Source organism: Strigops habroptila, chromosome 3, assembly GCF_004027225.2.
Source record: "Strigops habroptila isolate Jane chromosome 3, bStrHab1.2.pri, whole genome shotgun sequence".
In the NCBI taxonomy this organism is placed as follows: Eukaryota; Metazoa; Chordata; class Aves; order Psittaciformes; family Psittacidae; genus Strigops; species Strigops habroptila.
This window is the reverse complement of record NC_044279.2, coordinates 53,220,163-53,508,520: the sequence shown is the minus strand read 5'-3', so window position 1 is coordinate 53,508,520 and position 288,358 is coordinate 53,220,163. Positions and strand designations below refer to the sequence as shown.

The 288,358-nt window shown below is 37.9% G+C and overlaps 2 protein-coding genes across 14 annotated transcripts; one reads left to right on the top strand and one right to left on the bottom strand.

Annotated features, from left to right (window-relative positions):
* Positions 1-49,038: 49,038 nt before the first annotated feature.
* Positions 49,039-59,529, bottom strand: PTHLH (parathyroid hormone like hormone). The gene is made up of 3 exons (XM_030479522.1): positions 59,407-59,529; positions 53,439-53,861; positions 49,039-49,542 (listed from the first exon to the last, which is right to left on the bottom strand). The coding sequence occupies exons 1-3, from the start codon at positions 59,505-59,507 to the stop codon at positions 49,533-49,535; spliced, it is 534 nt and encodes a 177-aa protein (XP_030335382.1). The 5' UTR covers positions 59,508-59,529; the 3' UTR covers positions 49,039-49,532.
* A 97,187-nt stretch (positions 59,530-156,716) lies between these two features.
* On the top strand, positions 156,717-271,264 carry CCDC91 (coiled-coil domain containing 91). Of its 13 annotated transcripts, XM_032919809.1 has the most exons (15): positions 169,032-170,221; positions 170,527-170,613; positions 173,137-173,216; positions 181,381-181,441; positions 181,552-181,630; positions 190,982-191,139; positions 194,246-194,434; positions 196,384-196,488; positions 213,053-213,130; positions 223,481-223,588; positions 237,292-237,384; positions 237,566-237,634; positions 239,163-239,339; positions 249,074-249,187; positions 270,085-271,264. In XM_032919809.1, the coding sequence occupies exons 4-15, from the start codon at positions 181,412-181,414 to the stop codon at positions 270,205-270,207; spliced, it is 1,323 nt and encodes a 440-aa protein (XP_032775700.1). In that variant the 5' UTR covers positions 169,032-170,221; positions 170,527-170,613; positions 173,137-173,216; positions 181,381-181,411; the 3' UTR covers positions 270,208-271,264. The 13 variants fall into 13 exon arrangements, with proteins under 13 accessions (XP_030335251.1, XP_030335243.1, XP_030335256.1 ...); XM_030479391.1 differs by lacking the exons at positions 169,032-170,221; positions 170,527-170,613; positions 173,137-173,216 and adding an exon at positions 156,717-157,442; XM_030479383.1 differs by lacking the exons at positions 169,032-170,221; positions 170,527-170,613; positions 173,137-173,216 and adding an exon at positions 157,435-157,708.
* The last annotated feature ends 17,094 nt before the right edge of the window (positions 271,265-288,358 follow it).

The window sequence follows — 288,358 nt, the reverse complement described above, 5'->3', positions numbered from 1 at the left end:
GGTTCAGGATTTGCTTCCCTGTTTTCTCTTTCTCAAGCATTTAACTTTCCTGACTGTGCCCAAAATGCCCAAATGTGACAATGCTGCAAGGTCCCCAGGGAACACTAAAAAATCTTCTAGGGAAAGGCAATTGGATTAATGCTATGGATTAGAATATATTTCTGCTTGACTGATTTTCCAATATCTTCATTAACACTGGTGTTGATAACATGGCTTTTAATAGCTTTTATAACCACAAATGCAGCACGGAATGAAGCAAATAGGTCATTAATCCCTTAAAAGTGCAATTTAATGCAATGCTTCATGACAGGAAGTGAACAGGATAATAAAACCTTTACTGTTTTAAGCCACACTTAATATTTTTACGGCACAGTTGGCTTGACAAAATACTCTTTGTGAGTCATCACTTCAAAGCAAGGTCCTGGGGACCAATTAAAGTTGTGTCTGCAGCCCTCATGCATAACTACTTGTAAGCATGAGGTATTTCAAAATATCTCTTTCAAGTAATAAGAGTTGTACCAAGATGAAGTAAAATGGACCTTTTGCTTCAAGCCTTTTAATTTAATATGCCCATGTGTGGAGACACCCTTAGGGAATGAGAAATTGATTTTCATTCTTTGCATGGATCCTACAGTAATTTGCACTGTCAAAATAGTTCATGGAATTTGTCTTCCAAAAATGATAGCCTTGACAGACAAACAATAGCAAGAGAGATTGTCCTTGATTTCAAGCTTTATATTGAAAAAGACCAAAATGTCCTTATTATGGCTGACTAAAAAGCGAGAAACATAAAAGTAACTGCCTTGCATCCAGTTTGCAATTTCTAGGCCAACAGAACTGGATGGATTAAGGACAAATATGAGGATCGGAGAATTTCTCTTCTAATTTAACCCATGCCAACAACCTGCTGGTTGACCAGGCAACGTGCTTAACCTCCCTTTGGTTGATTTCCACTTTGAATGAATTGGAAATAAGTCTGTGTTGTTCTGGTGTTGCTGATACTACCACATACCTAATGTGGATGTTCTCATCTGAATGGCATAGGGAGCATTTTTGTGTGAATTTCATAGGTTTCTGAAGAATCAGCTTGGGTCAAAAGTCTTTATAAGTGACATACATAAGACTTTCATACCACAACAACTTACATGCACATTTTTTTGTTTCTTAAGTATCATCTGGATAGGATCCCATTCATTACTCTGCAAACAGTGGGCATATAATGATAATTTGTTGTTGGAGAAATGAGAAATCAAATCTATTATTTTCATGTAAACAGAGAATAAACATTAGATGAGCTGTGTTTTCTGACGTGTTTCTATGTGTTTATGGAAAAATCAGTCTCTGCTATCATTGGATTTAAAGTTTTCGTTGTGCTTATTCTGCCATCAAAATAGCAAGAGATAATCTGTGCTTCAACAAGCTTATAATAAAATATTGATTGTTACTATAGCAAGTATTGCTGACAGACAAAAATAGGGTGACAACAGGCAGAAAGTGACATAATGAATAAGAAGATAGAGCTAGAAACAGATTTCCTGGGTTCTAGTCTAGAGCTGTGTTTGCAGGACTGTAATATCTCAAGTACTATAATTTCTTAAAAAAAAATAAATTTAAACTTAAAAAAACCCAAACCACAAAGAACAAAGTATTCATTTGTTTCAAGATCCATCTGCTTCTCCCTACCAGATAATAATTTCTCAACCACTGATATCACTTCCTTTTTCTTTCAGAATTTCCTTGGATTTAGATTGTGCAGTTTGAATTGGGCTGGTGAATCAGGATGGAAGAACTGACTTACTATTGTAACAGATTGTAGGATTTTTATGTATTAGTATCTTGACAAGTTCCTAAGAAATGTGCTATGGAAAAGAATACAGATGCAAAGAAAAGGTATTTGCATGAAATTTGGAGATGTAGATGTAGATGACAGAGTTCACGTGAGAATCTTTAGTTTTTGTGGGTTTTTTCCACACCTTTCTCCTCCTCCTCACATTTCCTCACTGTCTGTCCCTTCCATCTCTTTATCCTGCATCTCCATTTAATGCCCTAAGAACATCTTTGGAGCTTGAAAGTAGACAGCTTTGGTAAATGTTTAGCAATGGCGCATGTGCAGACTTCTGAATCCAAGGAGGTTCAGCCCGTGGGAAAGTTTCAAGTCCCATTTTAGGACTAAGCTCCAAGTATTGTTAAATGGCTGAGGTTAGAAATAGTGGGACAAGAGTAAATAGATGCAGAGCTGCACGTCAAATCTTTACACCCTTTCTTTTCCCTCTCCCCGCACCCTTGCCTCATGCACTGTTATATGAGTCAGTCTGTTTCTCCCTGTGCAACCCCCCTCTAAGTGGGAAAGTGAATCTATAAAAACTAGTAGAAATGAGAGGGAAAAAAGCCTCAACTAACTCTTGATCTTCAGATTCAGAGACTTTGACTGAGAGCCAAATATTTCAAACAGCAGCCCTTTCATAACTGGGAGAGCTAGTACTAGATCTGTTGGGTATGCAGTGTGACCACATAACGCTCAGCACATGTCAACATAACTGATAACCAAATTGTACCTCTCAACCTCCCATACAGCATAACTTTGGCAGGCTTTCCGTCTCTCAGTCCTAATTAACACGCTGCCATGCTATGACTGGAAGGTTAAAGCCACAGCTTTATTTACTGCACAATTAACGGGTAAACATGACTTAATCATAACTTAAACATTCAGCATTTACGAGAAAATTTCAAAATCCTTTTAGGAGCCCGTTTGACCTCAGTTCTCCAAGCAGACCTCTTGTAATGTGGAATTAACCGCCTGTTCCACCAAGGGACATGAGGGTTCTCTGTAACACTATAGATTTCCATCCCTGAACAAATTAAAAACATTAGCTTAATAGACATTCTTGTGTGTGGGTCTCATCCCAGTGTCAGGGTTCTTCTGGGCTAAATCTGCATCTGATGGCATCAGAGCACTGACTTCGTTGAGGATCCCCAAGTAGCAGGAGATCTCTTTATTGTTCTTGGATCTCAGTAACTCTGCTGTGGCCCATGCTGACCCCTCAGCTTTAGTCAAAATGCAGCAGCTTAGTCCTGGTCCTGCAGAGACCTAGGCACGTGCTGAACTTTACACCTTGTGAGCAAGCATGTTAATTTTAATAAACTAACCACTCATAAAGTTCGGCATCCATGTACTGGTTTTTTATCGTGTTTGGAGATTTAGATGATAGCTGGCTTACTCAGTACTGCAGAAACCCACCAACAGAAAGTGACTTCAGTAGCAAATTTCTTCTTGCTTTAGAGAACTGGTGCCTCAGTACCCAGTTTATGATTTATCTCACACTCAGACATGTAATCATTTCAAGCAGACTAGATGTTATACCAGGAGTGGGGGCCAATCTTAATCTCTGTGGAACCACCACAGTACAAAGGAAGTTGTGTGGTAGCTCGATGGTGCAGAAGTAGCACCTGTTCCATGCTGGACCACTTACATGCTCAGAGTTAGGGTCCTCATCTCATTATCCTCAGAGTCCTCATCTCCAGAATAAAGTAATTTACATATGACTAGGTGTACAAGCACCACATTTTGATAACACCCAGCACTGCCATCTCACTGGGTGGGAGGGGTAAAAAGCTTTCCTCTTCTGTAAGCAGAATTACTTGTAAATAAGTACAGTAAATAAGTACTATCTACTGAAATTGATTACTTTTCAATATGGCAATATTTTTCAGTATTGTGCAGAGAAACACAAGGCACTTGTCCATCATGAAAAATACTAACCCTCTTTCACCTGAACTCTGATCTTCTACTATCATCTTTGCTACTAGCACACTGTTTCTGCCATTGCAGTAAATGCTGAGCTGGCAGTTTTACCTCTCCCGCCCCTGATTCAGGCTGCAATGCGGAGAATTTTTGGCAGGAAAGAAGGCGAAGTAAAAGAGTTGCTGATATCAACTGGAGTGGGCCAATAAAGAATTTTAAACACCCGTTTAGATATATTAACATATTTTACAACCTGTAAATTATGATACAGAATAAAACTGATCAAGAGAGAAAGAAAATTGTTCATTTTTTTTTGCTGGAAAACGCGATGTATTGAAAGTCTTGGTGCTGTTGCTAATACCTGATTTTTTCCATAATCATATATATATTTCACCTCTGTACCAAAAATGCCACATCTTCTACCATGTAAGACTTACGTTAATACATGTGAGAAGAAAAGTGGATGAACAAAAGCTGGTGCTTCCAGTGCAGTGTAAGGGGAGAGAGCAGAGTACAGTTGTGAACTGTCAGGCAGCTGTGCAGAGTTGAGCAAGGTGGTCCCTGCACGTAGGGTGCATTCCCTCCCTGATCCTTTAAGCTTCTCCCAACCCTTTAAGAGGTGTTTCCTCTTCCAATTCAGCCCATGCTAGAAGCTGATATGGCGTGGGAGGAATAGCAGAATAAAGGAAGCTTTGTGGATCCAGGGCTGGCCAATTCGTTGGCAAGATTCCTGCACCCTCCTACTCACTACTCTGCCACCGGCTGTGGTGTTCACCACCTGTTTGGGTAAGGCCTGTGGCATAGAAGGTAGCCATTGTGCATTACACTGCTTCAGATCTGCATTCAGCTAGTCATGTGAGACTGTCTTGTAGGGATGAGATTGAATGGAGAACTAGGAGTCTAATCTTCTAGTTCCAGCCCTGCTATTGATTTGCTTGCACTGGGAAACCAGTTAGTCTGACTCCCATGCTCCTCAGCTTTCCTGTCTCTATGATGGAGTTAGTGGTGCTTATCAAGAAAACATGAGTGGCTTGAAGTGTTCGTTGTGTTTGGAGAAAGCTTTAGTTTCTTTCATTCGAGGTCCCATTGGAAGTGTCAAATAGTATTAATGTAAAGAGAATATGGTGGTTTTTTGCTTCCTCTTAATGTATTCACTTCTTGGCTTCAGAAATAATGTGCACATCCTCATATGTGTCTGTGCCAACACTCAATATTCTGTGTGCCAAGATACGTTTTAGTGTCTGTATTTACTATGTACAGCCTACATACTGCCTTTGTGAGTAAGTATGGCAGCAATGTAGTAGGGGAAAGGGGGGAGTATCTGTGTGTCTGTATATAAGATCATATATTTGTACAAAGTGTGTGTCTGTGGGCTTCAGAGACTGAGGGGAGTCTGTGGTTCAGACAGTCTGCCTGTTTTTTTTCTTTTTTTCTCTGAAGGCAGCAAAATATGTTGATATGGATTTTTTACAGGAGCTTTTTGTGTTTTGAGTTAACACATTTCCCTAACATCGGATCTTGCCAAACATCATTTACTTACTAGTACTGTGAAAGCAGGTTACCCAAAGGCAGCACCATTCCCCGTTGTTTTCTCTTCTTCCAAACTACTCAGAGACATACTGTAATAAGACTCCTAGTTAAAAACAACAGAATATCAGCATGAGCAGAAAAGTTGAGCAAAAATGCTTGTGCTTATGCTGTATGCGTGCTTAAGTACTTAGCTGAACTACTGCCAAAGTTGTGAGTTTATACAGCAGAAATACTGCCACTGATGTGCTCTGTGTAGCTGTGACCCAGTAACTTCATTTGCGAATTGTGTCCAGTGTGATATTTCTGTTCAATATTCCCACTGGTAAAATGAGGCTTTAATCACTGCGCATATGAGAGGAAAGGAAAAGCTTCATACAGACTAGTCTATAATGAAGTACAGAATTTTCATTCATGAGAATAATGTTTGTGATTTTTTTTCCTCCCAGCAATGAAATGCCTGCAGTAAGAGACTACAATACAAAGGAATTGAACTCTTCCTGACTGCTGGAGGTTGCAAGTAATCCTCTTCTTACCACCCCCCACCTTTTTTTGTTGTTACGAACCAGCAAGATTTCTCAGTGGAAATAAGCTATTTAGTCCATGTATAGATCGTTCATCAGAGGGATTGAAATACATTCTTCACGAGCATGCTGAACATACCCAGCCATTAGTAACAAAATTTTTAGTGGTGAATAAAACAAAGGATATTACACATTGCCAGCAGGGAAATTGATTTATCTTGCTTTGGTTGGTTGTCTGCATTAAGAAATGTCACACATATTCGAAGTGTTTTGCATAGCTAGTGTCTTGTGTTTTGCCATAACAAAATCTCTGCTAAACTGTAATTTGGCATCTGTTTCTTGACCTCATGTCAGCAAGGAAACAACTACTTTCAATGAAGTATGTTTAGCCAATTAACATATATACTTATATATATATACATACATATAAATATATATATAGTTATGCATGTGTTTAGATATTTTGATGAACTAGTCCGAAAAACTTACTTGCTTCTCCGAAACGGACCACACTGAAGTGTATGTACACTGATTTTGTATACAATCTTCAAGGATGACTTATTGGCACATGGGAAGACTTGCTGCTTCTGAGAGTAGGACTTTAGAGAACTTCCACTACTGGACCTTATCTTTTCCCGTTGAAATCAGTGGCTTTGAGATAATTAAAACTGGGTTTACAGACTTACAAGACAGCTTGCAGACTGGTGCAGCCATAACAGCCCCCACAAGTGGAATTCAATTTGCCTAGGACCAGAAGGCTGGTTGGTACACTCTGAGATAAGTTTAACTCAACTGAGTGAAAAAATATTGCAGTCCATGATATACCCATAGAGGCAAGATATAAGGCATACTATACTAATAGATACTTTAAAAACTTCCTTTCAGACCTGTGTGAACATATCCAATGAGCATCGTTAGGCTAATGGTGATGATACCACTCTAAGTTTTCCCACTATATCTTGTAAGACAGAAGGTACTCAAGTTATGTCCTCAAAATGAGATTTGAAAGACTTATAACACTAAGATTGTTAATGTCCAGATTTGGCTTGAGGTTTTTGTGTTTGGTTGTTGTTGGTTTTTTTTCCTAAACTTACTGAGATCAATGATACGTACAAGAAAAATTTGGAAATTCCTTACTGTGGCTGATTTTGAGTTTATTGAGCAGAAAATATCTGATCAGAACATACATGGAAAATTTTTTTGTGTGGCTTTTTTTGTTTTCAGTGCTAACATAAATAAACTGTTTAACTGATTTTGTATAAACTTTCCAAAAAAAATCTCAAGCATGGAAAATTTCAGCCCAAAATGGAGTTTATTTGAGAAAATTACAAGCAACAGAAAAAGAGGGTTAGAATGGAAACCTGAACTCCTCATTAACTAGAGTTAAGCGCCAACTTAAATGCCAGGGGTTTTTTTCTGTTAATATTTGGTTTAAAGTTACATACAGGTTTGGAAGAGCTTAGCTCTTTTTAACCCCTTTTTGATTGCTGTCACTGACTTAGTTTTGTTTCAAAGTGATGGCATGGGTTCAGGGCTCAATAGCTATCTTCACCACAGCAGGAGACATACTTTTTAACTTTTTCTTTCAGATCATCGCTTGAGATTGTGTTCACACAGCCTTAAATTCCACATAAATCCGTCTCACTAGTATTTACTATTGGATGGCTCTAAACATTTAGTGGCACAAGCCAATGGGGATCATTAGGCTAAGGCGGATCTTAGACTGTCAGATTGTGACTTCTAGTTTCCATTACAGTTCTGTGGCAGTGCAAGAAGACAGGAGGTCTACCTAACATAGTGAAAAGGTGTGCATAAAACTCAGTAAAATACAATGCAGCCAAAACAATGGCATACTGTGTTTTTAATCCTTAGCTGGGACAGAAACCTGCACAACTTCATCTCTGAAAATGATAGCAAGTGATGTTTTAAGCACATGTCATACTTTTCATCTGGAAATATCAGCGCCTTTAGGAAAGTCAGGAGATGGCTGTTATTTGACTGCTTTTACTCTGGGTCTAACTAGACATGGAGATTGCTGTGGTCTAATGGATAGGACCTGCTTCTAGCTCCTTAGCAAGCAGCTAACTGTTCCTGGCTCTGTTGCAAATTCCCTATGTAACCTCTGGCAAACTTTCGCTTCCTTTGCTCCTTCCTTTGGAAAATTCCTCTGAATTCAGGGGGGCATTTTGTTGGGGGAATGCAGGATGAGGAGTCACTTTACCAGATTTGGAGTCTCTTTTGCTTCTTGAAGGTTGGCCAATTCAGTCCTGAGACTAACAACAAATGTCTCCATTGCAGTTCTTAGGAGAATTGCCTCTTTTTCCAGTGATGTAAATTTTGTTTACAATTTATGCCTTCTACTTTTAAAAACATCCCTGGTCTGTCTTTGTTCCCAATTTTTTAGTCCAGAAGATCTTTATTAGATATACAGAATAAGGGATCCAAGTATGTATTAAAAGCATTATAAGAACTCTTAATTTAAAAAGCAAAATTCAAGTGGTCTGTGATATTGCACTGAGTGTGGGAGTGCACACTTCTCTTATTTGTAAGTTATGAAAATGATTAACTTTTCTATAACTGTAAGGAAACAACTGCCAGGCACCTTCAAGAGCAAGGCTATAACTCTGGTACTAGCAGCTCCAAAAGAGAGGTCCTGAACGCTTGAAAGAAGATAATTAAAAGAAGATTTCTGTCAAGCACTAACAGCCCGCATAAACATTCGTGCAAACTAAATGGCAAGGTGTCTACACACTAAGGGCATAATCAGGCAGCCTAAATCCCATGAGTGCCTATGCTTAGTTTTTCCTATCAGGTGTTTTTCAACATCTCCATCCTTTGCTTACCTCAGACCACTGAACCACACTTCAGAAGCCTTTAGAGGTGCTTGGCTTTCTCCACTGAGTAAGCATAGGGACTTCAGTGGGTTATAGACCATCTGAATGTGGTCTTCAGGGCCTAGTCATATTCTCACTAAATGATATCAAATCCATCACTGTCATCACTGAAAGTGGAGTGGACTCTAGTCTGTCCATAGCAAGTTATTATTAGTTAAAATTTACAAAACCATAAACTATTGATCAACATATCTGATAAATGTGGTTCTTCAGCCAGACACCTTCACCACTGGTTAAACATATTTATAGATTTCTGACAATGCTTTACAAATTTCAGCCACTTCTTCACTGCATACACCTTTTCAAGGAGATCTAATTATGCAGAAATCTTGTAAGTAAGTGTTGTAACAAGCTGCATTTTGCTGTTTCCATTTTTCAGTAACATGGACAAAAATACAATCTAATGAGCAAAACATTTATTTTGGTACAGGATTCTTCCTGCTGCTTAATGCTCTTTCCTCCTGCGTTTTTCTAGAGTACGTTTTTTTTCACATTGGCAGGATGTGTGTGGACAAGAACTGAATATATGTTTAATCTTCAATTCAATAGCAAGCACTAATTATTGAACAACAATGCCTGCATGAAAACAAAATTATTTCAGACCAGTAGGGACTTATGATAACGTAGTTACTGACTTTCTTAAGTAGTCTGGGGCCTTCTTTAAAATAAATAGACTCCAGCATTTTCTGAAGTAGCAATACTTGTGATACAAACACTTAGTTTGTACAGAATCTACAACATCGTTCACAGGCTACATCCTTTGCTGTGAAGCAGATGCAAAAACCCCACAGTTAAAATACATTTTTGATGTATTTTTTTTCCAAGTAACAGTAACTGCTTGAGCATGCTTGGTGCTGTCACAGCATGTCAAGATTGTTAAACCTGTGTTAGGAAATGAAGTGGCAATTCAGTGCTGCAAGGCCTGTGCTGATTATGGTGGACCTGGAATAAAAATAAAGATAGAAGCTCAGCCTAACCATTTAATGCCTAGACACTTAGATGGACAACATCAGCTCCCTTCCTGATGCTGATACAAACCTTATGTTTCTTTTTTTTCCCTGCAGGAAGCCCTCAGGCTATGTTAGCAGGGAGCTGTTTGCAACTGGGAGAAATTCTGTGTGTGTGGCTACTCTCAGAAACTCTCACAAATTCCAGCTAGCACAATATCATTCTGTGGCTGGCACTATGCAACATCTACATTTGAGATATTTCCATGCTCTGACCAGAAAAATCCCAACTGAATCCAACTCTTGATTTTCATGTAAGGGCCCCTCACAAAATACTCCATCCACTTTGAGGTCTACCTGGACTCACAACTTCTTGGATGCTGATATATGCAAGCCAATATGTTTAGCCTGCTGTGGATATTTCCTTTTGGTGATGAAAATAGCTCAGAGTGGCAGAGAGCTTATTTTCTTTTTGCCCTCTAGGAGATGCTGATGTGGTCAGCTTGGAGCTTCATCCTTCCATCAGTTATTTACAAGTCCTGCTTGTGTGGATAGTAAGCCCTTGTGTCACAATGGCTGAAAGGCAGAAAGGAAAGAGTTGACCTTGCTCAAGAATGAGGTGGCAATGATTTGGCAATGAAATTCTATGGATAGTTTCAATTTTGTAGGTCAAGGAGCAGGGAATGGCTCAGTGTCTCTTCTTTTTCTCCCTGTTATTCTTAGCCCTCTACTCTAAAGCTGTGTTACTCTGAGAGGCCGAGAATTTTGAGTCTACTGCTTTTTGCAAATAGTGTTGCCCTGCCGCATAAATACTGTCGAGTTGTGGCTTGGGAGGGTAGGAAGCTGTGGTGAAAGTGCTTTGACCTTCACAAGCTTTCAGCAACACAGTTTTTGCTCATTCATTCTTTGCCCTCAAACTTTCCCAGATGAGTAGACATGCCCCAAGGCACAATTACACATGGTCTGCGGGGAAGGAACATAGTCAAACAGAAAGAATATTCACAAAAAGTAGCCAAGCTGTTAGGCTTATTTAATGATATCTTTGATTTCTCAAAGGGGACTAGATTTTTAAAAGCTTTTAAGTTATTAAAAATCTAGTAATGTAAAAATCCTGGTAGGTGTCTCCCTGCTTATTCAGGTGCTTAAATCCTATTTAAAATATGGTTGTCTGAGCTTTCTTTCCATACAGATTTTGGGCCATATTTTCCTATGTTGGAACTGTTACTAGCCATTGTTTTGCTGTCACCTGAAAGAGAAAGATACGTCTACTGCTCAAAACTGCCAGATAACTTTTCAGAAAGCATAAGTAAAGATGAAGAAAAATAATAATATATGGCTAAAACATGGCTGCAATATTGCTGTTAATGTGGGTTACCAAATGCCTGAAACCAAAATTTAAGATGCCTGGTTTTCCTTGTGAGGCTCTGAAGCTGATACTCCATCGGTGTAGGAATGAAGCCAAGTAATATGACAAGTGAAATGTTGTGGTTCTGGGAATTTCTAGCAGGCTTATGGCTCACATATGTATTTCATGTGAAAGCATGTCATGTGCCTGTCCTGGCTGATCTTGTATACAGCTGTTGAACAAAAGTATGTGGAAGAAAGCTTGCATGCAAATCTCTCTGTTATGTACGCCAAATAGAGGTGTTTTCAGTCCAGGAGATGTTAATTATTGGGGCTGGGCAAGGAAGTACTTGCAGCAAAGGACTTTTGCTCTGAGGAATGGCAGTTTTTTCACTTAGAAAAAATGAATCTTACTATGACTTTTGGTTCTATTTTGTCTGTTTGTAGTGCATATTTTTACTATGTAGTGTACAGCTGCTATCAGAAAGCTAGGTGCCGATGAAGAAAACAGCATCCTTTTCTAAGAGAAAGAGAAGCTAAATGTTTTAGAAGTTGTATTGAAGTTTTGCTTGCATATATCAGTTTGGTAGGGTAAAAAGAGGTAGTAACAGGATTTCCACCAGAAGAAAAACAATTAAGCCATTAATTGGCATACACTTTTTAATTGTTGCAATGCACTTTTATTACCTGAAATTTAGCATGCCAGTAATGATACTTGATATTCTACGTCTACCTGTAAACTTGTTCTTTTCTTCATCATCAACATTCTCAGAAGTGAGTCATTGAAAACTGCAAAGACACATTCAGACGCTGCAATTGACTGCTTACTTTGCTTATAAGGAATCTCTGATCCTTGATGTGATATAGATTATATATAGAATCTCAAATGTAGTATTCAAGAAACTGTCAGAGCTTCTGAACAGCTTCAGACCATCAGTGTGGCCTCAACCCTTGAATTCTTAATAGCGAAAGCATGAATCCTGTCAGATGGAAATAAAGAGCTAGACTTGTAATGAGATAGCTTATAGATCAAACCTGTTTTGCTGATCATGCAAAAATGATTAAAAAAAGATGGGAATAAGACACTCTCAAAATGGCGATCATGCTTCTGCAAAACTCAGCAAGTACACAGAGATTGGAACTATTGCTGGTCAATGACTGGTTGATTATGGTTGAACCATAAGGATTCTTCCTCGATCAGCTGAACACTGAAAAGCCTTGTTTTCTTATGTTAAATTCTTCCATGACTTCTCACCTGTTTTTTGAAGTCAAGAGATAAACATCATCGAAGAGTGGCTCAGCTGTGCTAATTGGGAAGACAGGTTAAGATGAGGTTTCTCTCAGCCAGTAAATGTGACAGTCTGTTTTTACATGGAGTCAATTTTAAGAAGTCTTACTTAAGAAAACAGAAAGAACTGAAGTTTAGTCCATGACATTTCCTTCCTTCTTCCCCTAAATTTGTACTATATAAATACTCCTTGAAATCACTGCTTGGCGTGACCTTGAATGGGTTCTCAACCTTTGATGAATTGCTTTCAGATTTTATTTCTAGGAGTTTGCACAATTAAGGAAAAAAGATATTCCTAGGGGATTCCCTAGGAAGATCTGTCTATCTTGTTATGGGATATGTTTCTTGTGCTGTCACAAGATGAAATGAGGGGCTCCCCTGACAAATATAAAAGATATGTGACAACCCATCTATTTTTAGATGATTTAAATCAGTGAAGAGGGAAAAACATTTGTTTCCAAGACTGTAATTTTCCAGATGACACCATTTTATTGCACGGTGCCATACCATGAGAAAGAGCATTCTTGTGGCTTTTGAACTGGAAATCCTGTAGGAATGCTATTTCTGGCATTTATTTGCTGTGAAGCCAGGCACACATGGAGAGCAGACAGACTGACCAGATACAGTTTGTGGTATTAAGGCATTCAGAAAAGTCCCTGCTGCACAGCCCTTTTCCAGTATACTAAGTGTTGAGTGAAGTTGAAAAATTATCAATGAAGATCAAATCTGAAAGCCATGATCTGATCAGACAGCCAGACTTTCATGCTGTTAATGTATTCCTTCCTCTTGTAAAAACACTATTTTGAAAATTCAGCTTTTCTGTCTTCTTACATTGACACTTAGTAAATAATTCTTGGTAATGAAAAAGATTTTGATACAAAGTGGGAGTGAAGGTTGAACACACACTTTAATGAAAAACAACACCATCACTCCAGTTTAACCAGGAAGATATTTTTCATTTATCAGAGTACTGTGTGTGAGCATCCAAAAAAACCAATTATTTAAGAATGAACACAAGAGTAGACAACTTGGACCCATTCTTTGGTAACTTTCAAAGTGGGCAGTCATAGTGAATTCAGCATGGGTACCCATGCAGAAGAGTTTTTGTATGGGTAAATGCTTGTGGTAGACAGCCCTCTATAGCTTAAGAACTTGTATTTTCACGTACTTTCTGTATTCAGTTAAATAGAGTAGGCTGGATTTTTCCTTTTTAAAAATAAAAAAAAAAAAATAAAGAAGTGTGCTCTGAAACTTTTGAATACAGTTGTGTTTCTCCACAGCCTCTCTCATAGGAACAGCTCTAAAATGATAGTCTGCCTGAACGGAGCAAAACCCCTAATAAATATGGTGCATTCCTCTTTAAAAAGTATATTTATTTAGTAAGTTTAGAAACCACTCTGAGGTTAAGTTACAGCTATTGGGATTAGAGGGCGTCTCGTGGGCAGTTCAGACATCAAGCTATAGGTCCGTGGAGCGAAGCTGAGCTGTTTCTAGCCTGATGTCTGAATTATGAATTAGGTTCATTCTAATTCCAATGGGGTAAACCTCAGAGCAGTTTATATACTTATGGCTAAGTGCTCCTAAAATATAGGCTATTTATTTAAAACATACATGTAAAATGTAATATCTAAAAAAGATGTCCGGCCTAGCAATGCTGGAGCACAGCAACCCAGCCAAATAAAACCTGAATTCCAGCTCTAGAGCCCTGCTGAAGGGGATGGCACAGCTGGCTTTAAGCCACACACTGATACTGTGAGCAAGGCCAGATCCTCGCTTGGCTCATGGTGAACTGAAACAGCCACAGGACTAAATTAATTTGCCTTAGCCCAAGGCTCTTGCCTCTTCTTCAGCCGTGCCTGTTATGCCAAGGCTGGGAGAGCCTTGGGTCATGAGGCCCTTCCTTGGCCATTCAGGAAAGTTCCAAGAATATTCTGCAGGGTTGGCTCCTCTCTCTTTCTATTGCTGGAGTTTTGCAAAGAAGCTGAAATCTACTTTTTAGTCTAGTTGGGTATTTGGGAGTAGAATGGAGCTGGAGGGTTGGACAGAAAGCACAGGATTTATTAATAGCATCAGCAACTACTTCCATCTGGAGCCACCCTGGTCTCTGAGCTCATTCTAGCAGCAGTGCCAGCTGGTGAACCTCTCACCTTAATCATATGTCTTTGACCCCTGCTGCTAGCAGTCAGGTAGCTGTGCCAAGCTGCAGTCTACAGCTCTTGGACACTTCTGACTGGCTGCCTTGTGGGGAAGAGCAGCCAGTGAGGGTTTCTGCAGGAGGCTAAGCCATCCCTTCCTCTATTCATTTTGCTCAAGCTAAATTCAAGAGAATCTAAAGGAGAGACAGCATCTGATGTTATTTTCCTGGGATGGGAGTGGAACAGAAACTACCAGCTATATTAGGACAGCTGAGCTGGCTCCATCATTGTACAAAAAAATGAGTCAGTTTACACTCTGGTTCTCTCTTCTCTCCTCACCATTCTCTTTTAATTTCCATTCCAGGAAATAAATGAGACAAAATACCTCTCAAGCAGTTACTTCTGTCTTGGCATTGAGTGAGATATAGAGAAATCTTCTGGAAACTATCATTCCCAGGTTTGGCCAGAAGGTGAAGGTCTGTTGCAGATGCAGAAGCAGCAGATGCGTAGTGGACACAAAGGGTGGATTTCTCTGGGCACTGAAGAATTGTCATAGGGCTGAAGGAGTGCATAACTAATTAATATGGGGATCCTGGGGCAAAAGATCACTTTATACAAATTTGCAGGAGTTGGCAAAACTAAATGTCACAGGCAAGCTAGTGGGAGTTAAAAACTGAACACGGACAAAACCCGCTGTTATTGTTTCTGTTTTCAAAGAAACTAAATCTCACCATTTTGTGGGGCAGCAGAATGCTTACTCATAGTTCTTGGATGCCTGAGGCTGACCATGCGGAACTAAATATGTGTGAGTGTAATGAGAATATTGGAATAATCCCTCCCCCTCAGCTGCCTAAATCCATTCAGAGATGGTTGGGAGACAATACTTAATCTGGCATACTTGAGTTTTGGGCTGGGCTCCACTCAGTACAGGAACAAGAGATGGAGTGCTTTCAGTGGACTGTCAGGATATCAGCAAGCTTACCACATGACTGATAAGCATGAAGGTGACTCTAATGAAGGGGTTTGGAAAGTGAGGTAAAAGCAATGAAAGATCTGAATAGTGGATCTCTATCTAGCCCTACCACTGTCCTTTGGTCAGTGATTCTATCATCCCTCTCTGGGCATTATTAAATGTGTCTATATTCTCAATAACCTTTTCCTGGGCTGTGGCATTCAACTATGTGGGAAGTAACAGCAATGTCATGCTAAAACCTTTTATTCAGATACACTCCAAGTTCAGAGGAAAGATCACATCTAGAATTGCTTGACTTTTTCAATGCTCTCTACCAAGGGTATTTAGGCAATAAGATTTGGTCAGATGAATGTGTCTTTTTGTTTAGGCTACTCATTCGTTCTCAGAGCTGTCGGGATTAGCAAATAGGTTAATTTGGAGGGGGTAGAGCAGGTCATTGAGGTATGATGGCACTACAGAATAGACACCATGAATTGGTAAAGGTACAGATGTTGTGCCTGCACTGTGTTAGAATCAGCTGCATGTCTGGAATGTTATTTTCTTTGCTGATGACCAGCACATATGGCTAGAGGAAAAATTCTCCAGGGAAGTGTCATAGGAGAACTTGTATCAGCCAGTAAAATCAGAATTACAAAAAAAAAAAGATCCTGTTGTAACAGATTAAGTACCTATCAAGTGACAACAGGAGTTTATTTTCTTTGAGCAAAAGTAATGGATATACTTAGACATAATCCCACCCTCAAGTGTTTTAATTCTGATGGCACTTCTTATTAAGAAGAGTTGCCAAAATGAAAAGTGCACACTCTAATGGACACAATGAAATCAAGTTGACAGCATTTCTACAAGTTATGTTGACACTTAAATTAGCTAAGAAGCCTTGAAACAAGATGGGAAAAAAATTAAAATGAAAAGGAAAGAAGAAGATTTTCCATGAGTCAGTGTTTGTATTATTTGATGAGTGTTTTGCAGTCTGTGTTTTCACAGCCAATTTAGATACAAAGGGTAAGAGGATTAGGTCTTGTTTGGTTTATTCTACCTTCCTGGTCTGCTGACTGGCTAATCACAAAAACTCCAGACCCAGGTGGGAGTTCATACTCACTTGTGATTTCTCTTTGCCTCTATGTTTTATTTGAAAATGTGCTTTGTTAAAGTGATCCTATACACTTGAAACAAAAAAAAGCAAACGCAATGGATTCAAGCTTCCATGTCTCTTGTCCTCTTGGTGTTGATATTGTAGGGATTGCTTACCTGTACAGGATAGGGAATGTGACAATACACTTGTTTATTCCATGCAGATGACCAAAATCACATCTGTATGCTGATATATGGAATGCCAATATGACCCGACTTGCTTGTATATCTCCTAAATTTTGTTTGTAAGGAGATACTTTTTTTCCTAATCGAATATTTGCAGGTTATTAAACTCACCCAGCAGGAGGCCTACAGTATGTTTCTATTTGATGCCCAGTATATTTTCTCAACCTAAGCAAAACCAAAGCTGTGTAACTCCAAAAGCACCTGAGGAAAAAAAAAATGCATGCTTTAAAGAGGCACAGTTCCTTTTGTGCTGTCTTCTTGCTCCTGGTGGATAAAGTACTAGCCCACACTATCAGCAAATTACATTGTAAAGCCTCCATGCAGAATATGCATAAAGAAAGCTGCTCATATGCAAGCTGAATTTTTGGTTCATTATAGATCAGTTAGGGTATGTTATTTTTCAAGTCTATAGATTTAATAAAATAAGAGGCTTCAGGGCTGGAGATCATTCTGAAGAGCTCAGCTTAAGTTCCTGAAATTTTCCTTCTCTACTCATATGAGAGCTTCTTTGCCTGTATTATATGGTGCAAGAAATATGATTTGATTTTCTGTCCTCAAGGAAGGGAGGGAAGAGCTAGAGAAGGGCATTTTGGTTGGAAGGAAGTTCTTTCAGGCTCTCTCATGACATTCAGACTTTCAGTCTCCTCCATTCAAAAACTTAACATGTCAGGTAGACCAAGATGATATAGTTTTGGGATGATGAATCTAAAATTGAAACCATCTCTATAAGAAATAACAGAAAACCTTTCTGATATCTCTGTCAGCATGTGTAATGTTTTGAGACAGTCCAGAAGACATTTCATAAAACAAGCTTCCATGGCTCATTGCTTTAGGTTGATTACTCATATTTTCCCTTTGTAGTAATGTTTTTCTAAATACATTTCATTCAACACAGTGTTTCTTTGGCAACGAATGGCAGCTCATTGTTGAATAGCTCGCATTACTTTGATGATTTTATTACTTCAGTGCCCATCTGCATAGCAGAATCCTCTACAGAACTAACATGGCCAGTTCCTTGTGTCAAAATTTTCGGAAGGTTGAGCTTTAAAAGTGCACAGCTTTCAACAGCAGAAAGATGAGTGCTTCATCCCATGAAAGTGTTTGAGGTTCAAGAAAGGTTCCTTACTTGTATAGTGGGGAGGCCAAAGAAAACTAAAAGACCTTGTAAAATACTTTACTTTCACACACATGTGCAAAGACACCTTGGGACAGCTAAGAGCTGTCTACTTAGGGCACTTGTGTGGGTTGGCAGAGAATGACTTAGTGGAGGTTTAAATCCAGTTTTTTATACCCCAGCTGACAGCCCCAATCAGTAAGCTATCATCTACACTGGAGTTATTTGGTCAGCCTCTTCTGTGTCTCCTGTCTCATGTTGATGTGGTCATTGGTTTTCCTCCTTTCTGGGCAATCTAATCTCTGACACACAGCAAGAGAATTTCCAAGTTCCACTAAGCTTTAAAACAGAGCAATATTAATCTCTTTCAGGGTCTTCCCAGGTCCTGACTATACAGTGGCTGGCTAGGCCTAACACTCTGCTTTATTGAAACTTAGATACTCACAGTTTATTTTGGATAATTGCTAGTTGTGAATCTGTTGGAAGATCTGTAGGTTAGTCCTTCTGTCATCTCAGAGCAGTCCCATTTATTTAAATAAAGAAGTATTTTTTCAATGAAAGAAGGTTTTAGCCTATATTCCAGGAGAGTGTCAATTTACTGAAATTAAACTTTGCAGAAAATTCCATGCAAAATTTTGAAGTGCTTTGATGACACAAGGTTATTCTAAATTAATGTGTTCCCAGTAAGAATTCTGGTTTTATGGAACTGGCATTTTTTACACTAAAACGTAGGGTAAAAACCATACGAATGGTGGTTTGTGCTTTTCTGCAGGCTCATGTGAGGTGAGTATCTTGATCCAGGGCAGCCTTGGCTTTAGTGATCGCGAGATGGTTGAGTTTGAGATCCTCAGGACAGTGAGAAGAGCATGCAGCAAGCTGACCGCCCTGGACTTCAAGAAAGCAGACTTTGGCCTCTTCAGGAACCTCCTTAGTAAGGTTTCATGGGATACAGTCCTAGAGGGCAGGGGGGCCCAAGACTGCTGGTCGATATTCAAGGATCACCTGCTACGTGCTCAAGAGTGTTGCATCCCGACTAGAAGAAAGTGCAGCAGGAGGGCCAGGAGACCTCCATGGATGGACAAGGAGCTGCTGAGGAAACTTAGAGGGAAAAAAGAAGCTTATAGAAGGTGGACGCGAGGACAGGCGGCCTGGGAAGAATATAGGAGCATTGCCCGAGAAGCTAGGGACCAGGTTAGGAAAGCTAAGGCCCAGCTAGAATTAATTTTGGCAAGGGATGTAAAAGATAACAGGAAAGGATTCTATAGATACGTAGCAAATAAAAGACAGACTAGGGACAATGTGGGCCCTTTCCGGAAGCTAGCAGGAGAACTGGCTACCATGGATTTGGAGAAGTCTGAAGTTCTTAATGACTTCTTTGCCTCCGTCTTCACCAGCAAATGCTCTGACCACACCACGAAAGTCTTGGAAAGCAAATGCAGGGACTGTGAAAATGAAGACCTTAGGCCCACTGTAGGAGAGGATCAGGTTCGAGACCATCTTAAGAACCTGAACGTGCACAAGTCCATGGGACCTCATGAAATCCATCCACGGGTCCTGAAGGAGCTGGCGAATGAAGTTGCTAAACCGCTGTCCATCATATTCGAAAAATCCTGGCAGTCAGGTGAAGTTCCCGATGACTGGAAGAAGGGTAGTATAACCCCCATTTTCAAGAAGGGGAAGGTGGAAGACCCAAGGAACTACAGACCAGTCAGTCTCACCTCTGTGCCAGGCAAAATCTTGGAGCAGTTTCTCCTGGAAAACATGCTAAGGCACATGAAAAACAACAAGGTGGTTGATGACAGCCAACATGGCTTCACTAAGGGGAAATCCTACCTGACCAATTTGGTGGCCTTCTATGATGGAGCCACGGAACTGATGGACAGGGGCAGAGCAGTTGACGTCATCTACCTGGACTTGTGCAAAGCGTTTGACACTGTCCCGCATGACATCCTTGTCTCTAAATTGGAGAGACATCAATTTGATAGATGGACCACTCGGTGGATAAAGAACTGGCCCAATGACCGCACACAAAGAGTTGTGGTAAATGGCTCGATGTCCAGTTGGAAACCTGTAACGAGTGGTGTCCCTCAGGGATCAATGTTGGGACCGGTCCTGTTCAACATCTTTGTCAGCGACATGGACAGTGGGATTGAGTGCGCCCTCAGCAAGTTTGCCGACGACACCAAGCTGTGTGGTTCGGTTGATACGCTGGAGGGAAGGGATGCCATCCAGAGGGACCTTGACACGCTTGTGAGGTGGGCCAATGCCAACCTTATGAAGTTTAACCAAGCCAAATGTAAGGTGCTACACCTGGGTCGGGGCAATCCTAGGCACTGCTACAGGTTGGGTGGAGAAGAGATTCAGAGCAGCCCTGCAGAGAAAGACTTGGGGGTGTTGGTTGACGAGAAGCTGAACATGAGCCGGTAGTGTGCGCTTGCAGCCCAGAAAGCCAACCGTATCCTGGGCTGCATCAAAAGAAGCGTGACCAGCAGGTCAAAGGAGGTGATCCTGCCCCTCTACTCTGCTCTTGTGAGAGCTCACTTGGAGTACTGTGTACAGTTCTGGTGTCCTCAACATAAAAAGGACATGGAGCTGTTGGAGCAAGTCCAGAGGAGGGCCACGAGGATGATAAGAGGGCTGGAGCACCTCCCGTATGAAGACAGGCTGAGAGAGTTGGGGCTGTTCAGCCTGGAGAAGAGAAGGCTGCGTGGAGACCTCATAGCAGCCTTCCAGTATCTGAAGGGGGTCTACAAGGATGCTGGGAAGGGACTCTTCCTTAGGGACTGTAGTGGTAGGACAAGGGGTAATGGGTTCAAACTTAAACAGAGGAAGTTTAGATTAGATATAAGGAAGAAGTTCTTTACAGTGAGGGTGGTGAAGCACTGGAATGGGTTGCCCAGGGACGTTGTGGATGCTCCATCCCTGGCGGTGTTCAAGGCCAGGTTGGACAGGGCTTTGAACCACGTGGTTTAGTGCAAGGTGTCCCTGCCCATGGCAGGGGGGTTGGAACTAGATGATCTTAAGGTCCTTTCCAACCCTTACTATTCTATGATTCTATGATTCTATGATTCTATGATCTGAGCAAAGAAGGAGCAAACGTTGTTGTGTTGAAGAACTTGTCATACTGATTCTAAGTTTTGAAACCACTGTTGCAACGTTTCTTCTTAGCCAAATAGGTCCGGCTATACCAATTATTGTGGGAGATGATTTGCCTCTGAAAGAAAAACGTATTTATGATAGTATCCTTACATGGTTTTGATAGAGGGAAAAGGTTTCTGGATTTCAGGTGTTAAAGTGAGGATTCTTCCAATATATCACTGAGCTCCCACTAAATGGAGTTATAAAATTTTGCTGGGAACATGAGTAGGCCACTTCAGAAAACCCGGCCTCGCGTTCCATTTGGTTTCTCACATCCATCTAAGATTGTTGGAGCCTCAACCCTATATCCTTAGTTTAAGAACTTCCTTGCCATTAGGACCTCTTGGTTACCTGGCCAGCTCTCATTCCAGTAGGATGAGAGCTGATAATGTCCAAATTATCTGGACATTTCCATTTATGTCTTCATGTTGGATCAATGTGGTAAAATGAAGACTACGTGTTTAAAGCACTTGAAAGGCAGTAAACTTTAAAGTGGCATCTAATCAACCGGTGGAATTTGTTGCTGTGGGACATGTAGGCAAACAGTTTGAGAGTCAGGGTAGGATTAAGCACTTGAATAGGAATAATACCTGCAGTTAACTTGTGAGGTTAAAGTATTATGAGGTTTATCAGTTCCTTTGCTCTGGGCATAAACTGCCATGTCAGCTTGTGAAAGAACTCATTTCTGCTCTCACTTATTGCTCCAAGCTGTTTGTGGGATGCTTTCGCAGGGTGTGGGGCACCTAAGTATGTTGGTGCCCGAGGGGAGGACAGCAAACTTGAACGGTCGATAGCCCTACTGTGGAGCAGAGGCTGCTGCTCTGGTTTTGATACCCCAGCTTCTGAGGGATTCCACAGCCCATGTGGGAGGCATGCAGTGCAGCCAGTAGGCTGCCTTATGTTAAATCCTGTTTGTTCACAAGGAATTTTCAAGTCTGGGAAGTGATTTATCATCCAGTCACTGCATGGCCACTTTTTCATACAAAATAGAATCTCTCCATCATGTATGTGTATCTTCTGACACATGAATATATTAAAAGGAGTTAAATCCCCCCACCATTTGGTCTGGGATCACACTAATCTGGCACATTCTCCTTCTGTCTTTTTGGTAACGGAAAGCTAGAAGAAGGTGGCTTGAACGTTCCCGCCTTTTTAAAACTTTCCGTAATGTCTCTTCACAGACAGAGATTATACATATGCATGTTATGGCTAGAAGTAAATGCACAGGCATTAACTACAGCAGCAGGTGTTTGGGGGATTGTTCACCTCTAGAATATTTGCACAACATCATTTAAACAATTAGCTGTTTGCCCTCAAGGGCTGGGGTTTATAAAATGGAACACTCACAGCAAGGGTGGTTCTGACTGGAATGGCATGAGTTAGATGAGGGGTTTTGTTCTCAGACTTGAATATTAAGATTAAAACTTTAAAAGTCCGTTTGTACCAAAGTGGAACTTTGGGTTTAGACTGCAAAATGATGTTTAGGCTGCAGGAGAGCAGAGAGACAGTACTGTTGGTAAAGACGTTAAATAAGAAAACAAGGTTAAGAGTGGCTCTCTTCAGGCGGAGATGTGACTTCAGATAGGCTTGCAGGAGCACCTGATGGTCTTTCTTATCACACAGAGTTCAAAACAAAGGAGAACATTCTGACTGCTTTGAATGATTAATATAATCATGAGTGACACTAAGAGGTCTAGCTGAACCCAAACAAAAGCGAGCGATGCTTTTCCTCCAGTGGACTTCCAGGAGCCAGTCAAGGTGTTAGATATGCTGATCTCAAAGACCAGGGTAAAGGGTTGAAGAACCCAATTTAGATGCTTCTTTTATATCCAGACTACTGCAAATTTCTGTACTACATTCACAGCTTTATTCTTTAAGAGGGCAAGGTGTTGGAGATGCCATGAGATAAGCTGTATCTCCCTGTTGATCTGGATGTCTATGCAGGGATGCTAGGTTCTTTCATGTGCACTACTGGTTTCTTGAGTGGAGGTAGATGGACAAGCACTAGCTATCTGCATGACAGCTACTACCTGGAAATTAAATATATGTATCTACTGACCTTACCAATACCTTGAGGGACCACCCCTTTAAGACTCTGTGTGCTGAGGCAAGTTGAGCAGTGGAACACAGCACTGCTAGATCACTAAAGCACACTAATTCTGTTGTGTTACAAGCTCTGTTGCCAAGTAACCTCAGTCAGAGCCTTGAGCACAGCAAAGCCCTTGATTTCCCTGACCAGCCTTACCCAGGGCCTCCATCCATGCAGCCCCTGCCCATCAGTCCATGAGCCCCATTAAGCTCAGTCTTGGGCCCCCAGAGTGCCTGAAAGATGTTTCAGATGTGCCTGTCTTTTGCTGTCCTGAGTTGCTGAATGGATTTCCAGGGTGGACATCAGGCCTGTCTTCTAGCTCTGTTTCTGATCCTGTCTCTGGTCTGAGCTACAGTGTTGGTAGTTTTGTCTCTGATTCTGTCCTCTATCTGGACTAGATGTCTTGACTTCCTGCATGGACCCCCGACCGTGTAGCCTAGTCTCCAGCTCTGTCTCCAGAGACTGTTGTGTTATGCAGTAAACTTGGAATAATCCAAAGTACATTTGGCATTGTGCTGTAGCCATGAGGATATTACCCGGCATAGTCAAAGTTGGAGAGGAAGGGAGAGAGAATTGCAACTGTGGTGATGTGCTGGTTAATGTACTGTAGACTAATTTACTCACTGTGAACTACCCTATGGCATCCAGTTTCATTGTGCCTATTCATCTAGTTGGGACATGTAACTAAACAATGTCCTGATTCTAGTTCTGTGCCAGAAGGGCAGTTTATAAACCCTTCTCAGACAATGTACAATCTCCTTCTTCCTTCCTGTGAGGCCTCCCGGGGCCTAGCATGTGCGGGGGTGTTGGAAAAGGGAAGGAGAGGAGGAGGAAGGGTGAGAGGAGCAAATATCCGTTGCCAGTTGTTCCCGATGGAGAAAAAGGCTGTGATAGTAAATGATGCATTTTATGGCAGAGAGGAAATGCCTTCATCCCATGAGCTGTGGCCCTGGCCAGCGTTCTACCTACCTGAGGAGGAGGGGGTAGGTCCCTGACTGTATTCGGCCAGATGAGAAGTCTGCAAGCTGGGAGGTGTTGTCCCTGGTGGATGTAAAATACTTACAGGTGCTTCCTGCTGCCTGGCTCCAGCTCCAGCTCTATGTCGGGAGGCGGGAGAGCTGTGAGCAGATGATGTAGTTGCGTCTGGAAGTTCTCAGGTGGCAGATCACGCCTTAGAGACTGTCACAGTGAGTGTGGATCAGCACGGTGTGCTGAGGCCGGAGCTGTGGAAGACTGGGAAAATAACAGGCTGTGCTTTTCTGACCTGGCGAAAGGACACATGCAAGAAATGGTTGCAGGTTTTTGTTCACGGAATTTCTTGCCGTTCTTGTCTCATGTTATCTGAAACACACTTTGAGCCTTGTCTTGAAATGAAACTTTTTGACACTCATTTGGAGGCATGCCCAAGGGATGGTCTAAAAGCTGTACAGGAAAGTTGTGTGTCATGATAGCTCTTCTGAAGTCCAAAGAAAAAGAGGCTTATACCAGGTCTAGCAAAGTTTGTAAGCAGAGTTTTAACCCTTTTGCAAAGAAGAACATTTTCTCTCAGCCATCGGGACTTTTTTTCCTCAGTTTTCCTCATTCTATTTATAGCCTGCTCTAGTTTAATTTTTCTTGGCCATCAGACAACTAAGCAAGTCTTTTCTCTGCTGATCTTAAGGTGGAGTTTGTTTATATGTATACAAGATCCATAATTACACGGCAGTGTGATTCCCCACAAAACACCCCCTAGCCTCCACTCCTCAAATTCATATAGCACTTCTTTTCTGCAAGGCCAAGCACACTGTTAGACTTTCTAGACAAAGCTGTTTTGTACACATGTGATTTTCCCTTCTGTATCAAACCTTCCCTCACAAAAAAGAAAATGAGTGGGAAAAAAAAAAAGAAGACAGGGCAGCTGGGCAATCTTAGACTAAAAGGCAGATCACATTTCAAAACATTGTGATCTAAAAATAACAACTCTAATTTCCCCTTTCCTCTTTTTATCTCCCCCTTCCCCTTCTTCTCAATGTAATTCATTTTCTCTAAAGAAAATTCCCATCCTGGGAATATATGAAATATGTAGCACTTCAGTGATATTGATTTTATTTGCAAGATGCAGTTATGATTTAATAAAATTGGGAAATAGCATAAGAGCAAGCCCTGAGACTATTATTAATGCTTGTGCAACTTCATGTAATACTGTATGTACATGCACACACATGCGTGTGTGATAACAGGAGTAATAAGGCTAGAATTCATGTCCATTTCTGTTTATGTCAGGAATCATACATTTTTGTGGGTTTCACATTAATTTTTAAATATTTTGACTTTATGGACTTACTTCTATCTCTTAAAGGACCATTCCTACTGAAGCTGGTGGGTCTACCGTTCTTGTATGAAGATCAGAGGTTTTCAGTTGTGTGAATTAGATTGGAGGGTTTGGGTTGTTGGTTTTGGTTTGGGTTTTTTTGTTGTGTGTTTTGGTTTTTTCTAACTTTCATTGGTGTTTTCAAAAGCAAAGAAGAATTTTGCACCTTTTTGAGTGCCACTCTGCTGCAGGTAAAGAATGTAACAGCTTGTGAGAGTGCAGCTAGAGCCAATAATAATTTGACTGACATGTCTTGGCACTGAAATGCCTATTAAAACTTACTCTGTCCTTTCAAGATGCAGATTTTAATGCTGGGAACTTGTTTGAGCTGAAAATTCACTCTCTTTATAGATCCAGAGAGCCTACATCCATGAAAGATTCTCAGAAGGATCTAATATTTCTATTGATGATAGAATAAATCCTTCAGTGTCGCAGAGTTTCCAAGCCATGGAAGTTTCCAAGCCCAGTACTTACTGCAAACATGTTTCCATATGTAACACACCGTACTGTTCCATACAGGATCCCAAAGATTCCTTGGAAAACCGCTGAGGACAGTCGACTATGATAACCTGGTAACAGTTTTGGGAAAAAATATATTTACTTTAAGAATTTATAGGAAATATAGCAATTTGCAGTAGGGGTTAACTGTGGATTCTAGGGATAATAAAGTTCATTGCAGGAACAAATATCTTCAGGTATTTGATGGGCATGGTTTCAATGACAAATAAGCCAGCTCTGTTCGGAAAGTTTGACAATATATACACTCTTGTTTCACAGAAAGGCAACTTCTTTGATTTTATGTAAGATATGCACACTTTGAAAGCCAGTTCCAAAGTAAAATCACTGATATTCTTTTCATGGATTTGAGAGAGTTTCAGTAGGTGGGAGGTTAGCTCTCCTACCTACACTGCCAGTAACCAGAAGAGGTTTTTTAAAGAGCTGTTTATTACATGGTATGGTAGAACAAAATTTTTCAATACAACCCCCTGTCTCCTGCAGCTTGCAGTGCTAACACAGGTTTGTGGTGCCTGCTGGAATCTGCCTGGATTTTAAGGCAGAATTGCAAATAAACTATCAATCTGTTTCCAACTTTACACACAATGCAGTAAAACCTTGCACTAGTATTGGGAAAATTTTGTGTGTCTGTGAGACCATGACATTTGTTTGACACAAACTCCTGTGCGGACTTACTGCAGAATTAAAGATACTCTGTACATGTACAGAAGGTACTGAACATGTGTAGGCGAATGTCTGTGTATAGGCACAGGTATTATAAAGAGATTGATAGCCCAAGTACTCTTACTGCTTTCATATCTGCTCTGTGGCTATAGCTTTTTGCCTGTAGTTGAACACCATCATCATCTTAAGTGAATCTTAAGGTTTCTACAAGTGTTTTCCAATTCAATATCAGCAAGGATGAATAAACACATTAATCCTGGTATCTGAACCACCACTGTGCCTTTTTTCATAATCCAGACACATGTGGAAATTTGGGGTGAGATCTGGTCTTCCTGGATCACTCTCTGCTACAAACCTCTTGAACCAGAGATGAAATGGCACTATGGTGAACAGTAAGATCCTTGTAGATCAGCAGAAAATTGCTGCCTCACAACTGTGAAACAGCTTGTATTCCTCTCCTTGATGAGAACTCAAATGAAATTATCTAGGAGAGTCCAGTTTTAGGAACTGAGCTGAGCTGGCTAAGTTAACTGTGTCCCTGGCATCCTTGTATAGACAAGGGTACAGGATTCTCCTGAGGCTGATGTCTCAGGAAACATAATTACCTCCAGTAGCACCTGTAGAAGAACCCCAGGGGAAGTGAGTGCCTGGAATCAGGTAGTACAACGTCTGCTGCTGGCATCAAAATCCCATGTATGTGAGGGCTTATCATCCTCACATCTCTGTGGAGCCTACTGAGAACTTCACTTCTCACAATGGGAGATGCTGTTGGGGTGGCTGTAACTGCATCATAAGTGGTCAGGCATGAAAGACCTCATTGAATAGGGAACCTGAATTTTCCACAATACCCCAATTTGTCAGAACCCACGTTTATGGAGCAGAGAAAAGCAATTGTTCTCTGACGGCAGCCCACAGGAGCAGCAGTAGCCACATAAAAGCTACCTCACTGCTCTGCAATTTGCAGTGCTGTAGAATATCTGCATAAAGAACAGTGAAACAGTCTTTGTATTGTCCATGAATTCTGATTAATCTTTAGTGTAGTTTTAGTTCTAGTTGCACTCTGGCATTTCTATATGTTTGTGCCACAAGCAAAAATCATTTTTTCCTAAAGCAATAATAATAACTTTTGAAATTCATTGCACCTAAACAAGCCTTCCTTGAGGAAAATATTATCTTACTTTTCCCTTCCAAGATGCAATTTCGCAACAATTTACAAAAAAGTATGTATACTGTACAGATTTATTTGGATTAGAAATCTTTCTTGTTAGGAGTGTAGTTTTTAAAATACTTTGAATGAGCAAAAAGTGCATTTATATAAGGAAAGGAGGAAAATGTAATAATATGAAAATTAGGATGAATTAAGAAAACAAGTTCTAAGATGCCACAGAAAATATGAAGCTTATGATTTCTTTCAAAGAAGTCAGGTCAGATTGCTCCTAAAGCAACCTGAGCTTCAGGCTGTTTCGTCCTTTTTGTCCTTGTGGAGATCTGTGGGGCCTCAGGTGTCCCAGCTCAGTCACCCCACACTATGGTTATAACTGTCCTACTTCGACAATTTCATAAGGTAGGTAAGAATATATCCTGACATATCTTTTGAGGAAAGGTGCTAGAAAGCTGTTAACCTAATGTTGCCCCACTGCATTTCTACCGCATGACCATATTTTTCCACTGGTGGTTGTTCCATGTTGTGTTGGGAATGATCTCTGAGATTTGATCAGTGTGAATGAGGGCAAAACTTGGGCTTCATGATGTGTGAAGCTCCAGTTACCTCTCATTTAAGTTTACAACAAAGTTAGTAGAAGTTGTGTGAGTCTGCAGCCAGCAGTGCTGTGAGAAAGACATCTTCCTTGCATTAAGTTCAAAAGGGTGAGCTCATCCAGATATAACTGGCAGTAGTATCGAAGAACTGAACTGGTCACACTGGGCTCTATTCAGAGTCAGGATCAAATCAGTATGATTAATGACACCTAGAGCATAACTTAGCCGATCTGAAGCCACACAACTAAAATGGATCTCTAGAAGTACGACTTTCTCTTCACTGTTTCTCAAGGGAGTATGGAGCGACTTATTTGCCTATAGAATAAAATCTACTGTGTAAAGACTGAAAGTGAGGGGAGATGAGCCCCATCTAAACTCTGCTGCCATTGATAGGCACAGTGAATGCAGTGAATGTGAATTGCAAAATTCAGCTTCTATGCCTCTCCCTATTGTAGAGTATATGCTAGCAAAAATAAAGTTGATAGCGTTTATTGTGACAGCTGATGTTGATGATTTGACTTCTTCCATTAAATAGACAAGTAATCTACTATTTGTGTTTAGATTGTCTAAATTATGTGTATTTAGAGTCCCTTGGGGATTTTAATTCTGCATTTCATCTGTGATAAGAAAAAGGGCAGGCATGTTGAGCATATGAAGATGCAAAAAGGAAACCTGAAGGTTTCCCAGGCTCTGTGAAACACAGTCAGATGTCCTAAGAAACCAGGTGGCGCAGGTATATAAACTGAGTTAGAAGCAGCTACAGAGTGTGTCTGTTGGGATCACTCTGCCTTCCCAAGAGAGGGAAAGAACATGGATGCTTTCTGACAGGATCAAGTGGTAGAGGAAGATTTCCCTAGGTCACCCCAATTTTCAGATCAGAAATTCATAATGAAACTCACCAAGTGACAGCCAGCATGCAAGCCTTTATCCTTGCTTAAGCACCTGTTGATTTCTTAGACATGAACTATAACCTGGGTGCTGAGTTCTCCTCAGTGTTATTTCTGTGGTTTCAAAGCTTTCACCTTTCCTGCAGCAGTGTGTGTGAGACTGGAGCACATCCCTCCACTGTCTCTCCAGAGACATACCTCTCTTTAGGGAAGAAAAAATAAAATAAAAAAATTTAAAAAAAAAGAAAAATACTGAACCTTCTTTCTTCCACACTAAAAGACCTTTGTCCCAAACCACACATGTAGATTTTAAACAGAAAATAATATGAAAGCACAGTGCTTCCTTTATAGCAGACCTTATGTGCCTTATGCAGCTTTCTGAGTTCCTGTGTCCATGGATTTATGATGTGCTCTACACTTTCCACATTCTCAGTGTTGTTTTCCCACATTTGAAGGAGAAATGATCAAGAGATTTGTGCTGGAGTGAAATTTATTCTGTCTTAAGCTGTGTAAAGGTTCCAAATTCACCACAGCATGGAAAATAGAAATGCTGTAAGCATCTTGGGCCCTTCCCAGGCATGCAGACACCGTGCCTTCTGTGGAAATGAACATTACATTCTTGTAATTACAGTTCTTGTCAGAACTGCTTTTGCCTCTAATAGATCAGGTAAATATGCACCAAGCATATGTTATAATGCCCAGGGGGTCATTTCTGCATGGGAAAATAGCCCCCAACCCAGTGAAAAGCTGCACTCCTCTGAAGAGGGGGGAGTTTGAGTGGCCTTTCTGGTCATGCAGAGTGAATTGCAGCGGTGGGCCGTCAGCACTCCAAGGGAATCCTTTGTTTTGAGGTAGGAAGCTGTAATTGAAATTTTTTAAAAAATGCTTTAAAAAACATTTTAGGACTGTGGAAAACATGGTCATGCTGTCCAGTTTCCTCTATGTGGGCTAGAAACCTCTGCATAACCATCAAGACACAGGTGCTGAAGCCACTGTCCCTCTCTGTGGGCAGCCTGGTAAGGCCCCCACTTCCACAGCAATTCCTAATAGCAGCACTGCCAGACTTGCCTCCTTACTGCTTAGCAAAGAACCGCCTCGCTGCCTCCTCAATAACTCGAATATTCCTTGGAAATGTTGGTCATTACAGCTGTGGTCCTGTCCCCACTGTTGAGGAATACTCTAATTCAGCTGAAATTCCTCAGTGGTTTGCCAACTGCCCTTTCCATGGAACAAACAAAAAAACCCCAAGCGAAAGTAAAGAATGAATTTCTTCTTACTCCAAGATTAACAAAACAGACACACAGAAATAAAACCACACTTACAATTACCCTCTCCTTAGATCACCTATTAACCAGCTAAGCAGCTCTCAAGACACTTATGTAGCTGGGATCAATCCTTACTCAAGATTCCTGGGCATTACTTATATAGAAAGGAATTGAGACTCGATGAGGAACTTCTCCTTATATATCTATTTCGTCCTTGAGCAAGTAGCTCCAGCTTGAAAAGCCTTTTATAATTCATAACTTAATTAGGATGCCAATTTTTAACAGTGCTATTAAAAGATTACTGACCTCCGCTGCCTAATTTTAGAAATATCGATGTCTTTTTGGCATGGTTAGGTAGATCTATTTTCTGATCAGAGAATAAACATAACTTGTTAATGACTGTGCTAGTGCTTAACAGGCTACAGGTCTATTTATAGTAATGAAGGAAGTCTTCCTGCCTGAATTGTCGAACGTACGCTAATGTTCAAACATTTGTATATGATCAGTGTACCCAAAGCCTATAATTTAAAGGAACATAGAAATAGATAACCATATTTCATTTTCTTTTCTGTGTTTGCATAATACACATAATAATAATTCATTATGATCTCTCAAATCTGGTCAGAACATGACAGTAACCAATCAAATCTGAGGCGAAAACTGGTCTGGGGAATAAACTTGCTTTGCTTGGGCTTGGGAGATACTGGGATTTTCAGCCAAATATTTTCCCCGTTCTGCTCCAATCCTTTTCCTTTTTGTTATTCTGCTGAGATTTTCAGACTATACTTACTGACAGCTGCAGTGAAGAGCATTCAACTTATTACAGTCTAGCCAGATTCTAGGGAAGTGCTAAGTAAGTGCCTCTTTGGCTACATACTCCATGGTCAAAGATGAGGCTCCCTCAATCTACACATCAGCAGAACTATGCAGGATAGAATAATTGCCTGAGTGTAGTGGAGTTGGATGGTATCAAATATTAATTTTTAAAATATTTTATTTTGGTTTTATTGGTTTTATTCTAACACATATCAAAGCTAATAAACTGTGTGATACTGAAGAAAGTTTTATTCCAAATAGAGGTTTACATTGTCATCTGGTGCTTATGTCAACTGACAAACATTTCTTACTGTGTCTCACTGTGCCCTAAGGCATTGGAACAGGCTGCCCAGGGAAGTGGTGGAATCACTGTCCCTGGAAGTGTTCACAAACTGTGTAGATGAGGCCCTTAGTGACACGGTGGACTTGTCAGCCCTGGGGTAACAACTGGATTTGATGATCTTAAAGGTCTTTTTCTCTGATTCTATGAAAGTTTCCCTAAAACAAAAACAAAGCCTAAAAAATCAGACCATCACAGAGTGTTAACCCAAGGCCTCTACAAGCCACTTATATCCCACTTAAGCACTGAGCTTCCAAATTTTACTGTCATGGAACAACTCACAGTGGCAGAGGAAAAAGCATCACTCTTGTGAACCTTAATTGCTTTGATCCTTCCTAAGCAATTAGCTGTGCCAGGCCATGCTCAAATTGTCAGTCAAGACAGGCTTTGCTCTATTGCTCTCAAGCTGAGCAGTGGTATATTTCTCCCTCCTTGTCTTTTGCTTCCACGGCCAGCAGAAGCTGCAGAAACAGCACATTTGGCTCCCTCTGGAAGGATGTTAAGTGCTTTGTTTGGTTTGAATCTCTCACCTCACTCTCCAGCCAATGAACAGTCATCATGGGCAGACTCTGAAGGGAATTTTCTCGAGGTCTTCTTGAAGGAAAGATGATGCCAGTGATCTGGCAAGGGGGGATAGTCATGCCTCAGAAACCATCATGGCTCTACCACACCTACCCACAAAAAAAAAATAATAATATGAATGGTAAAATTAGTGATGGAAATAAGTAGTGCAATGCTATGACCACAAGTCCAGCACAAAAGAGAGCCAGAGAAACTGGCATGGTAATGAAGCGTGCTGGAATCTGCATGGGAGGAAAAGAGACCTTGGAACAAGTCAGGAAGGTAACATCAACTGGAAAAATATGTGCTGCATTATCAGTTTTTCTAGTACCTTGCAGTAGATGGCACTGTGGAATTCCCATGGGCCACTATGGTTTATGAAACTGAAGCAGGAGTAATTGAAAGATCTTTATATGCAACAGAAAACTAATGTATTGTAATTCAGATCAAAAGACAAAAAACAGATTCAGAAAGCAGCATAAAAAAAGAAGATCCTTTCTTCATTCTGACTAACGGTTTTTGAATGGCAAGAGGCAGGCAAAGCTCAGCAAAACTATTCCATGATGGTTTCCAGCTGGACCAAAGTGTTGCAGTCTTGGGCCTATGAGATTCTGGAGCCCAGGGAGACATCATCGGCAAGACAGTAGGACTTTCCAGAGCCTAGCATGAAAAGTACAGTTTAGATAGCTATGACAGAGCTGACAGCACTACCTGTTGGTGTAAGACCCCACTTTTAGGAGACTTTGAATTTATTGAATTGCAATAATTTAAATTGACATCTTCCACACCACAGGTCTGGCTCAATGCACATGGTTGTTTCTGAGTTTTGTTGCATCCACAGTGGCTAGTGGATGCAGGAAATAAGGAAGCTGTGTGAGGTTGGCTGCTTCATAATACCCAGTGCCCTACTGAGTGCCTTTTTTTGGTATGTCATTGCAATAATACCTATTACAAATACTCCTCTGTAGCATGAATTCTATATTTGTGCATTCAAATCAAGGACATGTAGTTGCCCTGCCATTTTCAAAAAATTAAGTTTCAATGCAGAATTTTAATTTGCTGAGTGTAATCTATCAGGTTTTAAAGGCATGTACAACAGATTTCCTGCAATGTCCATAAGAATCTTTTCTGCAGCTTGATTTTTTGATGCCACAATTTTTTTCTTACCTGTTTTTATGAAAATAAAATGTCTTCTTAAAGAAAAAGTCATCTTATTTTGTTTCTAACTGGTTTGACATGGTGGTTAATATGTTTGCTAGTAGAGAACATAATCTCTGCCGCAAGGAACTTGGCATGTCAGAGCAGACAACATGACACTTTTATGTACAGATGTATATGCACATGATTCCACTTCTGACAAAATGGGAGAGCTTTGTGAGGAAGATGCAGGAACTTTTTTATGAGTCTTATGATAAACCAATGAATTACTGCAGCAAGGCCTTTTGGAGTTGGAGTTTTCAAAAGTGTACTATTGACCAAGCATACTCCAGTTCCTGCTATTTTGTTTATAACACAGGAGGTAAAGGAGGAACAACAGGTCCTAAGACTTTCGGCTAGATCAATTAAGCCTTTGATGCTCTGGCTAAATAATGAAAACCCAAAAAATACATGGAAAAAAACTCAGTGTCGCATCACAAAAGTCATCTTCTACTTGAACAAGTGCAGTTGGAAATGGATGAATAGACTGATCATTGCTTTTTAAGGAAACCATCATCTGTCTGTCTGAAAGCCCTCTCCATGCTGTAATAGCTGTTAACAGCATGTCTTACTGTAAACACTATTTTTCCATCTTTATTTCTTGTTCATATATTTTGTATATATAGAAGTTTCTGTGTATAATTAGCTCTAGTGTATCCTGAGATACTCAAACATTTTTTCGTGCTGTTATGTGTTATGTGTGGTTATGTGACCAGGCAATTGATGGAGCAATAGAAAGATTTCTTTCTCCCCATTCCTTTTTCTTTTTCCTTTAAGGAATGTTCACCACAGGACCAAGGGCAACTCCTTTGGCAAGTTTGCCTGGGCTTTCTGAATATTTATTTAGTATCATTGTTTAGTACTGAATTCTCTGATTAATCTTCAGTGACAGTAACTTCAAGAAAAAATTACGCAGCTTCAAAAAGTGTGTGGGCAAATTCATGGCAGAAAAATCTACTAAGACTGTTAAACAGAAAACCAGAAAGTCCCTAAACTGCAAATTGGTGGAAGCTGGAAGAGTGTTCCAAGGAAGTATCAGTGTATCTTTTGCTTGTAATTTTCCCTGGGCATCTGCTTTTGGCCGGCGTTGGAGACGGGGTACTAAGCCAGACAGATCTTTGGTCTGACTCAGTACTCCTACAATTTTACGGAAGTGTCATGAGAGAGACTTGACAGATGCAGGGATGCAGGTGAAGAAGTGCTTTTTTTTGTTTGTTTTTTGTAATAGGGAACACATCCTTTTTTGAAATTTCTTTTCTCTTAATTTTTTTTTTTTTCTTTTTACTTCAACTAATATACCATGTTTTGCTGTGAGAAGCTTCAGTCATTGTTTTGTCAGAGCTGGCTTTTGTAAATTCAACCTAACTGCAAATATTGTGGGGAAAGAGAAATCTCTCTATCCCTGGAGGAATTAAAGCTCTCAATGAGAATTCACTGGTCTGATCCTTTGTGTAACCACAGTGTTGCTGCTGAGCTCCTGCTCTCTATTAGCCTCCCATGCAGTCTAGGGTTTAACTTGGCAGAACTCAAGGTTTTCAGAGAAATTGGTTCAGCTCTTTAAGCATCACGTTTACCAGCCCACATGCAAAATCCCTAAATATCAAAAGTCACGGATACTTTGAAAGCACATGAAAATCCATGACTCACATGACAGCTGTGACAAAAATGCAATCTTTCTTATTGCCTTTTTGTTTATGGTCTTGCAGCCAATTTCCAGTCTGACAATATAGAAAACCAAGTCAATTTTCAAATAAATGGGTAAAGTTCAATAACGATACCTTGAAATCTTTGCTAAAATTCAGATAATTTTCAGTTTGCTTCATCTGTAGTTCTTTTAAACTACAGAATAATAATAATAAAAATATATTGCCTTCTAAAAAGACTTTATTTTTATATTTATTGTATTTATGTTTTTAAGAGTTCTTTTTACATATCTGATACTCAGGCATTTATATATATATTTTAACACTCTTAAATACATCAACAGGAATGTCAGCCACTACTAAAAGAGAGAAGTCTTCAATCAATTCTGTGATGGTCAATTAAAAGAAAATTTCATGGGCTGTCAGCATATGTGAAAAGCTTGAGAATATGTCAATTCATGAACAAATTCAACAATCACAGATTTCAAGATCTCACCCAGTGAATGGTCATTTTAATTTGGCATAAACCTATGCAGCCAAAAGGGGTATCTCTGCCATCCTCCCCCACATTGCACCCTTGGCTACTGCTTTTTTCTCGTCTCTTGTGCTGACACTTACTACTCTTCTTCAGCCTGATCTTTCTGCCACATGGCTGCATAAAGTCTAGCAGTGAGCAAGGATGAATGTGGGCAGGACCGTTCCTCTGATGCGACAGAAACCAATGTCTAAATAAAGTGGGCATGTAACCATGGCCCCAGTCCTTGGCTCTTCCCTTGAGTATTGCATACTGAACAGTTTATCTGGGTTTTTTCTGTTTCAGCTGAGGAAGGTTATACAGGGGAGGAGGCAGACTTTAAAATATGAATGGGAACCAGCCTCATAATATCTGCCCTAAGCTGAGGTTAAACTGAAGTCTCCAGTTGCCTGCACAGACAGCAGGTAGCTGTGGAGTACATGCAGCACAAGAATGCTGTGGTTCTGTGCTAATGCCATCACCAAAAAAAGCAATTTGCTGATATCTGCAGTCAGTTAAACACTTAAATGGCTGGTAAAGAGAATTATTTGGAGAACAATCTGACCCTGACAAGGCCAGTTGCAGCTGTTATCTGGAAAGGGGATGAGGGTAGAAAGTGAAGCCCTCTCCTCTCCTCTCCTCTCCTCTCCTCTCCTCTCCTCTCCTCTCCTCTCCTCTCCTCTCCTCTCCTCTCCTCTCCTCTCCTCTCCTCTCCTCTCCTCTCCTCTCCTCTCCTCTCCTCTCCTCCCTTACTTCTGCTAACTGTTAATAAATGCTCACCAGGAAAGAGAAAGGAGTGGCAACCTCTTGGCAGGTTTATCAGCCACAGGAAAGCCACATGTGAGGGAGAGTAGGCTCATCCAGACACCAGCGCTAATACAGGACCCAGCAGAAGAGCAGGACAGCTGCCGCTGTCAGCTCCCTGAACCAGAATATAGTCTCCTGTAAATGAAAGATGAAACATGGCTTCTGGTGTTAACTCTGAATCTTTCCACCTGTGCCATCTCCAACTTGGTCTACCCGCTTTTGGTTTGAACCCCTCATCTGGAAGTGATGGTAGGACTAGATCTTACCCAGAAACAATGGTTAGCTATACTGGGCGTTCAAATGCAGCCCAAAGCATTGTAGAAGCCTCTCTAAGCTCACACAAACGCATACATTAAAATAATTACAAGATGGGTGGTCAAATGAAAGTCTACATGCTCCTGTGAAATGGATCTGCTGTAGGGGGGAGGAATCATCCAAGCTCACCGACGATTAAATTACCCTGTTGAGCTCAGTCTTAACAATAATAGCAACAGTTATGATCATCCCCTGCCTCTGAACATGGGCCAGTTAATAGTATCTCATGAGTAGGGGCATAAAAGGCAGTTATGACCGTGGAGGCATGAACATGGTCTACAACAAGCTTTCAGCAAGGCAAGTGACAGAATCCATCTGGATGAATGTGTTGGTTAAAATGTGATGGTCTAGAACGTACAAAAAGTGCTTTCCCTTTAAAGGGAAAGACTTGACATCAGAAGATGCTTAGCTAGAAGCAAACCAGGAGCCATACTTCTTACTCATGACTCACCTAGCAACCTCTAAATGCTGAGGATGCTTTTCTGAGCATTTGCAGGTTTGTTCTAATTACAGGCTGAAACTGTATTTCCTGACTGGAAATACAGTTTCCATTGGCGACGTTCTTCCTCCCTTCCTCTCAGTTTAAATAGCACTATTGATTTTATATGCTTTCCATTACCTCTCCTAATTACTTCAAAGTATAGATATTTAGCAATTCAGTCTGCTTGCTAGCAAACTTGCTTCTACAACCAATAATGGCTACTGTGTGGTGCCTTTGAGGAATAGGTGATGTTTATGTTTTCTTGTCACCTCTATATTTAACTTACTTTTTGCCATGGTTTCCAATTTATCATTTACCTGTCATATTCTTATTAAAGAGGTCTCTGAAATGTCATTTTGGATATTACACCTCCAATAGTAATGCTTCTTGACTTCTGGGTTTTATTTACTTCCTTTTCTGGATTGCTGTAGTTTTCTTCCCCTTTATGACTTTTTTCCCCTGTTGAAATATTCTTATCTGCAAGAGAAATGAAGGCAGAATGCAATCTTCCTGTTTCTATTATAATATATTTCAGGAACACATCTCTGAGCAATCCCTCCTGAAGACCTGCTGGCTGGTTTCTGGTCTTGACTTCTTTTTTGGAGAAATTGTAACCTGTTGGGCCTTAATTATAATTACTCCAAGATTCTCCAGCTGCCTTGGATTTTACTATTTCCTCTTGCAATATTTCTTCCACTACTCCACCTCTTCTTTGCCTCCAACTCTTCTACTCTTCTTCTGATCAACTGAATTAAAACTTTCACTAGCAGAAGTTATGGTGTGCAGCTGTGCACACCATTTGCTGATTCCAGATACTTTTCCTCTGTTTATGCTTTCCACATAGATTGTTGCTGCCACTGGAAAAACAAATTAAATAAAACTGGCACCCAGCTTACTGGTGAGACTAGCAGTAAACAAGCTGGGGAATGTTGGAGCTGAGTGACAGCCTTAAGAAAAAGAAATTAAATAAAAAGTCCAGCTGCAATGAACCGTTTAGCACAAATGCCTAGAAAGTATCATGAAGGGGAGGCATACCAAAGGGGAATGACTGTGGCTTGATTTTTATTGAGCCTAATAAGCTTTGGTGTCTTTCTCCAAGTTAGGGAGATAACAGGTTGACTTGGAGGCCCTGGGAAGGATAACTTTCTCTTTCTAAAAGGCCAGAATTTCTAGTAAGGGATTTATTTCCACTCTACTATTCTCAGCAAACCATTTTGCTTGCGTATTAGTTAATGAGTATGGAGAATAAGGGGAAACATTCCCTACTCGGTGTTAAGATCCACATATGGGTCTGTTGAGACATTTCAAGTCTGGAACCTAACTGGCAAAATGTTGGGTATATTCCAACGTGTGTCGCCAGCTGCATGTGAATATGCATCCCTGAAATGCTAGCATTTGGCAGCCATCAAGATCTGCAAATATTAAAGTATTCGTTCTTGGATCTACCTATATGTTTATAACTTGCCTCCTCCAACTGTGTGTGAGAGTCCAAAACCAAAGAATCCCCAAATACCTTTATATGCTCTCTGGCTCTCACTCCCACACACACTCGTACGTGCATGTGCATGTATACATAGTTATTAGTCAAAAATACATGCAGACATATACAAAAAACAAGGCAGAAAGGAAAGCTGCTCTTGAAGGGACATCATTTGCAAGATGTAGCATTTACAGCTTCAGTTTCATTCTTTTATTTGATAGCACATTACTTCTGCTTTCATAAGGTATTCTGTGCTGAATGTGAAGTTACCAGAAACTTGTGGAAGGCAATAGGGTGGATTAAGGGCACAGCAGATATTGATCTGAGAGAGAGACTATGGGGTGGAAAGAAAGCTGCAGGCTAAAGCAGGGGCCTCTAAAGAGCAAAACCCCCCAACTTGTCTAGCTTTTTTGATTCTCATTCCAAATGAACTTGCAAACCTCTTCTCCTGTGGGTCCAGCCAAGTGATTTCAGCCACTGCAAGTGATGACTGCTGTGCATACCTCTGTCGCACAGGCAGCAGACATCTCTGGAGAAGTGTGGGATTTAACAGCTGGCAAGAGGAGGGTGGAAAAAGCAGAAAATGACCCCCTATCTTTGCAAGGGGTGATGTTTCTTGCCTTGTCGCCCTCGCCCCCACCACGCTTCCTTCCCTCCCTCCTACACATGCATTAATAAAGCGAATAAGGATTTCAAGCTATGCAGTTCTTGGAAATAGGCTGGAGAGCCAGCGGCGCTGTAACCGATGTGTGATTCTCCTTTTAGGAATGAGTCCCATGTGCTGTGTGTACAGGGCTGGGGCGCAAAAGCCCGCTGCCAGCTGGGGCAGAGGCGAAGTATCTGCAGCTTTTGGTTGAAGTTCCTTTGGTGCTGGGAAAAACAGCATTTCTGAAAGCAAAATGGTATTATATATGTAAGATAGAACATAACTTTGTGTTTTACAAAAGCTCCTATTCAGCGCAGAGTAGAGCTGGGAGACTGAGCAGGGCAGGACGCTTCACAGTCAGATTGAAGACAGTAAACACATACAGGAGATAAAAGTTTGAGATTCTTTGGAGGGAAACCTGGTCAGAAGTCAAGCTTTTGATGTGGATACAAGCCTCCTCTCCTGCCTTGCTTCTGCAGCCAGTGCCTCCAAATTCCAGTAAAGTCAGACTGGAGATGCAGTCTCTTCTCTTTCCCTTTCAGTCTTCAACGCCACCACCACCAGCACCACAGACGGGTGACTGGTGCATTGGAGGTCCTGCTTTCATCTGACTCATTCTCCTTTTCTGCCACAGTGACCTCCAGTGGTTCTCTTCATTTATGTCCTGAATGCTGTGTCCTACTGAAATTGGGCTATTTTTTACCTTTGGGTTTTTTTTTAATATTCTTTTGAAAATCTACACAGAAAAACCTGTTGAAGGGAAGGAATCAGAGTGCATCAGGTTTTTAATCAGATGATTATTGTTGCTTGTGTGGGCACTGGATTCCTCCTTGATGAACGTGCAGGAAAGGCATGCATCTGTGGGACTGGTGAAGTAATTAGCTGGTGAAACAGAACTATTATTTGTGTCTATTAAATGAATAAGTAAAACTGTTCTGAGATCTGCCAAAATGTTCACATATTAAAATCAGGCTGCTTAAGGGGAGGGAGAGAGTGAAGGACTTGGAAAAACTGATCTAGTCAAGTTTGAAGCAGGTCAGAGAAGACTGGGGGAGGGGAAGGGACTAACTTAATCTCTGAGGTGGTCCCACTTTCAAGAACTTTGTGAGCCCTCTCTCTGGAAGTGGTTCTCTTTATACATTCAGACTTGGCTGGCAGCAGTCACCTTGCTTGGCCTTCCCATATTTAAAGAAACAGCTGCATATGTCAGTGTTTTTGTTGCTATTACTTTGTACCTTGTGCCAGAAGCTCTGAAGTTATAAGCCTGTTCACCTTATATGTACAGCTTATAAATCTGAAGGCTGCTGGGACAGTCCTGGAGAATGGGAATGAAAGGGAAGGGCATCAGAGGGTACGACTGAGACACCTCTGTACACAAAGAAGAGATAGGTCATTATAGACTGGAAGAGGAATTGTGTTGAAAACAAGTCAAATACTGTCAAACTCTAAGAGGCCCTTGGGAATGCATTTTATGCAGGCAAAACTACCAGTGAACTTGATGGAAAGTTTACCTGATTAAAGGCAGTTGAATATAGCCCTATAGCATCCCTCCCCCTGCCTGCCCAAGCCCAACAAAAAAGTAGTCAGGGCATTAAAGAAAACAACCATGAATAAGTTAGTCTGATGTTGAAAACAGTATTGGGGAAAATTTACATTTCAATTTTGCTGTTTGGAAGTGCCTGCAGTGGTCACTTTTGTTCTGAGATATCTCTGCATCTCATCTACTGTGAGATCTTCCTCATTCTTGCTAGCTGTGTCTAGAGGCAGAGGGGAAAACACTGGTGAAGCGCAGGATGACTCCCAAGAATCCAGTGTGAGATCAACCTCCAGTTTATGTGCTAGCTAACTGATACTTTTTTGCCATCTGGATGAAGAGCTTGCTCTCAGACAAGCTGAGTCTGCCTGTGCACATGAGGCAGAGGATGAGCAGGTGAGTGCAACTGTAGGGCAACGTCTGATGCATTTGCAAAGGTCCCAGGGATAGCTCCTGCTAACATCAACAAAAGTTCTGCAGGGTGTTTATAATGCGCCCAGGCAAGCATTCCTTTCATGATATCTAACAGACACTGTATATACCACTATAGATTGTTCCATATAATCCTACCTAGGCTCTGACAAGTAAGACAAGATTGTAGACTACTCTTTTTCAGCTTCAGGAGACTTGCCATTGTGTTCTCTTTCCTCTTGCTGTGTTAAAACCACCTAGGATGAGCAGCACATTTTCCTGAGGTCTTTTTTCCAGAGAATTTTAATTAGATCCTTGTAGTTGTTTTTCATTACACGAGTATGTTCTTACTACAATGCTGTTTAAATAATAACATGCACAGCAAACTGTTCATGTAAGTGTGTTCTAAATTTACTGGTGATTTTGGACTGTGAGACTAACTCTTGTTACGTCTGTCTCTGTTGGTCTATGGCTGCTGGCTTTTTTTGCAAGTAAGTGTAACTATTAATGGTCCCAGTCGGGTGATCTTTGATAAAAAAGTCACTTAAATGGATTAAATATAAATGATGGATCATTTGTCTTTAGAGCTGCTCCCAACTCCACGTATTTAACCCAAGTCCTCTTATCATTATCTGAATAACTTGAATACAGTCATAGTGATTGTGATATATTTATTTAAGGTTTTCGTTCTCCTGCCAATAGTGAGCCTCTGAAACTGAGCAAGGCTGAGAGCTCTGGATCTGCTTAACCCTACAGAGTGCTGACGTGAGAGTAAGTGCAATGTCAAAAAAGAAAAGAAAAAAATGAAAAAAACAGTGGCTGTCAGCTGCATTTCATTAGCATAGATAGCATTTTCTGTATCTTATTTCATGATTTGGTGTTTCAAATATAGACAAATCTACTCTATCCTGTAAGGAACTTCCTGCAGCTATTGCACAACAGCTAGGCTACTTAAGAAGAGGCTTTTTAAAGAACAGCTTCTCTGGATCTTTCACATTTAAAAAGACCAAGGTTTTTTCAAGTTTTTATAGTGGTGCTAGATCCTCACAGAATATCGCTTGGAAGTGACTGTCATCCAAGCGACTGTCAGTAATGTTGTCCTGTGCTGCCCAGCTGTGCTGAGAGATGACCCTTCAGATCTTCCCAGCTGCTGGTGGTGGCTCCGCTCCTCTTCTTCTCAGGAGTACATCTGCTTTGCAGTCTGTGCACTATCACACTTCTGTGCTGTGTGACTGATTGATAGATTCTATATTAAACAAACACGTAGGACCTCTCTGTGGTTAGTGCTTGCTATACCAAGCACATGTGCATGTGAAAAACCCCTCCGTGGTCAAGGAGGCCATGCAATCCTTGTTCATTTATTGCTTGTATTGTAAGTGGTCATGTGAGCCTCATGTTGGTGTATTAGACTCAAACTGCTTGAGACTGTAAGCGAAGCCTGTCAACCCAAGGTATGTTTAAGCTAGCTTCTCATTATAGTTAGTGAGTCATCTCTTGTGATTTCATATATGTGAGTGGAATGCCATCACTACACAATGAAAAGACTCATAGAATCATAGAATCATAGAATCATAAGGGTTGGAAAGGACCTTAAGATCATCTAGTTCCAACCCCCCTGCCATGGGCAGGGACACCTTGCCCTAAACCACGTGGTTCAAGGCTCTGTCCAACCTGGCCTTGAACACCGCCAGGGATGGAGCATCCACAACCTCCCTGGGCATCCCCAAAAGCATGATAAACCAATTTTATCTTTAGAAAAATTTATTAAGTCTGTGTGCTTTCCTGGTAAATCTCTTTTGGTTATTACTGGAACAGGAACTGGAGTGATGCAAAAGGTAAAAAGGAAAAGAATCAGTTTACCAGCCCCTCTTGCCTGCTCCCATTGAAAACTGCAGATGCTTTAAGTGGGTCCAGCAAAGCACTAAATCTTACCTGTTTTATCTCAGAATTGCAAAAGCAGACTGTCCTAAAAGCCTGACTGAGGAATTGGTTACCCAGTTCTCATGTTGATGGGTCACCACTCCTAGGAGCCTCAGCCTGGATGAGAGGAACCTTCCGGCAGTTTGCATTTCACACTGAGAGTTGATCTGGCTGCAGGACTGAACCACTGACAAAGTGGTATACAGCCACTTTTTCTTTTTATTGGGAAAAGAATTGGTCTTACTTAGACTAGAGTTTAGCTGTACTCCATGATTTACCCTGATGTGCTTGTGCGTTTCCATGTCCTTTCAGCTATGAGAATGAAAGAGGGCAAGAATAAGTTCCTGAACACAGGTAAAGAGTATCAGAGAAGGTCTTCTTCACTCCTCCAGCGTAGTGGCAAAATTGAAAATTTGGATATGTACTGGAAAACTTAAGTTATAACGAGGGATACTTTTTCCTTTTGTCATGCCCTAGTTTTCTGTTTGAGTGATCCAGATCTCATAAAATGTAGTTCTAATGCCATTAATCCACACAAATCCCTCCTGCCTCTAACATGCTTGTGCGTGAATAGTCATGGCCAGACAGGCCATTTCACTATCTTCTTGCTAATGAAGGATTTTCATTAGTGCATACATAGAGCTTACCTTGTAGTTCCACTGGGGAAAAAAATGTCTTCAAATTTTCTGAAGTTTTCCTTAAAGGAAGTTTGTCCACAATACATAGAATGGTCTTAAACATGCTTTCTGAAGTCCAAAAATATACTCTAGTGTAGCAATGCATCCAGTAAGGTGCAGAGGATGCTCACCAGCATTGTCAGAGAATAAAATCCACCCGCTGGAAAAGGATGGCATATGGCATATGCATTGCAAACCACTCTGTTGGATCACTAACTCATTCAGAATGAGAGGCATGGAAGGGGTTAGATCATAGAAATTTTCCACAGTAAATTAGTTAACATTAACTATAGGAAAAAATTATTTGTGAGGAGAAGAGTCCAGGAAACCAATTAAAAGAGAGGACTCTAGGGGATATATGTTCAACAAATTGTGTGGGAAGCTATGTGCATAACTGCCACTGAAGTCAATGTTTAGAGGGGCATCATGGTGGAAGGATGATGAGAAACTGTCTTTAAGCATGGTCACCTTTAGCTGGGTTAATACTGAAACCTATGACTTGCTATCTGATGACTGTATTCATAACCTCAGTGAAAGGACTGGGATAACCAACCATGAAAAGGAAAAACCATTCAAAAACCAACAAAAAACAAGGGGGGAGGGGAGAAGAGGGCAGGCAATACAATAATGTTTCGCCTTTCTGCACCAAAATTTCAGTAGAGCTCAGAACATGGGCAAGTCTGATCCCATTTTGAATAATAACTGGCATAAAGAAGTAAAACAACTTCTCCAAGGAGTCCCAGTGCTCCTGTTGTTAAAATCAAAGGCAAATGCACGTGCTTCTTTCCCTACTTAGAAGAAACTGGTGGTGGTTTCAGGAGAGCACAAAATGTATACTTTTTAATGAATTTGTTTTTCATGTGACCTGACTCCTCATGCTGATGGTTTCCATTTTATTATGGGAGGTATCGTAGTGCGGGTGCTTAAAAGTTAGTTTGTGTTTCCTCTACTTGTATCTATTTTGTAATTAAGGAAAGATCTTCAGACTCCAGAGAAACTATTCCAGCACCTTTTCTCTGCAGTAAATTATGACCAAATAACAAAATGTTTTAAACTCTCAAAAAACTGTAACTAAATACAGCCAGCATTCCCCTACTTTCTGAATTACTGCAAGAGAGCCAAATTCTCTGTGGTGGCTCAGGAGATCAAGGGCACTTACTCATAAGTGAACATGCATGCTTACTACACTGTAGATGCATTGTATTGGGAATAGTGCTGTCCACATGTTGCGATGGTGAATGTCTAAACCTAAGCCAAATAGTTCCTGTGCCTGAAATCCCTTCTTTGAGAGCACAGACAAATTTCGTAGTATAGGCGTAAACTACATTGGCTTTTTTTGTGTGCCTTGAATGCCAAATGAATGTCTGTATTTACAAAGGACCACGAAACAAACTCTGTGAGTGGAACTCTACTGTTAGTGAGCTACCACTGCCAAGTGCACAGAGCCTGAAAAGGTCTGTTATTGAGGTCCAGCACAGGGTAGCTGCTGTGAAGAGCTGTCATCATTTGATGTCTCTTAACAGCTTTTAAGTTCTGTAGTAAACATGGTGACTACTTTAAAACCAGAGCAGTGGTGGGCACCAAATGTAGGTTCCCCTTGGAGATCTTGGGCAGTAACAACATTTCTGAGTGCGTTAGCGGGATCCGAGAGATAGGACAGCTGTTCAGTGCACTTCTGAGGTAGTCCACCATCTCCTAGCATGCCACCCTGGCTTCATTCCTTAGTAATTCTGACTCATCTTTGACCTCTCCATCCAAAACCTTGTAAACTCTCTTTTAGAAAAATTCAGCCAAAATATTCATACCATTTTAGAATGCAAAACAAGGAAAGCCCATTGAATTATCCCTGTTCAAAATATCCTGGAATTTCTTCTGAGAAGCCCTAGCACCTTTATGGCTAAGGGAAAAAAATTTAGATTTGGAAATGCATCCTCTGCATTGGGAATGCTCTTTTATGACCTTGAAGAACACATGACCATCGTGTAACCCTCCAAAAGATCACACTAATTTAATGAAGTCCCTTTTATCAGCAGAAACGTACATCACTGATTATGGTCCAACTCCTGTGCATGACTGGACTTTGAGTGCACATGCCTTACCAAACAACTAAAGGTATCCCACCACCCTCCAGCTCCCATGTTCCACCAGGAGCACAGATCCTGCTGCCTGAGCAGATTCATGCTCAGAGGCCATGAGGGCAAAGGCAGACATTCCCTGCATTGCTTGCTTAGCCAGGAGATTGGGAAAAGGCACTGGGATAGGGTCGTATAAAGCAAGAGTGAGGAGGAAGCCTGCCCGCCCTGCTCTGGTTGGTTTTCCTGCCAACAGATGTGTAGAGAGCAGGAGGAAGATAGTGTGGCTGCTAGGGGAGAGCATAACCAGCCAGGAGAAAAGCTGGGATGAAGAGCTCGGAGAAACATGAGATCAGAGACTGTGAATCAGGATGTGAATGGATGAAGGACTTGCCAAGCCAGAAGACTGGTGAAGGAAGCTGACATGGGTGAGGTGAGGTCTGGGATTAGCTGACCAAAGAGGAGGGAGGATGAAGTGTTGCTGGGGATGGTGGGGACCAGGAGAAAGAAAACTGAAAGAACTTGGGGTATGGAAAAAGAAGTAGGAGTGAGTAGATGGATAGTGACAGAAATAGTGAGAGCAGAAACAGCCAAGGAGAGCACAAGGCATTAGACGCTGGATGAAAAGACAAGAGCTGGGTGTTGGTTTCAGCAGACGAAAAAGAATGAGGCTGGTATGGGGAAGCAGAGGTAAAAGGAGAGAGAGGGAAAATAGGTGGTGGAAGCAAGAACTTTAACATCTGATTGTGTAATACTAGATCTGACTTTAATGTGGGAACAAAGGGTGAAACCTGCCTTCTGGTGCTTCCAAACTCTTGGAGTGCCTCCTTACCCATAATGCTGTCCATTTTAGGCATGTTTAAGTGTGCACATGTGCCATATAGAACATCAAGTGGGCAGACATACATGAATGCAAAAGTCTTCCAAGAGATCATACAATGCAATGGTTGAAGCTCTAGAACCATTTTTTTTTCTCCTCTTACATTTGATGTCATGTATATCAGAATATATCAGGATAAATCCTGATTACTGCAGAGTCTTTGAGACAAGTTCAGTAATTTGGGTTGAGCTGTCTGAAAAACTGATATCACTAGAAGATTTTAGCTTCCCACAGTTAGGAAGGCAAAGGTACTGTAGTTTCTCTCAGAAATAGTGTTCTTCAGGATTTATTTTCCTGAAAAGCTGAGAGCCCCTAAAAAATTGTATTCAGCTTTGCAGAGTTAAATCCAACAGTCTGCAGCAGTGACTTTCAAACCATTGTCTGTGAACCACAGAATCCATAGACAGCTTTTATAAGCACTGTGTAAAGATTCCTGAGAAAAACAGGACTTTTGCTTAAATTTGCTATAATTGCAAATTTTACATATAGAAACTAGGAAAAAAAATGCAAGTCCTTAATAGGCAGTGTAAAGATATGGAGGAGAATGAAGGTACTTCAAAATCAGGCATCCTGTTATGAAGCAGCCAGTTCTACAGAGCCAAGGTTTAGCATTTGGGTGTATGACTTTTGTTTTATGCTCTTTGGACTCCCTGTCTGCTGAGGATCATACTTTCTGATGAAGATAAATTGCCTCTACCCACCGTAGCTTTAGGTTTTAGTTCCAGCTGGGATATGCTGGTAATCCTGAGATAAAAAGTTTTCTTCTGAATATATTGCAGTTAACTTCAGTTGTATAAATCCAAACATTAGCTGGATACCATAAATAGGCAGGATGTGCAAGGAGGCCAAGTTGAAAATGTGCAGGAACTATGCCTTTTTTCTTTAATGCAACCCCGAATTTGTGCTACGTGTCATCATGTATAATATTTTTCATCTGAAAAGGAAACAATATGCATGTGCTTTTTGGCTGTAGTGATTAACTGGACATAATAAAATGTTGAATTTCACACTTTGGAGAAGTGTATGGGGCAGAATGGGTAAGATTTTCTCAAGTTCTCATGCATTTAGTGCTTTCTTGGAGGTAGTTTTCTGCAAGATTGGGTAGAGAACAGAAATACATCTGGTTTATATTATATGATGGCTGTACTTTGGCAATGGGAAAAGATGGCACTTAAAAAAAAGGAAAGAAGAATAAAAAAAGAAAAGCTTGGCAACTACAGAATGGAGGAACAATTACAAGAACTATCTTAAAATTCCCAGGATTTGTAATTTATTTTTCCACGCATGCATTTTTCTGATGTTGCTGGTGTTAAAGGAGACAGAGGAAATTCAGTAGGATTTTACAGAGTACAGTTATCTCTGTAAAACAATCTCCGTTATTCAGGTTGCCCCCACAGCAGCTGCTGTGATTTAAGATGTGGGTGGTAGCGAAAGGGATAGGAAGCAGGACTCATATGTTGACTTTAAAAGAAGTAATCAATCACCATTTTTTTCTGTTGTTTTCTTCAGCCACTGGCCAGAAAGTAAGGAAGGTGATCTCCCCTTTAACTGTAATTATCTATGGGTATAACACAGAAGTAAAAATAATGCAGATGTTGTTCGGAGACAGAGCTATGTGCAGCATCTTCGTGGTGGGAGAGGGGAAAAGTTATTCAAGCAATGCAACAATACCTACTGATGTATCAGCTACTGTGGTTTACATTTGTTCTTTTTTTAATATATTCATCCATAAAATATTCTTTTTATTCACCCCTCACATTAACATAAGGTGATTCCAAAGTACAAAGTGTTGAGACTCTACTCATGTGCTAGACATTTGCATCTTTGAGTAAAGTTGGTGGGAGCCGAGGACACTGAGCATCTGTCTATTTTTGAACAAGATTACAGGGTGTGACATGCAAGCACCTTCCAAGAGTGTAGTAAGTGATGCATCCCCTGGGGCTGCCTTTCACATACTCTCATTTGGAGATCATAATGCTTCAGCCTTTGCAGGGCTGGGGCTGGAAAGGTTGGGAATCATGCCTTCCCTGCAGCAGTGTCTGAGCTATATGACAGTACCTCCAGGTTGTTCAGCAACTTAGCTGACTTCAAACAGAGCACTGGAACAAAATATGTTCTGAATGTTTTTTAAGTAAAAGCTAATGTGAAAATGTGGGAGTTTGAACCAATGTAAACACTTTAAATTTAAAACAATTTTCAAAAGTAGTAAAGAAAAAAATAGTGTTCCTGCTCTTGAAATTCCTAAAGGACACACTTTTCCTTCTGAGTCGTGATTTAATTAGATTATATTTTATTAGACATTCTTTACAAATTTTAAAATACTGCTATTATACATGCACAAAGGAAAATCAGTTTGAACAATTGTATGTAGGCATTCATTGAAGTCAACCACAAAACAGGAACATTTTATGTCAGTTATCAATGTACTCGATATGTATATCTAAAGTGCATTATGTTACAAAAAATATAGAAAGTCAGCAGCACCAAGATATGTTCACAAAATAAATACACCAGTTCACAAAATAAATTATGGTAAATGTGACAATAATAATTGTCTTAGGCTTAGCCAAAAAAAAAGGAAAAAAAAAAAAAGGGGGGAAATTTCACAATAACCAAATGTGCAGTTTCAGAGAGCGGGGGGGGGGGGGAGAAGATTTTATTCTGAGCATTTACAATATTTACAGGTAATAAATATTTTAATACTTCCCATATGTTCACTATTACAGAATACTGCAATATGTCTTCCAAAAATCTCTTGCTGAAAATGTCAGCGCCTCCTGCAAAGAAAAAATGGACAGAAAAAACAGAAAAATTAATTTTCACTTCAAATACATGGACATAAAATTAATATTAAGAGTGCCACAGACTACAATGGGTAAGCCTTGCTGGTACACATTTGAAATAATAGGGCCAGCTTTAGACATCTTTTGAAGACCTCTACTACATTTGCTTCAATACAACTCAGGTACCAGTATGGAGACCTGCAGTTTGTCACAACACTGAGGCCATCTATTCCACTATATTGTACATCCAGAGAAATAGGAAAGGGTTTTAGTTTTCATTAGAGCCTCATGCAAGAAGATTCCTGAATGCTACAGGTAGAAAAATTGCATCAACCTATAATAAATATGCCAAGTGCTAAATGGAAAAAAAAAAATCCAAAACAAAACAAAGAAATGAGAAACTTGTTTGGAAGATAAGAAGGAGACAGTCCTTATTGAACACTTTGGCAATCATGCTCCTGCTGTTAACTGCTTGGGTATAATGCCAAGTTTATGATTAAAACAATGCCATGGGGTTTGTTTGGTCTATCTTTTCCACACAGACCACTTGTTAGACAAGGGTCTGTTCACCTTAGAGGTACATATTTCTGTGGTGTTATGTACATGAATGTATGCAGTACTCATGCAGTAAAGGCAGCTCAGGTCTTGAAGTAACCAGACCCTTGATAGTGTGTCTCTTTAAACTCTTGAATGAAAGAAAAGATTATAAATCCTGAAAGTTTCCTTCTGTAAGCCAAAGAGCTTGGACCTGAAAGAAAAGAAGCATCTCCTCGTGTTAAGCTCTAACTCCCACTGCATTCAGTCCAAGCTGAAACAGTCAGCTGTATAAAGTCCAAAGATTTGGGAGTTTTCTAAGGCATACTGGCAGCCTGGTGTGAGATCTCTACTCTTCCCTTCCTTCTGAGGGCATGAGAACAAAAGCAGAGCCAGTTCCTACCCTGTTAGTATATTACTTATACTACAATATTATTTTAAGTAAATTCTTAGTGGTGCCACAGGGAATGCTGAAGGGTTGGGCTTTTTTCCCTTCTTTCCCTGTGAACAGCACATTTCTGTAATGCACATTTTTTCCCTGGGAAACAGCTATAGGGTGGAATACAAAGCTATATAGGATGGAGCTGGATTTGCCCTGCGGCTGGACTGATCACCAAAGCTGTGGGCAGGCATGTGTGGGTGTGAGACACAAGAAAATGCAAATCCTTGAGAGTTTGAGGGGTTTTTTTAAATGTGCACATTGAAAGTGAGACTACATTTAACGTTAGGGAGTCTACTCGTTTGAGACGTTTCTTAGGAAATTAGGTAAGAACAGCTTAATTGAATTGGAATGGGAATACAGCTGGAATGTCCCTGAGAAACAATTTTTAAGTGCCTGGAATGGAAATACTAGCATGAAGCTCCTTAGTAATTAATTGGCAATATTAGGATGTATTCAGGCTATATCACAATATGTATAATAATAGCACACAATTCATACAGCATGACTGTATATGTGTGTTTGCACTTCACAGATCTGTTTGTAAGAGGGTGATGTTTTCAATTTGGCTTGGAGTTTAGGCTTTGTTTTAGAGTTTAAGCTAAGCCACATCTTGACAATGGGCTCCATAGTAATGACTACTTGCAAGATGCCCTCTGTGATTTGGTCCCAGATTTTGCAAGATTGGCTTCTTTTATGAGATATTTCCTGTAGTAAGTCAAAAGATCTAGAGAGTACATTATTTTTGGTCTTTTTTCTGGCCTAAACTCAAAATTGGGATCAAGATTGTGCGGACGGAATTGGCATGAAGATTTTAATTCAGTGTGTTGGGCAGAAAAGCAGCACAAAGATACAGTGAAAAGCATGCTTAAGTGCTTAAGGTTTATGTTTGCACTTCCTTATTTATCCTGCTGCATTAGGCATATCCACTTCTTCACTGTAAAGTAATGATGCTTCTCCTAAACTGCAGCTAGCCTTAGGGGTGCTACAAAAGCAGTTTCTACTGGTGTAGCATATGGAAATCCTGTCTGCACACACCTTCCTTGCCCCCCACCAGCAGATAGAGTAGAAGTTTCTGATTCAGCTCAGTACAGCTGAGGAACCAACCTCACTCAGCTGTGGTCATCCCTCCATGAAAATGTGCTTGCCCACCTTCTGCTAACAACCACATAGATAGCTGCATTGAACCTGACTACCTCTACCTAAAGTACATGCCAGGGAGTTGAGACTTGTTTTATTTAAATTATAGAAATTAAATTGTAGAAATTATATCTTTTGCCAGTTTCTTAAGAGCTGAACCAGCATATTATGTGTGCTCTGTCATTGTGAAGGGGGAACTTAATTTTCCTGTTTTATGACTTCTCTTTTTTTAATCATCTTCAATTAAGTATCTAAACTATAGGTCCTCTTTAGGAAGCTCTTTCTTGCCCTGGAGAAATACTGCATCTTGAGCAATAATTTCAATAAGATATAGCTGACTGCCTTTAGCCATCCAACCATACTTGAAACAGAAAGGCTGAGTAAGGAAAATCAACAGGATTTTACCTGCGGTATCCAAATGCCTTTGGATATACAACCAAAGACAAAGTAGTAAGAGAAAAAATAACAGTTTTTTCCCTACATTCAAGATTTCTGTTTGCCAAATACATGTGTTATTTATTGGCAACCAGAGTTTTTTAACATCCATTGAAAAGTCAGGTGTCTCTTGACTGAAGACCCAGAGCGTGCCTCCTAAAGCGCTGAGACAAACCAGCCCTTCTTACTACGTTACTAACTGCTACAGCCATACTAACATGTTTATGGTCCAGGACACTGAATGACTAATCCCAAATGCTGGTAAATCCTGTATATCCCAGCAGAAGTTGAGGTGATGGAGCATGTTGCGAACTGTGGCCTGTAAAGCTTAACCCAGGAGTGCAGGGTTTTTTTAGTAAATCCCACAGCTGGTGTCTAAGGGATTTACTGCAAGCAAGTGGCACTCCTCTTACATCTCTATTCTGCCAAAGGGAAGGAAGAAAGAAAAGGGTGGGAAAATGCAAACATTTGAGGAGAACTGAGGGACAGACTCCTTGGATTTGCCTGCAAGTGTGCAGACTTCCACTCAAGCGGAGATGACTGCAAGCAGATGAGTCACTTGGGGCACCTAGACTGAAGTCTTCAGCTCACCACTGCCCTAAAAACCCTTCATTGTCATACATGGGGGAAGCACGTCTCTCTCTGAAAGCAATGCTCAACATTTTTCAGCAGTAATGTAATCATTTCACAAGCTGGCAAAAAGATGGTGCTGAATTAAAAAGTCCTAATGGCAGGGAAAATTTTATGGTGAAAGGCTGGTCTGCGCTGTTTGCAGATATTACTAAGAGGGAAATTTTCCGTGTTCTCCCCTAAGGTTAAGAAGTAAAATGAAAAACTGTAAAGTAAGGGTAGGAAAGTTGCCAAAAAGGGGAGGCGTTGAGAGGGAGGAAAGAAAACTTCGCCATTTTATAGATGCAGAGCCTTAAATAAAACTCAAAGCTTTCAATCTGCTGAGGCCCAAGTGCGGGACCAAGATTTGATGTGAGAGACACTAAAATTAAAACAGGAAAGGAAATTTTAATGGCTATGATGTGCTTTGGTTTTGCAGAAATAACTCTACCTACTTCTAACTCAGCTCCAGGAGGTTCGTTTTGGCAGTTAGTGTTTTACTTGAATTGTTTGTCATAGGAAAGAAAGACTTTGTCACAAGCGTAAGGTGGGAAGGGTACTTACCTCCAGAAAGCACCTTGAGACTGTGCACTGCTTGAAAAGCTACTGCTCAGTTACGAGCAAAACAGTGTGCTATTACTCCAGTTTTGAGTGAGGCCTTGGTCTCTCACACCAAACGATAATAATTTCAGTAAATATATAGTACGCCCCCCAAAAGATATAGCAGAATTACCTTGAAGTGTGATTATGTATAGTAACAGAGTTGTCCAAGAGTGGGCTCTCAGTCACAATGCTTCCATACATGCTAGAATTTAGCCAAGCCGAGCGGGCTCGCCTCTTTTTCTTCTCTTGTTCCTTGCGTTTTCCAGGCTTTGCTTTCTTTTTCTTCCCTGATACCTTCATGGGCTGCTCCTTGTAGGTTTGTGATTTGTTTGTCTCCTGAGTTAGGTATCTGCCCTCATCTTCACTACCAAATCGTACAGGGTAGTTCTTTGTGTTGGTAGCAGGCTTAGGGTTAGGTGAAACCTCTGAAGTCGCACGGATTTCTGCAGTGTTGACACCTTCAATTAAATTTTGAAGGAATATTCTTCTTCGTAAATCTTGGATTGACTTGCCCTTGTCATGCAATAGCTGGTGCTCTGATACAGCCCGTTTGCTAAAGAAAGAGAAGAGAGGAGGGGGAAAAAAACCTTTAGGATTCGGTTATTGCCTAGCACTTGGCAGAGCTCCTCTCTCTTCTGGCAGTGGTGGCCACACTGTGTGAGTGACTGTGTACCAGCTCTCAGGCTTGGAGACATCAAGTTAGGTCAGACTGCTGGAGCAAGTCCTGCTTCTCAGAGTAGCTGCTCCCTACAGAGAAGGGAAAGACCTAAGCAGGTAATAATTCTCAGCTGACTGGTCGTACAGCAATGGACCTGGAGTTGGATTAGTCACTGTTCTGTTCTAGGAAAGTGTTACAACTCTTAATATATCACACTTCAGGCAGTAAAAGCAGGAAGGTGGTTGTCAGAGATAGGAAAACCAAAGGGTCAGATAATGGAGCACTGCAGCCAAGCAAGAGAGGGAATAACAAGTACTTGTATGGAAGCCGGAAGCAGTGTTTATATAGCATCATTCTAACAATTTTCTTCTGCTCAGTCATGTACTTCGAAAACATAAATAAATGCATAAAAGTGTATTTCATTTCTAAATTTAAATAAGTTCAATTGCAGGAGCGTAATGGAAAAATGTATGAATTTGGGTGCCTGAAACATAGGCACTTCAGTCCACAATGAGCTATCCAGAGAGGCAGCCTGAGCATCAGCAGAGAAGAGCCTCAGCCACTCATGTTGAATTCACTGCTTGGCCACTTCTGTCTAATTATGGGGTTAGATGCCTTTCTAGTATTCCTTTAAGAGTGAACTTTTGGGGCCAGTTTTCTTGTCTGCTGTGCTCTCTGAGTTTTATGCTAGCCCTCTTCACTGGGTCTTCTTCACGAGCATCCTGGTTTGTTTGAGTGGTCTCTGGTACTTTTCCAAAGTTCACGACCTTTTGGTTCACTAATTTTTGTCTTGTTTTCAAGGAACTGGGTGGTGGTTTAGCTATCTGTCTTTCAGAGATGTTGTACTGGCAAAGAATGTATGAAACATCTGAGGAAAGAAGATACACGTGGCACCTGGATAATGAATAACTGTGATAAAATACATGCTTTTGCCTTGATGTGGAATAGATGCACAGCTGCACTGCAAACCACAGAAAGAGTGCAGGCTGGGATTTTAGCTATGTTCCCATGAATGCTATAATACAGTTTATCCTTCCAATTGCCCTAGTTCAGTGTGCAGAGATTGGCTATGTATCCTCTCATCTTGCACCAGGGTACTCCATGTGACTGGATTCTTACTGGCCAAAGAAAATGAATTCACTGCCTTGCCTGTCGTATAATCATTTGGTCAGTTAGCTGGATAAGAAGTTATTTCTGCATGTGGATGAAATGGGAGAAGACACATAACTGTAAGTGAATATTCCTTCCTTTTATCCTATGCCTAATTATCCTGCTATGTTACCAGGTTGCAAAATGTGGTGAACAAAGAGCATGCTAAATGATTCGTAGTGTTCTACAACTTATGTTTCTCAGTCCCTTCAATCAAATTCTTTAGACTGTGATTTGATCAACAAGCTACCTGAAACTGGCAACTTCAAGTCACATTGGTTTAAGAGCACTCCCTTCACTTTTTGTCTTTGCAGACCTGCACTTTTTGAGTATTGGGTTCAAGCGGTGGGTTCAAGTGACACTACATCTCTCTTAGTGTAAAATTCAAACAGCAGCTTTCCCCCATTCCACAATGAGACTGAAAGATGACTGCTGGTTTTTCATTAAATCATACAGTAGGGATATCTGCTCAAAAGCAGGCCTAGATATACTTGAGCTTGTGAGCAAACATTGTCTCTGTTTTAAGCATCCCAAAATCAGTTTTGGATGACTTCAGGCTTTAGGGCAAATATTTTGTGCCCTTCAACTCAATGTCCCTAAGCAAAAATGCAATATGATAATACTGAGCTGAACCCGTATTGTTTCTTTCTCTTGAGTGCAGCTGTGACCGTTAACACAAGCTAAAGATCTCCCCCAGGAGAATTTTTTCGTGCAGTGCATTCCCTGAAGCTCTCCAATAGCCATCTCTAACAGCCTTCTTATCGAGGTCAGTCTGATTTGCAAGTGCACTAATAAAACTAGCACCTTGGTCTCCTCTGAGCGGCATACTTCTGTGCTCTTGTCAAACTGTCCAGTGTGGCTCACGTTACATTCCTAGCTTCAGTAATCTGTTTTCCCAAGATATTTGCATGGGAAATGCAGTTCTTCGTTCACTCTTCTAGTTTATAAAAAGCATACAAAATCTCAGTGCTTTACTGAGTCTAAAACAGTATGTATGTCTCATGTGATGAGCAAAGCTTTCCTACTGCCTCTTGTAAACTACCAAGAATAATTCCTTTTATCACAGACAACCTAAAGCTGCCTTAATCCTGTAATGTGTATTTGGTCAATTTACCCACTGTGACAAAATCTTGAATCTCTAAAGCCTGTTATTACAGTACTCTTGATTGAAAAGCTATTCCATTTTACAGAGCTGAAACCTAAAGATTTGGTTCCAGTACACACAAGACAGTCAAAGAGCATTACAAGATCTACATCTTCAGTGAGTATGCCTTTCCAAAATAATGCAGGGATTGACATGTGAGGGGTTAGTGTGCCAAAAAGGGTGGGTTTCTGTTTAAATGTCTGTATGATATTTAGCATCAAGTCTGGCCCCAAATAACATTCTGCCATTCCAGATGATTGTATAACATTACGTAGTGTTACATTTCACATGACTTTTATTACTCAGCCAGACTTAAGGATTACATTTTGCCTATCAACTTCCTTTGTATGCTCTAGATCAAAAATCTCTTTAAAACAAAGATGTGGTAGATACATATCTCTTTAACCTTATGCTTCCTTCTGCCTCAATTATTCAAACAACTCCTATGTTTGTATACCTAGGAGAAGGCTGATGTAAGTGCTTCTTGGTAGAGATATCAACAGTGTCTCACCCACACACTCAGAGTAGGAAGGCAATGGAAACTGGAATGATTGCATTCACATCTTGGGTATGATACGTAAGAAAGTCTTAGGCTGTCAGGGTTAAGATGACCCACTAGAGGTCCCTTCCACCCTGCTGCAAAAGGTACCTCTCATTCAGGGAAACAGAGTCTGTACCCAAACTAAGTGCAGTAAATGCTAAGCTAACATGTGGTAGGCACTTTTGAGAGAAGGATGTTGGTGGTTTGTATTTGACCAGAGCATCCAAACTAATTAGTGTATCCAAGTACTATGCACATACGAGACTTAATGTCTCATTACGAGGAAAACAGTAGAAATCCATGACTTATGACTATCCTGACTTCATGTACTTCCAGATAAGCTGTTCTTTTCAGGCACATTCCTTCTTCATTTTTTTACCCTAGATATCTAGCGTCACTGAGAAGCAACATTCTTCAAGCAACAACTTCCTGTTTCAGAGAGTTGCTCTTATTAAACTGTTGTTATCCTTGAGTATTCACGTTGGGGATGATCATAAGTTTAACAAAATAACTAGAAAGCTCTGGATTTTAAAAGACGGAGTGCCCTCACCACTGGCTCCAGAGGGAGTGAAAACTGCTCAACCTATCTCAGGGTTAGGAAAAATGCTTTGAACAGATCTTGATGCTGCAGTGTCTGGGCATGCTGATAAAAATATCTAATTTCACTTCGAGGCATTACTGGGTTTCTCAGAACTCTTTTAACAGCTAAAGCATTTCTATTACAAATAATATGTCTGGCAGTCTGTTCTTGGGACAATTTGCTGCTGCTTTCCATGGGAGATTTGCCTCAGTAAAGTCTGCAGAACCAGGCCTACGTCATTTTGATTATTTTTGCATGGTTATAATGATGTGCTTCAGTATTTTCATCCGTTACTGGTTTAAGCCTTTGACTGAAAAAAAAATATCTCTAGGCTTAAGTGAGTTATTAACCATTAACTCTAGGAATGGTTTGTGGTGATATTAAAACAGGACACATGTTTGAGTGTGGTGTCTGTGTTTGTGCTGTACCCACAAACAAAACTACGTGAATGCCACTAACTGACAGCTAACTGGTTTCTTGTGTGTGTTTTACATGCCATAGCAAAGAGGGAGCTAAGAAATGCATTTTGGCTGCTTAGCTTCCACTTTTCTTCCCCCCGTCAGGACGGAATGGGGATGTTGGAAAGACCTCTCATCCTGACCTTTAAAAACAAGTGTTAGAACAACACCAGCTTCAAAAAAAAACCAGAGGAGAGTATTTCTTAACAAATCTAACTTCTTTAAAAACCAAATCTGGCTCAGATCCAGCTCAGAGTTTCCTAGCCAAGAGAATAACAGCATTTGACTGTACTTCAGTTATTTTCGGATAACTGTACTGCAGATTTTTTATTTCTGAAACTGAGATTTGTTTCCTCTATATTCAAAGAGAGGAAAAATGGTTGCAAATGAAAGAAATAGCTCAACAATAGTTTGCAAGAGTACAAAACAGCTCAGCATTAATGGACTGGGAAGGATACACTGTAAGCATTATCAGCAATAACATGTTCTACACAATTTGCTGTAGGAGGTTTGTAATAGCTGTCTGCCTGGTGCCAAAGCTTAGGTGTGTCTGAAGTCACTTCACCTGAGGGATTTTCTTTGTTCCTTAAATGGCAGAGGAAGTGCTATTTGGAGATCTTGTCCTTATGTATGTAATAAAACGTTTACAAGGAAACCCATCTGAAATTGTTTGCTATGTCATGTTTCCGTATAAGTTGTGATTGGATTTTCCAGCCTTCTTTCCTCATCCTGACTTCCTTTTGAACTCAGTGACAATACAGCCCTCCACGCAGTATGACTGAGATGTTTCTTCCTTAGAAAATCTGATGCAAGTCCAGTGAAAGCCAGAGAGTTAGATGTGTGAGACAGCTGCTCCTACATCAGCCCAGCGGCTTCTCCTCTGCACTTTGCATAGGGGTATTAGCATAAACCATGCTGATTATTTTGGAAGGAGCAAAGAGGTCATTTCCTGAACAGACTTTCTTAAGTTACATTATCATTTATCAAAAAAATATGCTTCTGCCGCCAAACCTCCAAGATACTGGACTCCCTTTGGATTTTTTTTTTTTTTTTTAACCTGAAGTGGCAGAAATCCAAGGAAGTTGTTCAGTATTTCAGTTTCATGACAGCCCTCACTACCGCGTGTCTCCCCTACTCTTATCAATATTGGCTGCATGCCAGTACCAAAGAAGTATATGTTATTTAGCATAACACACAGCACTTTGATAAAACAGGATGCTCCCTACTAGGACCCTCTCGGGGTGCAGAAGGGTGCACGGGCAATAGCACATGCTGGACAAGCACACGGCTGCCTTGCTGCTCCCCTCGGAAGAAGAAACCCTCAGCTTTAACATGTCCTTCCCAAAAGCTTTATAAGGCCGGCCAGCCGAAAAGCGCCCTTTCCCTGTCCCAAATGCTCTCTGCCTGTCGCTGAGAGGCCACCAGGGAGCACCTGGGTTACCTAGGACAGGTAACCCGGAGCCGCTCCGCTGCAGAGCGCTGCTGGGGCTGCAAAGCCTGCGGGGCTGCGCCCCCTCGCCACCCGCACAGCCACCCAAAAGAGGGAAAAAAAACCAAGAAAAACTCACAGTCTGCGGCTGATTCCCTCTACTGATCTCCCGTAAGAGGGCACGGAATAACTCAGCAGGAACACTGCGAAACTCCACTGCTGGAAGAGTTTAGTGAACATCGTATCCTCCGGGTCTTAAAACCTGAAAGGAAAGGGAGGTCAGTCCCGCGGGATTCGGGTGTCAGCTCCGTCCTCAAGCGCTCCCCGCTTTCGGCTCGACCAGCTCTGAGGCTGTGGAGGAAAAACAAACTTGCGGAGCTCTCGGCAGCGGCTCACTTCTTCCAAACTTCGCTCCGTCGCTCTCCCGTCCCTGCTGTCTGCCTCTCCCTCCCTCCTTCAATCCCTCCCTCCTTCTCTGTGTCTCGCTACCCGGAGGCAAGATCTTTCTCAATATCAGTTAAAAAATCGTCTAGCTCCTCTTTGACTCGGGTTAGAGAGCGTGTCTGTTTATCTCCTTGAGCCCTGATCAATTCTAGTCCTCTAAGCCGCTGTCTCAGGGCTTTATGTTACAGGAGAAGCCCTCTTTGCAGATAAGGAGAGATTCTCCAAAGTCAGCTCAGCTCCCCTCTGCTCTGCAAACACACCCAGGGACACACACAAACACACACACACACACAGAGGGACGGAGATTCGGGGGCGATGGGGCGGGGGGAATGCATCTATACATCTGTCTTTAAGTATACCTCTGCAAAAAAAAAAAAAAAAAAAAGGTCAGGTTCACGTCCTCAGTCAGCTTCCGGAAAGTTTGGTCCACAAGTGTGTCGGGGACAGGGAACTCAAGGAAAGAGCGCTGCCTAGCTGGAGAGTCCGAGAGGTCTAGGCGGAGCGGCAGCCTGGGCAGGCTCGGGGGCTGGGAAGCATGCTTGGCTCCGCAGGTTGGACTGCGCTGGAGCCTGCGATGTTCACACGCTCCGAAGCCGCTTCTGGGAGACCTGCGGGAGGACGGAGGGTTTTGCAAAGAGATGGCGCCCTAGGAACATGTGCGGAGAGAGCGAGAGCCCGGTCGGGATACCCACAGCCAAAAAGGAGACGAGCAATCAGCTCTTCCCGGGACCGGAATCAAAAAGGAGCGAAGGGAGACACCCGACAGCACATGCACTCAGCAGACCCTGAGGACTCCGGCCAAGCTCTTTGCATCTTCTGCAGCCGAGCTCCTGTCTCTTTCTGTGTGCCTCCCCCCTCCCTCCACCTCTCCCTTTTCGTGTTTACCCCTAGGTCAGCACCTCCCCTGCCGCAGCACAGTGCGGCGGGCGATCCCCCCCTCAGTGGGGACACTTTTTAGATCAAGCCCAAAAGCACAACCTGGAATCGTTGCCGCCTTTCCTTTCACGCACCTACCGTTGCTGGTCGCGGTTCCCCTATTAGCTGGAGGGCTGATTCCTAATGATGTTAATTGTACGCTAGTAAAGGGGGGGGCTGAGGGGGAGGGCTGGGGAAAGGACTCGCAGTCTATGAACACAGGCGCTCCTGGCCAAAAAAGTAAATTAGTGGAAAGTTTTCTCCTCCTCTCCCTCTTTCGCCTTCCACTTCGCCCTCCGTCAATCCGGCCAGGGCTTTGCAAGTATCTGTGTCAGGTTGCGCTGCCGTGCGAGGCGGGCAGCGACAAGGGACCCGCCGGGGACCACCCGCTCCGCCGGCAGACCTTGACCACCCCTCCGCGGAGGGACCGAATTTTTCCATCACGGGTAAACACTTATGTAAAAACCAAAGGTAACACAATCCGCCCCTTTATACAGCCCGCTTGCGAAAGAAAGTGCCCCCGGCTATTACGAAGTAAGGTACAGGGGGAAAGCATGGTGGGGGGCTAAAAGGGTGGCCCAAAAGGGAACCACTTTGGAAGCCAACCCGTTTGGCGGCAGAGCACGGGGTCTCCGCAGGCTGAGGCCCTGCCCAGGCGGGTAGCAGCGAGCACCTGGGGCCGCCGACCCTGCCCCGGCAGCATTCCGGCACTACTCAGCCCTCCGCAGCCGCGCACCTTCCGCGGCGCTCCGCGTCCCGCTGAAACCTGCCCGGAGAGACCTGCCCACCGACACCAGCGCTGCTCCCAGGTACGGAGGGGTGGCTGGCTTCTGCCACCAACAGCCTGATTTACAGCAAAATGCTTGCCCAACACCCTCACAAGCCGCATCAAAATACTGAGGTCTGCCGGCTGGTTGCTCCTTCTCATCCTCTCCAGGTACTAAGGAACGCTTTCTGGAAGAGGTTTAGGGGCAAAGCAAACCATTGTTCTACCTGCAGATTATTTCACGTTAAACGCCACTTGCTGCCACGATTTCAAAGTCCAGCTCCTTAGCCAAATTTCATACCGCACCCGCAAATCAAATCGACAACATGAGAGCTGGAATAGAAATCATGCTGAAGATATTAAATCGTTTATGCTGTAAATAAATTCCCTGAACACCTGGTAGGCTATAAATGAAAATGTATGGCTAATAGGCTTCTTTGATTTACACTGCCCTTTCGACTAATTAAAAATAATTGTAAGATCCCCTGAAAACAGCCCCCACACACTCATAGGTCTAATGCTCATGTTCAAGGTAAAACGTCCATCAAATATTTTTAGAATTTTCTTTCCCCTAGAAATAATAATAATAATAAAAAATAATAAAGAGAAACAACCAACCACCCGAACCTTTACAGCCTCAGGAAAAATAAATAGCCTTTTAAAACTTGGAATACTGAAGTTTCTTCATAATTTATTACTTCACCTTTTCCTTGAGTTACAGCCGTCTGTGCCTCTCAGAGATCACCCTGGCCAACAGTGGTTGATCTTCTCAGCAATCGCTTCCAAAACTATATGTTCTATGCTTAAGGGGAAAAAAAAAAAAAAAAAAAAAAAAAAAAAAAAAAAACACAAGAAGAAGGAAAAAAGAGAAAAAAGTTACATAAATGAAAAAAGGAGAAATACTTTTCAAAAGAAATCCAGCCCTACAGAGTTTTTATTCTGCCTGCAACAGATTAGTGCTAAATAAAGGGTGTTAAAAGCAGGTGTTTTTCTCCCTTGCTGCTCTTTTTATTATGAAGAAGAGAAGCTTCTCCTAATATATATAGTGAGGGAGACCCTTCTCTATCGCTTTTATTGAAAAGACCAAACTTGTGACATCACTAACCACCTTCCTATGGCTGAGTTTGCCTCATCTCTGCCTCAGTGGGCTTGGAAAAAAAGAGAGAGAGAGAGAAAAAAATACATCCCAACTATGGCTCTGTTAATATGGCAGGAACTGAGCACTGCCAAACCTGTTTAGGACACTTACTATCACACTATGATACCGTTGCCCGTTCCCCCTTCCTCCTTCCCTCTTCCCCCCCCCCCCCCCCCCCCGAAGAATCTTTGTCATCTGCAACAACCGGCACAGCGCTTTTTCTCCTGCCACCTACACAAATGCTTAACCCGTGAGCAAACTCCTCCTGGTACCTAACCTCACCGCAAGCCTGAACACTCCTCCATGACAGGATGGGGTGAAAAGTCCCCTCTACCGGAGGGGACGCGCACCCGGGGAAGCGGCTCCCGGGGAGAGACCCGCCGCTACCTGCAGCATCTCACCCCGCCGGCCCCGGCTGCTCTTTCCTGCCGCCTCCGGGTGTCCCCTGGCCTCGGGGAGAGCGGGGAGAGGATGATGCTGGACGAAAGGAAGGACCGAGGAGAGATGCTTTGACACAGGTGTGGGGACGGTAGTTGTGTCTTCCGGCGCGATTCCCGTCCCCACACCTACGCCGAAGCATCTCCCAGCGCACGGGTCACCCTAGGCACGGCTGTCCCCGTGTTTAGGAGCGATGAAAAGCCCCAATTTTGTTCTGGTTTCACCTGCTGGGGTTTCGGTTACCGCAGGGCCCCCCGCCAAGGCGATGCGCTTGCGGCGGCTGCTTGTTTTTCCAGCCGGGACGCAGGGAGGGAGCTGGGAGGTAAAGGCAAACCCCTGTATTTGCCTTCCTGGTCAAGCCCTGCCTGCCGCGACAAGGCAAACCTTATCATTTTAGGTTTTCTGCCTTCCCTTTCTCCCCTCTTCCCGCCTCAAAGACAATGAGATTTTGGAGGGATGCCGCGCTTGGCTTCTGCCTCTTTTTTCCATACGTATGAACAGGCATAAATCAACTTTCCTACGAGGAAGCTGACCTGGGAGTTTGGCTAGGAAGATTAGTCCCTGTTCCAGGTCTGGCACGTAATTCTCGAACAGAGAATAGGGCCAGGGGGTGCGGGCGGGTGTGTGACCGGGCTCTCCCCGGGAGTGAAACCTTCCCCTGAAACAAGAGGCGACAAGTGAGACAGGTTTAGCTAATTGGGGAGGAGGTGCCAGCGCAGCCTCAGAGATCCAGAAGGAATTAATGACTAACTCCCCTGCCCAGTGCTCAGAGACAGGCTAAATCCTCTTTTCTGCAAACTTCCCATCCTTCACCTCTGTGAAGTTCCGTCTCTCCCTCCTCCCTCTTGTTTTATTCACAATAAAGCATTTTCGTCATTTCCCCTCCCGGATTTCTGTAACCTCAGTTGCACTCGTCCAGGGCTCCGGTTCAGACGGGGAGTTTAACCTCCCCAGTCTTCCCAGGGTGGAAAAAATGGTGTTCAGCAAAAAAACACAGGCGTGCTGACTGCTTTGGAGTGAGGCTGGCGGGGAAGGGAAGGGAGCGGCAGCACAGCGACTGCCGGGCTTGTCCTGCGAGGACCCCAAATTCCCGGAGACTCGCACAACCCCTGTGATCCAGTGGGGTTCAAAGCCAGCAAGCACAGCTCTCTGCAGGCGAGGTGCGAAGTCCCAGCTGGTTTGTTGGGATTTTAGGTTATTTTTTTTCCCCTTTTTTTCCCGAAGCTCCCAGGGTGGTCTTGAGAGCAAGACTGTTCTGCAGCTAGTAGCAAATGCGATTGCTTGCAGACTTAGGCAGGCTTTCCAGCAAGTACTCATTCTTGCCCACAACCTTGAGCTGTGTTGTCCCCAGTTCTCACAAAGGTTGCCTTCCTCCCCTCTGCTTTCCCAGCTCTGTCAGGGATGAGGAACTCCTCAGTCCACGTCTGACATGATGTAATCTTCCAATTGGGTGAAAAGATTGTTTGAGGAGACGGAGAAAACCGGGTTTTTCCCTCCGCATCAGCAAGACCCAGACGTTTCGAGGTACTCCATCTGCGCACACTAATCTCCTTTATTAAACAATGATAGAGTAGCTGTGCAGAGCTGCCTCTCCCACCCTAGAGTTCCCCAAGTTCAGCTGTTGACACAATGCGCGGTTTATTTAGACAATATGCATTTAATTTATGCACTCGAGAAAGCGGGGGTTGAGGAGGGAAGGAAAAAAAAGGAGAGGATGTGTGGAGCTGGAGAGGGCTGTGCAAATCTTCTGTCTGGTTCCTAGAATCCAGTAGACACCGAAAGGAATAATTTTCAAATCTGAGGGTGAAGAGTCACTTATTAACGCATAAAGCCTGTCCCTACTACCTATAGCCCCGCGGTGCCCGCGGCTCGCACCCCGCGGCGGCGCAGCCGGCCAGCCTGGACCCCGTCCAGCGGGCTGCGGCGGGGCCGGTGAGCTGTCCATGGTGATGCGGGCCCGGCTTCCCGCTCCGACCGACCGACCGACCGACACACTGACAGACGGCCCCAGCTGGATGAGGAGTGAGGGCTCCGGCCAACACGTCCCGTGTTACTGTCTCCCTGTCCCTGCTTTCTTGTTAAGGTATCCGTGTCATTTCTACGTGTAAAGCCCCTGCTTTACACGTAGGTAACCTGCAAGAAACCGGTAGCTGCTTCAGACCCCTGTTGGAGGGAGACTTCCAAACGCATGCCCTCCCAAGGATCATGGCACTCCAAGTGCTAGTAGTAACCATGCTTTCCATGATGCGCATATTTTCACTTAGTGCTCTGAAACCTTTAGGTGTTAAGCTGCCTCTCTCTAGATCTGGTCTTGACTTCAGTTTTAAATATCTCTTAACATAGATTGGACTGTTTTATTTTGTTCCATTTTTTGTGACTGAATATCTACTAAACACCAACAGGAACAAACATGTCTGGTCTATTCAACTTAAAACTATTACTAAGCTGGGCTGGCTTGAAAACAAGAATTCAAGTTGGGGGGGGGGTGGGCGAAAGAGAGGGGCAAGCTTTACAATTTGTTTTTGCACTACATTGGAACAAAATCCAGCCCTTTAGACAATTTTCTGAGAGGAGGCAGACTTACCTCCTGCTTTGGAATAGCTTAGTGGTTAGTGTACTCATCTGGGATGTGGGACACCAGAGTTCAAGTCCTTTCCTTCTCTGATTCAGAGTGCTAATCCCTGGATGGTTGGCTTCTCTCATTCCAGACATAAAAACCTTTCTGATTACATTTGCAATGAATCGATATTTTCCAATGGGTGAAAAATGAATATTTGTTTAAGGAAAAATTCCCATCTAACTGTTAACGCTGAGCAGCTTGGGATTCTTGGTTAAAAAAAGAGAATTCCAGGCTGCCATCATACAATAATGGAAGGGAATTGCAAGTCATGAAAAGAAATTATGTGCTAAGAAAAAGGAAGGAGTCTCCTTCTCTGATGGCATTCAGGGCTAGTGTGGTTAAGACATACTTTCTTTAGCTTTAGTCCTGTCCTTCCCCATGGGCACATGGGAATAGTATGGTTAAGGTATGCTTTCCTTAGATATAATTTTGTTTGATTTTTTTTTTTCTATTTGTTTAGCAGATGGAACACTAGAGATAGTTGCACTTAGGATCATGTCTAGCCTCATAGGGCTTCCAAGTCCGGAAGACAGGCTGCCTTTCCATAGCTGGGCTGATGGAAGTAACTTGTTTGTGTGAGGTTTGAAGTCATGCCTGTGAACCTGGACAGCAAGGTACCATAACATGCTCCACCATAAGCATAATCTTTATTTGCTAGCATTTCTTCAATACATGTCTTTGTTGTATGCATTTTGTTATTAGTAATCCAATTCTTTTTGGTAATCTCCAGTCTACCTTACAGGAACTTTGCTGCTTTTTGCTGTTTGTTTTAGAACTGTTACGTGCAACGTCTGCTTTGACTCAGATGTACTTTGCTCCTTCTTTTGCTCCTGTATAAGTACAATGATCCTGCATTCTCTCCTTTCATATTGCATTAATTATCCATTTTCAAATCCCTAATTCCCAGTGGAGTGAACTGCATCTTTATACTTTTCCCAGAAGTCATGGGATCTGGTCCAGCTCTCACTGAAGCCAAACCGATTACCTTTATTTGCTTTATTTGGTTGGGAGTCGGCATCTTACATGGTCACCCTGTCTCCAAATTTTGAATGTGTTTTGATCTCACAGTCTTTTCAGACATGATGTCCCATAGGGTGTGAAGCCTAAGCAGTAATGAGCAAAGTGGAATGAACACCTGACTTACTTTAAACAGGCCATGTGTAGTCAAACGTAGCCCTCAGAGTTGCCCATGACATGCAGCACAACCAGCTTGGACAGCAGGAGATGTGAGCAAGGACATTTTTAGAGGAGCTTCAATTAACCCTTGCAGGTTAGGGTTCTCAATTCGCTAACTTTTCAAATGTGAAATTCAACTAACCTGAATAAATAAGGATCAACTGTAAAAAGTTACAGTAGCTGTTATTTGTTTATCTTAAGATGGTTAATATTTCTTATATCATTCTAACACCTTGTCTTACACTGAGATTAAGTTAATTACTCCTTCATCTCCAGATTTCATCTCTCTTAAAAGCAGCAATAATACTCTATGTGTTTCATCTGACCTATCAATGGCATTCTCTAAAAACTGTTTTTTATTTGTTAGGAGTATTGATTATATTTCTGCCAAATGCTTGAATCAATTTCAGTGGCTGTGGGAGATGGAATTGTGAAGGTGCCAAGAGCTGGTAAAGCAATATTTGGTTTTAGCAAGCTAAGGTGGCAAGGTCTAATTTTCTGCTAAAAATCAAAAAGTAGAGTTTTGGCTCTGAGCAAGACTGGACATCGACAGAGTTCCTGGGTACTGCTGCCCTTACTAAAAATCACGCCATCTATCTCCCAAGCCCTTGAGATGACTTAAGTCTTATACAGGTTTTTGAGTTGGCAAATGAGGGAATGACACATGGGAGAGTTTTCTGAAAGCAGCCCATATGACTCAAGGGTGGCCTCTGTAGTCATAATGCATGTAAAAACAAAGCAAGCTAAACTTAGTGCAGGCTGAGGACAGCTCTAGGAAGGATCTGCAGGTTACTGTGCTGGCAGAACCAAGATCCAAGGTTGTAATACAAAGCCTTGACAAAAGGAGGCTGTAGTCATCATTTCAACCCGTAGATCAGAAGAGCAGCAAGGAGTTGGCTTCTGTTTTATTGGAAATATTTCAATTTCTCAATTGCTTTGTAGACTACCAGGTAAGAAAAAAAAATCTTTCAGTGGTTTTCCCATCTTTGTCCTGTTGGAGTATTGCACTTGCTGTCCAGCTAACTGCACCCTCTTGAATAAGCCTTGCCTCTGCAGTATGGCAAGCATCATAGAATCATAGAATCATAGAATAGTTAGAGTTAGAAAGGACCTTAATATCACCTAGTTCCAACCCCCCTGCCATGGGCAGGGACACCTCGCACTAAACCATGTCACCAAGGCTCCGTCCAACCTGGCCTTGAACACTGCCAGGGATGGAGCATTCACAACTTCCTTGGGCAACCCATTCCAGTACCTCACCATCCTCACAGTAAAGAACTTCTTCCTTATATCTAATCTTAACTTCCCCTGTTTAAGCTTGAATCCATTACCCCTTGTCCTGTCACTACAGCATGCCTAAAGCAACCAAAAGGTGCCTGCTTGATGTTGCTTTCTGCAAAGGGCCAGTAGCTGAGCACGGAAATGTGATAAACTTCTCACTTCCAGATGAATCAGTTTGGAAATTATGCACACACACAGATGGAAAAGGCTCCTGGGCTTCCACAAAGAGTTAAGTCTTCCAGGGCACGTGGCTGTTCCAGTCCTTTTCAGACACCCTCTCAGACCCTGGCCATTGCAGAATGTCCCCATGTGTGCCCAGACCTGACAGAGCTCTTCCTCACAATATGATTTTCCATCTTTGAAAGCACAGCACTGAAACTCCTACAAGAACCCTGCGCCACGACCAGTAGACCAGAAAAACTGGCATTAAAATTGAGGGATTCCATCTGTATGGAGAAAAAGCTTGCAGGACTCAGGGGGGAATGTCAGACCTTACTAGATCTGTATGATTTTTCGTTAACAATCCATGGAGCCACAGACATGAATAGAAAAATTGTGCAACAGGTGGCGAGGCTTATCAGATAGTTGCTTATCACTTTTTACTCCTTGGATGCCTTTATCCTCTTTTCACCAAATACCACTATTTCTGCAATGTCAGGCCAAAAAGTAATCAGTGATAACAACAGCCTGTCCTGTCACAAAGGCAGGGATTGTTAGGCTCATCATTTCTATAGTTGCAGTCACTGTCAGATCATGTCAGACTCTCTTTCAATCACCTCTTTGAGCCCTCTCAAAGCCCTTTGCGAGCCAGCATGAAGGGTTGGGTCTGTGTATGGGAGAAGGGAAACAAACTTTGTTTCAGTAACTACAGATATCAGACATTATCAGCAAGCCATGCTGTGAAGGCCACCTGCACACTGTGCAATCTGTCCTCCCAGCAGCTTCAGAGCAGGTGGTTTTTAATCAAGGTCTCCAGGTGCTTGTTTATGAAATACTTTGTTTTGAGGGACACATGCGCAGTCTGAGGAGGAGTGTGATATCTGTGCAGCCCTCTGGAATCCTGTGCTCATTAGTGACTAGTGATGATGTGCTTGTCAACACCTATAGGAAAGCCAATTTGTACTAAATCATTTAAACCTTACTCAAAAAATTATGATCTTATTTAAGTTGCAGGTGCTCAGCTTCAGGCCCAGGCTTGTGCAAGCTGTTTACTTGTTATGTCTCAAAATGCATTTACTGGAAAAAAAAAAAAAAAGAAAAAAACATGCTTGTAAGAACGCACAAAACAACATCTTTTTTAATTTTTAGGGCCTTTTTCCATCAACACACGAAAGCTGAACTAAGACTTCAGTCATGTTAAGTTTTGCCAAGCACTGGGGCCTCCAAGAGCCCGTGTGTATTCTGCAAGGCTTTTGCACAACAGATAGCATCTGCAGGCTGCAAATGAACATAAGGGCTCAGCTGTGTTGGGTGCTACACCATCCCAGGGTACAAAAATAGCTTCTGCTTCATAACCCAGTTTAAGCACAAGTTGCAACAGGGAAACAAACCAAGCAAACAGGGAGAGAACAAACGGGATAACGATAAGCCCTAATCTATGTCAGTTAGCTTTGTATCAGAGCAGCCCACTGTGTATAAGACAGTAACCAGTAGACATGAAGGCAGAAGTAAAGCTCCAGGTGGAATTCAAAGGTGCGTAGGGAAATGGCTTAATGGCATAAGGGACACAAAGAGAGAAAGCGCAGGGGAATGTGAGGTAGCTGTGGATGAGCAGGCAGGGAAAGCTGGCAGTGCTAGCAGAGTGAAAAGAGGAATATGACTTTTATCAACAGGGAGAAATAGTAAAAAAGCAGTGTGGGATTGGAGAAGAGGTCAGCTGAGAACTTCACTGTGCTTAATCTCTTGAGCTCAAGCCTATACAAGTGAGATGAAATAAGATGAATTGGATGAAGGCAATTTCATGTGTCATCATGCTAAAGATAGTTCGAGAGAGAATAAAGGATCTGTGTTTAGGGAGGCCTCATCCTGTGGGTCTTGGTCCATAGTTAAGCTCTTAGCTGTTATGGTAGCGTACCACATAACAATCATAAAGGGTTCAATGACAGCGCAGTATAAAGCCGAAAGAAAGGGAAGAAGGGAAAAGAGGAAAGATCATCTGGATAAGGTTCTAAATGGCCAGGTAAAGAAATGCAATGAAACACAATGCTCAGTGCAACATGGAATTTGAACAGGGTGTTGCTGAACAGAAGAACTGGACAATTTATGAGGATGTGGATAGAGGAGGAGATTTGGGACTTAGCCAAGTGAAAGAGGTTGGAAACTTACCCGAGAGCTGCATTAGTCAAAAGAAGCTAGAAGTCAAACTGGAGACATCTGTGAATAATATTAGTGAGAAGGATTCAAGGGGGGTTTTTGGTGTTGCAAAAGACATGCATGCTCATTTGAGAGGAGAAAGAAAATGGGAATGTTGTAAACAATGAGTTGTTTAAAGACAGGAAGAACTACAACGTATTTGAAACAATGCTGTGGCTTTCTCTGTCTTATTTTGTCCCATTACTGTAGGGCAGGAATATAATTTTGCAAAATACAAAGTTCACAGGTATGTAATTTTGCTTCCATACTGTGATTCTTATAATCAGCTTCAGTTCAGTTACAACATAGTGTACTTCAGTCTTCCTGTTCCTGTCATGAACTTTTACCTGAGTGTGAAAAGTATGTCTTTTCTCTCTCTTTTTTTTTTTTTTTAATATCCCTCAGGTCCTTCATTGTCCTTTGTGAATGTCTTACATTTGTAATAAATTTGCCTCCTACAGTTGGTTTATATTCCCGATCCCCAAGCTTTTCTAACCTGGCTTACTTATTTTTTGTCTACAGCCTAATTACACCCCTCTGCTATTATAGCTATTTTAGAAACATCCAAAGTTTTACAATACCTCCTTAAGTAATTCACATGGAAGGTACCGAGTCTTTCAAGTTGCTACAGAAACCAAGTGAAGTCAGGTAGTTCACTGACCTGAAACCATTCTTTTGATCTATCCTCTGCACTGGAAGGTTCCCTAAGAATATTGGCCAAAGGATATACCTGAAGGTTTTTTGCATTTCTGTCATTATTTTCGGGGTCTTGCTGGAAGCACTTCATAAATTAAGCAATCAATCACACCTTTAAGTCCAAAAATTCCATGTACAGAGTTCCATGAAAATACTGCTGTAAAGAAATACTGGGTTTTTTTCCCAGTCTCTTCTGCAGAAGTTTCGTTATAAGTTTCATTATGTTGTGAAATGGCATGTGAATACAGTGCTTTGCCATAAACATAATGACAGACAAAATGTATTAATTTTGATTTATTTATATTATCATGTTTAATTTGCTTTATTCATCATGCCACTACGTTTTTTCTTCTTTTTATGCCATCACAGAACAGATAAGCTCAATTTTTCAGTGATATGGGAAAAACAACGAATGACTTTAACGAATTAAACGAATGTTTATTGAAACAAACAGTAACAGTGGAGTTGGCGTTTTTGGAATAAAGAATTTGATCATACATTTTATGTGAAAGATTAACAGACACAATCTGAATGTCAGTCCTTGCTTTACTTCACAAGTTCTCTGTCTCCCTAAGCATAAATAACAGACAGCATTATTGTAGCTCTGTGATTAGAAACAGTTTTCCCTGAGAGTACTTTTGATTTTGAAACAGTTGAAATCTATTTTTATCTGTCATATATGAAAGCTCATTTCTGTAATGGGGGCTGTTTTGAAAGATGAAGAAAGATAAAGAATTTCATTATTATTTATAAGATTATCAACAGGTTGATTAATCAAAATAAGCTATATAGTAATTATAGAAAATACAGGAAGGGTCACAGTAAAGTACAGTAAATGCTTAGCTAAAAAGAAAGAAGTCTATTGAGATGGTTTCCTTGCTAATCAGAAGCATGGCAAATTTTCAGGCTCAGGAAGTTCATTTGGGTTGCAACAAGGCAACAGTATACACATATATTGTTCATTTTGCTTTTTTTCCACAAGCAGTAACAGAACTTTCAGTCACAGTATGGCAGAATAAGAGGATGAGATAATATAGCTGTACAAATCCCTGCAACCAGAAATCTAGTTAAGATTAGAATTTATGAATTTAGAATTTAAGAATATTTTTTTAAGATTTCTATGTGACTACGCATTTGCAAAGTAATGTAAAGTGTTTGGAGATGTATCGTTTGAGCTGCTGACATAATTAATGATTTCATTAAGAGCATGAAAGGAGGCTCTTGTATTTCTCTGGCATTAGCAAGCCAAGTTCATGTCTGAACTCTAATAACCAAAGTCACTTTTGCAGATCTAGACTGTTGGTCCTCTTGTTGCAAAATAAAAATTTGAAACCCAAATATTATACTGGGCTGTGATACTTCCCAACATGTCAGGAGTGTGACATGTTTTAAATATGAGCAGCTACTATGGATTTCAGGCTGGCAAAAAACTTAGAACATTTCACATAACAATGCAAATGGGAAGAACATAAACAGAATAATGTGCTTCCAGAGGTTCAAAGGAAAGCAATTTAAAAATTAACTCCCAGTTTTCATATAAGAACCTTGCTTAGGTAGTCTGCACTCCAGAAGTAATGTTGACCCTTGAAAATTTATGACAGTCCTAAGAAAACTGCAGTAGGATTTGTTAGGAATAAATTCTGAATTTAGGGCAGTGCCTTTTTAGTTATGCCGACTGACTTTTCATCTTATGAGACCTGGGCTAACATCCTGAATAAGTTGACATGAGTTTGGTTTCTGCATCTTGATACCTAATGAATAATAAAGATACAGCTGCTACAAAGTCCATACTTTGAAGCAATCCAGAGAAGTGGAACAGAAAGTGTGCTGAAAGCCTGATTTGTGCACTAGACCTGTGAGAAAACAAAGCACGTAGGAAGTACAAATAGCCAAACTGACTTCACGGAGACTACCCAAGTGCTTAAGTTAAGGAAAGGCTTCTGAGCTTTTCTGGTTCAGAACCAAGCACAACAGGGGCTAAAATACTAAGAGGGCTGGAACCTATGTCAAGATTGAGAGATATTGCAGGACTACATGGAAAACTTCTAGCGCATTCCTGGCCTTAGACAGTATTAGCTTCTTCAATGGACATTAAGGTCATACAATGTCCTGCATCAGTTTATACCATAGATTTATTAATTTTATAAAAAGATAACTCTCTGATGATGTTACAGTTATAAAATCAATGACGCAAACCAGCCTAAGCACACGTATAGCATCAAGCCTGCAAGTAGTCCTTTTAAAAATCAGTTTTCACACATTAAAAGACGCACACATGTCAAAAGTATGGAAACTGAACCTACGTGGAGAATAAGGCAAAAAATTACCCTGTATCATGTTGGCAAGTCTTTTGCTGATTCACGTTGACATGTATCTTAACTTTATCTCTTCATCAATTTGAGGATATCACTTTGCAATGAAAATGAAAGGAAAATTTCACAGTTCTCTGTTTATGTCCATTATTTCATAGCACCTGCAGTTATACAGACTTTGATATCTCAATGTTTCTGAGAGGCTAAGAACAACCATATTAGGTCGGAATGAAGGTGCAGCTAGCCAACTTGATTGCCTGTGGCAGCGGCCAGAAGCAAATGCAGAGGCTACTAGAAAGTGAATCATCTCCAGCTAAACTTTCTCATCTCTCAGTAATAGCTGATTTAGAAAGTGACTGGCAGATGCCTTGTGCCATCATTTTGAATAGCCACCAATAGACTTCTTCCTGAGTTTTACTAAAACCTTTTTTGACCCTGGTTACAGTGCTGGCCTCCACAACATCATGCGGCAGGTTTCCACAATTTAATTATTATGTTGTGCAAAAAAGTACTTCCTTCTGTTTGTTTTTAATGTGGAGGGAACTGAATTCTCCCTAATTTTTTATGTTATGATAAATAGGGTATAATAATTTTCTGCTCATCTTTTCTTTGCCATTCATAATTTTTTATACCCTATTATATTTCTCCTCTGTCATCTCTTTTTCCAGCAGGGAAGTTGTAGTCCATTTTGCTTCTCCTTCTGTGCAAGCCTTTCCTTAATTTGTTTTTCTCAGAACAGTTACGGTCTGTATCTTTTCCACTTCTACTGTATCATTACCAGCAAAGGACAATAAGAATTAGGGAATTACTCAAAAGAGCGCAAACACACCATGTAAGAATACGCAGAACTCAGATTGCTTTTCCCTCACATGCTTATAGTGTTTCATTTCCACAGTAATGTCCAGTTACTCATTGTTGTTCTGCAGCTTTTATATGCAACTTTCATGCTTCTTGTCCTGGATGGTTTCTCCGTATTCTGTTCTACTGGAGCATTTTAAAAGAAAATATTGAATAGCTTTTCCCTCTAAGCAACTCAAAGAGATGACAAATATGGATTTTTAGATCCATATTTTTTTAACAGATTTTGTCTGTTAGATTCAAACAAGAGAAGGAAAAAAATAGTATAGAACAAGTCTGTAAATTCTTTATGTAATTTTGAGACCTCTTGAAGAACTATTATCAGACATTAACTTTAGAATAGAACTTAAGATTCCAAAATCCATATTTAGTTACCTTTCCTTGGAAGTCCTGTTCCTAAAAGTCTGTCTCTTAGGTTTTGCTTGGCTGTTTGGTTGCATTTGTATACGTGTGCTAGTATGTGTGTGTGTGTGTGTGCTGGGGTGTGTGTGAGCTCATTCACGTTGTGCTTGTGTTAGTAAGATATGAGATCATTCTTTCTTGAGAAAGGGTTTTGTGGTCTGGCTAGAGAAAAAAAAAGCCATATTCAGCAATTTAAGCTGTCTCTTCCTGGGGAACAGCTCAACTTTTTCGAGGAGCCTACTTATCACAGGGAGATCTGGGCATGGATTGAAGTGCTATATTTCAGGTTGCTCAGTCCTAATCCTCTGAATTTATGGGATCACTATATAAAAAAAGAATATGTGATTATTCATATATACATACACATATGTCTAGATAGGTTGTGCTCTATATGTAACAGAAAAAATACGGTTAATATGTATTTTACATGTATATAGTATACATATGCATTTGTACATATGCCTATATTGGTATATATGTGTATGCATATCTAGACCTTTCTATTTGCAAACAGCAGTAAGTCTGGGCAGTAACAGGAAGCTCTTTTGTGCAGGGAGATCCTCATTAAGGTAAACAACTGAGGTACAGTGTTTATGTTCACTTTTGAGAACCTGACATAAATTCACATATTGCTCAACAGAGTTGTTGTTTGGTACTGAGTGCCTTACAGTCCTGGACTACATTCATTCTCTCTCCTATCTCTTTTTAGCTGCCCCTTCCACCCCTATTTTATGGTATTCTTTTATTCCTGGCACTGTTAAGGTGCATATCAGTTACACCATTTACTTGAGGTGTCCCATGAAAATTGTAGTGTTATCTGGTAGCATTCTTCATGTTGATAGGAAGTGCGGGAACATTTACATATATGCACATGCAAAAGTTACTGCTTTGATTGTGATTTCTAGCTACACAAGTGCAAGACCTTACTTGGAACATGGGGAAAGCGTGTGAGTTGAGAGTGCAGATACACATAAATGAGACTTGCTCAGCTACAATTAAGCTAAAGAAGAAATCGCCTTCTGGTAGAAAGTGGGCAGAGGGTGTTTCATCCCAAAGTGAATTGGTTTGGGAAAATTTGAAGTAACTGAAAATCCAAGATTAAAAATGTGTATAGAAGGATTTGGGACTGATCTGGTTAGTGAGGAAGAGTTGGCAAGGGGTTATGAAACCTCATGTCTGGGACTGCATCTTGTGGTAGGGAAACATTTACCACACCAACCAATGTGTACTGGAGGGAGCTGAAAGTCCTTTCCCTTTGCCTCCTTTCTCTCAATAAATCCACTTTAAATGAACTTTAGCTTTCACTGTCCAAAATGCTAAACTGTACTTCTGTAAACTGCACATCTGCACCTAGAAAGCATTCATGGTGAGATTTTTCTGGTTTCCCCCAGAATACCACACACCTAGCAGTATATAGTACTGGTGAGAGAGAAGATTAACAGTTGTGACTATAATGTATGATTAAATAATAAAATCTTAAACAAAAACTGACATTTAAAGGGAAGGCAGACTGATAGGAAAAAAACCAGGAAGATTTTTGCTGACATTATCAGGTTCTGACTACATGCCTCTTTCCATCTAGTCCAACTTCAGAGTTGCATTGCAATTACAGGAGGCTCTCTTTTCAGTTGACACATTCAAAGAGGAACACCTCATATAACCGCACGCTGAGTCAGTACTAACATTTAATGGGAAAATAGTAGTCGTCGCCCTTTAGGTATTAAAACAATAGCTAAAGTATTAATCATTCTACCTTTAATGCAGAGATGAACAAGTGTTTTCCCTAAAGCTAAATGTGTTTATATGAGCGTTATTTCCATGTCATAACTGATTCAGTTCTCCCACTAGGCTCTGACTGCTAAATGGATAGAATTAATTTAAAATCGTAAAAATTACTCATTTGTTAAGTTGTGAAACTGTGATTAATGTGTATTTTAACAAATTGTTTCTTTTAGTTTTGGATTTGGTGGGTTTGGGGTTTCTTTTATTTTGTTGTACACAATCTTTTAAGAATTACATTATATATTCTATTAATGAATAACAATTTATCCCGTAGGAACAGTTACACCTTGCCATGATTTTTCCTCTTTCCAGAATACCCTTTCAAAATACTGTACAGACTTAAAATATAAATCTTAACATTAGTATAATCTAAAGCCCAAGGAATGACTTCCATTAGCTTTGAAGGCTCTGTCTCAGATACTATTACTTTACTCTTTCTTAAAATGGGATGGAATAGGAAATTTTTTCAATACAGCGTGGCATAGTGTTGAAAATAGTGCTTGGTAATATTCCAAGAGAATACACAGAAAAACACAAAGAAAAAAACGCTCATCAAAGCTGCAATGCAATTAAAATGCAACACCTTAAGACAACTCTGAGTGGGACATGAACATTATTTTCTCCTAGTCTACTTACAAACACTGTGGAATTTCATGTAGCACAGAGGCACACATTTTCTGCCCTCTCTAGAGAGGTGTACTGCTTACCAGGGGCTCATATCAGGGATGTCACTGAGAGACTAACAAGCCTTGTACAGTCCATTGTTATTTGCTACTGTTGTTTCATGTGGGCATCAGTGATACATCCAGAAGCAGTCTGAGGAGTACCAAGATGGATTACAGAGCCCTGGGAGTGGTGGTAAGTGATATTGGAGCACAGGGAGCTTTCTCATCAATCCTCCTGGTCAAAGGGAAAGGGGTTTGAAAGGGTCAGTCAAATCTGGTGAATCAACAAATGGTTGCAGGACTGATACTATAGCCAGGGGTTCAGCTACTTAGACCACGGACTCACTTTGAGAAACCTAGTCTGCTGTGGGCCTATGGGGTCCACCTGTAAGAGAAAGAGAAGAGCATCTTCAGTCATAGGGTTGTCAAGCTGGTGAAGAGGGCTTTAAACTAAAGTTGCCAGGGGAACCCATCCCACTCCTAACAGTTTGATGCCAGTGGGAGATCCCAGAACCTGGAGAGGGATCACAGGTCAGCAGGAAAGCACCTGAAGAGTAGTACAAAGGAATTCCTGCCACTCCAGCCCATAAGTTGTCTTCACTGGGGGCCCAAATTAAATGCCTCTATGCAAACACATACGAGTGAAGAAGCACCCACTATAGAAGATCAACTTTAAGAACATCTAAGGAACCTGAATATGCACAAGTCCATAGGACCTAATGAGGTGCATCTGCTGGTCCTGAGGCAACCAGTAGCTAAAGTGTCTAAGACACTACCCATCATATTTAAGAAGCTGTGGCAGTCTGGTGAAGTTCCCACTGACTGAAAAAGGGGAAACATACATGGGTATGTAGTGACAGGACAAGAGCGAATGGCTTTAAATTGAAAGAGGGGAGATTTAGGTCAGATACCGGGAAGAAATTCTTCACTAGGAGGGTGGTGAGACACTGGCACAAGTTGCCCAGAGAAACTGTGGTTTGCCCCATACCTGGCGGTGCTCAAGGCCAGGTTGGACAGGGCTTTGAGCAATTTTGCCTAGTGGAAGGTGTCCCTGCCTATGGCAGTGGGGTTGGGACTATCCACCCAAACCATTCTATGATTCTGTGAAAAGAATTTACCTCTACATTGTCAAATATTTGTGCAGCCTTTGGCGTATAATGACTAAAAGAGTATTTCAGGAAGGTTATATTAACATGGCCCTTTGGAAAAAAAAGTTTGGAGCATTGCCTTGAAATAACTAATATGTAAGCATTGCTGGGAAATGAGTAAACAGTAATCCCAGAGGTAATTCTAATAGTCTGAGCCGTAATGCGAATTATTAATTTCCACATTCTTATTTGCAGAATTCTTCCCTTTTGTTAAACCAAGGAAGCTCAGAAGGCCTCACAAGGTTTGTTTGAGTCTGTGCTCATGCAGCATTCTGAGTCTGAGCTTTTTATACAAGTGGGTCTAAAGGTGACATGGAAACCATAGGAATAGAGTTTTCCTCTCCTGTGCCAAAGCAGGCCACTGTTACTTCTGCCTTGTTGGAATGCTTTGTGTTCAACCCATGCTGAACAACTGCAAAATCTTACTGCAGGCTATCATCATATCTAGAAATCTTAGCTAAGCCAGATGTTACACTCAATTACTATAACTTCTGTTATAACAACTCCATAAGTGACTCTGCAGTGGGAAAAATACAGTGGAAGTCCTGGAGCTCCTGAATTTTGAAGACAGTTGCAGACAAGCAGTGCATGCCAGAGTGCTGGGCCTGGGAGCACTCTAAGCACAACCACAGTGCTTGTTTGGATGTTGGGAAGACAAAAGCTAGAAAACTGCATGTAGGCTGAAGGTGATGTGAGTCTCCAGGGCTGTGTTAAGATGCTCAGCTACCTGGCTAATTGAGCTAAAAGCAACAGTTCTGCCTAGTTCAGAGCAGGCCAGATTCCAACCCTGCTTCCCATTTTCTGAAGTGTCGAGTTGTGCTTAGTTCATGATGCCTTGAGGGTTTGCCATTGCCTCCACCTTCCATCAGCAATGTGACTGCCTCACAGTTCACTGCTCTCTAGAAACCTTGTGCTCCTCTCTTCCTCCCCATCACTCCCTGTTGCTGCTTTGGGGTCTACCTTTAAGCACAAAAATGAATGCCAATGAAGGGAACTATGACCACATATGTGATCTAAGGAGATATGCTCTATTCCCTTTTTGTATTTTCTCTTTTCTTTTTTTTTATTAGGTCCAAATTTGTTTGGTGTATCAGGTTAAGTTGCCACATCATCAGGGTGACTAGGACCTAATTTGTTTTCCAGATTGACACAGGGTTCGTGTAAAAGATATAAATGCTTTCCTATCATAAAATCTGCAATACATAGGTTTACAGAAAGCAATTGTGAATTTGTTATTTCTCTGCCTTTGGAAACCTTCATATGGCAACTAAAATAACAGCTTTCTATTATTATGTATGTAATTTCACATTAGGTGTAGGCTTTTAATTAATAAATGTAACCAAAAAAAAAATCTACTCAGTCATTTATTGTTCTCCATTGATAAAATTTGACCTCCAGACATAAAACCACAAGCAGTTTCCATCTGAGTGTCATCAAACAGAAACAGGTTATTCAGTTCTTTTAAAAAGTAATTCTCTGTGTGAACTGGGTGAGCATTTGAGGGAGATGTGTAGTAGGTCCTATTTCTTTGAGTTAATTTTCCTTTGAAGTGATGTCTTCATCACATCTTCTCCCATAAGAATCCCTCTTCCTTTCATTTCTCTCTCTTTTCTTCGTCAACTGCTCCCACACTCCAGATCTCTCATTGCAGTGACTTGTTCTTCCTTTCTCATTTCCTGATGTAGCTGCCACCATACCATACTCCCACACTAGCCATTGTAATTCCGTTTACACCTGATGGACTGGCAGAGCCGTTTTGTCTGGACCAGCCCAAGACTTAGACATTCATGGAGATGTTGTAGGTGCAGCATGAAGGCAGAAGCATCAAATTCCTGGGGGTTTTAGCCAGCTGCCAAAATAACTCCAGGTTGTGGAAAATACAGTAAAAAAATTATTTTCAACACCTCTATTACTTGTCCAAATCTGAATTTATTAACAGTACCAGCGAAAGGCATGACACTGGCCCTAAGGCAATCCCCACTTCTGCCAGATTTCAAAGACAAACAATAGAGGTGTTAACATTATTCAAAAATTGATTGCAGTAATGTTATAATGGAAAGCATTAGGCAACTTACATATAGAGGCTGGTGCCAGCTCCCACTACAATAGTAGTCTCTTCTGTCTCACCATACCCAGGCACTATAGGATCAGATTCAGGGCAAAGTGTCAATTGCAGTCTGATTTGTATTTCTCTTTCAGCTTTTCTCACACACTCACTTTGCTTAACCAAACTGTCTAATCTTGGGGAGGAAAGTGGGAAGACAGGGACACGGGGGACAGTACCTTCAAAGAATAGGCACTAGTGGGGTGTGTGGAATAGGATACCCTTGCAAAGAAAATAGCTTCGAAGTCTGTGTAGGCTGCTTGGTGCTTCTCTTTGTGAATGTTTTCTCCTCTCTGGCCTTATTAGGACAGAGTGACTATCATGTTTCATTGAAATGTCATTAATTTGCCTTGCTTTTTCTGTGTGACTGGATTCTCTCCTCATTTATTTAAAAACCTGGCTGGTGTCTAGGTGTACTTCCTGCCATGTGCCTGTCAGGGATACCTGTGTGGGAAAAATGAAGCTAAGAAAAGAGATGAAGAAATCCACCCATATCTTGTTCCACAATGAACAAAAAAGACCTCATAGTACATACAGTGAATGACCAGGCTCTCTTCACTCTTTCATTTGGGGATGAGTTTCACCAGAGTGCTGAATCTGGCCAACTGTCTTTCCATCTCTATTTATTGATCTCATCTAATTTAATGACAGGAAAAGAGTAATGAAATTCAGCAGTGGCAGACTGCTTATTTAGGCCAAGTGATTTGCATCTGAACAGAAAGGGACCCAAACTAATACTTTACCAAAATACTTGTTCTGCTGATTGCTAATACGCAGTCAACCAGATAAAATATAAAGGCTTTTATGACAATATTCAAGCATTACAGGGGGGCAATACTAGAAAGTATTAGCTCTTTCAGGTCTGCCATAGTGGGTTCTGATAGCCATGTCCACTACCACCAGTGGCAAAGAGATGCTACATACAAGTTGGCCAGAAAGTGTTTGCAGCAAGATGGGCAGAGCTAAGTTAGCAATATTTACTACTTCACATAAATTCCAAGTAAAACATGCACACCTGCTGGGATAATGTCTAAAATGGTGATTTTAAGTTTGTTTCTATATTCCTTCACTGTTGTGTGTCATTTCTGAGCTACAATGAGGGGGAAGGAGGAACAGAAGAAGCCAGATGAAGTGAGATATTTTTTTAATGTAAATGTGAAGATATTGCCTGGAGGTATTTTCAGCTACAACCTGAGGTTTCGGAATAGAAGTTTAATTGATGTGATGTCATAAAATAAATAGAATAAATTTATGAATTGATGGTCTCTCAGCCTGGGTCTCAGTGGGTGACAGGTATCTACATTACAAAGACCATCAGGACTGGCACCTCTCTTGGCAGTGTCAGCTCGGAACCTAACCATTAATCTGGCATGGGGATTACACTGTCCTTCAAGGTGGTCTGTCCAGGTGATGGAGCACCATGTTGTATTCATGAGGGGAGGTCTGGGGGGGTGGCACAGGAGGCAGAAAGGTTAGTGCCTAACCAGAACCTGTTCATGCGTCACTGAAAACTCTCTTCTCCAGTGCTGTCAATCTGCCATCTGTCACCACCACTAAGTGACCTAGTAAAATTTCAAGGAAGATATTTGTTTGTTTGCTTTTAATGTTAGCATGTTTTTCAACTGTTAAAGGGCGCCTTGTTAAGAAAGTGATGGTGAGATCAGAAGGGTTTGCTTTGCCATATTAAACATGATCCTCATACCAGAGGACTGTGCAGTCTGCCGTTACTGTAGAATGAGTTAGCACTGGAGGGTTGGAGGCCATTGGGGAGGGTACTGAAGCAAAATACTGAAAGGGACTTGGGGCCACAGAGGAGTGAACCAAGGAAAAGAGCTGGTCTTAGAAGGTGGACTGTCTAAGCAGAGAGATGACAAGCAAATTGCTGAAGTTACAGTTAAGCCTTGAAGGGAACAGGGCTTTGTCTAGAAGGACTGTTGCCAGAACATAATCTGGAAATGTAAGCCATGCAGATGTCTACAGACACAATTATGCAGGTAATAGGGCTTATCCCCATTTTTGTAAGATGAAACTGTATCTGTGTGGGTGGGGTCACATGTTGTGAAAGCTGAAGTGCTGTAACCAAACCCAAATAAGCATTTGCCTTTACGGCATTACACTATTACTCCAAATTAGGGTCTGCAATTCCAGTTGTGAAAATAATAGCAGGCTACCGGTGCTCTGCATCCCTATGAAGTATCTGCCAATATCCTCAATCCAGATGTACAGGGTGAGGTCCGAAGCTGCTTTTATTGTTTTGGTTTTTATTTATTTTATTTGGCAGGGAGTAAAATCTACACCTTCAAGGACAGGGCAACTTTCCAGCAATACTCAGTCTGCTGGGGTTTAGGTTATGGAAATGCTGTGATAACAGATGGTGAGTAAGGGGAGGGAAACCATTTCCAACTAACTTTTGGTGTCTTAATGAGAGTATGTTTGAAAATATCTATCTATGCATGCCATCTTCTCTATGCTGAAAAAACCCTGACTTTAAAGCAACATGTAGCACAAGAATTTTATGTAGCTCTATTACATTCAGGTTCTTTGCCCAGGCAAGCATGATTGCAAGAGAAAACTTTGTCTGCCCATGTTCATTCATGGATTCCTGTGACTATACACATTATTATTGCTAAATATAAACTGTGTCCCAACAGAAATCTTGATCTAAAGAGGTGATGGAGACAGAGGATTTGTATGGTCTGGGATATTACTCACTGTTCAATAAAACAAAGAAGACGAAAAAAAGACTTATGAAAAGCCTCAGAATTAATACTTGACTAAAGAAACACAATTGTCATAATTATGCCAAGTATGCACTATCATTTTATGCCTTCTCAGTACAATAAGGAATTATAGGGTTGCAGTGAATGTTGCCGTGACCATTTCAGCACAACAGTACATGACAGTTGCTAGCTTCATTTATTTTTGGTATGATCATTGTTCCCCACACTTTGAACAAAAGAAAATTAATAGGATTGGAAGATAGTAAACCTTAGGTCTTAGTGCAGTACTTTGTACTGTTCTCATTTCTCTGCCTCTTTCCCATCATCCCATGTCTTTATATGGTTAATTTATGAATAATCTTCTTTAAATGCCAATTACAACATCTTTTAACATTTGCACAGTTTAAACAAAATTTACCAAACTTGATTAAGAGGAAAAGTAAACCGGTATGTGATGGTCTTTTTCAACCATGCCATTGCTAAAATTTTATGCTAGGTCACTGGATACATGCTGACTCTTGATTTCTGTTAAGGTATTTATTTGCTTTCAGAAGAGATTTTTTTTGGAGGAGGAGGAGGTGGAAATGGGGTGCCTCTGGCCATGGTCCACCCACACGAAAGTCTGTGAGAATTATTTTATTTATTCCTTTTTGACACACCTTTTCTGAATTCTGCTTTTGTCTTCTCAAGTCTTAATCTTTGCATCAATTAATTGCTCTTGAAACTCTGCTTTGTGGACCCACTTAAAAATTAATCAATACATATTTCCTTTAATATGTGTCATTTGCTAAAGTTATAAATGTGTGTGCATTTGCATGTGTTTATGAAGATAAATATATGAAGGAAACCATTTTATAAATAATATATTTAAAACGGAGTAAATTGAACTGTTAGCACTAAGAAAGGAATTAATATCTATGCTGTAAGGTGGAATGAGGCTCATGCAACACCTGAGTCTCAAAAACAGTCTTAAGGTAGAATTTAAGTGAGATCTAGCAATATAAATATATAATGAAAATACAAAGATATTTTCTTGCTTGCAATTAGTTGTACTGGGCTAACAGGAACTCATTCTAAATTTTCTGGCAGCTTATATTCTAAGCCAACACTTTGTAGAAACATGTGATGAAAGAAATGATTTCTTCTACAACACCATGGAAGGCTAAATGAGGACTCCTCCCCATGACCGGCCTTCACCGGTAAAACTATACATGAGCTTAGTTGACTGAGGGAAAATGAAGAAGATGCCTACATGCTATTTGTATTCTAGGCAGAATCTATCAAAATGGCATCTTGCTTTCGCAGCAGGAAGAATTCCCTTTCCTTGGTGACTGATAAGGGCAATGCCTTAATATGTGTACCTATTTTAAAAGGATAAGAAACTGGTGCACTAGAGAAAAGAGCAGTCAGGATCTACAAAGAAATACATTTGAAATACAAGAAGCACACAAACATTAAAACAGGTGAGACCTAAAGCTGTACAGATTTACGTCATGTCTTGACTAGAACTCTAGTCATGCATTCACTTCCTCAGTCTTTCTCCCTCCTTCCATTTTCCCTCTTTTCCTTTTCTCCCCCCTCCTCCTTCTTTTCCCCTGCCCCTTTTCTTCCTTTTCCCTCTTTCTTTCTTCCTCTCCTCCCTCCACCCTTTCTTTTTCAAAAGCGAGGTCTTTTCTCACTTTTTTTCACCCGTCATTCATTTATGCACCTTATTCTCCCTTTCGCCACTTTATCATGTTTTTGTTGTTTATTCTTTCCCTTTTTTTTCATACCTGTTTTTCTTTCCCTTTTAATTTTTTCCTTTTTTTTTTTTTTTTCCCCTGATGTTCTGCATGACTTGAGACCAGTTCAGGACTCAGGACTGAACTGAGTCCTCAAGTTCAGTCAACTGAACTTGACTCAAGAAACTGTGCCCAGTTCCCCCTTCCACTAATAATGCTTTACTGTGTTTTCTACAGAGCTCAAAATGTCAGAATTCAAAGGAAATGGACAGTGAATATTTCCCTCAAGCTGATGGCACCCACTTTCATTTACATGGACATACTAGCAAACTTGACAAAATGAAATATTTCATTCTCTGTCTCAGGGGAAGGGTGGACCAGTTGTGTTTCGTCTAGTTCAGAGCATGGTTAAATGTAAAATTTAGGATGCTGTAAAACTTTCCTGCTCAGTTTTCTTGGTTCCAACATGATCTCCTTCTATTACAAGATGACAAACTCAGTGAATGAGGGAAAGGCTGTGGATGTTGTTTACCTAGACTTTTGTAAAGTCTTTGACACTGTTTCCCATGGGATTCTCCTGGAGAAACTGGCTGCTCCTGGATTGAATGGGTATACTCTTTACTGGGTAAAAAACTTGCTGAATGGCCAAGCCCAAAGAGTGGTGGTGGATGGAGTTGGTGGCCAGTCACAACGGATGTTCCCCAGGGCTCAGTGTTGGGGCCAGTTCTGTGTAATATATTAATCAATGACCTGGATAAGGGGATCGAGGGCACGCTCAGTGAGTTTGTAGATGACACCAAGTTGGGTGGGAGTGTTGACCTGCTGAAGGACAGGGAGGGTCTGCAGAGGGATTTGGACAGGCTGGATCTATGGTCCAAGGTCAGTTGTATGACATTCTACAAGGCAAAGTGCCGAGTCCTGGACTTGGGTCACAACAACCCCATGCAACACTACAGGCTTGGAGAACAGTGGCTGGAAAGCTGCCTGGTGGAAAAGGACCTATTAGTAAGGATGCCAACTCATCCAACTGAGTATGAGCTGGCAGTGTGCCCAGGTGTCCAAGAAGGCAAACTGCATCCTGGCTTGTATCAGAAATACAAGGTGGTGCTCTGGAACATGGCTTAGTGGTGGACTTGATAGAGTTAGGTTAACTTGATCTCAATCTTTCTGTCCATGTTGCTGACAAAGATGTTGAAAAAGATCGGTCCCAACACCGACTCCTGATGGACACTACTTGTTACTGGTCTCCAGTTGGACATTGAGCCGCTGACAACAACTCTTTGCGTGCGGCCATCCAGCCAATTCTTTATCCACCTAGTGGTCCATCCATCAAATTAATGTCTCTCAAATTTAGAGACAAGGATATCATGGGGGACAGTGTCAAACGCTTTGCAGAAGTCCAGGTAGATGGTGTCAGCTGCTCTGCCCCTATCCATCAGCTCTGTAGCCCCATCGTAGAAGGCCACCAAATTGGTCAGGCATAATTTCCCCTTAGTGAAGCCATGTTAGCTTTCACCAACTACATTATTGTTTTTCATGTGCCTTAGCATGGTTTCCAGTAGAATCTGTTCCGTGATCCTGCCAGGCACAGAGGTCAGACTGACTCGTCTGTATTTTCCTGTATCTTCCACTTTCTGGTTATATTTCCCCTTTTCCAGTCATCGGGAACTTCAGCTGACTGCCATGATTTTTCAAATATGATGGACAGTGGCTTAGCAACTTCATTCACCAGCTCCTTCAGGACCCGCAGATGGATTTCATCAGGTCCCATAGACTTGTGCACATTTATGTTCCTAAGATAATCTTCAACCTGATCCTCTCCTACAGTGGGCCTAAAGTCTTCATTCTCACAGTCCCTGCATCTGTCTTCCAAGACATGGGCGGCGTGGTCAGAGCACTTGCTGGTGAAGACTGAGGCAAAGAAGTCATTGAGAACCTCAGTGCTCTCCAAATCGAGGGTAGGCAGTTCTTCTGTTTCCTTCTGGAGACGGTCCACATTATCCCTAGTCTTTAGGTCCTTTCCAACCTAAATTATTCTATTCTACTAGAAAGTAAATACATTAGAAAGGATGTATATGTGATAGCCCCATGTACTGTTGGATAACCAGGAGCAGATTTATTGAGGGTGCTAAGGGAGCTGTCCACTACCCTTTAATGTCCTTCTGTATAAGATGCCCATTGTAAGCTATTCAAGGCAGAAACTAGTAATGACATTTTGCTGTCCACAAGATAAGGTTTGCATTCATTTTGGAAAGTGTTTACTTTTAATAATATTTGAGGGACATTAGTAAAATACTTGTTTCTCTGTGTGTGAGGGAATGTGCTGAAGGTCATCTACAGCTGCCTTTCATTGTTTGCATTTCAGAATATCCTAGAAATTTTAATGTAATTACTATTAATAATAATTAACTCTTAATGGATTATTTTTATTGTTAAATAGATTTATTAGTTTTCAGTTGACCAGTTTTATTGGTTTAATCCTCAAACATTTTAAATTAATATTTTTAGTTCATACACTATGTATTTCTTTCTAAGATGCCATAGACGTGATTTCACTGATTTAACTTAAAGAAGTAACGGAAAAATAACTCTCTGTCTTATAGCTTGCTATGACAATGGGAACAAGCATTGTTCACTCCTGAGTGTGTTCACATGCATGTGCATAGAAAAGTCCACATGCACTTTCACCCTCTTCTTTGAAGGCTTTCTGCAGGTGTGTAGACAGGGATTTGTGACTCTATGGGTGTACAGAGTACCTTGTGAAATATTTACTTTCTACATTTGGAACAATCAGTGGGACTCACAAAATTAGAGATACAGTAATACAAATCATGAAATCTGATCCTTGCTAATCACACTAAAATGCTTTGGAAAAAGAAGGGAAAGGAAACAGCTAAGCAAAAACTGTGACTGATTGTTCAAGACAAGTGTTGGCCTATTGCACAGGCATGCATTTCACCCAAGTTTTGTTAGATCATTTTTGCTAAACTGGAATATAATTTGAAAGACATTTACTAGATTTCTAGAACCAGTGCATATTATTTTGGCTCTGTGACATAAAAAATCAGCATTACTGTGTAACAGATATATGGTCATATTTGGCTTTCAGATGCATAAGAGTTAATTTAAAATAATTTTCAAAAGTACGGTTTTTGCTTCATGTAACTGAGAAAAGATTTTGCTCCTGTCAAGCTTTATAATGACGGTGTGCCGTGGTCATGACAGAGACGTGAGAATGGTCATTTTAAACTCCAGAAGCTGGGGTCAAAACAAGCCTTACTTTGCAAAGAGGAATTTGGGTCAGTATTGCTTCTATGTGAAGGCTCCAGTCATGTTTCCACTGCAATTTCACTAGCTGAGATGTACCATCTACTATAATAGACACTTTCCCAGGGATTAAATGTGTTTACATTTGTGGTTACTTTGAAAGCACTATGGAGCCTTTTTATTTAATTAAATTAACATTTATTCTCTTTAGTGAAACATAATGTGCATTCTGCCTTTATATTCATTCTCTTCCTTAGGCAATTTGGATAACACTATTAGGTTATTAGAAAAGATTAGCTTCACATAAGATTGTGCTAGCTTTGCGAAATGTATTCTTTCGTATCTTTTCAACTCTTGAGTTTATTTGGTAGAGAATATCATCCTGTAGGCTAGAATACATCTAGTTGCCATTCTATCATATTTCAAGGGAGCTCAATCAAATGAGTTATTTCCTTACACATTGAATATGTTGCTTAACCTTTTAATTCCTTAAAACAAAAGAAGTATCTTAACTGTACAGTGTAGTATAAATAAACAAAGTAGAAAACTGGTTTTGTTTCATGCGTTCTATCTTTTTATTTTTTCCCTATGAGAATGTGTTGGTAAAGTAAAAATAAGTACTCAGAGTTCATCAGTCTGATACATGGTGGACTCAAAAGACTGGAAAGAAAAAAAAAAGAAAAGAGTTAATGGATACTTTTATTAGGCATAGTTCAGAACTGTCCTGATTTATTGCAGGTTTGTTATCCTTTTTGTGTTTTATGTTTCCCATTTCCCACCATATAAAAAATAGACTAGCAATATGGGTTTGTTGTCACTGCTTCACTTAACCTCAGTCAGAGCAGATGGAGTTGTCCATTTCCTTGAATGAATAAAATGATGTTAATCTATGCTTCATTAAGCATACCTCTGTAGAGTATCAAGGAAGAAAACAACTTTAGAAACTGAAACTTAGACCACTTTTTTCTTCTTTTTCTTTTCTGTAGTAAACAGTTTAGCAAGATAAGTAACTGAGATACAGAACTGAGTAAAAATGTATATGGGTATTTCCTAGGGATTCATAACTGGGAGAACACAACTAATCCTGTGGCCAGGCATTACAGCACCCTTTAAAATAAAAGCTTGAAAACTGTTTTTATCCTCCAGCTTCTTTAGTGCTCAAGTGGGTATACTATAACACATATTGAAGGGTTAGCATATTTTGAAGGAATCCAGTTCCCCTTTAAATCTGCCACTGTGAAAGTAGACTTCAAAAATACCTTGCCAGTTTTTAAACACCACAGTGGCTGTTTCTTAAATTGCTGAAGTCATTGCTATTCTGAATGAGTACAGGATGGTGGTGGGGAAATTTCATAACTGATGCAACTTCACTTTGGTATGTGCAATAAATGGGATTTCTATATAATACATTTCCTGTATTATTACTAAGTCTTGCTCAGAACTGACTGAATACAATCCAAAAGATTTGGTGTCCTTCCCAGCTTTCCTGCTCTTCTTCCTCCTACGAAACTGCCATTGCCTCTTGTAAGCCTGTTCATAAAACAAAACAAACAAAACAAAACAAAAAAACTAAAAAAAACCCCTCTCCACTTCTCCTCACCTGGATGTCCACCATTTGTTGCTACCTTACCCTTCTGCATGGCATTTTCAGGCAAAAGAAACTACTTGTGGCAGTGTTTAAATCTGAGGAGAAAGAACAAACATTGGAGCTTGATGTGATGGTTACTGAAGACACTGTTAATTATGAGTTGTAGCCATATTATTCAAGAGAAGCAAGTACTTTTGTGCAGACTTACTTTCCACTCAGCTGCAAGGGCCAAATTCTACTCCCATACTCCAACTAACCGTGTGAACTAAACAGAAAGCTTGTCTGTGAGGAATCACAGGGAGCATACCTTTTATCCAAGAAGAAATTTCAGCAGAAACACATAGAGAGCTAGTGGAGAATCATCTGACACTACTTATTTTGTTGTTTATGGAAGATGCTGACCTGCTGAAGTTAATCTTTCCATGAAACTACATCAGTTGTGAGGAAAACTGAGTCAGGAAAAAAATCTCAGAAATTGAAAGAAGAGTAGAGTAAGGATTGGAAAGATGAGACTTCTTGAACCACATGGCTTCTACCAGAGACAGATGATCCAGGCTCAAGAACTTGATCTGAAGTATGCAAAGCAGGTACCTGCTCCTGGGTGTTGCAGTCTCTGCGGGAAATTCATGACCACTGAGAAAAGCAGTTTGTTTCCAAAACATATTGAAGAAGTTTCCAGCTCTATCCTATTGAAACCTGAAACAGGAAAGGAAGTAAAGGAGAGAGGAAGGGAGGGAAAGAAAAGGGAAGACTGATATTCAGGTCAGGTGCCTGCATATCGCACCTGTTTCCTACCCTACTTGCTTTATATGCTTAGTAAGGGTTTAAGCTTGGAGATGTAATATGTGTGACAGGTCTCTGTCCAAGTAAACTTTCATGAGTTCCACTTCACTCACTTTCCTTCAAATAATTCCCACTTCAAATAAAGTCTCACTTCACCCACTTTCCACTTCATTTCAAATAATCTTCTGAGGTCAGGTTTCTTTCCTAGGAGTGAATGAAGCTAGACCTCAAACACAACATAGAATCATGGAATCAACTAGGTTGGAAAAGACCTTTAAGATCACCAAGTCCAACCTTTATCCCAGGACTGCCAAGTCCACCACAAAACCACATCACTAAGGGCCTCATCTACACAGTTTTGAACACTTCCAGGGACAGTGATTCCACCATTTCCCTGGGCAGCCTGTTCCAATGTCTGACCACCCTCTCTGTGAAGAAATTTTTCCTAATATCCAGTCTACATATGACAAGATAGACAAAAATAAGGTAGTACATGTGTGTTGTGCACTTCTTTTCAGTCTGAAAGGTTTCTGGAGATGCCTTTGAGCAACTGTTTGCTAAACTTGACTTACTATAACTAAATTTTTCTTTTATTGACCCTAAATGTCCTTTGTACTAAAGAGAGAAAACTATTATGGAACTCATTCAGCAGCACTGTACTAAAACTCTTTAAAAGACAGAGCAGCTGATCTGCATCATTGGTATTCGACAAAGTTCAGAAAATTGTCCTCATAGCTGCTTTTTTCTTTTTTTTCACATTTCTCTGAAAGTAATCTCAAAACACAAGAGCCACGCTAACAGTTTTTCCAGTCTGTGAAAGGATGTACTTAACAGAAAGATTTTAAGAACTTCAGTCCTGCTCCTCAAACATAGGAAGTGGAGAGATTGGAACTTACAGAATATTTGCTATGATCCTGTCCTTTGTTTTATTTTTTATCTTTGTTTTGTCACTAAAAGTTACCAGCCTGAGTTTGCCTGAGATGAGTTATAGACCATGAATATTTCTTACTAGATTGTGAAATATGTTTAGTTGCATACTGAAATCTGTGGGCACTAACTAGTTGCAAAGTGAAATTACTACACAGATACTTTCGTATAGTCTGTGCTTCCAAAAGCTTGACATGCACTGTTTGAAAAAAAACCCACAACATTGTTGTTATAAGACCCCCATTCTTCAATATAATTTAAAAAGTGATACAAATACAATGTAGGTGGAAATTCTTAGTTCTACTGTATAAATTGCTAAAATCACCATGCAAGGAAAGAGAGGTAGAAAGTAAAGACCTAAAATGTCACTGAGGAAAAGATCAGATCAGTACTAAATTGGAATATAATTATTAATTATTTTCATGTCTGGCCAAATAATTGACTCATGCAAATGTAACACTGACCATACTAAGCTGCAGGTTTGCAAATGGCAGTTGTGAAGATGGCATACCAGAGAAATGGGAAACATTTTATACCTAGTCTGGTAAGAGGCAGATGAAAATGTATATACATTTAGATGTAGTGTTTCCAGAAGAATCAGCCCCCAGAGAAATGCTACTTGAGTTTGTACATGTTGAAATTGACTGGATTATGTTTTCAAAATACTCAAAGTTTCGTGTTTCAGCACTTCAGAAAATTTCATCCATAGCACATCAGTTTCCTGTAGATCAATTTTATGTATGAATATCTGTGTAAAGTATTTGCATATATGCTATAATCAAGGAATCTAAGGTTGGATCAGGGAGGTAAGCAATAGTAAGTGTGTAGATGATCTTAGCTGAGTAATTAAAAAAATTTGTAAATTTGTGCACAAATTATAAAGATTAATTCTTAAAAAGTTTGGAAATAGGTTTATTTTCTTCTATTTTGAGCATATAATACCTTAGTTATAGCAAATACACATGAAACTCAATAACAGAATGAAAAACCACAGCTCTTTCAGGCTAGGATATTTTGGTTGGTTTTAGAGGAATTTTACTTACATTGGTCTTAGTCTTTAATTAGTTTTATTTTGGTCCCTTACATAGCTAGAAGCAACAATTGTGTGTTTCACTGGGATGCTGGGAAATTCCTCTTCCAAAAGATATAAAGTTTCCTTATCTAACCCTGGAGGGCTTTAATTTATCAAACTTTAAGATAATTAAGTGTTTTTATGTATATATATATGTACACATAGGTACAAAAGCTGTGGCCTGCAACAGAACCTCACCGAAGCTGAGCCCTCTGCAAGAATATCAGAATATTTTGTGGTTTCCACCTCCTATATTAAGATGGATTAGTATGTTGGGAGCAAATTGTGCGGCTGATTAATAATCCTAATTATTGATTTAGGATATCTGTTAAAACACCTTTCAAAATAGAGGAGAAAATTCTTCAGAATATTTTCTGAAGAATGAAATAAAGTTGGCATTTGGAAGGATCACGGAGGCATGGTAGACTATAAGCTAAAGAGTGAAAACAAAACAGTAATAATCTAATTGTAAAAAAAGGGGAAAGTCTTACTAGGTTGTTTGAACCAGTGTGTTCACTGCTCTCTTTGGCTCTGCACAGGTAGAGAAAGTCAACAGGACAGCAGCAAAAATGATTGAAGATTTAGAAAAAATGTCATGTAATGAAAAATTGAGTGAAATGTGGATGAATAGTCTACAGAAAAAAAATGAGGCAGTACATCTGGATATATAAAAAGGCTGCTGCAAAGACAAAGGGAATAATTTATTTTCTAATGTCTGTGATGGACAGGACTAAAAGTAATTGGTCAAACTGGAGGGAGGAGTATTTAATCTGGATACTAAGAAATATCTTTCCAATCTTAAGAAGAGTTGCTTGTGGAGGTTACAGAGTATGAGAAAAGATTGGAGACACTTCATTCAAGGTTAAGTTGGTTGGTCTTGTCTTGGGCAGCAGGATAAACTGCATAACATTCTGAGGCCTCCTTAAGGGTTATTTTTCTATGATTTTACTAATATTTTGATGTGTAATCACCTGAAATTTTTTCTACAAAGTATTTTATAGTGAACTGGTCCCAGTTAGTGAAAAGGGCCTACGGGGAGTCACCTATTTTTAATATGCCAGAGCTACGCAAATTTCCATGCACAGACCTATTGTATTTTCTTTACGGAAGATTCAGTATAATTGAAGACAGTATGGAATGGGTTTAATAAAGGTGATTATTCAGAGCACAAAAACGGGAGTGAAAGCCAGGTAAGATGCTGTCTTAATAAAAAAACTTTAGCTAAAGTATAGTCAGATAGTTTATAGCTATATATATAGTGTTCCTGTGCATCTAACCATACCTAAATGCTTCTTCCATTGACTTCACTGATGTTCCCCTAAGCTTCAGCTGAGTTAAGCCTTGCGAAATAAGGGCCTGTAAATATGTCTCCATGAATGAGTGTTTTTGTTAACGCTTGGTAATTTGATAGTAACATGCTCTTTTTTCTTGCCTATGGGACATGAATAGTGACCCTACAGTTCAGACATTGTCATACCTGCTTTTTTGCCCCCTTGAGACTTATCATTAAGAGCTTCCTTGAGCTGGAATGACATAAAAACATAAAGTGGAAATATTACTTTTTAATCTTATTTAATGGAAAGCATCCAAGAAGTATTCCTTTGGGAGACAGCATTGAAATGACTAGTTTTGGCTAATAATGACCTAGGATTGAAAAATAAGTGTGTATGGTTTCAACTCTTACACTACGGTAGCAAGGACAGATGCTAATTCTCTTTCTTTCCTAATATTTAATGTTAGAATATCCTTCTGGTCTAGAATATCATGTCTTAGCAGAGTCCCACATCCTTTTCATATCAGAAGTCTTGAGTGTAGATAGACTGTATAACTGAGATCCAGACTGTAAAAATGTTACTGATTCACTGGTTCTCTGAGAGTGCTCAAATCTGCATGCTAAAGCATGTTATATGCAGTCAATAATAGGAAATGCTTGGCTGCTGGAGCTAGACAGAGTTCAGATAGCTACAGCAATTTGGTTTGCATCACACGTGCTAAATTCTTTGGAGATACAGGTGGCAAGTAAAGGCCCTGTTCTTCTGCCTATAAGCTCATGCATTTCTTGACTTCTTTGAAAGCTACACTGGATTTATCTTCGTGGTATTTTCCAGGCTGATGAGAGTCTGATTGGGCCACTCTGTGAGCCACCATTAGCTCAGCTGGGAGAGAAGTGTTATTAGCTTTGGCACAGCAATGTTAGCTCCAGCTCAGCACTGACCACATTCTGGTCACTGATTGCTTCTGGTCTGGGCAGCTCAGAGAGCAAGCAGGCTGGGCTGGCAGTTGGTCAAGGCACATGCAATCCTGGCTCTTGTCTGCATACTAAATGTCATGTCGGCATTCCCACCATGTTAGGCTAGGGCACTGGGAAAAAAAAAAAGTTTGCTTAAAGGCTTAAAGAAGTGGTTGGCTATACCTAATGATTGCTGTGAAAAGGCACAGAAGGTGAACTCATGGTTTCACAGTCTGAGTAACAGTTTACTGAGGTGTAATTAAAATATAGGGTGGATATGTGTAACTACAAGCTTACCCTTTAGATCCTGCCCTCCTTCACTTGAGAAGATTTTCTCAGCAGGAAAAAGATCTTGAGTTCAGTATGAAAGCAATTGTTCATTGTGTGGTTTCTTTATTGTCTGTTAGCATGAATCAGAGCCGAGCTTCCTCACATTTGCTGGGCAACCAACGACAATGCTATTCTGCTTTCACCAGTCAAGGAGGATGTTCAATAACCCTTGGTGTGCTAGATATGTATGTGTGAAATCTGATTTTAATCTGTCTCTATAAACATACTAACATACCTCTAGCTAGACCTTAGGGCATTAATACCTGAGGTAATGTCTGGATTTGATGTCCCTCCCCTCCATTGCTCCTTGCTTCCTCTTTCGCACAAAAGCTTCTTGGCTCAGCAACAAGTCTGGTCCCCCATCCTCAGGAGATTTTTTATTCTTAAGCGAGCTTCCATTTATTTTTGATCGTATGCAGTGAACAGCATCAATGCACCTGCAGAAGGAGCAGACGTAAATTTTTCTGATGTGACCTCGTGGCCCCATGGTGGTACCTCTATCAGAGAAGAAAGAGCTTTTAGGGTACCTCATAAGATTCCTGTATGCTAAGTATTATTGCCCTGCCTAGACTACCTGATAACTAATGCTGCTTTTGAGTCAAGTTTCATGTTCATAAAAGGGTTAATCAGCCCTCTGAAAACCCTATAAATATGCTGACTGGCATTAAGGAGTCAGATGTTTGGCAAAGCTAATCACAGTGAGAAAACGGAGCAAACTTGACTATCATAGCTTTAATATACCTCCAAAGTAGTACCTATTGGTAAATACTTGTTTTTGAAAGCCAGCTCCAAGGACAGTAATACAGTTGGATGAGATGCTACCAACCCTTTGTTGAATCCTGTGAAGAGTAAGAATCAACAAAGTTCCTTAGCCCACCAACACATCTTATTCCAGCTGAAATAAACACGTTCCAGTTCATTTTTTGACTCTTGTTGAACACAAAGACAAGCACATGAACAGAGAAAGACCACTTCCAGATGATGAAAAAAAAATTTATCTCTAAGTAATTCTGGTCAATTTGTACTAAATTTTTCCTTTTTTGGCCAATACACAGGTAGTATTGCTTTGTTACCTTACCCAGCTTGCAAGCCTGGCTCTTTAATTACTGCTGTACCTGCACAAGCGCCGGGCTCTGTAAATCTACAAGGTGGTGACTGATGCTTGGGCACATCATCCTAATTAAGTGCTCGCTCTTCTTGTGGGGAGAGGTTAGATCGTTTCTAATGAATCTGGTTAGTCCTTCTGTCATAACAAACAGTGCCCAGTCTTGCACACAAATGTTGTAATACCTTATCATCACCCTCTCATTAATGTATGAAAATCATAGAACGTAGAAAGGTTTATCGGGCTTCTGTTGTGTAACTCACCTCTGATGAGCAGAAGCGCATTTCATCACCATTCCTTAGGGAGGGCAGCAGAGAAGAGCTGCTATTGAGATAGTTGAACTTGGTCCATCTCTCCAGACACAGTCTCCTCTGTTTTACATCAGGTAGACTATAAAAGTTTAACTCTTTCAATGAATAGCTGAATGTTAGAAATGTAATCAGCAAAATGAAGCACATAAGAACCAAAAGTTAGATGTTGCTGCTTTTCAATGACCCAAAATAAAAGGCCTCAAAATTGCATTATGAGCCATGGAAGGGTTCAAATGTAAAAGTAAAGAGTAAAAGTACAATGAACATAATTATTAGACATCTTCATGTCTTCTGAGGTAGTGTTTCCTGCTTTGACTAAGGTCAAGAAAGCTACAAGTTTGCATATGTATTATATGTGCATATAATTGAAAAGGATGGTACTTGAAGAGTTACCATACAGAAAGAAAAGGCTTTTGCAGCTGATGAAGGATCTAGCGTCTTTCTCTTTGAAGTCTGCAGAATTCCCCATTGATTTGAGTAAAAGCAGAATTTGGCTCTAACTACTAAAGCAAGACTGAGACATTTAAGAACCACAATATTACTTGGTGCAAGACACTATTATAAAAATTATTGTGTTGCTTAATGGCAACTGAATAATATTGACTCTTACAAAACGTGTGTTTCTTTGGAAATGTTCTTATTGTCGTCCAGAAAGGGGTTTGCAACAAAGATCTGTCCCACAACTGTTAGAATTTTTTAGACTTAACAGTACTTTATTGTGCAGCATCAGTGTATAAAACTGATCATAACTGTATGCATTATAAAACAATATAAACATTAATCATAAATGTAATTGTACAATAGCAAAAGACATTTACTCATTCATTACACTTTGTTTCAAATAAGAAAAAAGAGGTAAAAGAACATCAATAAGCAGACAAGATTTTTCACATAAATGAAGCAGATCTTCAGAGTGGAAATTCCTGAACCCGAACTTGTTAGCTACAGTCTACAATGGCTCTGTAAAGAAAGAGTTCTTGACACCCCCAAATTGGGTTGTGGCCTGCAATATGAAGAGAGAGCAAGACTTCATGTGTACGAAACACAGTATGAGATTGTTCTAGGAAAAAATTCACCTATTCCACTTGTCAAGCAATTAGTGGCAACTAGAAAACTAGTTTTCAAAGAAGGGACTTTCATGGACCATGTGACCTTGCCTTGCTGGTGGTTTCATCAGACCACGTATAGAATTTCCATTGATTTGTGGAATTATTCCAACTCATTAAAGAATTTAACAACTGCTGAGCAAGATAAACCTGCCTCCCAACATCACAGCAATGGAGAGAGTATGGAGAAGCTTAGAGAAATTTGCTGGAGGGATGGAGAAGAAGAGAAAAGACCTCTCTCTTGAGGTGAGGCAGAGCCAGGTTACAAAGTCATGACAGAAAGGTGTAGGCAAGCCCAGCACCAAATACAGGACATGTTGCAAAACCTTTTCTTGAGCATACCTACATCTACTGAGGAAAACATAGCTAGGGGCTACACCTGTAGGATAGAGGGTCTCCAAAGCACTCAGACTTCCAGTATTTGCTCAGGTTGGGCAGGCTTGCTGCTATCTTCATGTGGATTACAGAGAGAAGATAAAACAGGTCACTGTGATCCTACGAGTGTTCTTCATGCTGATGCCCAGCTGATTAAGTAGGAAGCAACAGCTGCTCTTGAAGACTCCACAGGTGTATTCAGAGGTCAATAGACAGAAGTTGAGGACCAAGCTGCACTACATGTTGTACTACATGTAACACAGGGTTGTTACTCCAAGCCCACAAACAAAAAGTAGCAGGGGATTGGCAGACATACATATACCACTAACCACAAGATTTAAAACTTGATATTGACAGTGAGGGCTGTATTTTCTTGTAAAATAGATATTGGATTTGGGAGGGAAAAAAATACCGTATAAAAGGTGACCCAACCTGCTGTTATTAAGAAGCATAGATTGTTGAGATGTATAGACTCTGACTCTGAAGTAAGATGGCATCGTTAAAATGGTTAGAATAATTTGGAGACCCTTCTGACATACAGCAAATAGGAATCATTTAAGGCTGCGGCAGAGGTGAGTATGCTGAATCACAAGATGCTCTCTTGATGAGCAGACACTTACAGCCAGCACGTGACCACCAAGATTTCTGCGACAATTACAGCAAAATGGACTGGCAAAGCCCAGCTGCCATACCTCTGACCTGTATGAGCATGCCTGTGGGGTTATATCCATGTGCTAGATATTTAACCACAACTACTCAGACATGGTGCATGCTGGCTTGGTGGTGGTAGTACCTTGAACAACCTAGTTGAGCTTTTGACATAGGAGAGAGTGGCCTTCTTGGAAGAGGCCAGGGCAGCACAGTATTTGAGATGCTTGTAACCACGTTTGAGGCTTGCAGGGGGACAGAGGCCACCAGAGGTGGGTTGGAAAAAGTCACTAAAGCAATTCTAGCAGAGGAGGCCAGACACAGTCACTATTTCTGGGCCAGAAATCAAAATCTATGCTGATAAATCAGATGGTTCAGAGAGGAGGCAGGAAAATGACAAACAATAAATAGAAAGGATCCCATATTGTTCAGTTTAACAGAAAGAATGATATTGAAAGACTTGTTAGATTATATGCACCTACATGGAGAGAAGAAATTTGCTAATAGAGAGAACGTGCTCCCAAATGTGATGAAGATGAATATGAATGAAGCCTGGAATTTGAGCGTGAATTTGGAAACAGTGTATTAAAGACTTCCATGGATGGAATTGTATAAATCTTTGGATTACCGTAAGTCAAAAGTCCTCACAAAGAGAGAGATGGATATTGCCCTCTCATTCCTCATTTCACATAGCTATTTGTGATCCCAATATTATAGCATTTCTATCCTTATCAGCCTCCAAAGTTCAATATAAAGAAGTAGAATCTGCTTGCTAAACTTGTCTAAAGATTTACATTCTTATTAACGTCACATAAGCAGTGCCACTAGCTGGAGGAGAATGCCTTTTCCAGATATGTTTCCTTCAGTACACCTCCTGTAGGAAATTTAAGTCTCTATTCCAAAAAAAATTATAATTTATAGAAGAGACTGATTGCTTTACAGTATGAAACTGAAAGCTACATTTCATTCAAACAAGTTGGCTGTTCTGGGAATGGGACTGTTACAGTTATAAATCATAAAAAGCCTTAGTAGCGTTGGTCTGCTCTAACAGCTGTTAGGTTTTACAGTGTTTGCAGGTAACATCTGCCTGTGAATAAAACAGACTTTTATGATGCCAGAACTTTCAGTAATTTGACTGTTATGTTGAAAATTTTGATTAGTCAGAAATATTTCAGAAAGCTTGCATTCTGCAGTGGTGAAGAATTATGCTGCTAGATGGATTTTCTATCAGAGTAACATTTATTAATCTTACAAATGGTCCAAATAGCACCAAGATATACTCTTATGCTCCTTATCTTACCCACAGACTACTGAGATATGGCATGAATGACACTGTAAAATTGTCTTGCTTCTTAGAAGAAGATCTGATCACATAATTGTATTCTTTATGAAGAGTTTTCTTTGTCTGGAGAACCCTATTACCTTGAATGGCATAACCAATTTTTTAAAATGTTTTTTTATTTTCCTCATGGAGGCATATCAAGAGTACTTGACCACCTGCATAGATCTAATTGCAGGATTGGTTCAGCTACTTGTATTTACATTTTCACTATATTGAAGGTTCACTATTTCAAATTCCAGAGTTTTCAAACTCTGATAATAGGTATATCAACCTGTAATCACTTCAGATGAGTTGCAAGACTTACCCAGTTCAAGAAAGAAAAATCTTTTAGGCAGGGATTACTATTTCTACAAAACTTCAGAGGAACTATCATATGGGACATAATAAAAAGCAAATACTAGTTTTCCCATTGAGAATCTGACTTGGTTATGCTGACACATAAAATGAAGTGTTACTGTTTGTGTTGTACTATATGGAGACAATTATATATTGTATATTATAAGGATTTTATTAGCTATTTCTGTTGTCCCATATATGCTTAAAGCAGAAGAAAGAAACACAGCCTTTTCAGGTATTTAATCTGTGCCAGTAAATCTGTTGATCTTTCAACCCATGTATATCTTGTTCCACAACAGTAAGCGTAATTACTGGACCAAATTGTGGCTGGTATGGATGGCCAGCCAGATGAGTTTAATATAAAGAAAAAAACCATAGAGATGAAAAGTAATGCCAAAGTAATTAAACCTAAGAAATATACAAATAAATACTACACAACCTTTTCCCTTTGACCCAATTCTGATCCAGATTGCCTCCCTATACGAAACTGTACTTGTCCCAAATAAACAAAATCAATGCCATATGCAATAAACATGTTGAAGAAAACCTACCTCAACTGAAGGAAACTGAGAGTATGCTGAAAGCTATTTCACTAAATAAATAATATCTCAATTATGTCTATTAGCATCAAAGGAAAAAGCAAATTACTAGACAATTTGAAAAACACTCCTAATATTATACCTTATATTATTTTGTTGTCATTTTAGCAAGGAAAGCAAGTAGCACCTTTACAAAAGAGGTTTAGTGTACAACTAAATATGAAGAAAGAGTTGAAAGTGGCTTTTGAAGACATCTGATAGTTTAACAGAAGATTTTTGTTTTCACTGCAGTTTTGGTCTATTTCTATTGTTTTGTTAGTGGAAATTAAGCATAGTGGCTCTTCATCCATTGAGGGTCCCCTTTCACTTCATCACAGTAAGACTTTTATTGGTATAGATACATTCTCTGAAGGCCAGCAGCTTTATCATGTATTTCTACTAATGTTAAGCAAGAGTACTTTGGCATCTGTGTTTTCTACAAAATAGAGGAGCTTAGTAGGCAACATTGCTAAATTACAAATTTAGCTCCCTTGTCCTCTCTATTCTGTCCATCTTCCTTCTACTTGTCTATCTCCCTGTCTCCTCTTTATCTTTTATTTTACCTCTAAGCTATACTCAAGATTTACTGGAATTTAAATGGGAAAAAAAAATGATATCTCTTCACAACAGCTGAGTGCATTCGAGCAAGCTAAAGGAGACTTCCTTACCCCAAAGATTTGGAACAAAGAATCTTGAAAACAGCCATGCGGTCAGGATTTCTAGCCAGGAGCTTTTTTTTTTTTTTTGTTTTGCTAGGCAAACAAATGCAATATCTAATGTCAGAGCTGATGTTGCATCACAAGTCATTGGGATGCTATTTAGTACTGGTTTTTTTTCACTGTATTTGTTGTTAGAAGAGTGGTATTTACTGTTGCATCTTCGTGCATGTAAGTACACATAAACTCATCCCTTTTTTTATTATCCTAATATTTCTATCATTCATAGTATGATTGAAAATTTCCTGGAAGGATAAATCGAGTTAGGGAGGTGCCTTTTTGTGGGTTCCAAAAATGTCAGTTTACATTTGGTTGATTTATAATTGTGGAACAAGCATTTTTCAGCCCACAGTTTGAACAGTATAGGAGGTTTGGGGGTTTTTTTAGGAGGGGATTGGAAACATGTCAAAACCATTCTGTGCTACATTCAGTAGCACTAAGCATGCCCTACTGTGGTGTTTCACAGCCCCATCTTAGCAGAGTCCAGACTCTGTGGCTACATGAAAAATGGCCCCTTCCATTTCCTTCTGTGTGTATGCACTGCAGAGTGCTGACAAGTATTCAGCAATAGAGATGACACTGAGTTTCCACCTTTGTGTGTGAGTGGAAGAGTGATGAGAGAAGTAGGCTGTGCTGGCACTTGGGCTCAGAAACCTCTTAAGAAGTTAGTGGTGCTGCCTGCCTATCTCACCTTAATGAGCTGAGAGGAAAGAATGAGAATTTTACAGATGTATCTTCTGAGATAAAAAAACCACTCTTTTAGCTGTGGTACATTGCCCAGAGAGAAAAGAACAGCTGTTTGAAGGTGCTGAGAAGTATGGAATGGTAGAAATAGTCCCAGAAGAGACAGGTTAGTAGGGAAAGGCCAGATGAGGTGTACAGAAGCACATAATAAATTGTGAAGCCATGTAATAAATATTATTTAGTGCATGGTTCTGCAGCTTATCTTATGATTCTAAGTTTACTGTGAGGTTAAAACCATCCATATATTTACGCATATGCTGTATATATTTACATAGACACATAAAACACTTCCGTAAATAGGACCCCATTTACACATAAACATTCTGCCGTGTTTTGAAATACTTCTGACTTTTTCTTTTTTTTTTTTTGTATTATTAATATAAAGATAACAGTGAAACGAATAAATGTTCCTTGGCATTGGCATAACTTCATCCTTATGTGTTTACAGCTTTTGCACACTTGTATAAACAAACTCGTATCAAGTTGAAAAGGATATCATACCAATGACTGAGAAAAATCAAAACAGATGCTCATTACATTTGTCTAAGATAATATTAACCGAACCTGTCATATTTTGTGGGCAATTTTTCTAACACCTGCAGAACAAAGCAAATACAGTTCATCTACTACAGCCTTTAGTTTATAGGTCAGATATAGCCTCTCAAGGCTATTGTGTTTGGGTTTAAAAAGCTTAAACTAAGTTTAAAAACAAAAAGCTGGGAATGTTGATTTTTGTGGCCTGAGATAATCATCCTTCCTGAATTTCAGTTATTCTAATTTAAGGTTTACACTTGGATGGAATAACCAGACTCGGCACAAATAATTCATATGCAGCTGGATGGGGGAAAGGGAACTCATGCAGGGAATTAATGAATTTAACTGTTACCTCCCGAGACAGGAGCCTCTCTCTGTCTTAAATATATTTATCTCAGCAGAAAGACATGCCTATGTGTCTCTAGAGAAGGCATCTGTCTCCATTGCTGCACAGTTTGACTCGATCGGAGAAACTGATATTTCTGCCATACAAGAGAAAGGTACACTGGCAGGTCGGTAACAATGCCCGCTGTTAGTTATTCTTCATGTCTCAAATTTTCTAGCAATAGAATAGCTCAAAGGTTTATCCTTTATTAGGTATCTAACCACTCCCTCCCACCCCCATACCAAATCTGGGGTGGTTTTGCTGTCTCTGAGTTCACACAGGGAACTCGAAAACGCTGAGATGAAACAACAAAAGATGAGACCTTGAATTCGGTGAGACTTTCCATGCAGTCTCCCATAGAAAGCTTGTTAGTAAACTGCAGCAAGAAGGGACTGAATATATAGATTACATGGTCGGTAAAAGTCTGCTTGGACTGTTATGCTCAAAGGGCAGCAGTGAGAGGTTTGGAGATCAACTGGTGGCTGTTTACTGGGGCTGATACTGTTCCATATCTTCATCAACAACTAGGCTGACAGGATGGAGTGTTCCCACAGAAAGTCCGCAGATGGCACCAAACTGGAGGAGTGGATAATATGCTGGAGGAGAGGTCTGGAGAAAATTGCAGACAGAAACTTAATGAAGCTCAGCAAAGGCAAACGCAGAGGCCTGCACATGGGACAGGATAAATCCATGTCTCAGTACATTCTGGGGCCCACTGACTGGAAAGCTGTTCTGCAGAAAAAGGTCAGAGATGTCCTGGTGGTGAGTAATTTGAACCTGAGTGAGCAGTGTGTCCTTCTCATGATGAAGGCCACACACATCCAGGACTGTATTAGCAAGAGTGTTGCTAGCAGGCCAACAGAAGTGATTCCTTGCTTCTGCCTAGCCCCTGCAAGGATGCTCCTGCAGTGCCATGTCCCATTATGGGCTTCCCATGCAAGAAAAATGTTAGCATATTGCTGTTAGTCCATAGGGTATGCAAGGGGCTACAACAGCTGTATTTGTTCACTTTGGAGAACAAAAGGCTAAGTAGAGGACAGGAGGGAATCTTGCTTTTGTCTTCAGTTACCTAAAGGAGGATTACAGAGAAAACAAGGCTAGACTCTTCTCAAACTTGTGCAGTGAAATGCAATGGATTTCAGCAACAGATATTCTGGTTAGACTTAAATAAAGTGTATTCACTTGAGAGAGGCGCAACACTGGAAAAGATACCCACAGAGGCTGTTGGATTTCCTTAAACTTTTAAAACTCAGCCATATGAGGCCCTGAGCAACTGGATCTAGCTTCAAAACAGGCTCTGCTTTGTGCAGGAGGTTAGTCTAGAGACTTCCAGAGGTTCCTTCCAACCTCAACTGTCCTACAACTCTGTGGAAGTGGCCCTGGGTTACCACCACACAGTTCTTTGGGAATTTTCCCACCTCCTCTTCTTTATCTTCACATCTCCCAGATTTGGAATCTTCTTCTCTTCCCTCTCTCACAATTAAAACAACCTCACATTTGGAGAAGACAAATACAAATCAAGAGATTAGAAGTCAGGTATTTCATGCACTATTCAGATCCTAGAAATGGGAGCTATATCTTTGACCTTATTCACAAATTTCTAACTCTTCATAGACTGTTACTACAGCAACAATTTACCTAGTCCTACACTCTATCTAGTTTCTTTAATCTTTTAAAAAATAATTCCTTCAAATCTGTAGTCACACGGACCATACTGTGCTTCATTTTCGGGGGGGAAGGAAGGAGGTTGCTGTAAATGATATAATCAATGCAAGAGTGCTTTCTGAGGAGTTAATACCCTTGGGGGAAAGCCATAGAGGGTCAGAAGACAGGTGGCTCTGATCGGGCTTATTTTATGAGTCAGTTCATGGAGCTAGTCCCATTAAAGTTTGACAATTAAGCTGCACAAGAATAGTCAGAGCAGTGAACTTGTAACTCCCATGTGTGCCTGGAAACTTGGGAAGGAATCCCGCTCCTTGGCTGGTAAGGCAGCATCTAATAGAGTCCTCTAAACAGTTTTTGCTGTTATTATCCACATTTCCTTTCACTGTGTCATCATTTGTGGGAATTTCAAGGAATTAATGCATGTGCTTATAATGTGGAAGTTGATGATTTAACTTGCTGCTGGATCTGCTTGGCTAAACTCTTTTGCCGTCTTGAATCTCTGTGTTGAGTAGTATCATCCATTGTCAGGGGTTTTCAGGAGCAGGACCTACCCATAAACCTTCAACATATTTGAAGCTGAATAGACCTTTAAGGGCTTTTCTTTTGAAAGAAATATTAGTGACTTTTAAAAATTATTTTCAATGAGGTAGATTCCCAATATGAAATAGGTGTAAAAATAATCATTCTTTAAGTACAATCTATGATAGGTATGGGATATTGTTCCATTTTTTATGGTACTTTTAGTTTTGAAACAGAATAGTTGGGGTTTATTAAATACACAGGCATTCGGGGCTCTTTTCTGGTAATTAGACACATAACTAAAATCCATAAAAGTGCTTTCTTGGAACTACTGTTGCTAAAGGGGTGACACAATTTACTTTTGTGCTTGGCATGAGTCCTTCAAGCAATATATACTGTTTTATTTCAGGATGTATAAACTACACATTATTGTCAACAGTAGAAATAATTATAACTAGACTTGCTTTTCATGCTAACCCATAATATTGTAGAATGATTTGAGGTTAAATCTAAAAATATTAAAATAATACATTTTATTTTTATACAGAATCCATAATAAATACTGCCACAAAAATCTCTGCAGAGAGTAAATAGAAAGATTTAATAGGGAAGGGCAAATTTATGTGTGCAACCAGAAATACCACGTTTGCTATATACTATGGTTTAAGAGGGAATGGAAGAGTATTAGTTATTTATAAGAGAGGAAAGACACCTGATTACAAAGCTGTAGTTACCCCTACTAGCCGAAAGCTTTTACTACAGCTTCTGGAGACATATGTCAGCCCTGACTTCCTCTTGTTGGAATGAACATAAGCAACAATTTTTCAAGATTAAGTGTGCCTCACCTCTCTTTGAGGCCATCTAGAAGATGACTAGAAGATCACATTTCAAGTTAAAGCAAGGAGGATGTTACCGTTTTGAACCAGCATTTTTATAAACTCTGAACTGAACCTTGTAAATGCCAATGCTCAAGTTCGTGTCACATCTAAGTGCAGACAGATCTTGACTTCTAATTAGTTGCAGACCAGTTACACTCACATTTGGCCATTACTTAATACTGTATAAAGAACTTCACTTTTTTTTCCCTAAGGCAGGTAAGTAAACACAGGCACCTGATTCAAATCAGTTTTCTGGAAGCCCATGAAACCATTGTTAATATGCTGAGTACTGCACACTTAAAGAAGATATCTGAAGTATTTCAGATTTGGACAATCCGATTTAGAATATCAGTCTAATTTAGAAACCAGCAGTGGGATCCGGAATTCAAGGAGTAAAGGAATCTAACAAGCATTTAAAGGCACCTATTAGAAAATGATGGGTTATTATGTCTATCAAAAGACCAGAGAGCTTTCACGTCTGTTTTGGTACTTCCTTTCTCATATCAAGCACTGCTTTACATCTACTTGGGAGCCTGCAAGAAGCTATTCAAGTTCTAGTACAAGGTTGTCTGTACCATAAATAAAATGATCTGTACTGAAATTGGTTATTTTCTCCACAGGCAGCCTTAGAGAAAACCATTTAATTAGCAAGGAAAATAAATGACTCCTTTACTCTTTGGATATGGTCTGTCACAGTAAATCTGAGGTGCATTGTCAAAATAATGGTGAGAGTGTATGGTTTTGCTCCCCACGTCACAGAGCAACTTCTGTGCACAAATAGATATGTCCACTTTTGGGACTTCTCAGATTGTCTTCTTTCACTGGGAATTAGCTTCATTTTTGTTTACAGAAAACCATGGAAATACCAGGATTTAAATTGCCAATCTCTATGCCCTAAAGTGGATAGTACTGCTTCAATATTCTCCCTAAGGCACTCTGAGGCACAGTCCAACTGTTTCTCTGTGCAAGGGATATCTGTCACTGAATAACGACATATCCTGAGGCTGTTGCCACTGCTGTGCCAGAGTGAAAATGAAGCAGGAATTAGAGAGCACCTAAGTCTGGTGTCAAAAGGCAAAGCCTGAAAGTACGGGAGGAGCCAAAAGCTACAAAATGAAGGCTTGAAGCACCAGCTAGCTAAGGAACAATGTGGGCTGCTCCAAAGGTTACATGTGGTTAGGCTGTGGTTACCAAAGCTCAGGCTTGAAAGAGCAGTTCTTTGATCCTGGCTAATGAACCAGAGCTAGTGAGAAATGAGGCCAAACTCAGATACCTGAAAGCACAGTTTAAGGGCACAGCTTAATCCAGCATTTGAGGAAAACTGCAGTTTGAGAGGCTGCATCAATGGCTAGTTGCCCTCTGTTTTGGTGCAGTATTCTAAGTATTTTGCTATTCTGTTTCTCCAGTAAGAACCAGATATTGAAGAGAATGTGAACACCGGTTCAGAACTCCCTATCCAGCAAGTCATGGAAAGGATTTTGTTCCTTTCCATGGTCTTTGGATCAGGTTCACTAGGCCTTTAGGAGCTCAGGTTTTTTTGGTGATCATGAATAATTTTCTTTCTTACCCTACAGGTACATCCTCTACTTTGGCAGACTGACTGCTTCTGATTTTCAAAGATCTTGAGGTACTGAATGAAAGGAAGTAAGCATTAGACAGGGTAACTTTTCTGTGGTGCATTAGGGTTGGGCATTCATTTTTTCTTTTGAGAAATCTTTAATCTGGTTTATATCTTAGTTTTCCTTGATGGGAAACAAACCGAGCCTTTGTTAAGTAGTCATGAGTGGGATAATGCCTGTACCTTAAGTTGCTTACCTACTTATAGTATGCTTAATGATCATCTGTTTTCCTCAGACTCCTGAAAACTTCTATAACATGCTGTAAAGGAAGGAAAAGAGGGGAGCAAGAATAGTATAGATCAGCCCTTTAGGTCATGTTATAAACTATGTGGTAATTTGGACTGCTGAATTTACAGCTAAGTCTACCAGATGACACATACAGAATGAATCATAACATGCCTAAGTCTGCACACTCTTCTGAGCACAGTGAGCTCAGGGCAAGAAGGGGCAAAGGGATTAAGCACTATGTTGTCTCCTTCCTCAAGAGGCCAAATCAAAGACCTGCCTGCTGCTTTTTGAATCTCTGTTTTTTGCCACAGCTAAATTCAGTGTCAGTAGTTTTCTATTTATTTCCGTATATAAGTATTCCATATATTTACATATTTATACACACACACATAGAAACAATGCGTACATTCTAACTTTCATGGTTTCAGCATTGTTTGCATATGTCAGATGTGTGGCTAGTATTACAAGCAATATTGCTACGGGAGAGAGTTGCCATTGCTGCACATAAGCTGCTGGTGAAAGCTGCCTCTTCCCTTCCCAAAATCTTATATAACAAAATGATAGCAAGGAAGACAAAGCTCAGCAGACCTTTCTGAAAAGACATTGTTGCCCTTTTGCTGACCTCTTTGTTGTACTTGAGTGACTGGTAGTACTAAACTATTAAGAAACAGGGCATGCATGTTGTGCCCGAAAAGCTTTCATAAACACATCTATCATGGCTTCTTAGGAGGAAAATGTACTTTTGCCATTGGCCTGGCATCTTGGAACACCACCACACACCTTTTAGCTCTCTGACCTTATCAGCTGGGTTTAGCTGCACGTAGAGCTTAGAAAAAAACCTCATGGTTCAATCCAGAGCATTTCCTATGGGCTTTTTGTGAATTGTTACCAACAATGTTCTTCCATGAGCAAAGTTTTTCAGCATTCCTACGGTCTCATTCAGCTTTCTCCTCTAGGTCTTGTTGAGACAGGAAGGTGAAAATAAACACACTTCTGGTGGGTGAATGGACGTCTTGGAAATCTGTAGTAGGTTTAAAGAAATTTATTCTTTCTTCTTCTCTGTTTTCAATCCTGGCTAGACTTCTGTTGCATATTTAACAATTGCCTTCTGCATAAGGAGAGGACATTAGTGTTCAAGAGTCATTTTTTATTTCACAGCCTACAGAACACACTTTGAATATTCTTTTGAAAACACTAATTTCAGTCTTCAAGTTACACCAAACCTAAATGAAAGCCTGGGAAAAATGAGGTTTATTCTTTTCAGCTGAAAAGCAGCACTGGGGTGAAAAGCTGAAGTCTTAATCTTAGCAAAAATACACCCTCTGCATCATGCACCCTCTGCAGGAGCTCCTTCCCCATTCTTTCTCTTCTCCCCTGCTACCACCAGCTGTCATCAGATGATGGTTGCAGTGAGCAGTTTTACAGCTTCTTAGGGGGAAGGAAAGGGTAATTTAGAGAATTCCATGAGCTCAGTTTTTACCCTTACATACTCTCAGTAAGGCCTGCCTGGGGCTGTTTTGCAAGGGCTTAGTTAGTCTAGCTCAGTGACAGCTGTTTCTTTCATCATCTGTTTTTTATATGTTACATTTCTATTTAACATTGCTCTCTGTCAGGTCTAATCACTCTTTTCTTTTGAGGGGCTGCTTTCTGGAAGGAGCTAAAGAATTTATTGTCCAGGCTAAAAAGCCTGCATTGAAAAAGAGCTAGAGAGAAGTGTATTACCCTGAAAGCAAATTTTGTTTTGGCTTTAATGCCTGGAAATGGGGTAGCAGAAATAGAGGTAAATACCTTATGGGAATTAGTCATTAGCCTCTCCACTTCCCCTCTTACAAGAAGACAGAAAGCTCAAGGCAAGTCCCTGGCAACAGTTGCAAAGTTGGGTGGGGATTCCCTTCCACAACAGAAAGAGCAATTATTCACTATCATTGCTTGATCCTTTTCAATTACCCTTTGGACATCTATTTTACAGCTCAGTTTCTCTCCAATGGCGTGAAGTAGTGTTGGGGTCATGTGAGTGCCACTGTTCCTTCTATATTTCCTGTTTCTCAGAAAGCTCACTGACTCCCACACAGAGGATCATCAACCAGTAAAGATGGACTAATTCTCGAAAAAAAAAAAAAGTTAACCCTATTGACATATGTACTAAATTCTAAGGTAAAAATATTATGCTGAAATTGCAAGTCAGTACTTGAGCAGATTAGGTTCGCATGCAAGACTTTCTCACTGTTCAGTACTATTCAATTCTGTACCAAAAGAATGATACTAAATTTCTGTACCAACAGCAAAAACAGGAAAGTTGAGGAGAAAAACAAGAGGCCAGAAAATCTGAGAGAAGTCAGTACGGGTGGAAGTAGCTAACAAGAGGTAAGAATCTAGGGCAAGGTTTTGCTAACGTTTGATATATTGGTCTTGTTTGTAAAGGCAGGCTAATTTTGTGTCAGAATGACCCAGAATTACAGAGACTTTTCCATCTATGTACTAAAAGGCTGTATTTCATGCTATTTTTATGTGCTAGAGTTCTTGTATCTCATTTCACTACTCGTCCTGCATAAATAAGCTTTATGCAAATAAATGCTTGAGATTTCTGAATTGCTCTATGTTTTCAAAGGTCGGACAATGCACTAATCATTAAAAGAGGGTAATGATCTTATAAGAGTTTTTCTATATCATCATGCCGAAAAAGACCCAGTAAACTTCGCTTCAGATCTGCCCTAATTAAAACCAGCATCAGACACATGCCTCTCCTGTTTTGATTGAAAAACCAAATCGGATTCTGATTTCCGAATATAAATAAGAGGCTGATTCCATAATTGTGGAGCATAAATATGAAAGGCTCCAGACGCCAAACATTTTCAATTTTTATTTAGGACAAGTTAATAAATCAGACTCTGACCTCAAAGTATAACTGGAAACATAACGTGAAAGTAAATTGTAAGGCTATTCTGGAGTAATGTGAAGAAGCAGATAGGTAAACAGAAATGCTTTAAAAATATCAGTATAAAATATTACTGCTAACTGATGAAAGGTTTTCAGCTCCAGGGTGTTTTATTCCAGGACTTTACCAGACTTTTTTTGCCTTACAGTATTGCAGCTGTACTTACTTATCCAATCTAGCAGGCTACAGTATTGTATCAGTAAATGAACTGGAAGTGGGTACCAGTTGTGAGAGTTTTGTTAAACCAGCACAAAAAGATTGAGGTCTAAATGCTGCTGATAACATCTGTGCTGAGTGGTCACAAACTGTTACTAGAGACGTGTCCCAGCAGTGACATCGTTATAAAAACTGCAAGGTGATCCCTTCTGGATGTCATCTTCTGTGGTCTCCATACACCCTTTGCCAGAAATAGGTTTTTAATCTATTATTTAAGAATTCATTTCCAATCTTAGCTGAAGCAAGTAGAGTGTCTTCATCTACAACTCCCATTCTGGTATCTCAGGCATAGAATTCACCCTTGTTTTTCCATTGTTCACTGACAATGAATAAAGCCCTGTTCTTTAACTTCCTTCATTTTTCCTGTACAGTTCTCCAAAAAGAATGAAGAATTTTGTGCCAAATACAGCTGTCAGTCTGATATAACTGTGGGCTTGATCACATGAAAATTGAAAGTGTTTCTCTTTTCAGTTGATTAAATGATTGAGTACAGACTTTTTTAACAGAGTAGTCAGCATAACTCATCCATAAACTCAGCGTGGAGCACTATGTTCACCATGCTCTAAATTGCTGACAAACAGTTTATGGTTTGTCACATTTGGCAACCTCTGTACAGAAAAAAGGCCAGTCTTATGCTGAAATGAAAATAGGTGTTTCAACCAGAACTTGGAAACAGCAAGGTTGTGCAAACACATATCAAAAACGTTCAGCTTTTAATTTCTCACTTTACTAGCTTTAATTTTATACATCATCACAACTGTCCTTTCTGGTCAAGTTACCATCTGCAAGCAATGCAGTATAAACAATGTTAATATTTTCTATCATGTAATTAGATAATAATTCTAATAGATTCAGCTAATGTTGGGAGTTAGTGAAATAGAATGATAGCTAAAGGAGCAAGGAAGGTGAACTTGGAACATCTTGACTCTATTATCTTACTGTCATAAATTTTGTCTCAGGTGATACAGGCCTCAGAGCATTTTTTCAACCTCTCCACCTTCTGGCACCTTTTGAAAGTTGACAATTATGATTTCTTTTAGAAAAGCGTTTTGTTTTGACTTTCTGTAAACATCTAGTATTTTTAAAAAATATAAGATAATGGCAAATAATTTTAACTATTTGGATGTATATGTGGTTCCATTTCCATAACTCTGGGGCATTGCACTGCTGTAGCTTCCAGAGAAGCCCTGTTGAACCAGAATGTCATATTGTTACAGGTTTTACAGACTTCCAGGAAGATGTATCTTCATGCAAATCTCTTACATAACTTCTCCACCTCATTTCCTCTAAGATGCTTTAGATGAACAGGTCTTCATGGCAATGCAAAACTCTGCTGAGATTAGTCAAGCCACATCTGGGCATATGGAACCATACACTTAAAGTAGTTCACTCGGTCATAACACAAATGGCAGCAAGCAGCAAAAAAAAAGTGCAGGAAAAAACAGTAGTAACATGGGTGACATATGTATACCCTTTGTGCATGGTTTCCAGTTGTAAGAAAAAGGGAATCTGAGAATACACAGGTGACAGCTGACTTTTCAATGGCAGCTAATGTATCTGTTGGTTAAAATTATGACGCTCTAGCAAAGCCATGTGAGGATTAAAGATTAAAATAGCAAAAGTGTCTCAGATCAGAATTCAGCAGCTTCTTTATATACTAGACATACCTTAAAAAGCCAAAATATTCTTGACCTGATTATACCTGATCTCTAAAAAGCACTGAAAATCTGCATGGCATAAAACTGCCCCAAGAATAATGTTTCTGGAAAGTCTTGTCTCTACTTAGGTAGAATACAGATTCAGGGCAGGATTACTGATTTTATTTTTCTCAGATTTTTTAAAGCAATTACTGTAGAGGTTACTATAAACACTGCCTTTCAGTTTCTGTGACCATATGACCAGGATTAAAACATATTACCTACACTAGGACATGGGCTGACATTGTAGCATATTTAGCCATTAGCTGGTATAAGGAACTCACAGACTGAATGAAGTACTTTACCAGCTGACAGACATTTACAGCTCTATTCAGGATGAAAGCTGACAGATGAGGGAGTCAGGAGCCAGTATAGGACAACGCAAGGTCTTCAATATTTCTGCTAGCCTCTTTGCTGCCTTTAAATCCAGAGAAACTCTTTTGAAGGTATGACTGCCTTTTCAGCATTTAAATGCATACTAGAAAGCTGAGGATTTCTGAGAAGAAGGAGTCTACAAAAGCTGCCTTTCTCTACCTTCTGTTTTAACTTTGACATACCAGTAGCTGAAGGTTTGAAGCTCTCTTCCTGCATTGGGAATATACAACCTAATATGTAAAAGGTTGAAATATTTCAAGAATCTGAATAGTACAAGTAATATTTACAAAATGTATTTGTATTTACAAAAAGCTCTTTCAGAAGCTCCTATGGTCCTGAAACATGCCATAATGCCAGATCACAAGTGGTAATTAACATAATTTTGCTGTTGTTCTTCATAGTGAACAAGACTTTATTTATACTATTTAGTACAATTTGTCCATCCAGTCACAAAGAAACCACTTTCTGTACTGTAATCCCTAATTCCAGAATAATACAAATGTCTTTTTTAAATCTTTGCTTCCAACTACCCTTCACGTATGTTAAGAAAACACTTCTTAACACACAAACACACTATTTGCTTCTGACACAAAGAATGAAAAAGAGAACTCCATAACTGACCATTTTCCTTATATCATTTATTTTTAAAGCATTTTATAGATGCTAACAGAGTGTTGTGGGTGTCATCCAAATTTCAGTGACATAAGTGAAAAAACTCCCACCGTTTCAGTGACTTCAGTGAGTTTTGAATGTTACCTGAGTAACTTTCATTGCATAAATCTGGACAGATTTCATTCAGAGAGCAATTTTTTATTTCAAACTTTACTTTTTTCCAAGAATCACTTTGTAGCTGTTTCTGTTTCATGTAGAATTTTTGCATGTTTAGTTTCTGATCCAAATCAGAATAAAGCCAAACAACTTTAACAATTGATGATACTGACATTTTTTTCAACGTCTGATGTGTAGAACTACTAGACATCAAGAAACCAAGAAACAAATCTCTCCAAAACTCTATTTAAACTTGTCGTTGCTTCTCTTATGTATGATGCAGATGACAGAACAGCACAAGAAATTTGAGAGCTTTACTACTGAGCATACACAAGTAGTTAGAACTTAACTCTTTGTAGATAACTGATTAGTTATGGCTCATTTGGAAACTAGGCTTTCCCTTTAATACAACAACTCAAGCACACAGATCACAGAGGGGGAAAGTTTTATTTGGTGTTTGTGATTTTTCTGCTTTATATTTTATTTTTGATAATGTTCCTTTTCTTCAAAATCTTCGTCAGCTTTTACATATCAGTCTATTTGGTTCAGCTAACCTGCTGCTTAGAGCAGAGTCATTGTGGGTGACATCGTGAGGTACCTTTATTTATTAAGCTCCAATATTCCTCGAGAGGAAGGAAGTTAAAAGAAATGAGATGAAGAAGGGAGTGGCCAAATAAAAATTATGCCCATCCAGCTGCTCTCTCATTACCCATCCTCAACTGACAGGGGGAGTAAATAATGAAAAAGCTTGTGGGTCAAGTTAAATACAAAGAGAGCACTTTCCAGTTATTGTCAATAGGCAAAACAGACTTGATGGAGAAAATAATTTATTGCAAATAAAAATTGAGTTGGATAGTGAGAACTAAAGAAAAAAATTAAATACCCTCCCTTTTTTCCATGAGCTCAACTTCACTCCTTCAGTCCCAACTCCTCTACATCCTCCCCTCATGCACCAGGGCAGTGCAAGGGTGTGGGGAGTGGGAGGTTACGGGTTTAATCTATAACAGTTCCTTTCTGCCACTCATTTCTCCTCACAATTTTCTCCTGTGGGTCATTTCCACAGTGCTGTAGTCAGGATAAACCTGCATCAGCATGGCATCCTCCATGGGCTGCAGTGTGGATATCTGCTCCAACATGGTCCTCTCCATTGGCTGGCTGCAGGGGAATATCTGCTCCATTGTGGTCTCTTCTACAGGCGGCAGGGGAATCTTTGCTCCAGCACTTAGAGCATCTCTTTCTCCTCCTTCCTCTCTGACCTTGATATTCATAGGGTTGTTTTCACACTTATTTTCCTTACTTTTCACACTGCTGTGAGTGAAATTTTGACCTTTTAAAAATATGTTTTCCAAGAGATGCCACCAGCTTGGCCAATAGGCTCAGCTGTGTACTGCAGTGGGAAGCCTCTGGTCTCTTCCCACAGAGAACACTCCTGCAGTTCCGCTATTGCCAAAACCTTGCCATGCAAACCCAGTGCAATTACAAGGAAAGCTCACTGTAGCTTAGAAAAGGTGGAGTTCCTCACTCAGCTCCACTTTTTCCTACTTGCAAGTTGCACATGGGAATCTTCCTCCCAAGACAGAGATTACAGGTTGCCATCACACTGTACTTCCACATTCCTCTGTATCATTGGTGTATTTCTCTAGAAGTGAAGTACCAGAAAGAGAGAGGCAGAAAGGCATAAGCCAACAGAGACCTTTTGGAAAGTGTCACAGCTCAAGAAACTTCCAGCCAGAATTGTTACATGAAATATTTCTTTGCTGTTCATTAGTATTCAGGAAAGTGAGAAAATCTAGTTGAAAATCTCACAAGAATCAAACATTCGGGGGAGAGGAACAGCATGAACTGACTCTCTGCTCACCTGATTTTCCTCTTATACCTCCAAAGAAAAAATGGAGCCACATGACACCATACCAAATACCTCTTATATCTCCTCAGACTCTCTTTAAGCAGAAACAGCAATCCTGCTATATGTTAAAAGGGTGTAACAGACAAAAGTGCTTTCTGAAGACTGATCTTAATCTTCTGTAACCATTTAAAGCATCCAGGTAAGAACAGTGAAGGTACCTATGCTTGTTATGACTACTGCCATCTTGCTTCTCTGAATAGAGTTAAATATATTTTGCAACAGCTGTGACAAGAGGTTGTTGTGCATCCTCTTACTTCATTTCAGATTCTTGTTCAGGTACCTGTTTTCCCCTTTCGTACCTTCTTCTGCTTCATCTCTTCTCAGCTCTGGTTTCTTCTGGAGGCATTCCTCGTCTCTCCACTTTATTGCTTGTTCCAGCTGTTTCCTGAGTTCTTTTACCTGGTATTGTCCTTGTTTATGCTCTGGCTTCTTCATAGGCATTGTTCTTTTCTTGCTCTTATTTTACTCCTTTCTGGCAAATCTTTTCTCTTTTCCAGCCCTTATCATTGTGCCTTCCAGCCTCCACTACCTGCTTGACTTGGCAGTGGCAGTGGCAGCAGCAGATGAAAAACAGGCATCAGACATACTTACCCCTATATGGTGTCCCTTGTGTGATGGTCATGATGTTTATCCCACTCTTGCTGTGGAGTGGTCAGCACATGTGTTTACCCTGGCCAGTTGGTCTAAAAAGAAAACAAAACCAAATCCCAGGCACTGTAAATCAGATTAATACAATAGGAGTGTTTCTGATCTTGTTTATGTCAGTTGTACAAAATTGACGTAAATGCGGTCACTCCTGGTTTACCTGGTTGTTTGTCCAATTTGAGTAAATAGCTGTGAAAATGAACTGTCATGGAAGAATAAGGTGAATTTGGGCTTAATGCCTGACTCCAGTATTATACCAGTACAATGCCTCTGAAGTAAGTGTCATTGATTTAGCATAAAACTGTAATAAGCTGCAGGGAATGAAATCCTGTTTTGTTGCCTCTGAGAATTTTCAGAGTCGGCCTGATATGGCATGAGTCAAAAATATTTTGTTATTCACTGCTTTTTCTAATTATCAGATTTGTCTCCAGTCCATTTTGTGGTGTTGGCCAGGCACTTGATCTGAGTCAATTTTTCCATACAATCCACACTGCTTTATGTTTCAGTGTTTTTTTTCTTCTGCCTTAAAACCGGAACAGAAGAGCTGGCTGAGCATGTACAAACCTGCCTGATGAAAAGACTTGTTTTTCCTTTTCCCTCACCCCTTCTTTTCCATTTAATGTTAGTACAAAGACAAAACACGCTTTAAGTAGCATAGTGGCTTTCAGAATTATGCATCAGGGAAAGTGATTAGCACATTATCGATCTGTTCACTTGTCAGTGGACCACTTCATTCACTCAAGTCATCTTAATTAAAGACCCCAGTCTCTTGGAGACAGCATTGATTTTTATAATGAGGAGTTGTGGTATATATCTGATATTGTTTTGAGAACACTTGTTGCAGCATTGTTTACTGCTGGGGTTAGTCTATGGAGAGTTACTTATGGCTGAAAACCATCTCTAGTTGCTTAAAATCATGTGTGCAACACAAAAAACTGGAATGAATAAGGAACAAATCCTCCTAATCCTCATCACTGAGGGGTCTCATCACTTGGCCCAAGATGCTACTTATATTCTTCTCATTATGTACTTGATGCTAGCATTTGGAGGAAGCATGCTCACTGTTGAATTTCAGCTGAAATTTCATGTGCAAGTTGCTTGCTGTCAGTTCTATACACTACAATCTGAAACTGTGACAGAAAATTTTAGTGGAAGAAGGCAATTATTTGGCCTGGCTAACATGATAGTTTCACTGAATTTTCTGAGTATGGGGTAGACCTAAGATGCATCATTGCAAGCATTGATTCAGACAAACCTATTTCCTACTGAAGAGCACTTCCATAGTTATGTAGCTCCCAGGCTTGCTATGCTGTCCTGTTTAGCAAAAATACACATAGAAACCTATTTTGGTTTACAAGCCATGGCTGAAGAAGCTCCATTGATGAAACTAGCTTTTGGGCAAAAAGGAAATGGTCTCTTGCTCATGCATTATACTAAAAAATTCCCAGTGATGCTGGCTTTGGACATCAGAGACTATCAGAAGTCTGGTTTAAAACCCCACTGTTCTAAACCGGCTCTTCCTGAAACCTCCATCTCACCAGAAATAAAAGAACCCAGTAGCTGCTGTTGCGCTTCAGTTCCTTTTATCTTTCTGAGTGTGTCTTGAGCTGTGTGCTGCCTTCATCTTATCCAAGGTCAAAGACATCAAAACAAACCAAATGTTTCTGAAGCTGAAAAAAAATATTAAACTTCTGGTCCAGGTGGAACCTCATTTGTTTTCAAGACACCAAACAGATACAAGTGTTATATCCGGCCTTAAATGCTCTGGTTTAGCTTTACACTTTTGAACTAAAATCTTTTTCTTACCCTGACTGATGTCAGCTGAAAGGAAGTTCCAAGTAAAACGCCCTTTACAGTGCTATTTTAGGGCTGAGGCCATTCTTTCTCTCTTCTCTTCATCTTTCCATTTTCCTGATGCAATCCTCTGTCTGGCCTTGGGCTCACCTCACAGCCATTAAAAAAGAAAACCAAAACCAAGCAAAACCAAAGGGACCCTTCAAACCTCAAAATTTTTCTTTCAGTGTAGGCTCAGAACCTAGTGATTAGATTCCTCTGAAATAGCTTTTCTGATTCCCAAGCTTAGAAAAATTGGAATCATCAAAAGGCCTGGTGGCAGATTTTGTTTTATTTTATTTTTTTCATTGAGCCTATAACTCAATCTGGCAATGGAGAAGTCTAGAAAAGAAACACTGCAGAGAGGGGAAGTAGCTCAGTAAGGCTTGGCAAACGCCTTCAAAGAATAACTATTCCTCCAAGTTTGATCATTACAAATGCAAACAAACACATATTAGTGTAGTGTCTTGTCGAGGATTTTTCTGATGAGCAGAGGGTGTGTTTAGGGGGTGCTATCCTGCCTCAACCATATTTGGTTTTACATTGCTTTAAGTTGGCCTCACTACAGTACCAGAAGGTCAGACTGCTTGTCCAAGGTCACCAAATGACTCCGTAGATTAAGTGAAAACTGAACTCAGAGGACCACCCTGCTTTCTCGCTTTTGTTTTAGGGATTCAACCTACACAATTTCTCTGGCATTTCATACATTCCATTAATCCCACTGGCTATCAACCATAAATATATTGCAGAAAGATTCAATACACGTGAATGTGCACAGTGATATATATATAACTGTAAGATGATGGAAAATACATTGGACAAGCATGATTTAGTTCCTCTGCATTAAAAATACCCTTTAGGCCTGTGGCTCAAAAGTAAAAGAATATAAGAGAATACTATTTGTGGCTTTCCCTGTATTTATTAAGATGAATAAGATGAATCTTTCATCTTATTTCACTCTTTTACTAACCACACATTCGAAATCCCATGGTTTTTTACTTCTCAATTTACTCCTATCTGAAAGCAAAAATAGTAGCTTGACTGTTATAACTATTCTTCTGTTGGTATCCTCTGGATGCAGAATAAATTCCAAATTTCAGGATAAGGCATCTATATACAGTTTTCCCATTTGTAAAAACGGAGATCTAGAGACATGAAGTCCTCAGTCCCTCAATAGAGTAAGAAAGGCAAACTTTCATCTAATAATTCATTCTGTAGCCAGTTGTGAAAGTCTTGTAAAAGTGAGAAATTGCCTCATTGCCTCATTCTAAAGCACGACATATTCTAAAGAAACTGGATTTGGAAATGGATGAGTTAAGAAGCAGCTACTTGTTATCACATTTAATTAAGGAGCAACAGTAGTAACTGATCCTTGTGAAACTGTGTAAGAGGATAAAGCCCTATGCTGCCATAGCATGGTCTGCAAGGGTGTCCCAGAGCATTGCAAGGTGGTTAATTAGCAGGATAAGGGTCTTGCTGTCATTTCCTTCTTCATGACAGCATCCTTTGACTTTTTAACATAAGCACTAAGTGTTTCCCTTTTGAGAGTTTGCACAAACTCTCAAAATAGTCAATATATCATCTGGATTAAAGAAACCTGTTTCCTGTCTGAGGTTCTATAAGGTTTCACGCTTCCCTCTGCAAAACCAAGTCCAACCTCATTGGTAAGCCTCTTCCTTTTGGAAACTTTGGTGAGAATCTCCCAAGACTGGGCTTTCTGCTGCTATTTCCAGTATTTTAAACCTTTTTGTTTTGGGTTGTGTGTGGAATAGATAAGTTGCCAGTAGATGGTGGTCAGGATTGATAGCAGAATTCCCAAATTTTATAGTACCATTAAAATGTGTGTAAATTGTTTCCTTCAATTTATGTCAGCTACTAGTATGTAGCATGCCTTCTTAAAAACCCCACTGCTTCCCACATCTCTATGAAGAAACACTGCCATTGCCTCTTCACTGAAAATTTCTGCATATGCCTCCATCTTCATTTGTAAGTCATATTACCTAGAGGGCCATAGGCAAAGCTCCAGGGAGGAACAGACTTGAAGAATATTCTGCTGTAAGTTATGTGATCCTCCTTACTTATGGATCAAAATATATGTGCAAAAGTGCTGTGGGATTGTGGTGTGCAGTGAAAACCCCACTGTCAAAAGTGCACAGGGACTTGTGTGGGTCTACCAGGCAACACTGCACCCATCAAACTTCTTTGTAGGAGTCATAGGGTACAGCCTACTATGTGATGCCAGTCAATTAAAGAGAGAAAACTTGAGTGTAGTTGCTGTCATGGAGCCCCCATGAAGTGGGCGCAGAATCTCAATATTCAGTACTGTGGATCCCAGTTCTCTGCTCCATTCGTTCTTTCTGCCACTTTTCCTCCCTTCTGTCTTTTTTTAGCAGCTAGCTGTCTTGAGAGATGCTTGCATTATTGTCTGCTTAGTACAAACATTCCTTTTTAAGTGGAGCAAGTTACAAGATATAAAAGCAAATTACAGAGATTTTCTTGACCAACAAAAATGAAAAGAACACTTGCTTAGAGATGATCTTTCCAGGACAGCTAAGTAAGAGCTTGTTAGAAATAGCATGACTTGAAAAATAGCCACGTTAGAAGAGCTGGACCTACCTGTATGTGGAGGTTTCCAGGTTTGCTGCGAAAGAGTACCACAGCATTTATCCATTCATGGCTTTACTTGGCTTGTTTAGGTTTTATTTCTTGGTAGCTCTGGAAAAGTGTTTTAGTAGCCAAAAACTCTGTACTTAATTAGACACACAAAAAAACCAGCAGACAGGAAGTCTATTTCCTCACAGAGATATTGTGGTTTATATATTCTGCCCTAATATGAACAAGTCTACCATTATTTTCTGATGTCTCTCTTTTTTAAGATGCTCTGAGTAACATGAAAGCTCTTTTTTTGTCCACAAATCATGACAGAAAACTTGTCAAGATACAAGCATGCTAGATGTTTCAGTACTGTATGATTCCTAATTACATTTAAAAAAATCTTGTGTCTGATTTTATAGAAGTTTATCTCATTTAAAGGTATTTAAATGTAACTGTGGATATGTGTGCAGGCTGAGTGGCAAAATCTGATAATGACTCTATGACAGTGCTCTCATCCTGAATTTCACCAGTGTTCTAAGTGGTGGTTTTATTTTCTTGTTACTTGGGGTTAGTCCAAATATCTAGTGATTGGAAGCTGTTTAGGACAAGGGCTCTGTGATCATGAAGTATCTCACAGAAAGGGCTATCAGAGAGCTGCTGCAATAGCATACTAATGAATAATAATTATATCTGCAACCAAAAAGGAGGTAAGGTCTTAAGGGATGTTGATTCTCCTCACTTAAATTTAGAAGTTGTGTGGGAAAAGTAAAATTTGTACCCAAAAAAGTTTTTTTAATTTACCTTAGGACTCAAAGCAAAAGTCAGAAAATCTCTGAATTTCACTGTTGCTTTTGATTCTGCTCAGAAAATATTCAGATCTCAGCCGAAGACTGGCCATAAAACACCCACCCCCTCCAAGCAAAGAAAGAAATTGTTGTGGGTTAGAAACTAGCACTATTTCTTAAATATTAAATGCAAATTAAAGGTATGAAGCATGACTTACATGGCATGACAGCTATAAACAACCTAGTCTCACTGTGTTATTCATCCTGGTTTATTTTTGAGGCGGGGTTGGGTTTTTTGGTTTTGGTCATGGTGGGGTTTGTTTGTTTGTTGTTCCCATTTGGCTTGTTTTCCTTGGGCTAATTATTAGAACATCATTTATTATGTCTTTGAATATTCCAAATTTGCTGGTTTTTCAAGTCTTTTCTTGTGATTCCACAGTCCTTCCCACTCTACTTTGAAGGTTTGTTGCATCAAACATTTGCTCTACTTTTTCTTCTCAATCTCTCCTAGCATTATGTCTCTGTTACTACGTGCCTTCAGTCTTTATTGTTCTGATTTCACTCTTCCTCCCATAGAACTGAGACAGAGCAAGTAGTATATTCCATGATCATCACGAAGGGAAAACAAGGACTAAAAAAAAAAATCTTGGAAGATGAGACCAGCGTTGACAGCACTTCAACAGAAATTCTTGAAAACCTGATCCATGCCAGGAGATGTGGAAATAAAGATGAGTTTCTTACTCAGATATCATCCTACTCCATCACTATTATAAACATATCTGAACTAGACCTGGAGTTAAAAATAAACCCCTCTGAAATCACTTCATTGCATTGCTTGCATTGCTTCTTAAGAACAGCCTCTTTCCTCAAACTAAAATCACCTATTCAGTATTCCCCATCTGAAATCACAGTCTTATTTATGTCTAAAGCAAGTCTTCCAGACCATGTGGGACTTCTCTCTAAATATCATGTCTAAATGAACAAATACACTAATTTTCCAACTGATGTTGGCTGTCTATGAGGTAGCCACGTGGCTGTAAAACAGCCAAGACCTGTAGAAGGCCTGTGTTCTTGGCTCTTCTGCAAGTCATCCTTTTGTTGGCGTAGCCAATCAGACTACAACACAAATAATTAGTAAAGGAGATAGATATAGTTTTGTGTCTCCTTTCATCTTACATCTGCCTGATGCAGCTAAGGGGTGATGTCTGCCAGATATGGAGTAGAAAGGATGTGCATGTGGAACAGTTCAGGTCTCTCAATGGTTCTTGTCAGATCCATTTAGGGTAGGTGCCATAAATCCTCAGGGAGACTTATTCTTCTTAATATATATTTCTTCAGGTAGGAAAAAAAAAATAGTGAAGCCCATTTACTAAATTACATTCATGTTCGTGTGTAATGGCAACTGAAAACTTCAGAAGAAAGAAAGGCTCTCGCTGACTGATGGTGATCTAGCCCTCTGCAAGGCAGCAGATAGTCTGGCAATGTTTGAGCTGAGTAATCCCCTCTCCATATGTTTTTTAGATTCAATGTGGGGTATATCTGAGGAGACTTCCAGTACTAAAAAGTATTTAAGTTTCTTAACATCTCCAATTTTCACCACCTTTCATTTTCCAGAGGAGCTAATGCTTATTGATGGCATATGAAAATATATGGCAGGTGGCCACTACCCTGCCTGACCACCCTAGACCTCCCAGTGCTCTTTTATCATCAGTGAAGGAAAACTGGGAGAATGGTGGAACTTTTAACCATGTTGTTTTGGACAGAGAAGGAAATAATACAGCTATCAAAATACCAATGAGCTCTACAGTCCTTAATTTGATAAAGACAGCACAGATGGATGACACTTTTCTCCAAAAAGAAGCATGCTCTAAAGTAATCACACAAGATTTTTTTGTGACTTAGTGTATTGCAAGCTGTTCTGAGAGACCTACCTCTGCAGTATGTCTTAATTCTAGTATATTCTTTGCTACAGGCAAGGTGACACGAAAATAAAACAGATCCAGTGGTAACGTTATTGGAAAGCAGATTCCTGTTCAAACAAGCTAGAGATTAATAAGACAGATTTCTAGTGACTAGACTCATCCCTGGCTTTTGTCTTCCTTCAGTGTAAAATAGAAGACAGATAGTCTGATAGAGGGAAGTCTGGCAAAGGTAAGTGGTAATGATGGAGCAAAGGAGTCATAACATTCTCCTGACAAAGCCCGGATGCCTGAATAGTGAAATACAGAGGAATGTCGATTAAGGTGACTATTAAGCTTCCCATAGGCTGCCAGCAATAGCTATAGTATCCTCCCAAAAGCATACAATGAAGTCAGTTCATCTTTCTTTTCTATGCACAAACTTTTCTAAAATGCAATTATCCTCTCTCATAGAGGGATGTTCCATTTTAATTCCTCTTTGCTAGGCTGTGTGAACATCATCTGCTTCCCCATGTTTTGCAAAGCAAGGCATGTTACTCGTTGTGGCTATTACTTAAGGCTAAAGTTTTTGATATTGATTTCCATATTTCACAGTTCTTCTGGGAAATTTAAACCTATCTTTTAATGAAGATGCGATCTTCTGTCTCTACAAAAATTTTACAACTCTCTATGTCTGTGCTTCAAAATAATCTGACAAAGTGTGTTATGTCTATTTTAAATAATCAGTAGGTTGCTTCATTCCAATTAAATATAATATACAGTAGTTGCAGGAATGTAGACTGCAAAATTGTCTTTCCTAAGGACATGTTCAGGTACAGAGGCAAAGCACTAAAAGATGCAAAGCACTAGTTCACTGTTCTGCAAAGCCAAATTATTGTGCAGCTTTTACAGCAATTAAGAAAAGAAATTTAAAATTTATTAATGTATTTTCTGGAGAAAACAAAATGTACATTTAATATTGGATAGAATGTAAAAACAACGTAGGAAGAGATAATGATCTAGTAACACAGAATCCATTTTCAGTGAAAAAACACAATACACTTGGAACATCTTGACTTGATCTTCAAATGACATACTAGGTAAACTTTTTTTCTTTTGTTGATAGACATTTGTAATGTTAAGGGGAAGATATTTCCCTAGCCAAGCCATTTATATGAGCAGAAGAGCCATCTTGTGCCATAGATTGGACTGACTCAGCACTAACAGGGATTAAAATTTACATTTCTTCCTTGCCTTGTAGTAGCTATTTTCATTCTAACACTGGCAATCCTGTTATCATATGGTAACTATTTTAATACGTTCAATTATCAAGAGACATATATGGAGAATATTCCTTTTAGGCTGACTAGCAAGCTGGGTATTTCTCACCAAGTGACCTGTTACAGATGTAAACTAATACAACTGATTGCTTAACACTAAGAAGAAGCATGTAGAGAGGATCAGGTTCGAGACCATCTTAAAAACCTGAATGTGCACAAGTCCATGGGACCTGATGAAATCCATCCACGGGTCCTGAAGGAGCTGGCGAATGAAGTTGCTAAACCTCTGTCCATCATATTTGAAAAATCCTGGCAGTCAGGTGAAGTTCCCGATGACTGGAAGAAGGGTAATATAACCCCCATTTTCAAGAAGGGGAAGGTGGAAGACCCAAGGAACTACAGACCAGTCAGCCTCACCTCTGTGCCTGGCAAAATCTTGGAACAGTTTCTCCTGGAAAACATGCTAAGGCACATGAAAAACAACGAGGTGGTTGGTGACAGCCAACATGGCTTCACTAAGGGGAAATCCTGCCTGACCAATTTGGTGGCCTTCTATGATGGAGCCACGGAACTGATGGACAGGGGCAGAGCAGTTGATGTCATCTACCTGGACTTGTGCAAAGCATTTGACACTGTCCCGCATGACATCCTTGTCTCTAAATTGGAGAGACATCAATTTGATAGATGGACCACTCGGTGGATAAAGAACTGGCTCGATGGCCGCACGCAAAGAGTTGTGGTAAATGGCTCGATGTCCAGTTGGAAACCTGTAACGAGTGGTGTCCCTCAGGGATCGGTGTTGGGATCGGCCCTGTTCAACATCTTTGTTGGCGACATGGATGGTGGGATTGAGTGCACCCTCAGCAAGTTTGCTGACGACACCAAGCTGTGTGGTTCGGTTGATACGCTGGAGGGAAGGGATGCCATCCAGAGGGACCTTGACACGCTTGTGAGGTGGGCTGATGCCAACCTTATGAAGTTTAACCAAGCCAAGTGTATGGTCCTACACCTGGGTCAGGGCAATCCCAGGCACTGCTACAGGTTGGGTGGAGAAGAGATTCAGAGCAGCCCTGCAGAGAAAGACTTGGGGGTGTTGGTTGACGAGAAGCTTAACATGAGCCGGTAGTGTGCGCTTGCAGCCCAGAAAGCCAACCGTATCCTGGGCTGCATCAAAAGAAGCATGACCAGCAGGTCGAAGGAGGTGATCCTGCCCCTCTACTCTGCTCTCATGAGACCTCACTTGGAGTACTGCGTGCAGTTCTGGTGTCCTCAACATAAAACGGACATGGAGCTGTTGGAGCAAGTCCAGAGGAGGGCCATGAGGATGATAAGAGGGCTGGAGCACCTCCCGTATGAAGACAGGCTGAGAGAGTTGGGGCTGTTCAGCCTGGAGAAGAGAAGGCTGCGTGGTGACCTCATAGCAGCCTTCCAGTATCTGAAGGGGGTCTACAAGGATGCTGGGGAGGGACTCTTCCTTAGGGACTGTAGTGGTAGGACAAGGGGTAATGGGTTCAAACTTAAACAGGGGAAGTTTAGATTAGATATAAGGAAAAAGTTCTTTACAGTGAGGGTGGTGAAGCACTGGAATGGGTTGCCCAAGGAAGCTGTGAATGCTCCATCCCTGGCGGTGTTCAAGGCCAGGTTGGACAGAGCCTTGGACCACATGGTTTAGGGCAAGGTGTCCCTGCCCATGGCAGGGGGGTTGGAACTAGATGATCTTAAGGTCCTTTCCAACCCTTACTATTCTATGATTCTATGATTCTATGGAATAGCAGAAGTTGTTACCTTTTCATGTAGAACTTTTGAATTCAAATCTGAAGCCTGCTTGTGTGAGCTACACCAAATGATGTTGCTTCTGTGTGTAAGGATCACATCACACTTTAAGACTGCAAATGAATCCGTAACTCCTCTCCCCATCCCCCAATCTCCCTAAACAGTGTTTGATTTTTGGAAAATAAGACTTTTGACCTGCAAATATGCCTAAATCTCTCAGTTGCTAGATCTGGGATCAGGTAACATAAATGAATCAATTCATGTGCTTAAAGCTGAGCACGTGCAGAAATATTTACAGCCGCAAAGTCTAAGATATCAGTGTTTTCTTTTTAGTCATGTAATTACACCAAAATTAAGAGACGTGCTAGGGAGGACAAAAGGGAGCAAGGTACCTAACTTCCACTGTAGCAAAGTGCTGGAATGCCTTTAAAAATGTAGTGGGTAAAGAGAAACTTCTTGATGCCCTTTTACTTACACTAAGCCATACACTATTTTGCAATAGTTCCTCCTACTTCACAGCATGCAGGTTGTAGCACATATAGCCTAGAGAGGTCACATGGCTTTCTCTTCAGCACATCAGAAGAGAAAGGAATTAGAATGACATCTTCACGCCCCTTGATGTAAATATTAACCTCTGCAAGAACACCTCTACTGGATGAATTCTCTTGTATTATTTCTATTTGGTAGTTTAGGTTCAGGAAAATACTTAAGCAAGCACACATTTCTCAAATTTCTTGGATATGCAGTTTTGAAATTTTAGGGAAAAAAGAATTGTAGTAGTATTTCCAGACAAATCTGTACGATTTCCTCTGAGATGTTTCAGTATTTCTGCTTCTAATATTAGATGAAACCAGGATGCATGGATGATTGCAAAAATGGGGATCAACAAGAGAAATACGGAAATTAATTTCTCAGAGCTCATAGGGGAGCTGAAGCTATGATAAAGCCTCATAACAATTGGTTGATACTCAAACTGCAAGTCTAAAAGACATGTGGCTCTCAGGATATTTTCTACTGAGTAAAAATAGTAAGGCATTGAAAGGACACTTGTAAATTTTGATGCCATACTAAGAGAAAGCTTTTGACTTCAATAAAAATTAAGCACTCTCGCATAAGGTATACCTTAAAATTGCATCAATTTTGCAAGAGGTTTACCATTTGGCCTTAGCTTGCAGTGACCAGCATGGCTTTCTTTTCAGATATGCATCTGGCAGATTACAAATGTAGTGGATGAGGTAAGAGGCGAGCTAATTTGTGAAGAGAAATAAAAAACTCATAAAACAAAATAAAATGAAAATATCACCTGAAACAGATTTCAGTATATACATGTTACAACAGACTCCCTTAGGCATATATAACTTGTACGCTTACAACAAAAGATAACTTAAACTGATGTTCAATTTGCCAATTTATTGCAAGGGTGCTATTTTGACTAGTATTACACAGTCTTGACTGATGACCTCTGTAATCTGTTTGGTGCAAACACTTTCTTTCAACATCAGACACTTATTTTTTTAACCATCTACTTATTTGAGAGAAAAATCTATATGTGGCCTGTGCAGACAATTCTCCTTTTTAATTGTGTTAAGGTTTTTCTGTATCTGCTAGACAACGCATGAGAGCATTTAATGATGAGAGCATTGATTAACCTTGAAACACATAATCTGGTTCCCAGGCTTGGTTCTAAAGAGTTTTTGGCTCTGCTTTCAAACATAATTTGCCAAAAAGCAATTACTAGGAAGCTGCAAAAAAACTCACCTTCTGGATTTAAAATTCACTTTCTTCTTTAATGTATTAAGAATCTGAGCATGCTGCTTCCTGCTTCTTATCAGTTAAATATATGCAGTGATACCAGAAAAAGAAACTGTGAATGCTGCAATTCTAGTCCGTTAGAAGTAGTCATACAGGGAACACCTATAAAAGCAAAGAGTGCCAAGCAAACAGCTAAGGCTGTTCATTGACTCTGGATTTAATAATTACCTTATTTATATCTATCATGATAGGAAAAATATTGTAATTGGGATGGATTATATAGAACATGAGGAATGGAATAATTAATAGAATAATAATAACAATAAAAAAGTCAAGTCTGCTTTTTTTTTCTTTTGAGACTGGTTGATTCAGTGGTAACAATGGAATACCATTAAGTCACCTAAATGCCTTTTACTTTTCTGTGTGATATTAGTGTGCAGGTCTTCACACAGAAAGCTTTTCAATGGAGTATAACACTAGAAGATATTTTCTTCTGTCTTGCTTATAGTCAACAAGGGGCCTGCCCAGCTTGCTGAAGATTTTTGTTGCAGAGTGCTTCTCTCAGCAGCTAGCTTGCAACAGGGCAACCCAGAACATGCGCACTATCACTTATGTTCTGCGCCAACACCTTAAAACTCTCTGAGAGTATCTGTGCAGCAAAGCAGGACAGGAGGGTGATGTCCTGACTTCCACATTTTATCCTGTCTGGGTTTTTCAAATTAAGGGAATTTTTGTGTCTCTGACTGTCAATGAGCCATCTTTTGTTAGCACTAATCAGCCCTGGAAACAATGGAAAGTATACAGTGTGTTAAGACTTGCACATCTATCTGATGCAATCTACATGTCAGACAGTCCTATTGCATTACCTAATATGTCTAAATGAATGTCCCATAACCCACATTTTTATGTTGGGGAACTGCTGATTGCAGTAGCTGTTCATTACATGCACCTGTTTGTCTTCAGGTGATAATCCAGCAAATTCGGGACTATTTAAACTGATGTATTTAATATACTTCCTTCTTATTTAAGCACACCAAGAATATTGAGTGATATTCCAGCAAAGGGGAACTTGCCCGAAAGTTCAAAGTGTGAACTTCAGCAGAGTGGGGATGAACCTTGTGCTGTCAGAATCCTTTGCCTTGCAAAAGTGCTCATACAGCTTTTAGTGTAAATACATCTAAATCTTTGAGTATCAGCTGAGAAGGGCACAAGATTTTTGATAACCTAAAATAAAATTGATCAAAATATTTTACACATTTTGAATGTTTTCTTGTTGGTTTGGGTTTGTTTGGGTTTTTTGTTTGGTTGGTTGGTTGCTTTGTGGGGGTTTTTTTTAGTTTTATTTTAGAGAGCAGAATGGATATGGCACATTAAAAGAAAACAAAACAACCAACCAAAACAACCAAAGTGGAGATACATGCTTCTGCAATGAAATACTCAAAATATTCACTGATGCTTTATTAATATGTTTATTAAAGATCTACATTTTGTAATGCTGCTATCTGGATTCGGCTCTTTCCTTTTTGTTGTAGATGGAGTATAAAAAAACCCCCAACAAATTAGGTATTTGATCATGGAGACAAAAAAGCAGAGAAAGTAGTGTGTGTGCACATTACAATTACATTATCAAGGCTTTCTGTAATGTTATTATAGGCTGTTCCAAGTTACCGTGTATGAAAACAAACCACACCAATTCCAAGCCCCAAAATGCGAGAAGTTAGGGAAATATAATCAGTGCAGCTGTGGCAACAATACTATTGTTAAAGTACAGGGAAATTTCATAAACAGTGAGTAAGGATTCAAGAAGGAAATAGTTGTAGACAAAATCATTGCTAGAAAACATGAAAGCAACTCTTTTTTTCCCATCCCATCCCCTCTCCACCCTGTGAAAAGATTATCCATGGAAGGGGAAAAAAGGGTGAGTTATTGGGTGGTGTCCTACATAAGGCCATAACACACAAAAAATATGCGTGCTTTTTTTCTCTTGGAAGAAGATGAGGAAAAAAATGAGCCTGGAATTTCTTTTGGAACAGATACTGTACTTTCAGGTGCCATCTGTGGGCCATGCTTTGTACGAAATAAGGCTCTGTTTAAACAAGAATAAAAGAGATAAAAGATTTGACAATCTATTGCAGCCATTGCTTGCAGCATGACATAGATGTTCCCAAGCTGGTTTTAAAATGCCTAGCTGTAAGAACTGGTGGCACTTCAGTTTCTGTGCCAGCAATGTGTAACACAGGGCAACAAATATTTCAACACTACTTTATCCTGATTCTTATTGACAAAGCTACAGATGCTTTAGTCAAAAAAAGAAATGCCACTGAGTCAACAGCTGTGCTTTGCAGTGGTTTTCATTCACTTTGCTTTGGCATTGTTCTAAGAACTTCAGTGGCACTGCTCCTGCTCGACATCACTGCACAAGAATCACTCAAAGTCAGATCCCCTGACAAATACCGTTTCAAAAGAAATTGATGGTGCAACTCCCCTTAGCATAAGAGAGGGCAGGATTTAACCCACACGTTTTAAACTGCTTCTGTGAGACATTCAGTGATGTGATTGATGAAACCAAAAGAGATGAAACTTGACTAGTGTATCATCCAAATTCACATTAAATAAAAGATAATTTTCCATCTGCAGGGAATATTATTTGGTCTGAATGCTAGCATATGAAGCATGAGAGCAAGTGTTTCCTGGTATCACCAAAACTACAGGCATATGAAAAGAGGTTCCCAGTCTAGTCAATTTTCACCATACAGTTTTTAACAGTGTTTGGATTGTACACTGCAGTTTAAAGCACTTCTGGGTTGTAGCTCAGGAGTACGGCAGTGTTGCTGTTCTTCTCTGCCAAAACAAAGGAGAGATTTCACCATTTCTTTTGGTTAGGCTCTATTAAGCAGCAATGTAACATTCACATTTTGGAAAAAAGAGTTCTTATGAACTGTCAGGAAGCATAACATGACTTTCTGGTAATTATTTCCACGACATCAAGTTATTCCCTTTTGAGATTTGTTTAGAATATATGTATTTGGTGCAGCTAGGAAAGTTTATTGAACAAATGTGCATACTGATAAGCGGCAATGAAATTTTAAAAGAAAGAACTGTGACTGTTGCTTCAGATCACTATGATACATTGCTGGTATTCCAGGCCAGATCCCTAAGGTGACATGTGCAATGTCAATTCAATACTGGAAGCTGAAAGGCTGAATCAAACTTAATCCTGTAGATAGTAACAGGCATTCTCTGTAAAGATTGCTGTATCTCTTTAGCAGTAAAGATCATACCATTATCCTTATCTAGCATCTTATCTTTTGCAGAATCAGGTTACTTCCTCTCTCTCTCCCCCTCTCCAGTCAATTTACAGACTTCAACAAAATAATTTCAGCCCTTTTTGATTGTGCTTTCTCTCTACTACCTTCAGCATGTTCCCTGTCTTCTCCCTGCCAAAAATACTTCCTGTCCCTCAGATATATAAAACTGGCAGCGAAGAAGTTAGGTCAGCTGTGAGAGGATTTCCATGGAATCAATTAAAGCTTTCTGGCAGCAGGGAGGCAGACAGTGGGATGTGATGGGACTCACTTCACACAGCGTTTTGACCTCATGCAGTTTCTAAAAGTGCTCTTTGACCTCCAGCCCAGCACCTCCATTGCTACTACTGCCCAGAACTTTTGAACACAGTTCCCAGACAGACCAGGTGCACAATGAGAGCTTTTTGCCTCCCTTTGGTTCCGGAAACTGTTTGGGGTTCAGTGGAATCCCAGAGCAACAATTAATGCTACTATTTTTTCTGACATGAATATAAATGGCTTAGGGCCAGACATAGCATCAATACAGTTATTGCCAATTACTGCAAACAAATAAATCAACTACAATTTACTGACTTTTTCTGAATTAAATTAGTACATTTTGAGAGTTTTCAGAGAACATTTGAGAGAATTCAGCTGGACAAGAAACAAAATTTGTTTCGCTGACATAATTTCTTTGGATTTTTAAAGCGCTTTTGACAGTATACTTCACAAGAGGCTAGTAAGGAAACTATGAAGTGGGGAGGCGTAGATGTGTTTTGATCACAAAATGGCTAAAAGAATGCAGAATAGAATAAAATGGTCAGTTTTCAATATGGCAGTGGTTAGCAGCAGAACACTGTAAGATTAACAGAACTTCACTATGTTCATTAATGTCCTGGAAAACGGCTTAATCAGCATGGTGGCAAAATCTTCATGGAACTATTTTTTTAAGAAGTAACAATTATTTAACTGAGCAGTTATTTAAGTTAGTCAAGACCAACCTAGGCAATTAGGCAGCACAATGGCAGAGGAAGTTCATGATGGAAAAGTCAAAATAAGGTGTGTTGGAAGGATATTACTAAGACATATTGTTGGATTTTGAATTAACAGTAACCACCCAAGAAAATGACCTGTGTGTCACCTTGGAGAGCTTAATAAAAACATCTGCTTAATGTGGAAAGGCAATCAAAAGTGAATGAAATGTTACCATGAATAAAGAAAGGGGTGAGGTCCCACAGAACCTGCTCTGGCCAAGACTGCCCAGGATGTACAGAGAATCAGTGCACTTTCTCACTGCTGCACAATTTCTAGGATGAGTTGGCTGGTCCCCTGGAGGAGAGGAAAGTGTTGAGTACCTTTGACATTGCTTTCCGTTCTCTGCCCCGAGCTTTCTCCAAAAGGCCTTCCTGTTACTGAGAACCAGCTGCTCATAGACTTCTGCTGCTGGAAAGAAATTGAGCTCATAAAGCAAGCCCATTGAAATATAGCCATTTAACAACATACAGCATTTCAAAACAGATAAATAACACTACATTCATTTAAAAATAGAAGTAAAATAAAAAAGAAAAAACAGGTAAGGAGAGTTACTCAGTTCAATTGTGTTGAAAATTGGTCTAAATGCAATGGCTAATGCTCCCAATTAGAGTCCAACTTTTTTTTTGGTTTGTTTTGTTTTAATTCTTCAATGAAACCAGAGTAAAGCAGTACAAAAACTCAAAAGCCAGGAATACTTACTATTTTGTGATGAAGAAAGACTATTTACCACAGGGCGGCAGGGCTTACTAATCTCTAAAAGCCTAAATTAATAACATCAAGCAACCACAATACCCAATTAATCACCAGGGTTTGTGTGTGGGAGTTCTTTGCACCTCTGTATAAACATAATCCCATAATGGCAAAACATTCCATTGCCTCTAAATTAACAGAGTATTATTCAGCATGTAAAATCATATTCTCTTTGCAGTAAAGTGATACAGGGTGGGGCCCAGGACTGATAGAACCAGCCTGCTCAAACTTACAGCATGAGGCAGAACTCAGATTTTGATTATATCTCTTTCAGTGCATTTTTGTTCCTTATATAATCCACTTCGCAGCATAGGGAGTGTTCTGTACATGTCTGAAGCCAAAATAGTGCTGAACTGTAGTAAAACAAGAAAGCAGCTGATCAAAATGCATAGGGAGAGAACCCTAAGATTACCTAGTAACAGATCTTGTGGGAAACAGAGATGCACTGGAAAGAAAACCAGTGGCCAGATTCTTTCATTTGCCAGGATTGCTTTGTCCTAGTCATACAGGTCAGGTTCAGGTATCTTGAGAGACACTCTGAAATATTTTATCCCTTTAGCAAGGAAAGGCAGGGAGAGGTCAGGAGGGTACATGGGGAGAAGAACAGTGGTTAAGTTGTGAGAGCTTGGAAGAGGAAGTAGAATTGAACTGGACTTTGTCAGGAAGGAAAGAGACACTGGGAGATATCGGTGAGGTCTGGGCATAGGAGAAGAAGAAATTGATAAGCAGCCATTCTCAACTTGGAACTGGTACTGCCTGAGGCTATAACTGAAATGCTTAGCTGGAAAGCTGGGCTTAGATATTCCCAGTCTGCTGCATGTAGACAAGCAAGAGTGAGGGGAGAAAGATGAGCTGGACAACTGTCTAGTGAATATCAGCTGGGTCTTTCAGCAGTCATACAAATGAACAAGCAAACAACAAGCAAACAAATCTGGAATAAAAAATATCCCAGGGGAAGGCAAAGAGGCTGTGACTGGAAAGATGAAACTGCAGACTGCAGTCATGAGTGGAACCAAGAAACACCAGGCATCGTGTTGTTGCTTTGGTAGACAAATGTATTATTTCTGGTTGTGCTGGTTCACCTAGAAAATGGTTAGTCATCCTGCAATCAATTACTCTGTCAGTTTATGTGGGACAAAGCCATACAGTGGATCTAGATTACAAACCTGCTGATATTTCACATGCTGCCAGAATACAATAATTTTTCCCAATTCATTTCTTACAAAGTTAAGAAAAACCAAAATATTACATGACAATTATGCACTATGGTCATAAAGTCAAATTTTAACATTTATGAAAAACCCAAACTAGAATTGTTTATGCAATCTTAATTTGGCCACTGCATACATAGTCATAATATCATCTTTAATTACATAGTTGAAGAGTTATTTATAGACAAGATGCCAGGGGTTTTTCTCAGTATAATGAAGGAAATTTTAGCTATAGCAGAAGTCCAAGACAAAGGGAGTCATAAGGCAGAGAATACAGTGTCAGAGAAAGAATGTCTTCATGGGTATCAGATACTGATCTGGAGGATTCTCTTCTAGACTCTACTACTTCCCGTGTAATAGCAGGCAGCTGACTTTCCTAGATAATCAGTAAGCATATTTTCAATTTTCTAGGTATCTGCCTTAGGCCTGATTTATAGAAATGCCTAAAGTTCAGGACCATATTTGACATGTATGGGACCTGTGCTTTGAGCACATTAAGTAGTAGATAAGTTCTTAAAATATTACTCCTAGGCATGCAAGATCTGACACAATCAGTGAAAACTTCTGACCTTGAGATCTCTGTGCTTCCGTTCTCTATGTATAATACTGTTTTCCCTGAGGCTGTCTTGTGAAAATAATACCACAAATATTTGTGAAGCATTCATAAACCGTAGACATGAATATTAAAAGAAAATTCCAACCAATCAACAAACACACACACAAATAAAATACCAGAGATAAATGACCATTTCTGTTTTTACATCATGTATTCAACAGTTTGCAGTAAACAGGGCACAAAGTCACACACTGAAAAAACCCTTCTATTATAGGTACTCCATGCCTGTTCATTAACTGAAGACTGTCCACAGTGTGTACTCAGTGACACATTTCCCTGGAGAAAATAAAAAACCATATGGTCTTTAATCTCATGATCTCAATGCATATACAAAAGGTAACCCCAAATTCTGACAGTCCCTCAGTTTGAATTCTTTATGATTTTGTAATCCTTCATGATCTTTCAAGCCTTTTTACTCAATTTTACATGTGTGACATATATGTAATAACTGGGTTTGTAATAAATAACAATGGAAACTTGATGCTGAGTGACTTGATTAACTATTAACCTATTATTTGCATTAAAGTTTTCATTGAAATCACAGCAGAACCTGTAGGAAAAAAAAAAAATAAAATCCCAAAGATCAGCTTATGTCAGAGCTCCTTGATCCTTCTCAGTCCCTTTATTTGCATGGGTATGGGACAGAAATTGCACTGATTCCACCAGTCTGAGGATGAATTATGACTGTATGTCTATGATCATGCTGCTAGAATTCTCTTTCAAGTTTCCCTGACTTTTATATTACACAACAGTTGTGAACAGTGCTTTTGAATTGCTGCTTTCTCTCCAGATTTGTTTTTCCCATAATGTCTTCTGTGAAATTCCCTGTCTTGAAGATCTGCTTTGTTATCTTTCCTGTTCGATGTATATTTGAGATTGTTGGCTGAGTGGGAGTAATAGGATCCAGGTATTGTTTCTAGCATGTTATCACAATTTTATCACTCCTCTAACAATCAGTGCAGTAGTGTCTTGCCAAAAGTCTGGGCAAGCTGCAGAGGGATAAATCTTGCTGATTCATCCAGTGCAACTGGAATTAAACTGATGGCATGGTTGGGCATAGTAACTGAATTGTAAAACCACTAATTCCTTCATTGTTTCAATATTTTTTACTTACGTTTGCAAATCTGCAGTTATGTTGGATATCAGCTGCTCTCTGATCAGGTAGCAGAAGTCCTGTATTGTCTGTGCCTGAAACATTACCTTTGACTGTGAAATTTGCTGTTAGGATCCTTGTTTTCATATTTCAGGACTGGATTACTTCAAAGTGAACTATATGGGGTGCGATCCAAAATCCTACAAAACACAGAATACCAAAAAAAGAGCTGCTCGTTTTAGCAGCAGTGTATGCCCCTGGTGTTCCTTGCTGTGAAATGGTTCCTAATTGGGATTTAAGAAATAAGTTTTGGCTCTTAGGTGTTGATAGTGAGTCCTGAGTGCCTGGGTTTTTGTGGCCTGACTAAACACATTGTCTCTTTGTGCCAAGTCACCAATGTCTCAGTGGAAATACTCTAACTAAATCCTTGACTTGAAAGACAGAAGGTTAAGCATAGAGTATCCTCTGTCAACATGCTTTGGCTTTGGTGTGACCTATTTTCCTCTTCTGCTTTTTTGTAAGTCTTACTAAACAGAAATGTCAAAGATACCTGTGAAACGGAAGACTTCTGGCCTGTGCCACTACATGAGGATCCTTGGGCAATGGAAGGTGAAAACAGTTTCATATTGCAACCCCATGGATAAAAAGAAAAGGTGAAAGAAATCCTTCTATAGGGAGAGAACATCACTATAGAGATTTCTCTTCTTTTGTCATTTCTTTCTTTGAATTAATAAAACCCTACAGAATTATGAGAACCTGCACTTATTTCATCACTTTTGAGCAATGTAGTAATCCCAAACTCATGTTTATGAAACTGTTACATCCTTTCGACATCTGTTTCCAATATATATGAGAACTAGGTTTATCTTTGTTGTCTAGTGCAGTCTGGCAGTTTTACTTAGGATTAACATTTCTATTGAATATACTGTTTTGTTGATCTGCTCTGAAATTTTGCACCAGTACAATGAAGCTCACCTGGAAATAAAAGGTCTTTGTTTTATAGCTGAGGAAGATACACATCTTTTTAACTTAGTGAAGTTCATTATATTGACTGACCAGAATATTTAATTATTGTCCTTTCTATCCCTTTTTTTTCTGCTGTCTTCCTGTATCATGATTACAGGGTCAGAATCCATTTTATGGTGGCTGAATAAAGTGTCTTAGCTATATTTCCTACAACATTATGAGCTAGCTGTTTTAACCATAAGTTAACCTTGTACAAATATGTAAGTACAGATTTGTCACTTCCTGTAGAATTATTTCAAAGCAAAATATGTTATGGAAACTAATGCAGGCTGGATGATCCGAGGTAAATCGAACAGGTCTGATCATGTAAGATTTTAAACTACTGAAAGTTAAAAGAAAAGAAAAGCAAATTTGTCTTCAAATTCTGACAGTTTTCATTAAACTGATGGTTACTATTTCCAAAAATATTCAAAAATGGCATTAATTTTAGCACTAGTTTCCTCTACCCAAGTAAAGTTTTAGAATAATATATTCATATGGGTATATTCTTCATTTCCTATTTCATACTTTCTTCCTTTATTTTCTTGCCATCAGCCTTGTTACTGTGTGTTTTGTCAGATTGGCCAGGCTTATGATCTCTATGGGACAAATAAGAAGAAAGGAAAGAGCTTTTGCTTTAATGTGACTTGTGCCTGCCAGCATAAATATAGGCCTGAGACTGAAAAGATTATTTAAGTAATTTTTAAAAATCAGTCAAGGACAGCCAACGTATTAATTGGTGAAGGTTGGATGAGAAGTTCCAAAAAGTAGATGACCAGGGACAAAAGGAGCAGGACTGAATTCGATTTAACATACCATAACACACTGACATGATTACTTTTGTAACCACCTGGGATATGTTCTTACAGCTTTTCCTAGGTTTTATTCATTCTTTACTCAGGCAAAACTCCTACTAATTTCTCTCCCACGGTATTTTTTCTGACTAATATGTAAGTACAGTATCTTTTTGTTGTCTTGTATGGCTCACACAGAACATCATCTTACTCATTTAGCTTCAGGAGACATTGTATTTCATATTCAGAGACACGCAGAGCCATTGCAGTCTAAACATGAAAAAGGATTAGAAACTTTATGACGCTCACTACTACTTCACTGTGCAACTTTATACATCCTTACATAACAATGTTTCTTTTAAAATGGAATACTGCTTTCATTATACCATTCCGACAAATAAGTATATAGCTATATGATGGCAGCAATATGCTTAAATATGTGGATTCCAATATGCAATATGTTTTGACCTGTCTAAAAAAGAAAGATATGACTCAAAGCAGCGTTCTGAAGAGTAAGACTTGCAGCAGTCAAATGCCAAGTTCAAACTGCAGCTTTCAAAATTTCTGACTAGATCAGCTATAATTTTAGTTGCTGAATACAACTCTAATGACTCTGATCATTCATTCCAAGGCCCTTTTTACCTCTTTAAATGCAGAGATTAGCATTTAACATCAAAATTGGTCTTACATATATGCAGTTCCCAAAGATCTCCAGGGGAGTCATACATACATGACATACATACATACATCATACATACATGCAGGAAAAGATTAATAATTTTATTTCTTCAATATTAGATGCACATTGTTATCACAGTACATGTACTAGATGACATGGAATTACCTATGCACTTCCCCTTCCACAGTAACTGAAGGCAGATCCTAATGTCCAACGGTATTAAACTGAAATGATCTAGAGTGAGAAGATGCTAGAAATTTTAATCGAATTTACCCAGTTGATCTAGACTAAAGGTCAGTGTAAACTGGAAGTTGAGGGGTCAATCCTCTCTAGAACCTGCTGTATAACTCTGAATAGACCTAAAGGGGCCTAACAGTGTTTAAACAACTTTAAGGAAATTAGGTTATACAACTTTACACTTTGTTCTTTGTTTGTTTCAACTTGCTCTCTCAACCTTTTTTGACTAATCCTTTACCAGTTTATGGTGTTATTAAACTAGTAATAATATTATTTATAAAACAAACCAAAACAAAATAAAACATACTTTCACTGACTTGATTTCTAGATAGAGGAAAGAATTTTTGATTAACATATTAAACAGATTACAGTAGATTTCAATAGCTTAAGAATGTTGGAACACAATTTATCATTCAAGGATCCTCATATTTTCTAGAAACAGCTTTGTATCTAAGTTTCATCTATTTGTGGTAGGAGAAGACCAAAGGTGTTTTAAAAAAAGACAAATATGCATTTTGTCTGTGTGGTCTGTAAATTAAGAAAACCAAACATATTTTTTTTTAGCTGATGGTTTCTTACAGATCATTTTGAGGATGCGTCTGTATTGTCCACTTTCCTGGCCATGAAAAAATGTAACTGTCCTGGGTTCTGAGTTATCAGCTGGGCTTAAACCACAACAGTAATTCATAAAGAAATGGAGAAGAAGAAAACTTTGTGGCTTACTAGATATACTTAAAATCCAAAAAGATCCTGAAGACCATGTTCTGTCTTGTTCTTGACAAACATGCTTTTATGTATTTATCAGCAACTGAACACTGAGTGTATATCGAATGCTAAAGATGTCCAGCCATTGACCACTCATAGAATCATAGAATAGTTAGGTTTGGAAAGGACCTTAAGATCATCTAATTCCAACTCCCCTGCCATGGGCAGAGATACCTCACACAAGATCATGTCACCCAATACTCTGTCCAACCTGGCCTTAAACACTGCCAGGGATGAAGCATTTAACTGATACAACAATATCAATAGGTTCCACCAATGAAAAATACTAAAATAGTATGATTTTCTTAAAAGGAAATTGTAGTGACTTTCAGAGAACCTAAATGATTTTCAGCGTACCTTTCAAAGTCTAAGTATTTGTATAGGTTTTACAAATCAATGTTCAGTCAATGTGAGTTTACAAGCAACCAGAAAATCAGCTTGAAAGATGAGAGTTCAAAGTCTTTCTAAATAAGCCGTACTTGCATAGAACAAGTACCTTGAAGGAAATGTGGACTTGTAGATTCATTCCCCAGTTATGCCTAAACCTCAACTATCAGCATCCTCACCTTTTTTTTATGAGCCTTATTCCTTCATTTGAAAAATACAGGTAGCATTTTCTTAGCTTACAGAATATTCTGAGAATAGATCTTGAACATAATCAGGTCCCGTGTTTTCTAAAACAAGTAATCTATAATTTGCACCTAAGTAATTTCCTCTTATTACCACAATCCCGTCTTATTCATACCACAAAGCTACCAGCATGAGTAGTCTCTGATTAACAAGTCCTTTATCAGAGAATATCAAGTATTTAATAAAACAAGAAAAGGCAGGACTGGGGAATCTGAAGAAAACCCAGGTGACCAGTTGGCAGCAATGCTTGGCTTGCTTCTTCCATGACCTCTTCAGTCAGTCATTCTTGATCATGAGCTAATACTCCCAGTTCCTCCAAGTCTTAACCTGTGTCCATTTAGAAATCACAGAATTTATAACTAGCCCATTGACATTCTTGGCCTTTGATTCAGGTCTTGCATGTAAAGGAAATTTGTTTAAATAGATGTTAGTAGTACTATCAGAACTGAATAATACCTATATAATAGGTACAGCAATTTCACTGACATGTTACAAAAGTTCATTTCCACACTTAACTAAGACTTACTGGATGCTTCCATTATATTCAGTTTTTTTCCTTTGTGTCTTGACCTTTTCTCCTTAGACTATTACTTTTAATTTTCAGTCATTTACCATATGAGATAAAATCCACATAAAGTTCATAAAAGGCTCAAATGGAGGTTCTGCTGCTTCTCTTTTCATTTTATTTAGGTTTATTTTTCTAAACCACATGTTACCTTATACCTTGCCAATGTAACTCATTTGGAAATAACGTATTAATTCAAACAATGTTTGTTTGGAGGAACTCTCTGATAGCTTTCAGCTGGCTAAACACACTTAGATAGCATCCTGTTGGTTTCTTAGACAGAAGGCTGATATGCTTACCAAGTGACAGCTTTGATGCAGTATCTTTACAATATATGAGTACTTAGAGTCCTATATTAGTAGTGATACTTTTTCTCAGGAGTCCTTCAAGTGCCAAAGTTCATCCAGTTCATGTTTATATTCAATTAAAACCTCAACTAAAATATTTGCAGACAAATGCTGCATTCTCAAGCTCTACAGAAGCCACTCAGACACATCTTTTACACAGATAATAGGGTGGGCTAAGTAGATAATTCTATGGCAAATTAGCTCTACTGCTGTTTATTTTGGTAGAAGTAGTTGCTAAAATTGTTTTCATGCATCCAAAATGAAATGTAACTTGATAATACACCCACTGAAAATATAAAACAGGCTCAGAAAATGAAACTGCAATTCAGATTTATTTTAAAGCATTTCATAAACTGCCTGATTATTTTGCTTTCCAGGGGAACCAAAGAACTAAATGTGCCATATGCAAAACCCAATGAAGTTCAGTGTGTTTCTAAAATGAACTTGAAATCCTAGTAGTTATATATAATGATTCGTAACCATGTTTTGATAGTGTTTTTCTGGTTTACTGTGCCCTGAAAGACTTGTAGAAGCAATCAAGGAAAGTAATTGCATATAAATGAATGTTAAATTCATTATGAATAACAGTATATCTCTTTAGTATAACAGCCTTTCCCCTCTCTTTGAAATAAATGAAGTTATTTTACTAGTGTTGCAGCAGTATATTGTATTATCTATTTAAATTAAGCTCAAAACCCACTGAAGTTTAGCTAGAGAATGGTCTAATAATATAAAATATTTTTATTATGGCACACCCAAACATCAAATGTTTGCTTTTCTAGCTGTCTACGAGAATAACACTCCTTTAAAGTAATTTGTAAGGGAAGCATATCTAATGATAAGTGAATGTTTTAAAGTGTGGCTAAATATAGGCATTATAGCAGCACTATGTTATTTGCTGCTAAAATGCTGATAGTTCAGGTTGATCAGATTGTTCAGTTACCAGCTGATTAGCTGGTAACTAATTAATCATAATTAATGTTATCTGGGTTCCACGCTCTTAAGACAAACCGATTATAGAAAAACAGCAGTTCTAGTATCATTAGCCACCACTTTTGTGTCTTACAAATGTCTTATCCTATTTATAAATCTTAAAAAAAAGAATGTAGATAGGTAGTGCAAACAATACCTAAGATGAGTAATTTGAAGAATCTTCAGTTTCAGTAGAGTAAGATTATTATCCATTTCTGGAAATTGTATGCAATTTTTTGCTAAAAAAATCTGCCTTTGCCTTTGACAGTTATCTGGGAATGTCCATAGTATGACTATCATAACTTGATATTTCCCCTCCTTTCAAAGCCCGTATAAGAAGCGATGATTGCCACTGACAATCCTTCACAACCAGACACTGTCTACACTTACACATGATTCATGAGAGTTTTCTTCTCTCATTTCATCTTTTGCTTCACAAAAGAATCATAACTGGCAGTGCTGATGTAGTCTCATAATTTTTTTCAAAAGAATGTGCTTAATGAATGCCTTTTTTAGAAAATGTAAATTTTGACTGAAGAGAAGCTTCAGTCAAACCTCAGGATATTTACTGAAGAAAAGCCAAAACCAACCCACCCTAAACAAAATGGAATCCCTGAGAATAAATCCCTTTCCAAAACTAAGAACAGGTTTGGTCCTGTGCTCCTGAAGCTGGAGAGATTCTATCAGGATCACATAATTACTCTCATGGCTTCTTACAATACCTGCTATAACAAAGCAATAGGCCTGAAATGTGTCAGTAGACTTCAGAATGACAGTCATCTCCTAAATAAAGGATGTTTTCTGTTGGTAGCCTCTGCTCTGGAGCATAAACTTTCCTGGTTCCTTGGGATACATCTGCACTGTCATGTTTGCACAATCTCAAGCTTAAAATTTAGTTCCTGCAACACCTTTATTATCTATCTCATTATTTATTATGAACATGTTAATGCACGTTCAATCTTAACTTTAGCATATGCCAGCTTACTTACTGGCAGAGAAAATCTATGTTGGAGAAGCATCAAGAACGAAGGATTGAGATCTGATTTGTGCTTCAGCTCTATTGTTACAAAAGGTAACGGGCATGGCTGAATTAAGTTGTCCTGGCTCCAGTCCTCCAAGAGCGTGTCAGCTTGCCATGTCCTTCTGTCATGACCCAATATCAACATGATCTTGGTGTTCTACTGAAAATCTGTTAGACATGAAACACACTTTTGGATCTTAGGGGACTCTTTATAGAATTATGTTACGGGTTAGTAAATAACAATATAGAAGGGAACTACATGGGCCTAGAAGAAAAATTACATTTCTGGAAATACTTAAAGGAAGAAAAAGTTTTCTTCTAACAAATCTCTAACCAGCATACAAAGAAGACCACAGAGGGAATATGACTGTGATCTAGATGCAACAGGAGAATAGAACTACAAAACTAAAAATCAAAGAATTTATACTTGCACATGTGGAACCTGAACTAGCCCTGCAGGGACACACTTGCCTGTTCCATGACAAGCAGACTGGATGTAATCTACATGATGTAATTCTTGAACATCTGTGATTCACTTGCATGACTGCAAGTGAAATAGGCAAGTTAGGCTGGAGCCTCCATGATATGTTCAAGGTGTAAGGCCATAGGGCATTGGTCCCTAACCTGCCAGCCAGGAGGTTGATTTTGGAAATCCCCTTGCCACAGATGTGTATCTTTTACATGCTTCAGCTGCAGACCATTACTGAAGGTCTCGTAGAACAAATCTGGCTGACCACATAGGCATAATGTAGATGTTTGCAGTGGTGAGCACAGATGGAGAGTCTGTCATGAAAAGCACAGCACATATGGAGTAACTGGCAAGACCAAGTTCCTTCTTGAAAATTCTCTGTTTCAGCCTAGGATGTGTTTAAACATAAGCTATTGGGGCAGTCTGTGCACAACTCCAGGGGCTGTACCTTTGCAGATCTTTCTGGTTTTGAGAAACACACAAAAATACAGACATATTATAAGGGTAAAGTATAAAAGAATAGGTATCACAAGATAGAAAACAGATATTTAAACAATCATCTGATGAAAATTCCTATCTCACATACGTTTGTTAATTTCCTTGACATGCGGAAGAGAATGAATTATCTATAATTCTAGTTAGAATTACTAAATACAAACCCTCACAAAGTAAATCTGAGTGAACAGAAAATTTACATAGAAATGGAAGTCACATTTTCCTTTATAAATAGGTGAAAAACATTCATAATAATGTTAGCAGAATTTTAAAATATACAGGCATGCTTATTAATGTGAATTAGGTTTATCCACACCATGTCTATGGAATGTGAAAAGTTAGGTGGTGGCAAGTCTTACAGCATGTGGGGTCAATCTTGCCCCTAGACACAAGTGTATTTATCATTTATCTGCTACAATGCTAGCCAACACTTGCTGATTTTAGAAAGTATGTGCACACAACTGTGGGCAAGACTGAACAGTGACTTTTCAATTTGAAGTTTCTTCATAGAAATGCAAATACCTTTTGCAATCTGATTCTAATTAACAATAGAGTTATTCATTCATCTCTAACAAATGAGCAAAAATCCCCTTCTTTTAGCAGCACACAGACATTCAATAATAACTAAATATATGAGGTGATTATGTGTTACAAGATCTGATTCTGTTGTACTTAATACTTAAGTCCTGTTTGCATCTCAGTTATAGGCCACAAAACCACTACATTGTATTACTTGCTTAGGGGCATTGGAAGAAGAAATATCCCATCCACAACTGCAAAGAAAGAAGTGGAGCCATTTTGTCACAATCAAGTAAACTTCAGGGTTGCCCTAACACTTGGCTCATAATCTACATAACAGAAAAGTTCCTACTGGATGTCAGAAGTGACAGGAGCATAGTCTTTTTATGGTCTGAGTTCACTATTAGATGAAATCTCTCAGTGATTCCATTAATTCCAATTAAAAACTTATTTGTGTAAAAGTGCCCCTCAATCTCCTGGTAACACTCTTGCTAATATAGCCCAGTATGCAATTGGCCTTTTTCCCCACAAGAGCCTACTGTTGGCTTAAGTTCAATTAAGTCCACCAGGACTCCCAAATCCTTTCCAGTATAATTGCTTCTATGAGACTCTTGTTTAAGAGTACAGGCAAAAGGCACAAAACCATGAGGTTTTTTTTCAGACAGCTACTACCAGGGTGTTTACTTTGTGCTGTGTCCAAAGGAGAACAATGAATCTGGTGAAGGGGTTGGAGCACAAGTCTTATGAGGAGCAGCTGAGGGAACTGGGATTGTTTAGTCTGGAGAAAAGGAGGCTCATGGGCGACCTTATCGCTCTCTACAACTACCTGAAAGGAGGTTGTAGTGAGGTGGGGGTTGGTCTTTTCTGCCAAGTAACAAGTGCGAGGGCAGGAGGAAACAGCCTCAAGTTGCACCAGGGGAGGTTTAGATTGGGAATTAGGAAAAATTTCTTCACCTCAAGGGTTGTCAAGTATTGGAACAGGCTGCCCAGGGAAGTGGTTCAGTCACCACCCCTGGAGGTACTTAAAAGACATGTAGACATGGCATTTAGGGACATGGTTCAGTGGTGGACTTGGTAGTGTTAGGTTAATGGCTGGACTCAATGATCTTGGAGGTCTTTTTCAACCTAAATAATTCTATGATTCTATGACTAGTTCTATCTGGTCTTATACACCAAACAATTATTAAAAGCTGGGGATATTAGGTGCATTACCTAGCAGCATCTTCCAGTTTAGCTTCATTCAACATGAATACAGCTCATGTTCCACGACTATTCTAGGATGTGACTTGAAGCACTGTAAGCAGGGACAATTGAGAGAATCACTTCAAAAGCACACTCCCCACTTAAACTAAAAAGCTAATATGGACACACCCATAGGATCCTTCTTAGAACCTTGAGGGAATGGAAATCCTGTGATCTTGACCAGGATATGGAAGCAAACCCTTTAGCTCGGAATGAATCCATGGGATTCATTAATCATAGAATGGGTCAGAAGGGACCTTAAAAATCATGTAGTTCCAATCCCTCTGCCACAGGCAGGGACACCTTCCATTAGACCAGGTTGCTCAAAGCCCCATCCAACCTATTCAGATGGGAAAACACTGAAAGATAGTACTGTTAGATATCAAAAAAAGTTGCTCAGCAAATAGTTTGTACATATGATTTCCACTTTACTATGTACCTCATGTGATAATTAGTCCCATAAATAAATTACACAAACTGCAATATTAAAAAAGTATAAGCATTACATATAAATACAAAAGACATTTAAAACATTGTCTGGCTGAAATCTACATGGCATGAGGGCTGCCAGGACTTGTTCAGTGGCATTTTGACAAAGATATTTGAAAGGTGATGTCTGTATATGACCTTCACTTGTCATAAGATTTTAATGTTATCTACTGTATAGCTGGTCTAGTTTTGCAGTTATGGAAACTGTTGGTCTGCCTTTGCTTATTAAATGAAAATGACATTATCAAGATATGTCTCAAAATAATCTATAAAAAAACCCCTTCCTTATCTGTACTACAGGGACTTTGAATTGATCAAAATTGAAGAGGTTTTAGAAATAAATTACTTGCCACTACTTAGATTGTTTAGGATTTAATACTTAGTTAAACTGTAATTAGAGTAATCTTCTATTTTTGTCTTATTGGAAAGCATTTTTGTCTTACTTACACTTGTTAATTTGGTTTCCCTACTGAGTTAAATACAGAATAATTACTTAAAATATTTTATACTGCTACATTTATAAAATACTTCCAGTAATTAGGTTTTGGCTCCACACGAGACTCATCTTCCTAAAATGTTAACATATTAATTGTATTACCCACTTAAACATTTAAAAAAAATTTGCACCACTAGCTTCAGTGTGTACTTATCGTGCTATAGGAAATTGCCTTGGCCAAAAAATCTCAATGCAGCGAGAGAAATTACATAGAACTTTACTAGATACTTTATGCTTGTTCTTACTCTTCATAAACGGCATCAATCCAGGAGCAATCTGCTACTGCTGGTCCAAGAAGAAGTTAGAAAACTCTTTTCACCTCAATTTACTATTTCATCTTTGAAAAACATGTCATGTAACAGAATCATAGGATCGTTTAGGTTGGAAAAGAACTTTAAGATCATCAAGTTCAACTTTAAACCTAGCACTGCCAAGTCTACCAGTAAAGCATGTCCCTAAGCATCACATCTTCATGTCTTTTAAATACCTCCAGGCGTGGTGACTGAACCACTTCCCTGGGCAGCCTGTTCCAATACTTGATAACCCTTGAGGTGAAGAAAATTTTCCTAATATCTCATCTAAACCTCCCCTGGTGTAACTTGAGGCTGTTTCCTCTTGTCCTATCACTTGTTACTATACAATAATACAAAACACTGAGATCTAACTTTCCAGTGCTGTGAATGTATTGGCAATGTGAATGTTTCTCTGCATATTAATGAAATGAAAATGTTGGTTAATGAGAATTGCCAAGAGTACTGGACATCCAGTTTAGCTAACTGAAACTTCTCACCAGAAAGCCAACAGTCAATTTTTTTCAATTGCTTCATTTTGGTAAAAATAATTACCAAGCATTTAAAGTACAATTAGCAGACTGTAAGTAGAGATTTATTTCTAATTTTCTATTGGCATTTTTTGAGGATAATATGCAAGCAGTCTTAGTTTACAGTGTAACAAACTTTTATTTTGTCTTCATAGTTAAAATACTTGCTTAATGGTCAACAGGAATTTTTTTTTTTTTTTTTGAATGGCAAGAGCTTGATAGTTGCATCAAAAGGAGCATTACCAGCAGGTTGGGGGAGGTGATTCTCTCCCTCTGCTCTGCTCTCGTGAGACCCTATCTGCAGTCCTGCATCTAGCTTTGGGGCCCCCAACACAAGAGGGATGCGGAGCTGCTCAAGCAAGTCCACAGAAGGGCCACAAATATGATCAGAGGGCTGGAGTACCTCTGCTATGAAGACAGTCTGAGAGGGCTCGGCTTGATCAGCTTAGAGAAGAGAAGGCTCCAGGGTGACCTTAGAGCAGCTTCCAATACCTAAAGGTGACCTACAAGAAAGATGGAGAGGGATGTTTTCCAAAGACATGTAGGGATAGCACATGTGGTAATAGCTTTAAACTGGAAGAGGGTAGATTTACACCAGATGTTAGGAAAAAATTCTTTACTGTAACGGTGCTGAGGCACAAGAACAGGTTGCCCAGAGAACTTGCAGCTGCCCTATCCCTGGAAGTGCTCAAGGCCAGGTTGGATGGGGCTTTGGCAACTCATCTAGTGGGAGGTGTCTCTGCCCATGGCAGAGGGGTTGGAACTAGATGATCTTTAAGGTCTCTTCCAACCCAAACCATTCTATGATTCTATGCTATGATTCCATGATTTGAGGAAAAAAGCAAATCAATATAAGAAAATTAAATACAGGATGATACCAGATCTTAATGTGTTTAACATCTGGTTGTTCCACTGGAAGCAGTAGGAGTGTAGGAGCTGGAAGCACTTATAACCTGCTCATCAACTTCCCAGGTTTGCCCAATGAACTTTTTTCTTTTTAAAGAAAAATAAGGGGTGTCTTCTTGTAATTATTTCCCCAAGGTGATAATGTATTTCATGAATGTCAAAGGTCTTCAATGCTACATGTATTCCTTTGTTTGTCAGGCAGTTTCTTTGCTACACTTCCATATTAGCAAACATCTGATGCTTTATCTATTCTCAATAAAAATATGTAGTCAAACATATTATGTTTTTATTTAGATTTTTGCACAGCAGCTGAATTACTTGGGCATGCTTCTAATAGAAAACAGGGTCCAGTAGATGGATAAATAATCAGGATTTGGACAGTAATCACCTATTTTCTTGATGATGATTACTACAATGTTATCCCAAAGAAAAGCTTATTACCTGGCTGCACAGCAAGAAAATGCCATTTATACAAAACATTTGCTACATGCATGTCATGGGCATGATTTTTTTGCCTCAAACATTAATGTAAGAAATAATTATTATTTCAAGTGTTCATTCCACAATTTTTGATTCCTTCTACAATGAAACACAACTACATGGGCTATGTAAGTTCTTGGGTAGATTAATTCAATTAACAGCAGAGAAAAAGCTGCTCTAATTAATTAACTAGAGATTAGTTCATTTAGGACTGAAAGAGAAATGTAATTGCTCAATGCTACATTTCAGCTATCTGCACATTAAAATAACTTATTCTGGACTCTAATATGAACAAATCCCTACTGTAGCTATTTTGCAAGTGGTCAACCACCAGAAATGATTGATTGCTTCTAATTCCAGAGACAGACCATTCTCCCTCAATTTCAGTGAAGAGATGGAAAAAATATGTCTTCATTCAGGAAACAGAAATCTGTGTTCCTTTTAGTATTGTAATTTCAAAATCAATCTTTGACTGTATCGAGACCTGGATACATAAAACCAGACTGAAATTCCTTGAGGCCTCCCATATGGTGCAATTGTCTAACACTGTAGGATTACTGCTGAAGAAAGGAATGGTCAGTCCCCTCTGATTGCCCATGGAAAGAATGCCATTCCCTATGTAATAGCTGCTCAACAACAATGGGTGCAGCCACCACTGCTGACAAAGTCCAGGACCCCGGAAAGGATGCACACTTTTTACAAAGAAAGAGAACTAATTGAGGATTTTTTTGTTCTAGAACATCTCTGGCTGTTTGCCTGCACCTGTGTCAGGTGTACTATAACAAAATCATAGTCAATTGTTAGCAACTCCAGGATTGTGCAGAGTCTAGTCTGAAGATTTTAATGTGAGTTAGTAAGGAACTTGCTTGGAATAATTTATGCAGTTCATCTGCAGTACAATTAGGTCTTACTGCAAGTTATTTTTAAGAGTGGATATTATATTACTCGGAAGGAATGAGATGCTAATATGCTGAGCAACCTAGTGCTCGGTTCCAACAAAGCTCGTGAGAGAGGATCGCAGGACTGACTGTATTTGGTTCAACTACTGTACTACAGTCATGCTTTGCATTAAAGGGGACACAATTCCAAGTAGCCATTCCAAAACAACAGTATTTGTCCTTGGGTGCTCAGGTGATGGATGTCTTTGATTAGAGAATCCTGTGTTTGCTCACTTGTAGCCTTCTAGCTCAGCCCTTGACTCAGTAACTGGGAGTGCTGCTCACTGAAGTTCTCTGAAAAATTCTGCTCGTAGCTTTTAGTTGTTTGACCATCCACCTGAGAGTTCTGAGATTCAAATAAAAATTTTATGAACTGTTTCTATGGCTTGGGGTAGGAGGCAGTGAGATGTAAAATCTTGCCAAAGATTCTAAGGTCAATAATGACTACAGGCTAGATACACACGTTACTGGGCATCATTTAAGAAAGTGCTTGATACTGCAAAGTGATTCTTATACCATGTAACATAAATGATTGTGAAGGCTGTGTTTTTTTCATATTCTTCACTCCTAAGGACAGAATTTAAATCTGTGGTAAAACTGCAAGTGAAACTTAAGTTTCACAGATGCCTCACAGGCCATGTTTCTTTACACTGTCAGATTTGGATTTCCATAGCTTAGATAGAACTGCGTCAGTTCCTGCTTAAGGGAAGTTCAGGACTGACTGCATGACTTCCTAAATTACTTAATGTCTGTATGAAGTCTTTGCTATTAATACAGCAAACTTATTATTACAAATTTTATCCATAATTTAGCAGAATATAAGTATTCTTATGATAAAGCTCTACCTTTCAAATACTGGTACTCTGAGTAGAGGTACTACAAGTAAGTGAAGTGGCATGATTTAAGTGCTCTCTCATTCCTTGAGGTAGTCTCCACAAAACCATGTTGATGGGATAAATCCAGTTGTGCTGCAAAGCCTACCCTTTTATGTATTTATTAAAAATTAAAATAAATACAATAAAACAACACAACAAAAACTTAGGAAGAGGACCAAAAGGTTTAGGAAAACTTTTGCCCCATTGAATTTATCCCCTGCTGGGTTAACCTACAACATATGCTTAATGTACTTCATCAACACTGCAGAGAAGGTATAGATTATGTTAGAAATAAAATTGTGTTTCAGAATGATGCATAGCAGTCTTAAATACTAAAGTTCTAAGAAAGCCAAGTGGAAAAACAGAATTGTTTTCAAATGACAATACTTTTGTCCTTAGACTATTTCTTTTGGGTGAGGTTCAAAGTTCCTCAACTTACTGTTGAGAGAATTTATGGACCTCGTTTGTCCACTCTTTCAAATCCCCGCAAAATGTGTGTACATTAGCTACCAGCTGAAGAATACAGCCCTAGTTCTTGTTGATGAGGTTTGATTGATTGAAAGTTCTGCAAGTATGCTTGTATGGCTTTAAAAAGGACTACTTGGACATTTCCCTCAGAATTTAAGCAAACTCCCAGCACTTGTGCAGTTTTCCATGATTAACTAGGTGATTTCTTTGCGCAATATTGTTTTCTCTAGAATTTCTATGAACTCAAATATTTATTTATTTTAACATTAAATAAGGGAAACTAAAATACTGTAGGAAAATACCACTTGAAGTAAGAGCACTGTTCATAAATTGTTCTTGCAGATGTATGCAAAAACTAATTTAAAAAGAGTTGCTCTTGTGAAACAAAAATATGTCTTAAACCTTTAAACATGATTTCACAAAGAAGTCTCCAGTGTAGCATTGCTGCTTATACAAATGCACTTAACATACAAATCAATTAAACCTGGAAAGACGCAGCTGAAAAATAGATTGCTGATTGCAAATTCAAAAGTACTTCCACAGGATTTAAAAAACAGCAGGACCAAATATTTAAAATAAAACCACCTAACCTAGAAAAACACCAAGTTACCTAGCACAGTGTCTATTTAGATAGATAAATGCTGTAACAATTAGAGAAGGTTAGTAAAGTGGATACTACTAATTCACTGCATACACAGGAATGCATGACTTGAGATGGCAGGAATAGTACAATATTTTATCAGAATGCCTAATTGAGGAACCTGGAGAAAACTTTATATTTCTTCTTATAACTGCCTAAAGAGTTTACCAATAGAGAGATTTTATAAATGGGAAAAAAATACTGTAGGACTTGTCATCTGGGTTCTGCTACTGTCATCCAAAAGGAGAACTATGCTACAATAGGTTGGGAAAAAAATGTACTTGATTTTTGTATAACAGCAGGAGTTTTAAATGTTTACTTTTTAGTAAATTTTCCTGAAGGAAATCGTATATACCATGATTTTTCCTGTAAAACCTTAAGAGGCAAACAGGTATAGTATGTTTTGACGGTGGCTTTTTTTAGTGGGTAGAAAAGGGTCGCAGAATTTTTCTAAGCAGGTAGGTTGTGGTCTAACAACAAATATGCTTTCTGCTTTATTGCCAATTGTGGTAAAATCAGTGAGGACTGAACCAGGTGGTGATGTGAGCAGTGACCTCAACATGGGAGAAATCAGAAATTGAAGTTGATGAAACAGATTAATTCTTATTCTATACCTGATAGCTAGTTTCAGGGTTGACAAAGTATTTTTTTCTCCTGCCCATTCAAAACTAAGCTTTGGATCTTGCTCCTAATACTGACCACAAGAACGAGGGAGTATGTTGGTTCTTATCACGGAAACTCTCAATCTGCTTCAGAATAAGAAAAGTGAATATTTCATTTTCTTATCAGTTATATCACCAATTTCCCCCAGTAAGGAAGCCAGTTTTTTAGGTTAATGATGGCATTTCATAGTGGCAAATCAATCCATGCCTACTTTATAAATCATGCTTGTTCAACAGAGTTTTTCTTATTTCTCTACAAAGATTTATCCAGTCCAATAACATTACAAACATTGTTTGATTTGGAAGACCCACAAATATGACTGGCTTCATACCACACAAACTGCTATACTGAAGGGTGGTATTACCCACTTATTTATAACCACCGTTACCATATAAAGCTGAAACAATTAAAAAAAGAAAAGTTCCAGAACCGACACGAATCTCTATAAAGTTTGCTCTCTAGGAGACATAACAATAACATTCAGCCCAAATTAAGAAGCTTTTGGTCTTAGATTGGTTCAAGCTATTTTGGGTTCAGTTATACTGGACTTTATGTTTTTCAGTAATCTAAGTATTACAAGAGCTCTTTTTTCTTTCATGTTTCATAAAACTCTAGAGAGAAACACAGTTTAAAGTTGAGTACCGCTACCAAACATAAGCAATCAACCTTTTGCTAATCGCTATATTCAATCCTAAACCAAAATATAAGCCTCCTATACAGCTTCTACTTCCCAATTCCTTTTAAAAACTGTAATCAGTGAATAGTTTGCAATGTGTTTCCTTCTCTTTTTCTTCACTTGCTGAATTTGCATGTTTTAAATTATCCATTTCAGACTGCAGGGAATGAGTCTGTTGTTAGCGAGACAAATGGATTTGCTTGTTTCCTTTTGTTTCGTCATCCCTTAGTTTCCCAAAATATGGTGGCTGTCAAGAATCAGTACTACTTTGGAAGAATGACAATAAGTTATACTGGTGGTCTGTCCAAATTGGGGTATTCAATGAACTGCAGTGTGACAGGAAAAAATTTTTATTTCCTTGGGTGCATTACAACAGGAATTACCTCTAAAATATAACGGGCATTGTTCGAAGAGTCTTTCAAAATTAACTGACGAGTGCCTTGACACAGGTCAGCTGAAGCAAAAGTTGAAGTAGCTTCACCAACAGCAGCATATTTCAAGGGCTACAGTGTGGCAACTCAGCAGGGAAAACGATTATCAAAACAAAACCACATCAGACCCCAAGGAAACCATAAAATACAGATATTTAGAAAATTATAGACTTAAAGGACTTTTCCCACTTGAGTTAATTTGGGGAAAAAAAATAAACAACCAAAGACAGAGGCTTGTGTTACAAAAATCTAAATTGTACAGAATCAAAGTTGAAATTGATTTTTGGACAAGCTAAACATTGTCGTACATGAAAAACCTTAATATTTGATTTCTTTTTGGAACTGTTTTAGTATAGTAGGGACACTTTCTTGTGATGTTGATACATGAATTAAAGACAAAAGATACTTTTGCATTCTGTTTCAAGACATTTTTTACTACTTTAAATTAGGGAAACATGTTTAATAGTGGATTAATTTGTTTTCTGGACCAGTATTATTTTACTATACATGCACACAGAAGTTGCATACCCAATTATTAAAGACACTAAAAAAAATCTCATAATATTAGTGACTATTTAGATTGTAGGCATCAAGGAACTCTATATGATACTGTAATCTTACTGCATATCTACTTAACAAAATCACAGCATAATTTTTATCAGTCTTTTCCAGTTACTGAGAGAAGGGCATTGGTGGTGTCATTTTCTTAGCACAGAGAAAACTGGGCAACTATATACCATGTTTCATTGATACTTATTAACTGTCATTAAAGTAGTATTGAAAAGTATTGGGATACAGTATTAATGTAATGGTTTTAGCAGAAAAACAAACCAAAAGTGATTTCGTTTTTTTCTTATCTACCAAATTCTGACACAGAAACAAGTACAAGACATTTGATAATGGTCACTATAAACCATTAAACTTGGGGGAGGGGAGGATTTATAACAACCAATGCATTTACTTGTACTGATTTTCAAAATGGAGAAAATGAGCTAATTAGACAAAGTCTGCATTTGAAGGGACATTTTCCCTTACATAAGAAGAAAAGTATAAAGTTAAATATATTATATAGTAATTCTCATAACCCAAAAGATACAGCTGTGCTTTCAAAACATGGTGAAAATGTAATTACCTAATTTAGCTTGGTAAGAGCCACTTTTTCTTGGCTTTTTGCCCAGAATATGCTTATTCCTTCTACAAAAACAATATGGCAAACTCTAAAAAAGAAAAAGAACATGTTGCAGAGAGGCAAACCAGAATACATTCATTGTAAATGTAACATAGTTAAGGATTACTGCCTTCTGTAATCAGTAATAGAAATTTGCATTAATCTCTACAAAATGAATAATACCTTGATAGTCAAAAAAGTGAAATCTTCAGTTTACTGACAAAACAGGAACAAGCAGGCCTGGCCTGAGAGTATATTTGAACACCATTCTGGAAAGGATCACCTGAAGTCACAAGAATCTGAATTTTCACTTCTAGTATTATAGAAATCAACAAGATAACTACTGACTAAAACTTTATAGAACTTCTTGAATGTCCACATATTATAATATACAAACAGTTCTCTTGAGAAGATTTTTTTCCCCCTTGTACATGTCAGAAGAAGCTCTACTATTTAACTGACCTATATTTATCTTACCTTTTTATTTACCTTTTTATAAAAAAAAAAAAAAAAAACCACCAAACCCAAAAAACCCAAAAAAACCCCAACAAAAAAACCCCAAAAACATGTTCTACTGCCACCTTTGGGAACACTGCAGTCAGGTGTAATGGAACATATAGCCTAAAACATCATATATTCTGTTTCTTCATGTAGTATGGAATATGAAAATTGCTGCAGCATACTGTTCCAGTGATAATCATAAAATCACAGAATGGTTTGGGTTGGAAAGGACCTTAAAGCTCATCCAGTTCCAACCCCCTGCCATGGGCAGGGACACCTTCCACTAAACCAGGTTACTCAAAGCCCCATCCAACCTGGCCTTGAACACTGCCAGGGATGGGGCAGCCACAGCTTCTCTGGGCAACCTGTGCCAGTGTCTCACCACCTTCATAGTGAAGAATTTCTTCCTAATGTCTAATCTAAATCTCCCCTCTGTCAGCTGAAAGCCATTCCCTCTTGTCCCATCACTACTTGCTCTTATTAAAAGTCCTTCTCCAGATTTCTTGTAGACCCCCTTTAGGCACTGGAAGCTGCTCTAAGGTCTCCCCAGAGCCTTCTCTTCTCCAGGATGAACAACCCAACTCTCTCAGCCTGTCTTCATAGGAGATGTGCTCCAGCCCTCTCATCATCTTCTCACTCCAACAGGTCCACGTCCCTCTTGTGTTGGGTGCCCCAGAGCTGGATGCCGCACTCTTGTTGGGGTCTCATGAGAGCAGAGTAGAGGGGCAGGATCACTTCCCTCGACCTGCTGGTAATGCTTCTTTTGATGCAGCCCAGGATACGGTTGGCTTTCTGGGCTGCGAGTGCACACTGCCGGCTCATGTTAAGCTTCCCATCAACCACCACCCCCAAGTCCTTCTCCACAGAGGTATTCTCAATCCACCAATAATCCTAAATCCTTTTCATTCTGTGTCTTTTAATGCATCGTTCATTACATATCTATCTTATTAGATATTGAAACTTTTGTCCACAGAATCGGTTCAGTAGTGAAAACAACTGTTAGGTTTCCCCAGCTCATCACAGTACGGTATGTCATTCTTGACTTGAACACTCCACCTTAGATTTTGCCACTTCATGTCATGTCCCCTCAGCCCTACACACCAACTGCAGAGGACTGCCTAAAAGCACACCCTCTCTTTCTGCCCAGACCAGGGGGTGGTTTGATCTTCACAGTTCTTGATTCATTTCTTGTGATGATGCAGAAGGGTGGCAGCTGGTCCTAACTACAGATGCCACTGCTGTTTCAGGACAACGAGCAGTTGACCACGTAGGCAGGGCGAGCAACCACGTTTTGACTGCAGAACCAACGGCCGAGAGGCTGCAGCGGCGCCGAGTCTCCGTGACGGGCCCAGTAAGGAACGATAACGGGGAGCCGCCTGAGGGTGACCAGCCGCTCCTCGAAGCACCCGGCAGCGGCGCGCCGCTCCCCGGCGCTGAGCTCCCAGCGCCGGCTACCGCAACCCTGCGGCTGGAGCGCGCCTACCTCCGCACGCCCCCCCCCCGCAAGCGCGCTCCCACCGGCACCCAATCAGCGACCGCCGGCTGCGAACGCGCGGGGCCGGTACCACGTGACCCGCGGAGGGGCGGGGAAGCCGCGTGAAATCCACATCCGGGTGAGGCGGCGTGGGCTGGGTGCCGCGCGCGGTGTTCCTGCTGGTGCGGGGGGGGCGGTGCGCGGTGCGCGGCGGCCGCGGAGCGGGCCCGGGTGCAGCGGGAGCCGCCTCCCGCCCTCCGCGGAAGGGGCTGCCCGGCCGCGCCGAGCAGGGCGGCGGCAGGTGCTGCTTCACGGGCGGCGGGGCGCGCGGCTGGCCTGGAACCGGCGTGGCTGCGGGGGATTGTCTCGGCGAGGCCTGCCTTCATCCGCCTGGGTCCTCCTCCGGTGCGGCCCCATGTGCCACGGCTGCGTCCCACCAGTGCTGATACCCGTGTGCCGTGGTGACTGTTCTTAGTGATGTGACATAAAGGGTTGCTGCAGAAGTAGTTTAGAGGAACGACAGGAGCCCTCCTTCTCTGCCCCAGAAAATTCGTATCCCTGTCAATGTTTTGAGTCGTTCTGCAGCCCACAGGTTTGGAAATCTTGGCTATGGCTTCTTTGCTTCTGAGGCCAAATTGTGCATGGCCAGATTTTCAAACTAGTCTGATTTTTCAGAGGTGGCTGTGTGCCTAATATCTGCTACTACAAATGGAGTTAGGTGCTGAAGTATTTTTGAAAATCTACCTTAATCATCAGGCATCTAAAACATTTTCTGTAAATCTGGGCTTTAATCATTTTAGGTTTTGAGGCATCCCACCTGTATACCATAATAGAGTTGAACTCCCTGCAGTTTTGGTTCTTCTCAAGAATCTATAATTTATCTTGTAGTTGTTTTTGCCTATCAACTACACACTGTGAATGCGTTTCTTGCCAACTTACTGTGGTATTTTAGTGCAGCTTTGGGTAGTTTTAGTCACAGTGCTTGAACAGCTGTTTCTGTAGATGTGCTTGATTGAGGTTTTTCTCAGTGCTTTCTGGCTGTTTCGCTTTCTCCTTCTCTTCAGATTTTTCTCTTTTGCATGTATTTTTTTTAAATGTATGTCTTCTGAGAGCCTGCACATCCATGGCTTGAATGTCTAAGTAATTGTTGGTGCTTGTGTTCTAGTACTTCATTGTTTTTTCTTTGCGGATGTCAGTTTCTCAGTCACTAAGACAGGAAGCAGACTGCTGACTGTTTTTCAAGCAGAGTTTGCAAGGTAGATGGTGTCTGTTAATAAATGCAGTAGTGAACTCCAAAATGTTACACCAGTGTTCGAACAGGTGATGCCTATGTAGGCATGTTCATACCTCCATGAATACCAGGTAATCCCAGAGCCTATTTCAGTCTTAAACAGACTGTTGAGAATCTGATGCGAGTTTATTTTACGCTATTTTGAAAGGAAGATGATTAAATGCAGGAGACTAGGAGAATAACCTTTGCTCTGTGTGCTTCAACGTGTCTTTGTGATTAGCTTCACCAGTAATGCCTTCTGCTGTTAATGTGCAACATCACAGTCTTCACATGCTGATTCCTTCCACCTTAAAGCTGAGATCATATTTTACTGTAGCTCATCAGAGGGAGGAGGTGAATTTTGTACACACCAGATTAAGACAATAGATGTTGAAATAGAGTCAGTCACATTTGGACATGTTATTATCCAAATCATTGTTTTGACCATTGCTATAGTTAAGTTTAAGGCTTCCTTCCAGTTTAATATTACCTAGAGATAGAAATGATTGAAAACCGAGGACATGTGGTGACACATTCACATCTATGATGTTCATACAAAACCTCCACTTTGATCAGTCAGTGCCTCATGAGACCTCTCAATGCAGTTCAAGTACTTTTGCATTTAATTTCATGCTCCTTGATTGTTTTCTGCATGACTTTGAACACCATGGACTGTTAGACCAGCTCCTTTGCGTTTCTTTCCAAGTGACACAACTACTGTTCAGGTTGGTGAAGAATGTGTGTTAGCTCTTTTTGTGGTGTCAGGCTGATGTTCAGGGTGATGATAGCTACGTATATTTGTAGGTGCCAAAATACAATTAGGCTATAATGCATATTTCTCGTCCAGAGGAGCAATTGGATCATGGTCTGCAGGGCAATAACTGGCATTCTTGAGATGTTTGCAGGACTGCTAAGACATCTAAGTATGGTGTGTATCTGAGCAGTTGGCTTGATTCCTCCTGGCTTACTGAAAACCAACTTGCAACACCAAATGGAAAAAAGTTTGTGGTATGATGGAAACAGGCTTTTTGTGGAACTTTGCATTTACAGATTCACAACACCTTCTTGCCCATCTTTGCTTGGGTCCATTCAGGTTCACAAAGTGGGTGTTTCAGTCTCCAGTGGTCTGATATGCTTGTGTGTTTTGTGATCTGGTATTGTCCATTTGTGCAGTTTTTGAGGCTTAAATGCCCTTACAAGAAAGTTCTTTCTGCTTATGTAAATGAAGAAAAAAAACTCAGTCCTGTTACTTTTTTAGCTATGTTTTTTTTCTTTTGTGTAGGGCTTTTGCCCTAACACCCTAGAGGTTTTCGTCTGCAGGCTGTGTAAGTTTAAGTCACACAGACAGAATATACCTTTTAAATGCTTGGCAAGTGGTAGATTATCTAAAGAGTGTTGCAAGTTGACTTTCAGGCACTGTATCGTAACATCTGACTCATTGACGTTTAACATCTGATACATTGTAGCTTAACGTCTGTCACATATTTTAACATCTGTCACATTTCACTACTTTGTTACTTTGATATTTGTAATCATAAGTATGCATTAGAAATTCAAGGCAAGGGTTGTTTTTCCATTTTGGTTATCTCATGCTTCTAAAGACTTAAGATGTGGAAATAATCCTTGCTTCTGTTAGCAAAAATAAATACATCTAAAATTTAAAGATGGATTTAACTTTTTAGATGAGGCCTATTGCAACCTTAATCTTCCTTTATCCCTTTGTCTCCTTTAAGCAATGGTACCTGCTTTCCAGACTTGAGTCTCCAAAAGTCATGCTATTTTTACAGAAAGGAATAAAGTGATTTGTCATTTTCTTAATGTAGAATAACATAGTATCTAGATTTTCTTAAGATACAGTAGAATTCATATTCTTTCTTCCTGAAAAGTTTGTGATTGACCAATATGGAGGATTCTGCTTTTCTGATGTAGCAGACTTTTTGTCTTTACGCTGGTCAGCTGATGGATTTATTTTTGTAGTGACTGGAAAGAATTCTGAGGGTTCTGTTTACTCTTATGATGAAGCCAAGGCTTAGAAATGTAAATTCCATTATAGGGTATGGTTGGTGAAGCAGAATTACGTACCCATAAATTTCTTCTTAAGCAATCACAGAGGACTTCTTGAATTAAAAGGAAGTGAATTAAATTTATTACTTCACATATTTGTTAAAGTGTTGATGGATATTCCGAAAGATATTTTTAAGGTATTTTTAGTTGCAGAACTCTTCTGCAGTTTTTCAGCAGCTGGATGTGACGTCTGTCTGCCTTTGTTTGCATACATGAGGCTAATATTTCCTGTTGATCACACTGTTACAGATGCTGCCTAGTCAAGTTCTCAAGCCTTTGAAACAGCTAGGGGAATGGACATAATATTTATAAAGGTGTTTTGGATCCTTAGAAAGAAAAATGCTTCTCATGCCTGTGTAATAAGAAAAACATTTTTGCCATTTGACATCAAAGTGATCACAATTCCATTTTTGTATGTCTTTCAGAGAAGAATCTGGAAATGACGTTAGTTTAAGAGCCTAATTTCAGTTGATATAAAATATATCTTCTGTTATATTTGTACAAAGTTTTAAGTTTCATTTGTAAGAAAATCAAGCATGTTCAAACTACAGTGCTAACTTAGCAAAAAAAGATCTAAAATCTTGGGCAATTAATGCAACACTGGCTTTAGAAACCTCCGTTTACTGAAAGTGATACAGTATTAAAATCTGGTTTTTAAGGTTCCCACTAGAAAATCTGGTAATAGTTTTACAATGTAAAGGTTTTGCCTGTTCAGCAATTTTCTTGATCTGTAAACCAAATTTTAATGTTTTAGCTGATTTTTGCAATCTCCTTATCTGATAACTTATGGCATCATAATACTGCCAATATTAACTAGTCACGCAAGTTTCCAGGTGCAGTGAAACATGAGTCAGGTCTTATCCAATTCTTCCATGTTTAGACTCCAGGAATATTGCTTCTCTTATTTTAGTGCAGTCCTTCTGGAAAAGATGGCAGGTTTGTGTGTGTGTAAATTAGTTTTAGGTGCCTGTGCAACAATAATGTTTGGGGCTTTTTGTTTGTTTGTTTTAGGAAGTCAAAATAATTATGCTGGTTGCAGGGGTGGTTCCAAATTGTGACTCTTGCTTCTATTCATCTTCCTTTTGGATTATCAATATCAGTAGCAGATACTACATAGGGCAAAGCAATCTGTACTGGAGTGTAGATTGCTGCTTCTCCATGGAATACAGTTGGAAACTGGCATTAAAGACTGACAATATTAAAAACTATTTTTTTTGGAAAGAAAGGGTATAGGGTGTTGCAAGCACATGTTCAGGTACAAAACATCCAAACCCAAATTCTTCCACTTGGAAAACTACTAATTTTAAGACTACAGTTACAGTCTGTAAAGTCTATTTTTAGAGTACTGGAAATTGCTTGAGGATTGCCCTCTGCTTTCATTAGGCAAAGTATGTTCTTAAAGATTATGGCATGTAGGTGCATCCTACAGATGAAGAATTGGGCTCCTGAATGTCTACATATTTACAAATCTTCTGTAATGCTGAAGAAACCATAAAGCTTTGGAAATCTCAATGGATAAATGGGGTTTCTTGTGGTTTTAGGTCAGCATCTAAAGTGAATGGTAACATCAGGGCAACATGATTCTGTGGTATATAATTATATAAACTGATCCCAGTTTGATTCAGGCTATATAGTAAAGCATTAGGAAAAATATACAGAAGGCAAAATGTGTTTAAAATTCCACCCCCCCCCCCCCCCCCGTAAATTGAGGTGAGTTGGCTCCATTTTAAAAATGGGTGTGGAGTCCCACAGAGTTAGTAGTTGTTCCTGAAAGTGTGGTGGATTTCAGTTTTCAGTTTGTTATTGTAGAATTTATACATATTGTCACTGTTTCCAGAATGCTTTTCAATTATTTTATGTATCATTAATGTTACTAATAATGAATTAATCAAATGTAAAACCAAATTTCTTTTTTTTTTTTCTTAAGCTAAATGCCAGTTGTCAATCTAATTAAAACTTATAGGACCACTCACACAGAAAGGCAGAGGATATGGACTATAATTTGCATTTAACAGGCTATGGAGAAAGCATTAGGAGGAGTATTCGTCATGTGCTCATGCAGATCCTGTTCCTAAAAATAAGTAAGGGACTCAGGACTTTCTAAGAGTTTTTTCTAAGAGTTTTCTAAGTAGATTTTTTTGTGTTTCTGATGCTCATTAAGTTTTTATAATACAGTTCTCAATATTTAAAACCAGATAAATGTTACTGCAGAAGCTATAGGTATCTCTCCATCAAATGGAACTTCTTTTTTATGGAATACAATAAATAAGTTTATATTGGAATTCGGTAAATGTATTCTGTTCAAAAGGTGAGATCAGATTTTATATGATAGATTTCCAGGTTGGGTTTTATCTGCTGTTGAGACAGGTCTTTATCTTCTTTGTAGATACACTTTTTGACTTGTTTGGTACAGCAGCCCTTGTATGGAATTCAGAAAGGCAGTGTTTTAATCTGAGGTCTTTGAAAGTCAGTTTTCAGCAAATATATTTGCTATTACTGTATGAGTAGTAGCAAGAAAGTGGAAAGGGTTTGATATGTGATTGCAGTAGGAGCTTGTGGCCAATGACAGCCCTATTTGAAAAAAAATAATCTTCCGTGTCATAGGGAAAGCTTTCTGTGCTTCACTGCTAGAGGAATTACAGACTGACTTCAGAGAGAGGAGTTTGCTAAGACAGTGATGACTTTAGAAAATATCTTCACTACTGACAGCTTGTTATTTTTTGTTTTAAAGCAAAATCTGTAAGTGATAATGAACATACAGTTCCTTATTTTAAAAAGGCAAAACAGGCTGCATGTATTCTGATCTGGTTTTATTTAGTGTCCATCTGAAGTTTTCTAGAAGTATTGCAGCTTGTATGTGTTTTTCTAAAACTGTTTATAATGACCTTCTTAAGGGGTGAGGGTAATGCAGATCAGAATACCCTGGGGACATAGTGATGGGGGTTCAGAATCATCGCTTTAGAATCAGTGGTCCAAATTCAGTCCAGCTTCAGCTGAGGAGCTCACCAGGTCACACCTATGATTTCCATTTGTGTTAAGAACTGCTGGTTTGTTAGCAGCTGTAAGATAAATTTAAAATTTTCAGGACTGAAATGTCACTGTTCTTTATCTTTGAGCGATTTTTGTTTGGGGTTTTTTAGGGCCATTATTTAGAATTGTCACTTCCTTATGGTGGAGATGTTAGACTTTGGTACTCGTTTAGTTGGGTGGAAGAGCAGCTGGGACTAAGACTTCGTATTTTTAATGTCTTTTCGTGTGTATTTTTGGTGAAGAACTCTAGGCACATCTGATGTAGGACTTGAAATATAAAAGCAACTGAAACTGCTAACAAAGAAAGGGAAGATGAGGGGGGTGGTTTGAATGATTTTTTTTTTTCAGGAAGATAAAATCCTGTGTCCTCAAAACATCTTTAAGTTAAGAGGTAAGGGAAGAAATACATTGCGTAGCCTTCTCTGATCAGGGAAAACTAGGAGGACAACTGGTGCTCCTTTGAAATGTGTTTTACGCCTTTCTGCTTTCTAAGCAGCAGAAGACTTCAGTTTCGGTATTTAAAAGTCACTGTTAGTAATATATAAACTTTTTAGGTGATGGGGAGATGAACAGTTCTGATTGTTTTCTAGAAGACATCCATTGGTGTGATGGTTGGTGAGATTTATATTCAGAGACCATTTAGATCAGAGAAGGAAGTGAATTTGAATGTTAAGTAAGTGTTATCTGTGAGAATTAGTGTGTGGGAGAGAGTAGGTAATAACAGATGACACCAATCGATTGAGCTAGGCTGCAGTTAAGATTTGAAGATTCAAAATACAAAAGTTCCAAAGGTTTGGAGATGGTTTTGTGATGCTAGGTTGTTGTAGATAGTTGAGGGACCAAGCTAATTTGAACTTCAGACAGGGGACATGAAAATAGTACTTATTCATTGCTAGTCATTTCTTTTCCAGGCCGGCACAAAGGTAATTTTTTTGTACAAAGGAAAATAGCACTGGCTGTGCTTTTCTGTTAATATTTCTGAAAAACTCTGAGATGGTTATTTAGTGGATGTGACAAATAAGTCCTTAGGTCAGTTTGCGGTGGTAATGGCAAACTTAGTCAAATTGAGCTACAAAAGTGCTAAACCAAAACTGAACTGCTTTGAATATTGATTTAGAAGTTCATACTAAGAATATACTTTTGAAACAGTCTTGGTGTCTATGTAAATATGAATAGATGCCCTTTGCAAGTAAAGACAAATAGCTAAATTCATTCTTAAGCTGCCACTCTTCTGTTTTCTATTAGAGGTTCTATGGAATGGTTTGTTTTCAAATGTTTCAGAGCTAAAGAAGTCAGCAGACCGCTTATGTGCTGTGCTTGTTATGATTGCATTTACTTTAGTTTTTGCTACAGTGTAATTTCTTGCAAGGAATTGATTGATGAAGAAGGTGGTATTGAATCATGCTGCCAGTGCAAGAGCCTACTTTTAATCAGAATTATTTGTTTGTAAACTAGTTTTGAATAAAACAAATTTTAAGGAGAAGAATAAGAAAGAACTATCTTTTTCTTACTTTAATTACAATTGAAATCTTCATAGAGTGGGAGACACCAAGAAGTACAAATAAAAAAAATTAGGAAAATATTGATGATAGTTTGATCTGTTTCAAACCTGTCATCTAGTACCATAGAAACATTTTGTTAGCTTACAGTGCTTTCTGTACATGCGCTAGAGTCTGAAGTTCTGTTAACTTGTAAATAAATAGATGTACTAAGTAAATGCTAAATGTACTAAATAATGTACTAAATAGTATAAAGTTCCTTCCATGTCTCCTTAAGGCTTTTGAATAAGATGAATGTAGGTAAAAGCTATCCGGTATTCTGTGTACTGTTGCCAAAACTTGGTGTTGTAGTTCTTCACAGTTGAATTTTTCTTCATTAAATACTTTGCCAGAACACACTGCTAGAATTCATTTTACTTATCTTGAGATGGGCTTGAGAGAAAGAAAGATTGGAATTGCATTGCATTGAATTTGTTTTAGTATCTTTTTATAATAAAGACCTGTTTTCACTTAAATTTCTTTTTTTTTCTTGCAGAACACAGGACAGTGATACTTTTTTTTTTTTTTTAATTATTTTTTAAAAGAGAAAGTTCCGAGGAAAAGAAAGACCTACAGTCAACTTCTTTGCACTAGGCTTACTCTTTTTTCAAAACTTTAACAACACCTTCCTCTGTTACAGTTCTTGAGTTTAGTGTGTGTGTATAAAGAGAAATAAACTGGAAATCCTGTCTCTGAGGATTGGAATTCAGTGTAGTTTTAGATGGAAAACAAAATATTTTAGCATACACTTGCCAGTTAAGCTTTTAAAAGGACTTTCTATGGGGTGCAACTTCTGACATAATGCAGAGCTTCTAAAGTTTCCATGCGATATACATGCCACAGTCATCATGCTTTTAGTTTCTAAGCTGCTGGACTGAAAATCAGAATCTTGGCCTGATCAACTGTAGATTAAAGAAAATTTGTACTTAGTTTGAAATGCTGGTTTTCAGAGAAGTCTTGTGGCCTGTGATATGTTCTGCTGGTGGGTTCTCAGGGTTTTCTCATGTTTCTATCTGTTACGTGGGAAACTTTCAATAGTTTGGTTTACTTCTCTTTTACTGGACAAGTTCTTGCACAGTTATTAGCACTAATATGGTACTATGGTAACGTAAAGTGACTGTGGAAAGGTTCTCAGCAACTGATCTTAAAAGTTACAGTCCACTTAATTATTCATACAGAAATTGAATATTAATTACAGCATGATGAATGATAAAATGAGCTATTGATACTCCAGAATCAGATTAATTTTAGTATTAGAAGATAAAAAACAGGTTCTGTTTTAGGATTTCTGCAAATACATTTTTCCTAGTTTTTTCTAGTGCTTAAAATGTATGTGATACAGATATGTAACTATCAGTATTGAAGTTACCTGAGATTTGGTGGAGTTATCCTTTAAAAAGCATGCATGAATTGCCTGTAATGTTTATAAAGAGGCCTGACTTGCCCTTTGTCGGGGTTGAGAGAGCCATAGTGGTTTAGAAACATATTTTCTTTAAAAGGAGAAGAGACAGGAATTAATGTGCCTGAAAATTTCAAAAATAGAGGCAAATTATATTTATTTTTGGAAACCGTTAAATTTAGATTGACTGTGGGCTCTGAAGACTTTGCTATACATAGATACTTTTTGTTTTGCTGTCTAAAAACAAATGCATGCGCTCTCTCTGTCTCTTGATATGAACATGTATATATACACAGGTATGTTGCCGCAGTGATACACCCATGGTTGAGCAAAGGTATGAGTTGGGTTTTTTGTTTGTTAGTTTGGTTTTTTTTTTAATTATAGCAAACAGAAAATATGTAATATAAATATTTCATACTTTCAGTGCACACTTTAGAAGAGCATCTTTGTCATGCATTTGAAAGGGGCCAAGGTAATACTGTCTAGAAAATGAATTTATCAGTAAAAGATTGCAAAACTTTTTCACACTGATAAAGATACTGACCTGCTGATTGCCTTAATGTATTTTAGAGGGTGTTTAAGGATTTAGGTAATTAATTAATCCAGTTATTGTAAAATGTATTAAAGACATGTTTTAGTAAAATGGATACATATTGAAGTTGTATAAAGAATACTGAGTAGCAGGAGTGCTCAAAAAAAAAAAAATCTAGGTCACTTTACTACAGTTTATTTATATATGTAAAACACACTCAGAAATTAGTATCGTTCTAACATACCTGAATCATTTTTCTTAAAAAAAGAAAAAAGTTAACAAAGTTGTAAAAACTAACACATTTGTATTTTAAATGGTTGTCTACAGGTAGCAGCTATGGTTAAATTGTTCAAATTTCATCGTAGTGTAAAATACACTGGGATCTGATTACAGTGACTAGTTTAGAAGTCTAGGTAATAAATAAGAGTATTTTTTAAAAAATGAAAATGTATCTATTTGTATGCCACCACTGGATGCCATGGAAAAATGTACATATCTGTATTTAACCTGCTTAAACTTGAAGTGACTACAGAACATCTAGAATTGGAAAAACTCATGAAGGATAGAACACTGGCAGTATCTTAGTTGCAGTAGGGGCTGCTATATAGTTTTTGCTTATTAATTAAATCGTGGTTCTTCCATTTGGTTTGAATTATAGAACCACATGCTAATAAAAAAGTGAGGGAAGGGTGAAAGGAGACCAACAGTTTGCAGAGTTGAATTTAGTTGTAGTTTTCTGGCAGACTGCACTTCCCATTCAGCATTCTGGTGACAGACAGCCAGGCTGCGTTTGAGCTTCTCTCATTAAATGCTCTAGGCTTGAATTTCTTAAAATTATTTTGGCATTTTGGATTTTATTTAGTGAAATGTTTTATGATAATAATTTTCCATATAAGTTGTGCACTCAGCAGTATTTCTCCTGGGAAAATAATGGTTTGATTATAGAAGTAGCGTAATGTACTACTCATCATGAGTGAAGGGAAATAGCTGTGATTTTTCTGTTAATATTTTTTTACTGTCTGATATTTTAAAAAATTACTGGATTAGCTGAAGTTGTCCACTGGCATATTTTTTTTCTTAAAGTCTCTACAAAAAATTATAGTAATTACCTGAAACTTTAAATTGTTAAATGCATTGGGTTTTTTAGTGTTGTTGTTGAGTGTAGGTAGAGACTACTAATGGTTTTTATTCAAATATTCAAGCTTTTTCTTGCTGACTTTAGTCAAGCAAACTTGTCTTCATTGAGAATTTTGCTGACTAAAGAATATGTAATTGCCCAGTAATTAATGTAGTTAAAAGATCTCTTACTCTTACACATAGTTTACTCTTTGGAACCTGAATGTTCTGCCTGTTTTGTCAGTGTTGCCAGAAGGGATTGCTTCTGCATAGTAATTTTTGGATAAATTTCAGTAGTTCTTTTTAAACAGTGCTGGTTTCAAAAGCTATTAAGCTCTGTGACTATATAAGGTCCTTGTTAACTTAAATAATTCCATGAAATCTCAAGTATATTATATAGAAGCTCCCTATACACATATATGAATAAATAAATGCCCACTATAGTTTGTTATAGAGAAGACCTTATAACACTCTTCCAATACCTAAAGGGGACCTAAAAGAAATCTGAAAAGGGACTTTTTACAAAGGCGTGTAGTGACAGGACAAGGGGGAATGGCTTTACACTGAAAGAGGGGAGATTCAGATTAGATATTGGGAAGAAATTCTTTACTGTGAGACTGGCAAGACACTGAAACAGGTTGCCCAGAGAAGTGGAAGTGTTCAAGGCCAGGTTGGATGGGGCTTAGAGCAACCTGGTCTAATAGAAGGTGTCCCTGCCCATGGCAGGGGGCTGGAACTAGATAAGCTTTAAGGTCCCTTTCAGCCCAAACCCTTCTATGATCCTTTGATTTGATGATTATTTTGTTCTTGTATGTGTATTCTACATGCACGGTCATTTTAGCCTTTAGAATAAGTACCCCTTAGGCATGCATTTATTTCCAGTTTACAAAGGTCATGGAAGATATACAAAACTGTCATTTAAGATAAATTACATGGGAGAAAGAGCAATTAGTTTCTGTTAGACTGGGAAGATGTGGAGCATTTTGAATTAGGTGCAAGTTGTGATGAATGGAGGTTTGTTGGCATATATTACCTCTAGTTCATAAACTTTGTGTATCCAATTTATTCTGCATCTTAGCTGTGAGGCAATGTATGTTTTATGAGTTATCTGGGGCTTTGTGTGTGTGTGCATGCTAGTGTAATTTGGGGATGGATATTCTTTCTCCTCTAATTCCACATTGCCATCAATGCCATCATTGCTGCAAAGAGAAGTACTGTAGAAGGCAGAGACATTTTGAAGGCTATCAGTGTTGTCTTATTGGCATAGCAAAATATGTGTTGGGTTTGTGTGGTTTTTTTTTTTTTTATTTCTGTTTGCTAAGCCTTGCTATATGATGATATTTAACTGCTAAGGAGAAGTGCAGATCTCGGGAAATAAAATCATTGTGTTTGTGCTTCTAAGTCATAGTTTGCATGCTTCCTGCCTAGCTTTGTAGGTTAGCTAGGGAAGGAGACAAAACTGAATGGATTGTAGGTTGGATGGAGAATCTGGTTGGTATGTTCTTGTCTGTTTGGGAGTAGAGGGAGTTTAACTCCTCTTGAATGAGAAACAATTGTTGCTTAATTGTTAAGTGATGAGTGATGTTCTTGGTATCAATGCCCTCATCATGTACTTGGTACTTAAATTACTTCAATGTCCTGCTAACTTGCTGAATATGAGACCCCTTGGAAAATACCTTCTTCATTATGAAATGGGCACAGTAGTGCCTACCCATCTTGGTCAAAAGCTTTGGTACTGGAGGAGTATTCTAGAAATTCGTAGTAAGTATAAAGAATCAACTTGGCAAAAGAAATTATTTTAAAGCATTGTGTTCTGACTGAAAAGGATTTAGGTGTTGAGCCCTAATCCCATTTTCATTCTGGTCTGATCTATGATCTCTGTTCCCAGCTTCCTCCTCATATTACAGAGGCATCAATGGCAATCAACCTTTTCGTTGAGGAGTAAATATGTTTTTCTTGATTGGAAAAGGTAACATATAATTGTTATATTATGTTGTTATTATTAACCTATAATTATGGTAATATCCACTTGGTCGTGTGATCCACTTGGTCATTGTATTGTCTGCGTAGGAGCAGACCAAAAAGGAAGAAGAAAAAAGTAAGGATAATGTGCACAGACATTCTGGCAGCAGTGTTTTCTGTTGGAAAGCAAATTAGCATTTTCATTTTACTTGTTTAAGGGGTGGGAGTTGCACAATGTGAAACCTTTCCAGTTTGCTTTGTACGAGTCATATGAAAATTAATTTAAAATCACATCTTGAGTTGCTTCTCCAGGAATAGAGCCATCTCTTTAGGAAAGCGTGAAAAATCAACTTCCTCTACTTGATTTGTGAACAAAAAGTCATCAAGTCTTCTTTTCAGGTATTAGTAAAGGGAGAAAAAGGTGCAATGATGATGCATTATTCTTTGTGTGAGGGAGTAATGCCTGGTGTTCTCTGTCTCTAATAGTATACCCAGAACTTGCAAAACAAGGGACTCATTTCGTGTCAGAGAAATAGATTGATATCTTTTTCTTGCCTCAAATTAGTACCCTTTCCCTATGAGAAGTACAACACTTCCAGGGTTTGGAGAAAGCTGAGGGGAGGAGTTCTGTTAATTGCAAAAGTGAGTTTTCCTATCTATTAGGAGGCATTCAGCAATAATAAAGGAATTATGTGTATTTTTATTTAGTACGGTTGGAACCACATCCTATTTTCCATAATCGAGTTATCATGTGCATGTATCCATAGTCACCTGTCAGCTTTTCTAACATAAAGATAGAATAATATTATGTAAATTCTAACATTTTACAGTTTTTGCAAACTGTCAATATGCAAGTTGAAGGAAAGCAATATCCCTCTCATAATATTTAACGATCAGGTTTACTAAGCATTCTTTATATTTGGACCTTTACAATTTTATTTTTCATTAAGGGAAAAAGCCTCATTATAACTACATATCAAGGTTTGTGGGGGGGTTTTTTGGTTTTGTTTTTGGGTTTTCTTTTTTTGGTGTGTGTGTGGTTTTTTTTTTGTGTGGTTTTTTTTTTTTTTTTTTTTTTTTTAGATGAAAGATTCTTTTTCCGGTAGAAGTAGTGTTGTTTTTTAGAACTGGTGATTCACTCAGCACCTCATCTTCTGAGTGTCATGCCTAAAAATCTAGTATTATCCTGGTTGTCTTTTTTAAATTTTTTTTTTTTCTATAAAGGATATGTTCCTTCTTAATATATAGGGACTTGAGCATTCTTTTGTTAATATTAATGATATTTTTTGTACAGGTTTCCACACATCCATATGAACATGTATTCAAAGATTTAGATGTATGTTTTTGTATTGTGTCAAACCTATTTTCAGGTATTCAATTCTATGATCAAGTTCCCTTGAGGCAGAACTTGGTGGTTTTTACTCTTGGAAAGCTTCTCCATCATACAGACACCTCTTTCTAAATTCTAGTAGAACACATTAGTTTGATTTGCAAGTAAAAAGAACTGATTGCATTAAGGAACCGTAGATATTAACAGAAAAGAATAGAGAAGCAGAATGTTTCAACTGTTAGTCTAGGTTCTTGAAGCTTAATAATATTTTTAAGAGGAAATGCATTTGAAATACCTATGACCCTTCTATTTTACTTTTAAACCCTTTGTTTCTTAAGCTATCAAACATGGATCATAGAAGAAAGACCGCTGTTTGTCTTAGCATTCCCAAGCCCTTAACAATGGATGTTTCTGTACCATTCATTTCTCCTAAGTAAAAAGATTGTGTTACATGAATAAGCACTATGTAAAAATCAAGCATATAAAAAAATCAAGTAGTTCAGTTGCATGAACTGTCTGAAATGGATATCCAGCACTTCTCTTGAGAGAGAAACACTAAATAGCAGATCAAGACCAAGAGGAAGATGCTGATTGAGACTAGTAAAACTGGCTCAAGAAGCTATGAAACGTTAGACTTTTCTGTCTTGCCATATTCACAGTCAAATCATGAAATTTAATGATTTTTAGGGAGGGTTTTGAACAAATTAATCAATTAGCAGTTTTCTACTACTTCCAGGAAAACATCTCAATGCAATCTTTCTTTTTTGTCAAGATATTTTTCATGCTCAAAGTGCACCTCAGCCTTCTTCAAGAAATATCTCTGAGTACAGAGATTTATGTAAGTTACGTTTTCTTTGAACTCATGATGAAAATATTTCATTGGGTTTTTGTTGATTTTGTCCCTCCTGCAACAGTGAAGATTTCTAGAGGTACTTTTTCCGTGCTTCTCTCTTGAAGTTATTTCGTCATTAGCAAACCTAAAATGATCCTGGACAGATGTTGGTATTTATTAGTACAGTTCAGCTGAAGAACAATCTCAAAGGTGGATTTACTTTTTACAACCTCTACTACTAAGATTCCAGAGTTTGTGGTTAGTTTGGTTTAGGGCTTTTTGTTGTTTTGGTTTGCTTGGGTTTTTCACTATTCTGGATAAAACTGAAATCACTGAATAATAAGCCATGCATGGAAGGGACATCTGAAGGTTTTCTAATCCGAACCTCTGCTTAAAGCAGGTCTGACTAGAGCAGGTGGCTCAGAGCCCTGTTCAGTTGAGTTTGAGTATCTTCAGGGATGAGAAGTCCACAGTGCCTATGGTGTTCCAGTATTTGGTCAGAATTTTCACTATTCCAGCTCCTGTTCAATGGATCTTTCCCTAATTCCTGTGCAACTCTGAGACCAGCCCGACCCTGTCTTTTAGAGGACAGCATCCAGTTTTATGGTCTCTAGTTCAATTAAGGATACGTTAAGAATGAGAGTTAGTTTTTAGCCTACTGGGGTCACTTTTGCTTGGGCATTTGCAGGTCCATTGGTGTCTTATATTTGTGACTTAGTTAATGAATGACAAATTCTGCTTTTCTAACCTTTTTTTGTAGAACACAAACTGATGATAATCAGAAGCCTGGAAATGAATCTGAATCGGAGTTACAGTTTGGTTTGGACTTGACAATTATAGGTATTGCCTAGCTGAGCATAACAGAAGCGTTAAACTCCGGTTTAATTCAAGCTACTTTGTGAAGGGGTTGGGGGTAAATAGGGAGAAGGCTCGGTGAGGGGAGAGATTTTTCTCCAGAAAGCACACGTTTGAATTCTATCAGCTTTGCCAGACTTCTCACGGCAGTTTATGTATATTTTGTAAAAGTGTGTGGCTTTTGAAGTAGAAAGATACTTGTGTTAGAGAAAGATTATAGAGGGACATTACAGAAACTTAAAAATTGACTGTGATTCCTTATTTTTATAATGGAACAAAAGCTAATCTGTCCATGTTGTGGTCATGAGAAACCAGTCATGGTGAAGACTGAAGACCTTGGAAGGATTTTCTGTAAAATCTTGAGTTATGGAAGTTGTTAGAATTAAGTCTATAGATATTGATGACAAAGAAAGAAGCTGAATAATATTGTAATAGGATAATTGTGCTGGGGTTGGTAAGGTTTTATTTTAATTCATCTTTGAAGATCTAGAATGAAAAAATAGCTATTTTTAAATTAAATTTAATTTAATTCTTCTTAAATTCTTAAAGTTGGGAGTCACTGACAAAGAATCATGGGCAAAAATGTAGAAAAGATCCTCAGTCAAGAAGTATGTGTGTTAATATAATTCTAGAAGGTTACCAATTGAGATGAGTAATTAAATCCATGTTTGTCTTGTTAGAGATTTATTTTCTTTTTCATGGCCATAGATAGATCTTGGCGACCAAGCCATTTGGAAGCCAAAGTATACAGACTTTTTAATTGAAAATATGTGCTAAAAGTACCACTGTGATACTTGCAAAATCTTTCCTTCTGAATGATGCTATCCTCTAAGTACTTATGGTTACACATGGAATCCTCATGTGGTCCATGGGTTGTGGTCTGGTATAGAGACAAAAATGGTTTATGTATGTGGTAGACCTCTACCTCAGGAAATACTCAGAAGTCAACCTCTGCAATTATTTTTGAATCACAAGCAGAGTAGTATTTTAGATGTTGGCCTAAGGGTCACACCTTTTTATTGATCTAGGAGAAAGCATGTCTCTCCCAATTTATATTCATTCTTTCCTATACATAAATGCACAGTATGTATATGATGATTTTACATGTGTGTAGAGTTTAGGAACAATGAGTGAAAGTCAGGCAGTTTCTGCTTTTTCACGCTATAAGCACTATCTAGGAAAGCTAAAAGTGTATGCTGAAGAGGAGGGTCCACAGGTGCTAAACCACAAAGTTTTGTGGAATTGATTTTACAGATTATTTCCATACGTACTTTTGTGGAATTTTGGAAATTTTTGCTCATATTAGTTCAGTACTTTTCAGATGAGGATCTGATTTGTAAAGAATATTTTTGTTATTTTTTTTAAATGAAGACTATATCCAGCTGAAGAAGTTTTGTTTTGTGATTTTATGCAGTTGTTGAAAATCTTGCCACCCTTATGATGCTTATAAAAGGTATGTTAGTGTCTACTCATACGCTATCATTGTTCTTCTAAAAATGCTTTTTTAAATCAAAGTGGGAAAATACTGTATCATAGGGTATAATGCTTCGTAGAGGACCTAGATCCTACATGCCTTTTAGATACCTCTAGGGATGGTAACTCAGCCACTTCCCTGGGCAGACTGTTCCAATACTTGACAACCTGTTTGGTGAAGAAGTGTTCCCTAATATCCAGTTTAAACCTCTCTGGTGCAACTTGAGGCCATTTCTTCTTGCCCTATCACTTGCTACTTGGGAGAAGAGACTGACACCCACCTTGCTACAGCCTCCTTTCAGGTAGTTGTAGAGAGCAGTAAGGTCTCACCTGAGCCTCTCTTTCTCCAGACTAAATGAGCCAGCCTCACTTTCCAGGAGAAAATTACTATGGTGTGTTCTGTGTTCTTTTTCTTTTTTCCCCATAACCTTGAAGTCTCTTCCTTTAATATGTGGTTGAGCTTGCTGTTGGGTGTTCAAATATAGGTGCTAACTGCCGTATTATTGTGCCTTTCATTATGTGAGCTGAAAGGCATACTGCTTCATGGTGGTGGGGATTTCCTACATGTCCAATTATATGACTGAATACACACTGTAACATGACGGAGAACATGGGCATTTTGGTGATGCCTCATGATAGAAATAGGGCATAAAGCCCTTGAACAACTTTGGGGTGGTATTGTCTTCTACAAGGTCTTAGACGGTCTACTTCAAGGAAGAAAATAAAAGTAGGCTTTCTTTTTTTCTGATGTAGCATAAAATAAAAGTTTCCATCTCCTAATATAAAGAGATGTGGATGTTATATGCATTTGGCAACACTTCATTGGTTCAAATAATATTAAATAGAGCAATACTTTCCAAAGTAGTTAATTTTCTCCTTTTTCTTAAAATTTTGAAGCTGTTTGCCTAGTAGTGTAGTTAAAAATTACTTTAACCCCACTCCCCCCAACACAACTCAAACCAAAAATTAAGAACCATAATGCACCCCTCTCGCTTTCAAATAGTGAAAAACTTAATTCAATTTCCAAGTTTATTTGAGCATTTCATTCTCTTAAATGATAAAAAGTTTGTATTTCTATTCTTAAAAGGTCTGCCTATTGTTTACCTTTGGTTCCAGCCAGAAGTCTTTATAGAGATCTCATTAAAAAATTATAGCTTATCCAACGTTCATTAATGAGCACTCCATGTGAAGTAGTGTATTTCTTAATAGTTGAAATATCTCCGAGGTAAAAATTAGCCTGATTTCTTCTTGTATAACTAATTTATTATGGCTTTGGCAGAAACTCTTAATTTCTTTTGGAAGTCTTGTGTTAATTTTGTCACTTCAAAGATATTTTTTTAAGATCATGTTTATAGTAATGCAGCCTAATTTTCCAAACTGAAAGACAGTCCTAAATTTCCTTCTGTTTTCATGTCCTCATGGTCTTGTGATTTTAGCTCTTGCTCAATTACATACATTCCTTGTAAGATACAGATGATAAATGCTGAAAATTTAATGCAGAATTTAGGAGCTTCTAAGAGCTTTCCCATAAAAAACTAATACAGAATACTTTTTCTGTTGCAAGTGTTGACTCTCCTCATTAAATAACAAACCACTAAGTGAATGTGAACCACATGGATCATGCTATCTTTGTTGGAAAATTCTGCATTCAATTTTATTGAATTGTCAGCTGCTTTAATAATAATAAAAAAAGTCTGTAGAAGTTTTTTGGTTTTTTTTATTGGAAACAAGATGCTTTTATGAGGCAAATTACAGAATTGGAAGTTACAATAATAAAACACTAAAAGGATTGAACTCTCCATTGGTTTGAAGGATTGAGAATTACTGCATCATATTTTTTCATTGTTTTTGAGGGGGGGAAAGAAGAAAAATCACCTAACTTTCAGTACCTCACTACAGCTACCATTTTTTTAAAATTAATACCTGACAGATACACTAGAAGAGTTTAGTTTTACTGCTGGGAAGGGAAGTTAGAATTCCTCAATCTCAAAAACAAACAAAACAAGCAAAACCCAAAACAAAATCTGCTAGTAGCTGTTGTTTACTTTTGTTTTGACAGCGATCTTAAGTAATGTTTATGTTGTTTTTCATGACACTGAATTCCTGGCCGTAATGGATGAAAAGTATTCCTCTGTTTCTTGTCTAAGTGTTATTAAACAGGTTACTTTTAGTGCTGAGATCTCAAAGAGGAGTGAAGTGAAGAATAAAAGTTTTATTTTTATTGGGTTTTTTTTTTTTGTGGTTTTCTTTTGCCATTATATATGCTTCTTAAATGATGACTTTTACGTTATTGTTGTTTTATTTTTAAAACTCATATTCATCTTGGCTTTTTGGTGTCTACAGTTTTGGCCAAAGATTTTGGTATGTTAGGTAGGTGCATTTCACAAAAGTTCTTGTGGCCTATGTTAAGCTGATGGTCAGGTTTTGGTGACTGCGTTTTCTGTAGGAAAGCTTGCAGGTATCTTAGATATGTGCATCTATCTGTGTTTGAATACATTCATCATGCATTGTTATCGGTCACAGAGAAGAAAGGCTTGAGCAACCTGATCTGAATGCAGTGTTGACCCTGCTTTGAGCTTGGATTGGATGGCTTGCTGCCCTGAATTCTGGCCTAAATTATTCTGTGATCTGATGAATACAAACTTGTTGATAAGATTTACTGAAAATGCAGTGGCTTACATATTCATAACCCATGAGAAGCTTCCTTCTTTACACAGGAGTGTGACTGGAGAGCTTCTCAAGCATTTTAGGACATGAATGTCATGAGAATTATAATGTTTTGGAAATGGCCTGGGCTGAATGACCTACTGTGTCTTTTCCAACTATAACTTCTATGAATCTGTAATTTTGAGGTTGACTTCTTGTTGTCCAATTTTACAGTTACTTAATTCTAGTATCAGGCATATTTTAAGAGACCACATTTAGTCATGGTAAGACCGTGTGGCTTGTTTTTTCTTCTTATTTTTTAAATCCTTCTAAAGATTGTCGGCACTTAATGTATTCTTTCCTATTCCGGTACCACAAATAATGTTCCTAGTCTGTGAGGAAAAAAGTCTGATTACCCGTTCTGGAATAGATGAGTGATTAAAAAAAGCTGCTTCCAAAATTGTTGCAGTTCTGTCTGAGGCGTTAAGCTCGTGCTGCTGTTTACTTATACCAGAACTGCATCCATCACCAGAATAAGGGGTGGAATTCAGCATTGTTACCAATTAAGTTTATAACAAATTATTCAGACATTTTTTAGAGCTGAATGTACATGTACTTCTGAGGGCTATGAAAGACTCCTAACTGAAAATAAGGTTGATTAATTTCTTTCTAAATAGTTCTTAAAACATTGGTGTGGCCCTGTTTCCTTGTCCCTGCAGAAAGCTCCCTTTTTATCCAAGAAGAAATATGTTTTGGGAAGGCCATCGAGTAAGAGCTCTTGCATTAACACTCTTTAAAGAGAACACCTCAGCCTTTGAGGTTTTTGGGTGCCCTATGTCCGTATCCCTCAGGACTTAATCCATGCTTTTTATCCTAATTTGCTGCCTGCTTACTTGTGATACATGTTAAGTTTGCCAGTTTACAGCAAACAAAGCATGCAGACCAATCAGGATTTCTTTTTGGTGGACTAGAAACATAGCTTTGTCGTTGAAAACAGAGGTATGTGTACATGTATGAACACATATTATGCATACACAAATAGCAAATGGCTCTTCCTAGCTGGTGGACAATCACTTAGCTGAAGAACTGGAAATTAAAGGATTAGCAGTTATGCATGAAAACACTATTGATACTACTGAGACTTAACTTGGAGTCTGTTTCTCTCATTCCCTTTAAATGGTGTATGGAATAATTCATAGATCAATCATGTTATTACAGCCATGAAATGTCTGTGTTAAAATTTGTGGAGTAAAGTAATTTTAGGTCAAAATACTCTTCTGGTCATTACCAGACTTAGAAAACATGTATATGAAATGTAATAACAAAGATGATTCAGTAACAGGTTCTTCTTCATTTTTTTTCTTCTGAACTACGTGTTTTTTCTCTATCAAAAGTTTCTTCTAGTTTATGTATACATGGGTTCTTATAAATTTTCTTGTATGGGTTTGTGTTGTTTTCCTGGAAATCCTCACTAGTATTTAATACACGTTTTGTCTACGGAGGATTCTGTCCTTTACTGCCTTCTGTCAGTGCTGTATTTGGTGATAAATGAAAGTAGTTAATCATTTAGAACATTATTTTTCATATTTCATCAGTGTTTGCCTTTTTTGTTATTAAAAACAAGTCTCTTAATTCAAAGGTCTTTTCCAACCTAGTTGATTCTATGATTTTAGCATGCCTTTCCAAAATTGCTTTAAGTCCTGTTGCACTCCTCTGAACTTGTTCCAGTTTGTCTTTTTAAAACACAGTGCTGAATATGGAATACACTTTCTCTGGCTGAGACATAACCAGTTCTGAGATGATGGGAGTAATGTCTCTTGCTTTTTGGGAAGAAAATCTGCTGTGGTACTTCGAAGTAACTTTGGGTAAAGTCTGTAGGAGCTGTTGATGTGATACATTGTGTATAGGTAAAATACCTATTTGCTTTTCTAAAGCCTATCTTTCTCTAACTGACTGCTCTGATTGCTACTTAAATGCTGCGATTTGCAGTACCTATATAAATCACCTGTTTGTTATGCATAGCATTTAATAGTAAGGAGCGTGAATACGTTGAGTTTCTCGATTATTTGCACATTGCCGTCTGCAATGTTCCATCTATACAACTTCTGTTGCTATCAGTTGCATGTATTATTTTTTTGAGTTATTTATTAAAATGCTGAATGTTAATGGAATGCACGAGTGTTTGACTGGTTAAGGTTGTCATTGATACTATAAATACAAAAAATACTCAACTATGTTATTTCTCTCTTAAGAAATAAAATGGCACAAAATCAACAAACCCCCTTGCAGTCCCTAAAAAGATATTCAGTTCTTTTACCACAGATGAATATTGGACAATACTTTAATTTATCCAGATCTGTCTGCTTTCACTGTGATAGTGGCAATATAAACTAAATTAATAAGAACTTGGAAATTAATTTGTTAAACTTTGAAAGATGTGTGATTGAAGTGAAGTCTTTATTGGCAGTGATTTTCAGCAGTGGATATCAACTGAAAGTGTCTCCTTCTCAGATTCTAATACTTGAATTTGGAGATTTCCTCCAAACCCTTTGAATTCTTTTTCTGAGTATGTGCTTTCACAGTAATAAAAGTTTCTCTAGCCTATAGTCTATTTTAACTGAAGACAGTTAATTTTATAGGTATTTTCACATTCAATAGAACCTAAAGGTTTTTTGGATCATCCTTCATTAACATGTCAGAATGATTCGTTTTTTGTTTTTTTAAATACATGTAATACCTTTGTTTAAACAGCCATGTATATCTTGAATTACTTCCATTAGCTGAGTAACTTATCCTGCATTTTTGTAAAAGGAACTGCAGTTTAACTATAAATATATGAAAATGCCACAGAATTCAGGGCTACAACTCAAAAATGCTGATCAGTTTGTAAAATCTAAATCAGCCCCACCGTAAAACCTAGGGAAGGACCTCTGTGGTAGCAGAAAAATTTCCAGAAATTCACCACAGTCTTTTTCTAAGTTGCAGTTTGTGCTGATGTTGCCAGACAGCTAAGAGATGGGAAAAGCAGGAAATCTTTTTTGATTTAATCACAGTGCTGATTTGGAAAAGCAATTTAACAATGGAAAATATTCTTATATTTTAAATCCTAAGGACAAAACTATGAAGTACATGGTAGATTGTGACTGCGTTAAATTGGATTGTCTTCATTACTAATGAAGAAAATCCTTCATTTTGGAATCTGATGGTCAGAAATCCTACTTCCTTGACTACTTTGTGTGTTTGTTTTTATTTTGTCTGTTTGTTTTTTTGTTTGTTTTTTTGTTTTGTTGTTTGTTTTATACTTGAGAGCAATAGATACAGCTTTTAAAGTACAATCTTTCTGGTTTCCTATCTTGGAAGGCTGTTTCTAGTTTTGCTTTCAAAAGATATTTGACAATATTGGTGGACAGTGCTTATCTTTTCCCTTGAAGATATTCAAATTCCGTTATAAAACACCCAGTGTCTTCGTTTATGTTGATCAATAAAAATTGCTTTTTAAGAGACATCTTGCAGTCCTAGCCCTTGCATCCTCTGTTTGAAAAAGTTTTTATTTAGGTCCCTTGATCTTTTGAAGAACTTGTAAATTAGGAAGATTTCAGGTAACCTGTGGAGAGGAGTACTTGGATGAAAGACTAAATACTCATTTCCAAATTGTTGATGAGGTTATGAAGAGCACATAGATGAGCTAGGTAGCAGTTGTACTCAAGTGAAGGTCTCTACTCATCTATCATATAACTGAAGAACAAATACATGAGTCACTTTGTCATTTAACTTCTAGTTGATCATAATATCAGCACATTCTTCTTATGAGACTGGCCAATGAAATATAGCCATATTCCTCCAGTGTAGAGCATTGTATTACTTCATACTGCTGGGCTTTTTTGATGTGACAACAGTGACTTCTTTTACCTGGCTTTGTCCTTTAAAACTAACACCATACCTTTGGTTTTGCAGTTTTTGTTGCTATTTTATGAGTAAATAGGATATAACAACTGAGTGTTTGTTTTGGTTTTTTGTTTTTTTAATCAAGATTCCTGCTATATTCTGGTACCAGTTGAAAAATGGATGATGATGACTTTGGAGGATTTGAGGTATGCTATTTGGATGACTTAATTTTTAAATGTAACTATTTTCAACCATTTTTAAAGGTGTTTATAGCATTTTATAAAATACTTTTTTTTCTTTCTCTGTGTGTTTCTAGGCAGCAGAGAGTTATGAGTTTGGGAATGGTGAAAAGCAGACTACATCCCCTGCTATTGCTTGGGCAGCATTCCCTACAGGTATTGATAAAATCAGTATAAAAGTTCTTAATAATATATTTCTGTTCTTCTGTATTCACTGTAAATATTAGTACCCAGAAGGATGTATATACACAATGAAAGAATACAAAGTGGTGAAAACCTAGCATAATAATGTTCCTGGGTAATTACTTTCGGAAGCTGCACAAAGTTGAACTTTCTTGAGGAATGAAAGAGAAGTACATTTTATCCAGTTCAAAGGCTGATTGGCATCTCATGGGAAGAAGAAACAGAGCTTCGTCACTCAAAAGATATTCCTACTTTTGAGTATAGAAGGTCTGTTGCAAATGATTGGAAAACGTACAAAAAGTAAACTTAAAAGTAGGGCTTGAACATGTTGCTTCTTCCATTATATTTCTTTGATTGTGATAAAGTTATTCAGTTGCTCGGGGAGGATCATCTTTTTTTTTTAAAGTTTTTAAAGTTAGAAAATATATTATACATCCTTTATCTCAAGCAGAAGCTGAAACATTATGAAGCTATTTTTATTAATTTGTAGAAAAGCCCAGTGCCTGTCTGGATTTTAAGAAATTAATAAAAGCTCATTGATAGTGGATAAATCTACAGTATCAGCAGAACTAAAAGATTAAGGAGGTGTTACTTGATTGCCAATTGATCTTTGTTCTGGGAGTTTTATTCTTTGGTCAGGAACTGGAGATTTCGGCCCCTTATTATATAATTATGCTGAATAAATTATGCAAAATAATTATAATTTTAAAAGTAATATGGGTTTATGTCAATATGAGCTCCCCATAAATCATAATCTTCAAATGGTTTTATTTATTTTTGGTGCTACTGGCTTTCATCTGTTCCAGAATAGTTTTATTTGTTGTTAAAATAAAAAAAAAAAACCAAATAAAAAACAAATAAAATTTTGCAAGAGGTAGTAGGATCAATGCCCACATTCTCCAACCTCTTTGATTCCATGATTCTATGAAAATAAGGAAACTGTATTTTCGCAAATAACTTTATTATTCATCTTGTCATTTTGACTGTTATTATTCAAAAATCCATAAATTCATTACCATACTTGAATGTGTTTAAATTAAATCCAATATAGCTGTGCAGTGCCTGTCTCATGAAGTCTCATTTAAATCTAATGAGGTACGTACAATTTAAATGATTTGGAAGTAGCATGGAAGTTTTTCGTATGATTTGTGAGTGACACAGAAGTCTTGGGGTAAGTTGTACGAAGGTATTTAAAAGAAAACCCCTTGCATTCAGAATATCTTATTAATGTAAAACCCTTTACGTGACTTTTCCATGCAAATGTTGCTGTGAATAATTTAACTTATTGCAAGGGACAAGATATTAATAGCATCAATCAAAATGCTTGTTAGGCATTGACTTGTAAATTAACGTTTTTAGTAACAGAAATAACTGAATTGTCTGCCCAATGTTATTTATGCTTATATATAAGTTGTTCTTGTCTTACTCTAGCAATTTTTCAGTCAGTAAGGTTTGCTGAAAAATGAAAGAAACTCAAATGTATTATGGTGCTATCAAGTGTGATACCATTATATACACCCAAGATTTGGTGAACTTTATGGAGTCATAAATTTCCTGCATACTTGATGTTTGTAAGATATAAAAAGGTATAAAATAACACTGTAACCTGTTGCAATATTTCTCAGCATGCAGGAAAAAATCAGATCTTTCTAGAGCCCCAATGTTGATTAGAGTGAGGAATTTTGCCCTTGAATTTTGTCTTGAGCTTCTTGCTATCTATTTGAAGGTTGATTTCACTTTTTCAATAGGCTTACAGTATGATAGAATGTTTATTGGTATGTGCAAATAGTTTTTTTTCTGTGCATTTTTCTGTGCACTTCAACTCAGAAAATGTTCATTGATTGTGGTTGGTGGTTCAGAAGGGGAGAAAAATAAGAATTTGTACAGCAGAAACATTATACCATTCTTTCCCCTTCCACCAGAGCAACTACTAGAAAGCATGCACCGCTTTCCATTATGCTTATCTCCAGCAGTGTCACCTAATAGAAAAATTTTATTCTGGTATTATTCTAAATGATAAAAGTTGAGAAAAAAAAATTGTTTATTTTTTTCTTTCGTGGTTTCAAGTTTGAATTGGAGCCCATCAGACCAAATGCTGGATAAACATTGAAACAGAGAATAGGGTTGGTCCAAAGACATTAGCTCTGTGAGATAGTTAGTATGCAATATGAGCGTGGAGGAATGAAGAAGTAGCGAAAGAAAAATAACAAACGTTTGTGTAGTGGGGTTACTTAGGTGTGTTTGCCACTGTTAGCAAAATCCAAAGAACCGGCTGTTATATTGGGTCTATTCCTTCTGATTGCTTATCTGAGGTAGAAATGAGTAATCCTTCTTACTTAGTGTCTTTATGTATGTGATGGATTTCCTTTTTTCTTTCCAGCCTTAATATGAGAAAGTACTAAGAAGAATCACTATTGTATGCCCATCGTCTGGGCTTTGGAGAGATGTGAGGGAACTACTTAGTGTTTTCTTAGCTTGTATTTGTAAAGTTGAAAAAGAGCCAACCAACAGAACACTTTGAGAATAAAAAGTTGCTCTTTGGAAAGATGAGATCTCTCTAAGAACAGTAACGGAGTACTAAGTCCTATGTTTAAGGCTCAGATTTAAATGCAGTTCAGAACTGAACACAAAAATTTTAAGTTTTTAAAAGCTCTAAAATAAATTATGGAATATTCTAGTGTCTTATCACTGGCCCACGTGGTTACCAGAAGAATGCAAAGAGGCTGTCTGTATTAATTATTATGGCTGGCCAGAAAACTCTTGTGTTTTTATTGTAAGACATTTTTCAGGGGGTTTTGCTATTTAGACTCATAAACTAACTTTTTTGAGGAAAAAAAAAATGTAACAGTTATGAGGTTAGCAAAGAATTTCATTTATTGAACACTAATATTAACTTTTTTTTTTAATAGAATGGCCAAATCTAACTGTGAACGTGTTATTGAATTTAGAAATGTTAGTGGGGGTGATGTGATACACTTTTATTTAAGACAGTAACTCAAATATTTTAGACTCTAGAGTGGACCTTGAAACTGATAAGCAAGATACTTTGGTGAAATAATTATTTGTAAGTCAGTTTTTCTTTGTTTCTTCTTTAGGTGCTTAGTAGTAGAAACACTAAGTTTCTAAGTGCATTGTTAAGCAACTTATCTAAAATAAGGTTTTAAGAGTGATGTTAGTTCTCAGTTCAGTAAGCGTGCACTGGAATATTGAAGTGCCTATTTTTATTTTTAATTTGCATGGCTTGAAAGGTGCTGGTTTCAGCTGTTTTGTTGAAATAGTTGTTTTCAGTTGCTTCTTTTCATAATAAAGTTTGTTTTTCTGCAGAATACTAACATCTTGATTTGGAAGGAGTGGTGGAGGGGTGGAAAATAGTAGTAGGAAACTAAGATATCCCTAAGGAGATTGGAGGAAACTGGTTTCATTCCTTGCCATGATTGAACAGGTTCAGAGGTCTTTGAGAATGGAATACAGCCTCATTTAACTCTGGAATGATCTTTTTCTTTTGCTGACATTTACATTACTTGGGGTATGCTGCTTTAAAAATGAGTCATGTAACTTTTCAGATTTGACTATCTAGAATAGTTAAAAGACTGTCTTGTTGCATGTTTATTAGATTACATACCACCTCCTCTCTCGCTTGCTTACAGTTGCCAAACTGCTTTAAAAGACAGTCATATTGCCTGAATATTTTGGCAGTTTTCTGTAAACCCAGGTCTTTAAAAAAACAAACCAAAACTGATGAGAACGAGTTCTCAGTTTTCTTGTGTAGTCATTGAATACTAAAAGATTTGTTTCTGAGGTTCAACTAGATGGTTGCAGTGTTGTAAACTTTTGGTAGCTGTATGTAAGTTCTACTTAAATAAGAAGTTAGGAAATAAAATTAGTATTTCCACATGGCCTTAGATTTAAGATGCTGAGATAGTGTATGTAATTACTTCTTTTCTGGAATAGTTTGGCTTCAGAAGACTAAAATGTGGGAAGAGCTTTCTGCTGTGAAGTGTAACAAATCATCTTGGTGTCCCTCAGGGATCGGTGTTGGGACCGGTCCTGTTCAACATCTTTGTCGGTGACATGGACAGTGGGATTGAGTGCGCCCTCAGCAAGTTTGCCGATGACACCAAGCTGTGTGGTTCGGTTGATATGCTGGAGGGAAGGGATGCCATCCAGAGGGACCTTGACACGCTTGTGAGGTGGGCCGATGCCAACCTTATGAAGTTTAACCAAGGCAAGTGCAAGGTCCTACATCTGGGTCGGGGCAACCCCAGGCACTGCTACAGGTTGGGCAGAGAAGAGATTCAGAGCAGCCCTGCAGAAAAGGACTTGGGGGTGTTGGTTGACGAGAAGCTTAACATGAGCCGGCAGTGTGCGCTTGCAGCCCAGAAAGCCAACCGTATCCTGGGCTGCATCAAAAGAAGCGTGGCCAGCAGGTCGAAGGAGGTGATCCTGCCCCTCTACTCTGCTCTTGTGAGACCCCACTTGGAGTACTGCGTACAGTTCTGGTGTCCTCAACATAAAAAGGACATGGAGCTGTTGGAGCGAGTCCAGAGGAGGGCCACGAGGATGATAAGAGGGCTGGAGCACCTCCCATATGAAGACAGGCTGAGAAAGTTGGGGCTGTTCAGCCTGGAGAAGAGAAGGCTGCGTGGTGACCTCATAGCAGCCTTCCAGTATCTGAAGGGGGTCTACAAGGATGCTGGGGAGGGACTCTTCCTTAGGGACTGTAGTGGTAGGACAAGGGGTAATGGGTTCAAACTTAAACAGAGGAAGTTTAGATTAGATATAAGGAAGAAGTTCTTTACAGTGAGGGTGGTGAAGCACTGGAATGGGTTGCCCAGGGAGGTTGTGGATGCTCCATCCCTGGCGGTGTTCAAGGCCAGGTTGGACAGAGCCTTGAGCCACATGGTTTAGGGCAAGGTGTCCCTGCCCATGGCAGGGGGGTTGGAACTAGATGATCTTAAGGTCCTTTCCAACCCTAACTATTCTATGATTCTATGATTCTATGATCTTGAAAATACATTCAAGGTTTTTCCTTCCTCTCTATATGTTGATGTAAACTGGTACGTTTAAAGCAGCAGCCAAGTGTTTCCTGTTGGTAGGAGGACATTCATGCTTGTTGGAGTCAACAGAGAAATTGTTATCACGTTATGTAGACATTTACTTGTTGATTCTAATGCCATAACAGATGTGGAAGTGTACCTCATTCTGGTGAATCGATGATCTGTAAACACAGTGATTGAAAGTATTGGTTTTGGAAAGGGAAAAATTGGGAAATTTGCTAAAGGGAAAAAAGGGAAAATTAAGAAAACTACTAAAACTCCTACAGCTTTGCAGAATAGTATGCATGCCATCTGAGATGCTTACAGCATTGATTATTGGCATATTGGGTGTCAATTGATATCTATTAATGTATCCCTCTACTCATTCTTCAAGCAATTTAACCCTTTCTAGTAGTTCTCCATTTACATTCAGCTAAAAGCAGTGTAAGTGCAGGAAATACTTTGTCTACTTGGGATTTAATTTATTAGTTGATTCTTTTTGTTTCACAGGAAGATTTTTTTTTTTAACAGGTTGTGCTGCTCTTCCTTCATAAATTAACTTGTTTTTCACTGATTTCAATGATTAATGGTTAATTTTATTGAGTATTACTTAGTATTTTAGAATGCATGTGACATATTCTGTTTTGTGCTAGTTTGCTGTGTATTGGCAAAGTAAATTGGTTGATGTTTGTAAAACCAGTAATTTTCAGTTTATTTTTACCTAAGCTGTTTATTCAGCATTATGCAGGCTGTAGATCCCTGTATTCTAGCTCTGACATTACAGTTGACAGAAATTCCTGCCTTGTAGAATACAGCTTTCTGTCTCTTACAGTTGTGCTTGAACAACTGTGTGGGCCTGGGATTTAAGCATATCAGTGAAATTTGGATACACAAACCCAGTCAATATGAATGTTAGTTTTAACTGAAAATGTTCAGTGGTACAGTTTACAGTGTATACAGTATAATTTAAAGGGTCATTGAATTCTATCATCAAAGACATGGGTAGTTGAGGATGGAAATACAGTTTTTGTTTCTTGTGGTTTTTTATTTTTAACAGCTGAAACCTGCAAACTGGAAGAAGTGTACTAGAAGTAGTTTGCAATGTTCTACAAAAGTATGTGAAAGAATTATTATATGGTCTGTTGCTCAGAGCTCTGATGACATATCAGCTGTTAATTGCTGGATATAAATAACATCCAATTAGTAAATGTTACTCATGTTTATTTCTTCAGTTCAGATTTATTCATATCTAATGTCGTCATTCTGAAGCTCAGTATGAAGTATGGAATGTGATCTAATAGTTCATGTTCATCTTTGTTTTGTTTTCAGAATTTCTGATCCTCGTGATTTTAATAATTGTTCGAGTTTTATTACTAGGATAAAGATACAGAATTTTTCTTGCGTGAGCAAGGTTGCAGGCTGTTACTGATCTCTTCTATTAGTTTGGTCAGTACTTACATATAAACCTATCACAGAATATTCTTAATATTGGGAAATCAAGAGTTTGTAAATTACCAGATTTTCTTTTTAAAGTACAGTTCTGACAATAACTTATATCTGCATCTTTTTACAGCCTTCTTGGGCATATGACTTCTGATATACCTGTAATTGAGTACATGCTGCTTTTCTTTATAGTGCTGCAACTTTGATCAATGAGCAATAACAGTTTACTTAGAAATTGCTTAGGACTATCAGACTCCTGCATTGGTTTATGAAGAAGTTGGAGAAGATGCACTGCATCAGGATGGGATACTATGGAAGAATATTGATTATCAGAATGACCATGTGTCATAGCAGGTGGTGCAGCAGTTGGAGAGGATTTGTAAGTGGTGCTGAGAAGCCAATATCCATACTACATGTGTTTCAGGAGTTTTATGTCAGACTAGTGTTATCCTGGTGCTGTGGACTTGAACGTCCGTTAGCTGTTGGAATCCAGTCAGATAGTTTTATCAGAGGCAAGTTTTTGTTTCGGGAGTTCTGAAACTGTTCCATTATGATAACTAAAGCATGGCAAGCAGGAAATGATTGAGGGGTCATCTTCATAACCAAATTTTGAGCTGAACTAAAATGCTAATGCAATTTCACCAGTACATACACAACAGAAGTGAATAAAGTGAGCTTGAATTACAGACATAGAATTACATGTAATTCTAGGAATGTCTAATTTATGAATCCTCAACATTGCTGAAAGGGAAAAGAAGGTTTTGTAAAAAAGATGTTTGAATGATACCTTGGAGAATTGCTGCCTTTTCTTGTCTTCTGCAAATTCATGTATTTAGCTGAATAATTTTAAACCATGGTATTCAGAGATGGTCACCAATTGTTGCTCCTCATTTCCTAGACTTTATTTTGACAACTTGAGAGGTGGGTTTTTTGTTTCTGCTTTTTCCCCCCCCCTCAAAATATGAAGCATTCATTACAATAACTGGAATTGCTGAAAACTTGATCTGATTATAGAAGGTTCCACATAAAACTATATTATCTGAAAAATAAAGTCTTATATCTAGTGTGGATACCCCAGAATATGTGAATACCTTAAGATTTAATCTCTGTGAGTCTCTATTCCTCATCTATATCCAGACTCAGTTTCTGGTTTTACTTCTGTGATATATTATTTAAATATGAACTATGCTATGGTAGTCATCACCAAAGGATGAATGCTAACACCACAAAAATCAGTGTCATGCTAGTTTTTTCTTTGTGATTTGACAGTTTTAGGAAGAGAAACAGCTTGTCTGCTCAGTCAGAATTGCCTGGTACATTATTTTTGTTGGTTTTCCATCTGTTGGAAATTTATTTCAAACTCAAATTCGGGATATTAAGTGATAACATAGAACAGAGACTTAACTGGTGGTTTTAGAAGCAAAAAGGTCACCTTCTCTATCATCTCACTGTCATTTGAACTATCAGAGTAGGTAATGGTTATAGGAAGCTGGTTTGTAAGCGAAGGGAGGGGAACACAGCCTAAAAAGTCCCATTTCCAATTCTGGAGAAGAATTTACCGTTAAAGATGTAGTTGTGTCACCATCCTTTGTTTTTGTCCTGGTTACCTAAATTGGTTCCTGTTCTGTTTGCTGAAATACTGTCCTGAAGGCTTTTCATCCAAGTATCCAGATTCTGCTCAACTGGCTTTTTTCCTCATCACATGTTCAAATCTACTATTGCAGCAATTAGCATACTAATTATTTTTCTGTCTTGTGGTCTATTTTCTTTCTTATTTTTGTTAAATGAGGTTTGTGTGTTCCTCTCTGTTAACCTGAATCCCAGAACTGGGAGATGAAAATGGGATTTGGAGCATCTGGATTCAAGGATTAGTGTGTCCTTTTGAATGCCTCTATGCCAACATATACACTTGTTTACACTGTGTTATGCACTCCTGTGCAGTATTAAAGTGGTATTGAGAGGCTGAGCCTTGCTTCAAGCTCATGGCATCTCTTACATTTTACCAGATTTGTAACAATAATGTGAGCTGTTTTTTCTAAAGCAATTGGACATACCTTTTTGTCTGCTGCAAAGACAATACCTGTACCTGTATAAAAGTTTGCAGGACTTTGCTGTTAAATTAAAAATGTGTGCAAAGCTTTCTCTTTTCCATTCTTTTTATTTATTTTATGTCTGAATGTTTCATAACGGTGCTCAAGTTCCTATTGTGCCGAGTTGATAATGATGATCCACTGTTCAGGATTTTTATGGCATAACTGGAAATTTCTATAGAAGAGCTCTCACTTCAGTATTAATTACACTTACGTTTTATTAACTAGAGAGTTATTTACTTTATCTTTTGATCTCTTATAAAGCGTAAACCTGCTTTTATCATGTGTCTTGGTAAGCTGTTTGTATGTGTCTTCAAAGACAAGTGAGGTTTGTTACCTTTAAAATTTCAAAACTTAGGAAATCTTAAGTACTGTTTTACAGTTGACTTAAACTGATTAAAGATTATGCTGAAACTGAAAGGTTATGTGAATGCAAAAAGACAAAAGTTAAAACTGCTGCTTTTGATGGCAGTTGTATTGTCACACTTCTGTGTAAGTTACAAGTCTAGATTTAATGTGACTGGACAGTTTCAAATGTCCTTAAGTTGATAGTACTCAAAAATACATGAACTTTGTATGGAACTGTCCTTCAGTGCAATTAGATTGTAAGAGGTACATAACCTTATGTTAATATGACTATACTTGTTGCTAGTGTAATGGATTTTGCTAGGTATAGATTTCAGAACCAGAAGTATTTTTTTTTTTAATGCTTCTTTGTATTGTGTTTTGTATTCTGTTTTTATTTCTTGCATTAGTATCTGAAGTCCATATATCTCCTGATGTTCTTTTGGAGCACTCTCTGCCATCTTCCTGCCTGGTTCCTTCTGACTCATTCAGTTTATCAAGTGATAATGTGGCAGCAGCTATTCAAACAGCCACCAATGTTACAAACCCTGCTGTTCCTGAAGAACAGGTAAACCCACAATTTTTGTGTTTCAGTAGGGGAACAAGGTGTATTAAATATCCTAGCATTGTATCTTTTCTGTGCAAGAGTTGCCCTTAAAGAGCCAAAGGTCCTTGGAGTTCTGTAGTACAGACTTTGAAGTAAAATAATTTTTAAATTATGTTTAAATCCTATAACTGAGAAACACCATAGTACTTTGGTATGGACTGCAAGAGTGAGGTGTGTTAGAGTTACTAAAAGTTAAAGGCATGCTGATAACGCTAGGCATGAAAGCAGGAAACAACAGCAGGAAGGTTCTCTAAAAGGATTTTGTTATTGTTAAAGTTGTAATGATTATGGCTGTACATATATGTCATACTTGTATGTTTTCTCAAGTGGTTTTAGGATTAAAGAATCAACATTTAATCTTATGAAATTAATTTTCTTTTTGTTACTATATTTTACTTCTTCCCCCCATTACTTTTAAAGTTTTTTTATGATCTGACAGAGTCCTAGTTATGTGAGCTTGATCTCTCTTAGTGTCTGCAATACTGCTGAGAACTGATCTTAGCTTCTTTGGTGGGGGTGAAAATGCTTTATTTTTAACTAAACAGATGAGCAAGGGAGGGAAAATAATTTCTGTGTGGAGATTAGCACACAAAAGCTAGATTGCCATGGATGAGAATTAAATAGATTTACCCTCCTAAGTGAATTTTTGTTGCCACTGATTGCAGTCACACCTATTTAAACATGTTTCTTGATTGTAAAGTTCCTTGTTTCAGGACGCATAGTAGTATATACTTGAATTAGAAAGTGCTCTTCTCTTTTTCTGAGCCAATCAATATTTTTGGCAGTTTGCGACCCTCCCGTTTTCAGCACTTACTTGGTTTCTTATTCTTCACAAGTCAGATTTCCATAATCTGACTATTTAAAAGCATTTATCTAGTGCTGTTAAAAAACCTTGTACAAATAGTTCTTTTGATTGAACTGACTCTTACTGTTTTTCTTTGAGCAGTATGTGTACATTCACGCTTTCAGAAAGACTGTGGCTAGTACAGCTCCAATAGTTCACTCTTAGTAATGAATTAGTTACTGTTTTGTATCTGTTCCCACCCTAATGTTCTGGGGAAAGCCTGTAAAAAGTGAAGACAACATGTGCCTAGTTGCAAGTGATACCAGAGAAAAATTTCTTAGAAATCCGAAAGTTGGGTTGCTTTTCTCTTGAGGGGGAGGGAGTGTTTGTTTTCTTTCTTGACTGATGCCAGCCAGGGTCATTTTCTGTGTTGAAAGCTCTGCATCTGCCTCTCTGACAATGTTTTGATAAGTAAATTTCTATTGCTGGCAGGATGATCAAAATATGCTTTTCTTCAGCCACAACAGATCCTATCCTTTTTGATTTTGGCTAACAGTGAAATGTGAATAACCTGTACCCTTTCTTGTTTGAGCTAGGCCAGCTACTTCAGCTTGTGTGTTCTCTGGAAAGAGCGCTTTGGATATTCCAGAATACTAAAGCCTAGGTGTATTTTTTAAAACTAAAAATAATTTGGTTAGGTAATCTTACTAAAAATAGAAATACACTTTGTTACTTCTAAATAAGTATGTGTGCAAATTCTAGTTATAGGCCATGTTTCAGTTTCTCTCATCTTGTTCTGGTCAGCTACTGACAGACCCATAATTCCATAAACTGTCTTCTTAATGCAGGAGATAAAGGAAGTTGAGAGGAGTACCTTGAACATTATTTTAAAATGGAGATCGCGCTCTCCACTTTTGGATAAAACTAAAGGAAAATGGTGGATGTAAAATTATAATAAAATACTTAAACCTGTTACAGGAGGATGTTAGAACTGTGTTCTTCTATAATAGTATCTCCAGAGCCTCTTGAGGTTTCATGTTATAAAAAACATCAATGTTTCAGGTTCAAACATCACAGGTTTTGGCAGTGCCAGACTGATCTTCAATAGTTCTCCGGAGTAGAATTAGCACATCTAGCTTCTCTGCTTCTTACAGAATCAGAATTCAGAGCAGAAACTGCAGTCTTCTTTCTGGCTGTTTTGCCTACTGGATCTTATGTATCCATGTACAGTCAAGATCTCAGCTATTTTTGTTTGGATTTTTTTTCAATCTATTATTTGAGTGTCTGTTTGAAATAAAAGGTGTTAAGGTAGTGGAGTCAAACCTCTTTTAATAAATACATTGGGAAGTTCCTTTCACCACCACTCTTCAAATCTCAAATGCTTTCGGTTTTCAAATTGCTGTTAAAAAAGTGGCAGGTGAAATTTATTTACAAGTTTGTTCCTTTCAAGTTCCTTTGCTGTGATATAAAACAATTTTTGTTCTCTCTCCCCCCCCCCATCTTTTTTTGGGGGGGGGAGGGGAAGCTTTGGCTTTTGTTAATTATACCACAAAAATATTTTAAACCTCACTTCATTTATTTTTGCGCTTTGCAGAAAATACGGGCTTATTACCAGTGTTTCGTCTGTTTTGTGTTGTGTATTCTAGAAGCCTCCATTTCAGTTTTAGTACTTTTATAGTTTGCTGAAATAGCATTAAATAAATGTTGTAGCTATATTCCAATTATTCTTATTCTGTTGGTCTAGCTTCAAGATGAGATTTATTTTAGCACACAAAGTTTCTATTCTCTTTCTATGACTACTATTTGCAGTCTGCACTGAGTGAAAACATGGAGTGACTAATCCAAGGAGAGTTTATTTCCCTGTAAGCCTGATGCTTTGGGCAGGTGATTCAGTTTCGCTTCTGTCTCTTTTCACCTCTTTTGGGTATTTTGACCTCATTGGAAAGTGAGGTATCTGTGCCATCCTTCTTGTTAAAGCCTTCTCCTAAAGTGTGCTTGAAAAGCAGTGGAGAGTATTGGAAAGATTGATGTGAATCCATCTAGAATTATTACTAGCTACTGTTCCATTGTTGGAGCTTTCTTTTTGGCCACCACATCCTATGTACAAGAGTGTGCATGGCCAATTTCAGAGAAGTGTGGTTTCAAAAAAGTAACCTTAGTATTTGCAGTTTTTAAGTTCTGTAATGTCATCTGCGAATGAAATTTGAAATTTGACTTGACTGGAATGTTAAATTTCCTTTACTATTTCCTTTACCTTTTTTTTTTTTTTCTTGTATGAATTAGATTCAAGCAGATATTCCAGTTGCCTCTTTGAACATAATTGAAGACAAGACTTTAGTTACATCAACCATTGCTTTGGTTGATGCCGAGACACAGAGAACAAATGAACCAAAAAGCTACCTTCAACAAGCTGTTGCAAACCTAGAAATCAAGCTTTGCACTGCTGAAGAAGAAAAATTAAAAATTAAAAAGGTATGAATAGGTTTTTTAATAAAAAATGTTTGGCATTTATTTAGGGTTTAAATATATATGTAGCTGGTAGAGATTTACAATGCATTTTTTTGTAGAAATTAGCCCAATTCCAGAGAAATCATCCAAATTTAGCCAAAATGCTATCCCCCCCGCTTCCATATCTGGTGTCTATTTTAGGCTGAAATTTTCTGAAATTTCAGGTTCTCCTTTAGAAACTTTTTCTAGAGGAGAAAGAAAGAAAGAAAAGGAAAAAAGGATACATTTTCTTAGCATGGAGATAAGTGGTTAGAAGGTATAGTGATTCCCCATGTTTTGGGAGTGTATGGTCACTGAAGTTCAAAGTGTCTTTGCTTATCCTTAGGAACATAACACAGTACACTTTTTTGCCTTTTTCATTTTTTTATTTTCTTTCCTGGGAGCTCTGGTAAAGAAATTCTTCATAGTCCTTCTGACATGAATATGGTAAGAGTACTAGACAGGGCTATGCCTGTAGTTACGCGTCCAAGTTAATCAAAGGTCACTGCAGCATTGGACAATAAGTTTAATCTCTGCTTTTCTAAATACTGCTCCTTCATAGCTATCAAGGTGTGCTAGGAAATAAAAATGAGAATGAGTAACAAGTCAATGATGAGGAGGTCTGAAATGGATTGATTTTACTAGGAATTAAGTGTATAGAGAAGGGCTGGAATGGAAGCATGAATAGACTATAAGAGGACATAGGTTGAGAGCTAGGCTCTGAATTGAAGTGTTGCACCATCAGTTTCTGTCTTTGCAGTAGAATCAAAGACTTCTAATCTCTAGAACTGCTTTTATTGTTTTGCCCAGAAGCAGGATAACTAAGTAGACCTGCTCTTTCCTCTTTCTGTCTTCCTTATGACCCTCTCAGTTGTTACTTTGTTTGAATAGCTGTACAGTGATCTGGCAGGTCATTTGTTTCGATACTGGATTACTGTGTGGCTGCGGAAATAGTTGTTCTTGAGCAAATGAAAGGATGTCAACAGCTTATGTATAGTAGGAATCAGTTTGGTAGGAGAACAGCTGCTTTAAGAAAAAATAAAAATCTTTAGCTCTTTGTATAGCAAACAATTTTGAAGTTCGTTGTCAGTGTCGTTCTCTTTCTCTTGCTTCATGGTGGGCAGGCTTCTAGACTGGCTCTCTGCAAGATGGCAGAGTATTTTAAAATTATTATCATTTGGAGATGTTGGTAGAGATCATTAGGGCTGTATGTAATGGGATTTCTGCCTTTCTGGTGAACCATTTGCTAACAGTACATTTAATATGCTGTTCTTCAAATGCAGAAAGACAGAACAAGTGATTAAAAATATTGAAATAATTAGAACAGAATAGTTCCAGCTGGAAGGGACCCACAACAATCATCTGATCCAAGTGAGCACTTTAGTGCTGACTGAAAGTTAAAGCATGGTATTAAGGGCATTGTCCAAATGCCTCTTAAACACTGACAGGCTTAGGGCATTGACCACCTCTCTAGGAAGCCTGTTCCTGTTTTTTGACCACCCTCTCAGTGAAGAAATGCTTCCTAATGTCATGTCTGAACCTCCCTTGTCACAGCTTTGAACCATGCCCACGTGTCCTGGCACTGGATCCCAGGGAGAAGAGACCAGCACCTCCCTCTTCACTTCCCCTCCTCAGGAAGCTGCAGAGAACAATGAGGCCAGCCCTCAATGTCTTTTTCTCCAAACTAGACAAACCCAGTGACCTTGGCTGCTTCTCATAGGGACATGCCTTTGATTTTGAATACTTTGTACTTCTTGAAAATATTGCCTCCATTTAAAACCTGCAGAGTTTTCTTCCACAACCCTTTAACTCTGTGTATATTGTGATAACAAATACTATAGTCTTCAGAAATGAAATTAGTTGGAATGATTAACCGATTCTCACAATTCACAAGTGTTTGTAACTTCACATATTTTGTTTTGTAAACTTTCTAGGAATTAGAACATTTATTGGAAAAACACAGTATTCTAGAAATGGATTTCTTGAAGGAAAAAAAAGAAAAAGTAATTTCACATCAAGATCACTACAAGATGCTCCAGGTAATTTATTTCTTGTAGTATATTACTTTTTTTTCAGGAAGGTTTTGTATAAAGTATGTTTATGTCTGACAAATACTCTAAGTATGTAGAGGTCTGTTCCGAAGCCTTTTCTATTTAAAGAATTTCTAAGGTCTTTAAATCAGAGGCTGACATTTGACATTAGCAGGAAGACAGGTTTAACAGCCCACCCATGTAAGTACATTATTGTAACTCAGATCACTCATCTTTATTATGACCTATTTTGCATAACAGATGGAAAAACCACTTTGCACAGGAGATGTGTGTTTAACAGTATGACTGAGCATGTTCTAGAGTAGCAGTGTTATATATAGCTATGACTAGGCAGTTATTTGTGAAGTATTAGCTGACTCAAATATGGAATAGTTCGTGTTGCATAATAAAAATCTGTAAAGTGTAACTAGATGCTAGACAATGGAGTTAAAATTGCTTCCATTACAAACCCCAGTGTTTTTCATTGAATACATGTTTGAAGTCCTACATACAAGACAAATTTTTCATTGAAGTTTTCTGTCTTCACCCACTGTTATAGCAGGACAAACTAAATATTATAGACTGACAATGTTTAAAAAGTTTCTTGTTGGTAGTTCAGCTTCACTTAATTTTTTTGCAGCTGTGGATGGTTGGGGTCTTTTATGTAGCTACTCATTGTTTCCCATTTGTACTTAAGGGTTGCTATGATAATTTGCATTAAATTCCTGGAATTTATGATCATCTAATTTTTATTCTTATGTGTGTAACATCCTACTCAATGAAAGAAGTGTTTGCTTAGCTAAGTTATAAAAATAAGTTTTGCTTAAAAATCTTCTGATTCATGGAATATCGTACTGGCTAAAGTTAACGATCATCATAAACTCTTGACAATAGAATTAGTGGATATTCTTTTTTACTACTTTCACAATGCTCTTCAAGCAGAAGTATTTAAGTAGCGGATATGTTACTGAGGCTTGCAAGGATCAGTCTGCCTGTATCGTACCTCTTTGAGTCAGGTACTACAGTTTTCAAGAATGGCAACAAGAGGGTCATAACCTTTAACTCACTTTGTAGAAAAAGTCATGTACTTCCTCTTATTGTCTTCTGGATATAGCCAGAATCAAATCAGAGAAGAAAGCGAGTTATGGTTCTAAGAGCTGACAGTCAAAATTACTTTTCATGAAACTTGAATATTGGATATCTTTTCTTAGTACAGTTTTTAATGCCAAATCCTTTTGTCTTTCTCCTTTGTCTCCTACAACACTGGGGTCAACACCTGTGGCCACACAGAGTAAATCTGGCAGCTACACAGTACAGATGTCTGTCTTGCTAGCGTTTCTTTTTCCAGTAGAAACAGCTGGTTATTAATGCTGTCGACTTGAAAAGCTCAAAAGCAGACTACAGCGGTGACTGGCATAGCTTTGGGAATTCTCAGGATAAGAATTTCAGCTGAACTGATTCTGGTATCCTATGCTGTAGGTGTGCATTGACTTAATTCCTCTTAAATAAAATTTCTATGTTAATATTTGAGTTGTAAAACAAATGCCTCATAAGATGGTTCTAACTGCTTTTTACATTAGCATGCATTCTTTCATGCACCCTTACATTTACTAATGAACTGACTTAATTTTAAATAAACAGATTAACAGCTAATCACTGTTCCTAATTTTTTGTTATAGTGTTAGCATTTAACAGGTGACAATGGAGCATTGCCACATTTATGCTTGTGTAAAAGAGAAAAGTCAAGTTCTGTGTTTCATTTAAATAAAACTAGTTTCAAAAAAATCAAGATTAAATGGTGTGTGTCGCATTTTCACATTCTTAATGTTGTTTCCATATGTTACTACAACTAGAGACAGTAAAGGGGCAGCAGTAGATTCATAAATAGAATAAATAAATTGCTATTAACTAGTATTATAGAGTTGTTTGGATATTTAATGCAATGGTCTCTTTGAGATCTTGAATTCATAAAAGCTGGTAAAATTAGAGTTATGATTCCCACATTCCTACTTCGGTGTTTCTAATATTTGAGAGGCAGAATAACATCCTGTAATTCAACTTCTTCACGTAGAAAATGCAGCTGAGTTAAAATTGCAGTGGGAAGTGTAATTTTAGTTTTCTTGACTAGTGTGCAGTGTTGCAACTATAAAGTTGCATAAATGCAGTGTTACCCTTTTAATTCCTTGCTCATTTACACAGGAAGGAAACAGGTACAAGTGTATGATTTTTATATATTTTTGTTGGTATGTCAGTCTTTTTTACACTTTTTTTAATCTCATAGTCATATATATTCATCTCCACTTTTACACCTCACCTTTTCTCTAAACGTGATGTACAGCATGTTTTGAAGACATATAGTGCTAGAAAGAAATACATGGTTTTGACTCTAATGTAGAGTTAGTTGTCATTTTAGTTCTATAAACCTAAAATTTTGGAGCATCCCCATGGCAATATGTAGAAAAGAATAAATGCCGCATTTTAAAACTACCAAACTGCCCTTTGTAATACAGGGAAACCCCATCAATAGTGAAATGAATACTCCTCTTTCACCATAGAACCATAGAATGGTTTGGGTTGGAAGGAACCTTAAACATCATCTTGCAGAAATCCCGCCTGCCATGGGCAGGGACACCTTCCACTAGACCGGGTTGCTCAAAGCCCCATCCAACCTGGCCTTGAGCACTGCCAGGGATGGGGCAGCCACAGCTTCTCAGGGCAACCTGTACCAGTGCCTCACCACCCTCATAGTGAAGAATTTCTTCATATTCTCTAATCTAAATCTACCCTCTTTCAGCTGTTTAGTAGGTGATCTTTTATTTGCAAATCTGAGAGGGAACATGTACTTTGAGAAGGGGAAAACAGTGCCGTGGTTCTAATGCTCCAAGTAGAACCTTAATTCGTTGGTCAGATTGTTTAGCTGATAATACTTCTGATACTTGGTCTATCTATAGACAGATGTTATTGATGATTCTCTAAGAACTGGATCATGCTTTTCCTCTCCTATTTTTTTTTTTTTTTTGTTTACCACACAGTCACATTTGAAATAATACATTTGAAGCTGCTGGAAAATTCTAGGACATCCTTGGACAATAGGCCTGTTCATGTTGACAGTAGGAAGGTGTCAAAGTTTGCATACTTGGAATGAACACAGATGATCCTAGAGAGAAAGCTTCCTGTGTTGGAAGACCCCTGTATTGTGCTTTTAATATACACAAGCAATGGCTCTGTATAAACATTCATTTTCAAAAGTAATTTCAAGAAGCAGTCTTGCAGTTGAATGTCTAGCAAAACAAGCTCTTGGAAGCACTTGCAGTTAAAGTGACAGGGTGAAATGGTCATGTTTCCTAATGCTAGTTAGCTATATGGTGACTCAATTTTGTATCCTGTATTGGTAGATATAACTTTATCTGGAAGAAATGTTCCTGTGTATTAGTACTTCAGTAAATACAGCATACCCCCATGCAAACAGTTATGTCTTTAGCCTGCTTTGATAAAGAGCCTGATTTTTCTATTGGAGGGGGCAGAACTTGGGTGGAAAAAATAATGATCAGTGGTGGAATAAGATCCAAGAATTTGTCTATTGCCATTATACTGAACCTTAAATGAAGTACAACATGAGTAATCTTTCTTTCTTCAAAGTGTAGTTCACCTTTGAAATTAATTTTGTATCATTTTGACTGCAAAGGTTATCTCCATTCCAGAGAAGCTGATGAAGCAAGGGCTGACAGATTTATTTCTAATTGCAAGCTAAGTATACCTTGATGTGTTTATTACCACAAATCTGTGAACTTGGTAAGTGAAAGGAAGAAATAACTCATGCCTTTCTGAGAGGCTTCTCCCCCAACATCTCTATATAAATATAAAAGTTACTGTTTTCCTTTACTGAAAATTCATAGTGTATAAGAATGCTTATAGCAAAAAAACCCCACAACCCTATAGCTGTAGCTTGTTTTGTGATACAATTTCAATTAGTTTTTAAATGATTTCACCTGAAGTTCAGACTGGGGAAGGAGGGTTGAAAGCCTGGACTCAACCATAGGTTGAAACAGATTTTTCTCTTCTTGAGCTGGCTCTGGAGATAGAGGGATGACTGATATATCTGGATCATGTAAACAGCAAAAATACATAGTCTTTATACATGGTTTTCCTAACCGCATCCCTACACACTTGGAGAGCAGCTCTGTGATCCTCCTGGGTCACCTGCACCAGCTTTCACCTCCTGTACACTTCTTTATGCCAGAGTTTAGTGAGGAGCTGCTTGTTTGTCCATGCAGGCTTCCTGCTGCATTTGTTTGATTTCCTGCTTGTCACAATGGACTGTTCTTGAGCTGGGCAGAGTTAATCCTTGAATAGCAACCAGCTGTCTTGGAGCCCTCTTTCTAGGGTTGTACCCTATGGGATTCTTCCAGGCAGACCTCCAAAGAGACTGGAGTCTCCTCATCGAGTCCAGCATTGTGATCCTGCTTTTTGTCCCAGTTCTTCCCCTGTCCTGAACCCCACCATCTTATGATCACTGCAGCCAAGGCAGAATGCCAAGGCAGAATACAGCAATCCTGGATTGTTGTATTGTCCCTCCAAAAAATACCGGGGTGGATAACATCCCTCATGAGGACCAGGGCCTGCTAATGTGAGGCTTCTTCCTGTTGTCTGAAGGTGGCCTCCTATACATCACCTTACTGTAGACCATCTGGTCTATAGCAGGCAGACGCAGCAATGTCTGCTGTGATGGTCTGCCTGTTAATCCTGACGTGTAGGTTTTTCACTGATCACCTACCCCAAAGCAGAGCTCCATTCATTCCAACTCCTCTCTCACATAAATGGCAGCGCCCTGTCATCACCTTCCTGGCCTTTCCTTCCAGAAAAGTGCATTTAAGATTCTGGAAAAGGTGTGCTACAGAAGACTGGAAACGGGTCTTGGAGGTAGGTGCTTTTTGTGGCTGGAGTACTAGAAAATGTATGTTTTCTTACAAAACTAATATATGACTTACATCCTGTTAAATACCATCTTCTAAGAAAATATTTAGGTTGGTTTTAGGTGCAGACATAGAGGAGACAGAATGCTAATAATAAAAAATAGGTGCGAAAAAGTTACCTACAGTACCTGCAACTAAATTTATAAATAAAATTCCAAAAAACTTCACAAGTCACAGAAGGAACACTGAAAATGGGGGATTTCAGAAAAGGCACTTTCACAGATAGCAATGCATCTTTTTGCTGAATTAAAGGTATTTGTGGATATGGCAACAATCCCTTGCCCACCTCTTTTTCAAGTGTGTGCCAGATACGTTTATTTCTTCACCATTTAAATTTTTTTTAATGTTACTCTATGTACTCTTCTTTCGGACACTCATTTTTATTCAAGTCCCTATTTTATTAACAATTTCAGAGCTGTTTATCTTTTTGCCTGCTTTTTCCCCCAGTTTTGATGTCATCTTTCCCCTAAACTTTTTTTCCAGAGTATGAGGAAAAATAACTTTTTTCTCCGCCCCCACCCCCCCAAAGATTGTGGTCCCTTGCATTTATGTTTTCTTCTTAAAATCTTTTTTGATTAATTTATTGTCTTGTTTCAGAATGATTAATTAAAAGATTAAATATGACATGCTAATTTTGTTTTAAAAACATGCTATTTTCAAATATACTTCTATTACACTATTGTGCTGTTACTTAACAGCTTTCAATGCCTAACTTGCTTTGTACGGTAGTATTCAGTTACAGTCATGTAGTGTGCCTAGCATTTATTCTTTTACAGTTATGTGCCTCCTTTGGCTCTCTGATTTTAAGGGTATGCCAGAAATTGTGCTTAGACAACTTTCATTTTTCTAGTGTGTAAGTATGTGGAAGTAAAAATATTTTTTGGCACCAAGATTCCTGTCCTGACTGCTTTTAACTGGCCTGACCTGTTTTATGCCAGTGTATCTTAGATTTATTTGGATGCATTGACTAATTTACATTCAGTGTGTCACAAGTCCATCACAATTACTGCTCATCTCCATTTGTGCATTCACAGTGAGTATGTTCAGGATGATACATCATCTTTTTTTCTATTTAAGATGGAAATTCTATTTGAGACAGTTGTGAAATCCCAAATATATTTAGCGCTGATAAATTGGAGTTCTTTATCACCAAGATTGTCTCATCAAGGTTTTCACTAGATCCAGCTTTTGTAGAAATAGTATCCTGTTGGATTCTTGTGGGAGCAAATGGAAATATGCAAAATCTACTCTACATGGTTTTCTTAATTTTTAGTACATCTTGGATAATTGTACTGTTAAGGCAATGCTTCTAAATCAGTTATTTGTTACTTGGCATGCACTTTCTTAAAAAATGTGGGGAACAGTGCCAAAGCAACTCCATGTCTCTGGATCCACTTAAGTCCTGTTTGTGTTCAATGTAAGGCATCTGTGAGAGTGTAATTGTTGAGTACTTGACCATTGCTCACTATCAAAATACTAAATCTTAGCTAATATTAGTCAAAATTATTCAGCATTTTTGCATTTCATGTTTATATACACGGGAGAAATAAGACACATAGCAAATATTAGGATGGTATTTTGGGAACAGTTTTGAAGAATTGTCTCTTCATTGCCCTTTAACTGCTAAATCATCTTATTTGGTTCATAGTTCATTAATAAACTACAAATAGTTGCAGAATACAGCTTACTACATTGGTGAAAATTTTATTGCTTAATTAACCTGTTACTTAAACACTTTTAAATTTACTTCTTCAATCTGTATTAAATTTTATTTGCTAAAGTCCATGCTTGGTGTTAGAATAGTCTGATCTGCTGAAATGTATAATTTGTCAAGTATTAAACAACTTTATTTGTATAAGCATATTCTAATCAAACTAATTAATACAGTAGAGGTTAATACATAACTAAGAAAAACTCTTGTGACTTACATGTCAAAGTTAAATTTATTCATTCATTCTCTGTTAACTCAGAAACATCCTTATTAATTATGCCTTTAAGATTAAGGCATTTTTTTGCTTGAGTAAACTGCCCAAATTTAATATATAGGCAAAATGCATAGCATCTTAATTTCAACAAATAACTAGTGTTGTAAACTAATGGAAATATGTGTAACGAGTTATTCCTATATAATTCCTGATACTGAGAAAGCAGTTACAGTGGTAACATATTAGTTATTGCAGTGTTCACAATAGAATATAAATATAGCAACTTTATATCAGCAAGGCTTTAAAAACTACCATCTGATTAGGAGAAGCTTTAAGGGTTAAAATAATGTTTTGGGGATGGAGGAGATAAGGGAAGGTAAAAGTTAGCTCGAATTATAGACCAACATAACTAGATTGCTGTTCCCCTTTTTTTTTTTTTCTTTGAAATAAAATATGTGTTTATAAGGTCAAAGCAGTTTTCTAGTGTATATTATGACACCAGTTATCTTTGATTCTGCTTATAGATAACCAGAGTGATGATAATTACTTTTAGTTACTTCACTGTTACTGTAAAAAACCCCCAACCAAATAAAAAATGTTTTGCCACTGAGACTTGTATCATTTTTTTTTTTCCTCATCAAAGACTTAAAAGGTCCAGAACAGCATGTGACATTTAAAATAATCATGTACTTAAACTACTGAGGACTCTTTTTTACTTTTCTTGGCTAAAGTTTTATCATTTAAAGAAAACTGATACTAACGAAAAGTAGAATATCTGTTCTTAAACCCAAAGGATGTTGAGATAAAACAGACTTTACTAGTCCTTTGCTGTTGCTTAAAAATAAATCTATTGCTTAAAGGTATTGCTAGACAGATAATATTTTGGTTTGTGTATGTTATTGTTTTAAGCTAGTTTAAGCAGGTCTTAGATATCCTATACTGTTGTTATTTAATAAAAATACAGTGACAGTGTTAACTGAGGGAAAATATTCAGGGCTTTATTATTCAGTTAAAAATGCTCTAGACCTCTCATGCAGGGAGAAGGCGGATATTGCAGCTATCCTGTAGCAGTGACTACAGAAGTAGTCTGAAGATATCTCATATTTTGCACAATATTTTCATGAGATAGTTCTCATATGTGTGAATGTCTAGTGACACTTGCCCCCCTTCTTACATCAAGGTTGTCTGTCCTTAGTTGCACATTCTTTTGAGAACTGAATGTTTGTTAAATAAAAATAGCAACTCTTTGAAACATGTTGCAATTTTTATGTCAGTATTTAATAAACTTTCAACACATTCCAATTCTGTCATCTCCAGTTAAATTATCTGATGCCATCATTGCCACAGCTGATGAATCTTCCATTGCAGAACAGAAATCCAACAGTATTTTTTTAAGGAAGAATCAATTCTTTATTAGTTTTTTTGATATGTTGTATTTTTAATCTCTGCTGCATTACTTTAGGTTTCTAACGTAGCCTCCAGTCATTTAAATACCTTTTACATATGCTTAATAAATCTGTATATATCCAGTTGAGGAAGGCTATTTTCCAGCAGGATTTGCTTTCGCTTTTTGAAAAGACTTTCAGCCAAGAGCCTTACTGTAAGCAATATTTGTGCCCCTCTGAAGAGGGGAGCTGCTCAGAATGTGTCTTAATCATGATTTTTCTCATTTGGATTATCCAGTTTGTGGGAGGTCTGACATAGTGTATGATCCCAAGAAGTTTCAAACAAAGTTAAAATACAGCTACGGCTTTCAGTCAAATTCGGTACTAATGCTACAGTCTTTAAAAAACTATTTATATTTTAATTTGTCTTATACAACAAAGAGAGTGAGAGCTTGTTTCTGCACCCCTGCCAGCTGGCTTGTAGAAAAGAACCAGGGGACTCTCAAAGGGGTGGCATATGTATGGTCTTAGTTTGTAGAGTTAGAGGAAGTGATATTTGTGTCCAAATTAGAATTCCTTTGCTTCTCCCTCTCACTTTTTCAGCAACAGGAGGGTTCTTACTGTTACTATTTTGTCCTAGTCTTGATTTTTTGAGGAAGAAAGTGCGATCTCTGTTCATTCTCCCCACATGCCTCCTGTGTGGTTTTTTCGTGTTTGTGTTTTGTTGATGTTGTTTTGTTGTTTGTTTTGGTTTGGTTTTTTTGGCTGCAGCATGTTGAATAGATTAAAAAAGGAGCTGTAGAGTAACTGTTGTCCAAAGAAAAAAATTGAAAGATGAGAACCGTGGTTTTACCATCCTTGGAGGGAAGAGGAAGAGTGAAGGGGAGAATAGTGTGTTTTAGAAGCAATTTAATGGCAAATTCAAAAAGATCTAGAGAGTGGATGGGTGTTAGATGGAAAAATCAGTCACTTCCTCAAAGGTGTGCTTGTGCAGCTCTTGGGCCGCAGTGCAGTTCTCAGACAAAGGGAAAAGGAAAGGCTCTAAGAAGACAAAAATTAAATTTAATGTATATTAAATCTCTGTTTCTTGTTTGGGCAGGAAAGAAGTTGCTAGCAGGTTTATTTTTTCAGTTCTTTCTTTGTTGATTACTTTCTACAGTGGGAATTTTCTTCTTAGTATATCCACGTATAGCTTCAACTGAAGGAAACAAAAGTTTAAGCTGAAGGACAGATTCGACTTAAATATTTTTTTCTAACATTGTCCCCAACTTCATGTTTCATCTTTCAATTAATACTCTGCTCTTTTGCTTTGAAAAAGACTGACCTTGTTACAAAGGTCATGGTATTGTTTCTCAAAGAATCTTTCTCAGAATTTCTTTGTGTTGCTATCATCTAGATCAAGAAGTAAATGGACAAAACAAAAAACCTCAAAAAGCTCCCGAACAAGAAAAAAACCCTCAAACCCCCCCCCCAACCAACCAATCCCCACTCCCTCCAAAAAACAGCCAAGCTCTTAGAGTTTCTTTAGAAAAGCACAGGTATAGGTCTATTTTTGTTGGTTTTGCTATAGATGTGGAACTTTGAATATTTATCTGTATGAATCCATTTGCCTTTTGTGGTCAGTGTGTACCAATTTTTTAGAAATCGATTAGATGACATAGCTTAATGATCTGTAATTTTTGAAACCTAGCAGGCCTATGTGATTTTCAATTTGCAATTAAATTTTAAAAAATGAAAATAAAACAACAACAAAAAAGTTAAATCCCAGCATAGCTTTTCATTATGTATAAGTAACTTAAGGCGGTATCAAACATTGCTGACTTTTCCAGAATGTTACATCTGGTGCGTTCTGGCTTGAATAAAAATAGTTGATTCTTGCTTATTTAGAAGACTGCTTATAGAAAAGGAATTGATTAAATAGATCATCCTTCTAATAGACTGATTAGATTTTCCATCCACCCAACCCCCAGAATTGTGACTTTTATCTTCTGTAAGTAGTTTTGGTTTTAGTTAAATGTCATCAGTGTTTCAAAGTAAGTAAAATAGAGAAATAAATAAATGCATTTTACAGTTTACACATGGCAATGCTCTTTAGATGTCTAGGTCTGTATTTAGACTCCAAAGTTTGAGGGGGCTTTTCGGGGAAGGCAGGAAGAGTGGGGGTTTTGTTTGTTACAAATACTGTACTACTGGAACTTGAACTGATGACAGGCAACTAGAGGTTGTCATCATCTTTGCTAAACAAGCCAATGTTCTTGAACACAGAATTAAGAACGTAATACTGTCATCTCTTTTTGTTCATCTTACCTGTTGCTTGCAAAGGAGGGAAGCACGACTATCTTCTCTCATGTATGAGTTCAACATATATTTCTTTTCAAGAAGCGTGAGTTTAGTCACCTCAGAGGTGGGAGGTGGTAAAAGTAGTAACCAAAACCAGACTCCCACTCACCAAGTAACACAAAAATTGAACTGATTTTCAGGGGCCCGTGTTAAATATGCATATGCAAATACATCGATCTGGGAAACAAGCAGGAGGAGCTGGAGCTCCATGTTCAGAGGATGAATTATAACTTTGAAATAACTTATAATAAAGTTATAATAAATGTGTTGGGGTACTTTGGGTGACTGGATATCTAGTATTGATGATGAATATCAGCTCATTTGAAAGGCAAGGAAGAAGAAAACGTGGTGCTGTCATTTATAAAAAACAAGCAGCTTCACACTGCAGAGTTCAGGAGAGCAGGCTGGTTTAGTTAGGTGATGAGAGAGCTCTCTGTCACTAGGAGAGAGTTCTCTGTCAACCTGGAAACTGAGGAAAGTGTCTGATTCTTGGAAAAAGACAAGAAGGATGATGTAAGGATGCAGGCATGCTAGCCTTTTGGTCCTTGGGAAAATCATGGCACAAGTCCTCTTGGCAGCCATTTCTGAGCACATGAAGAAGGTGATTGGAAATAGCCAACATGGATTTACCAAAAAGATAAATTATACCTGAACAACTTGGTGACCTTCTGTGATGAAACACCTAGATTGTGGATGAGAGGAATGCAGTGGACATTGTGTATCTTGGCCTCCACCTGGAGAAAAGAAGGCTTAGGAGGAACCTAACAGGAAATGTTCAGTACCTACAAAGTTGTCAGAAAACCAGAGTTAGACAAGCTCTGCAGAGATGCATTGCAGGAGGACAAGTGGAAATGGTGATAAATTGAAACATGGGAAGTTAGAGTTTAGTACAAGGAAAAAAATGCTTTTGGGATGAAGTTAAGCATTGGGATGTTTTAGCCAGTGAGGTTGTGAAATCTCCATCCTTGGAGATTTTCAGGGTCTGACTGGACAAGAATCTGAGCAATCTGGTCTGAATTCACTGTCGTCTTGCTTTCAGCAGGAGATTCAACTAGATGACCTCTGGAGAACTCTTCCAACCTGAATGATTGTGTGATTTTTTTGGGATTTAATGCTTTGGTCATAAACTGAGAAAAAAAAATAGCCCACTCCCAGTCACTAAAGTCATAACTCAATTTCAGGGGATACTCCCCAGGCTGAATTATTTGGAATATTTCACTCCAATCTGGCCTACCTCATTGCCAGCAAAAAGACTAGCAATTAAGGGCAGGGCCAGGAATGCCTGAACCAAAAATCTGATTAATGCAGTATTTCAAATGTTAAACTAATCAGAATATCAGTTACTGTAAACTTAAATCATTGTTGTATGGAATATAACATTTTTGGTGGTTTTAGATATATCTGCCTATGTTCTGTGTGAGGTTTTACAGTAAGCACAATGTACTCATTCAGAGTGTGGAACTGCATGACTAGTTTCCTAAGATACACAACAAGAAGTGAGAAGGACTTCTTATAAAAATCTGTGTATCTGTGATTTGGGAAGCTTTTTCTGAACTGTGGGAGATGCTTCCTTCTAGTTTGAATTTTTCTGAGGTTAGGCTTCAAACCTTTTCCTTCAGAAACTGTAGTAGTACTGTTGTATCTTAAAAGAAGGGAGAAGTTAGTTCTCATGCTTTCTCATTTTACTTTTTTGTTGTCTCTGGCAAAGGTGTAGCTTGTATCTCTTTGGATTGTTTTTTGTTTGGTTTGGGATTTTTTGCTTGTGTGGGGGTTTTTTTGGGGTTTTTTTTTTTGTTTGTTTTGTTTTGTTTGGTTTTGAGTTTATTTTTTCCTACATGCTTAGATTATTTATTAGTCAGGTAGGTAAAACAAATAACCAACAACTTAATCTAGAAGTTTTCAATTCAGTAGCAGTTCTTTGGATGCAATAATAATGTTGGAGTAGGTTACAGATGCAGTTTGCATTCTGAGTTGGGCAATACAGTCTAACTGACAAGTGTTTGTTTCTCTTGAACAAAAAGGTCAAGAGAAGCTTGTTTTTGTCCCTTTACATTCTGCAGGTCAGTTTCCTATCTAAAGGAAGAAGAAAAACTCTCCTTGTGTAGTTTTTCTATACATATTTATATATAGTAATATAGTATAGTAGAGTAATACATAAATACTAATACATTTTAAAATATGTCATATATAACATTGTTTTGGGTACTATAACTGCCTTCAATATCAATAGCTGTTGATGACAGCGGTAACCCTTTCCAAGTTAATATTTTGTTCGTTATGAACAGTGATGGAATTTAAATTAATCTGAAGACCGATGCTCTTAGGATAAAAGACCTAAGAATGTCCTAATTAAGAGAATTCCTTTCATGCTTACTGTGTTGAATAACAAAAGCATTCTCTTTTGTCAGGTTGATTGGGATTGGTCTCCTGTTTGCTCTTTCTTCTTTGCTGTCTCTTGCTATAATGTCCATTTAAATTACGTGAGCAAGTAGGCAAACATCAGTAGCAGAAGATGGTTGTAGCTCTATCCTAAAGAAGTAACTATTTGCATAATGTTTTAAAAACCTAAAGGCAGTCAGAGAAGGCTTCCTATGCCAAATGTACTGTGCTATTTACCATATCATACAGTTTTGATAGCAAAACGTATATTAATACCAAGAACACTTAGTATTAATTAAGAGATTGTTCTGAATGTGTGTTAGGTCTTGTTTTTTGTGCTTAATGTCCTTATCAGTGGAGAGTTTCTCCTCAGTGGAGAGTTTTATCTTGTAGAATAAGTGAGCAGATATAAACTGTAATTGTTCTTCACACAGTATGTCTTAAACATGACAGGGTGGAGATCCATGTTGTACACTGCAAATACTTGAAGAGTTTAGTTACATGTGGTATGGGAACTATAATTATATTTTGGTTTTTTGCATGTGTAGGCTCTTCCATACTATTTCCTTAACATAGTTTTTCATATTTAATCAGTCATAAAGTCTCCCAGCAGACTGGTCTATTCACACTCACTCAGGTCTGGATCAGCTCAGTTCTAACTCGGCAGGAAATGTCCTCACCACTATATTAGGAAGTTGCTGTCCTGGGTTCAGCTGTAATAGTTATTTTTCTCCTTCTTAGTAGCTGGTGCAGTTCTGTGTTTTCGAGTTTAGTCTGAGAACAATGCCGATAACACACCAATGTTGCTCATCAAAATTTGTTCACTATTTCACTTTGTACCTCATTCACTTTCGTTGTCTACTCCAGCAATGACATTTACTTGTATAAAATAAATTATAATACCTCCTTGGTTCCTATGGAAAGCTTAAGATGTGCATACATCATGTTATTTTGGTTATATAGGGAAATCTGAAATCTTTCTTTCCTTCCTTCCTCTAAAAATATTTGTCCTTATCTTTCAGTTCTCAGCTGTATCTTTCACTAGGATGTTGGTGATACAACCACAGTGAAAATACTTGCTTTCCTATAGACCTGGACGCACTCCAGTGTCTTAGTGTTCTGGAAAGCTCACATTCTTGTTTTATGTGAACAGAAGTAGTGACCAATCTGTATTTTATATACAATAGCACACTCTAGTGTGTATATTAATTAGCCATTATGGACTGATTCTCATCATGTTTAACGCAAATTTTCAGTATTTTATTTCTGTTGTATTCAGTGATTCTATTTTTTCTTTATACTTTGGTTTATTGGAGGAAATATGTATCTTCAAATGAGAAGTTACCAGTTTCTTAACAATCATTTTGATACGAAATGTTATTTATTATTTTTTTTAAATGATGCTTTGAAAGAAAGAGCTGGTAATTTTTGTGGAGAGGAAAATCATGATGTAATGGAAGAATTGAGTCCAATATAAAGAGTCTAAATGCTGTAATTATATACAGCAAATGTGTAAGATGGATTTGAAATTTGTCTTCTAACTTAGTTGCCTCCAGGGAATTACAGTTTGCCTTTTTGCATTAGTACAGAAATGAGTACATCACTTTCTAAGGTATCGGCTCTGACTTGTGGCTAATTCTGAAGATATCACAGCCTTAGGGAAGATAGGCAGCCAGCATCAACTCAGATAACTGGCTTGCATGTTATATATGGTACTATGAGACTTTTAACAGGTGTCATAGAAACGTTTGTACATCTTTGTCTTAACTTACTATTTTATTGGCATGTTTTTCCTGACTTTTTTTTCTCTTAAACAGGGTTTAGGAATAATAATGTAAAATGTAAAAAGCAAATAGTATCAGTTGACCCCAAAATACAAGTGAGACATTGAATTGTTGGAGCAGGTCCAGAGAAGGGCAACAAAGCTGGTGAAGGGCCTGGAGCACAAGCCTGATGAGGAATGGCTGAGGGATCTGGAGTTGTTTAGTCTGGAGAAGAGAAGGCTCAGGGAGTATGTTATCGTTCTCTACAACTACCTTAAGGAGGATTGAGCGAGGAGGTGGCTGGTCTCTTCTCCCAAGTAACAAGTGATAGGACAAGAGGTAGTGGCCTCAAGCTGCACCAGGGGAGGTTTAGACTGGATATTAGAAACAATTTCTTCACTGAGAGGGTAATCAGGTGTTGGAACAGGCTGCTCAGGGAAATGGTGGAATCACTGTCCCTGGAAGTGTTCAAAACCTGTGTGGATGAGGCCTTTAGTGACGTGGTTTAGTGGTGGACTTGGCAGTCCTGGGGTAATGGTTGGACTTGATGATCTTAAAGGTTTTTTCCAACCTAGTTGATTCTACAATTGTGTCATTCTATGAATCTTGCAGAGCTTCACAAAATCACTTCTGCTCAAGAACTCATATTTGGGCCAATGATAAGAAGTTTGTATAGCTATAGTTTCAAACCTTTTTTCTAACGCCCTTTCAGGAGAAAGGATCTGAACGACAGAGCAGAAACCGCTAATCAAATACAGAGTTACAGACAGATTAGTTTATTTTTTAATATTACATGACCTTTCATAATTAAAAGTGAACGTGATTTGTTAGGTTTTGCTTGTTTCAAATATACAGATCTTAGAAAACATAGAATTGTATTAATTAATTTTAACTTGAATGCCATCCAAAAAGCAATAAATATGTAGTGAAAGCTCTGTCTGATTTTTGCCCTGTAATCACTGCAAACTGTGATGAATGTCCTTCTGCTTTCTGCAGCACTTTTCCAAGGTGATTTAAAGCACCCGTGACCTCTTGTGCTAGCTTATCTAAGAACAAATCCCTGAAGCAAAGAGTGAGGGAGGACGGAAAGTTTTTCATCTTCTTACTAATTGGTGATTTGAAAAAGTGGTGCTGTTCATTGATAAGTGTGAAATGCTGATGAGAATCTAATGAGGTGTTCACATTGCAGGCTCGGAAAGCAAACCACAGGCAAGCAGTTTTATGAAAAGGCAAATTATTAGAATGTTCTAGTCCATGTTATTTTTAGACAATACTGTGAATTAAATAAAAAGTAAACAGTAGAGCTGTATTTGAAAAATATATTCAGGATGTCTTATACAAGAATACTTTCCTGGGAACCTTAAAAATGAAAAAAAAAAAAAAAGATTTAAAAGGAGCTATGTAATGAGTTGGAGAAAGGTGTGCTCTTCTAAGGAAGATGAATCTGATACTAGTAATTTTCAACATTTTTGTTAATATAGGCAGTAAATAACATTTACTAAAAGAGTCATTTGGAACTCCTGCCATCCACAGGTATACCAAGAAACTAGAAAAATCAGAGTAACAAAGAAAATTAAACAAAAAAAGAAGACCATTTAGAATTATCTGGGCACTAATCAAGTAAAATAAAGAAAACAAGTTTAATACTAGGACCAACTTGAATTGATCATATATGTAATATCTAAAGAACCAAGAGTATTTGTTCATAGAAAATACCAAAAATGAGGAAAATAATTGGTTTTTACTGTCCTTATTAAAGTTATGTCGGGAGCCTATGTTGTATATAATCTTTCCATGTTTTTGTACAGGAAAAGCATAAGCAGGAGTTAGAAGACATGAGAAAAGCCGGACATGAAGCTTTGGGTATTATTGTTGAAGAATTCAAGGTAAATCAGTTGCCAAGATAACACAGTTTCCAAATAATATCACGGTAATAGTATGTAATAATTAGGCACTACAGACAGTCTTCTTTAGGAGTTAAGACTGTGTTAAACTAATATTTTATATGCAGAAGTGACTTCCGTTTGCAGTAGATTTCGTAAGTAGTGTCTAATTAATCCCCAAATTACTTTGAGTGTGGAAATTCACTTAAGCAATTCTACTGAATTGTTTAAAAGACATAGAAAGGAGAATCTTTCTTACAATGAATATAGTCCTATTTTGCATTCCTTGGGTTTTAATAAAATGAACTGATGCAGATTATTCCAATCAAATGGATTGCTCATGGCCCAAATCAGTATTTCTTGCAGTCATGACTGTTGGAATTATGACTAATCCTCTCTGATACCAGCCGATTATAATTCTGTAATGCCGCCCCAAGGAAAGTTGTATGTAGCATGACTGAATGTAAAGCCTAACATTGAGTGTTTAAGAATAGCTGTGTAAAAATATAAACCATTGATCATTAGCCCCAGAAAATAATTCCCAGAATCCCTCAAGCCCCAAATCCTCTAAATTAGTTACTGAAATTCTGGTTTGGACAATAATGGAAAAGAGTTGCCTACTTCCTTTTCTGTATTGCCAGCACAGATGAGTCTTCCTACCTGTAGACTTGTGAAAGTGCCTTTCTTTTGGCATACAAAAGAAAAGAGAGTTGCCATTTTTTCAATTCTGTCTACAAGGTTGCCAAGTTGGTAACCAAAAGCTCACATTTTTCTTACATTTAGAGCTAATTATTACTCCTTGCAGACTTACTACAGCAGACTATTTTCTTTTTTGTCTATGCTTAAAACGGGTTACACTTTCTGATAATCACTGTCTGGTATTTGGGGGAATTATTTGCTGTAAGAGAGACACATTGGTCTTCCATTAGTTATCCCTAGGCAGATGAGGTACTCAAGTTTAAGACCAAGCCCTCTCAATTCCTACCCTTGTTGTGACAGGTCCTTTTTAATATGGCAACAGTGTCAAAAATGGAGCTTACACAAGAAGTCAAATACTGAATTATTTAATTTCAAGGATCTGAATATACCAAAGCACTTAGAATTATTGCAGTTGTCTTCGGAATATTAGCTTGCCAAATGTGCTGGGAAATCCATTAACTGAGACCATTAGACACTTTGTAGCACAAGCCCTCAAAAACCTTGGCTGTTTTTAAGCATCTCACATTCTTATCTTTCTTTCAACAAATAAACCATCTACAACACGGTCATGAAATTTGTATTAAAAAACATGGGAAAGCAAATCAAAAATTAACTTAGTGTTCTATGTAAGCCAAGTTTCCCTTCTTATATTTCCTTAATTTGGTTTAATTTCTGTCTTTCATGTTGTTATTTTTTTAAACTTTTGTCCCTGGTAATTAACTACAGTAAAGAAAAGTAAATGTAGATCTTGGAAATAGTGCTTGTGGGATCATGTCATATTTTCAGATATTTACCACAAGCAACATGAGAATTTTTCCTCTGCTTGTTTAATCAAGCTTTTGTTCTGAAATTTTCATAGTTCTGTAAACATACAAGTTAAAATTTTTAATCTGTTTCGTTTATATTTCTCACCATAGAAAATATCCTTTAATGTAAGCTTTAAAGAATAAGAGGTTACAAGCAGGTGTATTTATTTGATGGTATTTATTTACTTAGATTATTTTATGCAATTATTAGTCTTCTAAAAGACAGCTTGCGTGAATCAGATGTGTGTTTCCTTTTATGGAAATTAAGTTCAAGATGCAAAGTCCTTTCCAGCCCTTCGTACAGTAAGAGTTTTGTCTGTCACTTTTCAGTGTTAGGTGGCTGGGTTTTTTCAGCTTTCCAGAATGTAAGAAGATACATTTGCAAAATACGGAATATGTGGGAGCCATCAGATTGTCTTTCAAAAATATTTGTGTCAATAACAGACCTGTGAACTGAAAGCTTACCCTTTAATAAACAAAGCAAAATTTAAAAGATTTCATTACAAAATAAGTTAATCTAGAATCAGGACATCTGTTTTTAGACATAGTTTATCTGTAGTGAGGAGGGAGGGCTCTTGAAACGTGGCAAGTTTTCAGCTTTTTAAAACGCCAGCTTAGCTTAAGTTTCCAAGTTGACATACTGGCTCAGAAAGGCCTGACACATGAACAAAAGGATGAATTCAAAACTTGTTGCAAGGGCTTGTATTTCACTGCCAACGTCTATACTTGTCCATGTGTGAGTTGCACAAGAATTCAAGCAAGCCTTGAGTATAATACAATATTGGGTTTTGTCATGAAGAGCTGATGGCTGGAAAAGGAGAGATTCCTTGTAATTTTTACAGTATTGGAGTACTCATGTACAACAGTGATGCCACTATAAAAATCTTTATATGGAATTCTGATAAAAGCAAAGTCTTTAATCAAGACAATCAAGTCTTAATCTTCTGAAGATCTGGCTATCAAAAATATTTTATCATTGATTAAAGCATCTTGATATTTTAAAAGTAATTGTAAAATTACAAGATAACTCTCCCTCCCTTTTCAGTAACGATATCTTTTTATATGTGTTTCTCACTGTAAAACAATAAATATGGTGTGAAATATTGTAATAATTGAAAGGTTTGGAAAATAAGTCATTTAAACTTGCATGCCAATAAAACTGAGATCTAGATAAACTGAGCACAGTATTCAAACTGTAAATTGTTCATCATTACTGGTATACCAACAGTAGTTGAAAATGAAACTGAAGTTGTTATGCCACTTTGCAAAAAACACCTTGCCCTATTCTTGCATTGGATTCAAATGTATTTTACGTTATGTCTTTGAAACACCGGAAAAAAATTCAGTTGACACTGTAAAGAGGACTGTTGGTGAAACCATGAAGCTGCTTCATACCTTGATGCACATCAAAATGTGGTTACCTTTTGTAAAGAATAACTTGAGAGAAGATTTTTCCACAGGAAATACTTTTAAACTTAATATGTAAAATTTCACATCATGAGCTCTGTTTGAAGCTTTGGTAACACAGCATGACTGTCAGTGGAAACAATTCAGGAAGTTCAACTCAAAAAAACCCCTTTAATTCCATAGCAGGTAAATGGACGCATTTAATTTTTGCTTAAAGGGGGGTTCACCTGAAAATAGCCTGATCTTGAAAATATGCAGCATCTTGGGCGAAAGTGGATAAGATAAATTCTGTTGAAAAAGACATTTTCAAAAATCTTTTAAATAGTTGTATTTATATAGTATGTGTACTAGCTAATAACTGAGTTATAACATAACCAGTCAAATAGAATATTTTATTGAGTTGATGTATCTTTTCCAAGGGTCAGGAAAGAGATTTGATGGTGTCTTCTGCTCTGTTTTATCCTTCAACAATTGGTTAATTATATTTTGTGCATAAAGTAGTAGAAATTAATGATGGAGACAGGATGCTGAATTAGACGAATCATTGTCTAATGCTATGAAACATAGAAATTCTTACGGACAGTTGCTGAAATTAATGGTATTTAATATGTTCGTATGCTTGAAGTAGTACAATAGCTTTACTATTCACTAGGTAACTTTATTTTTAAGAATGACTTCTGGGCATCCTGACTTCGCAATTTTGAAGTAAAGAAGGTGTTTGATGTATTGTTTTGTATTTTGTTACTTAAGCAAATAATGGTACTTGAGCAGGGGAAAGAAACCAGTGAGCATATTCTTTTGGACCAAGGGGTTTGATGCAGCGCTTTTGAGTAACATTATAGACCATAATGCAGCAGTCCATACATCATGATGCAGGTTTCACACTGATGTTTCAAGTTTGTATAACATTTTCAAACTATGCTACACATCTAAGAAGTCTGGGTTTTGCACAGGTTGGAATTGCGTTTATACTGGTTTTCAGGAGAGATGAGAGGGGATGATAAATTCTTCTCTATCTCTTTCCTCCTCCACCACGCTTTTTTTTTTTTTTTTCCTTACTAGTTTTTTTCTCCTATTAAAAATGGGGGTTGAGAGAAACAGATTTGGCAATTTGTTACTGTTAGGGAATTGGATTAATTTGGGAGTAACAGTCTATAATTTGGGTTTATAATTCAAGAAGGCTTCTCATAAATTCTAGCTTTTGGCCATACAATAATTACTGTTTTGGGCAAGCAGCTATGGTTTCTGTTGCCAGTAGAATAAAGACACTAGGGCTGGGCAAATAGGCTTGTATTAAAAATGGGCTGGAGTGTCTGTGCTTTGATTTTGGCAAAGCCATAATCATTGCGCTTTTGCCTTTCTAAGGATGAGGACAAAATTTAGAAAGCATCTACTACTCTATACATAACACTGCCTGTAGAAATACAGGATAAAATTTTGTGATCGTTTGTATTTTCTGATCTTTAAACTTCTTATATAGGGTACACTACAGTTTTTCAGCCTCTAGTCTTTATGCAGTGATGCAGTTCTCTAGTGTTCCTACCGTACGTGTAGTGTGCTGTCAAATTACATTCCAGGACTACTTAATTCTTTGACCATTAGTAAAGCATATAACAGGGTAATTAAGATGTGTATTCCCTTAAGGACACACCGAGGTGATTACAGATAAAGTTATTAATATGATTTTTGGATCTGGTTTCAACTCAGGGTCTTCCAAAATTAGCTTTAAGTTTCAAACATGAGAATAATGTTAGCTCTTTAGATGAACTCAAAACAGGGGGTTGGATTGATTTATTTAGTTAAGTTTTATAACCCATCCTATCTGAAATGTGTATGAAGACACTTCAGAGAACTTGTTCCTAAGGGGTTTCATTCTCTTTGTTCTGTCAGAAGCCACCAGGCTTTGGTTAGTGAAGGAAAAGCAGGATTAATTCTCTGATAGCTTTTTTGGGTTAGGAGAGAAATCAGAAAGGAGGGGAGAACAGGATTTCTTGAATAGTTCAGAATGTTTCTCGTAGTTTAAGCTTTAGAGTAAGACTTGTTTTGCTGTCATTGTCATCCTACAAGTCCTGTTTTTTGGAGCAGCCACACTTTATAGAGTTACTGTTAAATGTGAACATGCATGTTGCTCCTTAGTTTTCCTGTGAACCATGTGAATTTGTTATTTAAAAATCTTCCCAAAATTGTTCCCGTATATATTTCCAGAAACAATGAGCAGAAAACAAAAGACAGTTTGGTGATGGACTATAACGTGAATGTGCATTTGGAATATTAATTATTTCCAAGTGGCAAAATGGCAAATAAAAGTTAGAATTTCACCCAAGTGAATTCTAGCATTTAAACTACCTTATCACAGAACTAAACCATATAGTTTACAGATACCAGAACGTGTTCTGCTCCCCTCTACCCCCAAGGATCTACAAGGTTCTAGCACATTCTACAGTTCTGCTATTATTTTGTTATTCCTTGCACTGTAAAGGCTGCTTTACCAACAGGAATCAATAAGTATGGATGTAGAGTAAGAACTACAATCAACAAATCTTTGAAAGTTTAGAACTTGGAAAAATTTGGCTTCATCTCTAGGGGTTCAAGAGCCATTGCCCTGTTCTCTGGGAAAGGAAAATAATGACTGAGGCAGTGTGCAGGCTAATTCCACTGGTTTTAGTCCTGATGAGGGGACCATATATGATTTCTTTCGTTTGATTTTGAAAGGAAGAAAATACAACTGTACATCAGACTGGAATCTATCTGATGGATTTTGTAAAGGGTCCAAAGGTTTGCTATTCCATATCTCATTCTGATAGCTTCTTGTCACTTCTTTGAGTCATCATAAGTTCCTATACTGAAACTGAGAATACCAAGCTAGATTAATTGTTAAAATATGAGGTATTTTATTCTTGGACCAATTTTTTTTTTTTTTTTTTTTTTTTTAATCAAATAAAACCCGCTGAATACCTGAAGTCAGTAGAATTTTCAGAAGTAATTCTGGTTTAATAGGAATTAAATATAGATGTGTTAATTTGGCACCCTTTTCTTCCTCTAATAATTCTCAGTGCTACTTTTTATTACCATGTTCTTTTTCTGATCTATAAGCCAAAACAGCTATAGATTCAAGTCCAAGGCTTAAACCTTGACCAACTTTCAACTTTGATTAACTAAGAAGATATGCCAAGTTGAAAATGAATTATAACTGAACCAAACCTAGTAAAATAATGTCAGTGTAGACATTAATTCTTGGTTTTCTCAGTTAATGGGGTTTTAGCCAGTTTAGTAATGGCTAAAATGTAATATGAGATATGGGGAAGAAGGAAATGTTAAAAAGCCATGTATATCTATGTTTTTCTTATCACTTGGAGCTGTGGTGATATTTTTTGTTTTCAGGAGTCAGAGGAAAGATGTTACTGTTCTTATTTATATTGTATCTAAATATACTTTGATTATTTAGTACATAAGCCTTGTAAATTCTGTCCTTTTATTATTAGTGGAAGGGCATCAGTTCAAATGATGATGTACTTATGATCATAACTATGATTATATGGTTGCTATCATGGCTGCAGTTTGTTCCTATATTCATGTGTGGCTTTGTACTTGAATTTTAAGCAAACTGCTTTAAGTAGTTGTTTATCTAAGGTACCACAGTTCTTTAAACTGTTCCTTCATACAATGACTTACATAAGGCGTTGGGAGGCAGAGTTCTGAAAGCTGAGGAAATTACAAACGGGAAAAGAAGGCCTAGTAACTGCCTGAAAGGATGACTGTTTATTTGGCTCTACTGAAGACCTAAAAGGCGACCTCACCTTTGGTTAAAGGCAGATGTAGTTTGGGCTTGTGAAGTATGTTTTGCTGAAGAAGGAGAGGAAGAATTAAAAAACAAAAAAAGGGGGGGAGGGGGGAAAATCCATGAAGCAATAAGGACTAGTTGATAAATGTAAAGAAATTCTGAAAATCTGAACCCAACACTTCCTTTATGACAATAACAAGTGTAGACTCAGGCAATAAATATGAGAGGGGTGTAGGAACAGATCTGTAAGACTGACGCCTCTTGCCATCACAGTCCTGAAACTGGCTGTTGGGTACAGGGTGACCCTTGCCACCCTTTGTCAAGGAACTTCATTGCATTATGTAAAAGGAGAAATTAATTACCAAGGGCACCCATATTGAAATCCTACCCTGTGAACTTCATGCAACAGATGCCGTAGACTACATTCTGCTGTAAACTTATTGAAATGGTTCAGTGAGCCATTAAAAGGAGACTGCTTCAAGAATGCCAGCTTGATATTAGATCAGTGGCCACAGATTTATGGAACATCAGCCCACCAGGATAATTGTGTAATTAATTAAGGAAGAAAGTGGTGTTTCAGCAGTGATAAGTAGTTGCCCAGAGTAGCAATTAGTCAAAAGACTTTTAGTGTCACTATACTGAAGGAAGTATGTAACTAAAAAAGTTACAGATGCCTGTCATCAAGTAGCTAAATGTATGTTTTAGTTTAGTAACTTAGTTAATTAGTAAATTAGGGTTTTAATTAGTAATTTGAGTAGTTGATTATCTTAAAATTTGCAAAAGCTTTGGTTGAATATCATGCATCTCTGCTGTATTTGCCCCATCAAGAAACCTTAAATGGTAGTTGCGATCAAAGAAAGTGACCTCATTTTTTAACTCCATGGGTTTTTTTCTCTTTTTATATATATATATATATATAAAATTTTTTTTTTTTTTACAATCTTGTAAAGACATTGTTTTATGACATCTTTATGTTCATGTTTAATTTTTATAGTCATCTGGAGCCAGGCATGTGTAGGATATATGCAGTGAATGTAGTAATGTTCTAGGCAACAACTGCATGTTAGATAAGAAATATGAGGAAACTGTCAAGTTTGGCTTCTATTTTATTTTTTAAATTGTCTTCAGATAATTTATTAAATGTAATTTTCAATGATAAATGAAGAATATAGACATAATTTAAAGGGCAAGATACATTTCTCTAGTGATTCCAGTTCTCTGACACTTTCTCTGTTCATAGTTCAGAAGAGTGGACCTTCTGTTTTATAGAAGTGCCTTATCTAGCAGTACTGACAATTATGATCTGTCCTGAGCATGAAAGTTTTCTCATGAGAACAAAAATGTTCTACACTTTAAAATAAATTAGAGCTTGTATCTTAAAACCACCAGATTCTGAAAATCATCAGATTCCTCTTGAAAGGGGAAATCTTCTTTTTATAATGAGTTATTGCTACTTCAGGATATTATGTGACACGCCTCATCATCTTTTAAGTGACTTGAAAAGATTAGTGCCTTGGCAGAAATAATGTATTGTGAATTTTAAAGGCCTGTTTGACTGGCTGATCTGCTGAATCTCTATATAGAAAATAAAGATTTTTGTCTGTAGATTTTTTTTATGTCACAACATACAAGCTATCTCTGAAGTACTGTGCCACGTAGTAGGAGGCTTTTCTCTCATTCCTTACTCGGCCATTTGGAATAGTCAAATACAGAATTTATTCTTTGGTATTATTTACTCTGTATTAGTAGTGTGTACAAGGGAGGCTTTTGTTTCCAAATGTGGAATTTTATGTATTTTCTAAAATAATAATAAGAAAATAAATTAGAAGTTTAACAACCTTTACATGCCATCCAGTGAATAATAATTGTTTGCTTGAAAACTGAAAGTTCTTTATGCTGTTTAATAGCAATTTAACAGTCACCAGTTAAGTTTGCATAGCAAAGTGCATAAAGTGACTCAACCTTTGAGGTAGGCAAGAAGCTATCTGAGAAACAGCATTGCAACTTAATGACTATTCTGTTACTGTTTTCCCTAAGATCAGAATTAGATTTTTTTATTTTTTTTCGAGTTAAATGAAACAATTATTGCCACAATAGTGTAAGCAAAAAAAACCTGCCACACCTCAGGCTTAATTTTTTCCCGTGATGTGTGGCAATTCTAGTTTATACACAATAGAATTTAGCGTATAAAGTTTCACACATAGAAGTTATACTTCTCTGAGAGTTAAGTTTTTGTGATTTCCTGAATTTATGTCAATAAAAGAACTAAATTTAGTTGGAAAGAAATTGGCTTTTTAAAAAATAAACTTATGGCAAGCTAAATTCCCTGCAAACACCAGTAAATGTATTTTTCCTCTTTGATTAAAATGTGTTAAGCACCATCTTTTACCTTTTGAATCTCTGAACTTGTGCTGAAACCCACTACCATACTATAGGATTACTGAAGAACACTGATTTTGGCATAACAGGCTAATTCATGGAAAATTTGGAAGTGTAATTTAAAAATTGTCAGAAGATTTTTATTTTTTTTTTTTAACACTTCTAGGTTTTTATTTGTTCAGTTTTTTGGGTTTTGGGGTTTTTTTTGAGCATTCAACATTTATTTAATGTGTGTGTTATGTTCCGTGAAGTAAATATATCTCTAAAATAAAGATTGTTTGAAAGATGGGGTTTTATTTTGTTTGCATTTGGGCTAAAGGTCTGTTTTTTATAAAACGTGTCTGTTTTAACTTACATAGTAATTTCAACTAGTTCACTATGTTGATTACTAGTTACAAATAGTTTGCTACGTTGTGTATAAATAGCCCAATGGATATTTGGAAAGTGACATAAATATTTTATAATATTAGGGAAAAAGACTTACATATCACAAGTTAAGTAAATCCTGCATTAAAATACCATCATTGTGTAAGGAAGCCTGAGTGTAATTCCTCAAATGGCAATTTGTTTTTTCATATATCTTGAATTTTTTTATTTTATTTTTTTTGCCTCCAGATCCTGGAAATTCTGCAAAGTTCAGTCAAGTGCATGTGAATGCACACTCATGTGCATGCACACATGCTCACATGCAGGGAGTTTCTCATTTTATCATCTTTTCATCTTTTTGTTACTGTCTTGGTACTTTGATTTTCCACACTTCGACTTCCACTGCTTCACATTTAAGTGTGAACTTCCTGGGGGAGCGTTCTTTTATGTTTTAAATTACTCAAAATTTCCATCTGCTTTTACTTGACTTGTGGTTGTGAAGATCATGCTTGGCCCATGGGATCTTATACTATGCCGAGAGGATGTGGAGTTTTGTCAGCCAGGGAAATATGTCTGGCGTTTTTGTTTTTTTTTTTCTTCAGCAGCTTTCATACACTTCTCTTCTTGTGTGGTCCCACTAAACTGAGTATGTTTAACAGAAATAGTCTCCCTCTCTATCTTCTTTGTGCTGCTCTCTTTTAAACAGACTGTGTATAAGAAATCTGAGATCCAAAAATTTTTAGTCCTGACTGAAAACAAGGTAGTGTTACATAGAAAGGTACTTTAATAGCTGAACATTCCAAATTTATAACAGCTTTCCGCATTCTGGTTATACAAAAGTGTTCGTTTACCTGCAGTTACCAGTAAACATCCCAGTTACATCTTTGTTGAATGTTTTGTGCTTTCTTATTACAGGTGCTGCTACAATCTACAGTTCAACAGCAAGAAGCAGCTATTGAAAAACAGTATATTCTAGCAATTGAAAAACATTCCCACAAATGTGAAGAACTTCTTAATACTCAGGTATGGATGTGCACATACAAAAATCTGTGGTTTTCTTTTATTTTCGACTCTTTTCTGTTTGAAAAAATATTAACATATATGATCACCAAAGAAAATAATCTTTCACAGTGTGCCCTCAGCATAACAGTAAACACAAATATTTAAAAATGCAAAATAAATAATGACTCTTCATCTGTTGAGATCAAAGGTGGTTTTGAACATTTAAACCTGCTTAGAAACAGATTCAAGAAGAGTGTAGCACTGAGAAAAAGTCTCAGAGCAATACTTGCTCCTTTAACAGCTGCCATTTTATGTGCTCTTGGAGAAAATATGCAATTCTTTTTTAATTTACATAGTTAAATGCAGAATTTTATTTATTGGGATTTGAAAAATGTTTGGTCCAAATTTTTCGATGATTCGTAGGTGTTAGACACAAACATCTGTTGCCCAATCCTATTTTTATATCATAGAAATCTTATATAAAAATGAAAAAGCTGTGAGGAATTGCATAATATTCATGAATATATATACATGAATAGGCCTATATTGGCTCATTTAACATAACTTGAGTCAAAGCACACTGTATAACAAGTATTTGGAATCACATCAATTACTAATGAGTATCTGAACAGTGTAAACCTGGTTTGTTACTGAAAATATCTTGGTTTGAGTTAAATACAGCTCAAACCAAAATAATAACAATAGTATATAAATTTAAAAAAAAGCTAATTTGGTAATAACATCCTGTTGTTGTGTACACTGCAATCAACAGTATTAACAGTTACCTTTTAAGTACTGTTAGCAACAATTCTGCTAAAAATAAAAAGGATTATAGTTTGTTTATTTAATTTTCTTGGGATATATTAGCCCTAAATACATCAAAAGTCCACACCATTTCCAACAGTATGTTTTATGACCATTTCACCGTTCTGACCATATCAATTAACACTTAGTGCAAACATATATTAAATATATAAGCATCTGTATAAACAGTGTGAAGGAAAGATGTAATAGTTTGGAGAAATCAATTCCATCATGAATGAAAACTCCAGTTATTTAATGCTTACCATAAAGCTCTGCCTAAAAAGCAAATAAAAATGAATTTTAAGAAAATATTTTGTGTTTCTGAAATGAACATAGTGTTTACTGACTTGATATCGTTTTCTGAATGTTAAAAGGAGTGAATCTCATAAAATCTGGAAGCATTACAGGATGATGTTTTGAGGGTGTGCTTACAGATTGAGCAAAAATACTGCTCCCACATTCTATTACGTTTGAATTGCAAACCAAAAGGTCGTGACAGAAATGTGAAAACATGTTCAAGAGGTTCAGATTTCCCTGGGGAAAACCCAGCAATGCAAGGTACCTATTCTTGGTCATAGGACAGGAGAGTACTTATGACATAGCCCAGTGCTCAGTTCACATCATGTCTACGTTTAATTCAATTTAACCTCTTTTGGATCCCAGAAAAGATTTACATTTTTTTCACAAATTTCCAAGTCATTTCTCATTATCTCAATCAAGGTTTATCATCTTGATTTTAATTCAGAACTGGGATTTTGAAGCTTAATCAAGTAGAAAAGTATGAGTGCTTATGGTAGAACTACCAGGTTTAATAAAATAGGATTTATACTGGCAAATTTTGTTCACTCATAAATCTTTGTTGGAAGAGATATGAGAAATGTGTAATATGTTTTTACTCCTTTTGAATATATATTCTTAAATGCATGTTTTGGTGTTTAACATCCATTCTCATTCAAATTATTTTGTTCTGTGCTAACAGGATTACTGAAATGATTACTAAAGCCTATACACCAAATTGATTAATATTCTATGTTAAAGGATTGTATATGCATATTCACCTTTACATGGAGAGTTATGCGTATCTGCATAACTATAAAGAATTTTTTTTGGCCTAGCAGTAATCACACAGTGGAAGTATGTTCTAAACACAAACATAGCTTCTTTCTTTTTTCCCCCCTTCTAATACTCTTGCCTTACAAGCAGTGTTTCCTCTTCAAACTTTTAGGACCATGTAAAACTTTATCAACCCACATATTTTTTGTCCTTGTTTGCCATTTCTTCTAAATTTTCTGCTGTTTCATTTCCAGTTCCACAAAATTAAGATTATCTCATGTTAATAATTCCTTTCTCATGCTTTCTCCTAATACAATTTTCCCCCTAAATTCCAACACCCCTCCCTCCAAAAAGTGTCTCTTTGAGAAGGAGGAAGGGATATTTTTCTCTGCTTGTCTTAAATAAACTCTGATAGGTTAAAGTTTCTGACTTTGAAGCTGTATTTTATCAGGGTGTTGTGCCTGTGATGGAGATGCGTGTTGAAAGTCCGTCTAGAGAGGTACCGTAGTGCTGATACAGTCACTGTGCAAGGCTGTATCTTCCAGGACAGGGGAGGATGTGAAAGGCCTAGTTCTATGATTCTGTCTCTTTTCTGCTAGACAAATTTCTGCAATTCATCTTTGATCGTTACATGTGAGCTTTTGCAGCATACTAGCGTGTAGGTAAGATCATCATCTACAGGAGGGAACCATTAGCCCACCAACACAAATTGTCTTCAGTTGCATATCTTATTTCAGGTCTGTCAGCTATCTTTTCACTGTACTCTTCTACTAGATCTAACTCCTGAAGTCTGTGCTAAAATTGCAGACATTTCTCCAAGGTAAAATTCTGACCCATTTTCTATTCTGGCCCTTCTGACAGATGCCTTTTCCACTGATCCTAAAGCAAGAAGCTTGTGGTCTATTTTCTAGTTTACTTTCTTCTGCTTGAAGTTCAGTGTACTCTCAGACATACTACACTGAACTGCTTCTCAGTGAAGTTTTCCTCTCTATTAATCATTATCACTATCCATTGCTTTTGAAGCAAGAACTTGAGAGATGAGCTGGTGTTATTGGATACTGTAGATGCCAGGTATTTCTTCATCTACTCTTTTCTTAGTCCATTAATGTCACTTGTCTTGAGTATCGGATCTCAAATGTCCCCTAGGTCTGGAGCTCATGGGTCCTCTTCCCCCTTTCCTGGAATGTGTTGAAGGGACTAGTTTCCTCAAAGAAATGAATGATCACTGTAATGTATGCTTCCTGGGGAACAATCTCTAAGGCTGCTTTTCCTCTCCCCCCTCTCTCCTCCCTCTCCCCTCTTTCAAAGAAATACACTCTCATATCAACATTTCAGAAAGGAAACGAGGCATTCCCCTGGGATGTTCAGGGGCACCAAGTTCATGGTTTCATCACTGAGATGTTGTAGCTAAGCAATTGTCTGGGGTGGATGCAGCTAGGAGATGCAGGTGTCACTGGCAATAATCTTCTGTTTCATACTTCAGTATGTGGAATAGAATGTCTTTTAGCTTTACCTATTTTCCAGTGCTGGAGTAGAAATAGTTTGTTCAAACATCAAAGTAGGTTTTTCTTCTGAACATAGAGAAGACATAGAGACTGAGTAACTTTAATAAGCGTGGACCATAAAAGGCGCCATCAAAAGATGGAGTAAATAAGCATCTATTATTTAAAAGTATTTACTATGAAGGACAAGGATATTCTAAGGAATTTTCTCATTAAATTGCTAGACCCATGAGCATGATAGTGTAAAAGGAATGACGTGTTTTCACGTCAAGCCCTAGAAATGATGTATCATAAATTTTTCTCACTATTCAATAAAAGTAGATAGTGTTAAAAATGTAGGCAATATTGTGGTTGATTTTAATATTCTTTTTAAAACAGTCAATGATCTGTGTATTAAAGTGAAATAAAATCTTAAATACTTGCAGCAAATCACTTCTCATTTATTAGAAATCATTTTCCTTCTATTTGTGTATCTCTCACTTTTCTTTCCTTATCTTGATGGTCTCCTTCCTTACTGTCTTCTAAACAGTTTGGAACAGGCATTCTTGGATGGGAAGGGACTAAAATGTATGTGACGTGAGGCTCAGATCACACATTTCAATGTCTAAATTATGACTTGACAATATTGCTATTTTTCTGTGTCATCCTGAGGAAACAGTATGAGATACAAGTGGACATTCTGTGTAGTGTTTTCATGCTTGGATGTAGTTAAGGGGGCTATATTTTTTATGGTACTTAATTATGTTAGTCTGCATGTTTTCCATTTTGTTTAGTATAAAGAAGAATAAAGAAAGACAAGGAATAGAAGTGTTTAATTCTGTAGTTCAGTTGCGTGCATGTTCCTTTTCTGGGCTGAACTTCTTTTCTTCTACTCAGTAAAGCCTTAAGGATGCGCCTTAAGGATGAGTGGCCTGCAGTTTTCCTTTGTATAGAGTACATTATGCTGAAATTTTTTCCATAGTTTAAGAAGCCAAAGGAGCTGCTGGTTTAATTGCTGAGACAGAACAGTACTGGAAATGTCACATTAAAAGGAAAGAACTCGGTTAAATGCTTCATCTGCACTTTTGCGTGTTGGTATTTTTCATGATGATTTTATGTGAAGCAATGCAACAAATCTACAAAATTGTAGATGGAACATTTGAAATAAGTAGAGCAAGCCCCATGTCCTTAATTCTTTTTCCACTTTATCACGATATTGGCTGCCATTTGTATGATAAATAGTAGTTTGATATCTGTTGGATGATGCATGAAATCTTTTACCCTTTTTTCACACACACAGAGAAGTGCTGGTTTAGCTTCAGTTTTAAAATAATTTGCTGAAAAGACAGTCAGACGAGAAGTTCTGTTTGCTAGACCTCAGTTTTTTGAAGTGCGTGATGCTTCCAAGAACAGTTTGTGGACAAGCAGAAGACTGGTGTGACAATAGAAATGAGCTGCAGGAATGTGATAAGATACCTTACCTTCTCCAGTATTTGGATGATGCATTTTGATGTGTTTTGCATAGCCTTCTGTGAAGAATACCAGTAAGTCCCCTGACAATTCCTAAAATGTCAAATGTAAAAAGTACTCCTCTTGCGTAGCAAGTGATTGTTTGTATGCCAAAGAAAATGTTTATTTCATTCAGTTCCACTGTCAGGAAGTATAATTTTCTATGATTTCAAATCTTGTCTTTGTATCTACTCATACTATGCAGCATGTTTACATAATAATGCTTATTTTATGAACTTTGATTATTTATGATTTCCCCTCTTGTAAGAGGAATAGAGGTTTGATGTTCTTCTCATTGTAATTGTGAAATCTATTTAATGCCAAATCTTGAAGGGAACATATGCAGACTAGACTCTAAGGAAATCTTGAATATTTGCATTTTTAGGAGGTGTTAGCCAATTTTTCCAGTGAGACTAGTATGTACTTGAATAATCTGAAGACTTGCAAACTGAAAAAATGAAGACTGCAGTGGACATGATCTTTCTGATTCATTAATTGCAAAACTATGATAGATTTTTCATTCTTGAGAGTATTTATCATGTCCCTTTCTTTGGGCAGTTCCTCTCAGTTCTCAGAAATCTTGCTGTTTGCTGCTGTGAGAATAGTTGTTTATTCATTCTCTTCAGAACAAAGTACTTCCTGTCAGTCATTCCCATTGGGTTTTTATCTAATTCACTTTGCAGCTAACCTCTCATCCTTATCTAGATGTGTCTTTTCAGGTCTGGCACTCTTCTGCCAAAAGCGAAGTTAAGCTTTCGCAGAACTTCTTTTTTCACCCAAATATATAAAGGGGAAAAAAAGTATTTATTAGAATCTTGTTTATTCTTAAATTCATAATCTCTCCTTGATTTCTGCATACATAGAGAGAATTAGAGTGAAAAGATCAAGCATCAGCTCTTCCTGTGCTGGGAAGTTTGATTTATCCTCACTCTGTGTTTTGGTTTTGTACATGTGGACTTTGCATCCAGCATTGCTTAGTATTCACCTCCCAAAGTAAAAGTTACATTGATAAGATCGAAAAATGCATTGAATGAAATGTAAATCCTTACCCCAGAATCTTCTAACTTCATTTGAATCTGCCTACTATTGCAAGCTAGTTAGAGGATGATTTTGCAGTCCCTTTGCACTGTTAATTCAGGTAGGATACTTTTAGAGTCCCAAGCAGAAATCTTATTTGGAAATTACATTTGCCTGCCTTTGTCAAGTTCCGCTTGAAAGTAGCTCTTTAGTGTAATTTTTGCTTTCTGCACTTTGCTTACATGAAAAGTTTCCTTAAAATCTTCATTGCTTGTTAAAAATTTATATCATCAACACTTGTCAGTGCTGAACATCAAAATAATATAGTATGATTTTTCTCCTCAATTACTTTTCTGTTGAAATTTTTTTCCTCCGTTTTGCCATCTTCCATTACTGCAGATTTTGCTGCTTATATTGATCATAATTTTTTTGATAGATTTATTTTTTCCTGGTAGATGGAGCAATCCTGTGAGAACTCATACAGGCTGTCAAATTAATTAGATCACAAGGCCAGAAGGGCTAATTAATGTTTTCTTTTTCCTACAGATTTTTACTGAAGTTCCTTATCTCTCTATCCTTAGGATCTTGACATCTGTAGGTTTATTAATAGTCTTGTTACTATGTATGCTTTCTGAGTATTTTCATTATTAGATGACTTTGTATAGCTCCTTAATTTACTTATAAAAACAATGAAGCACATATGCAGCAAAATGTTTTAAGCTTAATTTCAGCTTCTGATGTGCCTTAAATTATGCAGTTTACATACTGTCTGTATACTGCTGAGGGGAACCCTAAGTACGAGTATAGGCTTATTTATTTTATTAACTCTTATAATTTTTCTTTATATTTTCATTGTTTTAACTTTTCTGGTTTAATAATGTTCTGCTGATTCCTGAGCTTTCTCTTAGAAAAGTTTTTCTTCTTTGTTAGCCACTTGGACCTCAAACTGGCAAAAAGATACAGTTCAACCATGCAGTAATAAGTTATAATTTGAGGAAGTGGAAATATGTAACAGATGTTGGAATTCTTCAGACAGATTTTCCACCTTGCACTGCCAAACATTCAGATGCCACAGATAGTGAGGACACTGTAGGAAACTAGTTATGATTACCAGATCTTGTCATTTGACTTAGGCATAGTTTAGCAGTGGTGAAGAAAACGTGCAGTGTTAAATGCTGTTATGCTGTTAAATATAGCTAGCCTTTTACAGGAGCAGAAAACTATTAGTAGTGTTTTGATAAAGTTGCGTTTTTCCTCAGAATAATATTTTGAACAGGGTGTAGAAATGGACATATTTTGATAACATTACAAAATCATGATGCTATAACTGTGTATTTTTGTTATGTCATCTCCTGTCACATAGAGATAATGTTTCCCACGACCTGTGTTATTCCTTTCTACTCTTAGATTCCTTCATGAGAGACAGAAATAAAAGTAGAACTCTGTGGGTTAGAGAAAGTTTCGTGTAAAATAGATGGACAAATTTGAATTGGTGAATTCTTACAAAGCCCCATCCAGTGGTTTATTATTCCTGCTGATCAATGAAGTACTGAAACATTTCCTAAATGTTTCTGAAGATAATTTTTCCCACATCTTGAGGGACAAGGATTGTTCTATGTCCATATGTAATAAAGGTACAAAAAAAAAAAAAAAAATACAGGTGACGTAAAGTCTTATTATGCCTCTGTTTTTTCTATTAAACTACAATGTAGTTTCATTAGATTTTAAAATTCAGTAGATTTTTGTTATAAGAAAAACTGGTCATTCACTGAGGATGAAGTAGACATATGTATGTCTTAATATACCGGTTTTCAATATGATGCCATTAAAAGAAGGTTCCAGTGTCATTTCATTAGTGTGTGAAAACTTTTCCTTAGATGGAAGATCGGTCAAAGTGTGAAATATCATTATTTTGTTGCAGTGGTGCAACAAATAATGCAAGTTTATTTTTTCTGTTTAATATTTGGATATTCATATTAACTTTGTTCTGTGATGTTGTTTGCTGTTTTGTTTTTGAATGGTTATCTAACTGACTACTTTCCTATAAACTGTGAATAGCAGATTACAAAATTAATTTATCCATACTGCATTTGGTGATCATTATAGCAAAAGAATTGCATCCTCATTTGTGGATGAAATCCTGCAATCATTTCCCTTTGAAAGAAACAATACAGTGCCCAGGAAGAAACTATATTTTTAAAAAGCATTTCACCCTATTTTGCATTTTTCTTTAAATTTGCAGTTTAGGATTAGTAGGAATATGTGAGGAATTATAACTGTATTAAATTTTTTATTACTAGCTTTAATGCAGTGTTTTAGCTGTAAAATAGCTCATATCCTGCATTATTTTATTCATTCCATGAACTATTTTATATTATGTAATCCTTCAAAGGATGATTATCTGAAAGAAAAATGTCACGATTCCTCAGAAATAAATTTAATATATAAAAATAACAGAAAAGACTGGCTAGTTGCTATTGTGATTAAATCTGTTTACAATGTCTTCTGTGACTCACATTCCAGGAAAAAAAGAAAGATTTTTTTGATTTCTTTTTTACAGGAATCAAGAAAAACCACAGGACCTCTGTATTTATATTTGAATCTACATCAAACGATTTTCATTTGGAACGATTGCCTAGAGAACTTCTTGCAGGGAGGAAAACATTATAACCTATTTTTGAATGCCTTTTGTTTTAAGTTGATTTTCAGAAGACTCTTCTTGACCCTCTCTTGCTACTTTCCAGAGAGTAGGGTAGAAAGACTAGTTGTTCTCTCCACTGTGGAATACCACTTTTCTAAAAAAGTTTGTGTTTTTCCTTTCCATGGAAAACACTTTCTTGTGTCTCTTTGGGCCATCAATATTCTCTTCAGAATTCTTACACATCAGAATTCTGCACTCAACCCTATATTCTCTGTCTAAGGAATAAGAGGAAGCAAGGTTCAAGCAAAGTGATGCATGAGAGAGCTATACAATTTATTGTACCTAAGCTAAAGCTTTTTAGATCTGGCTGAGTATCTCTGTAGTCTTCTACTGTCTACTGTGCCTTAGAAATAACACGCATAATGTGAATTTGCAGCCTAGAAAACTTATACTGCCTGAAAGCTTCCTGGTTGCACTGAAGTGGAATTTTCACTGATACTTACTTTGGCCCCATACTGATTCATCCGCTATATTTCCAGTTCAGGACATTAATTTTATTTTATTTTTTTTTTTTTTTTAAATTTAATATCATCTGTAGGAATAACTCTTCATCAATTTCCATTTTTGCACTTTTAGTCCAGAGAGTCAGTGTGCTATAGTTGTTTAATAACAGATGGATAAGTGGATTCAAAGCCCCAACATGTTCAGAATTTTCTTACCTGTTTTCTGGTTCTTGGATTGTTGCTGAATAAAGGAAACCCTCACTTCAACTTTTCAACTTTCGTTTAAAAAGTTCATGGACACTGTCTTATAGTCTACACGGGTTAGGTGTTTTTTCCCAAATGTAAGGCTCCATAAGTAGGTCTCCATCGTAACTTTCACGGGAAAACTGAAATAGACTTGATTATTTTTCATAGGACTGTTAGGTCTGATGAGCTCATTAGCCTACTTATAGAAGGCTGATCTCTCCTTTAAAGCATGGGCAATATCATCTTGACAGGTACAATTACCAGACCTCCAGCTTTGATGTCCAGATAGGCCTAAGAGAAAATGGCCTCTACAATGAATGGGAATCAGAATTTGGTGTATAGGTAGCTCAAAGTGGTTCCTTAAGTCTCAGTGTTCTTCTTTTATTCCTTTAATACTGTCTAAAGAGATAGAAACATGTTCGTAATTCTTACCTGTGAAAACTGGAAACGCTGAAAGACACTTATTCAACTTACATGCTTTCTATAGCTTTTATTCCTGTTGAGAAGGGGATGGGTTATGAGTTAAGTTTGCCTAGCTGTAGGCATTTATCTCAGTACATATGATCTTTTAATTCAGCAATTGTCTGTAATAATACTTTTACTATAGTTGAACAAAAATCTACAAGCCAAGTAAATGAGCCTGCATAATCCTGTTATTTCCTGTTGGCTAAAAATACAAGAGCTCTTGAAAGCTCTCAAATGTATAAGTGCTGAAGTGAAAGTGTCACCTTTTATATGCTTTTAAACTTAACTCCCTTTATTAACTTCATCTGAATGACCAACTGAAGAAGCACTGACTGTATGTAAAGTTCATCATGGCTCTTTAGTACTAGAGTTCAAAGTCATTCTGCATACATCTAGAAAATTAATGTACCTAATGCTTCTATATAATAGCTTCTATTTAGAAGGTATATGGATTATTTTTAAGTCTGAGGTACAAAACTAGTTCCCCTAATTTAAAGACTAGTTCCAGAGGAGTTACAATAGCTTGCTGTGCAGAGACATTTGAACTAACAGCTTGGAATTCTATTCATACAATCCTTAATCATTTCCTTTGCATTACTGCTTTTTTTCAAAGTCTGTTTCCTTGATTGCTGTCAGAAAAGGGAATGCAGAACAACCTTTACTATCCATAACTTCCCACAGTTTCTGCTCAAGTGTTATGCGTAACCTAGATACCTGAGTGTGCCTTTGAAAGATCTTTGTTTCTGTAAAAAGGAATTCAGATGACAAGGTGGTGCATTCTGTTCTATAAAATGAATTCATAATAGCACTGAGCTCGCTTTACATGATTTTAATAAGCGCAGCTTTCAAGGAGATTCTATGGCTCTGTATGAGGACTGATACTACCATGGGGCACAGTACGTTGGAAGAACTAAAAGTTCTTGATAAATAATGAAATTGCTTATTAATTACGTGCAGAATGGAAGTTTTCATCTTTTTTTTTTTTTTGTAGCTATGCTAACTATGCAATATGGTCTTTCTGGAATCAAGACCTGTTTCGGGGAGAAGCAGTTCACATAATCTACTTTGTCTTTTTCCAGTTACTTATTTCTAAATTATGTAATTTAGCAGCTTAAGGTACATTCTCTCCCTGAAAAAAACACTTGGCTAAATATAAATTCTGAAGCCAAATAAGCAGTTCTTAAAGGTATTCCTCTAGGACTAGTACAAGACAACTTGTTTTACTGGGTTGTATGGACAGCTGTTGCAACATTTGTGGTGATACACGAGCTTTTGGAAATCCAGATATGAAGGTAACCATGTATGGAAGGATTATTCCACATGAATAAACATTTACATTATAATAGGAAGGGACATGCCAAGCTATTCACAAGAGGCTTACAATCTTGAAATTATAAATGTTATGTTTCCAAGAGAAATGGGGATGCTATATAATGTAAAAGAAGGTGCATTGAAATATGCCAGAAGTCATTAGCTTTCATTTTGAAAGCATTCTAAATGTACTCACAAATAGTTACCTCTAATATCTTGACAAATAGGAACTAGTGTGTTTTTATACCCAGATACAATTCTTAATACAGTTCTTACTGAATTTCTATGGATTCCATAAAACTCAAAATATAATTTCCGTATAGATTTTTCTAATCTACCAAGGAAATGGGAAATCCTAAGCTCAATCAAAGTAATCATCCTTCAAATAACAGTCAAAGCAGACTTCATTTTTTACGGTAATTACAAGTATGTTGTGGTTTGAATATTTTCCTTTCTGCTTCCAGAAGCAGCAAACTGATTTATCTTATATTACTGTCTATATTTCCATTTGTTAGGTATGCATGTGACAGATGTCCAAGTGTGGTTAAACTCCTTATTACAGTAACAACCAACTGGGGTAACATTTTCTTGTTTTGTACAAGGAGTTGATCTCTGGATTTAGTTGTGCACTCTTTTGCAGTGAAGGAGTTACGAAACTGCTATGTAGCGTGGTTAGGGTCATGCAGAAAGCTATAGTCATGACATAATTTCATCTGCAGGGAGAATAGATGTTGTCTCCACTGGCCATATGTATGTGTTCTGTATTGTATTAATGTACATGTCTGCATTGTTTCAGGACTTCCAGGATGGACTTGAATGTCATCTATACATATATGTAACAGAAAATTTCTAAAACTGTCCTGAAGTTTAAAAGCTGAAAATTTTAGTCCCATGGAGAATGTAGTAAAATGTTGTAATAAAAAATGGGTAGCTGGCCCATGGTGGCAACTTGAAACATGCATACACAGTCTTCACATCTGACCTAGAAATCTGATAGTCAAACTGGAATTAACTGCCTGCACGTCTTGCACTAAAAATTCCGATGTTGCTGAACAAGTTAACTGCCACTCTATTGTAGGTGGTATAGAGATAGAGGTGATTTTCTTTAACAACTCTCCTTAGAAAGTCCCTCGCTGATTCTTGACTGAAGCAGGTAAAGTTTCAGTCTTTCAATTGACATTAGTAGACTGCAGATTTGTGACATTTGTCTGATGAAATATGTTCATATGTTTGTCTTCTATTGTGTCATTCAAATGAAAGTGAAATAACAGATTTGTAGTCTGTACAGTCAGTCAAGTGAAGAGTCGTGGAGATAATTTAACAAAATCCATTTATTGTTTCACCTTTGAATTACTGGGGAAAAAATAATTTCTCTAAGTGCCCTGATAGTTAAAGCTAATGTCTGAAAACAGAGTCCACAAGAAAAGTTAGTTACACATTAAGTATAACCATGATATGAATTTCACCACTCCTTCCGCAGGTGTTTTCCATTAGAATATGTCTGCTCCATTCAAACCTATTTTAAGTAAATTCACTAGGAAATGCCTCTTTACATGTTTATCCTGGAAGGGCAGATACGTGTTTTATTTTATAAAGCAGTCCAGAAGTTTTCTATTCTTCGAATTAAAAAATATTTTTCAGAACATAGTATTGCAGTTTGGTAATGTATTTCTAGGTGCCATTAAAGACACTTGTAATTAAAACATAATAAAATTCATGAAGCAGAAATGACCATTTCTTAGAAATGTTGGTCAAAGGGGTATTTGTCTGCATAAGTGTTTGTGTAAAAATTTTATGTTCATTATATACACTTTTATTAATATAAAACTCTACTGTTAAACTTTCTTTTTGGTGATCTTGTAAAATATTATTATGTATTGATAATATACTTTAAGCTTAGAATATATCATCTCTTAAATAACATGTAAAAAAAAATGTACTGACTTGCTAGCAATTATCTCATGACAAATACCCAACATCAATAATTTTCACTAATAATTTTTGATTTTGGAAAACAGCTTAGCTCTTGCAGACAAAACCCACATCTGTCAAATGCTTTAATTGGCTTAATGAAAAAGAGATACATGGGTTGTAACTAAGAACAGCAACAGATTATATGTCTATGTATAGACTACATGGCCACTTCAGTGTTCATTTTTTCCCTGAAAAAATTATTTGCATTACAAGAAAATTAGAAGAAAACAACATCTGTTTTGCTCCCTTTTCTTGGCTTTCAAAATTCGTGGTATCACAAACAGTTGGAAAAAATATTTTCATTTTGCCCTCTATATGTATAACTGAGAGGTAGTACAAGCATAATTTAAATTCTGCAGCTGTTGAAATGAAATGTTTGTAGTGTGCTGTTGCTTAGACCATCTTTATAAATTTTCCAAGTGTTGCTTTTATATAATGAGTCTTCTTTTTCTTTTTTTCTTTTCCATTCCCCCCCCCCAACTTCTTTCCTAGTACTCTTCTGACTGAAAAGAAGTATTAGATAATCAGGAAGCTAAACATTTCTTATTGTAATATTTTTTTATGACATAAAATCAATTAAAGGAGTGCTGTATAGGTCTTTAATTACATTTTAAGTCATTTTGTAAATAGCAGACAAACCTAAGTGTCTTGGATGAGGGGGTTTTGTATGTTTTACTAGCAGATCATGGTTGCAATTATACGAATGTTTTCTCCCAATAGCATCAGCGACTTCTTGACATTTTGGAAGCAGAGAAGGAAGCGTTATCAGAAAAGATAGAAGAAGCTTTGATGCAGCAGTCACAAAAACACAAGGTATTGCTTTTATTTACCTGAAAAAAAGGGGTCTGATCTGCACCAAGGAGTTCATTGAGTATGATCCTGTCACAATTACTGACAGGAAGAGGAAGCTTTCTCAAGCACTTTGAGTGTTTGAAATGACTTTTAGCTACTCCTCTAATGTGAATTGCAGCTTAATTTTTCATAACGTTTATAGGAAGTACTTGACAAATGTTTGGATGAAGAAAGACAAAGAAGTAAGGAGACTCTGGCAGCTGCTGCAAAGGTATCTTTTGTTAAGTAATAGACATGCAATGTGGATTCCATGTGTGTCATAAATGCCAAGTTCAGCAACTCATTCATATTTCATAACTAAGTTTGCCAACCTCTATGCTCTCATTTGTGTTTAAAAAGAAGCTAGTTCTATAAATCATGAACATATCTGCTATATCCTGTGCCTCAGTACAGGTAGTCTGTGTAACTTCTATCTAAGATATCCTCTGAATTAATTTATAACAAGAAGTCACAATATTGCAGGTTTTTGGTGTTACCTAAATATCTGGTTTTGTCATCTTCCGATTAGCAACATTGGTACATCTTGATTTGAAGAGCTAGGTAGCAGGGTCAACTGATGATCTTAATAAGACAGTTAGAATCATGTCCTATTTAACTTTTGTTAAATATAGTAATTTTCAATGAGGACAGAACTATTTTATAAATCACTTAGACATTTGGACATCTAACAGGTTTTAAATTTATTTATATAAGTTAATGTTTGACTAAAAGTATTCACTTTTTAAAATACGATTTCTTCTGTCTATATTATTATTGAATGCATTAGGGTTAGGACAGTAATTTTGTAAATGTTATCTTTCTAATACTGATGTAGAATCCAGTACAAAAGTTCAGTTGCGTGTAATCATCTGGGAAATCTAGGGATGTCTGTTGCTTAGCACCGTTGTTTAGGCTATATTATCATTTCCTGTACATCTTCATATGTAGTATATGCACATTAGCTGACCACCTCTCTGAATAATATTCGGTAACACAAGAAATGGCTGTTACATGGTTCATCTCTACAGGAAAACGTGTGTAGAACAAAATATTGTAATTTAATAGGACATTTTTTAACTTACATTTTATAAATGCCAAAATAAAAGATCAGATCCCACTGAATTGCAAGAAACAGCTTGATTTATAAGTGCAGGTGTTTGAGGAACCCAGTATTTTTTGCCATTCATAACTTTACTTGACCACTTCCACAATCACCACCAAAGGGCATTGAAATGACCTTGAATCTTGTTAAAATTGGGGAGTGTGGTTTATCAGCCTTTGTTTGTTTATTTTGTACTTCAGCCATTATTTATTTGTAGATATTATGCAATGAAATGCAAAAACTGCACAATATCTTCCACTAGACCAGGTTGCTCAAACCAGTACTTCTCGTAGAGCTTTGGGAGGGAAGACACATGGGTAGGGAGGCCCATTATGTACCTGCTCTTACAGGGTTTCTACTGCATGTTTTTTGTGTTGGCATTAAGCAAACCGGTTATGATATATTGTGTTTTCAATAGGCGGAATTTTAAGATCCTTACTTGTAACTTTGTTTTTCTTTCTGTAACTACAGAGTCATTGTCCAGTGGTAATACCTGCTTGGTAGAACCTCCAGATAAATTTAAGCTCATAGTTCAGAAGTGAAAATATTGATCTACCATCTTTTGTCAGAGAGATCACATTAGAATAAGTAATATATATGAGTTAGGCATCCATGTCGGGTACTTTGGTCATTTATTTGTGCTTGATTTATTTCAAAGGTTGAAAAAGAAGTAGTGCAGGCAGCTATTCTGAAAGCAGTAGAGGAGGAGAGGAGAAATATGGAGAAGATTCATGCAGAAGAAAGAAAAATGTGGGCAGCAGAACGTGACAAAGATAAAGAGAAGATTGCCCAGGCTGTTCAGGAAGCCATGCAAGAGCAAAAAAAGCAAAATCAAGTTAGTATATTTTACCCTTCCATGGACCTGCTTTGTGTATTTTATTTTTTCTTTTGAATGTCATCCTAATGTTGTGTTAGATTTTCTTTGACATCTTTCATTCATCACTGCACCTAGTTGATATTTGCAATGCGTAGCTACCTTGTTAATTTATCTTTGTCTACAGTATGTGTATGGAGAGAAGTTGGCACATATAGAACAAAATTCCTGCAACGTTTTCAGGTACATATGCTGAAATGAGATGAATCACATGCTATAAATGCATAGTTTTGTCCACTAATTTCTAAAGGACCCCAAGATGACCAGCTCAAATAGTGGCATTTATGTTGCAGACAGTTTAGGTGACTTTTTTTACACTTATGAAAGAGAAAAAATGCTACATTTGTTCCTTCTTCTGCTGGAATTCCATTATCTCTCTTAGTAAAAATGTATTTTACTAAAAAAATAGAATAGGTACAAAATAGAGTTATAAAAATTGGAAACCTAAACCAGTAATGAACTAGAAATGTTTCTAGAGGTACTTCTTAGAGAACTGTTTCTATAAGGATAATTGTGTATCACTTAACGTAAATTGAGAGGGACATTCCCAACATTGCTTTTAGCAACTGTAGGAATTACAATTTAAGTATGTTATGATAGCAGTTAAATTATCTTCCAGAAGTTGAATTATGTAGTCCTTGATGCTGGAAATATCTGGGGGCACACCCTGTAAATTCACTGATTTCTTGGTGGCATTCTTGAATGTTATAATCTGAAGAATTTTAAACAAGATACGTTTCATTTGAGTGTTAGAACTTGATAGTACTATTTTTTTTTAATGTCCTGAATAACAACAACAACAAAAAAAAGACCTTTAGAATTTGAAGTAAAGTGGCATATCACAGAAGTTTAAAAATCATCTTTTGGACCCCATTTCCCTTTCCAGTGTTATACAGAATTACACAAAAAGTTGGGGTTTGATGCTAAGCTATTGTTATACTGTCTTCTTATTTTTCTAGTGTAAATAGAATGATATTACTTTGTGTATGGCTTGTTTACTTCTTTTGAATGTAAAAGTATCAAGTAGTAAGACGTCTGTTTTCAAGACTGTAATTTTACTATACTGTTAAGCCTTCAGGTACTCAAACTCATCTTTACAACAAAAAGACAAGCAGCTGACTTCAAAGCTAAATTCAAGCTGACAACAATTGCTCAGGGCTTAGTTAGGCACAAATCGTTTAGACTACCCAGAATGAGAATTGGTACCGGTAGAGTAGAAGGGAAAGCAATAAAGTAGTTGTTTACTACAGTAAATAAAGACAGCAATTTTACAGCTTATTGAACATGGAGAGTTTTGATGAATCCTGAAGATTTTTGGGGAAGGAGTCCTGTAGCTGGATGCATGAGGTCAGCCAGGGCTCTATATTTATGGATTTGGTGAGCATGTAAAATGTCCCAGGGGTAGTAGAGTAGTGGATTTAAGTTGATGTAGTGACTCAGGGTAGGTTTACTTTCCCTGTGGACTGTACTGCCAGAGTTTCTGTTGTTGATATTGCCTTTGAAGCTGTCACAAGACATTGTGGTATGTGGTATTAGAAGTTTAATACTGATGGATATATTCTTTCAGACAACGTCTTAAATATACTGAGATGTCAGTGGTTTTCTGAGGAAGAAACTCAGATCTTTCAAAAGGACAGGTTTTTCACCTCTAGGTGCTTGTTGAAAGTGTTGGAGTATCTAGTGGTGTACTTGAAATGGTGAGTAGCATTGAGTTATTGGAGACTGCTGTGATTAATTCTCCTGATCTTGATGTTGTCATATAGCATTAGTTAATTCCATCTTTTTTAATGCTGAATAAAGCTCTGACAACTTTGACAGTTACAGGAATAATGTATCTTATTCAGTTATAATATATGATGATTTCTTCTTGAGTTAGGTTCATTTTTCAAATACCTAATTGATTTCTAAGTAAGGAAAATGCAGATTTTTCTTGAGACTCAAAATTCTCTCACATAAATATAGCATATTTGAAGTTATACTCTTTATTCTCTGATTAATGAGTAACAATTTTTTGGGGAGGATGGTCTTTTGTGTAGGAATTTGTTTCTTGCAGAAATTTTCACATTACTTCTACCAAGAACTCTCCTGCTTTCTTTATGCCATTGCAATTACAAACACAACAGCTACTAAAATTGTCTGACAACAAAAGAAGTCCTGCAGAGCTAATGTGCCAACTGATAGCTTATATATGGTGTCAGATGTGACTTTGATTTAGCAGTGAAAAACATTTTGGACTACAGGCAGCTTGTGTGTGGATATTAGTTTTTCTGGGTAGAGCCTTCCACTCAGAGTTGTTTCTTATTTTTTTTTTTTTTTTTACTATAAGATTTCTCTTTCAAGAGCTGTATCTGCACTATTGACTTTCTTGCAATGATTGTTTAGACCACATGATCTGTCAAGTCAGCTCTGTAATGGCCAAAAGTAAAACATACAGTCTAACATTTTAGACAATGAAATGTAAAACTGTGGCCATGTAACACTTGCCTCATTTAATTCTTTATGCTGTGCTGTGTATTTCTTTATGCTTCCTGCTTCAAAATTGTCATTCGATACTTATTATTATGTTTAGTCCCATGAAATGACTGAGTATAGTTGAATCTAAGCGAACATTTGAAATAATCTTTCGGTATCAGACATATAAAAAAAGCTTTAAGAGCATTGCTGTTATTTTCAAGAAAGAGAACTAACTTTCTGAGTAACATGTGATTTTGGATCATAATACTAGGAAAGAGAAGCCTGACTTGTTTTTAACAAAACCTCTCTCCTCTTAGTTTATCTTCATCTGAGAAGTTTAACTTCTCACCAGAGGAAATAATCTGTGTGTGAGAAATAAAAGATATTTTTATATTTACTTCTCTTTTTCTTTTTTTATCACATTAGTAATTGTCATAAACACTGGGTTAAAATTTAGTCTTATTCTTCTGTAAATTAATTTTAAGAGATTTGCTTTACTGATTTGAATTAAAACAAAGAAATTCAGCATCGTATTAATGAGAAGTGATTTCCCTTCACTACCAATGGAGTCTGGAAAACCGAAAGATCAGAAAGGGTCAGTGTAATCTTCTGCAAATAGATGAGGCAGAATGACTTTGGTCATGGCACCCATAAATAACTCTAGGAATAATTAATGGAAAAAATTTGAAGACATTCAAAATTCTGTAGTTTTCTTTGTAATACAAACCCACTTTATAGTGTGTGCGGTTTAAATATATTTTGGTCTGTGTCAGAGTTGAGTAAGAATAAAAGAGAAGAAATCGAGACCACAAATTTGACAGCCAAACAGGGCTTCAAGAGAACTGGGAATCTAGTAGTAGGGTACAGTGTTGCAGAGTGGCCAGGAAGGAGAGTCATAGTGGATGCAAATCTGGAAGTTTTATGTCAAATGTTTCTACTTGTTAGATATTCATGCTTGACAAAACTTTGCCCTAAAAAATTATTTGCCCTCAGTCAGATAGATGTTGAGTCTGCAGATAAGGAGATGTTGCTCATATAAGATTTATTTTATTAATTTAACATTGCCAGAGAAAAATCTAGGGACTTAAGGGCAGTTAAATAATTCGTGATTAATATAAAATAATAAACTTATAATGAAAGTAGCAACTAAGACATACTAAGTTAGCATTTCAGCTCAATGGAAAAAATTTGACGTATCTCCGTTATTTTTAGTTTTCTTTTTCTCTCTTTTAAGAAATTAAAGGATTAAAGTAACATGAATATTGCGTTGGTTTTCATTAAAGCTTTGACTGTTCTAGTGATTTGGCATCGTTACTTAGAGACATTAATTAAATTGAAGATACTGTTCTTTGAAGCCTTATAACTCTGAAGGGATAAATGAGGTATATTACATCATCAAGGAAATAATGGTAAAAAGTTTTCTGGAGCACTGTCTGAAGAGTCTGTAAGGTATTAGAAGTCCAGAAGACTTTTCTTTAGATTGACACTAGGAGCATTTTCAGGTATTATACACATGTTATCCAAGTGCTTAGTGCTTTTATAAAAAAGAATAACTATTATTTTTATTATTCAGAGGATTCTTAGTTTTGGAGAGGGTGGGCTTGCATTTTAAATCAGGTAAAATAATTTTTCCTGCTTGAAATAAATGAGCAGTCTTTTGCTTAAAGATTATGTTCATTTGCGCAGTAACTTCATAATCCTTTTACAACACATTGAAAAGTCATTATAGATGAGGAACTCATATTCAGCAAGCTACATGTAGCCTGGCACATCTTAGTATTTTCTTTTCTATTTTTGATACATTGTATAGTGTTTTTTACAGCAGCAACTTCCCTGCTAGGAGAGTTTAGTATGTCTGATAGTTATCAGTCTTGAGAGGAATGCTTACTGAAATCCTTCCACTGGGATGTGTTTTCTCAACACTTACTTGAATAAAGAAGTGGTTGCCCTCTAGATAAGGAGAAACTGTAACAGATAATTTGGTTGAAGCTGAAACTTTTTCCTCAGGATTCAAAACTGCAGTGAAACTGCTGGTGTACATCTATAAGCTTCAGTGAAAAAAATAATGGACAGTGCTCCCCATTGTTATCTTCTTACTGCTTATTTTTCCTTTTTGGGGAAAAAAAAAATCCACAAATTATTTGGGGATATAGGATGATTAGATATATATAATTTTGGATAAAACAGGATGATATATTGTATTTATAATTAGTGGGCAATGTAGAGTAGCTATAGCAGTAGCTGCCATAACTATAGTGCTACTATGGACAGGGCTCCCTGCATGGTAGTTGTTACCATTTTACAAAGCTAAATAATTACATAAATTAGGTAAAGGGAGTAGGGGGTGGTGCAGAGAAGTAGCAAAGAATGTTTATGCACCACAATTTCTGTTTTAAAGAAAATTCATTGAAAGTAGAATGAAAGCTGATAGCTGCAGGGTGAGCCCTGGAAATTTAGATCCATGTCATAGCATGAAATTAATCACTCTCCTAAAGTGCTTGAAGCAAAGAATCACCTTTGTCATTTCCTGAAGGTTTAAATTTAAAATACTGTGCATAATCTACTGTAGTTTACCCTAATTCCCAAGGAAAAAAGAGCCTGAGTTCATCATTGCCGTAATCCACAGAGCAGATACCTTAGACTCAAGTGTTCTGAAGGTTGAAAATAATTGGGGAAGAAAATCAAAACTTTTAATTTATTAAAAGAACTAACGTAACCTCTGCTTCCTCTTGGACATGAGCAAAAGCACTAAGGCAAAATGATCTTACCAAAGGGAAAGTATTTCAGGAAAACTGAGGCTGCTGTGGTTCATTCAGCCAAGCCACAACTGAGATATACTGAGATACACAAAGAAAAAATATTTTTGCAAGAAAAGTTAACTAAAAGTCTTATGGAAGAAAAATGTGAACTTCCCAGTACTCTTTGCTGAGTAAATCTCTAAGCATTCAAGACAATTGAATATGTTCCTGAGACTTCTGAGTGTTCATGTGGTGGTGGTGTTCTTCACAGAACAATGAATCTGTAATTTATTATTTTGGAATGTATTAATATAATTTTACTGGCAAAAAACATTTAAATAGTACTTTATTGTTTATGAAGACCATGATGATTCTATAAGGACACATAAAATCATTTTTCATTAAAAGGAAATGTGTAATCTCGAGTGTGTGAGGAAGCACACAACTTAGCAGGACTGAGTGGAGAGAGATCCTTGCCAGTAGATCAGTTTATTTTTAATAGGCTCGCAAAGTCTGGAAAAGGAGTAGTCCACTGTATGCAGACTTTAACCATGTCTGACTTCAGAAGTAGTTTGTAGTAGTTTTAACCACAGACGTTATAATTTGAGGGTTACTATTTTCTGAAAAACCACTGACATTGCAGCCTGTGGTTGCATTTCCTAGATAAAATTTAGTACTGCCACCTGATCCTTGTGTGGAAACAAAAGAATTTTCCTATAAAATTGCAAGCCATCTTATGGCTTTGTTGGGGTTGGGTTTTTTTTTTTGTTGTTTTTTTTTTAATACTGACTAGAGTTCTCTGATATATGCAGTACCCTGTTTTTTCTTTTGGTTTTCCTGCAGATACATATATTGTGATTACATGGTTGTGATTCCTAACGTATGATTGAATATGATTTCTCAACTGAGTACTTGAATAACTTTATTTTTTGTTAGGTATTCTAATCTTCTAACTGGTGTCAAGCACATGTATATAAAACCCTGTAAAGAAGCTAATTTTGTGACGGTAATGTAGTACTCCAGCCTCTGATCAGATAGTTGAAACGAAAAATAAAATTTAAAAAAAAGAAGTTACATTTCAAGTGCATTTTGTGGAGTGCTCTTCCTCAGGTTTCTTATAGCAAAATGGCTTTCCCGTTTTCTTGAATCTTAAAATAGCACTAAGAGCCTCAAATATGCTATACCTTTTTTAGCTAAAGATGAAATAATGGCCAATTTTCACCTTTGCAACCAAAATCTAAGTTAGGATAAAATCTAAAGGTAGCTATAGCAGGAAAGAGCAAAGAAAGAGATGAAAGATTGAAGTAAGTGCATATGCTGATAGGATGTACATGCCAGCTAAGCCTTTGTTAAACGCTATTAATAGCTAATATCAGTTTTTAAATAAACTTCATATCAGTTGATAATTTGCTGTAATGACTGACAGAAATAGAGTGAAGACAGACAACGACTTTGAGAACTTAGAGGAGAGCACTTCATGAAAGCCAGCCATGAAGCCAGTATTTAATCCACCAAAAAGTACCCCTGTCCAAGCCATGAGCAGCCAGTTTCTCCAGGAGAATGCTTTTCGAAACGGTGTCAAAGGCTTTACTAAAGTAAAGCTCTCATTGCTATGTTCACTTAAAACTAAACTTAGTGTGTGTATGGCAATTGTTCTCACTCAAATTTTGAGTCATCCACTGTGTAATTAGAAAATCTATATAAGACTAAAGAAAGCACAGGGATTAAAGAAATTGGAAGAACTGTTCCACATACTAGCTATTCCTAGTACCTTTGGGAATACGTATTTGCTTTTTGAAATATTGGGATTTTGGAATATCCACTGATTCAGGATTATTCATATTTTTCTGAACTGCTGGCTTCTGGGAATATATAGAAAAACTAACATTTATGTGCTAGAGTGAGGCACTGAAAAGCGATGAGGGACTTGGCTGAATTCTTCTATTTTCCTTTTTTGGAATGTCTAGGGAAGTTAAGAGGACCCTTGGATCTCCTTATTATAAAACTCTTACTTTATACATACTATGAATATGACAAAGAGGGGAGGGGGAGAAAGTAAAAAGTTAAGGTAACTTCTTTATTTAATAGTATAGAAGTAACTAGTAATTTTTTGTTCCTGCTGGTAAAAGAAGTAAGTGTAAGATGTTAGAAAATAACCTTTTTTTTTTTTTTTTTTAATTGTTGCTCTTGGAAGAAGTATTAATAACAAAGAGTAAAAACTAGCATACCATACTAAGTATGGTATGCTTTGCTTATTGCTTCAACAGGATGTTATACAACTTTGCTTTCACTGTTACCTGTAACTATATTCTTCAGAGAATTAATACTGGTCTAAATTTTGGGAACTTGCCACTGTAAATGGAAAAGAATTCTTTCCAATTTTATGTTTTCTGTTAATATTGGTGTAATCAAATAGTGTTCCATAAAAGTAATATACTAGTGTTTTCCGTTTTGTTTTGTTTTTTCTTAATAGACTTGTAGAGTTTAATTGTATTTTTGCTTAGACTTCTACTCACGTAGTGTTTCAAGTAGCATGATATCAGAGAAAGTTGACATACTTTAATTGATTGTAAGTATTTTACTGATGATATATGCTCTACATACTGAGATATAGCACCTTATCAATTCTGAACTTTGCTTTAAGAGTTCAATGAGGTAGATAATGGGCTTTTTTTCCATTCTAAGACAGTATTTTGGGATCTTTTGACAAATTAAACTGGCATGAGAATATAATTATGAGAACAGCGTATTTCTATAATATGTAACTTTCTGCTGCTTTTTCTGTTAGTCTTGCCAGAGTTCTGTAATGAAAGAGACCTTTGTCACAGGATTTTCTTTGGTAAACTGAATTAAAATTTAGAAAAATGATCATCACTTTTCACAACTACAGTTTTCATATTTGCTGTATTCCAGAACAGAGGGGACTACATAGTTGCACATTTGAAATTTGGGATTTTAGACCTTTTCTGTTTTAAAAAATGACAGAAGTATAGTTTTGCAGAAACTATTCAGTTTATGCTGAAGAGGAGTAAATAGCTAAATGTAAGAAATAACACTTCCAGCTGAAACACTTCCACTGAAGAGTCATTTAAAAAAATGGAGTTTGGTCCAATTCATTTTGTACACTAATAGCATATGGTAAAATGCCACTCTGTATGTACAGATGAATTATGCGACTTCAGAAATATCTTCTACTTCCACAACCTTAGAAATCCACCTGTTCTCTAGAGTGAATCCATTCAATACAATTGAGTTCCTGAAAATAATACTTTTGCAAAGAAGACAGAATTTTAAAACACCAAGAATGCATATGTTAGCATTTTGACATTCTGTATTTAGAGAAGGTGTTGCTATAGGTTGACAAAAGTTTCTTAAACCAGTAAATAAAGCAATAAAATGTTGTCATTCTCTCACAAACACTTGTGAAGTTACGTATTTCTCCTTACGTTAGTAATAAATATGGTGCTTTAACTGAACGCTTTAAATTGAATACTTTAAGTACTGCAGCAAAGTAATTGGTTTCTTCTAAGCCTGACAGTGTGTGTACAAGGTAGACTCGGTCATTTTGAAAGGACTCTGAAAGGCTGTGACTAATTAAATTGGAAAGAAAAATTAAGCTATCCTTGATTTTTATCTTTTTTCTTACTGACATGATGAAATATGGTGTTAAATTTTACTTTCTGTGTACAAACTGTGTTGCTTAGAAGGCATTATTCTGGTTTAATATTTAGTTAATAATGGATAATGGATCATATCTGATAGTGCAGCATATGGCAAAAGGAAGAGTTTGAACTTCGTTTAGATCTTTGGTCCTTGGCCAGTAGAGATTGGAGGCGGGGATGAGGGAAGAGGTTTAAAAAAAAAAAGGGGGAAAAAAAATAAGAACAAAGAATAGGCCAACCTTGCACACTCCCACAAATCCAAATTACAGATATGTGTCATAAAATGCCTGTCTTACTCTGCAGTCAGGAAAACCTATACATAAATGTTTGCCTTACCTGTTAGTAACAGAGTATTACGTCTAATCAGCAAACAGTAATAAGGAAGATGGTTCATGTATATTTACTTTTCATATTTCAGAAAGTTTTGATTTGAAAGAACGAATGTGTGTGAATAAATACACTAGAAGCCCTGGTGTGTTCCCTTTTGGAATATTTGTTTTTCCATTATTTCAAATTTTTTTTTATTTCATTTTTTCCCATGGCTGCATTGCTTTGAGTTTTGTGAATGTCTGCACTTAATTCCATGTGCTGCCCTCCAAATCCTCCCTCAGAGCAGCTGCGACACAGCTTTAAAGTGACTATTTTGCTCTTCTGAGGCCTTTTAATGATTAAAGTACTGAATTTAAAAAATGCTTGTAAAGATATTGCATACATTTAGGATAACTGTCATCGAGAAAGGAGTATGGTCATGATACAATTTTAGTAGGAAGAAATGGATGACCCGTTATTATATATGTGAAATACTTTTAATATTTACTCTTACATGTTTCCTTTCAAAAAGGAGATTGTCAAGGAAGCATTAATGGAGGAGCAAAAACGAAGTGAAAAGGCAGTTGAAGAAGCAGTGAAAAGGACAAGAGAGGAACTGATGGAATATATTAAAGAGCAGAAAAGGGTGAGTTACTACTGGCTATGGGCTTCACTTCATGCGTTGAGAAACAGGTGAAGCTTATTAATCCTTAATTAATCCTGTCTTAAAATTCACAAGAAAACAGAATCAGGAGTTATGTCTTCAGATTTGTCACTCCTTTTTTCAAACAATTTGTTACTATGATATATTTCTTCATATATATTTATAGAATTTTAAGATCAACACAAGCAGAAAAGCATAAATTAATACATTGATTTAAGTTTGAAGTATTATTGTAGTAACTTAAAGATGGGACATAAATGCAGTCTACCAAATTGAAATTGTGTTCTGAGTTCAGTTCATTGAAAGCACTTCAGTATCAATAACAAATGCTATTTGGTGTTCATGAATTGTCTTTGTGTGCAGTTTGCATGCACACAAAGGTCATTAATAATCCTCTCAACTCATATGACAGCCTGAAAGTGTAATGGTATTCTCTAGAGCATGATTTATAACCAGTGCCTGGGTCCTGTTATGAAATGTTGCAATGTTCTGAAACTTGGTTTCAGGTATTCTGTTAATGCTATATACTTGCAGTTATGCTTGTGTATAAACAGTAAAATGTAACTTAAAGGACAGTTCAATTTGGTTTCAGTAGGAGAGAGCAAAGTAGGAGCCTCCTCTTCGAGGCTCTTTATAAAAAGAAAACAAACAAAAACCCCTCTTTCATATGACAAGATCAATTTCAGTGGTTTCAGTATTCTCAATTAATAAAATCACTAAGCTTGAATCTAAATAGTGGTATTGTCCTGGAAGGGAAAAGGAAGAAGAGAGAATGCTTGACCTCTGCTATTCCCTGCTTTTGTGGGCTAAATAGTATTATAGGAAGTAGGATTCATCTTCAGAAGTTGGACTCTACTACTAGTTAAGATTAGTATTGGATGAGCTCTCTTCCATTACGCTGTGCATGGAGAAGCTTCCATTTAATAGTATGGGTCTTACTGACAAAGACATTTAAACAGACATCTAGGGCAAAACACAATCCATAATGATGTTTGAGTTTGTTTAGATCTGAAGCTGGTCATTTACAAAGGATAATGTGTAGGGAAAGTGAAAATGGGTCATCTATTAAATTAGCATTTATCATAAAGAGGACCACTAGTGCAGATCATCTAGTCCATCTGATGCAGAATCCTCACTGCTGACAGCTACATCACATCAATTTGACTTGCAGGGACTTCAATAGCAGCTATCTGTCCTTAATCTCTTAGATTTCCATTTTCACCAGAAATTGAGACTTTGTTTCATTTTCTTTCCATCTACACGCAGTTGGATCTCAGTGTCAGTGTCATTATTCCATTGTCTGACTGCTGTTAATCTGTCTTGTCCTTGTGAAGTTTTTACAAATCAGTGAAACAATGAAAATGTCATCTTCAAAGAAACAAAATCCTCATTGGATTATGTATAAGGAGCATCATTTCCATTCATTTTGTAGAGTTCTTGAATATCAGCATATTTCAGTCAACTTCTTGCCCTTACTGATCAGCTGACAGACACATTTCTCCACTCATTAAAGAAGAAAAAAAATCATATATAAGGGCAGCTCGGTTTTTCTGCCATAAATCTGTCTGTATTTAAGTTGAGAGTGGAAGATTTTTTTTGAACTTAAAATCATTTGGCATAACAGCATTCATATGATTTCATAAGAGACAATGTAAGTGGACCGTGATAAAACCCCATGTATCTGTCAGACTAAAAAATGTGCTTTATGGACTATACTAGAAAGCAGCATCTGAGGGAAGAAATTACTAGATAGAACTCAAGGAAAATGCCTCGCTTTCCTGGGTGAGATTCAGTGATGGTGGTTTTTTTCCTGTGAGTGGCAGGAGGACTCCCAGTTACATGCTTGCAAAGGCACTATACACCATATATATTTCATCATTGTTTTGAAAATAAGTTTGTAGAATCCTTCAACCCATGGGACATGGGCACAACAGCATTTGTACTTGGTTAGCAGTGTTGGAGGACTTCAGGAAAAAGACTCATAAACAGATTCTTATCCAGCTCATTTTGTTATAGTACAAATTGCATTTCTTCCCTCCTAATAAATGTAATATATGCCAGTTTTCAAAGTAGCTTATAACTTTGTCATTTATTTGATTAAAACTTTCTTTTAGTAAAAGTATAGCAGTTGTGATATCAGTTTAAGAAAATAAATTGCTTATTCGTCCACTTACGTATTTGCTACAAATATTTTAAAGTACTAATGAGCATTTACAGTTGTATTTGTGCTTCCATTCTTAAAAGAATTTCTATATATAGTTTTATAGTTTATAAAAGTTGGATCTGGCAATCCCACAAGTTTTGAAGTACATTATAAGCACAGTTCAGCATGATACTGTACTATATATAATAATAAATATTTACTTTCAATTAGAATTGATCGTGAATGAGGCTTTTTAAAAATAGATTGCTGTGATAATTATTTGTAGAAATCATTTGTGTCAACATAACATATACATTGGAAGTAAACCATAGAAGTCTCCTGTTAGAGTTCCAAAACTGACTTCAGTTATGTTCTAGCTATGCTAGTCTAAAATCATGGTTACATTAGGGATCCAAGACACTGTGCCATTTAAGTGTTCAGAGACTTACCAACCGTGAATCCAGTGTGTCAGTGACCTATCTACAGTTTAACAGTCATTTAGTATATGGGACATATGTATGAGATTATTTGAATTAGTAGAAAATTACTTAGCAGAAAGCAAGTAATTAATGTTCCTTTGTCCTCTTCAACCCTTTTCTTTCCCGATCAGTAATCTTTCAATGGCAATTTTTAGAGCTGAGGAAATTATATGTCCTGCCTTTGATAAAATTCTTATCCAAATAATTCAGTGTCGTTTGTATAAAATTTTTCTATACCTACTGTGTTTATAGATCTACCATATTTCAAAGACTTTCACAGATAAATAACTTGGAGTTAAACTAGTTTTACACGTAACATGTTTGACTTTGTTACCCACAGATGAGTCACATTCAGTATCAGTGAAACAAAAAGTGATTTATAGTTTCTTTCTTCATACTTTCTTATATGCAAACAAGCAAATTAATGCATTTTACTTTTTTAATACTAAAAATGAGAGGCTGGTAAGAGTAAAATTAAGAGGAGGAAATGGAAAGTAATGCAACAATATAATCATGCAAAAATGCCCAACATAAGGCAAGAACAAACGTTATTTGCTCTGTATTCAAGCCAAATGATGTCTCTAAAGCTAGTGGAGAATTTGTTGACAATTCACCTTTAAGCAAAGGAGATTGCAAGCTAAAACAAAAATAAAATTAAAAAAATTGTGAAACTGTGATAGCAACATATATTTTCACGCAATAAATGAAAGATGGGTAATGCATTGTGGTTATGCCTTTTTCATACTTCAAATATAATCTCAAGTTTTAAAGTTATATAGCACTATATTGGCACTAGTTCAAGTTCAAACCACAATCTTAGTTTTATTTTCTCTGTTCTATATTAAATGAAGAATTTTATAACAGAAAAATGTTGGTTTTAATGTTGGCACAGGTAACATCTTGAGAATTTGGATATCTGAAAGATGAAGGAAATTTCATTCAGGAATTTGATTCTTTACTATTTCATTATTATTTCATGACCACCACCACCACTCTGAAGCATGCTTCAGACTGGAATAGAGTAAGACTGTCATATCTGTTTAAAGGCATCTTCCATAGCTATCAAACTTGTAGAGGCTTATATAAATATTCATAACACCTTGAACAATTCTTCTGAGTCAAATTTGAATATGCTTGCTAGAGCTATTAGCTAGACTTGCTTTCTTCAGAAAAAATACATCACAATGTGTCCAGAAAGTTATCTTCATTGATTGTCTAAAGGTACATTTGATCATATAGTAATGATATGTCAGCAGGAGATGGACCCAAGGAATATTTATGCTCCCAAAGGATATCTGGAGAATCTTAAATATTATATGCTTTTCTAAGCTCCTAACATAGGACAACAGATCATTTAAACGTTATGAATTTCAAGCTGCTGTTGTAAAACTGACTTAAGCAAGTACATGTTTGTTTGTCAGAGGAGACATCTATATAGACTAAAATGCCACCTGGAGAGTTCAGACTCGGTTTAGTTCCTCCTGATATCTACCGCTCTCAGTTGCATGAGAGAATTCAAGAATATCACTGTCACTTGCTTCCTCCCTGTTTTGTGTATGCCTGCCTCTCTGCCAGTGGCTGTCTCAGAGTAAGGTCTCACAACTTCTAAAATACCTGCCTCATCAGTGAAGATGTAGAGAAGGGTTCTATATTGTGCAGCAGTTAGCCACTCTTTTGACTCACACTGAACTAAGGGATTTAAGACAATTCACCTTCCTGTGAAGGTGTTGTTGTTGAAGTCTCCTGTTGTTCCTTCACTTTTTTTCAGTAACTGAAAACTAGGCAAACTGAGAGAAATAGCATAGTGTTTTGAGTTGTTTTCACAAATGCACTTCATTTTTTTTTTTGTCACCCTAGGAGTTAGTTACAAGTAGATATGAAACTTTCGAACAGAAATGTGATTTTTCATGTTGACGGTGTCCTTGTAAATTGTCCAGAAACTGAGTAAGGCCAAATAATAATAGTAAAAAACCAAATATTTCCAGGTGTCTTATAAAAATTCTAATGATCAAAGCAGTTAATTGGTCACTACTGTACTTCAAACTAAGAGCTGTTTCCAATTATTTGTTGCTAGAAAGGTCAGGAAATTCTTTGCTCTGCTTCCTATTTTTTTCAAACTTAGAGAGTGTTCAGGCTGCTTCTACATAATCTGCAAATGTTTGCCTTTTGTTAAATGTTGCCTTTTGTTAAAAACTAGGCATTGTTAACTCTTGAAATCACTCCAATGTTAGGAAGTTTTGTGGAATGGAAGTCTGCAAAAGTATTCTATTGCCCAATTCCAGTGTTTTTATTGTCCGCGCTACAGATTGAAAGTTGTTTATAAGTCTCATAGTTCAATAATTCACTATCTACGCATTGCTATTGAGTGCTTCAAAAAATGTTCAGTATGTTATAGTTTGCATATTTATAGCAGACTAAATTGCAGTACTCTAATATTGTGGCTATTATTTATGTACTTTTTTAAATTTTTGTGACTATTAGCTGCGCAGAGAAAAAATAAATTCTTGTAGTTGGCATATATAGGAGAACAGAAGCTACAAGAGAGAAAGTTGTCTACCAAATGAATCTAATGCTGCATAGGTTATTTAAAGAAATTTTCTAAATGACAAAGATTTACTTCATGAGATAAGTATTTAAAGTAAGCATTTCTTATATTTGTAGTTAGTGAACTAATAGCCACACAGCCAGCCAACAAGCAAATTGTAATTTTTCCTATTTACATTGTCATTCATCTTCCTTCAGGAAAATTTACTGCTTGTTTTCTGACAACAAAATGAATTATATTAATCAGTCACATTCTGTCTGCTACATTATACACAGCTCTCATTGACTTTAAAGGGCATGTTTTGGCCTCAAGGGGAAAGCTTATGTGTTAGGACTTGAGTAATAATTTGAATGATAGACTTGTTTTCATTCCCTGAAAGACACAGACATTTGTCACAAATGCACTGCCCTCCCAATTTCAGGGACAGAAGTTGGGAGCAAAGATACAAGCAATGTAATGAAATTCACTGTACTACTATGTGTTCCCATATGATTTGTGCAGCTGCATCTCATAACCTTTAGAAGAAAGCATAACTAAACATTGCATTTCTCTGACTAATATTTACCAATATTGCACATTTCAGAGTTGCAAATCTCCAAATAAGATTTTTCGGGGGGCTTAGTATTTAATAGATCATTTTTTCCAGTATTGTGGAAACTAAGGACCAATTTCAACAACAGTATTTTATTTCTGTTTAAGAATCACTGGCAAGCTGGTATGAACCATTTCTGTCTTACTGTAAAGTGAAGAAAAAGTTGGCAAGTTTCTCTTCTGGCTTTGTTTAGATAAATTATTCCTTTAGTTTGGTAATAATACAGTTTAGAAATTAGAATTCCAGCCCATTTCTTGCTTCTCTGACTAGTTAAAAACTGTGCAGTTTTGTCCAGGTGGTGGGATGTGTGGGAGGTTACCTCTACAAGGTCTTGGTATGTGCTAGGATGATCAGCCTACCTATTTACCACTAGAAGAACTGGAAATATTTTTGCTCTTTTCTGAAAAATACTGGGAATATTTGGAAAATACTAGAATTTACCCTAATAACACTCATTTATAGAGGATCAGCTCATCTTGGACTGTACCTTAAAGTACAAGTCATCTGTTTTCCCAGTTTCAGTGCAGTAGAAGAGAAATAATGTCTGCCTGATAGCTGAAACTGGCTGTGATTGTAAAAAGTAATTTGGAAACAATGTTATTTACCAGAAAGCGCCTCCAAATCATAACTCTGTTACTGAAACATTGCATACCAACTTCTGTTTAAGATCTATTATTCCCACCTTCTTTTTTTCCTGAATGCACTGCATTCAAGTTGAGAGTGTGCTGCTCCAGCTATTAGTTTTTCCCTCTCTCTTTTCTGAGTCTTCAGCAGTAGCCTTCTGTCCTGTCACAATGTATATATTATTCCTGTGAATAGGAAGGACCCTTACTTGTTTTACAGATTGGTGACTGTCATTTATTGATCCATTTGTATTAAGTCACTTGCAAAATCATGCATCAAACCCAGGGAAATTTTTTTTTTTTTTTAATAGTTGTAGGTAAAACTTATGCCCTTCAGCGTTAGCCAGTTACAATCAGAATTTTGTGTTACTGATTTGCGAGTGTGCTTGATTTCAAGCGTCAAGCACAGCTTTCCTCTGAAGATTTATTATTTGAAGACAAGTGCAAGTGGAAGAGATTATGAAAATCAGTTTCTTTGAAGTTATTAATCTAAATGAGTGATTTTTTTAAATTTTTTTTTATATATTTGCTATATTTTAATATGACTTAAAACAAAATAGGGTGTCATTACCATTCTTGTTCCTGAATGTTTGGCTTGGCTTTTGATGCAAGGCCTCAATTGCAGGCTGACGTGCCAGCAACTGAAGCTGAAAACAAGACTGCGGTGGGCAAACTCAAGATTTAATTTCAAGAAAGAGTGTTTATATTTTCCCTGGGGCCACGTTAATGAGAGTCCAAACCCTAAATGTTACCACCAACACATTTTAACAGACCAGTTTCCCAGTTTTTAAAGTGTGGTGTCACCTTGAGTATTTTTCTTTTAACTTTTTCCCCTTATTCTGACTTTAAAAGAAAATCAATAAAGCTATATCATTTTTGGCTGAATTTAATGTCATGTTTGGGGGACATAAAGTTCTGTGTAGTGCAACAAAGTCACATTTAAAAACATTTAATCCTATCTTCTATTTCTGTATCAACTATTTTAATAATTCAGCTTTAAGTTACCATGCAAAACTTCATGTTACTACAAAACACATCACAATCTGGTATGTACATATGTGATATAGGGGTCCACATATTGATGTCCTGAATCAGCCTGATGTCAGAACATCTGTGCCATGCCTAGGATGAACGCATGAGCAACAGGTCAGTGCCAAGAGAGACAGTAGTGATGGGGTCACTGAGAGTTCCTTAGCTCAGTTTCCTGCTCCTTCAGCTGGGCCTGTTTTGTGGCTTTAATAGGATTAAAGAAACATTTACATTGAGGCTTTAGGAGCATTTTCACACTGCTCCTTTCATACACTCCACACATACCCAACTCAAAGAGCAGTATAAATCCAAAGGATTAAGTAAGGGATTTATGTAAAGTTGTAGTGTAAGATGAGTTGGTGCACCTGGCTTTCCTTTTTCTCTTCTGTGAATAAGGCATACTGAAGCAGTGTTCTGCATGTGATACAGAAGTAAGCTTAGCATTTTTTCCTGAACTTTAAGTCTTTATAAGCTTTGAAATTATTGTTTCTAAATATTCAAATTAAATAGTCGTTTCTCATGGAGGAATACAGTATTTCAATCTATAGATTGTTATAGATTTTTTGTCAGAGGGCCTTATGGCATTTTTCTGCCACTTTTCAACACTGAAACATTATGCATTTAAGAGAATTTTTAATTTCCTGGAAATTATGGTACTCTGACTTTAAAAAGGGGGGGGGAGGGGGGAATACAGTTCTCTGTCACTTACTTAGGTTCATTAAAATCCAAAGGAAATTGTTAAATAACCAAAATTATAATTTTCAAACTCCTTGAGTAATCATTTATGCTGCTGAAAGCAATTTAGTTGAAACTACATGTGTAACCTGTTGTATGTTTTTTGCAATTACTTTAGAGTAAAATTGCCAGAGTTTGAAATTCTTTACTTAAAACTGTTTCATATTTCCTTTTGTGCCCACTGTGTAAATCTACAAAGACCAAGATTAGGCAGGCGAGATTCCAGTTGAAACTGAAATCAAGTGGTGTTATTGCTGAGAAAAATATTGTGCTATCAAAGCCAAAAGAGGAAAAAAATAACAGGATAAATTATAATGTTCAACATTGAGATGACTGGTTACTACACTGTTTCAAAACTACTCTTGTGATTTAGATGTATTGTGTTTTTAATCCAGTGTGCATCATTATAATTACTGTAAGAGGTATGTTGACTTTGGATTGGTTTGCAGTCACATAATCACTCAGCTTGCTCTGTGGATATAGACTGTTCATGTTAATAAAGATTTGCAGTGTATACTGTACTAATGTCACCCAGATGTATCAGTGGATAGTGGTGGTGTTTTTCACATCAGGAGGTGCTCAAGCTGCACCTGAGGTCCAGGGAAATGCAACATCTGTCATCCAGGGTCCCTCTCTTTTGCAAGTATTTGATAAGAAAACAGAAGACTTCCATATTTCTTTCTGTTGTCCGTTAGGAAGACTGTGTTTGACAGGAGGAAGTGACGCATCCTTAGACACCTCCTGTTCCCTGTAAGTGAAGCTCTCCTGTATTATTCCTGACTCATCCTTCAGTGTTATAATTGAACAGTGTTTTATACTGTACTTCTGGAAATATGAGAATTCTAAACACATCATTTGTCTTGAGATTGGTTATTTTGCATTCTCTAAAAATTTCACAAAATCTGTTTTGAGATTAAGTAGAGAAAAAAAGTCAAAGTTCTTAATTACATGTGTGGAATTGCTCATTTTTAATGCAACTTGTAACTCTTGTCCATAGGCATTTTCATTAGATTGGCTAAGATAGGTAATAAAAAAGAACAAAACAACAACAAACCATACAAAAATAGGGATCCTTGCCTATGAATGAACATGAATACCCTATTTTACTATCCTAGGGAGAAAGTTAGGTCAGCTGAACTTTGAAGGTTAAACATATATTATTCTATTAGACTGAAGAAGTGAATGCTTTGAGGAGTACTTGATGAAGATTTTGTCAATCCTGTTAAAATAAAAACTTTATTAATTTTCTGTCTTTTTCTTTGAAATTCACCTATGTGCTTATAACCAAATTTATATTCCAATGATTTGTATCTCACTGACATTTCCTAATTGAGAAATTTAGAGTATGTGTAATTAGGTATTTTGGTAACACAGCAGCAGTTATAAATTTTTAAGTTGGTGTAATCCACATTACTGTGTACTACATGCAATGTTTAATCAATTCAATATGATCAACTTGGATTAATTAAAGCTAAACAATCATCTGCAGTTTTATTTTCTTAGTCATAGGCCAACTTTTTGGCTTTTTGTAAGTCCCTGCTGTACTATTCTCTTGGCACCAAGGGGATCCTAAAGAGTTTTGGAAAGTTAATGATGGGTATGCTCAGTAAAGGCATTTTGGCATGCACGTGCAAAGCTGTCAGATTGCAAGAGAGAAGAGGCAATTGTTCCACTCTGACATTATTGTGAGTCCTCAGTGCTAAGATCAGAAGCTGGGAAAAGGCCTCTTCCATCCCTAGATTTCTGTGATACCATTTTAATTGCAATAGAACTTGAGCCCCAAAGAGACAAGGACAGAACACAAAAAGCTTTTTTCCATTGTGTTTCCATGACATGTAAGGACACTCTTGTGGTCTCCAGATCTGTGTTGTGAAGATCCAGAACTCGCAGCATCTTAATTAAAAATGAAAAAAAATGTTGTGATCTGTAGAATTTCTCTGTCCATGTACAAGAATAGGGTGAGCCTAGGGTAATTGCAGGGACACCACAAAGTCCCATTACTTAACAGATTCTCTTGGCTGTACAGCTTTGATAGGGTATTAATTTTTTCTTCTGTTCACTGCATGATAACCTTGTGCCTAAGGATGGTTTATTCTGTTTTATCTGCTTACATTTTTATTGGTTTTTTAGCTGGAGAATTGTTTGAAACTTTTCAGAACTGGTTATGTGCAGAAATTTTCAAGCTGTTTTTATACCAAATCTTGTAGCTTCTTTGCTCTATTTCTCAGGTATGTCTTTTTGTTTTACTGGTTTTATCCTTCTGCTGAAATTTGATTTAAAAAAGTAAATGGGAAAGTTGGACTTACCAGATGTGTTCTGATGAATCTTTCTTACGATTATGTCCTGCAATTGGATTCCTGCAGCAAAGCCAGTGGGATCAAAATTTGAGGCTTAATCAAGCTGTCTATGAAGGTAGAGAAACATGTAAAGAAGTAAGTTTTCTTACCTACAGCAATAGTAAGATTAGATAGATAAAGCAACACGATGCAATTTCCTGTTTACTTTTTGTATTCAAATCATCATGAATGATAAAAAGACTAAGCAGCCTTTACCTATGAGTTGGAAATTTAGCAAGATGCTTAAATTACTTTTATATATATAGTTAATAAGTATATAAGTTCTTTTTCTGCCTTGGCTGCGGGCTACTGACTCATAATTTGTCAAGTGTGGTTTTTCCCTCCCTTGCCCCCTACACCACCCCTTAGCAACAGCTTCTTGCCTTTTCTTGTTTTTTTTTTTTCTTTTTAATAATTTAAAATAAGATATTACTAAGGGTGTAAAACCCTACTGTTTTATTTGTGGTTGTTATGTTGTTATTTCACTGCAAAGCCTTAATACAAATCTGCATCTGGAAAAGAAGCAGAATAGCTAATCTGGTAACCAAAGGAAGCTACTTTGGAGAATATACTATGCTCATGTTGTTCTGGCTGGCAGTTGCAGAAGTAATTTGGAATTGTGTAGAGCATAAAGCCTGCATATTATCATGTTTTACTGGTGACTTCTCCTTTAGAATCTTCTGCTTGTGGTGGTGTAAGTGATGACCTGCTGAGAGCCATGGGTACTCAATCTGTGTATGCTTTGAAACAAGGAGGTCTTGTCTTTGATGATATTGTTGCAGCTGCAGCTTTATGAAGTGCTTCTTCAGCAGCTGTCCTGAATTTTGCTGCAGTAGTTTGGCTTCAAATTCCAAACCGAGGTTTCCAGTAAAACATGTCTGTCAGTAAAAAGTATTAGCAAAAGCTACAATCCTCTCAGTACTGAAGAAGTTGTCCAGTAGTAAGTATGGTCTCAAAAATGCCTGTCTGAATAGTAGTAAATTAATTTTCTGCTCCCTGAATCTTAATGCTTAATTATTTATTTTAATGCATATATGCCTACCACTGACTTAATGCAAAATTTATCAGAGATTCACTACAGGCTGATTTTCCTTGTTGAATTTCTTTGCGTGAATCCATCGACTTTAATCTACAATGGTGATTTTAGAAAGATACCTGTATTTCATGTGATTATCATCTTTGCCTATGCCTTCAAGAATATACTGTTTCATCCTGTCACATCTTATAATTAAAGTTTCATTAAAATGAAAACTGGAAACATGACTGTTAAATCAAGTGTTCCTCAAAACTAAGATAGTTCTTATGCTTGTTCAGTACGTACCAAACTCCAGTGTGTTGTTACAGGACACTTTGCTTTAGAGATAGGTAATGGCATGTAGTATCACAATTTCACAGGAACCTTCAGATAATCATGATATAATCCAGTCTCCTTGATATCTAAATTGAATAACTACGGTCTGACTCCTTATGTTATCTGTAGTTTCAGCTTTGTATATGACGTTGTTTTTCACTTCCCAGTCTAAAATAGTGATTCTCTGTGATGTGTACTATTAACCGTTGTATTTCTTCTTAGAGGCAAGGAAATTGTTCTCCTGGTGAATCTTCTATTAATGAAGAATCACTTTAGATATAGTTATTTAGAAAGCACCCATGGAATAGTCATTAGTCTGCTTTTAACCAAACATGGTTACCCTGGATTAATTTGGAACATCCATACATACTGACAAATGAAGCAGATCTTTGGTACCCAATCCTGCTTTTCAAGAAGCAGTCTGATAGTCTTCAGGCACTTTCCTGGAAATATGGTAATCTGTGGTTATGAAGCTCCACAGAAGCCCTCTGTAATCTCTGTGAAGTCATTTGTAGCCATATTAAAGCAGCATGTGATGGTGCCTAATACTGACTTGGGTACTTAAGATTAAAAACAAAACCCAAACAAACCAAACCTATTAAGGACTTCTGCTGTCTATGAGGACTCGGGATCTGACAAGCCTGGCTAGAAAGCAGACTTAGTCACTTACAAATCCTTTATTTAGGTGCTGTTGTATATTTCTAGTTCCTTCTTCCATATCAGAGGAGTTGATCTGATTAATTTTGCCCTTAGTTACACTGTGATTAGTCTTCTGCTTTGTGCCTACCTTGTGGGGACTGGAATCTAGTGTGTATCAGAAGCTATACAGATACTTTCCAGAACCAAATGATAACCAGTTACTTTTCAGAGATTTTGCAGACACGGCTGAGTTCCAGTTCTGGGTAGAATCTGATCTTGCTCAGGAAGACATACAGCATAGATTCACTTGCATGGCTCCATTTGCTAAACAACTATAATAGCATTCACAGAAGTATAATGAGAGTTAAGGTGATGAGTGTCAACAGGGATAACATTAAAGTATTTTTAATAAATAGGGAATGATCAGTATCTCTGTGATTTGTGTCCAACTCAAGTAATTTCTTGCCCTTTTTTTTTTTTTTTTTTCATTCTCACAACCAGTACAAAATATTTTGCCCAGTGGAAAATATGAATTGATCCTGTCTGGCATAACACATGGGAAATTAGTTTGTTTGAAAACAGCCCAGTCTAGGCCAGTAGTCTATAAAACATTAGAAGCAGTCTGCAAAGTAATTCCCTGATATAATCTTGTATTAATTCAAATATATGCATTTTTCATTTCATGTACAGGTACCAGATTTAATTGTTTTGTTGTTTATTTTAGTAGTGGAACTGATCTTTGCTTTCCTAATTTTTAAGTAGTCTATTTAATACTCTTCAACCATGAAAAAAGAGAAGAATGCAAGGTGGTAGGTAATACAGATTTTTGAGTTTTTAGGTAGGTGATACAGGTTTGGAGTTTTGTTTGTTTGTGGTTTTTTGTTGTTGTTCTGTTTGTTTCTTATTTAGCAGGAGAAGCAGGATGTATTGATGCACAGTATGTGTTTTAGTAGAAGTTTCCTCATAAGAAGGAACCAGAAATGGCAGAGTGTACTTTGTTTCAATGCCTGCAAATAGAAGTGAATTTTAGTAACTTCACAATTCCTGTAGCTTTCATGTCAGCATTATAAAATCCTACGATCTTGGAAAGAACAGTCAAAGGCTGTGCATGTTGATAGATGTACAGTGGAATATTACTCCTCAACAGTGAGATAGAAAGGAAAAAAATGTGACTTCCTACTTACATTAAATCAGCATTTACCATGCATCTGATATAAAGCCATAAGAAAGACACTTGTTTCCTATAAGTTCAACAAGTTTTTGCAAAAGCTTTTATTTTGGAAACTTTTAAAATTCAATAAGATTTCTGGTCACATCTGACTTTAATAGTGGGAGAGGCCCTACTGTGGTCAAAGTTTTGCCTGCATCCAAAAGTTTGCAGTTTCAGGGCCTCATTTGTAAAATTACATAAGTGCATTTCATTGTATAAGGTATTCAGATTCAGAACTACTGTTTGCATATATTTCTGTAAGTTTCTCTTAAGTGTATTGAATCTGATTTTTAGACCAATCAGCAATTATAGTAGCAATTATGATAGCAATTAAACTCTACATATTTAGTGTATGGCAGTAGTCTTTAAATAACATGGCCAAGGAATCCTGTGTTCCCAATCTGTTAAATAGGTAGGTCACCCCAGAGATTACTCATGTGATTCTACCCAAAATATTTCCATTGTTATTTTTGTAGGTTTAGATGATGTCCATTTTTCACCTTCTACAGTAGGCTGAGCAGGTGCTGCAAACATTTTTAATTCCTTTATGCACTCAATCTCATTTCCTTAATTGAAAGCAAATTTCCTTCTCTTATTTATATGAAGGAAGGTTAGTGTTTTCTTACATTTCTGTGTCCAGCTGGGAGAAGTAGAGATTCTGAGAGGGTTGACAGGGTGTTTTCCCACCACCTTCAGAAAACTAGGCAAATCTGTTTTAAAGATGTGTCCAACATATGGTATTATTTTAATGGTTTCACTGATCAAATTCAGAGCATAAAATCCTTAAGGTTTAGAAATTGCAGCATTGTTTATTTAAAGAGAAAGAAACATTTTCACATGGCAATATAATTTATTAAACATCACTCCTGGAGGTTCAGTCCTGAACACTGATGGCTTTCTAATGTGTAGCAGATACTGTATAAATTACAGCCATGAAGAACCTTGTTTTTATATACTTAGTCAGTGTTATCAATAGTAGAAATTCACAGGTGGACAGACAAAAATGTCCTGTTCTGGGATTAACTCTAAAATAAGCTCTGCTACACATATGTACCATATGGATCTGTTTTCCTCCTCATCCATTATAGAAATGAGAGGAAGTAGTTCATTGTTTCCTCATCCAACTCTCAGATTTGCAGGTTCCTCAAGGTAATAATTTTTTTATATGGTCTATTTAATGTGCTAGGGAAATTTTTTTAAGCCTTCTGTTGAATCTCTGGGGAAAAGTTCATGTTAGTTCACTGGGGAAGTGTTCTGAGCCCATAATTTTACTAGAAAATATAATCACATAGCTGAACTTCTGCAACTACAGAATTTTTCAGAATCATGTCAGCCTCATTCACTAGTGTGGGTTAGTTGTGGAGGGGAAAAAAACCCAGCAAACCCTAAACATTATAAAAATTGTACCAAACAAACTCCTCCTCTTTGACTCTTCCTCAAAGAGGGGCATCTACCACTCAAAATATGAGAAAACATTTAGGAATCTCTAATTACACTGTAATGTTCTGCTGGGCACTGGGTTTGTTACCCAATATCCAGTGCAGTATATGCGAAGAATCCTAACACTAAGTTGCATTAGCCAGGAACAGTGCACAAATATCACAACAAAATCTCGATTCTTTTTAGCTACAGTATTAAAATGTTCCCTTTCTACTGAAACAAGGGAACAGGAAATATGTAGGTTTGCTGCTACTTCTTTGAAAAAAATGTAATGGTGCTATGATGATGTGTATAAATAATTATTTGTGGCTATTCAATATTCATTGACTTCAAAGAGTTACCTTGGCAGTGAATCCTATTCAACAGCTAACAAGTAGCTACTTATAACACTAAATAAATGGAAAGCCTTTATATCAGCCTCACTAATCCAGACCTGCCACACACGATCTTCAGAACACATTCTCTTACATATCTAACTCTGTTTTCAATTCCTCAAAACATTCATTTTGCATTTGAAATTTCCTGTCTTTGCGTGAGCATGATTTTCTTTGAGTGACAAGGATACTTTCCAGGATTTTAAATCCTCCCCCACTGACACCCCCACCTTTACAGATGAATATAAACATACTGTGATAGAATGTTTTCTTAATGCACTTCTTTGCATGAGTTTCATGAGAAATCAGCAGCACTCAAAAGCTGGTTTCTGATTTTACAATCTTTGTGGGAAACTGCTTCATAATTTTATAATGGCATGATTATTTTGTACTTATTTTGCAGTGTACGTATGTGTGATCAACCATGAAAAATACCAGTAATAGAAGTAAAATTAAGAACTTTTTACTCAGCAAATTTGCTCTTTTTTAATCTCTGGTCGTTGTATTTGTTGAATCTCATGATTAAAAGAAGATTGCAACTTTTACTCATGTTGGTATTACAGAGCCAGAATACTGAGCTGAACTGCATTTGAATATATTACTCATCAGATTATCACTTGAACTACAGGTAAATAGTTCAGTATGTATTTGTATAAAGGTAGCTGCCATTTTCTACAGTTACAAATATATTTGGAAAATTATGTAAGAAATAGTTTTGAAAAATACAGTTTCAAACATCTTAATGTTTATACAAAAGTGAAAATTTAAAAGCCATATGTAACATGAATTTTGCTTTCTTCACTTTTCTGGGTGAACTTCAGGCCACAGTGAGATTGATAGCAAAACATATCTTTAGTATGGTGAGATCACAATTTCAGCCATAAATATTCATCTAAACCTAAAGTTATATTTTCCATAAGATATTTTATTAGTTACTAGTAATGAATAATATAATTCTGACATATAGTAGTTATTTATAGAGTTTTGACTGGGTTTCTCTTTTAGCAGTTTGAAATGTCTATTGGGTTAGACAATACTCAATAGAGGAACTATTTTCTACTTTAGACACCAGCTGTGTAGGCTTCCATTCCAATTTATGGAAAGCATAAGCTGTATGACAAAAGCTAAGAAAACGTAGAGCTAAGAATAATTACTAACTTTTGCTTGAGCTATGGGTTTATGAAGCTATACAGGGCAAGATGGATTGACTTAAAGTAAAATAAAGCCGCCTGGGAGGAAAGCAGTCACCTGGTGGCAGTATTCTGCACAATTACGTGTAGCTTTTCATTTCCCACGTCAAATTCTTTATCCAGTGATAGGAGTCCTGCTGAGGCTTATGCCTCCCTTCAGGGCATGCCTTGCGTTGCTCAGAGGCACGCTATTCTGGGTGATCTAGGGATGTGACTGAGGCAGGACCTCAGACGGAGTCTTGTCTGGTCATCTTGGGGCAGAAGGATGGTGGAATAACACTTTAGACCTCAAAAGTGGACTGAAGGTTTAATCAGAAGGGAAAATACAGCAGTGAATGTGTTAGAATACCTTGCAAGAATCAGCTCATTTTTGGAAAATTAATGTGTCTCAATGACTGTGGGAGTTTCATTTCTTATTAAACAAATGTGTACAGAGTTAAAAAGATACTTTTGAGTAACTTAAAATAATTGAAGTTCAGGAACATGTAAAGCTGGGGGAAGAATAAGGAAGGGGGGACATTCAAAGTGATGGTGTTTGTCATTCAAAGTGATGGTGTTTGTCTTCCCAAGTAACTATCACGTGTGATGGAGCCCTGCTTCCCTGGAGATGGCTGAACACCTGCCTGCCCATTGGAAGTGGTGAATAATTTTGTGTTTTTAAAGAATTATTTTAAAACTTTTTTTGAGGGTAGTAAAACACTGGCACAGGTTGCCCAGAGAGGTGGTGGATGCACCATCCCTGGAGACATTCAAGGCCAGGCTGGATGTGGTTCTGAGCAACCTGATGTAGTTGAAGATGTCTCTGCTTATTGTGGGGGGGGTTGGACTGGATGAGCTTTGAAGGTCCCTTCCAACCCAAACCATTCTGTGATCCTGTAACACTAAAACTTTGAGCTGATTAAAGCTGTGCCAGTAGAACACAATGTACAGAATTGGGAACTTTCAACTGGGTAGGTTTCATATGATAGAAGAAAAACATTGATTAGCTATAACAGTGGTGGTGTGATGTAGAAAATTGCCCTCTCGTGGTAGATCTGGACCAACACAGTGTATTTTTTAGTGTCTTCAGAACTAGAACAGTTAGGTTGGTTTGGTTGTTTGAATGCTCCATGCCTAAAATGTTGTTCATACAGATTACATTTGCATATGAGTCACATTCAGTTGGAATTTGCCAGATGTCCATTTATGTTTGTTTAAATAATGAGATCATTCCATGAAGTGATCAGGACCTAAAAATAGAGGGAAGACTGTTTAGAAAAACAAGATGTGAAGTGCCTTACTTTACATATTTTCACATCTCATAGCATATTATGCCAGCAGAAGCACAGCAATGTTGAGGGACTGTTCAAAAAAAAATGTGTCCACTGCTAACACTTCATTAAACAATATATTATATAACAAAGCTTCATTGGATTTGTTTATGTTTCCCAGCTAATCTGTCCATTAATGGGAATGTTCTCCTGAATACATTCACATGTACCATTTTCAAAGCCAGCATCATTTTGCTGCTTCTTGTTTTGTGTTATGTGGAGATCAGTCTTTTCAGAGTGTTTTGTCATTTACTGTAGCGTGGAAGAATGTTAAAATGTTTGGCTCAAGGCAAAGCTTATACATAAATAGAGTACACAAGGGGCAAGTGAATTCCAAATTTGTATGTTATTGAATTTACATAAACTCTTTAAAACCAATAAACTTTTCTTATGCACAAAGGGGGACTACCAACTAACCACTTGAGTTTAGCAAAGACTCCTCAAATGCGTACTTAATTCATGAGACTTTTAAAATGTTTCTCAAGCCCCAAGAAATTCTGTTTTGTTCATATTGCAGCCAATCACTGAACACATTAAACATTTACATTAGTACTTGGTAAAATAAATTTAGCCATATATAATTGAGATTGCTGCCTTGGTAAAGCAAGTTAACAGCAGCATATCAGAATACACATCTGGCAAGCTACTTTGATCTTTTTAAAGCAGAATATGCAAGGAAAGGCTGCAAGAAAAGAAAACAGTTTAACCAAAGCTCTTGGTCAAAGCTCAGTAAAAAGCTATCTAGTATAGATGATATAACATGCAATAAAAGGAAACCATTGAAAATCAGTTTCATGCAAAGCTCCTCCAACTGATATATCTACCAGAAGCAACAGAATTTGATGACATAATATGTTTAGAGAAAGAGGTTTCTCATGTTCTTTGCTAAAATGTAACAGATGATATTATGTGAATTGCAATGTATCTGCCCATTCCTCAGAGGAATATGGGTCATGAGCACAAAACCATCTGCTTCCCTATGCAAAATGCTCTTTATATTTTGGACCAGAGGGAAGAAAGGAGGCAAGATACCTTTCAAATCAGAAGAAATGCATCATCACCGCAGCAGTGCGTTTATGTTGTTCGTTTGTTCTAGACTGCCTTTTCTTGGTACAGCATCTTTAGAGCTTAGTTTGCTGTTTCTAGGTCTTTCATCCTCTTGTCAGTAGCAGCTATTACTTAAATATATCAAAAGCAGACTTCTCTGAAATTTATTTGAACTAGATTTGCTTAAAAGTCTTGTAAATCAGTTGGTTAGGTTCACATGGGCCTATGTATGGAGCACTAATGTCTGCTTCTGCTAGGAGATGTAAAAATTTGCACAACAGCTGGAAACGTGCAGAAGTACATACAAACATTTACTGAAGGAGAGTTTTATGATTGTGTGGCTTCTAGAAAATACGTGTGTATTCTGCTGGTGACTAGATTTGACACATTCATCTCTGTTGAAACAAAATGCCAAAATATACAAACTACTGGAGCCTGGTTTTGCATGTTAGAAGAACTTAAAGAGCAGCAAAGCACAGGGTCGTAAAAATGTTTCCCTTTGTGTATTCAATCACAGCACTGCAGCTATACCCTGAGTGCATGTTCAAAGTGAAGTGGGAAGGTAACACGAACTTTGCCTTGCATTCTGTAATAATATTTTTCAAGAGTATATCTGTTATAAAACAAGATCTTCATTCAAGTGACTGCTTGATCAACTGCTGAATGATGTGCATATATGTGCAGAGTGATGCCATAGGATCAGAGTTTTTGTTGAAACCTGTAATTAAAGCTGTGAGTGCTAGATACGTGAGGCACTATATTTTTTTATGATTTTTTAATACATCATTTGCATATAATTGCCACCAGACCCCTAGACTAGTTGCTCTAGTCTTCTAGGGCCACATGGCTTCACACTGGCATTTTCCATGTGTTAGAGTTTGAGACTTTGCTTATGGACCTGTATACAACAGTTTGATAGAAGTACAGAGCTGAACTTCTTTTAAATTCTATTACTTCCTTTCTCTTGAGTGGCATTATTTTTTCATCTTACTAGCCTTGTACCACTATTTTCACTCTCACCCTATGTCATTGTAATATATATATTTATTTAGTTGAATTTGTGGCTGATTAAAGGATAGTCAAGTTGAAAACATCTCTCAATTGTGATATTGTTTAACATTTGAACTTTAAAATTCAAATGAAAGGAATTCTGCAGTGCATTTTATTTATTAATGTCATATATTAATAAAATTCAAATACCTTTTGGTAAACTATGTTTTCATGTTATTTGTATGACATAACCTCCCAAGTCTTGTTCTTGTGTTCCTATCTTTTTGGTGGGGAAGAAAGGGCCATTGTCTTTACTGCAAGTATATGGTTCACATTGTTTGACAGTAGGGGATTCTCGTAAAGTGCTGGAATAAACAAAGTAGGCAGAAAATATTACCACTTTTCCTCTGGGAACTATTTGAACATGCTGCCATTTAAATTAACAGTGCATGTTGAATTTCTGAATATGCAGTTATATGTAGTGTTCATTTTAAAGCAGAAGCAGCACCTTTCATAAAAGCAACAGCTGTAATTTTAAAAGATGCTGTGAGGATTCATCTAGTTCAGCAACTAGGCTGTTGAGCTTTTCCATATTTCTTGTGTAGAATTTGACAGCTGTTGGAAGGTTACTTTTAGCCTTATGTATAATTTACCCTGAAGAAACTCAAATATTTCATTAAAAAATTGTTATTGAATTGCACACATAGAAGTTACTTAGGTTCTTTGTTGTTGCATTTGGTTGTTGAATTTGGGAGTTTGAATATGGTTGAATTCTTACTGACAAATCCTGGCATTTGTTTCCAGGTTTATTTAAAATTGATTTACCTTTTTTTTTTATTTCAACAGCTTGATCAAGTTGTCCGTCAGAGAAATCTGCATAGTTTGGAACTTTTCCTCTCATGTGCACAGAAACAGTTAGGCGTTTTATTAAATGAAGAGCCAACCACTACAGAGGAAAATAGAGACTGACATTCTCAGTACCGTTGATAGTGTGATTGTGAAGCTGCAAATCTCAATACAGCAGATGATGAATATATTCTAATCTTTTGGGATTGTATCGTTGATTCAAGATTGAGTTGAAACTATGCTTGATAGAAATATTTGTGGATGATATTCTTTATTTATTTTACTACCATTATTAGATTGCGAATATGAGAGGGAAAAATTCCCTGGAAAAAAAATTGGGTTTATTTATTATTTTTCTTTCATTACATTTTCTACTAGCCCATGATTGAAGTTCCAGATAACTGCAGCAATGATGAAAACATTTCTGTTATGTCTGTTTCAAATTCGGCATCATGGTTTGATGTAATTTATCAGCATTTTTGATATTTAAAAAAATGGTGAAAAGCATTTAACTGACTATAGATACAAATACATCTCTATTTCCAAAGTATATGCCCAAGTACATTTCTTCAGGTGAGCCTGAGGAGCTTCTTATTTCTTCCTACTTTTGATGTATAACAAGAAGAATCAGTACTGAAACATAGGAGTGTTTACAGGCATTTCTGTAGTCATTTATAAACAACTCCAGCTCCAGTAATAGAAAAGTTTAAAAACTAAACAGTGCATCTTTTTAGAGTAGTGCAAAACATTGCCAGAACCACTGTATAATATGTATTTTATTTCTGTTTTACAAAGCTAGTTTGATTCCAAAAGTCATTTTCTCATGAAAGTACGATTAATGTGACTGACCTCAGTTTCAGGAAGATGTATGTAATTACGTGGAGACTGATACTGTACTGCCTCAGTGGAATTTTTGACAGAATAAGGAGTGCAGCTTGCTGACCTCAAATGCCCTTTCTAAACCCACTGAAGGAAGTAGAAAAACTCCTTGCTGACGTTATTGGACTTTGGATCAAGTCGTAGGTCTTTCTAGGCTTGCTAATTGCAGTATAGAGGGAAATTTCTGTGCCTACACTCTATTGATTGTAGATTTGGGGCCTTACTTATAAAAGAGTTCTGAATGAAATAAGGAAATAAGTGTATGTGCTTAGGAATGTAAATAAACTGAAAATTATATTTCTTATGGTGAGCTTGTGATTCAATGGGGAACTTATGGGATTTTTAGTGTGGTTCACATTATTCAGTGGTGTTTGCTAGTTTTTTGTTTGGCTTGGTTTTTTTGCATCAGCAGTCACTTTTCATAAATTGCTTTTTTATAGCAACAAGGAAACACCAAATGGTTGCATATGTATTTAGCAGTATGAAATATGTACTGCAGAAAGTTTAGGTTTTTATTTAAATATTTTTCTGTGCTTCATTTTCATCATGAAAACCAAAGGTTTTGTCTTCTATGTGCAAAGGTTCACTGAAGAAGTAAATACTGCTGGTTTTACAAAGTGATGACCTCACCTTATAAATGGATGAAAATCCAGGCTTCTTTTTGATATTTCTTTATTGACTGATCAGTTTCCATTTCTTCTGGCAGGCCAAAAAAATGAAAGCTTTGGAGTATGCAATAACCTCCACCTTCCCCACATAGCATCCAAAGCTCTAAAGCTTAGTTTTATTTTTCATTATTTCTGCATAACCATAGAAGAATACAGTTTGTGGAAATCTGGAAGTGAAGGCAGGGAGAATCCAATCTAGCTCCTAGAAGGTGATATCACAGTTTTGTTTTGGTTTTTTTTTTATTCCTACATACAGACAGAAGAACGATATATAAGAGAACATGTTCAAGATCTACAGGGTAGAACTTTTGTGCCTCTGAGGTATGACTGCTAGGGTAACAATCTTGGCAAGACTGATATGTAATGGGAGGAACAAGAACCCTAGAACCAATCCTTCTAATAAAAATGCAAGGACTAAAATGTTCAAGTTAGTGAGTCTGCAGTCTAGAACATCACCAAAGCTCATATAATACACATTTTACATATATATATATGATTATGTACTTATATTAAAAGACGGGGTAACAGTAGATGCAATGTATATAATGTGTTTGTGTATATATATACACACACATATATGTGTATATACATGTCTTTTATTGGTGTCAGTCAGGCACTTTCCATTTTAACACTTCTACTTGATGGTCTAGAACAGAGAAGATCAGAACAGTGGGATTTGTAACTAATAGTTTAATAAGTTAATACCAAACATTGTGTTATTGTACAGTCCTACACATTTATGTTATATTTCTGTATCTTTCTGTTGGCTCCCTATCTGCTTCCCTTACAGAATTCTAGATTAGCTCTGAGACTATGTGTGTACAAGTCCTTAACAAAGAAGGAATCGTTTGCCACATGCTTTTTGTATGCTGTCTATAGTTAAGATATGGGAATATTTGAATTTTTGCTTTTCTCTAACAATCTCATTGTCAAATGTCACTTGAATTCCTTGAAGCACTGAATCCCTTCACTCCATCATAAGAAGGCAGAACAAAGAAAAAGCAGTACTCATTCCAGAGTCTGAGATCGCATTAGTATTTTGAGATTTTTCTGCATCTTTACGTCGGCTTCTGATCAAAAGTTGCCTCATGTCCTGCCAGCTCAGTAAATGGCAATGTTAATTCTTGACTGTGTAAAATTATCCATGCAGACATGACCTTAAAGAGCCTAATTCCTGCTCACGCTGAAACTCCCTTATAGCACTTTAGACCCTCCTCTTCCACTGTGTATTTTCTATGTCCACATGATTGAAGTTACATATTTTCCCCACCCTTTGGATGGATGGAGTGTGCGATAAGATTTCATCTTGTTTCCTTGCAGGAAATAGCCACCAATAAAAATTGTTCAGGAAGGGGGCAGACATACTTTATGCTCACTTTCAGATGATGTATGATGTAGTGTCAGTGCAGTTATCAGTTGCACTTAGTGCAAATGTAAATTGAGCTGAATTGGGGCATAGCAAATCTAGCTTCCAGCTAGTTAGCTTTCTTGATGCCAGGTGTGTAGGTGTTAAAGCACAGAGCACAACATGGCCTGACTAGCCATTCACATCTTCCTGCTTGCCCAGCTGCATTGCAGCCTACACCAAGCAACCTGAAACAGATAGTTTCCTCTAACTGGTTTAGGTATTGCGAACTCTGTTGCAGGAGTGACTAACTTCTGGATGAGATTGTCTTAAATTTTGCGTGGCCATTCTGAGTACTGTATAGAAAGATTTTATAACATCTGTGGCATGCCTTTCTCATTAATGGGTTATATGTGCCAGAGAAACAATGGTCTAGAAAATGCTTTTTACATGGCTATAATTTGGGCCATCAATTCAATTCAATATGCTTGCAGGAACTAATGAAACAAATGTTTTCTGTGATCTGTCCAAAAATACTGTTCTAAGGCTTCAAGAATTGATGGCTCATCTCCTAGTACATCTTTAGCACAGTTTTCTTTATTAATTTTTAAGCCTACATAAAATTAATAATTCTGCTGCTGAATTTGGATCACATTTGAACATCATGGGGAAACCATCTGAGTTGCACTTGCTTTGGTTCAAGTTTTGTATTTGCCTTTGAAAGCATATGCTTCGTTAGCTAAAGGAAAGCCCTGAGGTGTGTAGGCTTCTCACTGTAGACGTTACCTAAGCAGTTCACTTGCCATGGTGATGTAGTAGCTAAAAATGGCCTCATCAAGCTCCCTTATACATGGAGCAAAAAGTCAGGCTTGTTTTATGCCATTTGCCACGTGGTAGGTTATAGTGTTCACATTTCTGTGTGAAGCATTGCTATCATTACATTATAAAGACCTACAGTAATGTTCTGAAAGTGGGGAGAGATAACTGTAGGTGCTGTTGATAATATAGTATTTAGCAACACAAAATAAAGATTATTTTTTTTAATTGATCTTCTTTATTGTATAGTGTGTATTTTAAACTTGTTCTATCACCTTTCAGTGATACAACATTCCTGTGATTATTATTATTACTCTTAATATTATCATCATCTATGAGAATAAAAAAATATCCTGTGATAGATGTGGTATCAGTATTTTATCCATGTTTTATAAGCTGTATAATTATAATTTTAATATGCGTCAGAGATTCTCATTTGTTTATATTGCCTGCAATTTCTCACATTTCAGACTTACAAACCCAGCATTTTTTAGATGCTTTCCATTGTCCAGCATGGATAATACAATGCACAAAGTATTATTGAAAAAACACTCTAGAGTATTCTACTTTTTTTCAGATGACAGTTTTAAACAGTTTGACAGTGAACACTAGTAAAAACAATGAGATTTTTATTAATACACATATCCTAAAAATACAATTAACAACAAAATGCTGCAAATTTATTCTCTCTCTGTTTTTTTCCAGATTTGGTGATAAATCTGTATCAATAGATCTAGATCACCATCAGATGGCAAGTCATTGACATTCATTCTCTTTCTTGAATCTAAAATATTTTGTCTTCTCACAAAAGCCAAAAGGATTTGTACCTCTCTAAGTTTAAAAAGAAGCTTGTCTTAACTGATCCCCTCTACAGTGTAATGGTAGGAGGCTCGTTAGCCAACAGAGAAACAGAATTGATTTTGCTGAGTGAACTTTGAAGGATGTTTCAGTTCTTGTACTATTACCAAATTAGGGCGTCAGTTAAGACTTCACGTCGATCTTACTACATAAATTTTCTGAAAGGTGTCTGGTCATGATGATACATGGCCAGTCTCTCTTCTTGTGGCAATAATTTCAAAAATTCCATTACTTAAACATCCTACCCTTTTATTGTGACCATAGATTACATATTTAGAGAGTGATTGTGAAGCCCTGATTCCCCAGAAGTCATCAGGAATTCTGCTGTTATTTCCAGCTCAAAATTTCATCCTTCCTCACATTTTTTGTAATTGCAACTACAATGAATGTAAAGCACAAGCTTTGTATGGTTCTGGAAATGTGCCAAGAAGTTATTTCAAGAGCAGATTTCTTTGAAGAAAATGTCAGCATTTTTTCTGTTCATGGTGTGGTGGGAAAGGGGTATAAGCTGTTGGCTAACACCTTGGTGAGGGGATATGTGGGTCTCCTTATTGCTATACTACTGTTAAGAAGAATGTGTTTTCATATTCTCATCAAATAAGTTGCTTCTCCCTTAGTACATCAGAACTAAGAGTGACTTAGTAGTATTCCCTACTGAAATACCTAGAAAAAAACACAGTTATATCAAAAAAAAAAAAAAAAAAAACCAAAACCAAGCTATCACAAATATATGAATCAGTCCATTTTAGTGTGAAGCTTGACAGTAGTGGAAACATGAATGTAAGTGTAAAGTACTACTGTTTATTATATATCCCTTTGACTAGTAGTTTTACTTGACAAAGAAAATGGGGTCATCATGAAATTCTCTATCTCCTGCAAATTCAACTGACTGATGAAGTTCACAGCTGGATAGTATTTTGATAAAAAGCTGGATGAATCTTAATAAGCTTGTCAGGGTTAAAGAGTCAAACAAATGAAATCATCTTGGGTTTTTTTATGGATTATTGTTAGAATGAGTCAAAATCTGTCCTGGAGTGTCAGTGGCCAAGGATTTCAGCAGTTGCCTGAATACGACAGAACTGCACTTGGCCTGAAACAAAAACACTGACGTTAGGAAACTTAATTATTACAGAAAACTGTCCATATACAATTTTCCAACTCTGTGTCTTTAAGGGGGTTTTGCCTGTTTTTCACATGTTCCTTGCCCTAGGGAAAAAGGAACAGTGTTTTCTTGAATGTTTACGAGTATGATGATGAAAAAAAAGGAGGAGTTGTAAGCTAGGTGGAATTTATTTTCTTCATACTCTGTTGGTAGTGAGGGCAAGATTATTTGAAAGAACAAGTTCTTTAGATGTAGGAAACCTAAAATAATAGTATTATGGTTTATAAGTTGAGAAGGACTTGGTGAGGAAGAAGTGACAAAGAGTTGTTCTTTTATAATGTGACCTTTGCAGTATATTAAAGAGAAAGAAAAGCTGTGATTTCACAAAACAGACAGAGACAACAGGTTTAAATGGAAAGTGCAGACACAAGCTTCTGAATCCTTTAGAAAGTACTCATCTGAACCTACAAACTTTTCAGATACTAACAGGAAAGTGAGTCAAGAAAAAAGAATGGTGAAGATTCACATATTTCCTGTACAGTTTAAAGAGTAATTGGTTTCAGGACTCAGAACTTCTCAAGCTTAACAGTGGTTTCTTTCAGGACCTAGACAATTTAACCAGAAGGTCTCATCTCTCAGAAAATACTACTACATGAGAATCTGTACTTCAAAATTATATCAAAATAAAATAAAATAATTTTATGCTTTGTAAAGCTTTAAAGCATTGCAAGGTGGACATGTTGAGACCTAAATGCATTAGTCTCACAGATGTCAATAGAGATTCCTGGCCATCCCAGACAGAATGTCTTGGGAGCTTCTCTGAAGATAAGCTGGGGGTACTACCGTATCAGGATGATGAACATATTCTTGCTTGGTTATTGCAATATTAAAAACAAAGTTATATACACAATGGAGAAGTCTTTAAATGTCTGCCAAATAAAACAGAAAGGGATCCAGGCCTTGTGCTCAAAGATAATATATCATCTGTTCATCTTCTTGGGAATAAGAAATGTGTTCAGGTCTCGGACAAAATACTTTTTAATTTGCAGAGTTTGGAATAAAAATTCCTATTAGCTCGAGACAGCAGTGGAGAAGGTCTACACTAAACTGACATACAGTTCATGAATTACAAGACTACTTAGAAGAATACAAATAACTTCAAGCGGGATCAACATCAAAATGCACTCAATTTGATCATAGAATCATAGAACGGTTTGGGTTGGAAGGGTCCTTAAAGCTCATCTAGTTGCAACCCCCTGCCACAGGGGACACCTTCCACCAGACCAGGTTGTTCAAGGCCTCATCAAACCTGGCCTTGAACATTGCCAGGGATGAGGCAGCCACAGCTTTTCTGGGCAACCTGTCCCAGTGTCTCACCACCCTCACAGTAAAGAACTTCCAATATCTAATCTAAATCTCCCCTCTTTCAGTTTAAAGCCATTCTGCTTTTCCTATCCCTACATGCCCTTATAAAAAGTCCCTCTCCAGCTTTTTCATAGGCACCCTTTATGTACTGGAAGGCTACTTTAAAGTCTTCTCAGAACCTCCTCTTCTCCAGGCTGAACAAGCCCAACTCTCTCAGCCTGTCTTCATAGGAGAGGTGCTCCAGCCCCCTGGTTATCTTCATGGCCCTTCTCTGAACTCTCTCGAGCAGGTCCACAAATATCATAGTCATACTATGCACGCACAGTTTTCAAGCTAATATTTCTTCAAAAAATTCTTCAAGCAAGAAGTGAGTTGAAGATGGGGATGACAAGGTCATCCTCCACTGTATTTAAGAAGAATCCAAATGGATGGTTGATTGCTTTATAGCATGTTGGGGCCAAATGTTAATACCTATTCTGATGCATAAGCATCCAAAAGTGCATGCTGTTTTCACAGGGCAAACATACAGCGCAGTTGTGTGAAACAATTAGATGTTTTAATATTTTTCTTATTGGCTTTGCTTCAATAAACAAGTCAGCAAGTGGGTTAAAGTCTTTTATGTGCCTTGTATACTGCTGATGTCATGAATAATTTAATTATGTCTGCCTCCAGGACAAAGCTCAGAAATGTCAGTTAACAAGTTAAAAAAATGTTGTTTTTTTCCACATTATTGTGAGAACTGGTACATGCTTTCTAAACTTTCTCTTGTGGCGCTCAGTGAAATGGGTACTATTTTCCTTTAAAGAAGACAAAACTGGGATGCCAAATTTGCTTGGTTTCATTAATAAAGCCTGTTGGTCAGTAATGTTTTTTATAGTGCTCTGAAAAATACTTATTATTATGAAAATCAAACCAGAACAGATGTTTTCTTTGCTGACTTGCAAGTCAAAGTTTGTTAGTGGAGTTTACTCCTGTTAATCAACAAGGCCAGGATTGTGTTCATTGTTTCTAGCTAACGCCTTGCCTTTTTGACAATGGATCTTTGAGGGAAGATCAGCTATGCCACTTTCAAAAAGGATTTTCTGATAGGGAGAGAGAGGAACACTGAAAAGCATTCCAGCCTGGAGTTCAGCTGGGAACATCTTCAAAGATGTCATCCTGCCAATTTCTCTCACCAGATCTGTCAGTCTACTCAAAATTTGCAGGGAGGACTCCCCCAGTTACATGGACTATAATGTGTTCTGAGTCTTGGTGGGAAATGTTTTATCACACCTGCACAGTGACAATTCATCTTATACTCAGCAGTGGTTCCTGGCATGCTGTGCTACTGTGTTGGCCTTTTAATGCTGAATTTTACTTAGCTGCCTGTTGTGCATTGTGTTAAAGGCACTTCAGATACTACACTGAAAAGAAACTGACTGTTTGAAAAGATCTTGAATTTTATTTTCTGTTTCATAAGTGAAAATTGCTGATGTGTCTTTGCACAGAGGAGGAGATTGCTAGTACAGGAAGACTTTCACCATTCTTTTAATGAAAAATATTTCATATATCTTAGTGCATGTCTTCAAGCAAAAGGCCAGTGCCCTTAGCACTTTAAATTGGCTGATGAGACTGAATTACTCAGAAGACTGGTTTTCATCGTCCTTCTAAATTTAGGGATTTTTTTCATTTCAAAGGCAACTTTGAATATCCCTAAAGCATGTGAAATATGTACATGTTAAAAGGAACAAATAACACAACCATTTCAAGATCCACACAGAGGAGATAGATAGTAAAGTAGTCTCATTCCTTTCCTTATGGAAGTCCTGAGGATCAGTTTTATCCTGACCTATAAAAGTAAGTAAATCAAGGGCCTTTGCTCACCTGTGCATAGGCAGATACAACGCAATCCCAATATAACCCAATTCTCCTCCCTTCATGCTTTCCCATGCCATATTGTTCCAGACTCTTACAGACAGGGAGTAGGATGCTAACAAGGTACTCATGTACTTGCAAATGACCTATTAGTTGTTGTCAAGCTTTGGTCACTTTTTTCTATCAGCAGATAGAACATATCTTTCATATCTTGCAGAAATGGCATCATATATCATTCAGCTTTAAGTTCAGCTTTGGTAGAGGTGACGTATTCAGTTCTTTTGACATATTTGAGAAACTGACTACTTTCTACCCTTGTGTTTGCCTCATTAAATGGCCAGAAAGATAGTGCCCCAATATGTATGTGCTTGACAATGCTATAAAATCCTAAATAGTCAAACTTTATCATGAAATATTCTAAGATCATCAGATATTTTTTGAAAGTCATAGAGTGTTTTTTAGTCATTTTAGTAATAAATAATTGTGCTCTTTTAGTGCACCTTACAGTTTCGAACTCATTAATATTCAAGTTTTCCCCTGGAACTGCAAGTGCTAGGAAACCTTTTTTCCCCTTTATGAGATCTATTTATAGGATCCCAGGAAGTAAGATGTTAAGGAAAATAACAAATAACCCTATAACCCAACGATCTTTTAACTTAGCTCTTTTTGCCTATGACTGGGACTCATGGGTCTTAGTATGAAGATCCTGAGACAGTAGTATCTCCCAAATAAGGAGCATTTGGCCTTTAGTTGTACAAGAATTCTGCATGCAGGGAGCTGCAAGGATAAGAAGTCAGCACCAGTTAGCACACTTGGTTTTGATTTCTCTTTATTGTTGCTATAAAAGAATTGTTGTAGCTTCTCAGTATGTACCCAGTGGAGGGAGTGACACCTAAGGAATTTAAACACTTTCCTGAAAAACTTTCTTGCATAAGGTTGGAAGTATTTTATGATGTAAATCTAAAACCCTGTCTTAGGATGCTGGGTTGTTGTTATAATGAAGGTGGTGAAACACTGGCACAGGTTGCCTAGAGAGGTGGTAGATGCTCCATCCCTGGAACATTCAAGGTCAGGTTGGGCAGGGCTCTGAGCAACCTGATCCTACTTGAAGGTGTCCCGGCTGGATGAGCTTTAAAGGTCCCTTCCAACCCAAACCATTCTACGATTCTAAATGCTGTATATTCTGTAATAAAATCACCAGGAGAGCAGGTATGGCTGGGATGGGTCAGTGGTTGATCTGAAGGAGAGTGTCACACTTCTGCCTTGCTTTTTCCATCCCACTGTTAACCTCCATTACATGGTCAGAACTTTGCTTGTATCTCAGACTAAAGGTTTGGGGGTGGTTCTTAGGCTGGCTTTACACTAATGCTGTCTTCATCTGTGACCTTAGAGTCTTCTGTTACTAATGAGAATACATAAGCATTGTGCCATTCTATGGGGTTGTCCTACATTATATCACCCCAAAACTCTTAACATTTTTTTATTTAGATTATTCAGGAGAAAAGAGTTTGCCCTCCTTCCTTGCATAAATGTCACCACTTTACGATATGCTAGAAAACAGAGGGACTTAACTTTGTGTAAAAAATTATCAATCCCAATGCAATCTGAGTTGGTAGACTGCTTCTCATGCAGTTACCAGAGTCCTCACTAGCTTTGGTTGACAGTCTGCCACAAATGTGAAAAAAATTGTGCAGACCTTGAATTAATCAATCCCACATTATTTGGCTTATTACATACCAAACGGACAGGCTGCTGGGTAGCTTGGATACAGATAAGGCAAAAATGTGAAAACCAACAACTGCTTCATGTGTCAAATTTCTGTCAATGATCCTGTTTACAGGAAAGTTTCTTCACATTAGAAAATCCAAGTCTTACCTCATTCTGATACACAATAAAACATGATAAAATGTGCAGAGCCAATATGTTCAAAACATACATTTGCAGCACCTGTGACTTAAATCTCAGCAATTGTATTTTAAGTATGATTGCCAACAAGTAGAGGAGAGCTTGGAAGTGCTTAGGAAAGAGAGTAACTCTTTTTCCTATTGATTACCCTGTGGATATAGCTAAACTAAGGTTAAAACTAACGAACATAAATAAAACTGGCTAATCACAGATTCTTAGTAGAGATAGACATTTTTTAAGTATATTGGGTCCTCATAGAAGTTCATTAGACCAAAGATAATGCAATGGACTTTGACACATCAAAGCTTGGTAAATACAGTATCTTTTCCTCAATTGACTGGAAAACTAGCAGAAAATTACTGGTTCTCATTGTATATATCTAGACCAAAAGGCAGCTTGTGTCTGTGAGTGGGAAAAGGGAAAATCTGAGGAATAATGATCCATCAGCATTGTAAGAGGTTCTCATTTAGTACTGTAAATAAATCATGGTTTAATACTGGAATAAGACTGAGTTAATAATGTTAAGTATGAAGACTTTTTTTTTCCCAACCTTATGATGTTTGACATGTAAGATATTGCAAACTAATAAATGGCCATGCTGTAGGCATTCTCACTGTCATGTCAAAAAGCTCTGTTGCAATGCGTTTCCCAAGGGAAGCAGTGTTGCAGAGAGCAGGTGAAGGCAGAGCAAATGGCTCATCATCATTAGTGATATTACAAGGACATTAAAACAAATCTGAATAAACTTGCTCAGAACAATCAAGCTTTCAGTGTCTCCTGGAAAAGGTCTGTCTTTGCCACATCCAGACCATCAGACCATGGACTGACAAGAAAGCATTAAGCAGAAAAGAGAAATAAAGCAAATCCAAGAAAAAAATCTGCCTAGACACAGGCAATCCAAGACCAAACAAAAGGCACAAAGGCCAAAACTGCAATAAATGTGAAATAAAAATAGCAAGGTCAGACAATGGTAGCCAAGATAAGAAACATGCTGCTAGACTTTCAAAAATGAAAGCAAAAAAAAGCCCATGATATTTTGCAATTTTGTAAATTCTCCTCAATTTGTTTGGTAACATGCAGAGAAATAGATCAGTGAATCCACCTGCAGGAAACATAGCTGGTGATTCAGAAAAAAAAAAGGGGAACTTCCAGACATGAGAACTTAGGGTTTTGTAATAATAAAATAACAGTGACTGCATACTGAATTGTGTGGTAGGTGCCTCGCAGAAAGCCAGTGTGAGGGCCCCATAGGTCTTCCCTTATCTCACAACTTTGTCACATTGTCAGCAAGAGCTAGAAGCATAAGAACAGGAAAAAAAGGGAGAAAGAACATAGTCTAGAGGACACCACTTTGCCAGTGGTGAGGAGAGACTGCTCTCAGTATGGAGGAAGTCCTTCCTTCCTAAGAACTCATTCCCTTATGAGAGTCCTGGCTGTGTGAGAGAATGGCAAGCAGAAATTTGGGTGAACTCAACTAGCATTGAGATACTCCATCACAAAAGTTAGAAGATGGGATGAGGGAAGATAAAATAAGGGAATAGGAAAGCAGCTGATAAGAGAGGAATGAGTAGCATTGGGAGCTGGCACCAGACAGGTCAGCGAAGCAGGGACCGAACTAAACACAAGAGTGCAAGGGTATGATAATGAAGATCACAAACAGAGATATCTGAGTGAGCAATGCTGGAAAGAATGAAAATGGTGGTTCATGAAAGAAAGTCTTGACAAGACTAATCAGAAAGAAAAAGCAGATAGTGACCATTGAGATGCAGAGCTAGGGTTGGTGCAGGGACAGGGAGGCAGGGGACCAGGAGGGGAGGATGAACCTCTGTGTAATATTTGCTTCCACACATGCACTATTAAAGCTGGAGAGTGGTGCTGAAAGAGATTTAAATAGAGTTTATTTCTTGAGCTTGTAATGAGTCCCTGCACTTTGGGTTTGGCTGAATTTTGTTCCATTTTTTGTTTCTCTTTTATTTTTTTTTTTTTTTTTCCACAGGAAGAAGTAATAACATTTTCAAACCGACTGTGGTTCTGATCCAAATCAGTTTAAGATTCTAGTTTGGGAATGACAGGATCAAATTCTCACAAGCCCTCTCAGGAGATTATGGCCCAGCAAAAATTAAGATATTTCTGCTGTCTTGATCTGGATCCAGAAATTCTTTCCACTTCAGAGTCTGCTTTCCAACCAGTGCCGCTAAGGTGTATTTGAATCAGAAGATCAGACTCCAAGCAGTTGTTTTTCTCTCTCCTTTGTCCTCTTCTCTCCTCCCATGTCCTAACCCCTACCACTTGCCAAAATTTCACTCCCTCCTGTCTCTACCTTGCTGCCAAAAAAAGGAAAACAGAAACCTCACAGCTCACCCTCCTTTTTTTAATAAGATCAGATTTTGAGGCTTTGGTTTTGACTCATGTCTATATGAGGGAAAAACCACGCAGCTTTCCACCCCACCCCACACCCCCCCCCAGTCTTAAAACCTGATGTTGCTTTGGGTTTGTGGTAAAAAGGAGATGAATGTCCTCGTGTATTCCCAATAACAAACATTTTTATTTTCCTTTGCATTCAGTTTTTGCATTGATTCTGCAGAATCATACAGCCTAGTGGGCTAGATTGATAGCTAGTCTTAAGCCAACATGGTTTTTTGCTATGTTCTTAAGTGTTCCTGCTGACTTCTGTTTTCTGATGTGTTTTTGGATTGCTATGGCACAATGTTGTCAAGCAGAAATGTAATTGTCCGTTTGATTTTTTTCATCTACTGTCAAAATACTTCACAAGGTGCCCCTCAGCTTTAAGGCAGGAAGCACAAATATACACACACACATACAGAAATACACACAGATCTGTTACAGATGTTGTCACACTGAGCTAACCGAGCAGTCCATTTAGGAAGCTGTAGTTGACGGCAGAGGAGGAGTTTTGCAAATCAAAGCTTGACTGCAGTGGCTTCAGCAGTGACTCACTGAGTAGTCACTGTAAACAAATTAATTTGTGCCTCAGTTTACTGCACTGTAAAAACAGAGTGTCATTGAAGTGTTTAGAAGAAGCTGAAACAGTATTCTGAGAATATACTGAGGTGCTTTCTAATTCAGGTGACTATTGATAAGTGTTGTTTTGACTGTATCTCCCCTGAGAAATAAACATATTGGCATTTGGAAAGCTGCCATTCCTGGCAGCCATGCACTCAGAACATTCCTCCTTTGCCACCGTCTCTGTTTGTAAGGGACTTTTTGGTTTTTATCTTTACACTGGAAAATTTGAAACACAAAACAAGCATGAAGCAAAAAATCTGCTAATGAGTGCTAAGAAAGGTAGAACTGTCAGAATCTTTTTCAAGAAACATTTCATCCACCAAAAAATCTGTGCCTTCTTTATATAGGGGAAGGTAAAAAGCAAGGAGTTGCGGGTGGGGGTTGAGGAGTTTGTATGTGGATGTAATGATTAAATGTTAGCTTTCTGTCTTCTTTTTTGGCCTGCTAGGAGCTATGTACCATGGTGATACATAAACAAGAAGTGACCAATTATTCATGTGAAAAGAGGTTTCATAAATCACAGGAAAACAGTAAATTATGTGAAAAAGCACATTTCACACTCTTTTCAGGATATAATTATGACAACATGGAATCACTATAATAAGTATGCACATTCTTTTAAAAAAGATTTGGGGGTGGGTGGGAGAAGGGGTTCTAATAGTATTGGAATGATTTGCAATAAACTGTTTCTTCTCTTTTTGAGGACCAAAAAAGCCTGCTTTAGCTGCCTGCTCCTGTATGGCTCATTGAAGTGTGTGCCAAGTGTGTAAACGAAACCCTGCCAGAGCTGGCAAGCCTGCAGAAGGTCAAGCCCTGAAGTGCGTGTTGTTTGTTAGCAGAAGCTCTAGCAGAACACCAAGGGTGCAGTGCCACCAGTTAGCTGAAGGTGAAATAGCTATTTAAGCAATACAGCATCTTTGTCCACAGGAGTGCATTTTTGCTTCTTTGGTGGTACATTGTAAGGGAGGAGTTTTTCCAAGTACAGAGAAGGAATCTACTCCTAATAGACAACTTGCCTTGCATGAGTTGTTCCCTGCTTGAGGGATTTAAGTTCCAACCTCCTGCACTTGAAATCCACTGGCATAAACACCCTGTCCTGGGTTCAGCTATAGCAGTCATTTTTCTCCTTCTCAGTAGCTGGTGCAGTGCCGTGTTTTTTTTAACTTTCAGCCCAGGAACAACGCTGATAACACCGATGTTTTTAGTTGTTGCTAAGTAATGTTTGCTCCGACCAAGGACTTCCTCAGTCTCATGCTTTGCCAGGGAGGAGGGGAAGCCGGGAGGAAGCAGAGACAGGACACCTGACCCAAACTAGCCAAAGGGGTATTCCATACCACAGCACGTCATGCCCAGTATATTAACCAGGGGGAGTTACCCGGAAGGCCCAGATCACTGCTTGGGTCGGGCTGGGTATCGGTCGGTGGGTGGTGAGCAATTGTATCCTCTCCTCTTGTTATTTCACTAATCATTATTATCATTGGTGGTAGCAGTAGTGGTTTTGTGTTATACCTTAGTTGCGGGACTGCTCTTATCTCAACCCGTGGGAGTTACATTCTTTCAATTCTCCTCCCCATCCCTCTGGCAGCAGGGGGAGGAAGACGGGGGGAGTGGGCGAGCGGCTGCGTGGTTCTGAGTTACCAGCTGGGCTCAAACCACGACACGCCCTCCCACACCTTTGGCCTGATCTTGCAATTGGCTTTACCTGAGGACAGAGTTGTGCTGAAGTAGAGTCCCTTTGACTTCACTCAGTCTTTAAGATGGCACATATATCTGCTAGCTTCAGAGGAGGTAGTAGGGCTGGCAAATAGCTTTTAGGTAACAAGTAAATTTTTTTTTCCTTCTACTTTTAATGAAATCATATCAATTAAAATCCATACTTGCCTTCATCATACTTGCCAGGGCTGCTTGTCTTCCTGATCCACTACAGAAACCCATTATCTGTTCCATTTCATGTACATATAGCTAGTAGCAACATGTAGCCTTACCAAACTGTGCAGCATCTCCAGCAGCATCCGAGCTGTTGGGTTCTCAGGCGCTTTGCTAGTTTAGTGTTGTGCTAGCCACAGAGATTGCTGTGCCTGCCTGAAACAGTTGCGGAATGCAATGTCTGAGGAGCATGATCTATCTGCCACTTGGAGAGCAAAGCAGCAAATCTGAGTTCGTGATTCTGAAAGTGTCACTCCACTGACTTGAGGAAAACCAGACACTTCACAGCAAGGGCTTTAATAATACCTTTACATTAGCACCTAAAATATGTAAGACTGAGGTCAGAATGGACATGGAATATGTAAGATTTGAATCCCATCACTTGACATGAAAAAGTAAAGAGAAAAGGAATTATTTTAGTCTTAAATTAGAATGTCAAGAGTTAGTAACAGAATGTTTCTGGATCTGGGAGCCCCTCACAGTGAAAAAATCATGTATAGACATGAAGGCATAGAGAACTACATGGAAACGGAAAGAGCCCAAAGTGCATGGGTCCTGCATTCAGAAGCTGTATTTCTTTCTCATTCTCTGTGCATTCGATGGCCAGCCATGCTTTTGAACAGCAGTGATAAAGTTCCTCCTATCAAAGGAAATTAAGTGAGTTCTAATTGATTTTGGTTTATAGTTGGTTTGCCCAGGATGAAATTATTGCACCGTGTGCTAGTGATTAGACTAGAGAATCAGTCCTGTGACACGACCTCCTCTGAGCTGAGAGCGGGTGATGAGGAGTGAGAGGAGGGGCTGGCTAAAAGTGCTCCTCACATCAGTGGTGCTGGCCATTATGTCATGTCACAAGTAGGGTAAAAAAGAGCCAAGATGCCCACCAGTCCCTACTTTACTTTTTGTTCTTTTATCACCACTAATCAGGTGCCATGTCACATTTAATATTTTCCATCTGCTTTGGGCCAATATGGTCTGGTACTGCTCAGCAGCAGAGACCTGTTGATTCTGGATTGCTAACTACTACTGGCTGGCACACCAAACTGCAGGGTGACTTAACTGTGGTGGAAGACAGACAGAATTGTTTCCAATGTACACCTAAGGAGGCCCTCAGTAAAGCAAACATTGATTTTGGAGAAGGGTTTTTTTATTTTTTTTTTACCTACCTGCTGCCAGCAGGCTGTAAATAAGATCCCTATATTTTTCCCTGTTGATACTAACCCACATTGGAGCTCATCAGCAATCTTTAAGCCAACAGAAGTTGCTGAGCATTGCTAGAAGCCACACACACCTCAGAACAGACGAGGTCCGTAACAGTTGTCATGGACCAGTTACAAGGAGCGAAGGGGCTGCAGTCAACACTGCAGTCCATGGGTGGCCTGTGACTGCTGGTTCATTGGGTTCATCTTGCCTTCATGGACTAACTCCCACTATTATAAATCATATAGGTATGAGTTTCTTCCTGGAGCAACTTGTTTGCTTTATTTATTTGGAAAATTTCAGTAACTACACTTACCACAGCTTCTTTCTCTGCTGCTGAATTTGCCATAACTGAGGCTCGCTCAAGAATGCTTAGTCTTAACAGTGTGTGATTTCCCCTCATGATTTCTGAACCACATACTGAATGGATGTGCTGGTAAAGTGTGGTAAATACATTTCCAGATAATCCAATGGTATCTCAGAAATGACCCACTTCTCAAGAGGCAGAATGCCACAGATTTGAGGTACCCTCAGACAAAAAATGACCTGGATATCCTGTCCCGTTCCCCTCTGCCACCAATTTTAAGATCAGTGAAACATTTAGAACAGAAAACAATCTATTTTTAGTACAATCACACAGTCACTCTGGGTATTATTTATATTTAAATTAAAACCAGCTTTTAGGCCTTCAGCTAACTCAGAATGCTAAAGTTATTTCAGGAGGGGGGGAAAAAAAAGGGAAAAAAATAGAAGGTTTAAAATAGCTAAATAATTAATTAGAACTTGGCCTCACACACTGAGAGGAAACAACAGCACCCTGTGATGGCTACTGGCTTTAGAAAGTTGGTGGAAAAATAGTCAGATGTGCAATGCATGTATACAAAAGTGGCTACCAGGACATGGTTTAAAGAAGTCACGTGTATGCTTTGTGGCAAAGGAATAGTTAAAACTTTGCTTGGGCTGAGTCAGATGTCCAGTGGTGCCTGTTTGGAACATTTTCCTTTGAGTCACTTTGTTTGAAATGTAATAGATGGCTGGTCAATCTGTCGTTAGAGCCTCTGTAGTTGTTGCCTGGAATATTATTCCAAAATGTTTACTCCACAGAGGTGTCTCATGAGCGGTACCTCTTACTCATATCTGTCACTCTTTTAGGAGGGGTAATTTGAACTTGCTCTGGTTTTTTGCTCACATCTTGCAGATGTTCAGACAAGCAGGGATGTTCCCTTCAGTCACTGTGTCACTGCATGTGCTTCCAAGGTGAATTCAAGGCCAGATTTAAAAGTGACAAGTTAAAGTCAAGTATATTTACAATAAGAAAAATATTTCCAG

Bases quoted from the DNA above. Each gene is read 5' to 3' on its own strand.
- PTHLH (XM_030479522.1), bottom strand. From the start codon at position 59,507: ATGTTCACTAAACTCTTCCAGCAGTGGAGTTTCGCAGTGTTCCTGCTG. The intron at 53,862-59,406 runs GTGAGTTTTTCT...CTCTTTCTTTAG, and splicing joins GAGGGAATCAGCCGCAGACT to CAAACGGGCTGTATCAGAGC.
- CCDC91 (XM_030479391.1), top strand. From the start codon at position 181,412: ATGGATGATGATGACTTTGGAGGATTTGAG. The intron at 181,442-181,551 runs GTATGCTATTTG...GTGTGTTTCTAG, and splicing joins ATGACTTTGGAGGATTTGAG to GCAGCAGAGAGTTATGAGTT. The intron at 191,140-194,245 runs GTAAACCCACAA...TGTATGAATTAG, and splicing joins CTGCTGTTCCTGAAGAACAG to ATTCAAGCAGATATTCCAGT.